The sequence below is a fragment of the Heloderma suspectum genome, chromosome 8, assembly GCF_057233095.1.
Source record: "Heloderma suspectum isolate Gila_16-S chromosome 8, 16-S_ref, whole genome shotgun sequence".
NCBI classification, from domain to species: Eukaryota; Metazoa; Chordata; class Lepidosauria; order Squamata; family Helodermatidae; genus Heloderma; species Heloderma suspectum.
The window spans coordinates 24810627-25096107 of record NC_139465.1 but is presented as its reverse complement, the minus strand read 5'-3'; the positions used below and the strand labels follow the sequence as shown (position 1 = coordinate 25096107).

The window sequence follows — 285481 nt, the reverse complement described above, 5'->3', positions numbered from 1 at the left end:
CCCAAAGGCCTCTTCTGTCTCACCCACACCTGCGTCCAGCTGCTTATTGATCCACTGCTGGTGCCTAAAAGGAGTGATCACGTCTCCCTTTCCCTCTGGCGTTGGTCCCCAAGCGCCTTCGCCGCCGCCATGAGGAGAAGGCAGTGTAAAAGAACCGCCTGTGGCCACTCCTCCTCCGCGGCCCCTCGGCTAAGTGCGAAGGGGATGCGCCCCGAAGCAGGATCCGAGTCACAGCACCAAATTGTTAGATAAAAAGTTCTTGCTTATGGTTGAAAGAAAGGATGTCAGGCAGGCAGCAGTGGATCCAACACTATTTTATTAGTTGTTTTGCAAAATGGGTGCAGAGCAGTCTGGACCCCGAGCTAAGCATGCACAAATCTTTTATACCCCCCCCTTTACAATTTTCTGTTAGCCACAAGACATGTCAACTGACTGAGCCATTAGCTGACTCATTAGAGCACGACTGTGTCAACATGTTTATTTCTGATTATGCTCATGTGACTGTCTCGCTAGACTTCCCCTTTTTCTAACAATACAAACATAGAACAATGGGCCAATACAAACAAATGCAACAATTAGTCCTTCTGAGTCCAAACAAAATTATGGATTTCCTCCTTGCAACTTTGCAGCGCGCCAGGCCCAATGTGTCTCTGGGTCCACAAGATGACACTTGGTACTCCCTTTGTACATACTTTAAATCCAGACCACAAGTCAATTCACAACCTGCAGCTTATAAAGGTATCAGCCCTGCAAAAATACGATAACAAATCCCAGAGAACAAAAATGATTCCCATCCACTTACAGTCCTGCTACACCCAAATATCAGTTCAGTTTACCTCATACAAGGTGATAAGAGCCTATAAATATGGATCCGTTCTCCAGCTTTAAGCTTCCCAACAAAAAGCTGACTATATTTGTTTTTTCTCTTCACTCTTCCTCTGAGTGAGGACTCCAACCCTAAGGGACTAAATCATCCAGTTCACAGGAGCTACACTTACACAGATACATTATAGCCTCTCAGAGGCCACACACAGTATTTAAACATTAAAGAATTGCAGTTATTCATAAGATTACGTAGCTGCGCCACTATTTAGCAGGAACACTTGCATCTCACTTCCCCACGCCCCATGTCCCCCAGTTTCTTTACTAGACAGATAGCTGGGCACTTCCCTGATCTCCCCACTCCGTGCACTCCGAAGATCAGAAGACAAGAGTTGATGGTGCTAATGTAGTTATAGCACCCCTCATGTTTATTTCCAGGTTTTTGCATTTCCCAACTTTCTTCCAGGCTGTTAGATCTTGTGTCAGGAACTATGTAGTGATGTTTCCTGCTTCTTCAAGACTTCTGTGCCTCCCTTTCCTTTCTTAGCTCAGTCATACAACTGAATCCAGTATCTTTTCCTTTGGTGATTTATCTGAGCCCAAATGCACTCCCTTTGTTTTGTTTTCTCCCTGTTGTTGTCGTGTCCGACTCTTCGTGACCCCATGGACCATAGCACACCAGGCCTTCCTGTCCTGCGCTCTCTCCCGGAGCGTGCTCAAGTTCATATTCATTGCATCGGTGATGCTATCTAGCCATCCCATCCTCTGCCGTCCCCTTCTCCTTTTGCCTTCAGTCTTTCCCAGCATCAGGGTCTTTTCCAGAGAGTTTTCTCTTCACATTAGGTGGCCAAAATACAGGAGCTTCAGCTTCAGTATCTGTCCTTCCAATGAGCACTCAGGGTTGATTTCCTTTAGGATGGACTGATTTGACCTCCTTGCAGTCCAGGGGACTCGTAAGAGTCTTCTCCAGCACCACAGTTCGAAAGCATCAATTCCGGCTGCTTTAAACATGCTCACCAAGTGCCAGTCACTGCAGTACAAAAACTATGGGATTCTGTGTGCTTGCATCCATCTTGGCTATGTGAGAACTGAAATGGCACAGGTAACAGCTTTAACCTTTACCGGGGGTGGGCAACTTCCAGACTTCCCCCTCAAATCTCAGCAGGGGTGGAATGGGGGCTGCAAACAAGATGGGGGGATGCATGCGACCCATAGACCTTGGGTTGCCCACCCTTGCTTAAGCAATCAGGTTGGGGTGAATGCCAAGGGAACGAACACTGAGTCCCCGAAAATGACCTGGCCTTTTTTTGTCTTTTGACAATCCGTAAATATGGAGACGGAGGAACGGCAATCTTGAAAAAGGAATTGGAACAGGGTTGGTCCAAAGCTAAATCTCCATATGTCAGTGAAGGGAATATGTGATTCCCTGAGCACTTGATTGCAGAAAGGTAGCATAAACGCAGGGTTGGCTCAGTGTTAAGACCCCCAGAGTGGTGCTTGGAGATATTAGACACCCAAACAAGCAGAATTTCAAGACAGTCAGGTGCCTTCTTCCTGAGGTTGCGAATAATCTCAATGAACTGGGATAGGCCTCAGGCCAGGGCCAGCCCAGGATATTGTGCTGCCCTAGGAAAAGGACAAGATGGCACCCCCTCTCCATTCCATATACTGAAGCTGCCTGGACTGGCAGTTGATGCAATGGCATTCTCCACCACACCTCAGGCAGCAGGCTAGTTCGGGGCCTTGGAACAGGCCATGTGGCACACACTGCTCTGCCTTCCAAAGGACAAAACACCTGGGGGGCTCAGGAGGAACAGCCTGGGGCTGCAGCCTTTGTCTCTCAGCATCTTCTGCTTGAGGCGGTTGCCTCCCTCTGCCTAATTATTAGACCCCGATGGTAGGGCCGGCCCTGCCTGAGTCCTCAGAGATAGTTGTTGCCCTTCAATATTATCATCCGGTTGACTCAGTATACTGCCGCCTCTAATGTGGGAACTGACATGTTATGACCAGGACATCCGACTGCACATAGCCCTTGTTGTTCTACTTGTGGGTCTTTGACTAGGCAGCTGTGGTTCTTTCCTCTTTTTCAGTGGAAGGGGGACCTGAGTGTGGAAGAGGGCACGCAAGGAATCATGAATGTGCTCTCCATGCTTTCTGAAAAAGATAATGGTACCTTTCTAGACTGGGAAGGACGCAGAGTTCCCTGGTGAGAGGTTGGCCTCCTGATACCACAGGGCTTCCTACACTCCCTACATGGCCACCAATAAACTAATAAAGTGCCTGAGTTACAAGAAAAATGTTCTGGTTTGTTCTTTTTACTGTTTCTTTTCTTCACAAAGTTCTGAAACTGCCTAATGATATCCCTATGTCCGTGGGAGAGGAGAGAAATGTGACAGGACATTGAAGACCAAGAAGTGCAGCCTTGCATGTAAGCACTAGCCTGGTTGCCAGAGGAAATAAGTAATTGCAAGCAGGTGACTACGTCCAGGCTAGACACTAAGCAGCTTTCCTGAGAAGGGATGCCCCCTCCTCCTTTCCTGCCATAGAAATGCAGCAGACTTCATTCAAAGGCTGGATTACTACATTTCCTAATGGCATTGTATGTTTAACTTACTACATTTTCACCCCACCCTTTTTTCAATTAACTCTAAAAGGGCAATATAGAGGGGGTTTTTTCCTCCACCACCCCTTGAATTTGAATGCGGTGAACTAATGAAATAAAAGTATACTCTCTGTCAGCAGGATGTACAATTCTCCAAGCATCAACCACATTCCTTCATGTAAGCCTGGAGTGCCAGTATTACGGCAGACTGGGTTTTCGGAGAAAGTGTTCTCCCATCTAACAAAGGATCTGAAACCTTGTTGAAGTCCCCACCCACAATCAAATAAGCATAAGCGATATCAATCAGTTTTTAAAAAGACAAAAACAAATAAAAATCAAATAATCCAATTTGTGTCCACATCTTTTATCTAATACCAAAAAAAGTTGCAACCCCCCCCAACAAACCAAAACAAAAATCCCATGACAAAAACAAAAAACAAAAACTTCTGCCTTCCCTTTGGACCAATGTGCAGCCGCAGTACTCAGCTAGGCCCCTCCCACATATTGAATACATACACAGAGCAAATTACAAACAAGCAAATTTAACCAGCAAGAAATAATAATGATAATGATCAAAAAATAATAAAAAAACAAACAGGTATTTTAAGTAATATTTTATCTGGAGATATATACAGATAGATGATACATAGATGATAGATAGATAGATAGATAGATAGAACCTTATTCAACTAAGTTTAACATGATAGTTACATATAACCTATGTTTAATCAAAATGTGTAAATAATCACACTCAGGAGACAAATTATACATACATGGTTATAGACAGGCAAAAAGAAAAAAAGGAGGGGGAAGAATAGAAAAGAAAAAGAAGAAAAGAAAAAAAGGAAGAAGCAATAGAATGCGATGCAATTAGGTCTGGCATGTTGCCCAGAGATTATATGAAAAAAAGCCAGTGCAACACCAAAACAAGATGGGAAAATACTGACTAGCAACCAGAAAAAAGAAAAAGAAAAAGTTGCTGAAGTCCAAATTCAGGGAGCTGGGGATAACAGATCCTTAGTTTTACTTTTAATGCCAGTAAGAAATGATTCTGCAAAACAGCAAAAGTGCGCTTTTGATTTGACAGACTTTGGACTACCTGGGTTATAAGATTTCAGTGGAAGGCATCAAAATGGATCCTGTTAAAGTACAAGCCGTGCTATCTTGGCAGGCTCCGTCAGCCAAAGAAGACCTACAAAGGTTCCTGGGCTTAGCCAACTCCAATTCTGAATCAGAGCTAAAACTAGGGATGTCAGAGAATTCCGCGACGGATCTCGGTGAGGCCGAATGCCAGTGCATTCGGCCCCCCGAAATCCATCGCAGAATGAAGCCCCCACCCCCCCACCCCATGAAAGGCGCGTGGGACGAAGTCCCCGCCGCCCCAACCCCACGAAAGACACGTGAAATGGAGCACTTACCTGCTCCCGTCCGCGCTGCTTTGCAAATGGCGGCCGTCCTGCAGCTGCCATTCGCTTCCTCTGCTCAATAGCCGTGATAGGCTACGTAAATACTTACATAGCCTATCACGGCTAAGGCAAGGACGCCATTTCCATCCCTACGGAGGCCATGATAGACTACGTAAGTATTTACGTAGCCTATCACGGCGGAGGGTGGTGGAAAACCCCAGCATACGCAAATGGCAGCGGCTACCGCCATTTGCGTACGCTGGGGTTTTTTTCCCCGTGCCGTGATAGGCTACATAAATACTTACGTAGCCTACGACGGCTCACTACAGAGACGCAATGGTGGCAGCTACGACAGCCGCCATTTGTGTCCCTGCAGGGCTGCCCAGCGGCCGGATGTCCGGCTGCGGGCGGCCAGAGCCGGCTGGGCAGGATTCCGGGGGGAGGGGCGGAGCGCCTCCCGCCCGTTGAGGATTCCGGGGGGAGGGACGGAGCGCTTCCCCCCAACCGCGGATTGGTAGGGGTTTTGTACATCCCTAGTTAAAACAGCTAGATCAAAGCCCAGGGGAGAGAACTCCCCAAGACCCTGGGAGAGATTCTTCAGAAGGCCTTGACAAACAGATTGTCTGGGGTGAGTCACTGCCCCCTCCCTCCACTGAAGGAACTCAAGTTTCCCAGGAGGAGGAGGAGGCGAAGGAGGAGGAAGGGGGGCGAGATTAAAATCGCCAACATTCGCTGGATCATGGAGAAAGCAAGAGAAAAACGTCTTCATTGACTACGCTTGTTTGTAATTTGCTCTGTGTATGTACTCAATATGTGGGGGGGGGGCTAGCTGAGTACTGCGGCTGCACATTGGTCCAAAGGGAAGGCAGAAGTTTTTATTTTTTGTTTTTGTCGTAGGATTTTTGTTTTGGTTTGTTGGGGGGGTTGCAAGTTTTTTTGGTATTAGATAAATGATGTGGACACAAATTGGATTATTAGTTTTTTATTTGTTTTATTCATTGATCATGGAGAAAGCAAGAGAAAAACGTCTTCATTGACTTCCAGAAAAACGTCTTCATTGACTACGCTAAAGCCTTTGATTGTGTGGATCACAACAAACTGTGGCAAATTCCTAAAGAGATGGGAGTACCAGACCACCTTACCTCTCTCCTGAGAAACCTGTACAAGGTTTCTCAGGGTCAAGAAGCAATAACAAGGGTCAAGAAGCAATAATAAGAACCGGACATGGAACAACCGATTGGTTCAAAATTGGGACAGGAGTACCACAAGGCTGTATATTGTCGCCCTGCTTATTTAACATATATGCAGAGTGCATCATGAGAAACGACAGGTTGGATGAATCACAGGTCGGAATTAAGATTGCCGGGAGAATTATCCACAACCTCAGATACGCAGACGATACCACCCTAATGGCGGAAAGCGAAGAGGATCTAAAGAACCTCTTGTTGAGGGTGAAAGTGGAGAGTGCAAAAGCTGGTTTGAAGCTCAACATTAAAAAAACTAAGATCATGGCATCTGGCCCCATCACTTCCTGGCATATAGAAGGGGAAGAAATGGAAGCAGTGACAGATTTTATGTTCTTGGGCTCCAAGATCACCGCAGACGGTGACTGTAGCCATGAAATTAAAGGACGCTTGCTCCTTGGGAGGAAAGCTATGGCAAACCTAGACAGCATAGTAAGAAGCAGAGACATCACCTTGCCGACAAAGGTCCATATAATCAAAGCTATGGTTTTCCTAGTAGTAATGTATGGCTGTGAGAGCTGGACCATAAGGAAGGCTGAGTGCCGAAGAATTGATGCTTTCGAACTGTGGTGCTGGAGAAGACTCTTAAGAGTCCCCTGGACTGCAAGGAGATCAAATCAGTCCATCCTAAAGGAAATCAACCCTGAGTGCTCATTGGAAGGACAGATACTGAAGCTGAAGCTCAAATATTTTGGCCACCTAATGCAAAGAGAAAACTCCCTGGAAAAGACCCTGATGCTGGGAAAGATTGAAGGTAAAAGGAGAAGGGGACGGCAGAGGATGAGTTGGCTAGATAGCATCATCAATGCAATGAATATGAACTTGAGCACACTCTGGGAGAGAGCGGAGGACAGGAAGGCCTGGCATGCTATGGTCCATGTGGTCACGAAGAGTCGGACATGACTTAACGACTGAACAACAACAACAACAAGGGCGAGTTGCAAAGCAAAGCAGGAAATGTTAGGGATGGGGCTCCGATGGTCTGCCGGGATAGCCACTCTTAGTGGCCAACTTAGGAGGGAGCCACCCTAAGGGAGGGGCACCACTGCAAAGCAAATTTGGGGCATGAAGTCCATGCGCAAAACTGTGGGCATCTTCTCTACTCTCTGGTTTGTCTCCTCTCATTAGAGATCGCGGATTAGTTGTTTAGGGCCTGACACAGTCTGAGTGATTTCTTAAATCTGCATTTGTAGAGCGGCTCAGTCTCTAACAAAATAAAATCTTATTAGCCTGGAGCTTTCTCTCTTTGTGGTTTTGATTGCAATGGGGAAGGACTATCCAGACCTCATACCTAAGCTGCAAACAGGGCTTCACCACCTTTCTTGCAACACTTCCCACAAAGCAGAGGTTTCAGGTATCATAAACGAAGGGAGATCCTACAAGGGCAAAGCAAATGACAGCAACCCCCCCTTCCTGTGCATGTTTACTTGGAAGTAAGAAGCATGTAAAGGGTTAAAGGCTAACTTTAGTAACTTGCCCTAAAGCGCTCTTTCGCTTTCTGTGCAAAATCCAAGTGGATTTTAAAGGTACTCAGCTTTTCTTGCTTCATGTGTCCCTGACAGACCAAACCGATTCCATGAGAATCTGGGTAATCGTCCAAAGCGCTTGGTATTCTGTTGTCGTGAAGACTCCCCCCCCCCCCCAGACATCCAACTGCACATATCCTTTGTTTTCCTACTTGTGGGCCTTTGACTTTGCAGCAATGGTTGTTTCCTCTTTTTCAGCAGATGGGGATGATGAGTGTGCAGGAGAGCATGTGAGGAATCATGAATGTGCTCTCCATGCTTTCTGAAGAGGATAATGGTACTTTTCTAAACTTGAAAGGACACAGAGGTCCCTGGGGGGTGTCTCCATGAGCGATTTACTCTGAGCGGGCTGCGTTTGGAGGTCTTTTGGGATATATGACGTCATGGCCATCCAGCAGCCACCCCAGAGCATATAAGAGAAAACCCGGATTTCCTGAGATTGCATGAAGTCCATTTCTTTTCCTTAAGTCAGGTTCTCCGCAGTATAGTTGCTGTGTGCCCCAACCCCCGCATTTACCTCTGGTATGCTAGCCCTGCCTGGGGGTGTGCCTTTCACCATGACCTCGGTCAAGTGGTGTTTCCTGTGTGTTTCCCATCCCTACACAAACTAATTAGGGCCTACTCAGAAGTAACTCCTGTTGTGGTCAATGAGGCTTGTCCCCTGAATGTCCACATCAGAATGTACAGAGATCCCCCTCAACCAAAATGGCACAGTTTAAAGCACAAATTCCCTAAAGGCTGTAAAGCGGGATCTCGGCTCCGATTCACCGTTGTTTGGTTTATTGCCTTAGAAAGTAACTACTTCACACCTTCGTTATAGAGATATCGCATCGGGTTAAAAAGGGGGCTGGTTTCCCATCCCTTTGTTCTCCCCCCTCCCCCATGTTTCCCAGCACATTCTGGTGTAACAAGAATGCTTCATTAACATGAAAAAGGTAGCAATTAGTAATATAGATTAATTAAATAAGAATAAGAAAGGCAGTAAAAGAATGAGGGCTATCAATGAAAGTGGAGAACCGCTGGGCAATCTGTTCTATCATACATGAGGAGGTACTACTTTACGGTGTTTCTACATTAATCAGAAAACCCCCAGAAATCCACATCCTTTCTGGAGCTTCCTGCTTTCGGTTTCTTTGTGGGATTAGGAAGGGCTCCTTTACACGGCAGACACATGGTTTGAACTGAGGGAGTGCCTTCCTCCCTCCCTGGCATGTGTGCAAAGGGGGGTCTTGTTTTTGTAGCTTAACTTCTGCTGTACTCTTTTCTTGCAGCCCCCAGGAAACCTCTGCCTTACTTCTGAGTAGATATAAGTAGACCCATTGAACTTAATGGGGTGCTCTGAATCAACAGAGGATGTTGCTTCTGAGCTTGGTGGGGTGGGGGATCTGATGTGTCTCCCTTGGTTTCAGGGAGGCATTTTACCCTCTTCTCCCTCCAGCTGAGAAATGTGCTCAAGCATCTACATGGCAGATACCTGGGGATCGAGGAACTTCCTTCCTCAGTAAGACTTGAGCAGAGGCAGGGGTTGCAACTGGCAGGCGATTCTTGCCCTCGCGCCTGTCAAATCTACTCCTGCACACCCTGCTCCCATCCTCAATGCCTTCGTCATCCTGACCACATGCACCCCCCACAACTGAAAACAAACACCCACAGCAGGCAGACACAGCGGTTTCTTCTGCTATTGGAGAATTTCACGGGGGAAATCCATGGTGCTCCTGTTCCATGGGCTGGAAAAAATACCACATTTTTTTCACGTTTGGGGAAAACACGAGATAGGATGGAGGAAATGGCGGGAGACACCCTGGAGGGTAACGGCGTCATTTAAAGAGCCGCAAACGTCCGTGACAGAGCCATCTCAGTAGCAGGATAAAAGCTATGTGTGATGAACCCTTTAGAGTTATATAGGCTGAATACTGCGTTCAGGGCAATAAGGTTAGATTGCACAGCTGCAGTTTACAGAAAGTAGAAACATAAGAAGCTCAGTCTGAATCAAACCTTTCACAGGCGCTAGAACTGACGGGTTTCAACAGAGACAGTAGCAGGCTCGTCTAAGGGGTAAATTGTGTTTTGGGATTTAGGGATGATACAGCAAAATAGGGGTTAAGATTGTTTTGCCTGCTAAGCATTTTAGAAGCTAAAGATTTACTATATAGATGATTTAATATACAACAATGGAGTTATCGGCTACAGTTTGTTGGCAGTAGCAGCATTGCTACAGCTATCTGAGATTGTGAGATTGGTGAAATTGTGGTTGGGTGGAGAAACTCTCTCTCATTGCTGATGCTCAAGGTATTAGCAGAGGGAGTGGGGCAAATCTACAGGGCCATGTAAGACACAATGTTCAAGTTGTCCCCTAAAAAAGAAAAGAAGATATTTACAATTTCAAACTTAATCAAAGATGTTAAACTATTTGTATTCAGCTGTTTGTCCTTTTGCATTGACAGTAATATTAGGTCTTTCCCAACTGCACACAATTTCTGGCTAGCAGACCTGTAGGGAAATTGCCAGGGTACCATACCTGCTAATTCCTGCTTCACTCTACCCTTGGTGAGCATAAAGCACAATGAGACCATCAGGACTTATCCTGTGTCCCAGAGCGCAAATGGGCCACCATAGCTGAAAAACCCACGTGGTCAGTGGCGTCATTTAAAAGAGGACCATCTGGGCATGGGCCCTGGATCTTTCTGAGCTGTGCCCTGGAACTTTTGAGCTGCCCTAATTGCCATTTTATTACGTTTTCCCATTGACTTGCATTGGAAAACTGAAACGACCATAACTTTTTTTAGTTTATATGATAAATACATGAAACTTGGAGACCTGGTAGCCCCCATGGAGCTGATTCCCAATTTCAGGCAGTTAGGACCAGTGGCTTTTGTGCTAGTCTTGCATAAAGTTTCCTTTTCTCAAAGACTAACACAAAAAGTCAACGCTCAAGCCCCACAGGCGATTAGAGATCCTAATCAGAAGGCATTTAAGGTGACAATTAAGAGGTCACGATCCCTAATCTCGGGGGGGGGTAGGGTTTTTTGGGGCAAAAAAACCTCTCTCCCCCTACTTTTCTGCTCTTACATGTCCACTGTTGGGAGCTTCCTTGCAATGATATTTTGAAGCAGGAGAAGAAGGGAGGAAAGAGCTCCATGTGAAATACTCGTATTTCATGCAGCATCTGATTTTACTGCCCCAAACTGAAATCTTTAGCTTCTGCAGAAGTTTAGTAGCTTCACTACAGCAAAGGATCCAATCAGCCTCCACAAACTTCTTTCTCCCCCTCCACTTTAATTTCTCCTAAACAGCTGTAGGACTCCAATTATTCCAAAAGGAGGGTTAGGACTATGTGGCATCATGATCAAGGAGGCTTTTAAATAGATGAAGCTATTTAACAGGCACTGTATTAAACTGTAGAAATAGATTCTACAGTTTTAAAAAAGCTAGAAAAAGCCCTCAGCCACCTCACCTTATAAAGTTAATTTAAGTATGTGCAGTCCTTACAAACCGCGCACAGTCTCCTAAATTCCTGCGAAGTACTACCTCTCTGAAAGGAGCCACTTGGCTTAGGGAATGCTCTCTATCTGCCCCCACCCCCACCTTTCCAATCACCATTCTTCTTTTCTCCTTCCTTCCCCTATCCTGTTCTTTCTTTCTCTTCTTTATTCTACTCAGAGCATATCTTGGGGAATTCTTAAAGAGAATTCTCTCTGGTGGGCAAGAGAAGTACTGAACTGTATTTCACTTTACAAACAGGCAAGTAGGGATGTCAGAGAATTCTGCCACGGATTCCAGGGAGGCCAAATTCTTTAGAATCCGGCCCCCCGGAATCCGTGGCGGAACGGCCTCCTGCCTCCCGCTCCCCTGCGAAATCCCCAGTGACAGAACTTACCTGGGGCAGATGCGGCAGCGGCGGCGGCGGCTGGTCTCCTGGCTGGCCCCGGTCAGGCTGCTGCGGCCGCCATTTGCATCCCTGCTCTTTGCCGTGATAGGCTACGTAAATACTTACGTAGCCGATCATGGCTGCTTGCAAGGACACAAATCGTGGCCGCAGCAGCCCGGCCACGGCCAGAACTCCGGCTGCGGATGGCCCCGGCCGGCGGCTCCGCAGAGCTGCCACGGAGCACAGCCAGCCAGGGAGGATTCCGGGGGGAGGGACGGAGCGCCTCCCCCCCACCTCGGATGCCCTTGCGCTGACCCAGGTCAGGGATTCGTCCATCCCTACAGGCAGGAGGGTTGTTTTTTCTCCTCCTCACTCAAGTCTTTGAGAAAATTGGGTTAACATGGTTGCAGAGAAACAAATCTGGGGCTGTTTTGTTTGTCAGTTGCCATTATCCAGCAATAGGAAAGGCTGTAGCTCAGTGGTAGAGCACATGCTTGGCTTGCAGAAGGTCCCACATTCAATCCCCAGCATCTCCAGGTAGGGCTAGGAAAGAATCTGGCCTGCAACCCTGGAAAGCCACTGCTGCCAGTCAGTGTCAACAATACCGGGCTAGATGGACCCAGGGTCTGACTCAGTATAAGGCAGCTTCCTCTGTTCCTATGAACAGAAAGCTTCAATAAAAATAGGAGTTTGGGCTTTGTTTTTAAGTGGAGGGGAGATAAATACTGCTTATTTATACAAGCCTATGTATGCCTACTCAGAAGCCCCATCATGTTTAATGAGGCTTACCCTCAGGAAAGTGTGCATAGGTTTCCAGCCAAAGTTACTTTGGCAGGGAGGTTTGCACCCTAATGTGCTGCATGTTTACTCAGAAACAAGTCCTGAGTTGTCAACATGGTACTGCAGGCTTTTAATACAGTATCTACTCAATTCCATCTAATGAATTGACCTTAAAAGCCTTTCAGCTCAGTCCTAAGCATGTTTTGCCATTTGTGCTTTTAGATGTTTGTGCATAAACTCCAGGTTCAGTGGTGAGGGAAAGGCACTTAGTACATGCTGAAAGTTTCTCCGTAACTTAGCCCTAGTTTTGAAACTCAGACTTATTGGCTGAATCCTGGTGAAGTCTTGATACAAATGAAGTTATGGGGAGGAAGATATAATGCGAGCTTGTGCATAACAAGGAGGAGGTAGAGGAGAGTTGCACAAAACATGACATCTGTTTTTATGAAGAGTTGTTGGAGGATGGTAGGATGAGGAGAGATGGTTGCATGGAGGGGAATAGAATTGGTAGGGGGAGAATGTAAATGCTCAGTGGTGAAAGAAAAGCATTTTGCATATGCTCAGAGGCACTCTGTATTTAAGAACATAAGAAGAGTCATGCTGCATCAGACCAAGGTCCACCTAGTCCAGCATTCTGTTCACCAGATGCCGACAGGAAACCCACAAGCAGGACATGAGTGCAACAGCACCTTCCCACCCATGTTCCCCTGTTGCTAACATTGGTGAAGTGTAAATGTTGTTGTTGTTGTTGTTCAGTCGTTCAGTCGTGTCTGACTCTTCGTGACCCCATGGACGATAGCACGCCAGGCCTTCCTGTCCTGCGCTCTCTCCCGGAGCGTGCTCAAGTTCATATTCATTGCATCGGTGATGCTATCTAGACAACCCATCCTCTGCCATCCCCTTCTCCTTTTGCCTTCAGTCTTTCCCAGCATCAGGGTCTTTTCCAGAGAGTTTTCTCTTCGCATTAGGTGGCCAAAATATTTGAGCTTCAGCTTCAGTATCTGTCCTTCCAATGAGCACTCAGGGTTGATTTCCTTTAGGATGGACTGATTTGACCTCCTTGCAGTCCAGGGGACTCGTAAGAGTCTTCTCCAGCACCACAGTTCGAAAGCATCAATTCTTCGGCGCTCAGCCTTCCTTATAGTCCAGCTCTCACAGCCATACATTACTACTGGGAAAACCATAGCTTTGATTAGACGGACCTTTGTCGGCAAGGTGATGTCTCTGCTTCTTCTTACTACGCTGTCTAGGTTTGCCATAGCTTTCCTCCCAAGGAGCAAGCGTCCTTTAATTTCATGGCTACAGTCACCGTCTGCGGTGATCTTGGAGCCCAAGAAAGTAAAATCTGTCACTGCTTCCATTTCTTCCCCTTCTATATGCCAGGAAGTGATAGGGCCAGATGCCATGATCTTCGTTTTTTTAATGTTGAGTTTCAAACCAGCTTTTGCACTCTCCTCTTTCACCCTCAACAAGAGGCTCTTGAGATCCCCTTCGCTTTCTGCTATTAGGATGGTATCGTCTGCATATCGGAGGTTGTTGATAATTCTCCCAGCAATCTTAATTCCGACCTCTGATTCATCCAACCCGGCATTTCTCATGATGTACTCTGCGTATAAGTTAAATAAGCAGGGTGATAATATGCAGCCTTGTCGTACTGCTTTCCCAATTTTGAACCACTCGGTTGTTCCATGTCCGGTTCTTACTATTGCTTCTTGACCCTCGTACAGGTTTCTCAGGAGACAGGTAAGGTGGTCTGGTACTCCCATCACTTTAAGAATTTGCCACAGTTTGTTGTGATCCACACAATCAAAGGCTTTAGCGTAGTCAATGAAGCAGAAATAGACGTTTTTCTGGAATTCTCTTGCTTTCTCCATGATCCAGCGAATGTTGGCGATTTGATCTCTAGTTCCTCTGCCTCTTCGAAACCCAGCTTGTACTTCCGGTAGTTCTCGGTTCGCATACTGCTGAAGCCTAGCTTGTAGGATTTTGAGCATCACCTTGTAAATACATTCTAGTAATTCTAAATTTGCATGCATGTATATCCTTCAGAAACTTTGCAGGTTTCTTGCCTGGGGGACTGTCTGTAATTTTCAGAACAATGGTCCACAAGGAAAATAAGGAGATAAGTATGTCCTCTTTTGGAGACCTCAAAATGTCAAGGCCACCCTTGCACAAAACCCCTTGTGTCTATCATTCTGAAATTTGGCAGACATTATCTCCTCCAATGGGACAATGAATCCTGATTTTTTTATCCAATTCTTCCAAGTAATAAAAATGTTATTGGCAGTTCCCTTTAAAAGAAAATCAAAATATAAACCCTGCACCTATTTTTCTGACATTGGGCAGGTGTAATCCCCTTCTAGGAGGCTGCTATGCCTGAAATTATCCAGTTCTGACCAAGAGAAAAAAGTTACAGTTTTTTCCTAATTTCCCATGGTAGTCAACAGGAAGCATAAAGTCTCATTTTTCCAAACTTCGACTCAGGTTTGGTGGTGAGCTGAAGTGGTCCGATTACAAATTGGCCTGAGCAGAAGCAGGACGTTTTCCAAAACGCAGAATCAGGGTCTGGGTTGAAGTGGAGTGGGGGGGGGGTCAGTGCACACTTTGTATGTATGTATGTAATCTATACACACATGTAAGAATGCGCGCGCGTGCGCACACACACAAATACATATTAGAGGTGTGCTTAGACCCGGATATATTATACATATATATGTGTGTGTGTGTACACGGAAATTTGTGTTATGGGCCTGTGCCCTGCATCTTTTAAGAACCTAGCAACGTCCCTGCATGTGGTAGTTGCTGAGAAGGAGACTATAGTAAGGAGTGAGTGACATGAGTGGAGCAAAGGGACATAAAGCTGCAAGGCAGCCGGGAGGCTACATGGCACAGCACAAGGGGGGGGGGATTCCAGTGGGCTTTCAGATCCTTTACTGCTCGCTCCATTGATATTTGTAGAAGAGGGGGCTATTCTAGAGCTGGAGTCTATCCCCCATGTACTGCCTGGGTGCAAGCCCTTCTTGGAGCACCTTAGGGTACAGCGTGACTTTCCATCGTCTTCAGGTGTGTAATTTCAGTTCAATATTCTTTTTTTATAGGAGGTAATGGTGGTCCTGCAGTTAGGTAGGTGTTCCATTGCCCACCACAGAAATGCAGCAGGGTGCTGCAGGTGGGGCAGAACTCCCCATTCCTCCTCTGCCAATATCCAACAGGCTACAAAACTCTTTTTGCAGGCTGGTAACTTTTGGATACTTCATCCAAAAGGCTGAATTAATACATTCCCTAATGCCACTGTATGTTTAGCTTATTATGTTTTCACCCCAACTTTTTTCCAATTAACTCATTAACTTTCCAATTAACTACATGTGTTTTTTTTCCTCCGCCACCCCTGCTTTTTAAATCCTCGCAACAACCCTGTAAAGTAGATTAAGGTGAGACTGGCTCAAGGTCACCCTATAAGAATTTGAATGGGAAAATCTCCCTCCACTCTGTCCACTACACCACACTGCCACCTCTACAGGTGTCTTGCTTCCTCATTGGCCCGGAGGGTTCGTTAGTTAAGAACCCTAGGGAAGCTAACGATCAACTTGGCAACGTTCTGTTCTAGCAGAAGCTTATCTGAAGATCTAGTGTCAGGTGCCTAATTGTTATAATAGCGTCTAACGTGATGAGAAGATGCCTTTTGAAGCAAACGTCTAAGCAAGCAGGGAGCAGGAGCCAGGAGCTGCCGCGCCAGGACGATGGCGATGACAGATATCTCTGTCTGCAGCGTCCTGGTGACAGGATCCAGTTCGGGAATTGGTCTAGGTCTGGTGAAGCAGTTTCTGACGCTGCCAACTCCACCCCAGTGGGTCTTCGCTACAGCCCTTTGGATGGATGACCCAAGAAACAAGGTGAGAATCGGTAATTTGGTGTGAAAGAATCACCACGTTAGTCTGTCGTAACAGCAGCAACAACAGCAGCGTGTCTGCAAGTGCAGGTTCTTGCATGGGGAGTGGCTGTAGCACAGGGTCTGCCAAAGATCCCAGGTCCAATAGGTACCATCTCCAGCTGAAGGGATCTTAGGTAGCTGGACTGGGAAAGACATCTGCCCAAGGATTTGGAGAGCCACTGCTAGCCGGAGCAGAGGGAATACTGTGCGAGAGAGACCAACAGTCCCATTCGCACACGATTTCTGGCTAGAGGACCTGTAGAGAAATTGCCAGGGTACCATACCTGCTAGTTCCTGCTTCACCCTACCCCTGGTGAGCATAAAACACAATGAGACTGTCAGGGCTTATCCTGTGTCCCGGAGAGCAAATGGGCCACCATAGCTGTGAAACCCATGTGGTAGTTGCAGGGAAGGATATTGTAGTGAGAGGGGAGTGACATGAGTGGAGCAAAGGAACATACAGCTGCAAGGCAGGTGGGAGGCTACATGGCATAGCACAGCAGGGGAGAAATCCCAGACGGCTTTCAGATTGTTCACTGCTCACTCCATTGATATTTGTAGAAGACGGGGTTATTCTAGCAGCTGAAATCTGTCCCCCGTGTTATTCCTGGGTGCAAGTCCTTCTCTGACCATCTTGGGGTACAGCTTGATGTTATATCCTCTCCTGGAACATAATTTCAGTTTAATCCAAAGAGAAAAATATCATTTTTTTATAGGAGGTAATGGACCTGGCATCCCAATACCAGAATCTGGTGGTACTGCAGTTAGGTAGGTATTCCATCGCCCTGTGCTACCGTCAGCTGTCTTCTATGACTGTCGGTAACTTGGCTCAAGGTTTGTACTGCAAAAATAGCCCCAGGGTTTTGGCTAGGTGCCATCCAATGAACCAGTGCAACCCGGTCTGTAAAGTGCCTGTGCAAAGGAGCTCTATGGAAAGGCCTACCAAAGCCATGGGTGCTAGGCTATCTGTCATGGTAGCCTAAGCTTTGTGTGTTGTGCTCAGTTGTGTTGTCTTAGATTCCACAAAGAACAAACTACTTTGGACTTCAAATGCCCTCCTTTGAGCCCAGTCTCTGCCAAAGTGATTTGTTGCTACTTTTAAAATAATTGCCATCTCTCTGTACTTCCTGCTGACACACAGGCCCTTGTTCGGCTTCTCTGGCTGGGAAGGTGGATGCCGCACTCTCTAATGCAGCTGACAAGCTGAGGTGACAGACAGGTTCACTGAGAAGAACTTCTCTTACCTGGATAGATTTGCCGGCCTTCTGAAATTCTGGAAATCACAGCCTGCCCAGTTTAAATGAACCTTTTCTTAATTACACTCTTGGGCCTTTCCCCTCAAGTTCCTAAGTATTTGAAATGAATGTTGTCATTCTACAGATGTCACTGATCTCAAGAGCATCAAGGCAGCTGTGGAGGAAGTGACAAAGTATGTTGGAGAATATGGGCTGACCCTTCTGATGAACAACGCTGGCATTGTTAGTCAAAACGACCTGGAGAAAGAAAACGCAAAGGACATGGCAGCTGTATATGCCACCAATACTATCGGGCCACTACAGGTGACCCAGGTAAGCTCTTGCTTCTCATGGAGAAGTTTTCTCCATTTCTGGTGCTTCCTAAGGTGAAGTGGACTTCCCCAAAGTGAGCAGAACCAAAGCTAGACCCTGAACAAGGCTTTATCCACCATTGTGGTTTGGAAAGACAGACAGTGTATCTCCAAAAATTGTATCTTTTGTATTCTTTTTGTACCACCTGGTGAGCTGGTGGGAAGGAGGTTGAGTGACTGAACGTCCATTTTCTAATCATAGGCCACGTTTCACCAGGGGCTCTCCAATCGTTGTCCTTTGAAGGGCAAGGATGAGACCTTGAAATGGCCCTTCTTTCAACGCCACCAGACTTCACTATGAAAAAGGCCTTAAACAGATTTCCTAGCACGACAACTGCCTAGCCCCTGCACCTATCCTTCTGAAGCTTTGGAGGTTTCTTGCTTGGGGACACCCCTATGACGTGTACCATTTTCGTACAAATTGCCCCCCAGAAAAAAACACAGGGGAGAGAAGAAGAAAACCCCCCACTGCCTCTCCCCACACCCCAATCTTTTTCGGACTGCCCTGCCACACAAATCAGTGCACCGATCCTTCTGAAACTTTGCACTTTATTTACTTTGGACCACATCTCTGCTGTCTGCATTTTCAGAAGAATGGTCTGCAAGGCACCTAGGATGAAAAGCATGTCCTATTTTGAATACCCCCCAAATGTAAAAGCTGCTGTTGCACAAAGATCCGTGCACCCATTCATCTGAAACATGGCAGGCTCGTTCCCTCCAAAGGTGCAACTATCCCTGCAAATTTCGTCCAATTCTGCCAAGAAAAAGAAAAGTCCAATTACTTTTCTAAAACTATAAAGGTGCATAACAGAAAAACCAGTGCATGTATTCTTCTGAACATTGGCAGGTTTAATCCTCTCCTAAAGGGCTATTACGCCTGCAATTTTCATCCAGTCCGGACAAACAGGAAGAAGTCATAGACATGGTTTAAATTTCCATGATAGTCAATGGGAGGCACAGAGCCTTGGATTTATTAATTATGAGTCAAGTTTGGCATCCGTGTTGAAGCGGACAACCTCCAAATCAGTCTGAGCCAAATCAGGCCACTTTCTGAAGCACCAAATCAGAGTCCAACTTGAATCTTCCGGTCGGTGTACACCTCTACCAAAAAGTGTTGTTTTATAATATTGCTTGTAGTGATACTTTAGTTTTGGTATGGCTTATGGCCAAGCAAGCAAAATGCACGTATTCCTTTACCTGTCACAGCAACACCGCTCCGCTACACGTCTGAGAGGTAGTGACTGTTGTGCCGCTAAACCTCATGGAAAGCCTTTCAAAGCAGCAGTCCCACAGTAATGGCTTCACGGCTGCTGAAAGTACAAGCCTTGCTTCTATCCTCATCTTACTGCACCCAGCGCTGGCTCTGTCTTCTTTGATGTCGTTGTCGTTGCAAAGCAGCATTTCGTGGACCTCACCACACTGCCTGTATCTCCCCAAGGCGTTTCTGCCCCTGCTGAAGATGGCAGCTCGGAGGAGTCCCCAGAAGGGCCTGAGCTGCAGCAAGGCAGCCGTTATCAATACATCCAGTGCTGGGGGCTCCGTGGAAGTCGTGCTCCTTTGGGATAAGATGAAGGTTATTGGGTATCGCTGCAGTAAGGTACGTATTGTGAAATTCAGGTATGAGGAAATTGCTCTTTCACTGGGGAATCCCATGTATGGGTTTTCTTACATTTTCTGGCCAATGCTTATATTTCAGGGCCGCAGAACTCTTTGCCTCTATAAGTCAGAGTTCCACAAGCTGACCCTTTTCTGCCGCCACCAGTCATTTAAAAGCCTCTGAGTAGCTTGCTGTGAGAGGCTTAGGTGTGAGATGGGCGCCAACGTTAGAGACAAGATTAACCACTAAACAAGTTTAATAAAGGGATATTTTATACATACAGGAATACTACCGTATAGTACAGGCGTTTCAAAGGAAGACTGGCTGACACTTCCTAAGGACTCAAGAGACACTGTTGCTAAAACAAGCCTCTTAATGGCTTCTTTTACCTCAGGCCAAGTTCCTTAAACTCCTCCCCACAACCAGGTCCCGCTCTTGGTGCTGTTTTCCTCTGACACCCGAGCTCCTCCGGTTGTACCACTGGCTGCTTGGACAGTTTATCTGATTTTTAATGTCTGCTTGTGTAAACGTCTTCCGGCAAGATCTTAAGGCAGTCTCCTGGCATAGCCACCTGCTCCTAATCGTCACCAACTATGCATGGCTATCACACAGAGAAGGAATTGCTTGGCATTCAGGCCTCCACTGTCTGCCTTCTTCTCAGCCTTTCCTAGTCCTGCTTCAAACATCACACCAAACAGATTCTCCCTCTCCACTCCCAGTTGACTAACTGAATCCCTGTCTACTCTTTCCCTGCCATTTCCCAACTACCTTACTTGACCTAGCTAGAACCCTCTGCCAATTAGAGCCTGGCGTTTCCCAGACCAATCAAAATTGAATTTACCTGAACTTTATTCTGAATTTACCCCATCCAAAACTCTTAGAAACAATAGTCTCTCTCTTCCCTTTCAGAACTGTCCTTACGCAAGTACGGCTAAAGCAGGCCTTCAACACAGTAGCAACGCTAGGCCTCAGCCCTCTATAGCCTCCACCTATGTGGGTTCTGTGGGGCTGAATTAGAATAAACTTGCAAAGCTATAACTGAACAGACCTGTCTTTTGGAAGAAATAAAGTGATACAAACATAGAACAATGGGCCAATACAAACAAATGCAACAATTAGTCCTTCTGAGTCCAAACAAAATTATGGAATTCCTGCTTGCAACTTTGCAGCACGCCAGGCGCAATGTGTCTCTGGGTCCACAAGATGACACTTGGTACTCCCTTTGTACATACGTTAAATCCAGACCACAAGTCAATTCACAACCTGCAGCTTATAAAGGTATCAGCCCTGCAAAAATACGATAACAAATCCCAGAGAACAAAAATGATTCCCATCCACTTACAGTCCTGCTACACCCAAATATCAGTTCAGTTTACCTCATACAAGGTGATAAGAGCCTATAAATATGGATCCGTTCTCCAGCTTTAAGCTTCCCAACAAAAAGCTGACTATATTTGTTTTTTCTCTTCACTCTTCCTCTGAGTGAGGACTCCAACCCTAAGGGACTAAATCATCCAGTTCACAGGAGCTACACTTACACAGATACATTATAGCCTCTCAGAGGCCACACACAGTATTTAAACATTAAAGAATTGCAGTTATTCATACGGTTACCTAGCTGCGCCACTATTTAGCAGGAACACTTGTATCTCACTTCCCCATGCCCCATGTCCCCCAGTTTCTTTACTAGACAGATAGCTGGGCACTTCCCTGATCTCCCCACTCCGGGCACTCCGAAGAAGATTAGAAGTCAAGAGTTGATGGTGCTAATGTAGTTATAGCACCCCTCATGTTTATTTCCAGGTTCTTGCATTTCCCAACTTCCTTCCAGGCTGTTAGATCTTGTGTCAGGAACCATGTAGTGATGTTTCCTGCTTCTTCAAGACATCTGTGCCTCCCTTTCCTTTCTTAGCTCAGTCATACAACTGAATCCAGTATCTTTTCCTTTGGTGATTTATCTGAGCCCAAATGCACTCCTTTTGTTTTGTTTTCTCCCTGTAGGCTGCTTTAAACATGCTCACCAAGTGCCAGTCACTGCAGTACAAAAACTATGGGATTCTGTGTGCTTGCATCCATCCTGGCTATGTGAGAACTGAAATGGCACAGGTAACAGCTTTATCCTTTACTGGGGGTGGGCGACTTCCAGACTTCCCCCTCAAATCTCAGCAGGGGTGGAGTGGGGGCTGCAAACAAGATGGGGGGATGCGTGCGGCCCATGGGCCTTGGGTTGCCCACCCTTGCTTAAGCAGTCAGGGTGGGGTGAATGCCAAGGGAACGAACATTGAGTCCCCGAAAATGACCTGGCCTTTTTTCGTCTTCTAACAATCCGTAAATATGGAGACGGAGGAATGGCAATCTTGAAAAAGAAATTGGAACAGGGTTGGTCCAAAGCTAAATCTCCATATGTCAGTGAAGGGAATATGTGATTCCCTGAGCACTTGATTGCAGAAAGGTAGCATAAACGCAGGGTTGGCTCAGTGTTAAGACCCCCAGAGTGGTGCTTGGAGATATTAGACACCCAAACAAGCAGAATTTCAAGACAGTCAGGTGCCTTCTTCCTGGGGTTGCGAATAATCTCAATGAACCGGGATAGGCCTCAGGCCAGGGCCAGCCCAGGATATTGTGCTGCCCTAGGAAAAGGACAAGATGGCACCCCCTCTCCATTCCATATACTGAAGCTGCCTGGACTGGCAGTTGATGCAATGGCATTCTCCACCACACCTCAGGCAGCAGGCTAGTTCGGGGCCTCGGAACAGGCCATGTGGCACACACTGCTCTGCCTTCCAAAGGACAAAACACCTGGGGGGCTCAAGAGGAACAGCCTGGGGCTGCAGCCTTTGTCTCTCAGCATCTTCTGCTTGAGGCGGTTGCCTCCCTCTGCCTAATTATTAGACCCCGATGGTAGGGCCGGCCCTGCCTGAGTCCTCAGAGATAGTTGTTGCCCTTCAATATTATCATCCGGTTGACTCAGTATACTGCCGCCTCTAATGTGGGAACTGACATGTTATGACCAGGACATCCGACTGCACATAGCCCTTGTTGTTCTACTTGTGGGTCTTTGACTAGGCAGCTGTGGTTCTTTCCTCTTTTTCAGTGGACGGGGGACCTGAGTGTGGAAGAGAGCACACGAGGAATCATGAATGTGCTCTCCATGCTTTCTGAAAAGGATAATGGTACCTTTCTAGACTGGGAAGGACGCAGAGTTCCCTGGTGAGAGGTTGGCCTCCTGATGCCACAGGGCTTCCTACACTCCCTACAGAGCCACCAATAAACTAATAAAGTGCCTGAGTTACAAGAAAAATGTTCTGGTTTGTTCTTTTTACTGTTTCTTTTCTTCACAAAGTTCTGAAACTGCCTAATGATATCCCTGTGTCCGTGGGAGAGGAGAGAAATGTGACAGGACATTGAAGACCAAGAAGTGCAGCCTTGCATGTAAGCACTAGCCTCGTCGCCAGAGGAAATAAGTAATTGCAAGCAGGTGACTACGTCCAGGCTAGAAACTAAGCAGCTTTCCTGAGAAGGGATGCCCCCTCCTCCTTCCCTGCCATAGAAATGCAGCAGACTTCATTCAAAGGCTGGATTACTACATTTCCTAATGGCATTGTATGTTTAACTTACTACATTTATTTTTCACCCCACCCTTTTTTCAATTAACTCTAAAAGGGCAATATAGAGGGTTTTTTTTCCTCCACCACCCCTTGAATTTGAATACGGTGAACTAATGAAATAAAAGTATACTCTCTGTCAGCAGGATGTACAATTCTCCAAGCATCAACCATATTCCATCATGTAAGCCTGGAGTGTCAGTATCACGGCAGACTGGGTCTTCGGAGAAAGTGTTCTCCTATCTAACAAAGGATCTGAAACCTTGTTGAAGTCCCCACCCACAATCAAATAAGCATAAGCGATATCAATCAGTTTTTAAAAAGACAAAAACAAATAAAAATCAAATAATCCAATTTGTGTCCACATCTTTTATCTAAAACCAAAAAAAGTTGCAACCCCCACCAACAAACCAAAACAAAAATCCCACGACAAAAACAAAAAACAAAAACTTCTGCCTTCCCTTTGGACCAATGTGCAGCCGCACTACTCAGCTAGGCCCCTCCCACATATTGAATACATACACAGAGCAAATTACAAACAAGCAAATTTAACCAGCAAGAAATAATAATAATAATAATGATAAAAAGAATTTAAAAAACAGGTATTTTAAGTAATATTTTATCTGGAGATATATACAGATAGATATATGATACATAGATAGATAGATAGATAGATAGATAGAACCTTATTCAACTAAGTTTAATGTGATAGTTACATATAACCTATGTTTAATCAAAATATGTAAATAATCACACTCAGGAGACAAATTATACATACATGATTATACATAGGCAAAAAGAAAAAAAGGAGGGGGAAGAATAGAAAAGAAAAAAAGGAAGAATCAATAGAATGCGATGCAGTTTGGTCTGGCATGTCGCCCAGAGTTGATATCAGAAAAAGCCAGTGCAACACCAAAACAAGATGGGAAAATACTGACTAGCAACCAGAAAAAAGAAAAAGAAAAAGTTGCTGAAGTCCAAATTCAGGGAGCTGGGGATGACAGATCCTTAGGTTTAATTTTAATGCCAGTAAGAAATGATTCTGCAAAACAGCAAAAGTGGGCTTTTGATTTGACAGACTTTGGACAACCTGGGTTATAAGATTTCAGTGGAAGGCATCAAAATGGATCCTGTTAAAGTACAAGCCGTGCTAACTTGGCAGGCTCCATCAGCCAAAGAAGACCTACAAAGGTTCCTGGGATTAGCCAACTCCAATTCTGAATCAGAGTTAAAACAGCTAGATCAAAGCCCAGGGGAGGGAACTCCCCAAGACGCTGGGAGAGATTCTTCAGAAGGCCTTGACAAACAGATTGGCCAGGGTGAGTCACTGCCCCCTCCCTCCACTGAAGGAACTCAAGTTTCCCAGGAGGTGGAGGAGGAGGAGGAGGAAGAGGGGGGAGATTAAAATCGCCAACATTCGCTGGATCATGGAGAAAGCAAGAGAATTCCAGAAAAACGTCTATTTCTGCTTCATTGACTACGTTAAAGCCTTTAATTGCGTGGGTCACAACGAACTGTGGTAAATTCTTAAGGAGATGGGAGTACCAGACCACCTTACCTGTCTCCTGAGAAACCTGTACGAGGGTCAAGAAGCAACAGTAAGAACCGGACATGGAACAACCGATTGGTTCAAAATTGGGAAAGCAGTACGACAAGGCTGTATATTGTCACCCTGCTTATTTAACTTATATGCAGAGTACATCATGAGAAACGCCAGGTTGGATGAATCACAGGTCAGAATTAAGATTGCTGGGAGAATTATCCACAACCTCAGGTACGCAGACGATACCACCCTAATGGCAGAAAGCGAAGAGGATCTAAAGAGCCTGTTGTTGAGGGTGAAAGAGGAGAGTGCAAAAGCTGGTTTGAAACTCAACATTAAAAAAACTAAGATCATGGCATCTGGCCCCATCACTTCCTGGCATATAGAAGGGGAAGAAATGGAAGCAGTGACAGATTTTATTTTCTTGGGCTCCAAGATCACTGCAGACAGTGGCTGTAGCCATGAAATTAAAAGACGCTTGCTCCTTGGGAGGAAAGCTATGGCAAACCTAGACAGCATAGTAAGAAGCAGAGACAACACCTTGCCAACAAAGGTCCGTCTAATCAAAGCTATGGTTTTCCCAGTAGTAATGTATGGCTGTGAGAGCAGGACTATAAGGAAGGCTGAGTGCCGAAGAATTGATGCTTTCGAACTGTAGTGCCGGAGAAGACTCTTACGAATCCCCTGGACTGCAAGGAGGTCAAATCAGTCCATCCTAAAGGAAATCAACCCTGAGTGCTCATTGGAAGGACAGATACTGAAGCTGAAGCTCAAATATTTTGGCCATCTAATGCGAAGAGAAAACTCCCTGGAAAAGACCCTGATGCTGGGAAAGATTGAAGGCAAAAGGAGAAGGGGACGGCAGAGGATGAGATGGCTAGATCGCATCACCGATGCAATGAATATGAACTTGAGCACACTCCGGGAGAGAGCGGAGGACAGGAAGGCCTGCCATGCTATGGTCCATGGGGTCACGAAGAGTTGGACACGACTTAAGGACTGAACAACAACAACAACAAGGGCGAGTTGCAAAGCAAAGCAGGAAATGTTAGGGATGGGGCTCCGATGGTCTGCCGGGATAGCCACTCTTAGTGGCCAACTTAGGAGGGAGCCACCCTAAGGGAGGGGCACCACTGCAAAGCAAATTTGGGGCATGAAGTCCATGCGCAAAACTGTGGGCATCTTCTCTGTTGTTGTTGTTCAGTCGTTCAGTCGTGTCCGACTCTTCGTGACCCCATGGACCATAGCACGCCACGCCTTCCTGTCCTGCGCTCTCTCCCGGAGCTTGCTCAAGTTCATATTCATTGCATCCGTGATGCTATCTAGCCATCTCATCCTCTGCCGTCCCCTTCTCCTTTTGCCTTCAGTCTTTCCCAGCATCAGGGTCTTTTCCAGGGAGTTTTCTCTTCGCATTAGGTGGCCAAAATATTGGAGCTTCAGCTTCATTATCTGTCCTTCCAATGAGCACTCAGGGTTGATTTCCTTTAGGAACATTTATGATCCTTTAGCATCTTCTCTACTCTCTGGTTTGTCTCCTCTGATTAGAGATCGCGGATTAGTTGTTTAGGGCCTGACACAGTCTGAGTGCTTTCTTAAATCTGCATTTGTAGAGAGGCTCAGTCTCTAACAAAATAAAATCTTATTAGCCTGGAGCTTTGTCTCTTTGTGGTGTTGATTGCAATGGGGAAGGACTATCCAGACCTCATACCTAAGCTGCAAACAGGGCTTCACCACCTTTCTTGCAACACTTCCCACAAAGCAGAGGTTTCAGGTATCATAAACGAAGGGAGATCCTACAAGGGCAAAGCAAATGACAGCAACCCCCCCTTCCTGTGCATGTTTACTTGGAAGTAAGAAGCATGTAAAGGGTTAAAGGCTAACTTTAGTAACTTGCCCTAAAGCGCTCTTTCGCTTTCTGTGCAAAATCCAAGTGGATTTTAAAGGTACTCAGCTTTTCTTGCTTCATGTGTCCCTGACAGACCAAACCGATTCCATGAGAATCTGGGTAATCGTCCAAAGCGCTTGGTATTCTGTTGTCGTGAAGACTCCCCCCCCCCCCAGACATCCAACTGCACATATCCTTTGTTTTTCTACTTGTGGGCCTTTGACTTTGCAGCAATGGTTGTTTCCTCTTTTTCAGCCGATGGGGATGATGAGTGTGCAGGAGAGCATGTGAGGAATCATGAATGTGCTCTCCTTGCTTTCTGAAGAGGATAATGATACTTTTCTAAACTTGAAAGGACACAGAGGTCCCTGGGGGGTGTCTCCATGAGCGATTTACTCTGAGCGGGCTGCGTTTGGAGGTCTTTGGGGATATATGATGTCATGGCCATCCAGCAGCCACCCCAGAGCATATAAGAGAAAACCCGGATTTCCTGAGATTGCATGAAGTCCATTTCTTTTCCTTAAGTCAGGTTCTCCGCAGTATAGTTGCTGTGTGCCCCAACCCCCGCATTTACCTCTGGTATGCTAGCCCTGCCTGGGGGTGTGCCTTTCACCATGACCTCGGTCAAGTGGTGTTTCCTGTGTGTTTCCCATCCCTACACAAACTAATTAGGGCCTACTCAGAAGTAACTCCTGTTGTGGTCAATGAGGCTTGTCCCCTGAATGTCCACATCAGAATGTACAGAGATCCCCCTCAACCAAAATGGCACAGTTTAAAGCACAAATTCCCTAAAGGCTGTAAAGCGGGATCTCGGCTCCGATTCACCATTGTTTGGTTTATTGCCTTAGAAAGTAACTACTTCACACCTTCGTTATAGAGATATCGCATCGGGTTAAAAAGGGGGCTGGTTTCCCATCCCTTTGTTCTCCCCCCTCCCCCATGTTTCCCAGCACATTCTGGTGTAACAAGAATGCTTCATTAACATGAAAAAGGTAGCAATTAGTAATATAGATTAATTAAATAAGAATAAGAAAGGCAGTAAAAGAATGAGGGCTATCAATGAAAGTGGAGAACCGCTGGGCAATCTGTTCTATCATACATGAGGAGGTACTACTTTACGGTGTTTCTACATTAATCAGAAAACCTGCAGAAATCCACATCCTTTCTGGAGCTTCCTGCTTTCGGTTTCTTTGTGGGATTAGGAAGGGCTCCTTTACACGGCAGACACATGGTTTGAACTGAGGGAGTGCCTTCCTCCCTCCCTGGCATGTGTGCAAAGGGGGGGTCTTGTTTTTGTAGCTTAACTTCTGCTGTACTCTTTTCTTGCAGCCCTCAGGAAACCTCTGCCTTACTTCTGAGTAGACATAAAATGTAAGACTGTGCCATACGTCTGCACCCTCAGCACACTTACATGGGAGTAGACCCCACCTGGTAGCCCCCATGGAGCTGATTCCCAATTTCAGGCAGTTAGGACCAGTGGCTTTTGTGCTAGCCTTGCATAAAGTTTCCTTTTCTCAAAGACTAACACAAAAAGTCAACGCTCAAGCCCCACAGGTGATTAGAGATCCTAATCAGAAGGCATTTAAGGTGACAATTAAGAGGTCACTATCCCTAATCTCGGGGGGGGGTAGCGTTTTTTGGGGCAAAAAAACCTCTCCCCCCCTACTTTTCTGCTCTTACATGTCCACTGTTGGGAGTTTCCTTGCAATGATATTTTGAAGCAGGAGAAGAAGGGAGGAAAGAGCTCCATGTGAAATACTCGTATTTCATGCAGCATCTGATTTTACTGCCCCAAACTGGAACCTTTAGCTTCTGCAGAAGTTTAGTAGCTTCACTACAGCAAAGGATCCAATCAGCCTCCACAAACTTCTTTCTCCCCCTCCACTTTAATTTCTCCTAAACAGCTGTAGGACTCCAATTATTCCAAAAGGAGGGTTAGGACTATGTGGCATCATGATCAAGGAGGCTTTTAAATAGCTGAAGCTATTTAACAGGCACTGTATTAAACTGTAGAAATAGATTCTACAGTTTTAAAAAAGCTAGAAAAAGCCCTCAGCCACCTCACCTTATAAAGTTAAGTATGTGCAGTCCTTACAAACCGCACACAGTCTCCTAAATTCCTGCGAAGTATTACCTCTCTGAAAGGAGCCACTTGGCTTAGGGAATGCTCTCTATCTGCCCCAACCTCCACCTTTCCAATCACCATTCTTCTTTTCTCCTTCCTTCCCCTATCCTGTTCTTTCTTTCTCTTCTTTATTCTACTCAGAGCATATCTTGGGGAATTCTTAAAGAGAATTCTCTCTGGTGGGCAAGAGAAGTACTGAACTGTATTTGACTTTATACAAACAGGCAAGTAGGGATGTCAGAGAATTCTGCCACGGATTCCAAGGAGGCCAGATTCTTTAGAATCCGGCCCCCCGGAATCCGTGGCGGAACGGCCTCCTGCCTCCCGCTCCCCTGCGAAATCCCCAGTGACAGAACTTACCTGGGGCAGATGCGGCAGCGGCGGCTGCGGCTGGTCTCCTGGCTGGCCCCGGTCGGGCTGCTGCGGCCGCCATTTGCATCCCTGCTCTTTGCCGTGATAGGCTACGTAAATACTTACCACAAAGATTCCACAAAGAACAAACTACTTGGGACTTCAAATGCCCTCCTTTGAGCCCAGTCTCTGCCAAAGTGATTTGTTGCTACTTTTAAAATAATTGCCATCTCTCTGTACTTCCTGCTGACACACAGGCCCTTGTTCTGCTTCTCCGGCTGGGAAGGTGGATGCCGCACTCTCTAATGCAGCTGACAAGCTGAGGTGACAGACAGGTTCACTGAGAAGAACTTCTCTTACCTGGATAGATTTGCCGGCCTTCTGAAATTATGGAAATCACAGCCTGCCCAGTTTAAATGAACCTTTTCTTAATTACACTCTTGGGCCTTTCCCCTCAAGTTCCTAAATATTTGAAATGAATGTTGTCATTCTACAGATGTCACTGATCTCAAGAGCATCAAGGCAGCTGTGGAGGAAGTGACAAAGTATGTTGGAGAATATGGGCTGACCCTCCTGATGAACAATGCTGGCACTGGTCTTCTCAACGACCTGGGGACAGAAAATGCAAAGGACTTGGTGGCTGTATATGCTACTAATACCATTGGGCCGCTACAGGTGACCCAGGTAAGCTCTTGCTTCTCATGGAGAAGCTTTCCCCATTTCTGGTGCTATATGAGGTGAAGTGGACTTCCCTCCAAAATGAGGCGGACGAAAGCTAGACCTTGAACAAGGCTTAGTTCGCCATTATAGTTTGGAAAGTCAGTCAGTGTGTCTCTCAAAATAGTGTTTTTTGCTTTCTTTCTCTAAAAGCTGGTGAGTTGATGGGGAAGGGTCTGAGCGGTGAGACGTTCACCTTCTATTCATAAGGCACATTTTACCAGGCCCTCTCCAACTGTTGTACTTGGGAGGAGGGCAAGGATGAGACTTTGAAATGGCCCTTCTTTCAACGCCACCAATCTTCACTATGAAAAAGGCCTTAAAGAGATTTTCAAGCATTATAACTACCTAACTTGTGCAGCTATCATTCTGAAGATTTGTAGGTTTCCTACTTTGAGACCCTTCTATGATGTATACCATTTTCATACAAATTGCCCCAAAAGACACAGGAGGGAAGAGGAAGCAAATCAGTCACTCCCACCACTGCCACTAAAAAAAAATAAAAAATCTGTGGGCTCCCCTTCCACATAAATCACTGTACCGATTCTTCTGAAACTTTGCCATTTTCTTACTTAGGGCCACCTCTATGCTGTCCATCATTCTGAGCCCTCCCGGCTTGTTTTAGTCAAACTGAAGAAGTCGATTTCCAAGTAAATAGGCTTTATTATGCAAATCAATCAGTCCCACAATAGTTCAGGTTACAGTCTTTTTCATCCTATGGCAACCTAGCACTAACATCCCTGAGTAAGCTGGCATAATACTAAACAAACTACTTAAAGATCCCTTTGTGGGATGCACTATGGGTAGGAGAAAAATTGTTGCAAATCTAGTGTCAGCCTGGAGAACAGAACCTGAAATGCTTTCTCAGTCCCGCCCTTAGGGAGGCTCCTCCCTAGAGACCTCTTGTGATGGGCAAACCTTGTAGAACGCCTCACTTCCTGAAACTCCGCCTCCCTCTTGACCCAAGGCCTGATCCTTGCATATGTTACATCCACCTCCTCCAGCCCTGGGAGTTGTTGTGTTCCCAAAGAGGGAGAGGTTATGGTCTGGCTTTGATCCAACTGATTAGCCAGCACCTGGACAGATTCTTCTCTGTCTCCCTGAAGCTGTGATTCCCTTCCCCACCACTTTGCACTGTTCTTCATCTGACTTTGTTCCCACAGCCTGGGCCCAATCCTGACAGCAAGGCACATAGGGGGAAAAGCATGTCCTTTTTTTATGGATATCCTGAAAAGCAGCTTTTGTACAAAAATCCTTGCACTTATTCATCTAAAATTCGGCAGGCTTGTTCCCTCAAAAGTCACAACTATGCCTGAAATTTCATCCAATTCTGCCAAGAAATAAAAAAGTTCTCTTTATTAAAAAAAAAAAAAGTAGAAAGGTGCATAACACAAAAACTACTGCACATATTCTTCTGAAATTTAGCAGGCAAAATCCTGCCCTAAAGGGCTGTTATTTCATCCACTCCTGACACAGAAGAACGTATAGCCATTTTTAAAATTTCCTGTGATAGTCAATGGGAAGCGCACTGCCTTCGATTTCTGAATTAGGACTCAGCTTTGATACCCGAATAGAAACAGACAACCTCCGAATCAGTCTGAGCAGAATCAGGCCATTTTCTGAAGCACCAAACCACAGTGCAAGCTGAATCTTGTGGTCAGTGCACACCTCTACCAAAAGATTTGTTTTATAGTATTGTTTTGTATTGGTATTTTAGTTTTTGTCAAGGATGAAGGCATGCTGTCTGCCATGGGAATAGACCGGGCCATCAAGTCTGAGGTAACCACCTGGAACTGGTAATTATCCAGCAGTTCCTGGGCCCTTCTACTCAAGGCCAAGCTTAATCCGTGTTAATTGGGAAAGAGATAACAGTTGTGTCTGATGGGAAGATCCTGCCTCCTCTGAGGAGAGGGTGGTAAGCCCAGGGGCTGAGCTTTGATTGGCTACACAAATTTTGCCCTGAGTTGCTAGGGTCAGGCAATAAATAGAGGGCCGAGGAAGAAGTGGGTCATCTTCCTTTGCCCTGATGGTTCTTGGATGTGTTGAAGGCTGAAAACTATCCTGGAAGGCCCATACTTTGGTATGCATAGGATAGACTAGCTAGCTTTATTGCTTTGCCTCTTGGGAGTGCGTATAAAGGTTCTCAGCATTCCTAGGGATTTTGGTACTTGTAATCTTGCTTGTAATTTCCTGTACAACCTACCACCTCTCCCCTTCCCTTCCCCATTGTTCCTTTCCATTTAATAAACTTTCCTCCAGCTTTTAGTTGGTGTGGTGTTCTGCATAACTTCAGTGCTAATTTCACTGCCTGTTGGCCAGGGTGGAAGGCTACTGGGTTATTTCAGGGATTTGTGGCCAGGTTTGGCTTGTCCTACCATGCAGGGTTCATAGAATGGTAGGGTTGGAAGGGGCCTATAAGACCATCGAGTCCAACTCCCTTGGGTCTAGACCCAGCGATCCTTCACAGTTTTGTTATGGCTTATGGCCAGACAAGCAAAATGCACTTATTTATTTGAAGGTCCGCTTGAAATGGACCTTCTTTCAGCGTCACGAGACTTTGCTATAAAAAAGGCCTTAAACAGATTTTCTAGCATGACAACTGCCACCTCTACCAAAAAGTATTGTTTTATAATATTGCTTTGTGCTGATACTTTAGTTTTGTAATAGCTTATGGCCAAACAAGCAAAATGCACTTATTTATTTACCTGTCACAACACCGCTACAGGTTGGATAGGTAGTGATTGCTGTGCCAAGAAACCTGATGGAAAGCCTTTCAAAGCAGCAATCCCACAGTAATGTCTTCACGGCTGCTGAAAGTACAAGTCTTGCTTCTATCCTCATCTTACTGCATCCAGTGCTGGCTCTTTCTTCTTTGATGTTGTTGTCATTGCAAAGCAGCATTTCGTGGACCTAACCACACTGCCTGTATCTGCCCAAGGAGTTTCTGCCTCTGCTGAAGATGGCAGCTCGGAGAAGTCTCCAGAAGGGCCTGAGCTGCAGCAAGGCAGCCGTTGTCAATACCTCCAGTATTGTAGGCTCCATCGAATGCATGCACATGTGGCATTGGATGAAGGTTATTGGGTATCGCTGCAGTAAGGTACCTAAAGCGGAATTCAGTTCCTTGTTTGTGATTGTCATTGGGGTGGGGGTCAACACATATTAATGTGCATTGCACAAAAATGATGTTTTTGACTGGAGATAATTATTGTTTACCTTTAAGGGGACAATCCCCCAGTAAAGAAGATATATGATATGGGGTCATCCAAAGCTTATTTTGGTATGGAGGGACATATGAAGTGAACCTTAGGTTCTTATTAAATATACTGACTGAGCTCTATTTTGAACTTTCATGCAAATAAGGAATTGAAGTAAGAAATTCAGCATCATTTATTTGGTGATGTCCCTGTTCTATTCCACCAATAAAATGGAATCTAATGTGTTGCCCTGTAGTGCTTTATATTAAGCCCTTTTATCCCATTCCCTATCCAATGCACTTTCTATTCATGGTGTTTGTTTTTCCCCTGTAGACTGCTTTAAACATGCTCACCAGGTGCCAGTCACTCACGTATCCAAAGTATGGGATTCTGTCTGTTTGCATCCATCCCGGATGGGTAAAAACTCCTCATCTGGAGGTAACTTCTTTAACCATCAAGGGAAGGACAGACACACATGGCAGCCAGGAGTGGGTCCTTTAAACACCAAGCAATTTTAGTATTCTGGTAACTTGTAAAGACTAGGAAGAGGAATTGAGATTTTGAGGAACTAAGTTGTCAATATAAAGCTTGATTTCCATCCTCACATTGAAGAAAACATGCAGAGTCTCCCCTCGTCTTGGAATCTCTGAATTGAAGATTTTCCTATTTGCAGGAGACTATTTCCACGGGAAAGTACGTGCTTGTGTGTTAAATGGCCAAGGTTCAGTCCCTAACATGCTAGCTAAATATCTCTACAAGCACCAAAAAGTAGAAGTGCCAGGCAAACAGGCACACTCTTGTTGGTGTTTCTAATGCTGTCCTAAGTTGCTTTTGGATTAAATGGGATAGATCTCTGCTTGAGGCATTAGAGAGAGCTGCTGACAATCAATATAATCACTTGGGTGACTCGGGGCCAATCTACACTAGCAATTTATCTTGGTAATGTAATGTCTTACATGGTGCACAGTGTATACCCCAATTCGTTGTCCAGATGAGTTTTTTCTCCTTCAATACTGAACTTTTTTCTAGGCCAATTTTATGACATTTTTTCAATGATTGCAGTTTCCATGCACTACTGTATTATGTGTGTCCCAGTCTACTGGTATAACTCTTACTGGTGGAAGTGGCTTGAATGCTGTAAAAGCTGCTTTGCAACATTTTCCCCATCTTCTGTTTTGACCTGAGGTGGGGGTGGGGTGAGATTTGCAGGCAGGAAATCTGTGGATTGTCCTGTATTTCCTCTCCTTCTATGACCAGGATGTTTGGTTAGCTGTTACAAATTTGGGGGGATGGCTATTCTTCAGTGCATACCTACAGATATACGCAGCTATGAATAACCACATAATCTATATTGTAAAAAAAAATAAATGCATGCTTGCACAGCTATGCAGGTGCATTTAGCAGTCTTAAATATATACATATATATATATATATATATATATGTGTGTGTGTGTGTGTGTGTGTGTATATGTGTGTGTGTGTGTGTGTGTGTGTATATATATATATATATGTATGTATATATATATATATATATACACACACACACAGTCATGTGAAAAAGAAAGTACACCCTCTTTGAGTTCTATGGTTTTATGTATCAGGACATAATAAAAATCATCTGGTCCTTAGCAGGTCTTAAAATTAGGTAAATACAACCTCAGATGAACAACAACACATGACATATTACATTGTGTCATTATTTATTTGACAGAAAAAAAGCCAAAATGGAGAAGCCATGTGTGAAAAGCTAAGTACACCCTTACTGCTTCCATAGGTATGAAGAGGCTAAGTAACAGCCAGGTGCTGCTAATCAAATGCCCTTAATTAATTGATCATCAGCAAGTCTGACCACCTCTGTAAAAGCAGAAGTCTCAGGAGTTTGCTGGTCTTGAGCGTTCAGGTGTGTGTTAACACAATGCCAAAGAGTAAAGACATCAGCAATGATCTTAGAGAAGCAATTGCTGCTGCCCATCAATCTGGGAAGGGTTATAAGGCCATTTCCAAACAATTTAAAGTCCATCATTCTACAGTGAGGAAGATTATTCACAAGTGGAAAACATTCAAGACAGTTGCCAATCTTCCCAGGAGTGGACGTCCCAGCAAATTCACCCCAAGGGCAGACTGTGCAATGCTCAGAGAAATTGCAAAACATCCAAGAGTTACATCTCAGAGTCTACAGGCCTCAGTTAGCATGTTAAATGTTAAAGTTCATGACAGTACAATTAGAAAAAGACTGAACAAGTATGGTTTGTTTGGAAGGGTGGCCTCTTCTCTCTAAAAAGAACATGGCAGCATGGCTTAGGTTTGCAAAGTTGCAACTGAACAAAACACAAGACTTCTGGAACAATGTCCTTTGTACAGACGGACCAAAGTGGAGATGTTTGGCCATAATGCACAGGCGAAAACCAAACACAGCATATCAGCACAAACATCTCATACCAGCTGTCAAGAATGGTGGTGGAGGGGTGATGATTTGGGCTTGTTTTGCAGCCACAGGACCTGGGCACCTTGCAGTCATTGAGTCGACCATGACCTCCTCTGTATACCAAAGTATTCTAGAGTCAAATGTGAGGCCATCTGTCCGACAGCTAAAGCTTGGCCGAAATTGGGTCATGCAACAGGACAATGATCCCAAGCATACCAGCAAATCTACAACAGAATGGCTGAAAAAGAAAAGAATCAAGGTGTTGCAATGGCCTAGTCAAAGTCCAAACCTCAACCCAATTGAAATGCTGTGGCGGGACCTTAAGAGAGCTGTGCATAAACAAATGCCCGCAAACCTCAATGAACTGAAGTAGTGTTGTAAAGAAGAGTGGGCCAAAATTCCTCCACAACGATGTGAGAGACTGATAGTCATACAGAAAATGATTACTTCAAGTTATTGCTGCTAAAGGTGGTTCTACAAGCTATTGAATCACAAGGTGTACTTAGTTTTTCACACATGGCTTCTCCATTTTGGCTTTATTTCTGTCAAATAATGACATGGTGTAATATGTTACGTTGTTCATCTGAGGTTGTATTTACCTAATTTTAAAACCTGCTAAGGACCAGATGATTTTTATTATGTCCTGATACGTAAAACCATAGAACTCAAAGAGAGTGTACTTTCTTTTTCACATTGCTATATATATATATATATATATGCGCGCGCACACGCGCACACACACACACACACACACACAGTCATCTGAAACAGCAGCATGACTTCCTTTCTCCCATAGTTCTGTACTGTCACTTGTGTCATGCGCTTGCACTATAAACACAAAACATCTTTCAAACTCCACTTACTTCTTCCACAATTACAACAATTGGTATGTGGAACCTGATTGCATTATAAACACAGTGGATACTGCACCATATTCATTAATGTGTGTCCATAGAACAGCAATTGTGTTTGGAAAATATACTGCCACTTTGGTACCTCAGGAACAAAAAGGGCTCCAGTGTAGATTCTGCTCAAGACTTCTGACTCCATGCACCCCTTTAGTTAGTTGAGCGTCTTTGGCTTGGCAGGATTGATTCCTTCTTAACTTACACGATTCTTCTTCATGGCAAGCAGACCTGACTGTGGAAGAGAGCACCCGAGGAATCATTAATGTGCTCTCCATGCTTTCTGAAGAGGATAATGGTAACTTTGTAGATTGGGAAGGACGCAAAGTTCCCTGGTGAGGGGTTTGCCTCCTGATGCCATGGGGCTTCCTACACTGCCTACAGAGTCTCCAGTAAACTATTTTAGTTACAAGAAAAAAAATATTCTTGACTATTTTTTCTTTGGAAGGTTCCAGAAAATCTGCTGAATATCTGTATGGAGGTGAAAGGAGGAAGAAATGTGGTAGGACAAAGAGGACCAATTAATGCACACTTGTCTTTAAGCAGTAGCCTAGTAGCCCTAGATCATAAGTAATTGTGTGCAGGCTGGCATAGAAACCAAGGACGCTGTCAGAAAAAAGAAGGAAGTCCTGCACTCAGCAGAAAAATGCATCTCCCTTCTGCCTACCCAATTCTATCAGAAGGAGAGTAAAATTTTGGGCTCATGTTGCCAAGGGGCTTCCTACAGAAAAGCCCCTAACAAACTATCTGAGTTTCAAGAGGAATGTTCTTGGCTATTTTTTCTTCACAACGTTCTAGAGAACCTGTGTAATCTCATTAAGAACATTTGGAAAGCAGAACGAAGAAGGGTAATAAAGCACTGAGGACCAATTCATGCGTTCCTAATTGCATTGTTTGTTTTATTCCATTTTAATCCCATTCTGCACAAGGGCCTTATGTGTGACAAAATGCTTTTGCCCAGGAAATCTCTAACAGTGCAACCTTTTGAATACAAGCAGGGGTCCCCAACCTTTTGGGATCTGTGGGCACACTTGGGAATTTGAGAAACTACTGTAGGCACCACCACAAAATGGCTCCCCTGGAGGATGTGGCTAGTCACATAATGGCTGCTGTGGGGGCCTGCTGCGTTGCGGGGAGAGAAATAGCAGGACTAGAAGCTGGCGGAGAAGGGGAAATGGAAGGAGTTGCTTCCTTGCCTGCCCAATCTTCTGCCCATACAGGCCTTTCCCTTTTGCTCTCTTTCTCTCCATTTCCAGCCTCTAGCCTTACTGTTTCTTTCCTCCAATCCCTCTCCTCACTATTTCTCTCCCATCCCTAGCCGCCTGCTTTCTCTCCCTTCCTAGCCCTAGTCTTGTTCTTTCTCTCCCACTCACCCCTTTATCTTGCTGTTTCTCTCCCTTCCCAGCCTCTAGCCTTGCGTTTTCTCCCCCCTCAACTCCTTTGCCTTGCTTTCCCTTCTTGCTGTCAGCAGCTATTCAAGTTCAAGGACAGGCAGGAGAAGCTGCAAAGCATGTATATATGTTGTGAATATGCAGTTATATGTGTGTATTCATGTTATGAGTCTGTATTTTCTGGTAAGCAGATCTAGAGTAAGAGTGGTATGCGTGACAGGAGGTATGATGCATTTGCATACGTGAGATGATTGGCTGAGTGAGTGGGATGTGTGTGAAATGGTGTGATATATAAACAGGGAGCTGTGCTTCGTAGTTTAGATAGGGAATAGATAGGGGAGAGTTTGAATAGGGCTTGTGAAGAGATAGATTGTGACTAGGATTTTATGTGTGTATAAAATTAAACTGGCAATTGTGTGTGTGTGTGGGAGAGGACATACAGTAAGGGCCAGAAATATTGGAACAAGGATAACTGTTTTGGCAGTTGGCCTCTGTACACCACCACAATGAAGTTGAAAGGAAGCACACCCAGATGGGAGTGAAGTCAGGACTGTCAGCTGTAATTCAAGGGGTTGGACAAAATGAGGCACTAACCATTCAGGAAGTACAGCCAGTGGCATACCCCCCCCCCCATCGTTGGTGGCTCATAAGTAATGGAACGAATGGCTGACAAGCAGCTGCATGGCCAGGTGTGGCCTGTTTCCTGGCTACCCCATGACCAATCAAGCAGATAAAAGACCTGGAGGTGGTTCTGAGTGTTACGTTTGCATTTGGTAGCTGTTCACTGGAATTCCCAACATGAGGTCCAAAGAAGTGTCCACGCGAGTGAAGGAGGCCATCATTAGGCCGAGGAAACAAAATAATCCCATCAGAGAGATACCAAAAACAGTGGGAGTGGCCAATACAACAGTCTGGAACATCCTGGAAAAGAAGGAATTAACTGGCAAGCTCAACAACAGCAAAAGGCCTGGAAGATCATGGAAGACAACTAAAGTGGATGACCGCAGAATTCTGCTCATGGTGAAGAGGAACCCTTTCACAACATCTAGCTAGGTCAAGAATGCTCTTGCAGAGGTAGGCATGTCATTGTCAACATCTATAGTCAAGAGATGGCTTTATGAATGTAAATACAGAGGCTTCACAACAAAGTGCAAACCGCTGGTAATGCTCAAGAACAGATATGCCAGATTAGCCTTTGCCTGCAAACACCTAAAAAAGCCTGCCCAGTTCTGGAATAGGATTCTTTGGACTGATGAAACCAAGATTAACTTGTACCAGAATGATGGGAAGAGAAAAGTATGGAGAAGGAAAGGAACAGCTCATGATCCAAAGCATACCACATCATCTGTCAAACATGGTGGAGGCAGTGTTATGGCATGGGCATGTATGGCTGCCAATGGAACCGGGTCACTGGTGTTCACTGATGACCTGACTGCTGATAAAAGCAGCAGGATGAATTCTGAAGTGTATAGGGCTATACTTTCTGCTAAGATTTAGCCAAATGCTGCCAAACTGATAGGATGCCGCTGCATATAACAGATGGATAAAGACCCAAAACATACAGCAAAAGCTACCCAAGAGTTTCTGAAGGCAAAGAAGTGGGATATCCTTCAATGACCAAGTCAGTCACCTGATCTCAACCCAATAGAGCATGCTTTTCACTTACTGAAGACGAAACTGAAGGCAGAAAGACCCACAAACAAGCAGCAGCTGAGGGCAGCTGCAGTAAAGGCCTGGCAAAGCATCTCAAGGGAGGAAACTCAGCATTTGGTCATGGTGGAGAAGAGTCTTACAAGTCCCCTGGACTGCAAGGAGGTCCAATCAGTCAATCCTAAAGGAAATCAACCCTGACTGCTCATTGGAAGGACAGATACTGAAGCTGAAGCTCAAATATTTTGGCCACCTAATGCGAAGAGAAAACTCCCTGGAAAAGACCCTGATGCTGGGAAAGACTGAAGGCAAAAGGAGAAGGGGACGGCAGAGGATGAGATGGCTAGATAGCATCACTGATGCAATGAATATGGACTTGAGCACGCTCCGGGAGAGAGCGCAGGACAGGAAGGCCTGGCGTGCTATGGTCCATGGGGTCACGAAGAGTCGGACATGACTGAACGACTGAACAACAAATGGGTTCCAGACTTCAGGCAGTCATTGACTACGAAGGATTTTCATCCAGGTATTAAAGGCGATTCTTAAGTTTGAAATGATGTTGGTTTGTTCCATTACTTATGAGCCACCAACGATGGGTGTGTGTGTATGCCACTGGCTGTACTTCTTGAATGGTTAGTGCCCCACTTTTGTCCAACCCCTTGAATTACAGGTGACAGTCCTGACTTTGCTCCCATCTGGGTGTGTTTCCTTTCAACTTCAATGTGGTGGTGTACAGAGGCCAACTGCCAAAACAGTTATCCTTGTTCCAATATTTCTGGCCCTGACTGTATGTTTTTAAGGGCACAATCCTATTCAGATAGGTGGCCGCCTCCGAACTTGGAGGTGACCGCTTATCCAATGCAGGGCAGGAGAAGCACGGAGGGGATCATTCCCTCTGTACTTCTCCTGCCCCGCATTTTTGGCTAGATAGCTGAAGGCTCCAAGGTCGGTTCCTGGAAAACCAGATATCCTATGGCTGTCTAGCCGCTGTCCAGCGGCCATAGGATTGCTCCCTAAGTGTCTTATTTACTATTTAACATCTTAATGCTGTAAATCATAAATATATATTTTATAAAATCCAATGCCTACGGTTTGTGACTAAAATAATAAAGAGAATAACAAAGTAATAAAGAGAATAATATAGGTCAGAATAAAAGTCAGTGTGTCTTCACATCTCGCGAAGTAAAGGTGTTGGACCTGAGGTAACAGTCCTGGTGGCAACGTCACTGTGTCTAGTGGAAGGTGTTGCCTGCTGTGGGAAAGGCCTTATTGAAAAGATATTCTCACCGGTAAATAGGCAGGAATGCCACAGGGACCCCTGAATTAGAGCATTAGGGTCAGCCCTACCATTAGGCAGAGTGAGGCATCTTTCTTCCTAAGCTCTCTAGTTGTTCCCATTGGTGACAACAGTTGCTTGTTGCTGGCCTTAATGGCCAACCTGTACCCACTAAGCTAGGCTTTTGCCCTCAGGTGCAATGGAGGACGCTGCCCCGGCACCTGTGCAGAAGATTCAACTGCCAGTCTGGTCAGCTTCTGTATATGGAACATGTGTGAAAAGAAATCCATACTTCTAGTAGACCCGTTGAAATTTATTTATTTCAATGGGTCTGTTGTTGTTGTTGTTTATTCGGTCAGTCACTTCCGACTCTTCGTGACTTCATGGACCAGCCCACGCCAGAGCTTCCTGTCGGCTGTCGCCACCCCAAGCTCCCCCAAGGTCGAGTCCATCACCTCCAGAATATCATCCATCCATCTTGTCCTTGGTCGGCCCCTCTTCCTTTTGCCTTCCACTTTCCCTAGCATCAGCATCTTCTCCAGGGTATCCTGTCTTCTCATTATGTGGCCAAAGTACTTCAGTTTTGCCTTTAATAGCATTCCCTCAAGTGAGCAGTCTGGCTTTATTTCCTGGAGTATGGACTGATTTGATGTTCTTGCAGTCCAACGCACTCTCAGAATTTTCCTCCAGCACCACAGTTCAAAAGCATCTATCTTCCTTCGCTCAGCCTTCCTTATGGTCCAGCTCTCACAGCCATAGGTTACTACAGGGAATACCATTGCTTTAACTATGTGGACCTTTGTTGTCAGTGTGATGTCTCTGCTCTTAAATGTTTTATCAAGATTTGTCATTGCTGTCCTCCCAAGAAGTAAACGTCTTCTGATTTCCTGGCTGCAGTCAGCGTCTGCAGTAATCTTTGCGCCTAGAAAGACAAAGTCTGTCACTGCCTCCACATTTTCTCCCTCTATTTGCCAGTTATCAGTCAAACTGATTGCCATAATCTTGGTTTTTTTGAGGTTGAACTGCAACCCAGCTTTTGCACTTTCTTCTTTCACCTTCGTCATGAGGTTCCTCAGCTCCTCCTCGCTTTCAGCCATCAAAGTGGTATCATCTGCATATCTGAGATTGTTAACGTTTCTTCCAGCGATTTTAACTCCAGCCTTGGCTTCATCAAGCCCAGCACGTCGCATGATGTGTTCTGCGTGCAGGTTGAATAGGTAGGGTGAGAGTATGCAACCCTGCCGTACTCTTTTCCCAATCTTAAACCAGTCTGTTGTTCTGTGGTCTGTTCTTACCATTGCTACTTGGTTGTTATACAGATTCCTCAGGAGGCAGACAAGATGACTTGGTATCCCCATACCACCAAGAACTTGCCACAATTTATTATGATCCACACAGTCAAAGGCTTTAGAATAGTCAATAAAACAGAAATAGATGTTTTTCTGAAACTCCCTGGCTTTCTCCATTATCCAGCGGATATTGGCAATTTGGTCTCTAGTTCCTCTGCCTTTTCTAAACCCAGCTTGTACATCTGGCAATTCTTGTTCCATGAATTGCTGGAGTCTACCTTGCAAGATCTTGAGCATTACCTTACTGGCATGTGAAATAAGTGCCGCTGTTCGATAGTTTGAACATTCTTTGGTGCTTCCCTTTTTTGGTATGGGGATATAAGTTGATCTTTTCCAATCAGAAAAAAAAGTCCTACAACTCCCAGCATTCCCCAGCCTGCCATCCTGTCTGGGGAATGCTGGGAGTTGTAGGACCGCAGACGGTGACTGTAGCTATGAAATTAAAAGACGCTTGCTCCTTGGGAGGAAAGTTATGGCAAACCTAGACAGCATAGTCAGAAGCAGAGACATCACCTTGCCGATTCTTGTGTTTTTCAAATTTGCTGGTATATGGCATGCATCACCTTGACAGCATCATCTTGCAAGATTTTAAACAGTTCAGCTGGGATACCGTCATCTCCTGCTGCCTTGTTATTAGCAATGCTTCTTAAGGCCCATTCAACCTCACTCTTCAGGATGTCTGGCTCTAGTTCACTGACCACACCGTCAAATCTATCCCCGATTATTATCCTTCCTATACAGATCTTCCGTATATTCTTGCCACCTTTTCTTGATCTCTTCTGCTTCTGTTAGGTCCTTGCCATCTTTGTTTTTGATCATACCCATTTTTGCCTGGAATTTACCTCCGATGTTTCTAATTTTCTGGAAGAGGTCTCTTGTCCTTCCTATTCTATTATCTTCTTCTGCTTCCGCGCATTGCTTGTTTAAAAATAATTCCTTATCTCTTCTGGCTAACCTCTATGGGTCTAACTGCAACTAAATCTGGATCCAACCCACTGTCCCGATATTTTTTTTATCTGTAAAATGTTGTAGGGACTGAAGGGGTGAGGGAGTCTTTGTTTAGAAGTTGGCAATGTGCAGGTCTTTTTTATCATGAACTTTTATTTTATTTGAAAACAAAGTTCACAAAATAAAGGCAACAAAAAGAACATACATAATAAATCAAGATTACTAAAGAAAGAAAGGAAGTCACTAATTATAATGATTAGTCCATAATCGATATGCTTAAGACACTGGAGGCTCTGATTAAGGCGGGGCTGTGAATCTATTCTGGGTTTCAGTCAGGACCAGCCAGAAAGCCAAAGAACAGGTTCAACACCTTGGATAGCTCCTTTAGAGTTCTGGCTGGTCCTGACTGAAACCCAGAATGGATTCACAACCCAACTGAAATCAGTGCCAGCAGTCTCCCTTGGCTTGAAGACTAAGGGCGCAATCCTATGCATGTTTTTTGTTGTCCTCCGCTCTCTCCCGGAATGTGCTCAAGTTCATATTCATTGCATCAGTGATGCTGTCTAGCCATCTCATCCTCTGCCGTCCCCTTCTCCTTTTGCCTTCAGTCTTTCCCAGCATCAGGGTCCTTTCCAGAGAGTTTTCTCTTCGCATTAGGTGGCCAAAATATTCGAGCTTCAGCTTCAGCATCTGTCCTTCCAATGAGCACTCAGGGTTGATTTCCTTTAGGATGGACTGATCTGACCTCCTTGCATTCCAGGGGACTCGTAAGGGTCTTCTCCAGCACCACAGTTCGAAAGCATCGATTCTTCGGCGCTCAGCCTTCCTTATAGTCCAGCTCTCACAGCCATACGTTACTACTGGGAAAACCATAGATTTGATTATGCGGACCTTTGTCGGCAAGGTGATGTCTCTGCTTCTTACTATGCTGTCTAGGTTGGCCATAGCTTTCCTCCCAAGGAGCAAGCGTCTTTTAATTTCATGGCTACAGTCGCCGTCTGCGGTCCTACAACTCCCAGCATTCCCCAGACAGGATGGCAGGCTGGGGAATGCTGGGAGTTGTAGGACTTTTTTTTTTTCCCCCCCTGTCTAAACACGCGTAGGACTGCTCCCTAACAGGTTTACTGTGAGAACGTGTGTCCTATTATCCTTCGCCTCAGGCAGCGAAACGGCTTGGGCCCGCCGCCCTAACGACGCTCGATGACAGTTGGAGGAAATGTGCCTCCGGCGCCTTTAAGAAGGAGCCGACAACGGCACCTCCTTTTTTTTTTTCCCCTGTTCTCCCCCCTCCCTCCCTCACTCACTCACTCACACCACCGTACGCCTGCGCACGCGCAAAACGCCTACCCCGCCGTTGCTGGGGGAGGAGAGCAGACGAGATGCGGCGGAGGCGGCCGCCGGCACGTTGTGGAGGTCGCGAGACGGAGGTGCGCGCGCACACACGCGCGGGGCGCCAGGGGAAGGCCCTGCGGCGGCCCTCGGGTGGCAGAGGCGGACGGGTTGCGCCGCCCTCGCTCCCTTCTTCTTTCCCTCTCCCCGCCCTCCTCCGCAGCCCACCCCGGGAAGAGGGCGGGAGAAGAAGGAACCTGAGGCACAAATGAGCGCGGGGGGTGTAAGCCTGGAAGGCAAAAAGAACGGAGGGGAAGGGTGCGGTAGAAGCCGATCCATTCCGGGCGGGAGGCAGCAGTGCAGGGGAGGCGTCCTTGGCGAGTGGGGCTAGACCAGGTGAGGAGCCCTATAGGGAAGGGAAGGGAAGGGAAGGCGGCGGGGGGTGCGGCAGTGGGAAGATGCCAGGTTTTTTTTGCGGGTCGCAGTTCTGTTACCCTGATGCCGCAGACACTCAGGTGTGCCCCTTTCTGCTTCCAGGGTGCAATGCGGGGGGAGTTGGCCGTTTCAGGCCTCAAAATTTTGGGGTGGGTTAGGGTATTTTAGAAAACGATTTTATTGTAGAATTTTATTGTTTTAAAACCGTTTCATTGTATGTTGCACATCGCCCAGAGTGGCTGGGTGACCGGCCAGATGGGCGATTAATAAATTTAATAATAAATAAATACATAAATAAATAAATACATAAAACCAACGCGCATCGGGGCCCTTAGAGGAGGCTAGCAGATGTATTGTGCTACAGGTTTTCGAGGACCAAGAGCCCACTTCATCGGATGCGTGAAGGGTTAGCTTGCTCGGAGCGTGTACATTATGCCCTGTGTATGCGTGTTTACGTAATGATTGCATGCGCGTGGCTGTAGAGACAACCGCTGTAAAACGGACCCGCTATCTTGTTCCTATTTTCTCTGCTTTCCCGTTCACCCTCTCCCAATTTTACCTATTCAGATAAAACAACCAAGAGTTCTTGTGGCATGTTAAACGCTAACAGACTTACTGTAGGTTTTGTGCCGTTGAGCCCGCTTGCATCATATAGTAAATGTCGCTGAATCCGTTTTGACTCGCAGCTGTTCATTGAGCTGTTAAATGTTCTCTCCCTGTTTTGAAGGACAATTATTATGGACAGTTTGCTTACACTTTATATAACCGGAAAGAAGAGTCAGGCATTAGCTTAGTGTAAAAGGTGTGTGTGGGGAAAGCGCAGGCTGTGTGTGGGTGAGTGAGAAAAAAAAAACATAGAGTAGCCCCACTGAAACAGTTTTCAGTGGATCTAAGTATGACTACATCTGGATCCAACTAACTGTCCCTGTTTTTATCTGTGAAATGTTGTAGAGACTGGGGGCGGGGGAGGAGAGGCAGGGTTTGGGAGTCTTGCAGCACCTTAAAGGCTAACGGGTTTATTGTGGCATCAACATTTGTGGAGCAGAACCTACTTTGTCGATGGTAGAAGCATGTGTATATGTGCTTATAAGATGAAGAGTGTTCATTGGTTCAGAAAGGGGAGGAACTGTAAACATTGGGACCCAAAGGCTATGAAATGCAAGGGTTACAAACTGACATGTCTATACAAAGCTCTGGTGTATGCAGCAACCATTCACAGCAGCAATTAATGGCAATGCTGTGGGAGGATATGAATGTGAAAGGAAAGGGCAGATAAAGTGTGCAGGAGTTAAGTGAGACGGATGTGGAGGGCAGGCAGGGTGCATTTGCAAAAAAAGTTTTTTTATGCTACGTTTATGAATTGTCTCTCCTTTACACTGCCTGAGTCAGTGTACAATAGAATCCCATATATGTAGTTGTTTTGCAGTAGACGTTTTTCATGCTTGTCACAGGTTTTGAGGATACAATTTTTGAGTACAGTATTACATAGGATGGGTACCTCTGGGCAGGAGCTGGGAGCTGGAGTACTAGACATCAGGGGCAGCTGCAGCAGCATATAGGTGTAAAATGGTGAGTGTATGGGGCAAGTAAACATGCAGATACGAACAGGGTTGTAGGGATGAGCGTGGCTGAGGGCCATATGAAGAATGGAGATAGGAGGAAGGATGTAAAATGCAATGGAGAGGGAGGAGGAATAAGTGAGAAGGTGCCACTTTGAGGAATGTGGGCTTGGGATAGATAGAGGGTTGGTGGTGTTAATCTTACCTACGGTACTTCGCAGTGTATGAAGTGCTTTTCACTTTTGATTGCCTTTATTGGAACTTTGGGGAAATCTGACATTGGCTGAATGGTTGTTTAAATTACTATTTTGAAACTATCCTTGGAAATTTAAGTTTCTTGCCTGCATCAGCTTGGCCTTTAGTGCTTTTAGGCACTTTAAACAAGAAAGCCTCTCTTGGAATCTTCTGTTTGGTGTGTGTTCTACACACAATTGTCTTTTGTCTGTCTATTTGTATGGCTGAGATAGAAAATAATATGTGTAGGGTTTTTGTAAGTCTCTTTGTTCTGAACTGCATAGATTAGTAAGATGTTTTATGGTGGGATCCATAATCCAATTTCATTCATAACTTTGTGGAGCAGTTTAGTATCTCCTTGCATCTATCAACATATATATTTATTACCCATAGCTTTGCTTTGCTTAATCTCTCAAAGAGAAATTAAATCTTATGCCCATAAAAATTTCATTATGTTGCAAGAGCCAAAGGCTTCAGCAGCATGTACAGATATACCAATAAGGTATAATACTATGAAACAGAATTCTGCAAAAATACTATATTTGCCCTAATAATAATAATAATAATAAATGAAAACCTCAAATAGCATGCACTACTGCTACTTGAAGGTAATATAATTAGTTGTCAGATATTTCAGTATCCACTTTTTTTCCTTTAGATACAGACCCCAAGAACTGTGAATATAGAAGACTAGAAGAGATCCTGGCCTTCCTCTCTGTGACAACCTTTCAAGTACTTGAAGAGCACTATCATATCTCCCCCCAGTCTTCTCTTCTCAAGGCTAAACATGCCCAGTTCTTTCAGTCTCTCCTCACGGGGCTTTGTTTCCAGTCCCCTGATCATCTTCATTGCCCTCCTCTGAACTGTCTCCAGTTTGTCTGCATCCTTCTTAAAGTGTGGCGCCCAGAACTGGACACAGTACTCCAGATGAGGCCTAACCAGTGCTGAGTAGAGGGGAACTAGTACTTCCTGGGATTTGGAAGCTATACTTCTATGAATGCAGCCCAAAATAGCGTTTGCCTTTTTTGCAGCCACATCATGTTGTTGACTCCTATTCAGCTTGTGATCGACAACAATTCCAATATCCTTCACGCTTGTAGTAGTGTTGAGCCAAGTATTGGCCATCTGGTAACTGTGCATTTGATTTCTTTTTCCTAGGTGCAGAACTTGGCATTTATCCCTATTAAATTTAATTCTGTTGTTTTCTGCCCAATGCTCCAGCCTATCAATATCACTTTGAATTTTGTTTCTGTCTTCCAGGGAATTAGCTATCCCACCCAATTTTAATCTATATTCCCTGCACCTCCTCCTCCAAGTCATTAATAAAAATGTTGAAGAGCACTGGGCCCAGGACTGAGCCCTGCGGTACCCTGCTCGTTACCTCTCCCCAGTTCGAGAAGATCCCATTGATAAGCGCTCTTTGAGTCCGATTCTGTAGCCAACTGTGGACCCACCGGATCGTTGTTTCATCTAGCCCACTTTGAGCTAGTTTGCTCATCAGGATATCATGGGGCACATTAATATACCAAATTAATAGTATAACCCTAAAGTGTACCAAAGGTATCAATTAATCTTATTAATTTCAGAATAGACACCAATCTAATGAATAACAAATCATCTGTGTGTAAAACTATTTTATATTCAACCTGTTCATGCACAAAGCCAAAAATATCTTTATTCTGCCTAATTGCACATACCAAGGGTTCCAAGCACAAATCAAATATCAAAGGAGACAGAGGACAGCTCTGCCTTGTATCCTGCTCCAACCTAAAAAAAACTTGAAATAATTCCATTTGTCAACACTTGTAACACCGGAGAGAAATATATAAATCCATTTTAAAAACTACTGTGGAAATCCAGATTTTTCCAAGGTCACAAACATAAGCTGCCAATATAAGTTGTCCAACACTTTCTCAGTGTCAAATTTGGCAGTGCTGCCGAATTCCCAAGAATTGTGGATATGGAAGATTAGAAAACTTGAAATGTTCCTGCTTAACATTTAACAGCTTGATCCCTTGGTAGTTAAATCTGCATCTTCAAGCTGTTATACTTCTATGCAGCTTAGAAATGCTATAGGCAGCTAGCTGAAATCCTATTTAAATGTATTATCTTTGAAAGACTGAATGCACCTGCAGAGACGAAAGAGAAAGTATCTTAAGGACAAGTTTCAAACTATAAAGTCAGGCTTGGATTTCCTCTGAACGTAGCAATAGGTGTTTATAGTAAGTCAGGCATATTATATTAAATATATGTAGGATTAGAATTAACAAGTATAGAGAAGAATTCTTAAATTGAGATGTTTCATCCAAATTGGAGTTGAATAACTGACTTTGCACTGCACTTGTGTTGAATATGAATTGTTAGTGATTTATGCAGGGCGTGTAACAGCTACTTTGGGCTCATTTATTATTTTTTCCGTTTTAGGAATTGTGGATGAATCAAGATGTTGAGGAGCTTGGCTTTTATGTCTGAGTGTCGCCTTCAAGAATTGAATTGTGAAAAGAACACAAAATGAAAATGCTTCCTGGCGTGGGGGTGTTTGGGACTGGGAGCTCAGCTCGGGTGTTGGTACCTCTGCTGAGAGCAGAAGGCTTCTCCATCGAGGCACTCTGGGGGAAAACTGAAGAGGAAGCAAAGCAACTAGCCGAGGAAATGAACATTTCCTTCTACACAAGTCGGACAGATGATGTCTTGCTGCACCAGGATGTTGATCTGGTTTGCATCAATATTCCCCCACCACTAACGCGACAAATTGCTGTGAAAGCTCTAGGTACTGTGTTATTGTGGTTGCAAGTTCTGGCTATTATTTAAAATTCACTTCCTCCTGAATAGATCCCAACTGAGATATGATGGCTATTACATAATAATTGACAGAGTAAAATTGAATGCTTCATTTTGGAGCAATGTGTTCGTAGCTGTAGAATCCGAAAAAATTAAAAGTCTGACTTGAGGATCGTGTCATGTTGCATAATATGGAATGATACCTGTTCTGCCCTGTTGTAGGTTATTGTGTCAATACACTGCTTGGGGAGTATACATACACCCATAGATACTCTGTTTCAGTCTGACATATGTGAAAAATGATTGATTGCAGACTTCTGTTACTGGTTTATTTTTTATAAGTTTGTTTTTCTGAGGGTGGATTTGCCTAGCAGTGAATCATCACATACTGAACAAAAATATCTGTGGAGAATAGAAGGAAGAAGAAATGATCCCTTGACTTTTGTCAGGGAGCCAAATTTAATGCTACCGCACCTACCTCCACTGATCCCAATCCATGTTTTTTTTTGTAGGGGCTGACAGAAGGAGAAAGCCCTTTTTTTTTTTTTAAGATACTGTAAAGAAGCATTTAATGTTTGCTGACTTGTGTATTATCTGTTATCTTTTCTTTGCTATATAAGGGACGTTCCAGTCAAATACGTGTTGAAAGACCACATAGTATGATAGCTTGTCTGTTTGCATATTTCCCTTTTAATACTAGTATGGCAAGGGTTTGCATGTTTCAGGAGTATGTTGTTGTTCAGTCGTTAAGTCGTGTCCGACTCTTCGTGACCCCATAGACCATAGCACGCCGGGCCTTCCTGTCCTCCGCTCTCTCCAGGAGTGTGCTCAAATTCATATTCATTGCATCGGTGATGCTATCTAGCCATCTCATCCTCTGCCATCCCCTTCTCCTTTTGCCTTCAGTCTTTCCCAGCATCAGGGTCTTTTCCAGGGAGTTTTCTCTTCGCATTAAGTGGCCAAAATATTTGAGCTTCAGCTTCAGGATCTGTCCTCCCAATGAGCAGTCAGGGTTGATTTCCTTTAGGATGGACTGATTTGACCTCCTTGCAGTCCAGGAGACTCGTAAGAGTCTTCTCCAGCACCACAGTTCGAAAGCATCAATTCTTCGGCGCTCAGCCTTCCTTATAGTCCAGCTCTCACAGCCATACATTATTACTGGGAAAGCCATAGCTTTGATTAGACGGACCTTTGTTGGCAAGGTGATGTCTCTGCTTCTTACTATGCTGTCTAGGTTTGCCATAGCTTTCCTCCCAAGGAGCAAGCGTCTTTTAATTTCATGGCTACAGTCACCATCTGTGGTGATCCTGGAGCCCAAGAAAATAAAATCTGTCACTGCTTCCATTTCTTCCCCTTCTATATGCCAGGAAGTGATGGGGCCAGATGCCATGATCTTCGTTTTTTTAATGTTGAGTTTCAAACCAGCTTTTGCACTCTCCACTTTCACCCTCAACAAGAGGCTCTTTAGATCCTCTTCACTTTCTGCCATTAGGGTGGTATCGTCTGCGTACCTGAGGTTGTTGATAATTCTCCTGGCAATCTTAATTCCGACCTGTGATTCATCCAACCTGGCGTTTCTCATGATGTACTCTGCATATAAGTTAAATAAGCAGGGCGACAATATGCAGCCTTGTCGTACTCCTTTCCCAATTTTGAACCAATTGGTTGTTCCATGTCTGGTTCTTACTGTTGCTTCTTGACCCTCGTACAGGTTTCTCAGGAGACAGGTAAGGTGGTCTGGTACTCCCATCTCTTTAAGAATTTGCCACAGTTTGTTGTGATCCACCCAATCAAAGGCTTTAGCATAGTCAATGAAGCAGAAATAGACGTTTTTCTGGAATTCTCTTGCTTTCTCCATGATGCAGCGAATGTTGGCGATTTGATCTCTAGTTCCTCTGCCTCTTCGAAACCCAGCTTGTACTTCCAGTAGTTCTCGGTTCACATACTGCTGAAGCCTAGCTTGTAGGATTTTGAGCATAACCTTGCTGCCATGTGAAATGAGCAATTGTACGGTAGTTTGAACACTCTGTGGCATTGCCCTTCTTTGGAATTGGAATGTAAACTGACCTTTTCCAGTCTTGTGGCCACTGTTAAGTGTTCCAAATTTGTTAACACATTGAGTGCAGCACTTTAACAGCATCATTTTTTAGGATTTTAAATAGCTCAGCTGGAATACTGTCATCTCCGCTAGCTTTGTTGTTACTAATGCTTCCTAAGGCCCACTTGATTTCATTCTCTTTGATGTCCAGCTCAAGTTCAGTAACGGCCCTATCATGGCTATCAGGGACATTAAGATCTTTCCTGTATAGTTCTTCTGTGTATTCTTTCCACCTCTTCTTAATCTCATCAGCTTCTGTGAGGTCCCTGCCTTATTTGTCCTTTATCATGCCCGTCTTTGCACAAAACGTTCCCTTGAGATCTCTGATTTTCTTGAAAAGATCTCTAGTCTTTCCCATTCTGTTGTTTTCCTTGATTTCTTTGCACTGTTCATTTAAGAAGGCCTTCTTGTCTCTCCTTGCTATTCTCTGGAACTCTGCATTCCGTTGGATATATCTTCCCCTTTCTCCCTTGCTTTTCGCTTCCCTTCTTTCCTCAGCTACTTGTAAAGCCTCATCAGACAGCCACTTTGCTTTCTTGCATTTCTTTTTCTTTGGGATGGATTGAGCACGGCATAGCTTAATACACAGGAAATAAGAAGGTGAAAGTATCTATTGAATACAGTTTATGTTCTTCCTTAGGGCAAATTAATATAGGATGGCAGGCCTCCAACACAAGAACTATTTTGATAGAGGTTTAAGGGGGAATCTTACTATATTTGTGATTAAGGGCACAATTCTTTGCATGTTTAGACAGAAAATATTCATACAACTCCCAGCATTCCCCAGCTAGCATGCCTTGCTGGGAAATACTGGGAGTTGTAGGACTTTTCTATCTAAACATGCATAGCATTGCACTGTAAATTAAGTTCCCACATTCCCAAAGCCCCTGAAGGACAGAATAAAATACACCAGCATGACCACTGGGTGTCTCAAAGCCTTTAATCTTTGGGGGGGTCTCCAGACAACTCTGGACATCCTGCAGAAGTAAAGTGTGGATGTTTTCACACAGTGTTGGCAATCCTCCCTATTGCTATAACTTATAAATTATAAAAGCAGCAGGCTTATTAAACTTGTCATTGAACAATTGCTAGAAATGGTTGATAATATATTGGTTTCTTGCTGAACTGGTATAGCCAGAGTGCTAAAGAGATGCAAAATTGAACAAGCAGCTAAGAACCGGAAGTATGCAAAGACTGGCAAGAAGAATATAGAGAAATCAGAGATGAAAAATAAGCACAGGTTGGAGAATGCTACTTATGCTACTTATCCTGAAGTGTATTCAGTCTTAAATTGGATGAAAAAAGGAGACACAGAGAACCGTGATCATATTTGTGTGCAGAAAAATAAAAGTAGGTGGCAGAATGCAAAATGGGAACAAGAGGTTTAATGTAGGGCTGGGGAAGACCAATTAATAAAGCATTAAAATCTAGTTGGGACAAAATAAAATGAACCAAAGTAAGAGCAGAATCAAGAGACTGAATTTTAGCCAGAAAACTGTTCCAATTCGGATGATTTGACAGTAACCCCTCTTAAAAGCATCTACCTGAAACTGCAGTGCTGATCAACTGTTTAGGTTAATAAGTAGTGCAATGTGAGTCGGGCTTTTCTGATCTTGGGACTAGCGGTGAAAGCATAAGAGCATGCGTAACATGTGACCCAACACAGTTCTACTAAGCCAAGATGCTTTTCAAGTTTTTCTGCAAATCTTGATTTCCATTGAAAAAGAGAAAAAGATTTAGGTCATCTTGGTTATGATATAAAAATGAATATGCAGTGGCAGTCTGGTAAGGGCTCAGGGAAAAAGGGAGCACATAAAAGAAACTCAGTGTAATCGCTTTTCCAGATGTGTCTTTTAAGGCATTCATCTTTTGAGAGGTTTAGGGCACAATCCTATGGCCACTAGTCAGTGGCTAGATGGCCATAGGATAGGGAACTGACCTCGGAGTGCGGGCTCCGAGGTTGGTTCCCGGCAACCGACCTCCACCCCCTCCTGCTGTGCCTTGTAGGCAGTGTGGATTAGCTCCATGCTCGTAAGAGCAGTGTGGGGCAGCAAAAATGGGGCATTCCTGGGGGCGGGGAGGGCGGAAGTGCCTTTTTGATGCTTCCTATGCCTCATCCAGCCTCAGCGCCCCCCCGACTTCCTGCGGCTAGACAGCCAAAATTGGCTGTCTAGCCATGAATGCAGGGCAGCTGAGTGTGGAGGAGAAGACCCCCTCCGCTCTGCTGCTGCCCTGCATTGGATAGGTGGTCGCCTCCAAATTTGGAGGTGGCTGCCTATCCCGTTAGGATTGCACCCTTAAGGTATTTCTGATCTTGTACCTAGCAGTGTGAGTGTTAAAGTCATGGCATAATGAATACAAAATCCTGGCTTAAGTTAAATGAACATGCATGGATGATGTTTATACAAATTAGTTATGCTCATGCAAATTAGCAGCTTTCTCGTAGCTGCTTAAATATTCCCTATGCTAAACAAACCATCCAGTGTTGGATGCCTTGCTGTCTCCAGCCCTATTGGAGTTTTCTGAAAGGCCACCAAAATGTTGCTTATTAAGCCCCAAACTAAAATTTCTCCTTGGTTTTTATGTGAGTGAAATGACAACAGATCCATTTGAGAGAGTGAAAGACACATTTCTTGATTCCACCCCACCACCTCATTTCCTCTTACTAGCCAATGAAAGGCTATTTCCCTACAAGTGAAGATTGTGTTAACAGGAAAATAATTACGTGAATCTGCAGTACAATCCTAACCACAAGCCCTATATTGTTTGCCACCAAGTATTCATAGGATGGCATATTCACAGTTGGAGTGGCTTCTTCCTGTTAATCCTGAACAATGGCCCCACTCCAAGCCAAGAACAGTTTCCTTAACCACTACTGCTGCTTAGCCAGGGTGGTAGGAAGTGCTATGGATTTCTGTTCTGGCTTTATATTCCAAAGACTTCAGAAGTAACTTACTGGTTTTTAAAAATTGGGTGGGCAACTTTTGGCCCTCCAGATGTTGTTGGATTACAACTCCTGTCAAGCCTCACCATTGGCTATGCTGGCTATGGCTTATGGGAGTTGCAGTCCAACAACAGCTGGAGGGCCACAAGTTGCCCACCGGTATTTTAAATAGGAAAGGGGAAACTCTCATTACTAGTGGTGAAGTGTGTGGATGTGTGAGGTTTTGGATTGGTTTGGATTATCATATTTTGGCTTCGTAAGGTGAGATACAAACAAGGTTTTTGGGGCATGCACGCAGCCCCTTCACTCCTCTGTGGGAGGGAAAAAATCAGGGGGCTGGTTCATGTATCATAGTAGCAATTCCTGGATTGTTTGAACCAAGAATTTCATGGACAAGCAGAGTGCGTTAGCTGTGTGCTCATCATTTCTGCTTTTAATTAACACAGGAACATTCCGTTCATGGGTGGTTTGTGACATGCAACCCTGGAAACTCTTGGTTGTTTATGACTTAAACAACCCAGGTCCCCAGACAAACCATAGGCAATTTTTAGGTTAACTCTGTTTTTTCCAACTGATAAACAACCCAGGGTTTCCAGGTTTGCATGGCGCAAAAGAACCCAGGAACTCGGTGTTCTGGGTTGTTAATTAAAAGCAGAAACAACGAGTGTGTGGGTCGCACACTCTGCTCGTCCCTGGCAATTCCTGGATTAGACAACCCAGGAATTACCACTGTGATGTGTGAATCAGGTCAGGATCTCTTCATTAACAGTAGCTTCCCATTTCATCTGAACTGGGGCACTGTGGTTAATGGCTTTGGAACAATCCAGGATATGAAGCCACTTCATACCATGGCTTTATATCCTGGCTTATTTCAAAGCCATTAATGAAACCTTTTGGTTTGTTTGGTTCCACTGTGAAGGAAAGAGCTGCGTGCATCACCAAAATGATTGCAGGTTATAAGGATTTCCCCAGGCTTTGCATACTACTTGTAATCTTTTTTTTTAAGCAGGACTGTACTGTTGGTGCCTATTGGATCACTGTGCAGAATATATATTTTTCTCCTCTGCCTTCCCTCAACTTGTTTCTTCCCTTTTGAAAAGCATAATTGTGTAATGTTTATTGCACTCATTCTGAAGAAGAATATTAGCGTACCAGTGCCTGTATCTTGTTATTTTTCATTCATTTTCTACATGCATCCGAAGGAGAGATCATGTTATACTTCAAATTAAACAATACTATTTTAACCACATGGCTTGGTTGCAAAAGATTATTTCAGTTAATAGGGAATTGGTTTTCCTTGGCTACATTTGAAGACTGTTGTTGTTGTTTTTACCGCTGGGTGTTTGATTATAAGGCTACAATATACACCTGGAAGGTTTTAGCTGTCATGTTTCCTCAAGTAAATCCAGTCGCTTGTATCCCTTTGTCATTGGAAACACTCACTTTTATTTGATCCCTTGTTACTTTTGCCTCTATAATTTCTGTCTCTCCTACAGTTGAAATTTAGCTTTTTAGGGCAGGGACCTGTTTTGTAAAACATTCACAGTGATGCTGTCTAAATGGATGCTGATTATCAATCAATTAAAATGCTGTCCTTTGTTTGCAGGTATTGGAAAGAATGTAATATGCGAGAAAGCTGCTACCTCTGTGGATGCTTTCAGGATGGTCACAGCTGCCAGATACTACCCCAAACTCATGAGCATTGTAGGCAATGTCCTGCGGTTTCTACCAGCTTTCGTCAAAATGAAGCAATTAATAGAAGAGCACTATGTGGGCAATGTTCTGGTCTGTGACGTGAGAGTGTACTGGGGAAGCCTTCTCAGCCACAAGTACAACTGGATCTGTGATGAGCTGATGGGTGGGGGTGGGTTGCACTCTATGGGAACTTATATCATAGACCTCCTTACTCACCTGACAAGCCGAAAGGCAGAGAAGGTCCATGGGTTGCTGAAAACCTTTGTGAAACAAAACTCTGCCATCAGTGGCATCCGCCACGTCACCAGTGATGACTTTTGCTTTTTCCAGATGCTGATGACAGGAGGCATCTGTAGCACAGTGACTTTGAACTTTAACATGCCTGGGTCATTTGTCCATGAGGTCATGATTGTTGGGTCATCTGGACGCCTTATAGCACGTGGGACAGATTTGTATGGTCAGAAGAACACTGCTTCCCAGGAAGAGCTCTTGCTTGCAGACTCTCTGAATGTTCATGCAGGGCTTTTGGAAAAAGGATTCAAAGACATACCCCTTCTGTACCTTAAAGGGATGGTATACCTGGTGCAAGCGTTACGTCACTCCTTCCAGGATCAGGAAGACCAGCGAACCTGGGATCCTGAGCCAGTTGAAATGGCAGCTTCTTTTGAAGATGGGCTCTATATGCAAAGTGTAGTGGATGCTATTAAAAAATCCAGCAGGTCTGGGGATTGGGAAACAGTGGAGGTAATGACTGAGGAGCCAGATGCCAATCAAAACCTCTGTGAGGCACTACAGAGAAATAACCTATAATATAAATATTCTTGGAGAGCAGAACAATTGGAAATGTATCCATCTTAAAGATTTCTGCACATTTTGTTTCCTATTGGGGTAGGCAGGGTGGGAGGAGGAATAGTGGAGAATTATACTTGTGGGTAAACCTCTAAGGAAATGCTTTTGGTTTTTAAACTCAAGAGAGTTTTAAATGTTGCAGATGTGTGTACCATTGGTTATTTTAAAGCTAAACTTTCTGAATCGTCTATAGGAAAACTTGAATTGCCCTTTGCACTCAGCAGTAGCTAAAACAAAAGAGTGGAGTCTCTGCCATTGCTTTCCCTTCTGCGCACAGCTCAGTATATTTTAAAACTGAACATGGTGGCATGCAATGTTAGAGGAGGTTGACGTTTTCTAATAGGAACACAAGTTATCTCTTAGGACTCTTCTTGATGGGGAAAAAGCTGCCCAAAAGGATGTTATGAGGCAAATCTTTAAATTCAGTCCTTCAGGTTAGAAGGGACAGATTGCAGCCTCTCTTGTTCAGGGCAAAGTTAGGCATTGCACACATTTATTTTCGTTCATCTTCCCCATTTGCACATAAAGCATGGGGCTTTTCTGTAACAATAAATAGCATGTCATGTGGAAGAGGACACTGAACTCTCCCATGCCTTAACTCCTGCAGTAAATTGCTCCAGCGTTTTCTCTGTTACTGGAAATGGGCTGGGAATAGAGAAAGATACTTGGAGGAATAGATGGTGAGCAGGTAAGGTGCAGGAGGAGAGAGGGTTCACCACCACTCTCCTATGCTCTTTCTATGATTAAAAGGAGACACCCCACAAACCTCTTGTTTTATTGTGAACAAGGTAGACACATGAATTATGGTTCCATCCATCTAGTTTGGGCCTTGGTTTCAAATTTAGTCTGTTCTTTGAGGCGAGCTGTTCTCTCCCTGTTTCTAGAATTGGAATGTTGTGTTGCGCTCACCTGCTATTTCCGCATATCAGTGCCCCTCCCATCTGGCAGATGTCCAAGGCTGAAGACCTTTTGCATTTCTTTTCCTACATTCTCTCCTGCCCTGCCCTGCTACCAAACTTCACCAATTTGGACCAACTCCAGTATGTAAAATATAAGAATTCAGAAGGCTAGTGTAGACTGCTTGGGAGCACAGAAGCCAAACCTACAGCCAGCTTTACCAGTTAGAACATATGACAAGTCAGTGACCAATCTGGCTGTTTAATGAGGCTGATATGTAATTTGTCAAGGGATATGAAGCTGGATAGGAAAAAATGTCCCATTGCTGTCCTCAGCTGTATGCTGGTAGGGGTAGTTGTTTCCTGGAGACACTAAGTTTTGGTTAGATAAGTGGATTTAATCCAAACATTGGACAGTGTTCCCTAGCCCTTCCCCTTCCATCTTGTATCCTGTGGGAATCTTGGTGCTGCTTGCAGAGCAGATCTTCATACACAACTACCAGATCTCAGAGCTGTTCTTCACTTGGCTGAAACTGAGAAAGGGGAGCTAATTTTGTATGAGATATATTGTTTACTTGAATTTTTAAAATTGTTTTCCTACTCTGTTTTCCTACTAGGTTTTAATCCTGTACATTAATATAAAGCATTAACAAGCAACCTTTGATGTGTTCTTGTAAATTGTGACTCATTATGGAAGAGAAACTAAGAAGAGATAAAATCAAGAACCAGATCAGCTGTTTATTCTGCTCTTTGGAGAAAAGACCCTGACTATTTTTCTCTTGTGAGCTTTTAAAGTTATTTTTAACCATAACAGCTGTATCCTTAATTCCAGTTACAGATGTTGGTTTTGTACAACTGTACTAACAAAATGCAGGGTAGACAATGTTCTCTACTAGTAAAAGCTAAATTCTAGCGTAAGGAACCTTCAAACTCCACTATGTAGTTTATAAGAATTCACAATGCTTTGGCAATGACACTGAATATGAGGAGGGCCACACTAAATGAGACAATGGGAATCCATGGTGGGATTTTCTGTCCCTTTAAAAAACACACATGCAAAACACCTAGCCACAGGGTGGAAGAATAGCACTGGAGGAAAGGGTTAACTCTCCCTCGCGCTGTGTGTTCCTGCTCTAAACAGTATAGGGAGAATCTTTTTAAAAAAAAAAACCCTGCCACAGTCCTGATCCAGTCTCCCTGCTGCAGCTAATTTAAAGGTAATTAAGGTGGAGTATCTGAGCACAGACCTCGCATCATCTTTTCTAGTTTAACCTTAAGTTAAAGACCACCATGAGAGAACAGTGCGGGGCACACAAGGGCTGACCCTTGTACGTTAGAAGGTCCTGCTTCTAGCTTTCTTTGACTGCTGAGCCATTAGTAAACATCCTGTCTGTGTACTTCCACAAAGTTCACTTATGAAGGCCATACATTCATTTTTAAAATATAAACTAAGATTCTCAGTCAGATTTCACCTTCAGATTCCTATACATGCTTCACTCAAGGCCACAAAATAAACCCTGCCCTGGATAGTGACTTTTGTTTATACTTTTGTCTTGGTATTTCACATAAACATTAAGCTGCTGACCTATTAAGTGATCAACTGTACTCTTTTATGAACTATCTGATCTGTTAGAGCTTGGGCATTCCTCTGTACTTGAGTACCAATGACAGAGCAGTGTGACCTTGTTTCTTTTGGTAAATTAGTAGATTGGGGTACTTTTATCCCTGGGCATTTAATAAGGATTCACACACTTGTGTTCACACTAGTTGATACCACCCACCCGCTCATGAAGTGCAGTGCAAAACTGGAAAAATGGACGAATGATTTAACAAAGGGCCATTATTTGTATACTCCTTTTTTCTGTTAGTGGCAAAGAGCAGTGTGGTTTCTGCCACTACACTTCTTCCGTTATATAAACCTTTCGTTTTCTTTTTTGTTTTAAAATTATTTGGAGGTTGTGTACTCTTCCTTCTCCTGTGTTGAAGTGCTTGTCTACCCAGGTTTAAGGGGAAAACAGCACTACTGCCCCTGACACTTGTCTTTTTCTCCTCTTCCCCCACCCCTTGAACAGGTGGGGTATCATGTTGTTGCTGGGTTGGGTGTATCTTGAAAAGGATAAAATACAAGTAGGAAACTCCATGATACAGAAAGGTGTTAAGAACATAAGAGCCCTGCTGGGATCAGACCAAACACCCATACAGTTCAGCATTCTGTTTCCCGCAGTGGTTGGCCAGATGCTTCTGGAAAGTCCACAAGCCGGGCTGAAGGCAGCAGCCTTCTCCCACTATTTGGCTGTCACCAACTGGTATTCAAGAAACATAGGGCTGGTTCACGCGTCATGCTGCAATTCCTGGGTTAGTTAACGCAGGAATTGCAGGGGACAAACAGTGAAAAGTGCACTGCCTCCTGCACACTTGTCGTTTCTGTTTTCAATTAACCCAGGAATGCCCCATTCTTAGGTTGTTTTTTGACATGTGAACCTGGAAACTAGGTTGTTACAGGTTAACTTTGGACAATTGTTGAGTTAACTTTGGGTTGTTTAACCCATAAACAACAGTTTCCAGGTTCACATGTCATGAAACAGCACAGGAATGGGGCATTCCTGGGTTGTTAACTGAAAGCAGAAACAAGTGCATGGGAGGCAGCGCACACATCTTTCCTCATCCCCCGGCCATTCCTGGGTTAAAGAGCCCAGGAGCTGCAGCGTGACATGTGAATGAATGTGTAGTATCTCTGAACTGGGAGGCTCCATTTAGTTGCTATCCTGGAGAATATAGGCCTATCTACCTTCCATGAAGAGGATCCAGAACTCTTCATGTCTCAAGAGCTTCACTTTGGTCATACCTGCATTAAATTGACTTGAGGATCAGATGGAGTCCCTGATAAGAGCATGTTCAGTTACTAAACAATGCTTAGGAAGCATTGTCTAGATGCTTAGGGAAAGGGTCGAGATGGATGGATCTTTGTGTTTTCTTTAGCAGTTGCTCAGAAACTAGCTGGTAGTGTTTTGTGTCTGCATGTGCTGGCACCCAATTTCCATTTCTTTTACAAGCAAACGATGAGACAAATGCAAACACTTGAAACCTGAATATAATGAACAATGGTTGGGGAAATACACTCAGATGAGATGAAAGGAACATCTAGCAAAACATCTGTCTCTGAGCTTTGTAAAAATCTGAGGAGCAAAGTTGCCCCTGCTGGCCTTAGTCTTCAGGGAGTAGCTATGAATCCTGCTAGATGTTGCTACTTGTGCTGTGGTGACAGTGGTGGGACTAGATGAGCTGCACAGACACTGAGCATCTTATCGATGGCCACCTGAGTAGACTTGTCTACCTCTGCTTTTGTGACAGCTCCTGAAGTGGTGCTTGTTGAACTTCTCAGTTCTTTGCCTTTGTCTTCTGCAACTGCAACAGAGCATAAAGGGCCAGTATGAACTATTGTCCTGTCTCAGGAGCAGATATGGAAAGCAATGCCAGGTGACCAATGGTTTTCTCCACGCTGCCATGCAGCTACCTATTTGCACTCAGCAGCTTGTAACTAAAAAGGGAGGGTGGAGTGTTGACACCAGACTTCATCCAACTTCATTTCTCACTGGTCCTGCAAAACACCAAGTTCTGCCCAACCTACTATTCCGACCTTTGTTGTGGTGTTGGATTTAGTGGAAGGGGCATGTACACCTCCCTCTTTGTTCCCAACTTGTTACCTGTGGGTGTAGTCATTCTCAGTTCTAAGGGGCCAGTCTTGATCTCTAGGGTAGAAGGAGCCCCCAGCTGGAGCAGGTCATATTCCTTGTCTGATGGGCTGTTCATCTCTGGGTTGTCATAGTTGATGTATTGGTATAAAGGGCGGAGACGCTGGGACTTTCCTAGAAATAATAAGATCAACTTTGGATGACAGGTTGCTTCTAAGGTGTAGGGGGCTATGGGTGAGATGAGAACTGTAGTACCATTTTAAATTATACCTTAGCCACAGCCTGTCCCTTTCCCCAGGGTGGGAGGTGCTTGAGGGAAGGATGCTCTGCCCCGCTACATCTGGCTTCTCTTGGTAGCTACCTCAGCAGACAACAAACCTTGCAAGCTCACACCATTGCTGTAGCAGTAATGGCTTGCTAGGGGTTCTGTTTATGCCCGTTCACGAAGAGCTAATCTCCAGAACTCCCAATTCCCCCATGCTGAAATGTGTTTGAGAGAAAGTTATTGGTAGTTCAAGCAAATGGAACTGCCTGTTTTTGGTACCTGTTTGTACAATTTCTGAAGAAGTGCACAAAGTGCTGGAAATTAGAGATGGTTTTTGGTCACAGGACTGAACGCTAGAAGTATCTATCCTGTTTGACTTTCTGGTGCTTGAGTGATTGCACCATCTTTATAAGATACAACTCATAAGTGACTGCTACCTTCACATCCAATCCCTCACTACGGGAAGTAGTAGGATCCTTTTGTCTTCTACCGGCCAGAAATTCCTGCCCCAGATAGCAATACACTGAAATATTAGTATTTCCAGCACAACCAATCCATCTTCCCCACTCCCCAAATCTCTCCCTGCTGAGGGAGACCTAGCTTTTAACTGCACCCATTTCTTTGTGCACTCACTCTCTACACCCACAGACTCTGAAGGCAAGGCACTCCCTGAGCTGGTAGATGGGGCCGCCAAGATATCCAGGGTGCTTTTTCTTTTCTTGGATTTCTTGGACTGCTTTGGCATGAGAGAAGCTTCAACTTTGGGGCCCTCTGTCTCCTCCGCCCTGGGGGGGAGCTTCTTGAAGTCTGCATGCTGGAAAGCAAGCATGTCGGAGTCAGTTCTGTGGGGGAAAGTGAGCATGTTGGATTCTGTCCTGTGGGGTAGAAACAAACCTTAAAACAACGTTGTTTAAAATTGTTTTTAGATATATGTTGTCTATGGGTGTGCTGTTTATATGTTTTAATGTAAATGGTTTTACACTTGGTATAATGTATTTCTAATGGTTTTTAATCTTTGTAAACCGCCCAGAAAGCTTTGGCTATGGGGCGGTATAGAAATGTAATAAATAATAATAATAAAGAGGGCTGAGGAGCAAAAAGGAAGAGGAGATGTGGTTCCAGTGAGCTTCCCGTTACCTCTTGGAGACCTTGGGCCTCATTTGCTAGGTCCTGACAGCCTCCTGGCTGGACTAGTCTCTCTCCCTCTGTTTTTCCTGTCAAGCATTCTGTCTGCAGGTAAAAGGCATGGTCTGCTGCAATGAAATCTCTCTGCAACAAGCAGCTCTATATTTATGCAGCCATTGGCCTTTTCCAGTCATGAAGCTCTTAGGTCATCAGTTCATTGCCAGTAGGAGCAAGGCTAGGGACTGTCCAAGACATTTTGCTGCCTGAGGTGAAGGACAAGATGCCACTACCATCCTGCCCAATTCCACATACAGAAGCTAACCAGACTGGCAGTTGAATCTTCAACACTGCCAATGAGACAGCATCCTCCACTAAGGGCAGTAGGCTAGCTTAGGGAGCATGGAATGTGTACCCCGCAGCCTACAACTGTGTCCTGCACCAGAGGGGAAATGGCAGGGAGAATGAGAAGGAATGGTTGTGGGGACTGCTGCCACTGCACCCCAGCACCCTCACTCTGCTCCCCTTGGATTGTCAGGCTGCGTTATTAGTGCTGCAACTTCAGCAATACGCTCGCAATGCAGCATTCTGAACATATCTTTATGAAGCTGTCTTATAGTGAGTCAGACCACAGAGTGGCGACACTGTCAGGCAGCGGCTCTCCAGAGGTTAGGCAGAGGTTTCTTCCAGGACTGCTACCTGATACCCTTAAAAGTTTTTAACTTGAGATGCTGAGAACAGCACCCCCTTCCTTTTTCCGTGTGCTCTCTACCTCTGTGCTGTGGGACAGATGCAGAAACCTCTTAGTGATGACTTACTTTGTCATTCTCACTTTAAACCCATAGGTTGCCAGCCAGGCCTGGAGCACAGAAACTGATTTCAGATTCTTGAGTTCTGGAAACAGTTCTTGATGCCTCTGGATCTCTTCCTCATACAGCTTGGTGTGGAGGAGAATGCTCTTCCCATCTTCATGCCACTGTGGGAACATATAGACGGTTACTCAGGAGAAGATGCCAATGAGATAAACACAGACTTGGTTTCACAAACTACAGAAGGGAAAGATGCAGGTTTTGTGCTTGAATTTTTATTGAGCCAGCAGCCTGTCACATTTGTCACTTCATGGAAGTTCTACAGGGCAGGGGAATGCTTTGTCTAAAGGTGAGCTTGAAAGGAATAATCCTGGGGCCCAGGACAAGTTCTGGAGAAGGCTAGCAAGGTGGCATCACCAGAGAGTTTCTGTTCTCTGGTGATGAGTTTCTGCTCTAAGATTTCTGCTTCCAACAGGAAGTGACTTCCCTTCTGCAACAAATAGCAGCTGTGTGTGAGAGAATGAGAGACAGAGATTGGGAGAGAGAGATTTTCAACAGATCACAATATGGTGGGGAGATGTTAAATGGGGTATTTAACAAAAAAGCAACAAACCAAAACTAATTAAATGAGACCACACTTATACTGTAACATGTAGTTGAGGCCACAGAGGGACAGAACAGTGTGGACAACACCCTTCCACTTCCTCTAGAGCAGGGGTGGGCAAAAAGTAGATCTCCAGATGTTTTGGGCTTCATCTTTCAGCATTCTCGACCACTGGCCATGCTGGCAGGGGTTTCTGGGAGTTGAAGTCCAAAACATCTGGAGATCTACCTTCTGCTCACCCCTATTCTAGAGCATGTTTTGTTGCAGGGATTGGTTAATTAGCAAAGGCAAAACACCAAGAAACGCAAGCATAATTGAGGAAATTTTCAGCTGCAGAGAATTACTCTGGAATAGTTCCTTTGGGGGAACAAGGGGATGTTGAAGACAATTATCGGGGGGGGGGATCAAAGATTATTATTATTCTTTGCGCTACCTTCTCTGGCCGAGTAATTATAAGAGGATGAGTTCTATCTAGCCTTGGAGCTGCTACTTGGAAAGTAAATTTTTTGCTGGCTCCAGGTTGCTGAGTTGGAAGTTGTGGAGGGAGGGAGGCATTTCTTTATGTAAAAGGTGTTCACAATGTTCAGTTCAAACATGGTCCTCAGGATTGGCATTTCATTTGCTGCAACTCCTGAAGTAATGGCGCTTTTCTGGTCAGAGATGTGGGGTGGTAGAAGGGGTTGTGGGAAATATTTTAGGAGGGTGCCTGTTACTGCTTGCTACTCCTTGAAGCCATCCCTACAGATGTTTCATGCTTTTAACTTGCAAAGCCTTCTCACCTGCCATCCCTGCAACAAGATCCCCCTTCTATTCCCTCCAGCTTTACAAGCCTGTGGGACATTCTCAGGGTCAGTAGACCAGCCTTCCCCAACCTGGTTCCCTCCAGATATTTGGGACGTCAACTCCCAGAAGCCCCTGCTAGCATGGCCAATGGTCAGGAATGCTCTGTGTTGAAGTCCAAAACATCTGGAGATCTACTTTCTGCCCACCCCTGCTGTAGACAGTGTATCCTGCACAGGTTGTATTCACGTACTTTCCCTCATAAACAATGGTTAATCCTTTACCTCCAGTGACTTGATGGTTGGGTTGTCCAAGACTGCAGCCAGCTGGAACAGGAAGTGAGCGGGTGCAGTTTTTCCTCCAGATTTCTTCTCATTGGGGCTCTTTGCAGAACTAGCCATTGCCTTCAAAGGGCGAAAAGTTCAGAAATGATACAACCCAGACAGGCCTTTACTGGCTGGCAGGAAAGATAGCAGTTCCAATCTAATAGTACAATAGATTTCACTGGTAGGTTTGGGACCAAGGTCATGCTGTAAGTGGCACCATCACTCATGTCTTTTTTTGGTGTGTGTGTGTGTGTGTGTGTGTGTGTGTGTCTGCATGCGTGCGTGCGTGCGTGCGTAGGTGTTTTAAAGAGGAAAATGGCAGAGAAAAAGAAAGGATGCAGAGAAGACAAAGATGATATTTAATAGCGGTGTAGAAGAAGGTATTTTGGTAGGCAAGGATGCTTTCACCCCTGCATTTTGCAGTTTTGTGCCAGCAAAACTTTGCTCTTCTGTACACCTATTAAAAATATGAGCCTTCCTTTACTTTGCATCTGATAATCATAGAAGGAAAAAAGTCGGCATCTATGGAAAAGTGAGAAGTGCATCTTATGGTGCAGTATGTGACAGATAGGTCTAAAATGTGTGAAGATTACTGTAAACATATGTGATTAAGTGTGGTGTGGTGGGGCTGGAGGACTAACCACCCTTAGACCTATATCAGTTTCTGAAGTATTGGCCCAGGCTTGCAGAAAGATTACCTGGAATTAGCCAGTACCCTACATTTCCTGTGAAGGCCCTGGTCCTAATAACAGCTCCTGCAGCCCTTGATTTCAGAGGTGCTCTGTAGCATGGAAGGCATGCCTTGTATATGAATTCTTGATAGGCCCACGCTAGACAATTTCTCCCTCGTACAAACCTACCCTTAAAATTAACCAACAGATGCTCTCTCCTCCTATAACTGAGCCACTCCTGCTGGGAGATTTATTCAGTGCAAAGGCAGTCGACAAGGTCACTGCTTGTCTCATCTCGCTGTTGGATCAGGAGTCATGTGGGTTTGTGGTTTTTTTTTTGACAAATTCTTAAAGCCTGAAATCCTAAATCTGACTTTAAAAAAAAGTGCTTTAAAAGGTAAGCATTTTCCCCCTCCCCATTTCCAATTGGCACATAGCTCTGAAACGGCCGTAAGCTAGGGGTGGAGGTGGGATGAGGGTGGGCAATATTTCTACATTTAAAATATATAGAAGCAGTTGCCTGGCTGTTGTTTTCTTTCTCTGCTGTGTGTTATGTTCCTCGAAGTGTCTCCGTAAACACTTTGGGGAGCATAATGTGTGTGCGTGAGTACGTACGTACGTGTGCGTGCATGCACACACACACAGAGCAAATTGGGATCCTGAATACACATGCAGATTTTAAAATATGTTTGCACCCGCTGTGGGTGGGAGGAAAAAGAAATTATTTCCCAACTGGGATGCAAGGACCATGTTTTGATATCCAAGAACCCTAAATTCAAGGCCCCTAGAGCCGCCATCCAAATCAAGGAAGACTTGAGCTGGGTAGATTTTGGCTGTTTGATCTCCAGATTAAGAGTAGTATGTGTTCCCCACCAAGGTTGCGACAGTCTGTTGAGACTGAAGGGCAGGTGAGTTCTCACAGGGAGCAGTCTGCTCTGTGCAGTGGTGATGGATGGCAGGCTCTGCAGGTATCGCTCTGCCTTCCCTTAGCACCAGTTGCTAGGCTACGCAAGGCCTGTAGCATTCTGTCTACTCTGCTCCATTGGTGGTTGGTAGGCCAGAGTGAAGCAGTGGTAGCGTGTGCTGAAAGGGTATTAACATCTTCCATAAATTTGTCTCTAGATATTGTACACCACAGTAGCGGCTAAGCAACCGAGCTAAAAATCATAAGAATGTCAGAAGAGCTTTGCTGGATGAGACCAAAATTCTTCCTAGTCCAGCATCCAATTTCCCACAGCAGCCAACCAGCTGCTTTTGGGAAGTCCTCAAGTGAGGCAGAAAGGCAACAGTCTTCCAGCAACTGGTATTCTGCCTCTGAAGGTGGAGGTTCTATACAGCAATCATGGGTAATAGTCACAAGTGCAATCCTATACATATCTTCTCAGAAGTAAGCCCCACTGAGTTCAGTGGGATTTTCTCCCCAGAAAGTGTGTATAGAAGCCTTCCTCAACCGGGTGCCATCCGGATATTTTGGACTACAACTGTCACTTGCCCCAACCACCATGGCCAATGGTCAGGTATGACAACCTACCTCACAGGGTTGTTGTGAGGATAAAAATGGAAAGGAGGAGGACCATGTGAGCCGCCTTGGGTTCCTTGTAAAAGGAAAAAGGCAGGATATAAATGTAATAATAAATATAAATAAATAAATAAAATGATGGGAGTTGTAGTCTAAAACATCTGAAGGGCACTAAGTTGGGCAAAGCTGGTGTATAGGATTGCAGCCTGATAGAAATAGCATCAGTCCCTTGTTTTGTATCTTCCTCTTGCTACGAATTTGCCCCTTGCTATGAACTCACTTCACACGAACTCTCTGTTTCAGCTCCACTCCCTCTGCAGTGTGGAGATAATAATAATAATAATAATAATAATAATAATATTGACCAACTCTAGAAGGCTGTTGTGAAGATCACAATATAATTATACAGTTATGTGAAGCACTTTGACTAAGAATGTGAGATTTATCATGCGCTCTCTGTGATCCAATTACCATTATAAAAAGTTTGGTTTGTTTCTTTTTTTTTTTTTTTTTTAAAAAAACTTATTTATAACCTGCTCCTCTGAATATACAATTCGCGTGGAAAGAATGCAAAGGTTGTTTTGCTCCTGCCAGAGGTGCGTGGCGCGGTCCACAGGAGAGAGAGAGAGAGAGAGAGAGAAAGAAAGAAAAACTACACTTCCCAGCAGCCTCTGTTCCGGTCCCAACTTGCGACAGGAAGTCACTGTTGCTTAGAGACAGGAGGCGGGGTGAATAACTGCCTAGGACGTGACCCCCCCACGCACCACACCACCACCACGCTCCACCTTGGAGAGCCACGCAGTTCTGCTGGGCAGAGGAGCCCAGAAACGTGAGTGAGGGGCGCAGAGCTTATGGGGCGGGAGAAACACTGGGGGAGAGACCTGCTGGGCTCATGTCCTGCTTCTGGGTTTCCGGGGGGCATCTGGTTAGCCACTGCGGCAGTGGGAAACGGGTCTCAGTCGACCTTTGGTGTCATCCTGCAGGGCTCTGCTTAAGTTCCTGTGGGGAGAAAGAGGGAGGCTTGGCTTCCCTAGGCAAGGCTGGGAGGCCCAGTAATTAGGAAATTGCTTGGAGCTGGTTGCAGTGGGCGAAGGGTCTGTTGCTGAGGTTGGAAGGTGGTGTTTCTTAATAGAACCGCTTGCCATGGATTTCCAGATTTTGCTTGGGCTGCAATGGTGGAGCTAGGTATTTTTTAGACTCTGGACTTAATGAATTGATTTTATTTATTTGCCACATTTATATCCTACCTTTCCACCGTCTTGCAAGCAACCCGAGGCAGCTTACGTGGCCCTCTCACTCTCCGTTTTATCCTCACTACAGGCCTGTGAGGCAGGTCAGGCTGAGAGTGAGTGACTGGCCCAAAGTTACCCAGTGAGCTTCATGGCTGAGAACCTGGAATCTTCCCAGTCCAACACTCTAACCACTACACCACACTGGCTCTCTTAATGGTCTTAACCAAAGTCTCCTTTCTTTAGATGGTAGCGTGTATTATGTCACTTCAAAATGCGGTAAACCAGCCTGTTGCATTTGGGCATCCTACACATTTTGCAGAGTGGGGTCCTGGGCTTCTGCCTCCAGAGTCCTGCCCTGATGGTACCACTGGCTGACTTCGTTCTGATTTTTATAACATACTGAAGGGAGAGTGGGATCAGCTTTGGGAATGGCTGGAGGAGAGCCTAATGCCATTAGACAAGGAGGCTTTGGCTGCGCTCTTAAACATGTAAACCCCAATAGACACAGTGGGGCTGTGTTTCTAAATAAACATGCATTGAATTACATTCTTATTTTAGCAGGACAAAGAATGGGGATGCTTAGGTTGGGTTGGTAGAAAGTAGATTTGTGGTGCACTCGGCAGTTTCTTGTAGTGCTGGGATTCTTGCACAGAATCCTGAGTTAAGACTTTGGTCTAATCCTGCCTTAAGAAAGAGTTCTGCACTTAACATAGCTTAGGGTGCAATCCTATGCATGTTTAGACAGAGAAAAGGCCTACAACTCCCAGCATTCCCCAGCCAGCCATACTTAGGCCTTTTCTCTTTCTAAACATGCATAGGATTGTGCCCTTAGTTATTATTTTTGTGTTCATATTGTGTCTTTCCTCCAAGGAGCTCCAGGTAGTGTGCACGATTCTCTTCCCTTCCTTTTATTCTCACAGGAATGCTGTGAAGTAGGCTAGTCAGGGACAAAGAGAGAATGCGACAGGCCTAAGTCATCCAGTGAGCTTTACGACTGACTGGAGTCTGAAATCTCCCCAGTTCTAGCCTGACATTTGAACCACTACACCAGTCTTCCCCAATCTGGGGCCCTCCAGATGTTTTGGACTACAGCACCCAGCATTTCTCACCATTGGCAATGCTGGCTGGGGCTGATGGGAATTGAAGTATAAAACATCTGGAGGACACCAGGCTGGGGAAGAGTGCACTAGATTCTCAGAGTCAAGTTATGTCTTAACTGTGAAGAAAGCCTGAATATTCACTCTTGTGTTGTAATCACAGCATGCATCAGTTGACCATAGGATTGGTGTTGTTTTTAAATAGACTTTTGTTGTTCAGTCGTTCAGTGGTGTCCGACTCTTCGTGACCCCATGGACCATAGCATGCCAGGCCTTCCTGTCCTGCGCTCTCTCCTGGAGTGTGCTCAAGTTCATATTCATTGCATCGGTGATGCTATCTAGCCATCTCATCCTCTGCCATCCCCTTCTTCTTTTGCCTTCAGTCTTTCCCAGCATCAGGGTCTTTTCCAGAGAGTTTTCTCTTCGCATTAGGTGGCCAAAATATTTGAGCTTCAGCTTCAGTATCTGTCCTTCCAATGAGCACGCAAGACTAAAATCAGCCTATCTCTAGTTTAGAAAGTTACATCGAAATGAGGTGATACTTAGCGATGGAGTGTGTTACCATTGGGGAAGAAATGGGATAGATTAATTTAAATGCTGTCCAGCAACCTGCATCTCTTATTCTCTCCCCTCTGGCGGCGTCTCATGGCCAATTGGTACAGCCATTCTGTTTCTGACTGGGTGCTTTCCTTTTCTTGTCTGGATTAGGCCATGCTTGCGGCAGTTGGCCTGCCTGACTCATTCGCCGTGGTGGCAAGCTACCCTTTTGTGAAGAGCTGCACAGCTTCCAAGTGTAGGTTCGAGAGTGGTGCACAAAACAGCAGTTTGTGCTTGTGGCAAGAGATTCAGGCAATCCTGTTCGCTGCAAGGGTGCCCTAATGGCTGTGCGCTGTATAGCTGTGTGAAACAGCCCTGGGCTTATGTAGGCTGGTAACTGGGGTGCAGATCATTAGAACACTTGATCGCTAATCCGCCCCAAGCTCCTTGCTTACGTTAACAGATTGCATCCCTGAGTATCACTGTGGGCACGTGCTTAATTGGCCCTTTTAGCATCCTGATTGCTGTAGCACAGCCTTCCCCAACCTGGTGCCCTCCAGATGTATTGGGCTGCAATTCCCATCATCCCCAGCCAGCATGGCCAATGGCGAGAGATGCAGTCCAGTACATCTGGAGGGCACCAGGTTGTGGAAAGCTACTGAAGCCATGGGGCCATCTGAGTGAGGCCTACCAAAATGGGCTTTTTTGAATGCAAGTGGAATTTGCCTTTCCAGCTACTCCCCCAAGGGCTTAACCCACCTGCCCTTTAATTGCACTACAAGGATTTATCTCAAAAGGCCTCCTTCCTTCACTTTCATATCCCTGCAGTTTCCCTGATTTAGGGCAAAGCGGTCTTCCGGCAGCTTGTTTGTACTTGGCTCCTAACAGCCGTTTGCCCTCCAAGCCAACAGAATAAACATGTCTCTGTGCGGTGCCTGGAATGAGGCCAAGAATGTCTCGCTAAGCGCTTTAATTTTGTTCTTTTTTTAATGGAGGTGCAAGGACAGCATCTGGCCTCTGTTGATGAGACAAGCTTGGCCATGGTTCTGTTTTAGCTCTGGATTTCAGCCATCCCCCTTCTCCAAAACGGTGACAAATCTACCTGAGTTTGCTTCACTTAGGTGCTGGGGTAGGACGAATGGTGATTTAAGACGTGATCAGAGAACATCTCGAGGGAAGTGCTGGAAAGGAAGCAGATGCTCGACCGATTTGCTTGCTTTTTCTGTGCCTGCTTGATTGTGTTCACAGCTTTTTTGATGTCTGGCATTGCTCTGGAGCCATGATGGTTACACCTGTTTGATGCAGGCAGAATTCCAGAGATTTGTGTGTAGCTCTGCAGTGTGGTATGGGAGGCATGCTTCTGTGCAGTGTCTGCTTGAGTGCACATAGAAAATGCTTGGAAGTGGTCTCATTGGAGGGTTTCCTTCACTAGCCATTTCATCAGGCTGCACCAGAGGGAAAGATGGGAAGTGGGGCTCACTCCCTCGGCTATGCGGAGAGACCAGCTCCAGCATGCTCCTCCCGCCATCACCTACCTGGCAGTGTGCTCCTCCCGCCATCACCTACCTAGTTCCACCAGATGGAGAGATGAGAAGCAGGGCTGTTTCACTGCTCTGCTGAGAGACCAGCACCATTATGCTCCTCCTGCCATCAACAGTCACCTTGCAGCAGTCATTCCATCAGGCTGCAGCAGCAGAGTACTGAAGTATGGAGAGGACATTTCACAATTGAGAGCCAGTGTGGTGTAGTGGCGAGAGTGTTGGACTGGAGATCCGGGTTCTAGTCCCCACTCGGCCATGGAAGCTCACTGGGTGACTTTGGGCCAGTCACAGACTCTCAGCCCAGCCTACCTCACAGGGTTGTTGTTGTGAGGATAAAATGGAGAGGAGGAGGATTATGTACGCCACCTTGGGTTCCTCAAAGAGGAAAAAAAGATGGGATATAAATGTAATAAATGTAATAAATAAATAAATAAATAATCTCAGACACAGCTGCTGGCCACCTGCCTAACGTCTGAAGCTGGGGGCACCTGGAGGAAGGCCTCAGTAGAGGGCAGGTTGACAGAGGTGATCCTTCAGATACTCTGGTCCCAAGTCATTTAGGGCTGTATAGGTCAAACTCAGCCGTTTGAATTGTGCTTGGAAACAAACTGGAATCCAGTGAAGATCAAGGCTAGTGAAATATGATCATCACAGTGGGTTAATAATAATCTAGCCACCATGTTCCAAAGCATGTTGCAGTTCCTGAACGTCTTTCATAGGCAGCCTCAGTAGCTTTCATAGGCAGCAGCTAACCTGGACATTACTTGGACAGATTTACTATGTACTTTTAAAGTGTCCAATAACCGAAGTTCTCTGGGCAGTGTACAATACATTAAAAACATAAAATAAATACATTAAAACAGAAAAATAAAAACAGCCCAGAATAACAGCAAGATAAACCCAGCAGCGAAGAATAAACCCATTCAGGCACATAAAATCAAATTAAAACCTGTAACAGAATAAAATACTAAAAGCATCTCGAAGAGTTATTAACATGCCTGGGAGAAGAATGCCTCGAAGAATGCCTGGAATAGCCACTGAATGATTCAAGTGTTGATGGTTGCAGCTGGAAAAGGTGCAGAAAAGGGCAGCCCAAATGATCAAGGGGCTGGAGCTGCTCCCCTTTGAGGAAAGGTTACAACAGGGATGGGGAATGTGTGGTCCTCCAGATGTTGGATTGGAAATCCTATCAGTCCTAGCCAATACAGCCAAAGGTAAGGATGGAACATCTGGAGGGTCGCACATTCCCCATCCCTGGGTTACAACGTTTGGGTCTCATTAGCTTAGAGAAAAGAGAAGTAAAGGAGGAGGTGATAGGGGTGTATAAAATGATGTGTGGTGGGGAGAGAATGGCTAGGAGTTTTCTCCCTCTCAACACTAGAACCCGGGGTTATCCAGTAATGCTGAACAGTGACAGGTTTAAGATACATAACAGGAAGTATTTCTTCACACAGTGTATATATTTAAACTGGGGCTCACTACCACAAGACATTGTCATTGTTGCCATCTTGGTTGACTTTAAAACGGGATTAGATACATTCATGGATGATAGGTTATCAATGGCTACTAGCCTTCTCCCATATGAGCCTGCCCAGGTCTTAAGATCTTCTGGAGAGGCCCTTCTTTCAAGACGTTCAGAGGTGGTGACTTGAGAGAGGGCCTTTTTGGTGGCCGCTCCAAAGCTGTGGGGCTCCCTCCCAAGGGAGGCTAGTTTTGCTCCATCTCTGCTGTCCTTCTGTTGGCAGGTAAAGACTGCTTTATTTTAAAAGGCCTTTGGCATGCAAGCAAGTCTGTTGGGTTTGATGCAGTTTTTATTCAATTATTGTTGTGTTCTTAATTGTGTTTAATGCATTTGTTTTATTGTTTTAATCTTGTTTTATTCATGATTGTCAGCCGCATTGAGTCCCATTTTTCTTGGTAGAAAGGTGAGGTATAAATCAAATAACTAAATAGTCATGATGGAAATATATTGCCTCCAGTATCAGAGGCAGTATGCCTCTCAGTACTGGGGAACACGAGAGGCTGTGCTCTCATATTCTGCTTGTGGGCTTCCTGTTGGGGCAACTGGTTGGCCACGGTGGGAAGAGAATGCTGAACTAGATAGGCCTTTGTTCTTATCCAGCAGGGTTATTCTTATGTTGCCTATCCTTTGTAGCAGCTTTCCTCCGATTCCTTGTTTCTTCAAATATATCGTCAGCAACTTAAACTGAGAAGTCGTTCGTGGTGCACCACAAAAGAAAGATCTTGCATTTTGGGGGTTGCAGGCCTGGAGCTGAGGCTGAGATGTCAGAGGGGCCTTCCAGGATCACAGGACCCATACCCCCAGACCCTACCCTTTGCCCGGATTACTACAGACGCCCCCTATCTGGTGAGTGTGTTGCACAGTCCCAGGGCTGTTATGTGTCTTGATCATCTCAATGCACAATCAGTTTGCCCACTCTTGGCATGGGGAAAAGTGTGGTCCTCCCCACTGCCCTGACCCCAGCCAGCAAATGGAGGGATCTCTCTTTCTTTCTTTATAGAGTTGAATCCTCTGAGCATTCTCTAGCCCATGCTGTAGGGCAGGGGGTGTTTTCTGTCAAAGGTTGTGTTTCTTCAGGGGAAATCTGTTGGGGGCTGCACGTGAATGACAAAGCTAGGGCTAAAAGTGGGCAGGCCGCCCCTGTTTTTGTATGCTCTCTCTCACGGCCACCCCTGTTCTCGTGCATGCGCTCTCTCTCTCTCTCTCTCTCTCTCTGCCACCCCTGTTCTTGTGCCCTTTCTCTCTCTCTCTCTCTCTCTCTCGGCCGCCCCTGTTCTCGTGCCCGCCCCTCTCAGCCACCCCTGTTCTCATGCCCTCTCTCTCTTGGCCACCCCTGTTCTTGTGCCCTCTCTCTCTCTCTGTTTCTCTCTCTTTGTGTGTGTGCGCGCACGCACGCATGTCCCTCTGCCACCCCTGTTTGCTCTCCCTCTCCTTCCTCGCCACCCAGTGAGCTGCCAAGGAAGGGACAGATTGCTTTTTCCAGAGCTCTGAAGTGATCTCTTGCAGAGGGCTTTTGAAATTAGGCTGAGGGCTGCAGAATGCCCACCCTGCTGTTGAGCAGTTGCTTGGTCCTGGAGGCTGAGTTGGAACAGGCTTGGGAAAGGAGGACTTCACTGGCCCTGATGAAGACTTCCATGGGCCTGATGAAGACTTCCATGGGCCTGGAAAAGAGCTAGCTTAGGGAGACTAAATTCTCCTCCCACTCTTAGGCAAACAGGACCATAGGAAGCTTCCTTCCACCGGGTCAGACTATTTCTCCCTTGTCTACTCTACTGGCAGTGACTCACCAGAGGTCTTTCCCATCCCCTGCTATATGTGATGCTTTTAATTGAAAGTGTCGGGGATTGAACCTGGGATTTATGCACATAAAGCATGTGCTCTACCACAGAGCTACAGCCCCTTTCTTGGCTCTCTCTCTATATCTTTAGCACGAGGGAGGCTGGAAGGGAATGCTTTGAAGCTGGATTTGCTCCCTGGCCCCATTCCTCCGGAGGCCAGCCTCTACCCCACATGCTACAGCACTCGCGTCACTCGTCCTCCTCCGCGGATTAAGCACAATGCTAAGGACATTCTGGAGATGGGACAGAAAGGCACGGTGGGCGTCTTGTTGCAGCTAGATGGCATCTCTTTCTGCCAGGAGCCAATGGCCAAGCGTAAGTGAGGCATTTGCCAGTCTGCAGATGCCAGTGTTCGGGGTTGTGTGTGTAAGCTGCCGTGATTTTCATTCATTCATGCATTCATTTTATTTCTATACCACCCAATAGGCAAAGCTCTGCGCGCCGTTCACAAAAATTACAACCCAAAAATACAACACAGAAAACACTTAATATAAAATCTTTAACATACAACATTTAAAATCAATTTAAAACAGGTAAAACAACTGTTACAATAAAATACCAGGACACTCAAAGCCCCATCAAATGCCTGAGAGTAAAAGAAAGTCTTAACTTGGGGCCAAAAAATGACCATGTTGGTATCAGGCGGACCTCAGTGGGGAAAGGATTCTGCAATTGGGGGCCACCACCAAAAAGGCCCTCTCCCTTGTTGCCATCTTCTGAGCCTCCCTCAGAGGAGGCACTTAGAGGAGGGCCTCAGATGTTGATCATAGTGTCCATGTAGGTTCATATCTGATGGGAGAGGCACTCCCCTCAGATATTTTGGTGTAAGGCTTTTTAGGCTAAAGCCAGCACTTTAAATTTGGCTTGGAAACGTATGTGCAAGCAATGCAAGCAGGCCAGAATCTGTGTGACAAGCTCATACCTTCTGTTCTTGCTATCAGTCTGGCTTCCCCAGCTTCCATACAGTCTTCAAGGGCAGTCTTTTCATTTCTCTTGCCGTGCAGGCAGGGATCACAAGGACCATGAGAAGGAGAACCTGCGGCGCATGCGAGAGATCCAGAGGAAGTGTCGAGAAAAGGAGCAGGCTCGGGAACTCAGCCAGCCAAAGCCCGTGAAAGCCCTGTGGAAGTCTCAGAAGTATGAGAACGTGGAGTCCAAAGTGAAGGCCAAGTTGCAGGTAGGCTGAGCCCAAGGTGCCCTTTGATTGCTCCCTTTTCTGCTCAGTTGCTGTTGGGTGAGGTGTGCAAATATGCAGCAGAGGAGAGAGGGAAACCATATTACATAAGAACATAAGAAGATCCTGCTGGACCAGACTAAGGGCCCAGCTAGTCCAGCATTCCGATCACACAGTGGCCAACCAGCTGTTGACCAGGAACCCACAAGCAGGACATGAGCGCAACAGCACCTTCCTGCTCATGTTCCCCAGCAACTGGTGTACATAGGCTCACTGCTTCTGATACTGGAGGTAGCACATAGCCATCAGGACTAGTAGCCATTGATACCCTTTCCTTCAGGAATTTGTCCAACCCCCTTTTAAAGCCATCCAAATTGGTGGCCATCACTACATCCTGTGGTAGTGAATTCCATAGCTTAGCTATGCACTGTGTGAAGAAGTCCTCCCTTTTATCTGTCCCGAATCTCCCATCAGTCAGCTTTATGGGATGACCCCAGCTTCTAGTATTACGAGAGAGGAAGAAAAAAGTCTCCCTATCCACATTCTCTACACCATGCATAATTCTGTAAACCTCTATCATATCTCCCCTTACCCTCCTTTTTCCAAGCTAAACAATCCCAGCTGTTATAATCTTCTCTCATAGGGGAGTTGCTCCAGCCCCTGGGTGTGTGTGTGTGTGTGTGTGTGTGTGTGTGTGTGTGAGAGAGAGAGAGAGAGAGAGAGAGAATAAATAAGAGGTGGAGTAGATGTATAAGGTCCAAAGCTCAGTTGCTAGCAGGTCGTGCTGAAGGACTGAGGAAGGCATCATTCTGAGACATGGGACAACTGCCGCCAGCGTTGTGCCAGATGGATCTGTTTCTTGTTTTTAAAATAGGTTTATATCCCACTCTTCTGCTCAAGGTGGCTTACAGAGGGGAAAATACAATATGACAGCTTGCCTCAACCTGGTGCATGGTGGCTGGCGGATGCTGGGAGTTGTAGTCTACCACATCTGGAGGGCACCAGGTTGGGAAAGGCTGCGATATGGTAATTACTAATATTCCATGTTAAAAACAATACTCTTAACACAGCAGTCAATGGCTAGATTCACACAACACGAAAACCCACGCTCAAGGTTGTCGTTGAGCCGAGGGTTGTGTCGTGTGAACCCAGCTGTTCTAACAAACTATGGTTTGTTAATCATGACCAACCCAGAGTTCACAACCCAACAACAAACTGGGGCTTCTTTCCATGGGTTGTTCATGGTTAGAGAATCATGGTTTGTTAGCATGGCTGGGTTCACACAACACAACAATCTACGGTTCAACGACAACTCACACTCAACCCATACTCAACCTCGAGTCTGGGTTGTCATATTGTGTGGATCCAGTCATTACGAAAGTAGCAGTAGGATCGCACATCAAAAGCCTGTTGAAATGCAAATATTTGTAATGTATTGTCTAAAACAGCCTTCCCCAACTTAGTTCCCTTCAAATGCTTTTTGACTTCAAGTGTCATCAGCCCTAGCCAGCCTGGCCAGTGCTCAGGACTACTGGAGTTGTAGTCCAAAACATCTGGAGGGCAACAGATTGGGAAAGGCTGGTCTAACAGCCAATGACAAGGATGTGCCAGATTTCCACTAGAATATTTCAGAGCTGCGGTGCCACCACTGAAAAGGCCCTGGGTATTGTGCTCACCTGCCTTATGGCCTGGGACGAAGGCCTGTTGGGCAAAGGCAGCTTGTCCTGCTCTGTGCACATTACACCATATGGTAGAGAACACTCCAGTATGCATCACCCTGCAATAGGCTTAGGGTCTTACCTGTGGTCTCAGAGTTGGGGTGGGGTTTTTTTTGCCTCATGAGCTGTGCTGATCAAGCTAGATTTATTTATTTATTTATTTTACTCAGCCATCTGGCCAGTCACCCAGCCGCTCTGGGCGGTGTACAACAATAAAAACAGTTTACACAATAAAATTCAACATTAAAAACATCACATTTCTAAAATTACCCTAGCCCACCCCAAATGCCTGCCTGAACAACCATGTTTTTAATGCGTGGCGGAAGCTCATTAAAGAGGGGGCATGGCAGAGTTCCCTAGGGAGGGAGTTCCGCAGAGTGGGGGCCACGACAGAGAAGGCCCTCTCCCTCATCCTCACCAGCCTAGCTGTCCTGGCTGATGGGACAGACGCATCTCTCCTACACTAGGATTCACCTGGAGACATAGGACACTGCCTTATACTGAGTTGTACCATGGGTCCATCTAGCTCAGTATTGTCAGCACTGACTGGCAGTGGCTCTCCAAGGTTTCAGGCCCTACCTAGAGATGCTGGGGATCAAAACTGGGACTTCCTGCATCCAAAGCAGTTGCTCTACCACTGAGCTGCGGCCCTTTTCCAATTTTGCGACAGCAGCACTTCAGCTGCAGCAACCGACTTTTCCACTTCAGGCCTGCATTTCTGCTGCTCAGGAGCAGGAGCAGGCAAAAGAAGCTGGAGGTCTTGGTGTTGCAGGAAGGTGAGGAAATCCATGGATTGGGGTAATCATGGAATCCCACGGGCAGGGGCGGGAGCATCCAGGAGAGTTAGTTGAGCGACTGAAAATCTATTAGGCCCTAAGGAAAGGGGCTTGCAGGCAGAAATGGAGTATGCTAAGCCAGGGGTGAGCAACCTTAAGGCCCTAGGGGCTCACGCAACCCTTGGGCTAATTTCAAAAGCCCTCTGAATGATTAGTTCAGGCCTCTGGCAAGACTGATCTGTGCCTCTTCCGGTAGTGTGCTGGGTGCAGAGAGAGCCTGCTGGCAGTGGCAGAAAGAGGGATGGGGCAGAAGGCTTGGCCCCACTCACTTTTAGTTCTGGCCCCACCCTTCACTGTTTTCAGCCCCAACTACCACCAGCATGTGTAGATCACCACCGAGGGAATGCAGTCCCTTGGAAAAAAGGTTCCCCGCCCCTGTATTAAGCCAAGGATAACAAAGTGGAGCGAGAAAGAGCGATCCACAATAGGATCTTCAGAATCTCACGCGCTGCGTGTGCAAGAGCAAGCTTCACTGTCCACCGAAGGTGCTGAAATGCCCATTGCCAGCTGCATCTTGCCCAGGAGACAGAGCAGGCCTTACCTGCAGAGACACACAGCCTGGAGTAGATTAGCCCAGGTGGTCGAAACTCTCTCGTCCAGACCTCTGAATCTCCTGGCCCTATGGCCTGGTGGTGCTTAGCAGCTGCCTAGTTCCTCGACGGACTCCGTGTACCTGGATGGCCCGGTTCAAAGGAATGTAAGTGTGATCGTCAGGAACAGGGGCAACTGCAGGAACACGTTGAGCTGACGTTTGTTCGTCGATGGCACTGGCAGTGATGTCTCCTGGGCACCTGGGAGCTCTTCCTGGCCCTGCTGCAACCCCCCTGCTTTCCTTCCTCTGTCTTTCCTAGGAGGATCCCATGCCTCCAAATCCAGAGGCTCAGCGGTATCTGCGTGCCTATTCTCGCTGTGGCACAGGAATTCACCCCCGCAGGTCAACTTCTCCCAGCCGTGCCCCATCAAGTGCAACAGCGGACACAGCAGCTGCACAAGCGCAGAACGGGGATGTCGAGGTGCGGGAGTGAGTGGGGGGAGGCGCCGCACGCAGCTGCTGGTGCCACCTGCGTGATACTCCCTGTGCCCCCTAAGTGGTCGGTGCTCCAGCCCCCCCAGCCCCTTCCTGTTTCCAGGGGTGCCATCACCAGCAGAGTTTCTGCGCTCCCGGCACCAGAATCTCTGCCTTTCAGCGTTGAACGTTTCCCCCCTCCTTTCAGATCCGGGAGGACAGCAGGGCAGTGGACTTCGTCAGCCACAATGCCCAACATGCCAAGCGAGCCCAGCTGCGGCGCTCGCGCTCCCTGCAATCGCTGTCCGAGGTGCTGGAGCAGAAACGCAAGGAGCAGGAAGAATACAATGCCAAGCAGAAAGGCCACATCCCCCGCTAGTATGTATGGAGCTCGTCGCCCTCACCTGTTCGGCAAGCGGCAGCAGGTGCGCTTGCAGGGCCGAGCATGCTATCCTGCCGGCAGTGTATCCGGCAAAAGCACTGATGGGTATTGGGCCCGAGCGTCACCCTTCCCATCTGCAAAACTGGCATGCAAGTGTGGGAACTCATGCCTGCTGTCGAACTCAGTTTGCTGGGAATCTCGGCTTTCTTTTACTTCTTTGAGCAAGTTCCTAGTCCCTTTTAAAACGTTTCTTAAGGCTGAGATCCTCAGCCCCCACCTGACCTGTTTTGCGCTGTTGTGCCGTTGGTGCTAGGGCTTGTGGGGCAGCCTTTCCCAACCAGGTGCCCCCCAGATGTGTTGGACTACAACTTCCAGCATGCCCTAGCTAGGTTGGGAAGGCTGTTGAAAGGAGAGGGAAGAAAGATGACAATGCAGATTATTAGAGAGCTACAACCCATATATTGCCACTGTCTCCCTGTGGTTCTGGCTGCCCCGCAGACTCCCATTTCTGAAAGGCTGAGCAACAGCGGTAAACACAGCATCTGTTGCTGACTGGTGTGCAGCTGTCTCTCTGGGCTGCTTTGTATGGGCTTGAGGGGAGAGGCTGATTCAGAGGAGACTGGCTGTTCTCTTTTTCTTGAGGTTTAGGAGGTTGTTTCCTCCTTGCTTTCTCTGCCCTCCTTCTCTTGTTGCTCGATTGACACGCTCTTTCCGCTGTGATTAGCCTGATTGAGAGGAAGGACCACTGGCGCAAAGAGGCAGAAGAGCGCCTGCGGAGCATGCCTGACCCCGACATGCCCCCTGGCCATGCCAGGATGTCCGAGACGCAACGGCTGGAAACACTGAGCAGCCTCCAACAGAGTAAGATGGGTGGGAGGTGGGATGTACAGAGCTGTTTCGTGCTGAGTCCGCCCAGGACTGTCTTGTTTGACAGGCAGTGGCTGTCCGTGGCCTCAGGCAGAGGCTTTTGAAGCCCGGTGAAATTTTAACCGGAGATAGCAGGGACGGGACCTTGCACATGGCACCTCTCCTGGTGCAAGCTTAGGGTTCAGGAGAGAATCTGTGGGAACAGCTATTGCAGGAGTGGGGAACCTGTTGCGTTCCAGATGTTGCTGGACTCCAACTCCCATCCTTGATCAATCGCTCTGTCTCCTGGGGCTGATAGGAGTTGGAATCCAACATCATCTGGGGGGCTATATGTTCCTGACCCCCTAGGCCACCTGCTACATTCTTGGCTTCTTTGGGATCCTCTGAGAGCTAGCCAATAAAGCCTGTCATAGCTATAGGGGGGAGGATTTCATTTCAGCCCTAATTATAGACCAGGGTGGTAGAGAGTGCGTTTGCACACATGTGAGAGATGGGGTGGCCATACCCACTTCTTGCTTTGGTCCCACCCACCATGGAATGCAGTGCCTGGAAGGAAATGCGGCCCTTGGACTGAACGGGGTTCCCCACCCCTGCGTTAGGCCATGTGCTGAGAATGGGATTGGCTCCTGCTGACTTCATTTAGCCAGGCTTTCCTAGGCCTGATCTTGGAGCCCCTCCCCAGCCTGGGGCTCTAGCCTAGCTGAGTTGCCAATTCCATGGAATCAGATACAGAGTTTTCACAAGGGATTCTCGCTTCTCTTCTGTGACCTGATTTCAGTCTGTTTTTCTGCGGGCCTGAGCCCTTACTCTGCAGCAGTGGTAATCTCATCTTCCTGGCTATGTATGGTGGGATTTCCTGTGGCCCTTGTAGGGATTGCAGCTAAGGCTTGAAATGTTTAATTGATGGATCACTTAATCTTCTGAATGATTAAATGGGTGTCCTTAATTCATTAGACAACCGTTTTTTAAAAAATATATATTGTTGCAAACAGCACAGGCAAACGTTATCTAAAAAATAAGAAGAATGCTCCCCCCCACCCCCACCCCAAGAGCTCTTGTTTATTCATCCACACAGTCGGCATCAACACTCAAATGATGGCTGTGTTCACATGGATTGGTAAGCCAGGATTCTTCACAGTTCTGCAGAATCCTGGCTTACTATGAAGAAGGTGTTTGTTTTTGCACACAGCTGTTCAGGCTGGCTTAGCTCCTGCTGCAAGTGCAACTGGCCAAACTAAGCAGAAATCGGAAACTTTGCCTGTCATCTGAATTCGGGATCCTGGCTTGTTGGGCCCTTTACAAGCCAAGATTGCAAACCAGGTTTGTTCTTGTCTTACAAAGCCTGGCTTCTTTGGGAGTTCGTTCATTCACTTCTGCATGAATGCAGCTGATAAGGTGACTGAGATTTCTTTTAATTAGACAGGCACTCTGAATTGTAACCTGACCGCCCTTTCTTCTCCTCCTCCTCCTCTGCTATAGGCCAAGAGCAACTCCTGAAAGATCTCCTGCTGCTTCCGGTGCGAATTGACAGCCTGAGTGTCCGAAACCGACGGGTTGCTCTGGAGAAGAAGCTGTCACAGATTGAGGAGGCGCTCAAGATCTTCTCGCGGCCCAAAGTCTTTATCAAGTTGGACTCCTAGACAGTGGCACAAGGCCCTCCCTTTCACAACCTTCTGCTCTGGACTGTGATCAAGGGGAAGGGTCTAGTGTTTGCCCCTTTCTCTGGCACTCAGCTAAACAGCCTCCCCCACCACTGACTGTCCCAGTGGTACAAGCTTCTTCTGACTCACTCTGGTGGTTGATCTCTCTCTCTCTCTCTCTCTCATGCTTTGCTCTTAGGAGTTCAACATCATCTGCAAGACCACAGTTTCCCCACACCTAACCTATATTTTTCTGCTTGTCTTCCTTTACAAGCAAATGGGATAGATTGCCACAAATGGGTGGAAAGGTGTGTGTGGTGGTGTTGTTCCCTTTTCCCAGGAGATTGACTAGTATGAGAACTGTAAAACCTCTGTAGCTACAGTTTGGAGTTGCAGTTTTCCCTGCATGGAGTGAGGAGAGGGACTGGCGGATGGGAAAGTCATTTAGCGGTACAGCAGATGAGGGGTAGCACCTGGGCAGGCAATTGCACACCGCCAGCTCATGGCCTTTCCGTGGGGCAGCACAGGAAACTTTGCAGATCCATGCTGTGGCTTGACAAATGCCCAGCGCTTAGAGGAATGTGTGCAATTGTAATGTCAGTGGTTGGAGAGTTTTAAATAAATAAAGCAATCTTTTGTAAGTACTTCTCACGGCCCAGAAGATGAATGCTGGGAGTTGTAGGACTCTTTTCTGGCTGGGGAATGCTTGGAGTTGTAGGGTTTTTTTCTGTCTGAACATGCATAGGATTGCACCTAAAGTCATCTTAAAAATGTACATTATCAGTCACCATTCCTTCCATAGAGAAATATAGTGTCCAGGCTTTCCTCAAGATCATGATTTCTCTGTCACTAGAAGTTAGTAGAGGGAGCATATTAAAGAGCATAAAATCTTTCACATTTGGGCATGTATAAGGTGAAAGGCTGTCTATGATTGCTTGAAATGGGGGGGGGACCCCAACAACGCTCTCCAAGCTGCATTTCTCTCTCCCCCACCCCCCATGAGACAGGCTTATGTATTACTTGTCTTGGAGTTTCCTTTCCTTCTGTGCTCCGAGACAAAGGCAAGCTCAGTTTCCCCTTTTATTTCACACAATGCTGTTACTTTAACTGTAGCTGTAAAGTGGCTTTAACCAGTCATTCGTTGTCTGTGGCAGGAGTGAGCAGACATCAGGCTTGTGGGATCTGCTTTGGGTTTGTTTGGTTTTTGTGTTTTTTTTACTAGAACCCCTAGTTCCAGCAACTGGAGCCTGGTGCAAAAACATACATATAGGAAGGATTCTGAGCCCAGGAGTTAGTTTTGAGTGCCAGAACTGAATGTAGCTCACAGTCCTACAGAAAAAGCCACTCCTTGTTACCCCAAACTTTCTCATTTCGGTGGTATAATCTAGGGCAGGAGTCAGAGGTGGTGAGTGGGTCATTTTGTTGTTACTATTGTTCAACAATTGGGAAACAGAAATTGTTGCCCATCTCCTGCAGATCGCCCAGACAGATTTACCAGATCCTGATCTATGGGAAACTGTAGTTTTGGTAGGCGCATGTCACAAAATTCTCAGCGCCTTCAGCAAGTTACAACTCCCAGAAATCTATGGGGGAAGCCATTACAGTTGAAGTGATATCAAAACAATATACGTCTGGAGTATAGTTGTGCCTTCTGAGTCCTTTTGGGGGCGTAGTAACTCTTTTACATTTATTGCCTCCAAGCTAGGGATGTCAGAGAATTCCGCCACGGATCTCGGTGAGGGCGAATGCCAGTGCATTCGGCCCTCCGAACTCCGTGGCGGAACGGCCTGCCCCCCCGTCCCCCTGCGGATCCCCCCTGGGACGAGACTTAGCTGGGGCGGATGTTCCGGATGGCGGCACCTCCACTGGCGGCTTCAGCGGTGGCTGGTCTTCCGACCGGCTGCCACCGCTGCCACCATTTGCGGTCTGTTCCCCCCCATTCGTGATAGGCTACATAAAGACTTACGTAGCCTATCACGTCTGGGTTAAAAAAAAAACACGTACGCAAAGGGCGGCGGCCATGGCCGCCGACATTTGCATCCCTGCTAGCCAGTGGCCAGATGTCCAGCTGCTGGCAGAGCTGGCCGGCGGCTCCATGGAATCCCCGCGGAGCGGAGCTGGCCGGCCAGGATTCTGGGGGGAGGCGCAGAGCACCTCCCCCCCCCCCAGCGAGGATTCCAGGGAGAGGGACGGTGTGCCTCCCCCCCCAGCGGAACCCGGCGGAGCCAGGTAAGCGGTGTTTCGTACATCCCTACTCCAATCATACAGGTTTGGTGTAATGTAGCCTGGCTACTGTAGTGCCACAAAAGCCCCAGTCTTTAGCCCTACTTTTCTGCTGCAAAATCAGTTCATGACAGTTTGGTACAGGAAAGCTGGTGACGTGACAAGAAATTTGTGGTCCCCAATTCTGGAGCTAGGATAGTAAGACCTGTTTGGAGCATTCAGCAGCATGAATACAGAGGCAAATAGTCTGGTTTGAATTTAGGAGAACCAAGAGGGACCTCCAGCAAACTTGCAGTGTGGAGTGCTCCAGTTCAGGACCCCAGGGGACTCTATTCTATAACCCTCCCTAGTTTTCCATTCTCCCCCAAAGTTCTGTGGTCACTAAGCATGCTCAGTCCTGATTTGGGCTGTTCTGTGGGTCCCCCTCTCCCCCTCAAAGATCTGTTACACTTCTGCAAACCTTTGGGTTTCCCAAACCCTTCTGGTCCCTCCCTCTTGTGCATGGTTACTGCCGCTTCGGCTCCATAAGGATCCATTCTTGGACCATGAGTTTACTATTAGCATGTAGGATGTTCAGTGAGACCAAGAAGCATCTAGTGTTGCCGGTTCATATGGAGTGATGCGGATTTCAAATTTCAGAACGTTTTTTTCCCCACAGGAAAAATCCTGTGACTGCAGATGCTTGTCTGCTATTACTCCATGGCATCCTTCCCCAACCTGGTTGCCTCCAGATGTGTCTAGTTAAACTACAAATCTCATCATCCCTGACTATGCTGGCTGGGGCTCATGCAGGGTTGCAAGGGAAGATGATAGTGCTTTTATATTGTAGTTTTAAGCATTTACATTTACAATATGTATTTTGTGGTTTTGTTGTGAATTGCCCAGAGAGCTTTGGCTATTGGGTAGTTTGGAAATGTAATAAATAATATAGACTGCAGTAGCAGGATTAAAAACCTCCTGGCGGTGCAGTCTGAGCACATCAGCATTTGTCAAACATCCTTCCTGCCCTGTAGAAATTTTATTTATGTATTACATTTCTGTACCACCCAATAGCTGAGACTCTATGACAGGTGGGAGTTGGCTGGCTTCTGCTTTCTATGATCCAGATATCATCAGATATGCTAATAAGCCCATTTAAAGCCTGCCTCTACTTCCATAGCCAGGATTGGGCGGGGGGGTTCCGTGCAAAGTCCCATCATTAGCTCTGTTTTGCTTTGCTACCTTGTCTTTGCATGCATGCAAAGCTTGTGGGCTCAAAAGGGTGGAAGAAGGGTTGGCTTGGTCTATGGTGCAGAGAAAAGCTCGGCTTGCTTTCTATGGACTTTGTGCTTGTCAAGGCTTTTGGCAAGTGGGGTAGGGAGCAGGGAGCTGTGTTGCGGGCTATGTAGAGTCTGCAATCCCACCACTTGACCATTCACTGATCTAGAGAAAGCCCAGTGGTTGTAGGTGGTTGGCTGTGAATTCCCCACCCCACTCCCGAATGTTCACAGCTGATTAGTGCACACCAGCAATTTGCTGTAGTGGTTCAGATTTTCCAGCCCAACAGAGGGAGGAAGGTGGCTTGAACCCTGAACCTGGCCCCTGCTGCCCTCTGGTGGCAAGCCTAGAAACTGTATATAGAACATGATTCACAACAAATCAAGGCTGTAGCAGGCAATGGAACCTCTATCCTGAGGTGGGAGCAGCTGGTGCTGGCTACTCAGCTGGGATTTAAGATCCCTACTACAGACTGTCAAGGATAAATACTTTTGATTCCCCCCCCCCCTTTCCCAGGCAAGCTTTGGAATGAGATACACCTATATGTGGTCTGTGTAATCCAGTATCAATTGCACCAGCTATTAGGACACACTGAACAGTCACTGACTTAATGGGGCATCAGCCATCCAAGTGAGAGGTTTGCTATTTGTTATAGTCTCCATAGCTTCTGCAGAGCTTACCATGTGCATCTAGGTCACCACCTCCTTCCAAGAGGCCCAGCAAGAGACTCACTCATCACAAAACTCATGTTGCCAAGACACAAGAGGACATCCAAAGGCATCAGTTGCCTGCTCATGCCATGCTTGAGGGGGCTTGGTACTGAGAAACGCCAATGCCACTACCCAGTTTCCATCTGGATGACTTAAACAGCAAGAAGTCCACAGCTGGCAGGTAGACTATCTTAGGTGGCTGGACTTTAAAGTGAACAAAAGAATCCATGGCTTCTGGGATTTAAAACTGTAAATTAAGCCTCCTCCCTAAAAGCCTTTGGGTGTAAATGAGCCAGCTGGATCTCGTGGGACCTGGTGGGATCAATGGCTTATTTGTTAGAGATTCTTTGTTTCCTTTCTTTGGCTGCTACATCTTAAGATGTTTGTTGCAGGAAAGGGTGAAAGATATGCCTGTGGTTGGTTCCTAGTCAGTAACACAAAGGCAGGTGGGAAAGGACCAGCCACCTTGCAAGCCCAGATCAAGGCAGCAGGATAATAAAGCAAGAACAACAAAGCTTTAAGGTGGTTTGGAAAATTCCTGCAGCCAGGCGGCTATTCTCATGTGACAGTGATACTGTGTCACCTGGACTGGTTGCCAGTGCACTTGCATGCCTATTTAAAGTGCTGGTTTTAACTGTTACACTTTAAGCCTTAAACAGTTTGGGCCCAAGTTACGTGAAAGACTGCCTGCACTCGTATCAGCCTGCCTGCACTCTGAGGCCGTCAAGAGAGCCCCCTCTCACTTGCCTGTTGCCAAGGGCAGTTAGATCGATGAGTAAAAGGGCGCGCTCCTTTTGAGCAGAGGCACCACACTTCTGGGATGAGCTTTCATTGGGATTCATCTGGCCCCTTCTTTGCAGGTCTTCAGAAAAGCTTCGAAGACACACCTGTTTTCACTGTCCTTAATGTTTGAGCTGCTGGTTTTATTTGTAGCCACTGTTTTTAATTAATTTTATTATTTTCTGTTGGTGTTTTTAATCTTGTACACTGCCTGAAAGGTGACAGAGAAATAATTCTAGACAAAGACAAAAAAGCCGAACATTTAAAGACTAGTGTGTAAGTCTTTAAGATGCCACAATACTCTTGCAGTGCAATTCTATATATGTCTTCTCAGAAATAAGTCCCATTGAGTTCAGTGGGGCTTGCTGACATGTAAACAGTGGTGGTGGAGCGGTCAGTTTGGAAGTGCAGGTGCTGATCATGACAGTCCCCATAGCCCCGCCCCCAAGAAGAGTCCAACATTGCAGGCGGCTGTGCTGATCAACAATATCAACAAACCAATTCTAGGAGCTTTCATCTTCACCAGGAGTAGGTCTTTTGTAAAGCCAATGGGTCTTAATTGCCCATTCAAGACTAAGCCACCCCCAAATACTTTGTGGTAATGCAACAACGAACAATATATTGCTGCTGGGAAAATTTGTTTCTCCCCAGCTACTGTAAGGATTGCAGCTAAGCTCAGAGGCAACAGAGAACTCCGTGGGAGGGCTGGTGGCAGCAAATAACGTCAGTGTTCCTGCTAATATAAAACAGGTGGTGTTGCATCCCTGCAAAGCCTGGCACCACTACATCACTGCAGGTAAATATGTACAGAATTGCAGACTTGGTTGTTTCTGCACACTAATATGGCTATTCCTGTCTACAGATCCTTCTATGCCAGAGCCAAGCTTAAACTGTGTTGAAATCCCCCCTCCCCCCATCCTCCTCTCTCACACACAACACATCTTCCTACCAGCAGGTATCTCACATCATCAAGCAAAAAACACCACCCTGGGAGAGTTCAAATTAGCATTACATTTGCATAAGCCACATACTTTGCATCATCATGCAGATTTCTTTGTGTTGGCTGTCACTGAAGGTGGAACATGCCTGCGCACGCGCTCGCACGCGCTCTCAATTTGCCAGTCGGCAGGGTTTTTGCACACAATGGACAATGAGCAAAGGACGGGCTACCCAAACCGCTAGCAACAAAAGGGCTAGCTCAGTAAACCTTCAGCCTTTTTAGACCCAGGACCGGTCTTTGAACCCCAGCCTGCAGCATGGGCCCAACGTGTGGGGGGGGTGTGTGTGTGTATACATATATATATATATATATATATATATATATGAGAGAGATTAATTTAAACAGCTAAAAACTGATCTATATTGTTTTATACTGTCTAAATTGATTTTATCTGTACACCGCCCTGAGATCCAAATGATATAGGGCAGGATATAAATGTTTTAAATAAATAAATGAATATGTCCATTTATTTTTCTCATTTTATCTCCTCGGTTCTTTTTTTTTTTTGTCTTTCCCCCTTTGTTTCTCTTTTAAAAAAACAACAACAGAAAATGATGGTTGTTGTTCAGTCATTAAGTCGTGTCTGACTCTTCGTGACCCTATGGACCATAGCACACCAGGCCTTCCTGTCCTCTGCTCTCTCCTGGAGTGTGCTCAAGTTCATATTCATTGCATCAATGATGCTATCTAGCCATCTCATCCTCTGCTGTCCCTTTCTCCTTTTGCCTTCAATCTTTCCCAGCATCAGGGTCTTTTCCAGAGAGTTTTCTCTTTGCATTAGGTAGCCAAAATATTTCAGCTTCAGTATCTGTCCTTCCAATGAGCACTCAGGGTTGATTTCCTTTAGGATTGACTGATTTGACCTCCTTGCAGTTCAGGGACTTGTATCTCCTTTGGGCTGGCCACAACCCCAGTTTTGGGCCCGACCCACCACTTGAAGACTCATGGATTCATAGAATCATAGAATAGTAGGGTTGGAGGGGGCCTACGAGACCATTGAGTCCAACCCCCTGCTCAATGCAGGCATCCAAGTCAAAGGTTCCCTGACAGATGGCTGTCCAGCCTTGTCTTGAATGCCTCCATTGTGGGAGAGCCCACTACCTCCCTAGGTAACTGGTTCCATTGTCATATCGCTCTAGCAGTCAGGAAGTTTTTCCTGATGCTCAGCTGGAATCTGGCTTCCTGTAACTTGAGCCCATTATTCTGTGTCCTGCACTCTGGGATGATCGAGAAGAGATCCTGGCCTTCCTCTCTGTGGCAACCTTTCAAGTACTTGAAGAGAGCTATCATATCTCCCCTCAGTCTTCTTTTCTCAAGGCTAAACATGCCCAGTTCTTTCAGTCTCTCCTCACAGGGCTTCGTTTCCAGTCTGCTGATCATCTTTGTTGCCCTCCTCTGAACCGTCCCCAGTTTGTCTGCATCCTTCTTAAATTGTGGTGCCCAGAACTGGACACAGTACTCCAGATGAGGCCTAACCAGTGCTGAGTAGAGGGGAACTAGTACTTCCCGGGATTTGGAAGCGATGCTTCTATGAATGCAGCCCAAAAGAGCATTTGCCTTTTTTGCAGCCACATCACATTGTTGGCTCCTATTCAGCTTGTGATCGACAACAATTCCAAGATCCTTCTCGCTTGTAGTATTGTTGAGCCAAGTATCGCCCATCGGGTAACTGTGCATTTGGTTTCTTTTTCCTAGGTGCAGAACTTGGCATTTATCCCTATTAAATGTCATTCTGTTGCTCACTAAGCCAGAGCTGGAGAACTTCTTTCGAAGGCTGAACTCTGTTTCAGAGAAGCCCTAGCGGGGCTTCCAGGGGTGGGCGGGGTGAAAGAAAAGGGGGTGGAGCCAAAAATACCAAACAGCAGCATGTTGTAGCTTAGAGCTCTCACTGCCAGTAACTTCCCCTTAGGGGAGGCATTTCAGCCTTTTAGAATGGGGCAAAAACTGAACAAAAGCCAGGAAGCCACCAAACAATCTGGCGGGGGGCAAGGAAAGGGTGCATGGCTTGCTGGCATCTCCTGGAAGCCTGGGTTTGGCCTGAGGTTTTGCATTCCTGTCCTGAGCTATCCACTGGCTATCTGACCACTCACCTACCCACACAAGTCAGATCTCAGCAAGAAAAGCTACCCCAGTCGCCTCGCCCTTGCTCATTTTGATGTTTTAGGTAGCTGCTCTGAGACAGGACTTTACAAACACACGGGGGGCTGGTTATTTCTTATCCCATGTAGAATTTTGCCCCAATCTGAGAATAGGTGGAAACACAGTAGTATCCAATGCTAGTCCTAGAGTAGACCTATTGAAATGAATGGAAATTATGTTAGTCATGACATATACCAAGTAGGACTGACGTTGCATACAAGCCACAGTGTTAATGTGGCGTTGTGTGTGCACATTTGCCCAGGTTGAAACCCCAAGCTGGGGGTCACGGGCTGCAGCTGCATAGCCCCTGTTGGACTGTGGCCCTTTGGAGACTCCGGCCCTCCAACTGAAAGAAATTCTGCACCCCTGCTTTATGCTGCAGCTCCTTTCTGTACTGCTGTATTGGGCTGGTATGCTTTGTTTCTTGACAAGTTAAAACCAATAAAAATATATTTGGAGTGTGGGAAAGAATAGGGGGCAGTGGGGAACCAATTGCTTGGCATGCAGGTTTGGCCAGGATACCAGTTGATAGAAGGACCACCTATTTGCCTAGATGCCATAGTGAAGTGGAGCTAACCCAGCCTGCTCCATGACCCCATACGGCCCGGCCTACCTCCACCCCACTTCTCCCACTGCGGCTGTTGTGGCCCTTTCTCTCTGCATGTCTTTCATCTCGCCTCTTCCCACTGCAGCATGCTTCCAAAAACCACGTGAGAACATGCTTCCTAAAAAAAAAGTTTAATAGTCTGTTGCAATATATTAGTCTGTGATGCATGTTATCATAAAAACAAAGAACAAAAACCAAACACTTCATGAGAGCCGATTGTGGGTGGCTGCAGGGACCATGGGCCTGGAGATGGGCAAGCCCCTGTTTTGCCTGGAACACAAATGGTGGTAGAGAGGGAGCAGTGCTGAAGAGAGGGAAAGGTAATAAAACTCCCATCACTTTGGTTCAGTGGGGACAGGATGGGACCTGTTGGCTGGCAAAGGTTTCAGGGAAGATAGGCCAACCCCTGTGGCTCCAGTCCCATCGGCTATCTTGGCCACCTTGGCCACAGAAAGCACTGTTGGGCTTGCAGGCAGTGTACAAGGGAGGGTCAATGACGGCAAGTGAGGGTCACACCTCGGAATCCAGATGGGCTCTGTATTTCAGCTCCATTGCCCAGGAACAAGGCCACCACCAAACTGGCCTCGGAGATGTTGCAATTCAAATACACGGGGTGGGGGGGAACGGTGCCCGGCGCTATAGCGTGATGACTGTGCCGTCCTCCCGGAGGCTCCCTGCTCGGCTGCCCCGGATCGGGCTGCCGCTGCCGCTGTGACTGTTCAGGGAGGGCAGTGAGCCCTGAGAGCTGTACAGAGACAGGCTGTGCTGCAGGCTCTCCAGGAGACCCCCGTTGGGGCAACTGGCTGGCAAATCGCTCTCGATCACCAGGTCACCCTCTTCGTCACTCTCCCCCTCCGCCGTGCTGCAGTTGCTCAGATACTGGGAAGCCGGACTGGGCGTCTGCTGACTCGGGGTGCTGTCCGTGGACACCCCGGAGCTGCCCGAGGCCTTGCTGCTGCGGATAACGTTGTTGCGCTGGTTGGCCGGCTTGACGGTGATGATGAGGTTGTGGCTGTTGGCCACCATCATGTCCGTGACCTGGTCCAGCGACTTGCCCGCCACGTCGATGCCGTTGACCTCCAGGATCTCGTCGTTCACAGCCAGCAGCCCCGTGCTCTCGGCCAGCCCTCCCTTGACCAAGCGGGAGATGAAGATGCCGGGCACCTTCTCGACCCCCTGGGGGGCCACGCGCACGCTGACCCCGTCCCGGATGTAGAAGCCCAGCGGCTTGCTGGAGCCGTGCTTATGCAGCCGCACCCGCCGGTGGGTCTCAGGCAGAATGTCCACGTCGATGATGGAGGAGATCTGGCGGAAGTCCTGGGGCATGCCGATCAGCAAGTGGGGCTTGGTCCGCTGGTGCACCGGGCGCAAGAGCCCCTTTTTCTTCCGTTGCAGGGAGTTGGAGGCAAAGACGCTGCTGTCGGCTTCTGCTGCAAGGAAGCAGGAAAGCAAGGACCGATCAGATAAGCAGGCATGTGCTGCTCACACCAAACCCTGCTTCCCCAGCTGTCAGCACCCCTTAGTTCGGCCTCTCTGCCCCCCATTGCGCCCGTGCTGGCATTCCACCATCCTGGGCTCCCTCCACGGTTCCTAGCACCGTGCTGGCTTAAACACTGGCTGTTTAAGGGCCCTTGGGCAAGACACCCTCAATGGGCCTCCTCCCTCCACGAGTCTATGTTCTCACTGCCATTCCCATCAGCTCCAATTGCACCGCCTCCTCTTCCTCATCACTGGTACCACTTGCCTGCTAAGCAGGCAGAGAGCCGGGGAGCAAGTAGGTTGCGGCATCTCCTGCTCCTACCTCTCACCAGCAGCATTGTCTGGGCCAGAGCGAGAGGCAGGTGAACAAGCAGGTTGCAATGATGAAGGGAGGAGCAACTGCAGGGGGGTCTTGTCAGCGGGCTGGGGTGTGGGCCCTTGCCAAGTGCCCAACCATGCCCACCTTTGATGTCAGCCCTGCCTAACACCCAGCCGAAACATGTCATTTATTTGCTAAAATAGTTTTATCCCACTTTTCCAGCCCTACAGGACCCCCAAGATGGCGAGATGATAAAAACAGACCCACACTCCAGCTCTACCTATTTAAGAGCAACAGTGCCTGTTTTCCTTCAGCAAGCTACTTTGCAGAAGCGTTTGCCAGGCATGAGATTTCCACCTCGTACCCCCAAAGCAGGCTTCTCTGCTATACCTGTCCACGTTTTGCCAGCTGATTCTTTTCTGCCTTTGGAGCTGGGTCCCTCACAACCTTGAAAATTGGAAACGCTGGACGTTTTAGTGTTATGGGAGTTATGATGCTGTACGGTGGCAGAAATGTGTATGACTGACAGCATCTGAATGCGAAAGTGTCCTTCCAGCTGGGGAGGGGACTGTCGGAAGGATGATGAGGCCTTTTATAAGTTCTCTAAGGACACAAGACCACATGGCTTAATCACTGCCATGGGATGAGCCCTTTGTGTACATTATAGAAAACTCCTGTTTTTCTGCCATTAACTGCCCAATCAGTTAAGGTGCCACAGTTTCTCCCTTTGTAGGGCTCCCTCTGGCCAGGGGGGGAAAGTGTGGGAGGGGGCAGCAAGGGGGAGCTATTGATTACATTTGGATACTGACAGCATAGCTGACTCTGTGTGGTGAGACTCTGGCCATCACACCAGAGGCTAGGGCTCCATTTCACTGGGCACTGGAAGACACAGCCAGCTCAAAACACTGATCTGGCCTCATTCTGCTCAGCAATACTGGTTCCCTCCTCCCACCCTTCTCTATCCAGGTCAGATTCTGGCCCATGCCTGCCTGTGTGGTTGCCTGCCAGTGCTGTGGGACTCAGCCCCTCTGCCGGGATTACACATTGTACACCAGGCTAGGATTAAAAGGGATGTGAATAATTCTGCCTTAATCACACTTTGAGCTGTGCCCTGCAGATTTAACTCCGTAGCTGCAAGCTCAGAGCACATAGTACAGCTCCTGACATCTGTGCAGCAAAAAACAAGACCTACCGAGGCACTCTCACCCTCCGCAATTCCCAGGACTCAGAACAGAGTCTCTAGATCCAGCACTGGAGGTGGAGAAAGACGCATTTGGATTCTGGAGGAATTCGCCAGGACTAACCACGACTCAAAACACACTAATACAAACATTTAGTCTGCCAATTTTGCCAGACTGGGAGGGTGGAGGCAGACGCCTTGTCATTTTTCCAATTCCATATGCTGATTGAGTTAAATGTACGTTAATCGAAAATGGTCTGTTGGTTAGTATTTAGGCAGAGCACGCACACGCGTGCACGCACACACACACACACACACACACACACGAGGGAGTATAAAAATTCCTTGGGATTATGATTGAGAATTGGCAACCCCAAATGGTAAACGCAGTAAAAATGCATGTAAAGATTGGGTGGAAGGAGGAGAGAAATCAGTCCTTCAATCACCGGGATCTTGATCTGGTAACCACTTCTGCATTAACAACAAAGAGTCTTGTGGCATCGAAAAGCAGGAGGGCAGAACCCCTGAGGCAGGAGCCAGTGAGCCCTCGGGGGTTTCCCAGAAGGCCATGCCCTTTCCCTGAACTACCTATAGTTTGGTGTTTTCTTGCTGTGCAGTTTTTCCCCCCATTCCAAAAGGTTGAAATGCCTCTCCTAAGGCTTAATTACAAGCAGTAAGAATTTTAAACCAAAATACCTTTTGCCTTCAGCTCCACTCACTACTGGGAGCTCCCTCGAAATGGAATTCAGACCTCGGGCTGAAAGAGTTTCTGCACTCCTGCCTTAAAGACTGATGAATTTATTGTGGCATAAGCTTTCGTGGATGCTGTCCACTTCCTCTGATGAAGTGGACAGCGTCCATGAAAGCTTATGCCAGAATAAATCTGCTAGCCTTTAAGGGACCACAAGACTTGTGGTTGTTTTTGCTGCAACAGATTAATGTGGCGGCCCCTCTGGAAAGGACTTCTGCGTTGTGAGCACAGGCTTCCTGGGCTATGCTTCTCTCCCATATAATGGTTAACGGAGGCTCCCCAGAAGATGGCCATCTCCTCTCGGCACAACAGAGAAGGAGAAGGCTATCCGTCTCAACATATGTCCAGACAGTTGCACTCTCCCCTCCACTGACCACTGAAGGAGAGGCTGGGCAGGTCTGGATGAAGATATTATTTCGTAGCAACTGGAGAAACCTCTGGGCTCTGCAGAAAACAGGGTGGGCTGATTCAGGAGGGAGAGCGCTTTCCTAGTTTGTTTCCCCCCGCCCTCCACGAGGATGCTTGCCGAGTATTTGTTGTTCCACCAGATCTGCACCGTCTGCCAGTGCCACAGGGGGAAGTGTCTATACATTCAAGAGAGCCGGTGTGGTGCAGTGGCGAGAGTGTTGGACTGGGAGCCGGGAGATCCGGGTTCTAGTCCCCACTCAGCCACAGAAGCTCACTGGGTGACTTTGGGCCAGTCACAGACTCTCAGCCCAACCCACCTCACAGGGTTGTTGTGGTGAGGATAAAATGGAGGAGGAGAAGGGCTATGTACGCTGCCTTGGGTTCTTTAAGGAGGAAAAAAGGTGGGATATAAATGCAATAAATGAATAAATGAATGAATAAATGAATGAATAAATTAAATTAAGCAAGCAAGCAAGCCTAGTAAGACTTGAAGGGCTGTCAGGCTGGAAAGAGGCTCCTTCTGAGGAAGGGGCTGGCCCCTGGCTGCTGCGGCGGGGAGAAACCAGCTACACATACACTGGGTTCACACAACATAACCCACACTCAAGGCTGAGTATGGGTTGAGTGGGGGTTGTCACTGAAACACGGAGTACCGTGTTCTCTGATTCCAGCTGCACTAATAAACCACGGCTTGTTAACCATGAACAATCCATGAAGAGAACCCATGGTTTGTTGTTGGATTCTTACTTTCTTACTTCTGCTCTATGCCACCTCATGGACCTGTGTGTTTCACCAAAGGCAAGAGGCAGATTAAAAGCTGGCTTTTGTGCTCTCAGAAATGGAGATCAGCCATTGCTTCCCTTCCCAAAAGGGGAGGGGCCATAGCTCAGTGGTAGAGCACATGCTTTGCATGGCGAAGATCCCAGGTTCAATCCCTGGTGTCTCCGGGTAGAGCTAGAAAAACTGCCTGAAACCCTGGAGAACTGCTGCCAGTCAGTGTTGACAATACTGGGCTTAGATGGACCAACAGGCTGACCCAGTATAGGGTAGCTTCCTATATGCCCTATATTGTGAACTGTGGGTTGTTCATGGTTAACAAACCATGGTTTGTTAGCACGGCTGGGTTCAGACAACACAATAACCCACATTTCAACAACCCACAGATCAACAACAAGTCTCACTCAACCTTGAGTGTGGGTTACTGTGTTGTGTGAACCCAGTCGTTGCCTCCCCCAACCTGGTGCCCTCTAGATGTGTTGTACTAGAACTTCCACCATCCCCAGTGGCTGGGATGATAGGAATTGTAGTCCAACAAACCTGGAGGGCACCAGGTTGGGGAAGATTGACAGCCAAAGACAACTCTTGGCAGCAGGGGGGGGGGGGAAGAGACTTCATGTAGTCCCCGACGCCTCTCAAAGCTCTGTGCTTCCCAGGGGCTCCTTGTATGTATGTATGTATGTATCTATTTCATTTATATCCCACCTTTCTTCCATTGTGGAACTTAAGGTGGCTACATGTGGTTCCCAGGTGGTCTCCCCTCCAAGCACTGACCAGACCCAGGTCTGCTTAGCTTCAGCAAGGTGGCTGCCTCATGTGCCTTTAGACCGTGCCTGGGACTACGGCATGGTCTGAAGGTCTAGGTCTGGCTGCCACCTGATTAAGAAAATATGAGCCAATTAGTTCCATGAGTTTTAGATCAAACAGTTGATTTGGCATAAATCACAATAGTTCTGGGCAGGGGCCAGGCTAAATCAAAATATGGAATGCAACTGTGGTGTGCAGTGGTTAGAGCAGGGGTGCAGAACATCAGGCCCGGGGTTCCCCAGAAGGCCATGACCCCTTTCCGCAACTATCGTTTGTTGCTGGGTTCCTGACTTTGGTGCAGCCCTTTTCCGCATTCTAAAAGGTTGAAACGCCTCTCCTCAGGCTTAACTGCAGGCAGCAAGATCTTTAAACTAAAATATGCCTCGCTCCTTTTGCCTTTGGCCCTGCCCACCAATGGAACGTGGCCCCCAAAATCTTCTCCGAAACAGCCCTTGGCCCGAAAGAGTTTCTGTACTCCTGGGTTAGAGTGCCAGACTAGGACTGGGGAGACCTGGGTTCAAAATCATTCTGAAGAAAGATGCATCCTTGAAAATCCCCACTCACCTGGGTAACTATAAGCCAGTTACTCTCTTTAAGCCTAGCCTACCTCAAGGTCTTGTTGGGAGGATAATCGGGGTGGTGATGGAAAGGATCGCACACACCGTTTGGCTGGATAAAATGTAATTAAAAAATGAAGAATAGTAATATAGTGTCATAAAATAAAAACATGTGCTTGTGTAAAGAAGCCACCGGTGCATGGGAAGATGTGCTTTATGTGCAAACCCGGTGTGCAGGGCAACTGAAAGAATGGGAAAGAAGTGGTGAGGGGTTGAGGTGTGCTTTATGGTGAAGTCAGCTTCAAGGACCGGTGGCCTCAAAAACTTCCTTGCAGCTGTGGCTCAGTGGTAGAGCACCTACCTTGCACAGAGAAGGCCCTAAGTTTGATCCCTGGCATCTCCAGATAGGACTAGGAAAGAATCCTGCCTGCAACCCTGACAGCCGCTGCCAGTCAGTGTCGACAATACCGGGCTAGATGGACCCAGGGTCTGACTCCATCGAAGGCAGCTTCCGATGTTCCTATTCAGTGCCTATGCAGGAATCTCTTACTCTCTTGCAGGCTACAAACACTTCTCCCACTGTACCTAGCAAGATGGATGATTCATCCAGTTCCCTAAAGAGCCAGAGATGTTTGCGACAAGTTATGAGATGGACATGAAGCAGCAAGACTTTCCAAGTTGGAACAGGTTCGAGGTTTAAGTCTGGCACAGCTGCTGTAACAACTGCTGGGAGCAAATAGGCACCTGGGACCCGGACCCATGTTAAAAAGAGAAACCACAGGAAGCCCAGACGACAATGCTAGCAGAGTCTTGGAACGCCTACAGAATGTGCCCTGGGGAGCGCGTCCCATTTTACAATCTGGCCTGAACAGCCTTGCAAAGTTAGGCCCACAGAAGCAGCCAGCCCTGGCCTCCATATTTTTTTACGAGCCTACTTGCTTTCTTAGTCATTTGAGTCTGAAAATAAATGACCAACGCTGACCCTGTTTATAATTTCACCCTGCCTGGTTGCCCGGAGGAGATCTCTGCTTGCCATAGATGACCGGCCATGTGGTGCTTACAAGCTTGCGCCCATGACAAATGGCCCCTTGCTCACTCAGCAGAGCCTGTAGTACAGGCTTCCCCAACCTGGTGCCCTCCAGATGTGTTGGACTGTAACTCCCACCATCCCCAGCCATGGCTGGGAACAATGGTAGTTTCAGTCCAACATATCTGGAGGGCACCATGTTGGGGAAGGCTACCCAGTAACAGTAACTTCCCCAAGCAGAAGCCAGGGAGATTTGGGCAGGTCACGGTGCTTAAGCAGCACGCCCCTTGTTCCACAGAGCTTGTTAGACAGAGCTCCCGAGTTATAAATATCACTCTGTGTTTTGGGCGCAGGCGCTTATTTTTAGCTCAGGGAGGCCATGCGAGACGGTGGGAAGGGTTTTTGTTTCCCCTCCAGCAGCTGGTCCAAGCAGCGGCAGCTCCAGGCCCCGAAGGATCCTTGGGAAGATGCCCTCAGTGAGCCTCCCACCCCGGGGAGCCCCCCTTCCTCCTCGCCATGGTCACCACTGCCCACTCAACTGCCCTCTCCCTCTCGGCCTAGTGCAGAAAGCACCACTGCCCAGAAGGAGAGGCGAAGGTGAGTGGAGGTTCTGCTTCTGAGCAGGCAGACACAATGAGGAGGAAGAAAACCCCGGCCCAGAGACCTGGCTGTGGGTCCTGGCAAGAGTCCAGTTATGTCGACCCCTGATGGTTCCAAGGAACCAGCCTCTATCTACTCAGCAACCCTGCAGCAGCTTCTGTGTGGGTAGGGAAGCCAAGACTCAAGCAGCAGAGCAGAGGAGAGGGCAGGGGGGCAGAGGAAGGATGCACGGTTGCCCTCTGCCACCTGGCTTGGCAGCCTTTGCTAGCAGGGCCAGTGCCAACGCCTGGCATCATTGGGCACCTGTCAGGGCCCCAGCACTCTGGCATGCTGATGCTTTCCCTGGACCCCTAAACATGTTGGTGCTCCAAGCGGCACCAGGTAGCTGAGTCTAGCTGCCATTTTAATATACCAGAATGCCTGGGAACAACACTACGTCAGGGGCATTGTGGGAAATTAAAAGAGTGGCTAGAACCAGCAGTTTGGCATTGCTTGGGGCACTGCTGCTGCTCCCCCATACTGCTGCCCGTGCCTACCAATGGAGAACGGCACCTACTGACAGAGGATGGGGGCTCCCCAGAGGGCACTTTGCCTAGGGCCTCCTCAAACCTGGAGCTGGCATGGTTTGCTAGGCTCTGGCTGCTGAATCAGCAGGCAAGCAGAAGGCCCTTCCTAAGGCCTGTAGCTCAACGGTAGAGCACCTGCTTTGCATGTAGAAGGTCCCTGGTTCGAGCCCTGGCATCTCCAGGTAGGGCTAAGAGAGAATCCTGCCTGAATCCTTGGACAGCTGCTGCCAATCAGTGTTGACAATACTGGGCTAGATGGACGAATCGTCTGACTCAGCGTAAGACAGCTTCCTACATTCCTGTGTTGATGGTGTTTCCAATGTCTGCAATAGGGACATCCAGGAGAGGTCATGAGAGCCAGTGTAGTGTAGTGGTGAGAGTGACGGACTGGGAGCCGGGAGATCCGGGTTCTAGTCCCCACTTGGCCATGGAAGCTCACTGGGTGACTTTGGGCCAGTCACAGACTCTCAGCCCAACCTACCTCGCAGGGTTGTTGTTGTGAGGATACAACGGTGAGGAGGAGGATAATGTAAGCCGCCTTGAGTTCCTTGCGAGAGGGAGAAAGGCGGGGTATAAATGCAATAAATAAATAAATAAATAAATCTTGCCTGTGTTGCAGCCCAGGTATTTTTGGGAGTGCGATATTTTCAGCATTCCCCCCGCCCCAATAGTTCATTAGTGGCTGGCATCCAGCCCTCACAAGAAAAGCTTCCAGTATGTGAACAGTGAGATTGTAGCTACCCTTTTTATGTGGTTCCCCTAATTTGCATAGCTTATTTAGGTCACAGATTTTTTGGCAGTCCTGGTTACAAAGAGTTCTGATTTGGTGGTGGTGGGGTTTTGTTGCAAGCTTTGTTTTGTTCTGTTAGCAGAGAAGAGCAGAAAAATCTGTGCTACGTGCTTAAAACCAGGAGAGCTGTTATAATGCAGGCATAGCAGACTAACTCTCTAAGGCAGCTTTCCCCAACCCTCCAGATGTGCTGGACGACAACTCTCCTAATCCCCAGCCATCATGCCCAGGCTGGCTGGGGATGATGGGTCTGTAGTCCAGCACCTCTAGAGGGCTGCTCTAAGAGACCACTGCCTCAGACTGGGCTAAATCTCCCTGGATTTTCGAGTCCAGTTCCCCAGACAGACAAGGAGAGAACCATGACTTGGGAAAGCTATTAAAAGAGCCTCTCCTATTATTAACGTTACTGCCTTATAAAGCCCAGAGATAAACCAGTCCGGAGCTTCGGATGGGTTGGCTGGTGGCAGCGATGCTCTGGGAAGCAAAATGACTCTCCTGTTTAGAGCGAAAATCTCCTCCTAAGGACAACGCTAATGGCTGGGGAAAGCAAAACATGTTATTTTTGCACAGGCTCCTCATTTTCCAGAAGGCACATGACTAACACTGTTGGGTCAGACAAAAGCCTTGTTCAGGCTTATTCTACTTCTGCTTATATTAGCCTTTCCCAGTCTGGTGCCCTCCAGATGTTTTGGACTACAGCTCCCATGATCACTGGCCATGCTGGCTGGGGGTGGTAGGAATTGGAATCCAACATCATCTGGAGGGCACCAGGTTGGGAAACAGCATCCACCAGCCAGAGAACCAAGGGCCACTGGGAAGCTGCAACCTCTGTCTCCCAGGAAGAGCATGATAGCAAGGGGGAGCCCATCCTGGTCCCACGCATCAGCCAGAGAACGATCAGCTGCAGAGAGTGAGTTTTGCTCTTCCTTGCCAGGAAGAACACCTCTAAAAACTTTGTAACTAAGAGCCTGGGTTTGCTTTTTTTCTTCCTCCTTTCCAATCCCTTTCCCTTTTGTGTCTTTTAGATTGTAAGCCAGAGGGGCAGGGACTCTCTTATTATTAATCTTCATAAGCCACTTCGGAAGCTTTCTGTAAAACAGAGGTGGACAGACTGCAATCTTATGGGATCTATTTTGCTTTGCTTTGCTTTCTTTTTTTACCAGAACCCCAAGGTCTACCCCAAACTGGATCCAGATAGTGGTAGGGCAAGGAGGAGGTAGAGGCAAAATGCTGATTAAAGGAGCAGAGCCAATTATCTGCTGGCTCTCATGTGACTGTGGGCCTGTTTGCACGATCGCCAGCTCAGTTAACAAGCCACGCTGGCTTCTCAGCCACGCTGCGTGTGCTGGACACATGCGGCCCAATTTGTTTAATTACTCTTGCCAGCGTGGCTTATTGCATCACCCGAACCTGGTGAGGGTCAGTTGACACTGTGGCAAACAAGCCACCCAGAACCCTACAACAGCCCATGGCCAGGTTCGGATGACACGGTAAGCAACGCTGGCAAGGCTAATTAAGCAACTCAGGCTGGCATTTGACCAGCACGTGCAGCGTGGCTAACCAGCCACTGTGGCTCATTAACCACATTGGCAACTGTACAAACCAGGTCACAGACTGGAATGCAAAACCAACAAAAAGAAAATCCCACGAGGAATGCCAGAAAAGCCAAAAGCACAGGGGTAGACAAACAGAATGTTTAATTCAATGAAAACAATTCCAGCACGTTTTGAACTTAGAGGCCCTTCTTCAGGGCAATTTAATATGATGTAATGGGTGTTGTTTGCTCCTTGAACACCAGTCTCCTATGCTATGTCCCCAGACTGTGATGACCTGCATAAAGAAATCTACATCTGCATTACACTAGATCTGCCTTCCCCAACCTTATGCTCTCCAGACGTGCTGGGCTATGCTGTTTTTAGATTATGGATACATATACTGCAGCAGACATAATCTCCAAAAAGATATTCCCCCTTCTCTCTCACACACACTAGATGGAATATATCTTCTAAGATGGTGCGTACTTCCTGGAATTTTTATAAGTATTTGTATTACAAAAGGAATGCAGTAATTCTTCAAATCTGCTTCCCAATGAAGCGGAGGCAGCATTAGGGGCACTGTTTTAGTCAATCAAAATGTTTTACATCAATTAAACTAACCCAACCCGGTGTTCTCCAAATGTTTTGGACTACAAATCCCATCAGCCCTAGCCAGCATGATCAACAGTCAAGAATGGTTGGAACTGCAGTCCATGTGGAGGCATCAGGTTGGACGAAGGCAGAACTAGATCAGGGACTCGAAAAAGAGCTCTAAAATTGGCTAATATCTGCATATCTTACCTTCCTGAAAAGTTGTTGAAGTTCTACCATTAATGTGAAAGAAGTATGTTTGGGAGTAAGGACAAAGGAGAGCCCTTTCTGGAATACCTTAAGAACCCTCCTAGATAAATGCAGCACTGCTAGGTTTTTAGGATTTCCCTTCTGTATGTTCTGTTTTCTGCAGGTCTGTGTCCCCATACCCTCTCCCTTGGTTTGATGTTAAAAAACGGTCTCTCTGACCTGGAGGTAGAGGGTTCTGACAAGGAGCCATCAGTTGAGTGCCAATCAACCCCATCAGTTTCCCCTTCTTTGCTGCAGGTATCTGTAGTTCTATTGAGGGAAACAAATTTTCTGACATGGGTAGCCCTGTCAGGTTTGCGCCAATTATATACCTTTTTTTTCATTGCGTCACATCATCATCACAAAGATCACTCTGGAACTTCCGAAATTTGGAATCTTTAAATTCTTGATGCTCCTTTTGCAGTTCCCTACCCAGTCTTTCCAACTGATCCACCACTTGTTTTCTTCTTTTTGGGGTGGGTTAGGGTATTTAAAAAAAAAAAAAAATATGGTAAAATTTTATTGTTTTAAATTGTTTTATGGTGGGTTGTACATCGCCCAGAGTGGCTGGGTGACCAGTCAGATGGGCGATTAATAAATTAAATAAATAAATAAATAAATAAGCTCGCTTTTAATTTTTCTTTAGAACGTTTCACCTTTAAATTAAGCTTATTGACCTCTTCCTTGGATGTTTCTATTAAAAGGATCATGAAGTCTAGGTAACATCGCATACCATAGAATAGCATACCATTTCTCTCTACATGTTTCATTTTAATTTTAAAGTGGCTAGCAGAGCTTCACAAAGACCTGATTGTGGCTGGGAACTCTTTACTTGCAATTTACTTGCTGTTGTTAAGCTACTGGGAGTCAGAAACCTTTGCCAATCTATGGCAAATCACCCAGGAATCTACCATCTGCCTGCGTCTGCTCTACACTGCCCTGAGCTCCTTGAACAAATGGCAGGCAAACAAACAAACAAATACAGAATAAATGCGCTGGGCTCATGGGAAGAGCAAGCACTAGTCTCCCTGGCACCCCCTTACCTCGTTTCTGGATGATGATCCGCAGCAGGGGATTGGCAGACGACACTGCCTTATGGTAGTTGTCGTCATTGTTGATGGGCAGCAGGTCACCATGGACATCCGTATAGCCGAGCAGGACATCCAGGCAGGGGATCTGGTGGACCCTCTGGATCAGCTGGTAGAATTCCTGGAAGCTGCCCACGCTGGAGCGCTTCATAGCAAAGCGGCGGAACTCGGCATCAAACTGTACAAGAGGAGGAGAGGGTCAAAGGCAAAGTGGCCAGCTGCTAACACAGCCGAACAAACTCAGGAAAGGTTTGCTATGTGGCAACAACCCGTAAAAGCGCCCAAGGTCTGTGGACTCAGTCAATATTTCTCCCCAAATGAACATTCACAAGAACACTCAGGGTGCAATCCTATGTGTGTTTAAACAGAGAAAGGGCCTACAACTCCCACCATTCCCCAGCCAGCCATGCTGGCCAGGGAATGCTGGACGTTGTAGGATTTTTTTCTGTCTAAACATGGATAGGATTGGGCACTGCAGTTTTTTCTTGAACGAATAACAACTGTGTAGCGCCCTTAACAGATATGCCAGAAAGTTAAGATCTCTAACTTTATTGCGGGTGAAGGACAAAGTATTAAATAGGATCTCGGGGTTCTGGGATTGCTATGACTGTCTACATCTCCTACTAAGTAACATCACTAAATTGTGGCAAAGCTACGTGGTGAATAGGCAGCCATTATCTGAAGAGAGGAAATCATCTGCAGCAGTAACCAGTCTTGTTCTATATACCTTGATTCTGCATACTTTCCATTCTACCTGTCTAACTCAAAAACTTAAAAACACAACTATCAGGATTGAGCCCAACATAAGAAAGCACCTCTTCTATTATTTCTTGCTCTCCTGTGATGAAGGAGTTGTCTTAAAATTAGCTGCCTGGGCATCTCACTAGAGACTGTTCTGTGTTGGGACAATATACTAAACTCACAGTTGTATCTTGTTTACGTGCCCAGGGATCATTTAGTTGTTGTTATAAATCAGGGGTGGGGAACCTGTGGAACTCTAGATATTGTTGGACTACAACTCCCATCAACACTGACCATTGACCATGCTTGCTGGGGCTGATGGGAGCGGACATCTAACAACGTCTGGAGGGCCACAGTTCCTAACCTGTGTTAAAAGGAATTGGCAAGGTCTCCTTTATGCATTTATTCTTTGTTCCCTTGCTAGCTCATCTCTTGTGATCCAAACCTTGCAACTCCAAGCACAGCAGGCAAGGGGTGATAGTTTGGTCCCCTGCTAGCACAGAGACAATACACCTCTCTTGCCCACCTGTGCAGCGCGCAGGTACAAATCACAGTAATACTTACATGGCTACTTACCTGAACATAACTGAAGTAGAGAAAAACTCTGATTATCTGGGTTCTCTTTCCTTCAAGTTTAACTAACTGCTGATATACCCCTCAACCGTGCAAACAGATTCTCCTCTTGAGGGAAAGCTATTACATTTTTAAAAATTATTAAATAAATATAATCTACTATCTATTTTCATCTGCTATCTATCGATCATCTATTTTGTTACATTTGTTTTATCTCATTATTTGTACTGTATTTTTGTGTTTTTTAATCTAGTACACTGCCTTGAGGGCCCTTGTGGGGTCCAAAAGGCAGGGTAGAAATGTTCTAAAATAAAATATAAACAAGCCCTTATATTAATAAGGGCACTTGCATATAGGACTGCATCTCCCCCAGAGGGTAATTTTCTGCCACCAAAAGGCAAAGCTGCAAACAAAGAGCATCTTTGGCCTAATGCTGGAATAATTGGCACAGCACCTGCTTTGCGTGCAGAAGATCCCAGGTTTGATCCCCGGCATCTCCAGGTAGGGCTGGGAAAGATTCCTGCCTGAAACTCTGGAGAGCTGCTGCCAGTCAGAGTTGACAGTAATGGGCTAGATGGACCAGGCCCATCTTCCTGTATTCCTTGTGGTACTCAGATACATTGTTCCTACTTAATGCAGAGGTACAAAGAAGTGGCAAAGACTAACTTAGGGATGGTCAGGAGTTTGCTATATTGTAGCAAACACAGCAGAGGAATAGAGAAGTGAAATTTGGATGGATGTGCCTAGGAATAGCAGGAAATGTTCTTGGGAAGCTGCTTGGTTTTGCTACCATCCCTAGGGAAGGGTCAAACTGAAAAGGTTGTCAAGACCACAAACACCCAGCAGCTTCCCGCTCCCCAAATGAATTTGCCACCATTTCCCCTCCCAACCCCCAAATCGGTCCTGCACAAGACCAGGCGCTCATGGCGGAGGACCACATTTGGGACAGCCTCTCTCTACAGCAGGGGTGGGGAACCTAGGGCCCTCCAGATGTAGTTGCACTGCAACTCCCATCAGTTGTTGCCAGCACAGCTAGTGAGAGATGCTGGGAGTTGTAGTCCAACAAGATCTGGAAGGCAACGTATGTCTCCATCCCTGCCTGAAAGCAGCCTTCCCCAACCTGGTCCCTTCCAGATGTGTTGGACTTCAGCTGGCTGGGGCATGCTGGGACTTGTAGTCCAACACATCTGGAAGGGACCAGGTTGGGGGAAGGCTGCCCTACAGGAACCAGACCTAAAACCCAATCCAGAGGAGCACGAGAGGGGCTTTCTATCAGTGGGGCCTGTTTGTCCAAGCTAAGTTCTCACCACCAAGGAGCTACTACAAATCCATTTCTGATGTACCCCCCAAACAGGGAGAAATAATACCAGCCCTAGAAAGAGAATTGTTCTGCCCCAGCATAGGGGTCAGCTACCACCATCAGCCCTGTAGGATGAGTCTTGATTAGTTTTGATGTCTTGATATGATCTTATTGGGATTAAGAACATAAGAAGAGCCCTGCTGGATCAGACCAAAGGTCCATCTAGTCCAGCATTCTGTTCACACAGTAGCCAACCAACCGTCAACTGGGAATCCACAAGAAGGACATGAATGTAACAGCACCCACCTGCCCATGTTCCCCAGCAACTGGTGTACATAGGCTCACTGCCTCTGGTACTGGAGGTAGCATATAGCCATCAGTACTAGTAGCCAATGGTAGCCTTCTCCTCCAGGAATTTGTCCAACCCCCTTTTAAAGCCATCCAAATTGGTGGCCATCACTACATCCTGCGGTAGTGAGTTCCATGGTTTATGCGCTGTGTGAAGAAGCCCTTCCTTTTCTCTGTCCTGAATCTCCCACCAATCAGCTTCATGGGATGACCCCACTGGGTTCTAGTATTTTGAGAGAGGGAGAAAAATGTCTCCCTGTCCACATTTAATTACTGTGTTGTGATTTAATTATTGTATTTTGAGTTTAACTTGTACTCTGGCTTGGAAGGATTTATTTATAGGCAGGCTCTAAATTAGCACAAACAAACAAACAAACAAACAGCCCGACAAAAGCCAAACCTTCACACAGGGAACCCAGGAAGCTGTTTTACAGCAGGTGAGACTCCTTGCGCCCGTCAGAATAGACACTACTGAGATAGTCAGACAGTCTCTTGAGAGTCTCTAAGCCCCCCTCCCCCAACCTAGTGCCCTCCAGATTTGGATCTACAACTCCCATCCTTCCTGACCACTGGCCATGATGCCTGGGGCTGATGGTAGCTGTAGTCCAAAGCATCTGGAGGGCACCAGGTTGAGGGAGGAGGCCTTTCCATCACCTGCTCTGGGATCCTTTTAACTGGAGAAGCTGTGGGTTGAACCCGGGACCTTCTCCATGCTCTTCCATTGAGCAGCGGTCCCTCCACACGACCTGGACTGAAGTCGAGGGAAGCTCTGGAAATGCTGCTCAGCCTGGGGTCCTTTCCCAGCGCCCTGTGGGAAGACGATGCCCCTTTGCAGACGTCAAGTAAGTTTAATCTCGAGGGAGAGTTGCTGTCCATCAGCAGTAGAATTCCACCAGTACTAGTCCGGAGTTGGAGGAAAAGTCAACCTGTCCTTGCTTCCCTATTGCTTTCGGGGGGGGGGGGGATAACGCAGTAAGGGACCTCCTCCCTCGACTATTATTATGCCCCCAAGGCACGTTAATCAGCCCTAGGAGGGCAGAACCGCCTCCCCGTTGACCGCTCCAACATCCACCTCCCCTCCTTCCCGGCGGGATTTACCGCGGGATCCCCCGGCGCATTTCCCCGCCGAGAGATCAGCTCGAGATCCCCCGCAGGCCCCGACGCTGCGTAGCCACCGGGGCCCGGTCCTGGTGCGCCGCTGCAGAACCCCCGCGCGGGCGCCCGGCGCCTCCCCGGGAGCTGGGGGCATAACACACGCAGGCGCGCGCGCGCGCAGAGCCCGAGCCTCGCGGGGAAGAAAGCCCTCCAGAGGGGAGCGCGGCAGTCCGCTCGGCGGGCAGCCTCCGCTCGCCGGGAAGGGAGGGGGCAGAAACAATCGCCCGCCGCCGCCGCCATCCGGTAGGCCGGGCGAGACGCGCAGCAGACGCGCGGGACAGGCGAGAGAGGGGGGGACGGCGGGGGCCGCGCCGCGCCGCGCCGGGAGCCGAGCGCCCAGCCGGGAAGGCGGCGGCGGCGGCGCCTGGCGCACCTGCTGCAAAGGCGGATCAAGGCGCCCCCAGCAGGGCGAGCGCCGCCGGCGTGCCCTGGGCCAGCGGGGCCGGAGCGCGCGCGGCGGCTCTCCCCCGGCGAGCCTGCGAAACCGCCGCCGCTGCCGCGCTGGGCACGGCGCCGCCCGCCCCCGGGGCAGGGGCTGCCGCGGGCCCCGCGCGCCCGCCCCCCGCCCGCCCGCTTTGCCCCGCCCGGGGCGGGCGCGCTCACCTTGCTCTTGACCTCGACGACGGGCTCCGGGCTGCGCGCCGGTGTGCGGTGGTGCTTGGCCATGCTGCGCCGGGCGGGCGGCCGGCGGGCGGGCAGGGCCGGCTCGCTCCTCCCGCCCCGCGCTGCCTCCCGCCGCTGCTGCGCCAGCGAGCCCAGCCAGCAGGAGGAGGCGGCGGCGGCGGCGGCGGCGGCAGGGAGGGAGGGAGGGAGAACTCACCGGCCATGACGTCACCGCCACCCCGCAAGCAGGTTGCGGCGCGGGGGGGGGTGCCGCGCGATTGGCGCAAACCGGCCGAGGGGGGCGGGCTCAGAACGTCCGCGGCGCTAGGATGGAATGTTGCTGACAACGTCGCCTAGGTTACCGGCGCCCGGAGCGTTCCAAGGTGTATCCGACGGCGCGAGATCAAAGCGCGGGCGAGTGGGGCAGCTGGCGCGCCAGCGCGCAGGGACCCGCCTCCTCGGGGCAGCCCGGCTTCCCCATAGGGCGGGCGCGGGGCGGGGGGGGCGCGGTCCCGCTCGTCAGCCTTGATTAAGTACCAAAGGGCCGTCGGTAGGGTCCAGAGCGAGCAGACGAGGCGGCTGTTGCTGTAGCTGTGCCAAAACCGAGCTGCTCCTGCGGATTGCCCGCGGAGTCAGAGCGCGGGGCGAGGAGCCTCGCTTTGCACCTGCCCTAGGCGGCAGCTCAGGCGAGGACTTTCTGGCTCCCGGCCAGCATCTGCGTCTGAGAAGGCGGAGATGAGGTCAGGCCAGCGGTACAGCAGAGCCCGGGAGCCCTGCCAGTGGTAAGAGGGAAATGGGTTTGTACGCTTGGGGGCCCATCATTCTGGTGGCCGATGCACAATACACCTCTAGCGGCCCCCCTGCCCCACAGCCTTCCCCCAACCTGCGGCCCTCCAGATGTGTTGGACTACAACTCCCCAGCATAGATATCAGGGATTACAAGAGTTGTGGTCCAAAACATCTGGGGGGGCCCTAGGTTGCCTACCCCATATAGCCCAACACTGGGCACTGGGTTGGGAGAGAGAGCCCACACACAGGTAAACCCCACCTGAGTGGACACAGCCCGTCTTCTGTGGTATTCATGTTGCACCAGGCAGACAGTACTTTATTCTGAACTGGAGTTGCAGTTATAATTTAACTTTATTTCTTAAAACATAATTTTGTTTATGTTTGCGCCTCAATTCATTTGTGGTGAGCTAAACATGTCTACTTGACTAGTATCACACCTATGATGATTTAATTAAAGGAAGTCACACATTGAATTGCCCTTTTCCTAGTAAAATGTGTTGATGAACAAGAGGGCAGGGAGGCTTTTAGTACCACTAACAAAAGACTCCCCACTTTCAAACAGTTTGAAACCTCTGTTCTAAGCAATGTGGTTCCTTAACAGTGCAATCCTATGCATGTTTAGACAGAAAAAAGTCCTACAACTCCCAGCATGCCCCAGCCAGCATGCTGACTGGGGCATGCTGGGAGTAGTAGGGCTTTTTCTGTCTAAATATGCATAGGATTGCACCCTAAGAAAAGCTTTTTTCTACCAGCTTTGTGGAATTCATTCCCACAGGGTACTGTTTTGCCCACTGATTTTTTAAAAGGACTATAGAAGTTCATGGTAGGTAGAAGCTGTAGGTTTTCCAACTTAAAAATGCCAAGTGCTACATACTGAAACCCCTAATATTTTATGTAAAATAAGGGCGCAATCCATATTTTATATTTAAAAAGTCCTACAAGTCCCAGCCAGCATGGCTGGCTGAGGGATGCTGAAAGTTATAGGACTTTTTTCTGGCTAAGTGTGCATAGGATTGCACCCTAAGTTATTCAAAGTAGACATGCTTGCATAAATGGCAAGTGTGCATGTCTGTAATTGTGCTATTTTAGGTTTTCTGCATGATCAAGAGATATTTGGATTGTTGATGACCATGAGAGCTAAGAACTTAAGGAAGGAAGGAAACGTAAGTTTCTTGATGTGCCGAAGAAGCTTCCAGATTCTGCATTAGATTAGGAGCTACACTTTATAATTCACAGCTGAGAACACAGCAAGACATGATGTTGTTGAATGATTACAGCTTTCTGAATTATTTTATTAATTACCCTTGACAAGAGGGTCACGTGACCTGCAATGCTCCAGGGAGTTTATAAAGACAGAAGAGCACAGATTTTTTAAAAGGACTGAGTGAATGGTGTTGATCAATAGCAGAGGCTTTGTACATTATTTGCTTTGGCGTACAGCAGATGTTTTCTATGGGGACAGTGTGGATAGTTTACAGCAGTGTTGACCCTTTGTGGTGTTGACTCACCAGAACTTCATCATAGTGTCTGTTTTTGGCAGTATTCAGTTCTAGGATACTGGTATGAAATAATAGAGAGGAGAGCGCCTTTAACAGTGGGTAGAAAGACACTGGGGCCATCCAGAGGTGTTAGACTACAACTCCTATCATCCCCAAAGCCATGCTGGCTAGGCATGATGAGAGTTGTAGTCCAGCACCTCTGGAGGGTGCTGGGTTGGGACATGAGCTTGTGTGTATGGGATGGGACCAGGATAGGACGGGGCCTGTGTTACAAGTTTGTGCTATGCCCCCCAAAATGATGATTGGACTCTGCCCCCAGTAGCATTGCATACAACCCACATGAACAAACTGAAGAAGAAGAGAGGGGGAAGCAAGCCCGTTCCTTTATCCTTTGCTAAGACAGGTGCTGGAGCCATCTGTCCGGTGGCCCATATAACTAGAACTGTCCTGTACCTCTGGGTGGGTACGGCCGTGAAGCAGAAAAAGCACACGTTCAAGTACATTCTCCCACTCATGGCGTTGCCTGAGTTGCTAGCCACACTAGGAATTACTGCTATGCTGCTCAGAGCAAAAGCCTTGGATCTAACTCAGAGGTCCTTAATAATGGTGGCTGGTGGCTCTGATTTCAGTGGGGCTGTGAATCTGGTCTGGGTTTCAGTCAGAACCCTAAAAGAGCTATCCAAGGTCCTGAACCCAATTCCCCAAATTAGTGCAGAGCCTTGGTAGCTCCTTTAGAGTTCTGACTAGTCCTGACTGAAACTCAGAGCAGATGCACAATCCCACTGAAATTTTATTTATTTATTTATTTATTTATTGCATTTATACCCCGCCTTTCTCCCTCTCGCAAGGAACTCAAGGCGGCTTACATTATCCTCCTCCTCACCGTTGTATCCTCACAACAACAACCCTGTGAGGTAGGTTGGGCTGAGAGTCTGTGACTGGCCCAAAGTCACCCAGTGAGCTTCCATGGCCAAGTGGGGACTAGAACCCGGATCTCCCGGCTCCCAGTCCGTCACTCTCACCACTACACTACACTGGCTCTCTCATTTTTAGCTATTTGAATTGTTTTTAAATTGGAGCCACCAGCCTCCACTGGCCCTTAATTCTTGTGCATCTGTTAGAATTCCTGCATGCCTGGCAATGCTGACTGATACCCATGCAATGGGGAACATGGGGCGGGGGGGGGGGAGCTTCCAGGTCAGAGGTCATGACATTAAAGCACCCTTGAGTCTTGGCAGGTCTGTGTTTAGAAGCTCTTTTATCAGATGCAAGAAATGTCCTCCTTAGTTCGCAGGCTGATATAATATACATACGCATGGGTGCAGAGGAAACAGTAGGAATAAACGAGCACAAAATATAAGAAATACAGCTCATGCATTCCTTGACCTTTTGCCCCCACTGTTTACAATCTCCCCACCCACCCTTGTATCCCCGAGTGTATATCATGTATCTAGCAACTGAGGATAGTGTTTCATACATATGATCAGCATCTGGGGCCTTCCTCTGAGTGCCTCCTGTGAAGGAGGCTCGGAAGGTGCCATAAGGGAGAGGGCCTTCCCAGTGGTAGCCCCCCCAACTCTGGAACAAGCTCTCCACTAAGGCCTGCCTGGCACCAGCACTGTCATCTTTTCAGCACCAGGTTAAGACTGCCCTCTACTCCCGGGCATTTAATAGCATATGATGAGACACTTATGTCAGCTGGCTTGAACAGGTCTGTTATTGAAATTGTTTACTAAAATCATTTTTAGCTATTTGAATTGTTTTTAAATTGTGTACGTTCAACAATTTTTAGACTATGTTTTATTATAAGGTTGTAATGTTGTATAATGTTTTAATGTTATAGTTTCTATTTTGGTTTTTCTGTGTGTGAATTGTTGAGAACAGCCCAGAAAGCTTTAGCTATTGGGCAGTACATAAGTAAATGAATAAATAAATATATTACATTTGATATGATATGAAGTTTTCTTTAGCCTATAAAGGGCACAATAAGGCTACAGTCTTATACCCACTTACCTGGAAGTAAGCCCTGTTCGACTCACTAGGAATTACTCCTAAATAGACATGTATGGGATTGTATTCTAAAACTTGCTGTAACAGTTCAACAGGCTCGTCATCTGGAATCTCCATATACAGATTCTTATGAACATTGGACATTATTTCTAGCAATGATCATGTGAGAAAATATGCCTGTGGCATCCAAAGCTCACTGCTGCCCAAGGCAGGATACTGACAGAGCCCTTGAGAGTGGCAGATGTGGACAAGATTCCTGAGACCTGTTGCTCTGGGTAGAGGAGGGCAGTTACCTGCAGGGTTGTCATTGCGAGGATAAAATGGAGAGGAGGAAGATAATGTAAGCTGCCTTGGGTACCTTGCAAGAGGAAGAAAGGTGAGGTATAAATGCAATAAAATAAAAAATCTACCTCAAGTCTTTTCCCCACTTTTCTTGCTAAGTAGAGTAACAATGGAGGGAGAGAAGAGGACTGATGAACATCAGCTTCCCCAGCATTACTTTTGAGGAGCCTGCGTAGTGGTGCTCCCTTTCCTGCACCTGTTAGAATCCCCCAGAATCTTAGGGAGATCATTGTTTTCCTTTCTTCTTCATAGTCTCTCTCACCTCCTTGTTCTCCACCATGTCTCTTCACTCATTGCACTCATGTCCTGCTTGTGGGCAGCTGGTTGGCCACTGTGTGAACAGAATGCTGGACTAGATGGACCCTTGGTCTGACCCAGCAGGGCCCTTCTTTTGTTCTTATGTTCTCTTGGCTGCATTGTAGTTTCACTTCTACATAAGACTAGAGTCTGCTGATGAAGTGGCCTGTAGTCCATGAAAGCTTATGCAACTGTGGCCCTGCAGATGTTGTTGGACTACAGTTCCCATGATCTACCACCATTGGATATGCTGTCTACAGCTGATGGGAGTCTGCAGTCTGACAACATCTGGAGGGCCACAAGTTGCCCACCCCGGGCCTTGTGCCCTAATAAATGTGATCATCTTTAAGGTGACACAGGACTCTTTGTTGTTTAAGAAGCAGCTTAGCTCTGTCCCTTCTTTGCACTTTTCCCCTTCTTGCCCCAAATGTCAAAGCCAGGGGGGATCTTCATGACAATGGAATGAAAAGTGCGTTGGAGTATTATCCGGTTTTTCATGGAATTGGCTTTGGTCCGAGACTCAGTTTATGCTTCCGCTCCTTGAAATCTTTAAAAATAGGAATGGAACAAAGTTGCCAGGAGCAAGGCTACAAACCTTGAGTCAACATACCCCTCCCCAGTGCCACAAGATTGTTTAAACGTCATGAATTTTAACTTCTTTTTTTAAGTTTCTTGATGCTATTCCTTTATTTATTTTTCGATCAAAGCCTTTAGATCTTTTTGCCGTCACGTTGACATTTGCCAAGTTTTTCTACCACCACAGGGGTTGGAAATGGGCTTTTTAAACATGAAAGAGATTTTTTCTTACAGTTTTATTGCATGCACTTTTCTTGTTTGATTTTACACTTTAGAAGACTCTACAGGCTTGGCACGGCTAGTTCAGCCAGAGTGTGCAAAGTGCTTTGCAGTTGTTGTTTTTTATCTCATTTATCCTGCAGAGTAAGAACATAAGATGACTAAAGATCCAACTAAGACAGCATCCATTTTCCCACAATGAGCAACTGGATGCCTCTCGGGAGCCCACAGGCAGGTCATGGGAGGCAGTTTCCCTTTCCATCTGTCCCCCGTCCCCCCCAACTGATATCCAGTGGCATCCTTGCAGCGGGGGGTGGGGTTCATATATTGATCATGGCTAATACTGTGATAGCCTTAGGAACATAAGGTGAAATCCAGGTTAGTCATGACTACCTTAAATCCCATTCATTACAATGGGTTTACTCTAAATTGGACTTGTGTTGGATTAGACCCATAGGAAGCTGCCTTATGAGCCAGACCATTGATCCATCTAGCCCAGTACTGTCGACACTGACTGGCAGCAGCTCTCCAGGGTTTCAGGCAGGAATTTTTCCAGCCCTACCTGCTGTGGATCAGGGATCGAAGCTGGGGCCTCCTGCATGCAAATCAGCCACGGCCCCTCCCCTCTGACCCTCCAATCCCATTTTAAAACCATCTTGGCTAGTGGCTATCATCACTTCTTGTGGTAGCGAATGCCATACGCTAATTCCGTGTTGGGTGAAGGTGTCCTTCCTCTTGCCTGTCCACAATCTCCAGCCATGCAATTTTATCGGGTGGCCCCACGTTCTACTGGCTGTCTGCTGAGGGAAGCTAATAAACGGAGTGAGTTCCGTATCTCCCCCGCCCAACTGGAGGCTGAAGGTTGCTCGTTTTTAACGTGCAGCCCTGCTGTACAACAGCTTCTTTGGATGACCTTAACTGGTTTGTACTTTTGTGAGGAGGACCTCATGCTTGAAGGAGGCTGTGCTGTTGTGGGGTTGCGGGGGGAGCGTGCAGAGAGTGTGTGGATGCCATTTGGCATTAATGGGAACATTTCGGTCCGTTCCCCTGCAGGATTTATTGGAAGCTGTGGTCCTGGCTGATACAGTGACGGGGCGCAAGAAGTGAGCTGTATCCCCACTCCCCACCCCGGCCTTTCAGCCTTTGGCAAGATAATGTTGTTTCCAATGGCTCCAAATGCTCTCTCATTCTCTTTGTTGTGGGCATGGCCAGTGCCATAAACGGAAAATGGACGTCAAGAGCACCAGGCTCAGACTTATCAGTGCAACCAAAGCCCGGGGAATAGGGCTACTTCGGCTTCCTCACGTTCTCCCTCCATTGTCTCCCAAGCAGAGCCGGCCCTATCATTAGGCAGAGCGAGGCAGCAAAGATTACTGCCATGCACTTTACACGGGGCTGCCTGTGAAGACGGTGCAGAAGCTGCAGCTCGTGCAAAATGTGGCGGCCAGATTGATAACAGGGCCCAGAAGGTCCGAACATATAAGACCAAGTCTGGCCTGCTTGCACTGGCTGCCTGTATGTTTCCAAGTGCGATTCAAAGTGCTGGTTTTAACCTATAAAGCCTGACATGGCTTGCGACTACAATACCCGACGGAGCGCCTCTCCCACCATGAACCTACCTGTATCCTATGCTCACCATCTAAGGCCCTCCTCTGACGCCTACACTGAGGGAAGCTCAGAAGATGGTGACAAGGGAGAGGGCTTTTTTGTTGGTGGCCCCCAAATTATGGAATGATCTCCCCCGCCTGGCACCAACATTGGTATCTTTTCGGTGCCAGGTTAAGACCTTTCTCTTCTCCCAGGCATTCGGCAGCATATGATAAGTTTTAATCCATCCTGGAATGTCTTATGGTTATGGGTGTTTGCTTTTGAGTTGTTCTAGATATATGTTTCTTTTGTGTATATTGTCTGTTCATGTGTTTTTTATGTAAATGGTTTTTACTCTCTCTGTATTGTATTTTTAATGTTTTTAATCTTTGTAAACTGCCCAGAGAGCTTCAGCTATTAAGTGGTATAGAAATGTAATAAATAATAAAAAATACTACGAATAAATGGTGTTTACTCTATGGTGCCCTCCCCAGGTCCTTCTTCCTGAGCCCTTTTGTTGGAGGGACAGAGTTGTGTGTGTTACACGGCCTGTCCTGCACTCCCTAAACTACTCACTGCTCTCAGGGGTGATGGAGGGTGTTGTTCTGTTGCTAGTGTTGAAGTCAGGTTCAACTGCTAATCCAGTTGGCTTCTGTACATGGAATGGGGGGCTCCATCATGTCCTGGCAGCAAAACGTCTTGGGCAGCCCCTGCTTTTCGTGTGCCCTCCTGACTTAACACTGGGAAGCTTGCTGCTGATGCTTCCCAGTTACGGAGGGAGAAAGGCAGGTGCACAATGTATGAAGGGTCCCTGGCTGTCTCTGGCATACTGAAATCATTTTTTTTTTTTAAATAAAAGGTGCTGGGGCTCATAGACTTCGAAGTGCACCCTTCTAAGATATGTGTGCATGTATGTATGCAAGTAAAAAATTGACACAGGGAGTGTGCAACAGAGGAAGCGGAAGGAAGAGTAAGGCGAGCTTAACGGAAAAAGAACATGCGTTGAGTTCAGTTATGTATACTTACAGTGCAATTCTAGACGTGCATAGTGTGGTGTAGCAGTTAGAGTGTTGGGCTGGGGCTTGGAAGATCTGGGTTCTAGTTTCCATTTGACCACGAAACTCACTGGGTGGCTTCGGGCCAGTCACTGATTCTCAGCCTAACCTACCCCACAGGGTTGTTGTGAGGATAAAATGGAAAGGAGGAGGATTGTGTTCACTGCCTTGGGTCCCTTGGAGGAAGAAACGTGGGATATAAATGTAATACTAAATATGTATTTATTTCAGTTCAATAGTAAGTCCTATTGAGTTCAATGGGACTTACCCCAGGTGCGTCTGTATAGGAATGCAGCCTCAAAGGCTTGGTTTCAGCAGATGAGGACAAAGGGGTTGCACCATAGGAAAAGTGGGGTTTGAGGAGAGATTTGAAGGAAGGGAGAGAGAGGGGGGCATCGCAAAGGCATTCTGGGAAGCAATTCTAGAGTCATTTGAAGGAGCAGAAGATCTCTGGATAGCTGAGGATGATAAGTGTTGGAGAAGTGAAGGGATATACTGGGATTTAAGAGGGGAGAGTTGGGATAGGGGATGCAAGGCCACGGGGCAGTTTGAAATGTGTGATAAAGAGCAGCGATTGGATATATGGAGTGGGAAGAAGGAAGTGCTTCTCCAAATGCCCACGGTGTTGCCAACTTTATTGTTACTCAGTTGCACGAGGCCTAAGCCCTAGCATCAAATAGAGGTCCTAGTGCAGTCTCCCCCAACATGGTGCTCTCCAGACTTTTGGCTAAGACTGCACTGCATCCTGGCTCAATTTAACCCCTGACCAAAATTTGCACTGTGCACCTTCCCCAATCTGGTGTCCTCCAGTTGTTTTGGATATCAAATCCCCAAATTCCTGACAATTGGCTGTGCTAACTGGGGCATGCTGGGAGTTGTAGTCCAACACATCTGGAGGGCACCCGTTTGGGGAAGGCTGCCCTACAAGCCCTTCAAAATCCTCCTGTGGCTGGAATGACACTGGAGTGTCAAGGCTGCAAGCACCAATGGCACAACAGCGCAAAACAGGTCAGGTGGGGGCTGAGGATCTCAGCCTTAAGAAACATTTTAAAAGGGACTAGGAACTTGATCAAAGAAGTAAAAGAAAGCTGAGATTCCCAGGAAACTGAGTTCAGCAGCGGGCATGAGTTCCCATGCTTACATGTCAGTTTTGCTGGGCTGGTGGGAGTTATAGTTCAAAACATCTGGTTAGGGAAGGCTGCTCTATGTTGTCTCCCAGTTCTGCAGGGCAAGCGTACAAAATTTGAAACCGTAACTTGGTGGGACCCATCTCCAACCCACCTTGTGGTCAACTAGTACAGCTTTCCCCAACTGGGTGCCCTCCAGATGTGATGGACTACGTCTCCCACAGTCCTCAGTCTTACTGGCTGAGCAAGTCCAACAGATTTGGAGGGCACCCAGTTGGGGAAGGCTGATCTTCTAAAATACCCTAACCCATTTGCGGTGGGTTAGGGTATTTTAGAAAATGTTTTTATTGTAGAATTTTATTGTTTTAAACTGTTTTATTATATGCTGTACATTGCCCAGAGTGGCTGGGTGACCATAACTTGGTGGGACCCATCTCCAACCCACCTTGTGGTCAACTAGTACAGCTTTCCCCAACTGGGTGCCCTCCAGATGTGATGGACTACATCTCCCGCAATCCTCAGTCTTACTGGCTGAGCATTGTGGGAGTTGTAGTCCAACAGATTTGGAGGGCACCCAGTTGGGGAAGGCTGATCTTCTAAAATACCCTAACCCATTTGGGGTGGGTTAGGGTATTCTAGAAAATGTTTTTATTGTAGAATTTTATTGTTTTAAACTCTTTTATTATATGCGGTACATCGCCCAGAGTGGCTGGGTGACCAGCCAGATGGGCGATTAATAAATTTAATAAATAATAATAATAATGATCTATTACCCTACGGTGAAGGCAGAGTGGTTGAATCTGCTGTGTCTGTGAGGTTCCATTCCAAATATTTCAGTAGTTCGGCTTCCAGGCTTATCCCATGATTCATTATCCCATGATACATAGAGGTGATGCTTTGTCCTTTTCAGAAGCCACACCAACTCAGCGTTTAAAGAAATTACATCCATTGACTTGCAGCAATGGAGACCCTGCCTCTGGCTTCCTCATGCTAGAGCAAACCGGGACATGGCTGACAGAAACAATCCTGGCTTTCGAGCAATGAAATTGGTGGCTCCCCAGAGGGAATTCATCTGTCTCAGGATTCAGAGATGGGTCGTGCTGATTTCCCAAGAGGGACCTTAGGCTGCACCTGCACAGGGACAAATAAATCGTTTTAACCTTGGCTGCACACTGATGTACAAGCACCCTGTGTGAGATTTGTGACATGCCACAGGTGGGCTGTATATTGTGATGACCTATGAACCACAGAACTTCATGTTCTGTGGTGGAAACTAGAGCAAATAGTCGTTCTGCTGCAACGCTGGCATCTTTGTGGTTTCACAGCAGTTTGGGATCATTGTGCATGAAACAGCTTGATTTTAGAGGCTCCATCTACCCTGCACCCTTTTCTGCTACCTTCTGGTGCATCGGGCTGGTGGCTGCAGGATTCAGGTCGGAGAATCCAGCTTGCTCTGGGTTTACCCTTAGCCAGAAGCTTCCATTCTCACCATTTATTCATTTATTTATAATATTTATATACCGCTCCACATCTAGAACATATTTCAGAGCGGTGAACACAAAAGATAAAACAGTAAAAGAGTAAAAAGATTAAAACACCACATTAAAATTATACTTTTTAAAAAGAAAGTGGCAATAAAAACTGTGACTGGTCAATTAAGGGATTGGAACAGTGCTGTTTTTAGGAGACTCCGGAAGCAATGCAGTGTTGGTGCCTGCCTGACCTCCAGGGGCAGGGAATTCTAAAGAAAGGGGGCCATCACACTGAAGGCGCTTCTTCTGCTGGACTCCATATGGAACCAACCAGGAGTGAGCCCTCTGATGACCTCGGTGACCAGGCAGGTTGGTAAGGGAGAAGATGCTCTCCCAGATGCTCGCCTGAGAGAGCGCCTTCTCCCTTGCCGATGACTCCTGCAGCCTGACAGTTTTTTATATGCTGGGTTGGGTTCAAGCACTGAGGGCGGTTCCACCTTGGCAGTTGGTTGAACTTCTTATCATCTCTGCCCAGGACATGGGTTGCAGGAAGCGCCATGGATATCTTGCCCCATGAGGCTGGTGCCGAGCTTGTCTGCATTTGCTGTCCTGTCAGATGTTCGGCCTGCCTGAAGTCAGCAACTTAGCAGATGTCTGATGGAGCTAAAAGTGCTCTTGCCATATTGTCTTCTGCACTGCACAAACATTATTTTGTTGGGATAGTTATCACAGGGCTCGTATTGGGGTGTGGGAGGTCAAGATAGGCCCTTACCATGCAGCAGAGTGGAGCAGAGATGCTTTAGGCAGTTAAATGCAGGGGAATAGATGTTGGCAGGTATGGATGCCTGAATGGTGCAGTGAGTCATTTTAAAAGTATTGGCCCTGGCCAGCGGTGTAGCGGTAAATTTGCAGGTGCTTATCATGGCAGTCCCCATAGCCACCCCCCAAAGGTGAGTCCAAAATTGCAGGCAGCTGTGCAGATCCATATCAACAACTAGTTCTTACACTTTCCATCTCTACCAGGAGCAGGTCTTTTGTAGAGCGAAGGGGTCTTAATTGCCCTTTCAAAACCAAGCCACCTCAAACTACTTTACAACAAGGGAAAATTCATTCCCCACCCCCAGCTACTGTAGGGATTCAAGCTAAGCTCAGAGGGAACTGGGAAGTCTCAGGGGGCTGGCAGATGACCTCAGCATCCCTGCTAATAAAATATTGAAAATAAAACTGCCAATACCACACTGCCCTTATACAAATCTATGGTACAACCACACTTAGATTACTTTGTACAGTTCTGGCCACCACATGTAAAAAAAGATATTGTAGAGCTGGAAAAAGTGCAGAAAAGGGCAACTCAAATGATCAAGGGGCTGGAGCATCTCCCCTATGAGGGAAGGTTACAACAGCTGGGCTTGTTTAGCTTGGAAAAAAGGAGGGTAAGGGGAGACATGATAGAAGTCTACAGAATTATGCATGGTGTGGAGAATATGGATTGTTGTTGTTCAGTCGTTCAGTCATGTCCGACTCTTCGTGACCCCATGGACCATAGCACACCAGGCCTTCCTGTCCTGCGCTCTCTCCCGGAGCGTGCTCAAGTCCATATTCATTGCATCAGTGATGCTATCTAGCCATCTCATCCTCTGCCGTCCCCTTCTCCTTTTGCCTTCAGCCTTTCCCAGAATCAGGGTCTTTTCCAGAGAGTTTTCTCTTCGCATTAGGATAAGGAGATGTTTTTCTCCGTTCCTCAAAATACTAGAACCCAATGGGTTCATCCCATGAAACTGATTGGTGGGGGATTCAGGACAGATAAAAGGAAGGGCTTCTTCACACAGCACATAGTCAAACTATGGAATTCACCACCACAAGAGGTAGCGATGGCCACCAATTGGGATGGCTTTAAATTCCTGGACAAATTCCTGGAGGAAAAGGCTATCAATGGCTGCTAGTCCTGATGGCTATGTGCTACCTCTAGTAATCAGAGGCAGTATGCCTATGTACTCCAGTTGCTGGGGAACATGGGCGGGAGGGTGCTGTTGCACTTGTGTCCTGCTTGTGGGCTTCCGGTGGGCAGCTGGCTGGCCACTGTGTGAGCAGAATGCTGGGCTAGATGGACCCTTGGTCTGATCCGGCGGGGCTCTTCTTTTGTTCTTAATAATAAAGCTGGAGCTACGTCCCTGGGGGCCTTGGTTCCACTACACCATTGGCTCTAGCATGCGCTGGAGGCTGCTGGCTCTGATGTCAGTGGGGCAGAGAGACCGCTGCGGGTTTCAGTCAGAACCAGTCAGAACTCTAGAGGAGCTCTCCAAGGTGTTCCGCAGCTGCAGGGAGCTTGCTTCCACCACTCCCTGCTAGGAAGAACACTGGAGAGCAGAAGGGATGTGTGATATTGCCCCATGCATCTCAGCCAGAGGATTAAGGGCTGCTGGTTCTGTATGTATATATGTATGTATTAGTGAGTTTCAGGGATTTGGGGGGGGGTGTTACTATCTGTTGCTTGTAAGCTGCTTTGAGAATCATTTGATTGAAAAGTAGGATATAAATCCTCAAAATAAATGAAACAAATTCAGCATTTATACCTTGCCACTCTAACAAATACTCAAGGTGACTTATAAATCAAAATAAAAGTAGTACATCATTAATAAAACCAACATGAATAACAGTGCAATCCTATACTTGTCTACTCAAAAGTACATCAAGTTCAATGGGACTTTCTCCCTGGTAAGGGTGCACAGGGTTGCAGCCTAGAAGGCAAGAGCAGAGGAGACGACAGCCCAAAGATGCTGTCATCTCTGTTGGAATAAAACCAATCTTTGTTGCCCATCTAAAAGCGAGCAATGACTGAGCTGAGCAGACCTGTCTGAGGAGGCTACACCACACATTACGCACCACAGCATATTTTGCACACCATATCTCTGACAGGGGGAGGTGAACTAAAGTGGAGCCTTTGAGCATTTCTACACGAGGCTTTTATTTCATGCTTGTGATTGGTCACTCACAGAAGTGTGCGGGTCCTTTACATGACGTCATCAACCTCCAAGGCATCTCCCCCGCTTTCTGACCTTTATCCCACGTTTTAAAAGATCAGGGATAACCCAATAAGGAACGCTGATCTGATATATTGGCAGTGTGTAATGACGGAGTTGTGCTATAACTACAGCACCATCTAGTGGCTGTAAAATGAAACATATAGAACTTGCTGAGAAAGATTTTAATCTCACAAAGAATCCAGAAGCAGAAGCCCTGGTAAGTTGCGTGATAAAAAGCCTGGTGTGGTGAAGCCCTTAGAAGAGGAACAAAGTTGTCAGCTAGGCTCATATGGAAAGAGCTCCTCCTTGAACATATCTTTCTTGAGATATCCTGGTCTCAGGCTGTTTAAGGTTTGAAAGGCCAAAACAAGTTGAAGATGCTGACCAATGAACGGTAAGCTCAAGCAAAGGATCTGAACATATCCTTGTAGTAATTTGTTGGTTTGTGATAAATTCTGCTAGGAAATCCTTTCTATTTTCTCACATTGTGATGGCTGTACTGCACCTGCTTTTAAAATCAAGTTGGAAAATAGTTTTTTTGTTGTTCTAACAAATCAAGAATGTGGAAGCAGTTTTAAAGCATAGAAAGCTGGTTGGAGGGTGGGGAGAAGATAAATGTTGTGTCCTTCACAGCTAAAGTAATGCATGTGGCCATCTAAAGGGAGGCCCCATAAAACCGTTATGTTCAGTGTCTAAAATTACTTAGCTGCACCACTGGTCAGAGAGTTCAAATTGTGCAAAAAACAAACATCCTTGCAAGAAAGTCCCTAATGAGACAAGAGACTTTGGTGTGGTCCATCAAGCAGACCAAATGTGTTGGTTAGTTTCGGAGTTTTAAGGCTGCAGTCCTAAACCACACTTACCTGGGAGTAGGTCCCAATGAACTCAATGAAGCTTACTTCTGAGTAGACATGCATATAATTGTGCTATAAATTCCAGCTCTGCTATAGACCTATTGGATGACTTGCATGTGCCCCCTATCTCTAAAATGGGAAGAAGAAGAATAATGATCGACCGCACACCATTTGTGAGCAGACGGATAAGATTTGCAAACAAGCACTGTGAATCTACCTCCTTGAAATGTGCAGGAATGAACCATATCATCTGATTCAGGAGAACTGTGGCTTTGTTACCCACTGTCTCTTTTGCGGGGGTGTGTGTGTGTGTTTCTCTAACCGAATACGAACAAGGAGAACTAGAATGCATGTGGCAACACAGATTCCCGCATCCTAGAAAACACTCACCGGGGGGGGGGGGGGGCAGGGTGTTGGATGCTGAAAGCAATTCAGCCAGATTGGCTGACTGTTCCCCGCAGTCTTGTTTCTGTTCTGCTAATGCACCTCATGTACACAATGCATGGTCTGGTCTGTCACACCCAATTACACACACCAGTTCACAGCACCTTTCCACTGTAGTGTAAACCACTAATACAACTTTGGCAGCTGACAAATGAGCGGACAGTTACGGCGTTTGCACCTCCTCTGGCAGCTAAGTGCTGCTGCTGCTGCTTGATGAACAGACTGAGCTCTCGGTGATTGATTACATTTCGATGCCGCTTTATCCAAAGCGGCCCAAAGAGGCCTACGAGTGAAAAACTTGTAAGGCATCTCAAAACTCAGTAGCACACGGTATTTTTCATAACAAAAACCCACACACACATTTCCTGGAAGAATATTCTTGATATAAGAGCCAGGGTGGTGTAGTGGTTAGAGTGTTGGACTGGGAGTCGGGAGATCCAGGTTCTAGTCCCCACTTGGCCATGAAGCTCATTGGGTGACTTTGGGCCAGTCACTGACCTTCAGCGTAACCTGCCTCACAGGGTTGTTGTGAGGATAAAATGGAGAGGTGGAGGACCATGTAAGCAGCCTTGGGTTTCTTGCAAGAGGAAAAAAGGCAGGATACAAATGCAATAATTAAAAGAATAAAAATATAATGTTATTTTATCAGCTGGATGCCCCTCTATGATTAATGGTGGGAGAAGACTTAGAAGACTCGTTGGATCCAGAACAAACAAACAAAATGAATTGTTACATATTCATGTAATGACAATTACGACAATGGAACCAATTGGACAATGGAACCGACGACAATGGAACCAATTACCTGGGGAGGTGGTGGGCTCTCCCACACTGGTGGCGTTCAAGACGAGGCTGGACAGCCATGTGTCAGGGATGCTCTGACTTGGATTCCTGCATTGAGCAGGGGGTTGGATTCGATGGCCTTGTAGGCCCCTTCCAACCCTACTGTTCTATGATTCTATATACTTTTGATAGCAGTTGAAGTTACCGGTAAGTGGAAACAAGTTGATGGGCTGAAACTGGAGGAATGGATTGAATGTATCTGGCATATTCTCTATATGGTTAAGCTTAAACCACAGAGGGAGCAATCCTATGGCTGCTAGACAGCAGCTAGACGGCCATAGGATATCTTGTTTTCCAGGAACCAACCTCCCCCCACTTCCGTGCTGCCTTGGAGGCAGTGCAGAACAACCCTGTCCTCTGCGCTCCCAAGAGGAGTGTGGAGCGGCCGAAAAGGGGCGTTCCCAGAGGGCAGGGTGGGTGGAGATGCCTGGAGGACACATCCAATGTGTCGTACAGCAGCCTCCTTCCCCGCTCAGCCCTCCCGCGGCTCGACTAGCCGAAATTGCAGGGCAGGAGAAGTGCAGAGGGAACAATCCCCTCCGTGCTTCTCCTGCCCTGCTTTGGATAGGTGGTCGCCTCTGAGCTTGGAGGCGGCTGCCTAACTGGATAGGATTGCGCCCTTAACTCGGTAAGAGTGAAACAAAAGTTGAAAGGGAGCTACAGATGTAATCCTGTACACACTTACGCAGGAGTAAGCGCCACTGAAAACAGCAGGACTTATTTCTGAGTAGACGTGTATTCTATTGTATTGTAAGAAAATCAGGAACTTTTTATGATGACTGGAATACTTTAACGATTATTGGAAGCTGCAAAACAATCAGGATGCGTGAAGAGAGTTTTTGTTGCTGTTCAGTCGTTCAGTCGTGTCCGACTCTTCGTGATCCCATGGACCAGAGCACGCCAGGCCTTCCTGTCCTGCGCTCTCTCCCGGAGTGTGCTCAAGTCCATATTCATTGCATTGGTGATGCTATCTAGCCATCTCATCCTCTGCCGTCCCCTTCTCCTTTTGCTTTCAGTCTTTCGAAGAGAGTTTACTATGGAGTAAAATGGATAATTTTGCAAGAGCTATTGTTACTGTGAAAATTCCTATCTTATACGTATGATTTTAATCTTTATATTGATTATTATACTTTGCTTTTATATTATTTGTTAATAAAAGTTTTTAAATAACCTTTTTTTTTTAGAATTTAACATTTAAATTAGTACTGTAAAGTTTGGCAGCTAATAAATGAGTTAAATCATGGTAATCAACTTTAGGTACTCCTGATTTAATGGGGAACAGATTTACATAGTTAAAAATTATTTTTTCATTTATACAAACACAGGTGCTCAACACTTCGGCAAAGGAGGGCATTCTCTCCCTGTGAGAAAGGAATAAGCTGAAACCTCTGGCTTTACATTTGTACATCATTTAAAAACAAAGTAGAATCATAAATTATTTTCTCGTATGCAAATCAATATAGATTTAACTGGACCATTAATTGATTAAGGGCTCAATCCTATGCATGTTTAGACCAAAAAAAGTCCTACAACTCCCAGCATTCCACAACCACTTCTAATTGTAAGTGCAGAGTGGTTAGTTTTCTATATGTTATATGGCATACACACACACACCCTTCGCTGGTGGCTCATTGGTCATGGGGTACCCAGGAAACAGGCCACACTTGGCCATGCAGCTGCTTGTCAACCATTCGTTCCATTACTTATGAGCCACCAACAATGGGTGTGTGTGTATGCCACTGGCTGTCCTTCCTGGATGGTTACTGCCCCACATTTGTCACACCCCTTGAATTACAGCTGAAAGCCCTGACTTCGCTCCCATCTGGGTGTGTTTCCTTTCAACTTCAATGTGGTGGTGTACAGAGGCCAACTGCCAAAACAGTTATTGTTGTTCCAATATTTCTGGACCTGACTGTATGTGCACCACTGTAGGCTGGATTGTAGTCAGATGTAGTATCTAAGGACACCATCCTATGCATGTTTATACAGAAAATGTCCTACAACTCCCAGCATTCCCCAGCCAGCCATGCTGGCTGGGGAATGTTGGGACTTATAGGACTTTTTTTTCTGTCTAAACATGCATACAATTGTCCCCTCAATGTGTTGATCTGCATTTCATGAAGCATCCAACAGGTGGCAATATTGTGTAAGAAATGCTTTCCTATCTAATCATTAATGCTCCTATGTGCAATTAAGCATGCACATTTAGGATAAGCAATTTAGGATTGCTTATCTTCAATAAAAGTCCCCCTTTCAAATCTCACCTCTGCCATGAATAACTAAATGGCCTTAGGTAAGCCACTCTCTCCCAGCTTGTATGTTCCCCCTTCCCCCAACGTGAGGGTAATAATAATAATAACTTACCTTGCAGCAGCCTTCCTCAACCTGGTGCCCTTCAAATGTGTTGGACTACAACCCCATCATCCCCAGACATCACGACCAATAGGTGCACTGGCTGGGAATGATGGGAGTTGTAATCAAACATCTGGAGGGCACCAGATTGGATGAGGCTGCCTTACAGGTTTGTTGCCAACTTGATAATGCACATGAAGCATTTTGCGTGCTTGAAATTGCATGATACAAATGATATGGGATTTTTCTGTTTATTTTTAGTGTATTATTACAGTTACATCCCGCCATTTTCCTCCTTGCAAGGGGCCTGGCTTACATGATCCTGCTCTTCTCCATTTTATCCTCTCAAGAACCCTGTGAGGTAGGTTAGGCTTGAGAGTTAGTGACTGGCTGAGAGTCATGACCAAGTGGGGATGAGAACCCTCTCCAGTCCCAGTCCAACACTCTAACCACTACACCACATTACTATATGTTCATATGTACCGCAGCAACATTTCTTGAACTTTTAAAAGAAACCTGGTACCCCTAGCTGAAGTTGTATGATCTCCCTTAAAGGGCTGGTGACATTTTGCCTCAATCAGTGTTTGGACAGTGTTCAACCGTGTTTATTTATTTGTACGTACATACATACAAACAATATATAGGCAGGCTGCCCTATAACTGGAGTTCTCTGGGCAACTTACGGGGATTAATTAAGATGGACGAAACGACAGTAAAACAACAAAATACAGCCCCATGATAAAATCACTGTTAAAATAGAAAGCAGAGGAAAAGAAACTTTGCGGCAGCAAATCCATTTAAAAAACTGAGGACAGAGGAACAACATCCAGAGAGCTAAAAACGGTATAAACATTGAATTTACAAGGCCTGGGAAAACACAAAAGGTCGTTGCTTGTATTCTGGAGCTTGCAAGTAGCAAGGTACAGAACAGCCGGGCTGTACTCTTCTGTTCCCATCTCGCCCTTCAAACCCGAGCGGAAATTCTTGCCAGCAAGTGTAGCAAATCGTCGCCCCGTGCGTCCCCGCAGAGGCCGCGGGTGGCAACGTTATGAATACCTCACTACGGCCAGAGCTTGCGTAAAACCCTTTCGCAAGGAGCTGAAGGACGCAACCCGACGCAGGGTTAGGCAGAAACAAGTCCTGCAACGCCCAGCGTTCCCCAGCCAGTTGTGGGACTTCGGTTGGAGGCTGTAGAACTTTTGTTCTGCCTGAACCGGCAAAGAATTGCTCCTTAAGGGGGAGGCGTGGCGTCAGGGTCCGGTCCTACTAGACAAAGCCCGTTCGCACAGAAGCCTTGCCGGACTCCGGGGAGCTGTTATTCGTGTGAGCGCGCGCCCGCACACACAGGAGTCTAGCTCGCGAAGCGCAGGAGAGAATGAGGGTCGCGCCCTGCGCGCATCCGCCCGACATCTTGAGCAGGGCGGGCTGCTTCTTTCGCAGCCTGAGCCGCCGCGGCTTCCTCTTCCTGCCTTGCGGCGGCCGTCCTTTGCCGGCCGCGAAGGGGCGAGGCAGGCGCGAAGGCTCTGCCCCTCGCTGCCTGACTAGCTCCCCCTCCATCCAGCCCGCTGACACCGAGCTGTGCTTAACGGCCGGCGGGAGGAGGAGCTGGGAGATGAGGCCTGCTTCCTACCCAAAGCGCGGGCTCGACGCGGGACTTCAGCCATACCCATGAACCGCGGGCGATCGTGGCGGGAGCGGAGGTCGCCACGGGGCTTGCAGCCCGAGCGGTGAGTTCGCAGCTCCCCGGTGCGGCTGGCGTGGAACATGGCAGAGGCCGTCAAGCAGCCTGGTGGGGAAGCGCTGGTGAGCGCTTTGCAAATCCCGGTTAACCAACGTGCGATCCTGTGGCGTGTACGGCACGATCTGGGACCCCATCATTTCTAGGGGATCTCCCTTCTCTTTAAAGAAAGCCACCCACTTGGTGGGTTTTAGCTCTGAAGCCACCTTGTCCTTTCACTCGAATACAACATTGATGTTGCTTTGCTTTGCTTTGCTTTGGATGACTTGGTGCGCTTTCAGCACAATCCTGTATGGGCGTACTCAGAAGTGCTTTGTGCGACCAGTGAATTTGCAAACAAGATACATGATAAGTTCACATGAAGTGCATAACTTATTCTAACACCTGATTGGGGCTTAAGTGATGCAAAATTCGAATTGTGTTTGCATAGACTATACCCAGTGTATGGTCGTTTCTCATCAAGTAAAGGTAGTATTTTAGTTCAACAGGAACATCTATTTGGAAAACAGACTGTTTCCGGAGGCCATATTTGGAGTTATACGTGCATGTGCTCTTTCTTTATAATTATCATCCATGTGAAGAGATAGAGTCATTGACTCAATGATGACTATTAACACTTTCTGTCAGTGTGTTAATAGTCCCATTCAGGTGGTTGTACGTGGGTTGGCCCAGTAACTGGATAGATACGAAAGGGGCATAACAGCTGAAACATTTTCCAGAGTAACATTCTAATATGCGAAATCTCTGCAATTGCTGTGAAACCAGTCTCTCTCCCCCAGCCCCCATTTCACTGAAGCATTCAAGTTGTCCATATACACATACAAATAAAGCATGCTACAACATTGTCTGAAAAGTAGTGTGTTCTGAATTCCTTTCTAGTAGGAATCTCTAGAACAGCAACCTGTAAATACAGCCAACCAAGGCTGTGATTGCATGCTAGGTGTATATACTGACCTGATTCGCACATCATGGTGGCAATTCCTGGGTTGTTTAACTCAGGAATTGCAGGGACTAGCAGGACATGAGAGCCATTTCTGTTTTCAATTAACATTTCATGACATCCAAACCTGGAAACTCTGGGTTGTTTCAGGGTTAAACAACCCAGAGTTAACCCAACAATTGACCTGGGTTGTTAAGTGAAAACGGAAATGGCTGTCCCATGCTCTGCTTATCCCTGCAGTTCCTAGATTAAATAATCCGGGACCTGCTGCCCTGATGTGTCAACCAGACTGTGTAGTATCCCGCACAGTCCTCTCGTGCTGCATTTCAGCTCTGTTTTTGTAGTTGTCTGACTTCACTAATGCTTATTTTTTCCAGTTTAAACAGTGCGGACAACCAGACAAACAGGGATAGGCCTAGCTACTTGGAGCCATGGATTGTGAATCTTCTGCTGGAATACAAGGAGTCTGAAGCCAGAGAAGATGGACAACTTGGGCATGTCTTGAAGGTGGGTTCATTTAACTTTATTTTATTTTTTTTAAATACTGCCCTTGATGGAAAATTGCTACTTTTTGCCATTGCCCTAGCGAGCACTAGTTACATTGTGCAAGTGTTGGTTTAGACTAGCACAGTCTCATTAGCACCAGTGTTTGGGCATAGTTGGATCCTACACAGTATTTCCTTAGAACTGTTGATTTTTTCTCATATGCACATGAATGCAGATGTAATTGATTGTCTATCTGCCTAATCAACTGAAACGCATATGATTAATCCAGTAAGATTAGGTGACTATATATATATATATATATATATATATATAAAGCAGTGTTTGGTTTCCCCTCCCTTGTTTTGCCTCAAGCTGATTTGGGGCACAATCCTATGCATGTTTAGACAGAAAAAAAAGTCCTACAACTCCCAGCATGCCTCAGTCAACTATGCTGGCTGGGGCATGCTGGGAGTTGTAGGACTTTTTTCTGTCTAAACATGCATAGGAATACACCCTTAGAATGTGAAACAATCCACCCAGAGTCAGACTGTGCATTTTACTAGTCATACAAAGAAGTAGTGATGAATTCTGGCACTCCTGCATACATAAGAAGCGCAGGTATAGCAGAGACCAGGGTGGGTGGTGGGGGACGTTAACCAACAGCCTCTCCAAATTCAAAGTTCCTCAGACATACACAAATAGTAAGTAGTCCTGTTGGCCTGTTACGGAAAAAAATCCAAAAGTAGGGCAATACGTTTATTAGGACTACCTAAATTGTTACAGATTAGTGAGCAAGCTTACTCAGGTTGGATTTTAAGCCAAATAACAGAGGAAGTTGGACATGATGAAAAATCCCCCAAAGTCTGCAGTTTGTAACAGCCTTAAAATGGAGTGCAGGAAGCATAACACAGTTTTAATTAGATTAGGCTGTGCTAAATCTGTATATTACCTCCTGTGCTTGCATCTTAAAACCGTACTGCAAATTGTTACGTAATGCAGACTTGGGGTTCATCATGCTCAACTACTTCTCTCACCCCAACTCCTTTTTTTTTTAAACTTGGCATTCAGCCTGAAGAAGTTTTCTGGAGAACCCAGAAGCTTGTTTATTACTTTTGAGACATTTTGGTTGGTCCCTGTAATTATATTGCCCTGTTGCAGCTTCCAAATGTGCAGGTTTCCCTATTTGCCTCATCCTTAAAAAAAAGAAAAGAAAGAAATACTCTGGACTAGTGTGGTCCCGTTTCCTGCATCTGTTGGGAATGGCTGACCTTATTTCTTGCTCTCTCCCCCAAATTTGCTACTAGGTTTTGGGCGGGACAAGGGCCCTACATCATGATGAGCAATGTCCAGCCGCTGTTCTGTGCATCGCAGATGGGCATCACTATATCCGAGTGGTTGTTACAGCCAAAGCTGCTCAGATGACAACATGGTCAGTTTTAACCTTTGCTTTGGGTTCTTGGATGTGGTAGAAGAGATTCTGGGGTTGCTTTCTAACTGGGAAGTCATCAAATTGGTTGGGTGAAATTAGTGTTTGGGTAAACAGCCTGGTAGTGATTCCAGAAACATTGGTGACTCCAAACTGCTCTCTATTCTTGTATAATTTCTGCAATATTGTAGAAAAAACAATGCCTAGACACAGAGTGGTGAACTAACTTTAGCCAAGATAAAGATTTAATATTTAGCCTCCCTAAGATTTAATTTAGAAAAATGGTGCTTCCCACAGAAGATATAGTAGTTGTATTTGGCCTTTGCCGATTTTCCTCTGAATCTTCCATTGGATTTTATCCTCTGCCTTAAGCAGAAGGTCTGGGGTTGTGAGCTGTAATCCAGCAGTGAGTTGCATGGGTTCATATTCAGGCCATGTTAATTTTTATTGGTGTATTGTGTTTATAGTGTGTTAGGTTCCACGATCACTCTTTACTTAATTTTGATTAAAAGTTGCTACTTTTCTGGGAGTGGGTAGATTCTAAAACATCTTTTTCTTGGAAAAAATATTTTTATTTATTTGAAACATTCATATCCTGCCTTTCCATTAAAATGCTCAATGAAATTTACAAACATAAAAAAATGTGCATGTTAAGATCGTAAGATAGAGACAGCTGCTTTCCAGGATGCTCTTTTGGAGAGCTTCCAGAACCAGATTTTCTTCTAGGGAAGAACAACTCTGTCTCATGGGAGTTGCATGACCTTGTGGCAAAAGTTTCTCCCAAGTTCCTCAGCAAAACCGTGTTTTGAGGGCTTATCATGCAACCTTTTTAACAGGGTGGTTATGTAAAACCACCACAAGTTTATTTTTCTGGCCTGTTGACTGTCCTATGAATGCTTCAAAGTGTTTCAGAATTGTGGCTCAACGCAACATTGAATTGAAAAAAAAAGTTGAAGGATGAATTTTGGTCTTCATATAAGAACATAAGAAGAGCTGTGCTGAATCAGGCTAAAGGCCTATCTTGTCCAGTATTCCCTTTCTACAGTGGTCAACCAGATGCCTGTGGAAAGCAAGACATAAGCGCGATAGCACTCCCCTGCTTGTGTCTTCCAGCATGCTTCCTCTGATACTGGAGGTAGCATATAGCCATGAGGACTAGTAGCAATTGATAGCCTTATCCTCCTCTAATTTGTCTAATCCCCTTCTAAAGCCATCCAAGCTGGTTGCTATCACATCTTGTGGTAGCAAATTCCATGGTTTAATTATGTGCTGTGTGAAGAAGTCCTTCCTTTTATCTGTCCTGAATCTCCCACCATTTAGTTTCATTGGGTGACCTTGAGTTTTAGTATTATGAAGGAGAAAAACTCCCTATCCACTTTCTCCACACCATGCATAATTTCATATACTTCTGTCATGTCCCTCCTTATTTGCCTGTTTTTTTCTTAGCTACAGAGCCCAAAATGTAACCTTTTCTCATAAGGGAGTTGCTCCAGCCCCTTGATTATTTGGCTTTCCCTTTTCTGTGGCTTTCCCTGCTCTACACTATCCTCCTACAATATCCCTTCCCTGCTCTATGGTATCCTAGTGGCACAACCAATAGGAACTCTATGCAGTATTCCAAGTTTCATTGCATTGCCTTTTCGATTTGTAAAAGTCAGTACGATACTGGCAGTTTTATTTTTTATTCCTATCCTAGTGATGCCCAATATGGGATTTGCCTTTGACAACCCTCAAATAACCCTAAAACAAGCCATGGATTATTTGAGGGCTGTCTAATCCTCAAACAACCCCTGCTGTCTGGGTTCACGCAATACAACAAACCATGGCAAGTTGGGTTTCTGCGGGTGCCATGCAAAAATGGTTCTCACAGGCTCCCAACATGATGCAACAGCCGCCACGGGTAAATTAAGCTATGATGGGCTGTCATGTCGTGTTTTCATTGAGCAATCCACAAAAACACTTTTTGGTCAGTTGCTGCCAGCTCAGACCCTATCTGCAAATATGTGAAGCTGCAATATTTTCTCTCAATGTGCATTATCTTACTTACATTGAATTTCATTTGCCAGTTTAATGCCCATTCCCACAGTTCGGAGAGATCCATTTGGAGCTCTTCGCAGTCCCACCCCCAAAAGAGCAATGTAGTGGGAAGAAGAGGGATACAGGGTAAGTGATGAGCAATATGTGTTTTTGGCTAAGGAAAACTAATATGAGGGGACACATATTTTTCCCCCCACAGAGGATATACAAGTTCAACTTTTTATTTCTAAAACCTCTTGCAGGTACTGCTTGTATGGTTATATTGTTTTACTGCATTTTTATGTAAACTACATGGGGTCATAGAATCATAGAACAGTAGGGTTGGAAGGGGCCTACAAGTCCATCAAGTCCAACCCCCTGCTCAGTGTAGGAATCCAAGTCAGAGTATCCCTGACAGATGGCTGTCCAGCCTCATCTTGAATGCCTCCAGTATGGGAGAGCCCACTACCTCCCTAGGTAAATGGTTCTATTGTCATATTGCTCCAACAGTCAGGAAGTTTTTCCTGATGTTCAGCTGGAATCTGGCTTCCTGTAACTTGAGCCCATTATTCCGTGTCCTGCATTCTGGGATGATCCAGAAGAGATCCTGGCCTTCCTCTTTGTGACAACCTTTCAAGTACTTGAAGAGAGCTATCATATCTCCCCTCAGTCTTCTCCTCTCAAGGCCCAGTTCTTTCAGTCTCTCTTCATAGGGCTTTGTTTCCAGTCCCCTGATCATCTTTGTTGCCCTCCTCTGAACCCTCTCCAGCTTGTCTGCATCCTTCTTAAAGTGCGGTGCCCAGAACTGGGTCTTGGAATGGTGATATACAAGCATTTTAAAATAAATATATTCTCAAATGTACCATTGCTATCATCTACAGTATGACTTTTGGATGACTTTTTAAAATGATTTTTTTTAAAAAAAACTTTCCTCTGCAGTCTGAGGAAATTGATGAATTTTTCCACATGGTGCATGAAATCCTGCCCTTTGCAGGCAATGTGACAAACACCATCTTGTTGACAAACTTCCTGTTTATGTTTGAAGACTTCTTTACCCATAAACTTCTCCCTCTGTCTCTTTCTTAGGTCTCTACCACAGTCTGGACTTTGCAGTATTATTGGCCAATTCATCGTCTTACAGAACTATAGGGTTTGTTTTAAAGAGGCAACTAAAGTGGTAAGGCCTACAATGTTCTTGATCTGTAGCATGTGAGAGCAGATGCATTTGGTTGCTCCTGTGATGTGTCTTGGTGGTTTTGGTTTTAGAAATTCTGATATCTACTGTGGGATTGTTCCTCAGAGGTAATAGGAAGCAGGGCCTTCGGGATGGGTTGAGAGAATGAACAGGCTGGTTGATTGGAATATACTGGAACTGAGGAAAGGGAAGACAATGGGCGAGTTCTCACATCATGATAAGCCACCCTGAGAATAAGCCATGGTGGGTTGGTGGTTTGCTCGTTACTCCTGACAGACGATTGGGTGCAGGAGCGCAAGACCGCCTATCTGCTACTTACCTCAGCATACCCCTTCTGTCAATATCCTTGTTAATTTCATCCTCCTATTCAGTGCTTGCCTTGCTAGAAAACACCTTTTTTTTTTAATTAAAGGTTGCTTCTGGTACTACTGAAGTAATTACGCCTGCTGCCAAAGCTCCTTCTCCTGCAGCCACCAGCTCTTTTGGATTCCCTCCCCGTCCCCACTTCCTGCTTGTTGCTTCCCTCCACTGCTCTCCATTGTTAGCTGCCTGATATACACGTAGGTTACAGAGCAGTGATGGGGTTCAGTAAAGATATGGAAATTTCAAGGCAGACCAGTGATGGGAATCAGTAAAGATATACAAATTTGAAGATGGAGCAGGGGGTGAGGGGGATCGGTAAAGATACAAGGAAGAGAAGTGAGGTGGATCTGTAAATACAAGTGCATTTCAAGGCAGAGCAGTGAATGGGATCGATAAATATAGGCAAGCTTCATGGCAGAGTAGTAAAGTGGAGAGGAAAATTAATCAAATTTCAAAGCAGTGGGCTTTCAAATGTGTGCACTTGTGCAACACCAAAAAACCCCAACAAACAACAAAAGGTTGTGAATGCATTTGGGACACTCTCCGATGTCCTTGATTTTTTAGGAGCATGGTGCAGAGGGCACTGACAAGGGATGAGGGAGGGTGGTGGCGGCAGCAGCAAGATTGTAAGCAGGGGGTTTTGCCACTCTTATTGGGCGGCTCTCAAGCCATTCCAGACAACCCATGATGAAGTCACCCTGATGGGTTTGGATGTCACAACAAGCCATCCTGAAGAACCCAACAACAAGCCATGAACTCTCAGGATGGCTTATTCATGGAAAACAACCCATGATGAAAAAGCTCTGGGTTCGGATGTTATGACAAGCTACCCTGAAACAACCCAGTAGCTTATCGTGTCATGCGAACCAGGTCAATCATGTATCTACTGGATGTGCTGAGGTAGAGGGAACATGGACATTTCTGGGCAAGAAAAATTTAGCCCGTCAGACTAAGTGGAAACTTCATGGAAACTTCAAGATAAGATGAGGACATGCCAGATGGTAGAGATTCCAAAATGGACAAGTGAAACATGAAACATTCTTGAATGGGTTAATTGGGGCCAGGCAACCATTCTCATCAATTGTAATTGTTCTAAGTTGTGATGTTAACACCTTCTTATGACATAAATATTTGGCAATAAATAATGGGAAAACAGTTTGTTCACTACAAGCTTATTGCTTACAGAACATGAGCATGCCCATTTTAATTTACTTAGTGAGGGCGTGTGGGTGTTTTGGGAACCTGGAGGTACATTAGGATGCCATGGAGTTTTTTCTGCAGGTATGGGACATTCTCTCTCTCTCTCTCTCTCTCTCTCTCTCTCTCACAGACACACACACACACACACACACAAACACAGTATAGAAGGAGCAAATAGTATGTAATATTTGTCAAGGGGAAATGGCATGGAATGTTCTGGAGAAGGCTGGCATACAGAATGTTTAGACAGGAGGGAGAAGTGGTAATAGTAAATGGAAAGTTGTAAGTATAATATAGTTTGTCTTGAAACATTATTATGTTCTGAAGAACTAACAGTAACACCAAACATTCATGTTGAGTTTTAATGTTCACTGTAAGTATCAGGGGTTTTCCTGGTTTGAAATAGTGCAGGGTAGATGATGTTTTAGGCCATTTTGAGCAGTTTGAAGTTGGATTATTCAATCATATTACAGGTCTCTCCCCTCATCACTATAGCCTGCCTTATTCCTGTGTGCTTAAAATGCTTTGCTATTCTGTTTGTGAAAAGGTTTTCCTTTCCCCACAATTACACAGTATCAGACATCTTCAAAATACTTGTCATATTTCTTTGGTGGAGGATAACAATGGCTATTAGTCAGGATGGCTGTATATTACCTTAAGTATTGGAGGCGGTATGCCTCTCAATATCAGTTGCTGGGAGACACAAGAGGGACGTGCTATTGCACTTCTCCCTGCGTGTGGGCGTCCCATAGGCATCACGTTAGTGCTTGTGAGAACAATACTGGACTAGATAGGCCTTTGGTCTGATCCAGCATGGCTCCTCCTATGTTCTCTTAGGGCCTGCATGCTATGTTTTTCACGTTTTTGAAAAATTATGGTTAAACTGGTCACTTTTATTCAGAAAGAAAAGTAGCCGTAGAGTCCCAATTCACATTGGGTCCCTGCACCTATTTCCTGTTGAAATCATCTCCTACCTGTTTAAACATAACCTTTGGGGGCACATAAGAATATAAGAGGAGCCCTGCTGAATCAGACCAAGGGCCCATCTAGTCCAGCATTCTGTTCACCTAGTGGCAAACCAGCTGTCAGCTGGGAACCCACAAGCAGGACACAAATGCAACAGCACCCTCCCACCCATGTTCCCCAGCAACTGGTGTACATAGGCATACTGCCTCTGCTACTAGAGGTAGAACATCGCTATCAGTACTAGTAGCCATTGATAGCCTTTTCGTCCAGGAATTATCTAATCCCTTTTTAAAGTTGTCCAAGTTGGTGGCCATCACTACATGTTGTGGTAGCGAATTCCATAGTTTACCTATATGCTTTGTGAAGAAGTTCTCCCTTTTTTCTGTCCAGAATCTCCCACCAGTCAGCTTCATGGGATGACTCTGAGTTCTAGTATTTTGAGAAAGGGAGAAAAATGTCTCCCTATCCACATTCTCCACACCACACATAATTTTGTGCACCTCTATCATGTCTCCCCTTGCCCTCATTTTTTCCAACCTCTACAAGCCCAGCTGTTGTAACCTTCCCTCATAGGGGGGATGCTCCAGCCCTTTGATCATTTGAGTTGCCCTTTTCTGTACTTTTTCTGGCACTACTCTAGAAGTGGGTGGGTAGTTTTCAGAAAGAAAGTCTCATCAGGACCAATTTGGATTTGGGAACAAAGAAGTTGATTTGGCCTGTTGAAGCCTAATTTGGTCTAGGCTAGGGGTGGGATGTTCCCCATCCAGCCCTCTGTGGGCTGAATGACAGTTCCCTGATGTCATTTGGTTCCCAGCTGATGTGCCGGGTGGATCATCCACCCAGTGTATTGGCCAGGACCTTGTATTGGTGCATGCATGTGTGGGCTTCCCTCATTGGAGGAGGCCAGCACACAGTGAAGCCACCCCAACTGAGACTCAGCTGGGGACGCTTCACCTATGTGGCGCATTCCGCATTGGCGAGGACGCCATGTGAGTGCAGCTGCCCTGACTGAGTCAGTGATTTGAGGAGTGTTTCTCCTCCCAGTGATGGAGAAGGAAGTCTGTTTGTGTGCCATGTGCTGCCCTCATGGGGGTGGTGCATAAAGCCTCATAGGCTCACCCGCATGGCACTTCCCCACTGGGGAGGATGTGTGTAGGTGAAGCATCCCAGCTGAGACCCTGTCCACATCCCTCACTGTTATTTCCAGAGGTAACAGTGCAGAATTCTGCCAGGGTATGGGGCTTGGAGCCCAAGCCCTGCCACATGGAGGAATCCATGAAGGCTCCATGGGCCGGATGGGGACCCTCCGCAGGCCGGAGTTTCCCCACCCATGGCATAGGCCATTGGGAGGAAGACATTCTGTGGGTTTTCCTCCTAGTGCTGCAACTATCATTTTTATTGATTGATTGATTAAAGCTATATCCTGTTATTCCAGTACAAATAGTACTCCAGATGGCTAGCAACAATCAAATACAAAATTGCAATTAAAACATAAAAGCAATTCAATTAAAAACACAGTAACGTTAAAAAATAAATAGCACCCACCAGTTAAGACCTGCTTCAGCAAGCAAGTCAGCTTAAAAGCCAGAAGTCTGTCTGAATAAAAATGTCTTTGCTTGCAGAAGAATATAAAAAAACAGAGCTAACCTAGCTTCCCTTGGCAGGGAGTTACAGAGCCTGGGAGCGCTTCCATCACTTTTAAAACGAAAAATGACTGAAAAGATGCTCCTGTCAGCTGTCATAAATTGTGCAGTATGTTTTTAAATACTACTTTAAATACAAGTTATAAAAATTGTAGATGGCAAGCACCATCTCACAAGATGCATTCTCCCTTCTGTTACAGTCAAGAGGAAAGCCTCTTCTAAGATGGTGCCTGCTGCAACATATTTGTGCAACATCTAAAAACTAAGAAGGAATTTCTTGTTTCAGAAATGCTGTTTTATTTCATAATGAATGGAAATTTAAAAGATTAATTGATTAACCAGTTAGAACTCATACAATCAGTGTAAAATTGATTGAACTGAGTTGCAGCCCTAGCGTTTGTGTACAGAATGGCCTTTGTTTTCTGTGTGAGGTAGTACAGACCTGGCATATCATGGGAAAGAGGAAGGCTTTGGCTAGATTTGGGCCCAGGAAGCAGGTGAAGAAGCAGTGCTTAGAAGCTTATGTAGCTGCAGTTCCACACAGAAATTGGCGGGAAAATTTGTGAAGGCCTCACCCAGCCTCCAAGGGGTGGCTTGTGTGTTAGCTGTAGTATTTGGATTCACTTACTACTCAGGAATTGTGCTAGGTTCACGGGTGGTGTTCGAGGGTTGGTTCGGTGACTGTTCCAGATACAGAATAAAGCTCTGGGTCAAACAACACGTTATGTTAATTACGTAGAGCGTAGCTGATCTTTTTACTGTAGAGTAGGTGTGTTCGGCTCCAATTTGGATCAGTACCACAGTGCACCATGAGGGGAGGATTAAACTTCCCTCCCTAAGCCATTTTATTCTCAACATCCCGTCCCCACACACACACACACACCCACCCCTGCATGTGTTTTTTTTTTTAAAGAAAAAAGTCTCCATTGATAGCAACGGAGACTTTTCTCTTTTTTAAAACTCCCGCATGGAGCTGTGGAATTTAAAGAAGCAAACAGCTGAAGGGGGGAAGGTGGTAGTCCCAGTCCAAATCAGGGCTGTGCGCGCTACCTCTTGAGTAAAAAGAAAGATAAGGCTACGCTACATGCTGCGTAATAAGCATTGTTTGATTCTTTGTCTGAGTTGAGGAATTTACCAGAGGAGTGTCTGTCTGCCATTTGTAAGGTAGTATCGCTGTGAGGTAACATAAGGCGATATAATCTTGTGAAAACACGCTCCCTTGTTTTAGCGTTGCGAGTTACTCCATCCTGAAAGTGGGAGCGGTTGTGGTACAGGTGGATTTGAATGTGTGAAACCTAGATTCGAAACCTCTCTTCAACCATGAAGGCCACCAGGTAGTTCAGGGAGAGTCACTGTTTCTCAGTCTGACCTGCTTGCTACCTGTCAGCCTAATCTCCCTCACACAAGGTAATTTGAAATTAAATTATACTCGGACCTTGCTGGAGGAAGGGCAGGACACAAACATAACTTAATAACAGGAAATACATTTTTAATGCATTATCGTTTTGTGGGTGAATCCCTTTTGCAACCTGGAGCTCTTGTGGAAGACCACATTTATCCCATGAACCTGGGTGGAGGTGAACCTGTGTCGAGATGGCTTTTACCTCACAGAAACGGGCATGTGAAGGAGCCTTGCTTGTCCCAGGTGGGCAATGTGATGATGTGGTGTTTTGCTGAGGAGGGGTTATGTGGGGCACCTGTTGCTCTTCAGCAGGGGACAGGGCCTGTGTTACACTGTACTGAGACAAGGCTGTGTCCGCCAGGGAGAGTAAGGAGGCGTGTGTAGATTTCCCCCCGTAATAAATGTTACTCTCCCCCCTCCGCATTCCTCCCCACCCACCCACACTCACGCCAACCCCTTATGCTAAGAAACATTAATGGATCGAAAGCTGCCTCCCTTCCCGCTCCCATTATACCTCTGCATTTCTGCGTTTTCTGACGAAGAGTTCTCAAGACTCTTGCAAGGCTGGCCTCATGATTAGGCAGGCTGTTAATTTGGGTATCATGAAAGAACAACAAATTATTATTTCAGTTGTTGCTATTTTTGCTGCTAGGGAGCGGGAGAGGCACTTGCGGGATTTTCCGCCTCGGGTGCCAAAATAACTTGACCAGCCTCGGGTACTAGGCACTTTGACTTGGGGGTAGGGGCGCGCCATTTACTGCTCTGTCTCAGGCAGCAAAATATCTTGGGCGGCCCTGACTAGGCCGTGCTTTTGATTTAAGAAGCTGTTTCATATGGTCCAGCCCAGTGCTCAAAACTGTAGGTGAGATGGAGCTCTTGCCACCCGCCGCCTTTTGTGCTAGTCTCCTAAGCTTTATGCTGGCCCCTTTAGCGCCATATTATGGGCTGGGGGGGGCATAATACGGTGAAAATTAAGGGAAGTCAGGGATGGGACTTCCGGATTTCATTAAGGGCCCTGCTACTGTTCCCCCACAACTTGAGCATGGTTGCCACCAACTTGGGAAGAACTTGGCTTTCTTATTTGAGACTGAGTCGTTGTCCAGGCACAACATACCTAATTGTGTCTTTTTTGTCACTTTCAGGAGGATTGTGAATTCTATCTCATGCTTGAATGTTTCCGTGTGATGTCCATGAAGAGGCAGAATACGAGGCAGCGGGACTGGTGAGATGTATAACCTTTCTGAGTTTTGTTATGTTGTGTGTGTGTGTGTGTGTGTGTGTGTGTATGTAAGAGGATAGCCCAGAGGACTTTTGAAGAAATCTACATAAATTTGCATAGTTAAATCAGGAAAAGGGAACTGAGCAGAATGAATTTAGTGTTATTTTAATCCTTCCCAAGCACACTACTGCTTTTAGTATGTTGAAGTAGCTTTATTAAGACTGTCAGAGAGGGGAAATTTGGAAAGATTAACAGGGGGACAGTGTGCCTTGGAAGAGGGGGAATTGGAAAAGATTAAGGGTGGGGCAATGTGCCCAAGAAACAGCTAGTGGTTTTTAACAGAATTGCTACTTTGTGATGTTTTGATGGTCCTAATAAAGGTGTTGCCCAATCGTTACTATTGGATTATTTATTTTTATTTTGTTTTCGGCTGCCTTTTATTTTTATCTGGTTTGAAAGAGGAATTGCTTTCTACGGTGTACACTTTTAAAATATAAAATCTCACCATCTCCTCTGATCAAACAGGTTTAGCAAGTCTTTGCAACCATACAAAACACTGCTTGTTAGAGATGTAAGTTGGATGTGGTGTGCACACTATGAGCTGCAGCCCTTTTTTCAAACTGACTTCAACTATCTAGAAAAAGCACACAGCTTCAGTTATCTCAGATCTTACTCTACAAAGCAGAACTGGAATATTGCACCCTGCAGGGGAATTGCATAGGGCTGGAATTCCCAATATCAGTGTAAACCATTCCAGATGGCATTCCATCAGGGTGACTGAGGTTTTATGAATGTGATACATTCAAAGGAGAATTTGTGCAGTGTTCTATTAGGAAATTTATATCTTGAATTTTACATTCTTAGTTCCAAAGTCTAAAGCCAGAAATCTAGGCAGATTTTGTGATTGGGGGAAAATATAGATATAATTTCTTGTAGTTGCATATTTGAAGGGTTTGGACACCCCCCCCCCCCCCGCTCACTTTTTTTATGTTGGGCGAGTGTGAAGTATTGCCTATAGAGGGATGGGAGTGGAACTGTATTGCATGTAGAATTGCAGTCCCTAATGGCTTAATTTTCAGTTGTTTTTTGAAATTGTCTCCATAATTTCCATTTTTTTCAAGCTAGAAACTTATGGCTTTTAGAATGAAAGAACATTCTCCAGAATTTGATGGCTGTGAGATCTATACTATATTCAAAGAGTAAGAATATTCTGACTTTTTTGGTAGGATCACAATCGGATTTCTAAACACCTTCCTTAGTATTTTCTTTTTCTGTTTGAAAAACTTCAGTGATGGAGTACTAGCTGGCCCTGCATGGCAGCTGTTTTGTTATCTGAGCTTTTGACTGGTGAAAAGCTGGGGATGTTAAGATGTCCTCTTTTTATAGCAACCAGGAACCATCAGTGTTACAGAAGATAAAGGAACTATGGCAGTAAGTACATGGCCCAACAATTCATTGTTCTTTTGTGCTTGATATGTGAGTTAGTTCAGCAACTGATACATTTTGTGTGGCTTACCAATATACATCCCAGTTCTATTTCGTACAAATCAATAAGCTTTTGAGAGCTTTCATATGGAGCACAGAATATTCCAGCTTCTCACTGTATAAACTTCAACTCCTAATCCAAGAAGGAGGCTTTAACTTCATATTGTATCACAGAGCACATGCATGAATGGCACCCAGTGTCCTCATAACACCAATCTGGACAGAACAATACCTTGCTCTTTTTTCAGTGGACAGCCCTTGGCTCCAAACATATCCACAATTTTGCTAATGCACTTCCCAGTATTATTGCCCCATATGGTGTAATCTAAGCTGCAGCACAACCTTTGTCCTCATGAAAATTTAACAATTTGGCATAATCCATATCTCAGATTTGCTGATCACATGTTCTTGTGGAGGACATGGGCAGATAAACTTATTGTTACTTTGGATAAACTGATAGATAAGGAAAATAACTTTGTCCCCCTTTCAAGAAATGTGTAGTCTACCTGATACCTCCCTGTGGCGATGCCTACAGCTCAGACATGTATTGATTTCTAACAGGTTTCAGCTACAGGTATTGCTGATATTGCTAGGTATTGGGTAAACCGTACGTTCCTTGATTTGGACCATCTCTACCCTCATCACCTCTAAATTGCCCCCCTCCCATCCCCCACTAGAGGATCTACTTTATTTACCAAGATTTGCCCAAGCTAACTATAATTTTATGTTCCTGGCTTTTGATCAGAATTAAATTTAATACAACACTTTTGTACAGAAGTAGAACATGGAATTGAAGAGTTGAATCCTTCCAACCCAATGGAGGGCCACGCTCTTCAGTTAAAACATCAACTCTGGATTTGAGACTACGCCTCATCTGGAAGAAATGGTTATATGGAACATACTGGATCCCCTCTTCAGTTGTTTAAGGAAAAATACATTGCCATTGCTGATGGTGCGATGACCCAACAGGCTCTTTGAAATATTTGATACAGCACTGTCCTGCTGTTTTTTCAGTTTTCGACAAAGGTCCATGTCAGCTTGGTCCAGGGAACAGATTTAAAATGGGAAGTTTGTAATTAAACTTATTAATAGTTTATTTTTCGGGTTTTAAAAAAATAACACTTCCAGTAAGTGGGAGAAGTCCCTGCTTCTCAAGCCCTCTCATAAGCATCAAGAGCTCAGGAGAGAGACAGGATCTCCCCTTACTTCCTCAGAGGCTTGGATAGGGATGGAAATAGCAGGAAAAATCCCTGTTTCTGTTCTCATCTAAATGGCTGCACTGCTGTGACTCTGTCTTGCCAGTGGGCAAGGGACACTCACCCCTGGCCAGTGGCATATTGATGCCTGGGGAACAGGGGCATCCTTGAGAGTTGAATAAAATCAGGAAGCAGCAAAAATATGTTGGTTTGCATAGGAGAGATTCAAGGGTCCAAAAATAAAAGGGAGGAGGTTTGAAGGTTTTGCAAGACTGTTGTAGTGCATAACTCTGGTTTCTGTTCTGTTTGCATGTTTCAGGAAAAGTCTTGCCCTGCAGCCCTTGCCCAGCTCAGGTATGATTGGTAAATGTCAGAGGCTTTGGTGAGGGACCAGTGGCAATTAATGGGAGGGGCTGATTGGTACAAAATCAGTTTTTTAATTAATTAAAGCAAATTAATTAAAAGCAAATTAATTAAGCAAAATTAATTGCTGCTTGATATGGAGAGTCCCAGGAAGTGTCCCCCCCCTTTTTTTTCTTACTGCCTTATAAGGGAGTAATTCCTCTTCATTGCGTAGTTCTGCGTTCCTTTGATTTAGCCTTTGGACCACTAACAGCAGAGGGTAGACCCATTTGGTGTCCTACATGTTTATAGCAAGATTCCTTCCTTATTTTTTTTGGGGGGGGTATAAGACAACTTTTTCACTTGATTAGTTATTTTCAAAAAGTGCTTACCTTGAAGTCAGAGCAGTTACAAAAAGCCTGATGCAAGCACTTAAAAATATAAAATTAGTTGCCTGTTAATGGCATCTGTATGATATACATTTAGCCCTAAAGTGAAATGTTATGGGGCTCTTGTTTATAAGGTAATACTTTATTTACTGTGTGCATTTCCTGTTCCTGTTTAAGAACCATCATCTGTTTCTGAAATACTGACAGAGATAAAGCAGGATCAACTCAGCACTCTGAAACAAAATGTTGAGGATTGCCTTAGCTTATTGGACCCTACCAGACTGCTAGATTCTGAGGAACTGGCAGTATATCCAGATACCAAATGGCAGGTGGAACGCAAGCAAGATAAGGTCTGTCTTAATGTGTCTTTTGTACCCTGTCTGTGACATTTTAACTGAAATCGTAGGGAGGGGGGTGAGGGCAGAATGCGGGACCCTCTGGTGAGTCGTTAGGGGATAGTAGATTAAGGAACATTAGTAAAGATCAAAACTGCTAAAGCGTCTATCACTGAAAATTAAGTGGTTGCTGGTTCTGTCTTTTTCTCAAAGCAGTGGATCAGTTGGAGTTTTTTCATTGTCAGAAATTGGCTCAGATTTGCTCTCTAGGATTCATTCATCCCTAGTTTATTGGAGAGTTGGGAAAGTTGTAAAGAATTCTGGCCCTGTTAAGCACTGACTGGGAGTGTGTGGATCAGGACTGTGAGTGTGAAGCAGAAGTGAGTTAACAATTCTGATTTCAGATGCACGAGGACACCTTCACAGTCCCAGCTAAGCTCCTGGTGATCAGTGCGGAAAATGAGGCAGCACTTTCCAAATCCTACACCCCAAGTGAGTGCCCAGAGTAAGCAACTACAAGGAAGATTACTCTAGATCAGGTATAAGAACCTGGAGACCCCCAGACTTTTTAGACTACAACTCCCATAATCCATGACCACTGGCTATGCTGGCAGGGGCTGATAGGAGCTGTAGTCCAAAACATCTGGAGGATGCCAGGTTGCTTACCCCCGCTGTAGTTCATAGATGAACATGGGTTTGCCGACAGTCTTAATTCCAAAGAGCAATGCTCTTTATTTCAGAGTATCCAAGGTCTATAGAACTTTATAGCTGAATACCATGATTTTAATGGCAACTTATAAGGAATGGCAAAGTGCAAGTGTGTCTGAGACCTTGAGGCTGAGGTTTAGCGGTCAAGATTTTTATGGCTACAGCCAGCAGCTACCTTTGGGTCCCTAGGTTGACACAGAAGGGGCAGTGCACAGCCTTTATTCAGAGTTATACTGACTGTTTCCATCATCCAACTCTGCTGAGTTTATGTAGATCCTGTGTATTCTATACTCTTGCTGTTAAAATGACCACAGAACTTATCCACTGCTACATATTGAGCACAATGGCTGCTGCTAGCTGGGTCAGTCCCCTTATGTCAACCTTGGTTGATGGCCACTATTACACTGATACATATCCAGTATCAACTGTCTTGACATTACGAGTTCAAGGCAAAGCAAGGCAATTGAGAAACCACAGTTAGATAAACTAAGCTATATTGTGTCATTTCCTGTAGTCTCCATGGTTGCATTTTTGCAGGATTTGGAATCTATTTGTGATTGAATGTAGATGAATGGAATGCTTCCATTCATTGTTCTGCATCCTGAACTCCCATGCTGGCTGCTGGAAAGCAGATCAGACCCATAAGGCTATTGGGATAGACAGCTCAGGAACATGCCCCGTTTGGGGAGTGGGTACTGAAAGTCAGACAATCCTTTTTCTTACAGAGACTTCTCAAGCTGTTCCTGATACTGGCGAAAACCCTCAAGATGATGACCTCAGTACTGTTTCCTTTTTCAGTGGTAAGAAGCAGTAGTTGTCTTTTGTGGCAGAGCCGTGTCTGACCTTTCTGTTGGCACATTGGAATCTCATCCCTATGGAGGGGAGAGAATTATCCAGAAAACTCCTTTTTGCAAGAAAGTTCTTGCTGGAGGCAGACATGGAATTAATGCTTTTCTAGATAGTGGCTGTTTGTCTTCAGCCAAACCCATTGCTGATAAGCATCTCTGGAATAGTAATAGAAACTGTATTTGGTGTCCTGCTTTGTAAGCCGGGTCCCGAACCAGCCTGCCCAGGGTCCCAATCCAGCCCTCTGGGTGTCCCAAATAGCCACATCCTCTTCCCCTGGACCCACTCCTGTTCCCATAACTACTGATCATTTGGTGATTTTGACTTCAGCCTCACCTGCTACTGGAATGTGGCCCCTGCAAGCGTCTCTGAAATGGAATTCAGCCCTCAGGCTGAAAGTGGTTCAGTACCCCTGGTATTAGCCCATGCTGGGCAACTAAGATGGCCTTTTTCAACCAATAGTAGTTCACCAATCTTAAAAGTGATCAGGAACACAGGAAGCTGCCTTATACCGAGTCAAACCCTTGGTCCATCTAGCCCAGCATTGTCAACACTGACTGGCAGCTGCTCAGCCAGGATTTCAGGCAGGAGTTTTTTCCAGCCCTAACCGGAGATGCAAAGGTTTGAACCTGGGACCTTCTGCATGCAAAGCATGTGCTCAACTACTTTGCCACGGACCTTCCCTGTTCAAAGTATGAACTAGGCAATCGGACTTTGAAAGGCTGCAACTGTCCCTCGCTCAGATACAAAGTTGACATGGGCAAATGTAAAATTCACCTGCCTATGCTTCTTAATGTATCTACTGAGGATTCTGAATAGCTGTGTACTGTAATCAGTTCAAAACCTGTTGATTTTCATGCTTTGATCCCTGGCACCCCCAGTTAATTTACCGTAGGTTGGATATATTCTGGAACTCACTAGCTATTGGGTCTTATCTTGTGTGATGAGGACTTTGTGCACACTGAGAGTGGTTTTCCAGAATATCATAGGTATTCTTTGATAGGGACAGAACATTTAGCTATTGTGAATGGCTGAGTGTAACCTCACATGGAGCTGGAGAGGGTGTGAAGGTAGGATATCAAACACATCGAAGTAATCATGCTGTGCTTGTGGTGCAAAGCAATTCCTTATGTCCTAGTAGCTGTAACTTCAGAACCCAACACTGCTCTTGCTTTTTCGCTTCATGAAGCTTATCCAGAAACTCATTTTGAACATCGCCTTGTCAGATCAAAGTTTGAGTGATCATATTGGAAATTATTCTCTTGACATTCTTGAACTCATGATTTCGAGTGCTGGTAGCATAGTTTGAGTAGAGAGGGTGGTTGTATCCTACTTTGGTTACAGCAGTTGTTTCCTTGGAAGAGATGATTCCCAGAATACTTTGCAATATTTGAATGCCCAGTGCTGCTCCCCATGATCTTAACCTGCCCTCATGGTCTCCCGCTTCTTCTGAGGCCTGTTTGCAGGGTGATGAACTACACTCTCTTCTTTTTGGTAGCGGAATCTGAAAGTCTGGATGGCTCCTTAGAAAACCCTTGGGACATATTTCCAGGAATGACTGTGACCTCCTCCAGTGGTGAGTAACACCCCAAGCTGAACATGAGCTAACAGTGCAAAGCAGAGAATACAATCTTAGACAGCCTTAACAGAAGTATAGTGTTCAGAACATGAGTGGCAGTAGTTGCACTTTGTTCTGTGCTGGTCAGCATGCATCTGGAGTAATGTGTCCACTTCTGGGCATCACGCTTTAAGGACATTGACAAATGAGCTTGTTCATAGGAAGGCAATCAGGATGGTAAGGAGTTGGGATGGTTGAATAACTGGGTATGTTTATCCTGGAGAAGATAATATTAAAGGGAGAGATGGTAATGGTTTTGAAGTATCTGAAAGGCTGTCACACAGAAGATGGAGTAGACTTTTTCTCTGTTCCTCCAGAGGGCAGGATTAGAACCACTGGGTGGAAATTGCAGGGAAGTACATTTCAGTTGAACATTAGACGAAACTTCCTAATGGTAAGAGGTGTTCCACAATGGAATAGACTGCCTCAGTAGATGGTGTGTTCTCCTTTGCTGGAGGTATTTAAGCAGAGACTGGACAGCCATCTGTCAGGGATGCTGTAGCTGCATCCTGCAATGAGCAAGAGGTTGGTCTAGGTGACCTCTAAAAGTCCTTCCAACTCTATAATTCTGTATTTGCATTGTTCTACTATCTGTGGTGAGAGGGTCTTTCCTTTGCCTCATGTGATAAGTATTTGCATCAGAGGATATTTCTTGCTAATAAGGATGGGATATTATTACAGTTTATTGGAACTTTCAGCATAAAGGAACATTAAAATGTTACTGAAGTTATTAAATATCATGATTCAGGGTGCTCTTGGTTTTAAAAATTAAACTACTATTAATTCTTCTACCTTCTTGTTTTGGAAATACTGTAGTATGGGCACAATCCAGCCAGAGTTAAGTGCTGTTAACCATTGACATCAAAAATCAGTGGAACCTAAACGTTCTTAACTTGTGGACGGATTGTGACTTGTGGAAGTTTTCATCTTTTCAGTTTTGCTGAAGAAGACATTTGGTAAAAGAAGTGCATACTTAATTCAAAGTGATTCAAAAAAAATGTCAGTGCCATCCTCAGTACACAGTACATCCTACTTGAGCTTGTGTTTAGCTATTGTAGCAGGTGGAATAATCTCATTTTGTTTCAGCCACGCTTGCTGAGTCTAAATATCATGGGTGGTTAGCAGGTGGTTTCTGCATGCTTGTGGGAAGGTACTGTCTAAATTAGCGGTTCAGTCTGGCCTGCTGGCTCTTCCAACCTAAGCACGCCCTCACCAGCACCATTATTCACTTCAGCACCTTTCTCCTTTGCAAGCTCATTACCTTTTCTCCTGCAGTGTGACTAGCAATGTATAGAGGCCTCCCCTCATTATGCACTTCAGCTGCTCACTCCCTTTGGCTTGTGTCTTTGTTCATGCCGGGGCATGAAGAACAGAAGTGCATAGTAAGTGGGGGTGGAGGGGGCCTTGCCAAGGCCCCTCAGGTCCAAAACAGAAGGGATGAAGAAGAGCATGATCAGATTTCCCCACTTTTTTTTTAACTTTAAAGCAGCTGTGGCAGGCTCTGATTTTAATTGGAGCAGCAGTGCTGGGGAAAGGATGTTTAATGCTTTCCCCATGACATTTCCTGACCTAAATTCCCCTCCTCCTTGAAGCTGCTATTAGCCTCACAAGGTGAACATACAAGCATTTGCATCCTGCCTCTATTTTCCCCCAGCAGGACTTACAGCAACTTTGGATAGGAGCATTTTAGATAGGGGGAAATGGCATGATTAGGGAAAGGTTAATAACTCCTTCCTCTAGTGCAGCTGCTCAACTAAGAATTGGCGCCCACACATGGGTGCTTTAAATGAACTTCCACATACATACACTGGGATTTCCAGTCATGGACCTCTTGGGTCACATCCATTTTAAAGTAACTCCTCCCGGTAACACACTGGGATATCCATTCATGGTCTTCCTGGGTCAAATCCATTTTGGCCCTTAGCTTGAATGGAAGGGAGTCTGTGGGTAGAGTCAATGTTACTGGTTGTTTGATTTGAGCACAATATGGATCAAAAACAATGTATTGCTGACCAGATGTCAAAATATTTGGCACTGAGCTCACAAATTGTTTCCATCATAGCTGTCATTCTGTCGAGTCCTATTTGAGACTACATTGGCACCTTCCTGATCAAATCTCTTAAGAATGGGTCTCACCTGCCTGGCCCCTCCCCCTTGAGGGGAAATAGCAAAATTGCCCACATGGAATACCCTTGAGAACAGCATACTGGTCGTGGTTGTCTCTGCAAGTACCAGTGCTCTTCTCATGTGTATTTGACTTTGTTGCCCAAACATTCTTCTCGTGTTGCTTGTGCACTAGGTTCAGCATAACCTGCTTCTGATAGTGCTGTATACTTTGTGCTCTTGTGTGCCTTTAAAGTAGTTGGTGTGTTTTTGTGCTTTGACAGACACGTCTGGCACACTGCCCGGCCTTCCCTGCACACAGCCGTTGCTCTTGGCTAGTACTGCTGAGGAAGAAGAGGCTCCATGCTTCAACAGCAGCACCTCAGATTTCCTAGAGCCTTGTGCTCATACATCCCACTGCAGTTCTGAGCAGGTTGAGCCAGTAGAGACAACGTCCCCAACACTGCTTCCTTCTCACAACAATGCATCTTTCAAGGACTCTGCCAATCAGGAATCCAAACCTGATGAATTGAATGCTGCATACCATGCCAGCAAAGCTCCAGATACTGATGAGAGCATTCCCTGTGATCAGCCATTAAATAATTCACATTCCCACACTGCTATATGCCTTCTCTCTTCCAACCCCACCCCCGCTGAGAGCGAGTTCTCCCTTGGGCCGTTGTCTGAAAATATGGATGAAGATCATCTCACCCATTTGAAGACGGATAAGGTGGTGGTGGGAAGAGCTGGGGGGAAATTCCTGGATATAGGAAGGAAATGTGTGGCAACTAAAAGGAAGGAGATGATGCCAGATGAGGAGGAACCTACTGAGACTTTCTCCACTCCGGAAGCTCTAGGGCAGCCTTCTGCCAGGGCCGTTCCAGAATCCAGTAAGCTAGAGAGCAAGCTGTTGGCTTGGAAACCTCCCTTGGAATTTGTGAGCACACCCAAGAAGAGCCGCATCGAGGAGACACAACAACATCCGATATCTGCCCCATTCAAATGTACAGAGAGATTCCTAGAAAAAGGGAGGGAGCAGGGAGCAGCAGACGTCGCCACTAGAATACCAGAACAACAACTTGGAGTTCAACAGCGGGTAAATCTTTGATCTGGTGAAGGAGAATGATAGTAAAACCCACTGAAGCCTTGGTTTGTGGCCAGGATTTTCGTAAGTAAGAGTAGGGTCTTCCCAAACTGTTTTCCAAACAGTTGCTTGGGAAAGCCCAGTCCCTTCTCTGACAATCCCCCCCCCCAATTTTGCATTTTTGTTTTTGATTTACCAACAGGAAGAGTATAGATTTATGTTTACTCAAGTGTAGCACAGATGACATTTGACCTCACAAGTTGTGTCCAATGGCTGCAGCCTTCATCTCCCTGCACCCTCTCCCCCCCCCCCCCTGCAAAGAGGTTTGGGAAAGCCCTGGTACAGCAAGGTAGTAAACCTGACTTCAGATTCAGTCTGCTTCTCTCCCTTCCTTCCAGGAATGTGTGAAAGGAGCCGCCTTTCATTTTAGTTACGAGACACCAACACCTGAACTGTGTTCTCAAGTGTGCTCTACAAGGTTAGTGTCTTTCCCAGCTAGTTGAATTTGAAGTGAGGTTTGGGGGAGAAAGGGGCTTATACGTTTTTTAAGCTTCTCTGTCTAGAGTCTAAAGCAGCCTTGATGCCCTTGGGATGTTTTCGTCCACAACTCACATAATCCTTGACCATTAGCCATGCTGACTGGGGATGATGGGAATTGTAGTCCAACGCTTTTGGATGCCGCCAGGGTGGGGAAAGCTGGTCTGCAGAAATTCTGTCAACTGCTGCTCAACAAGGAGACCATTAACTGAGGAGGGGAAAGCGTCAGAGACCCCTCAGTGACTATTGCCTTTCATAAGATCTTGCAAATGAACTATTATTTTTCTGCACACAGAACACATCAGGTGAGAATGATCAGCTTATCTCCAAACCCTGTGATCCTGTTTTCACATGATCTCCTCTTTTTGATTTGCAGGATCTCAAGAGCGTTACTAGGATGGGCACGTTGGGTTTTCAGCAATACGCAGAAGCAATAGTTTTTACTGATGTTTTTGGATTTGTCTAGGCACCTTTTGCCATGTTGGAATGCTTTGTTCTTTTCATATTAAAACTAATTTGAAGATGAGTAGTCTATTTAATTGCATATAGGGAAAGAGAAGAAACCCACTTTACTGTCTCTTCCAAAGTGGTCCAGATGCCTATAGAAGAGGCTCCTATGCCTTTGACACGAAGGATAGGTCAGTTGCTATAGAGCATGGCAGAAACCCTGCAGTGTAAGGAGTTTCTTAACCAGTGATCAGAATAAGCTGTCCACATACTTAATTTTGTTCTTTCTAGCCTGTAAAATTAAATAATGAAGTAACTAGTAGAATTCTACTCTGTTTAAGTTTTGTATGTAAAAAAAACTCAGATTGTTTTTTAAGCAAGCAGAAACTCCCTGCATTATAATTCCTATTCAGTTTTTTTTTAACAGAATGAAAAGAAAGATACTGCTTAGATTCTTGGGGAACCACTCTTCCTGTGTGGAACCACACAGTGGTATGCAAAATCAATTTTGAGTTGCAGCAAGTGACTTAGCCAACCTGTTTGTCATGTACATTTTTAAAAAGTGTGCTACAAACCCAAGTGCTGCTATAAGTTGGTTTACAAAGCACTAAATTAACATACTTTGAAATTGCTTGAGTTATTGGAACTCTTTGCCCCTTCAGTAAGTTTATCCATAGGATTAGAAGAAATTCCTTTTCTGCCTTATAATGTGGGAATACCACACCCCATTCAGAGTGGAGAGTCACTTGAAGAAGAAATCTATAAACTATAGGGTTGTAGTTAGGCTTCAGCATACTTAAGTTATGAGTAACTAATGAGTCTACTCTAAGTCCCACTGATTTCAATGGGGCTACTCTGACTAAGTCTGGATGCAACCCATAGTCTGTAGATAAACCCTTGTAACTGTGTTTAATGCAAAGAAAGATATAAAAAGAGCCTGGAACTAGCTGTGTTGTCCAGTATCTTGTTTCTCACAGTGGCCAACTAGATGCCCCGGGAAAGGCCACAAGCAGAGCAGGAATAACCGTTCACTGATATTACTCCCCAGTTATGGGTATTCAGTGGTATTCTGACTCTGAACATGGAGGTTCTATATAACCATCATGCATAATAGACATTAATCATACCTATTCTCCTCCATGAATTTGTCTAATTCTTTTTAAAGCTATATAAATTAGTGGCCATAACCATGTCTTGGGACTGTGGGCTCCATAAGTTAAATGTGTTATGTGAAGAAGTATTTTCCTTTTTCTGTCATCAATCTACTGCCAGTCAATTTCACTGGATGACCCAGACTTCTCTAGTACTGTGGTAGTAGAGAATCTGATGTGGTACATGATGATCTACATGAGTGTTTAACTAATAGTATAGATGTTTCTTTCCCATACTGACTTTTTCCACACCATGCTAAGTTACTTTAGTAAGAAATAAAGTTTATAAACCACTCCACATCCTGAAAAGAATGACCACAAATTTAGTCATTCTCCTCAGGCTTTAAGTGGTGCTTGAACTGTATCTAATGAGCATTTGTAAGTGTGTCAGAATATCAGGGAAATCAAGAATACTTTCTTGTGCCAATATCAATTCTGAACTAGATAGCTTCGGTCTTTAATTGTTTTGATCATTTCCCTGTTCCATTTAATTACAAAATATTTCATATAGCTTACATGCTTGATAAAATGTTTTGGAGATTAAAAACAAATTAGAAAAAAAAACACAGCTCTTGTAGAAAATATACCTTTGTGCCCTCTTTCCAAAGTTGAGCACAGTAACTTAAACATGGTTCAAAAGTTGAAATTAAAAAAAACCCTCTGTGATCCTTAAGAAAAAAAGTAATGACCTTAAATCAGCTATTTGTGCTAGAATATTTTTTAAATATACATGCAATAATCACCTGGTAATTGATGGCAGATACCCAAGAACACAACAAGAGCTAGATTCCCTCTGGGTCTGAGTGTCTGTCAAGATCTGTAGCAGTTCGGCAGTTGTATTCTTATGCCAGATTGAGAGCAATCTGTGCAGAAATAGGTTTCTGTGTGTGGAGCTACACTACTGGTAGTACAAAAGGGTGCTATGGGAGAACCCTGTATCCACCACTCAAGCTATGGTTGTCTGTATCTCCCCTAACATCTTAAGGGGTGGGTGGTCTGCTCTGCTCCTTGTTCCCTGAAGTGAAGTAACTGAGGCTTATTGAGACCAGTTATTATTAATTTCCTATATCCAAAGCACTTTGGTGTAGAAAACAGAGTTAAAAGCACATAGAGGTTGCCATGTATGATGACTGCATCTTTTTCAGGGTGTGCCTACAGTGTAACTACCCTCAGTGGCATCGGTCAGTTACAGTTTCTCAGTACTGCAAGATTCATGCTCTCTGGTATACGCAAGTGCTTTACATGTAGGAAACTTAACAGTGTCCCAGAATGTGAACCCCAATGATCACCTGCAGTCTCCATAAAACAAATAGATTAGGGTAAGCTGTTTCCTTTAAGACAGAGTTTGAACATCATGACTAGTCATCTGAAGGCCAGTGATTAATCATCTTATAGTAGATTTAAACAGAGGCACCAGGCTTAGCATGACACCTCTAACTCACACCTTCCCAAGCTACTTAAACATCTCCTTTTCTCCCACCCCCCTTGTAACAGCAAGGCACAGCTGGATCTTGTAGATATTAGGGAAGCAAGACAACATTCCTAATACCAGAATAAATGAGATGGGAACAATTCTGCTGATTTGAATTATCATCCTCATTTAATTGTGGAATGGAGGGGCTGAGACTTCCATTAGTTCTCACTTGTTGAAAGCTGCCGAAACACACACTCCCCTCCTGCCTTACTCGTGCAAAACACCTCGCTGCTGACAGTGGTTGTTTGCCTAGAATGGAGGGTTTTTTCCCCTAGGCAGTACCTAGGCTCATGAAAGGAAGTAGTCAGAGGAAGTACGACCCTAGGAATAGATATACTGCAGGATGAAGGAGTAAGATTGTCAATATGGGACAGACCTGCCTGGCTTTGTGGCTTAGCTGCAGCCCTGATTTTATCCTTTTCTGCAAACCACAAAGCTGGCTGTGCCTCACACTCCTGAAAAATACAATGCAAGGCAGGGAAATTTAGTGTATGTAAAATAGCTCCCCCCGCTCCTGCTGGTGGTTCTCGGTTTCTGGCACTATACATTTTCGCATCTGCACCAACTCCCAGCTGTACAACTGCTGCTGGAATGGGCCAGTTTCTTGCATACTCAGCTTTTGGCTTTCCCCATGCGAGCCATAAGAACACAGGGCACTTACATGAGCGTATACAAGGGCAAAAGGTGAAAAGGGGACAACCCAGAAGATGTGCAGGAGTTTAGATGCCACTATGCCTCACTGGAAATAGCAGCTCTACGAACCAAGGAGCCATGATGGGGCCTGGGGCTTGCTTGGCCCTGTGCTGAATTGCTTGCACCTTCACAGCTGGCTTTGCTGCTGCTTCAGATTGTAAGCCTTTGTTCTATGCTCATATGCTGCCATCATGCAGAAACACCAGCTACTGACTCAGTGTTCTTGTGTTGGTGACTTGGAGAGCGGCACAGCAGTTCTTTGGTCTAGGGCTGTATTTTGTGCGTTCTCTAGAGTTTGTTCCAGAGCTTGTTGCAACTCTTCTTCCATGTTTGTTCTTGGCTTTGACTCTGTGGCTGCCATGTTTTTTTCTTGGGGTGGAGTACCTGTGAGAGAACCCACAAACATTCTGTTAGCATAATGACACCAGTGACCTTGTCTGCAGGTCTCCCATGGGCTCAGCTTTGGGAAATCTGTATGCAGAACATCTTATACTTTATGTAGCACCAATAATGTAAAAGATTTTTAATGCTGTCCCCCAAACAAGTGTGCTCAGTGGGGGAAAACACATTACTGTCTCTTCTGCCTTCAGTGCTAGATGGTTATATCAGCTGTGCCTCAGTCAACAGTAAGGAGAGTAGTAAACTTTAGAATAAACCTAAGATTTTTTAATAGAGCAGTAATTGAGCTCATATCTAGGGAGAGAAAGATGATGTATTCTTTTTTGTCACTCTTACCTGGCAAGTCAGATGGTGCAGGTGTGTCAGGCTCCAAAAGGGATTTGGGCTTAATCTTCCATTTCAGGATAGGGGAACGCTGCAGACAAAGAGGGAGTTTTGCATCTACAGGGAATGAAGTCAGGTGAACATGTTAACAAAATCTGGAAAGAAGCTTGTTGCAGCTGAGACAGGAAATGGCTGGCAGTTCTGTAAAATGTCACTCAGTACATCATGTGTGTGTAATATTCAGGCATCGCTACACATTGCTCCAGCAGATGCTGTTCTGCTGCGGAGCTCTTGGCAACAAGATGTGCCATTCCTAGCCCTCAAGGAAGATGGACTAAGGCCCTGGGTACATAACAGCAACTACACATTGGCAGAAGAGCACTGCTATCCAGACACTGACCTTCACAGTGCAATTGTATCCTCAGCTCAAAGTAGATTCTTAAAATTCTATATCCTATTGCTTTGCACTTCAGGTTCTAACAACAGAATGCTTAACACTTGACAGGATGTCACTTCTGTTCTAGGGGCTGAATAGCAGAGATGTAGGCAGCAGAAATGCCATGCAAAGATGTACTTGGCTTATGGCTTTGTGACTGCCTCATGACTGTTGCATAGTTAAACAAGCAGTCCTGTGCTCACAGCCCATTAAGGACACTAAATCCTTCTTCCTGTCGTCCTTTTACATCTTCTAGATCTGATTTCAAACTTGGGATCCAGCTTCTAATTTTGGCCAGTATGAATAGCAGCCCAGATGGCCATTTTAAGCTGTGACTTGCCTTATATTTCTTCCAAACCTGATTACATTCAGGTCTTATACTCAGGCTCAGTGGCTTCTTTGCACCACAGCTCTGACACGAATAGCCCCCTACCTACCTGTAATGTGGTAATCTTTTAAATGCTTAACCTACTTGTCCAGCTTTCTTAGAAAGGAAGCTGATAGAGCTATTAAATCTGTCTCGTCTTGGGTATACTGCATGGTGGTAGTTTGTTTTCTTTCTTTTTCTCTTTTTAATAATAGGCCTTTGTCTTTTATGCCTGCACTCTCCACTCTACTCTCCCCTTTATTTAATCAACTTTCAGCCTGCTTCAGATTCCTCACAGCCCTCTCAAGTCATCGATTGTCTTCATGCCTTGCACTTTCTGCCCCCTGCGAGCCTGCAATGCATGAAGGGATATACCAGTTGGAAGTTAAATTACTATTCTAATTACATTCTGTCTTACAATAATAACAAATCAGAAGAATGGCAAGTTGAAGCAAGGCTGCTGCTCCAAATAGAAACGTTTTTAAAGCAGGTACTGTTGTTCTTGTCCCACTCTCCCTGCTTTAGCCACCCACATTTAGCACCATGGTTTCTCATCTTTATTCATTTTATGTTTTCCTTATATATAAAGCACCACTGAGTATGAGCAGAATGCCTTCCCTTTTCTTCTGAACAACAGCAGCCTGTCCCATGCCCTTAAACTTGAGTATAGCAGGTTACAAGGATGCCATGTAGACCGGAGGCCTAGTACCTCTCAGCTGACAGCATTCTGTGAACAGAGTTTAGAACTGTTTCTTCTTAAAACATTTAAACCTTGTGTGTTATGGAGTTCCCATACCACCACTAAACCTTACACTGGTACTTCGTACCTTTCTTCACTTTGTTCACTTTCACGACTGAACAGACCAACATGATGAGGGTCAATCCCACTGACTGGCATGCGTAGCGGAGGGTTAGGCAAACCTGGTCTAAAATGTTGGCAGCTGGACAGTGTTAACAAAATCTGAAATTACTATTAGAAAAGGGGACTTGCAATTGCCTTAATGGAAAAACTAAAGCGCCAAGTCAGACAGGGTAGGTCTGAACATTATAGAGACTGTTTCTATGAAAACTGGGGAGCTTTTATAAATGTTGCAAATAATAACACTAACATGGTGCCTCCATTCTCACATGGGTCATGGTGGAAAGATGTTTTGGGATAAATAGAAAAGTGTAATCAATATGGTTAACAGTGAAAGGCAATGAGACACATAACCATCATATGCACATTTGTACCCCTAATTAATTGTAAAATGTCATTGTTGAATCATGCACAGTTCACCCAGTTATTGTTTGTTTGTTTATAGTGAAGGAATGTGTTTTGTATCTACTTCATAAGGAATCAATAAAAATATTTTTAGAAAAGAAAGCAGGATTTGAAGTAGGAGCTTATCTGAAAAGCACCCCAGATGTACCGAGACAGTGATTCTCCCATGTCCTCCTCGCAAAATCCACCTAGATGGCAAATCCCTTCATGCAGATCAGGGGTGGGCAACCTGTACCATAATCCTTCACCATTGGCTATGCTAGTTAGGGCAGACAGGAGAATTGTAGGCCAAAAATCTGGAGGGCCACAGGCTGCCCACCCAATTTGGACCATGACTTCCTCCCTGCAAAGGTGGTCGCTCTCAGTCTACTTACGGTGCAGCTCTGCCGCACAGGCCTGGTCCCTGAGCTGTTCCTCGTGAACAGACATGGCCCTCCGGTTTGCCACAGGCTTCAGACGAGGTTTGGGTTTGAGCTGATTGTCTGAAACGAAGTGGATAGGGTTATACCTGGTACTCAAGCAGGCCCTGGCAAATTGCAGAGGGATTCTGGGGAGCCACATAAAAAACTAGGTTTCTCCAGCAAGTTGGGACATTGAGAAAATGTGTTGCACTGTGCTTTGACCTCTGTGGATGTGAGAGAGGTTGGTGGAGAAACAAACCATACAATTTGGGGGAGCAGCATTTTGATGTTGGAAATCCTGGCGTAAGCATTAACATACCTCCTGCAATCGTGTTTATGTCAGCATATGAATTCTGTAGTTCTGCAAATGACTGTCCTTCTCCAGCATTGCTGGTCCTCCTGACAGGATGAGGGCCTGCTGTACTTCTCCCAATCCTTGGCAAACTGCTGCTCCAGCTCTCTCTCTCTTTCTGCTCTCTGGGGTTGGCTGGCTCCTGAATGGCCAAAGCTCTTCTTGGGGAAGGGCTGAGTTCTGAACACTTGCCCTTGAGCTCCGCATTCAGTTGCTTCCCAAGAGCTTTCCAGGACAGTCTCCCCTCACCGGACCCACCACTTGGCTCTGTACCAGTTCTGCCAGCAGCATCAGCAGGACTGATTCGCACAGAGGGATCTGCAATAGAGTGCCATGTGCTATCAGTAGTTCATACCATAAGGTGGACCAGCATTCCCCCCACATACTTTTGCTCGATCACCCCTTCTGGGATGACTCTACATCTCCAGAGCAGCATTTATTATCTGCAGTCTCCTTCCTGCCATCTACCCATGATTTATTATGTTTTCAACCTGTCCTTCCTCCAAAACGCCGAGGGCCGTGTACACGGTTCCTCCTGATTGTATCCTCGCAGCAAGGCTGTGAGGTGGGTTAGGCTAAGAGATAGTGACTGGCCCAAGGTCCCCCAGTGAGCTTCATGGCTGAGTGGAGATTAGGGGTCCCTGGTCCTAATCTGATACTCTCAACCATTACACCACACTGGATCTCTTTGGCAAAGTACTTCAGCACTGACTATCCTGACTTAAAGGCCCAAAGATAGCCGCAGCGCCCTCTACCCATGTCAAAACTGGAAGAATGAGAAGGAAAGTTTTGGTCAGAGCTTACCTTACCTTTTTTGTTTTTTTAGTGATGCAGCCTGCCCCATCAGCACACCAACCCCAGAAGGGAAGCACCAAGACTGGACAAAATGCAAGAAGAGACCGTATTCTCAAAGGTGCCAATGAAAAGCTCTTTTATTGAATAATAAAAGAGTTTTTCATTGGCACCTTTGAGAATACGTTCTTTTTTGCATTTTTTTCCCTACCACATCAGCACACAAGTACATTCTGTAGAAACTGCTTCTGTTCATCCCCCTGAAAAATCACAGCTTGAGGCAGGCGTGCTTCTGCTCAGCCTGCATAAGATAAATGCAGTCCAAGCCCAGAATGAAGAGACTATGAAGTCGTGATTTGTTATTCCCTATCCCAATGCCTGGGGCTATGTAAGAAGATTGTCCCATGACCTCTGGGCTATGGTGCTGAGATCTAAAGTAGACATGATGTTAAATGCTGATCATTACTGGGAGTTCAACAGGAGAGGAGATGGAGTTTATCTCTTTCCTGCCCAGTTGTGGCCCTGACTAAAAGTGTTCCTTTGGAGCTGCTATTTGCACTGGGAGAAAATCCCTCATTGACCCATGTCTAGTGGGGGCCTGAGCTATGCATGCAGGTTGCAATGGCAGAAGTGTGAACAACTGAAGAGACTGGCTCTACTAAGTGGTGAGAGTGAAGAAGAGCAGTATTGTAAGCCCCATGGAACAGAAACTCCCCAGTGTAAAAAACACACCTACCTGTGGACATGGAGTGAGTGCGTGATTTCAAAGAGCAAGGAGGAGAGTCTGCTGAACAGTCCACGATGTCCCCTAAAAATCAAACAGCCACATTCAGGGAGCCACCAAAAACGGGAGTGGGGTGGAGGAGAGAGAATGCTACCTGAAGACAACTCAAGGAGTTTCATATCCAAAGTGCAGCTATAGTCTGTAAAGGGCTCTGAAATTAGACCTAGTTTTCATTGAGACTCTAAACCAATGTCTGGGGTACTATCATCTCAGAATACAAGTGGTGGCTCATATGATGGAAGCCTTCTCCATACAAGTCATTCCCTACACACATAAAACTAGCATGATAGGGAGAAGGCTATGCTAGAATTCTTCTTGACATCTAGTTTTCTATGTGCAGGAAATATTTTTGTATGAAGAACAGTCTGAGAACACATGATGGAGCCACCTTGCTGAAGCTGGTTTAGGCTGGGTCAGTCAGTGTCTGGATGGGTGACTGTCAGGGTGGACACTAAGCCCATAGAATCCCAGAGTAGTTCTGATTCTGAGGAAGAGCAGCCGCTCCTGGGAGAGGAGCGCGCTCATCCTTCCCAGGGCCAACAGCTGCCAGGGATTCCTCCCACCGGCATTCCTAGCATAGATAGCAGTGCCGGGAGTGAGAGAGCGCAGGAAGCAGACTCGCTGGACGCGTGATGCCTACGCAGGGAGCGGTGCCAAATGGAGGGCACGGAAAGGAGGCGTAGTGCCCGGTTGGTGCGCAAACAACGGTTGTGCCCAGAGGATCCAAGGGAAAAGGGGAGGGACTCTCCCTAGCCCATAAGTTCAGGGTCTGCCAGTGATTCTCCTTCAAATGGGGACCAACTGTTTCAACTTAGGGCATAGGTACTCTGCTGCTCATATCTAGTTGCTAACAGTAGAGTTGTTAAGTTGTAAAAGAGGAATAAAGCTTTGAAAAGAATCCCTTTGTCTGTGTCTGGACTTGGCTACTGGATTAGACTGAGAGAGGCCTCCAAGGAGCCCTTGACAGTGACTGCCTGGGAACCCTATGTATTTGAGTTCCACGACTGAAGAAAGATGGGGTAGAAAGGGCCTAATATAAATGAATAAATTCCATCACATGAGCCCCGACCTGCAGTCTGGAGTGGTACAACCTTGGCCTCCATAAAACTCCTGCGAGCTCATTACAGTAGATCAAGGGAATTTGTTTCCCCATCTGTCCTGCTGGTCCAGCTTGAGATTTGAGAATCATGCTGTGCATCTCACAAATCCTGGCCTTGGGGACTTCACATGGCTGTAGCAGGTTTGCTCTGGATTAGTTCGTCACAATGCAGGAAATTGCCATGCTTCTGTTTACAGAAAGACATGTTAAGCCCCACACGGTACTTATGAGCACCAAGCAGATAGAACTTAGAAGGTAAGTCATTTGTCATTATGAATAGTACCTTCTGTCATGTTTGCAGCATAATTCCAACTTGTTGTTTATTATCTTCCTATATAAGTGAAAACAGTATGTCCTCATCAGCTGTAGCTAGATGTGCTCAGATTTCTAAGGAAGCACTTCACCAAGGAAGTTGCAAACAAACAAACCTGCTGCATTGTTCGTTTTCCTTTTAACAGGGAAAACAATAGGAGATGAGTGGGTGGAGAGACACCATGGCATGAGCTCTGTGTCTCCTTGAGAATATATTGAGTGGTGTTTTCCCCTTCGGGCCCAGTAGATGTCATCCATGCTTAACAGACATTTATAGGCAAGCAAGACAAGAGATAGATGGTAGTTCTCCCTGTGCTTCTCTCTCTAAACCATCAGCTCATTTAAATGCTCCCCATTAAGTTGGATAAATTTCCAAGGGCCTCTGTATACTTCAAAATTATAAACATCGACGCTACATGTCCAAGGGCACTATAGACCTGAGTTTCTTAAATTCCAACTGTGAACCATCCTTTTTACATAGCAACCTGCTTAAGAAAACAAAGGGAAGTTTCAAAGGCAGGGTTTTGATGTGGCAGGGTTGTGTGAGGCACTTAGTGTGTGCAAATCCTTGGGTGCACAATATAGCCTTTGGGATTCTAGGGTTGAATACCCCACCCCACCCCGCTCTGCTCAGGGAAGAAGAGGTAGGGGAATTTGATTCAGGCATCCAGAAATTTGAAATATATTTCCCTGTCCTAATACTGAAGCAGAAATCCTAATGTAGCGAATACCAGGGCAGGGACAGGAGTAGGATCAACTGCTACTCACCATCAGAACCGGCCTTCTTGATCTCCCCATCTTTGCTCTGAAAGAAGAAGAAGAAGAAGAAGAAGAAGAAGAAGAAGAAGAAGAAGAAGAAGAAGAAGAAGAAGTAAACTTTCAGGGGAGGATCCTTTCCTGAAAACATTCTGTTTGTTTGTGGAGTGGCCTAGACAAAGAAAGCAGGGAAAAGGAAATCCCATGACCTGGCTGGCATGAAATGGAGAGGAACTCAGTTGGAGTGAAGCAAGAATTAGGATGCCATTGGGACACACTCCAGGGAATGTATGAATGGGGTGCTACTACTAGGAATGCTACTATTAGGGGGTGCTTTCTCTAGGAATTTTTATACTATTATTCTCTTGGACATCAGAATATCCCATTATGTTTATCAAAGAGTCCTATTCAGAAACTAGGGACACCTATACCTCGGAATTGGAATGAACCCCAAAACCACACAATCTGACTTTCAGCCAAATAGAGGACCATGTATACAGTAACCCGCACAACTGACATGCATGAGCAGCGGAAAATGGCAGATTGCTTGGGATATGCATTTCCTTCGATAGAGGCTCATGTTTGCTGATATTGTAAGAGGATTCAGACTCCCACTTTAACTGCACAATCCTAAGCTTGTTTACCCAGAAGTAAGTTTCGCTATGACCAGTCAGGCTTAGTCCCAGGTAAGTGCATGTTAGTTATTTTTCAATTTAAGACAAAGATGGGTGTGATTAAAATTGGTACAGTGGTTTACTTAAAATCAAACTAGTCGAAGCAGGCAAAGAAAAGACCAGCTCAGCAAGAAATTCTAGTTCCCCAAACTCATTACGTTTCTCCCAGGGAAAGCCCTACAGGAGAGTGTCTAGCCACAGCAGATGTTTGCTTTGAGCAAATGGTGTAACTGCTAAGGGGTCTATCACCAAAGGCCATGTTGTGACTCACCTGCTTCTTTTTGCCGTCAGAGGGTAACACCTTAGTGACACCGATGCGATGCAGCATGACATGGACACGCTGTTCAAAAGAACTGGGCAGCTCACCATCACTCCTCTCAAAGGGCCTCTTCTGTAGGGCAAAACACAGCACAAGCTTGGGCACCCTTGGGCACCCTCAGCGAGACAGCAGGCTGCAATGGCACTTGCGGCTTCAGCCGCTCAGTCTGGGAGCCTTGCTTAGTTACTCCACGCAGCTTAGCATAGCTATCCTGCTTACTCCTTCCAGCAGGCTTTGTGTGGGGATCTTTCCTGAGTTCAGCTATCAGGGACACTGCCAGGATGGACAGACAAGCTAGCCTTGACCAGGTGCCTTCTTTCACAAATTGCCATCTGTCCTTCACTCTCACCAAGGCAGCTCAATAGTTGGGAATAAAGTATCCAGTCCAGTTCCTTCTCCACCTGCCAAAAGCTGAAATGTCAGCCAGTTTCATCCTTCCATTCCCACAGTAATCATTGCTAAGTAGACGAGGAACTGCTGAGGCTACTCCTGCTCTCTCACTGGGCTTGATTAGGCTGGGGTGACAAGATGCACAACATCCATAACGTATCACATCTCACTTGCCATGAGGCAGACGGTAACCTCAGGATACTTGCCTTCTCACATGAATACAGCTAGAACCCTGTGTCCATCAAAAGGCATCGTTTGCAGATGCCTTGGCAGTAGGTCTACAAGTAGAACCATGGAAAACTGCAGGCCCATCTCAAGCCCAACTGTGCTCAGGAAGAGCCTACTTTCTTTATATCTGTAACAGAGGGGGCCTGGCCAGTCACCTCTACCGCAGGACTCGCCAAGTCTTCATATCCCTGACTATTAAAGGCCCAGAGGCAAAAGGCTGTCATTGCAGGGCATCGCCCCTGAAGCTAAGCAGGTCCCGGCCTGATCTGTGCTTGGAGGGAGACTGTCTGGGAACCTTATGTATGTCACCTTGACTTCCATGATGGACAAAAGGCTGGAGATAAATGGCAAACAAATACAGAGCCACACCTGAGATAGAAGAGACTTACCTTCTCATGCCTCACACCAAGTCCCTCTTCATCCTCCCCTGACAGGAGTATCAGGGACTGGGACTTGCCTTCCCTGGAATACTTTGGCCTAGCCCTACGAGTGCTGTCTGGAGTCTGGCTTTGCTCCAGGTAGGCTCTGCTCTCCACAGCCAGCCCTCCTTCCTCAGACTTGCTTAGTGCTTTAGTCGACTCACTGGCTCTGCTGGGAGCCCTTAAAATGTCACTAAGCATCAGTTTCCTGCCCCTTGCTGCTGAAGGAATGCTCTCAGGCTCTTTCTCTGGCCTGGCACCCCGGCTTGACTTTGGCTTCTTGAAAGCAAAGAAATTTCCTATTTTCTTTTTGAAGGTCCGAGAGCTGGAAGATGTTGGCGTGGATGCTGCAGTGGAGGTTTCCAGTGAAACGGGGCTGCAGCCAGACAGTAAAGAGAGAACAACAGAATTACTTGAGGCACTGCTTTCCCTCAGCCACCAATCGTTCAAGTGATGATTCGACTTGATGGTCTTGTGGGCCCCTTCCAATCCTACTGTTCTATGCTTCTATGATTGCTCTGTTCTGTGCATTTCCCCCCAATTCTCTAATGTTGAAATGCTTAGTCTAAGCCTAAGGCTTAGTGACTGGCGTCAGAGCTTTAAGCTAAAATAGGCTGGGATTTTTGGCCCCGCCCCCTTTGCCTTCAGCCCCACCCCTGAGAGCTTCTTTGAAATGGAATGCCGCCCTCAGGCTGAAAGAGTTTCCCCACTCCTGCCTTAATGGATTTTCTGTAGTAAAGAAAAAGGCGGAAGAAAATACAGGAGGGTTATGAGCAGAAGATGACATGGACCCCACCACCGTGAACTTCCCTGAATGGGGCAGAGCAATGATGTCATAGAAGTCTTGTCTGGAAGCACCCTAACTGCCATGTCAGTAGTACCAGTGGAAGCTACTCTGCTCGGGAGGGCACTGGACCATTAAATAACTTTGCACATTCACTTGTTTATCTCAGAATTGGCTGCATCCTTTATGACAAGCAAAAGAATCCAAGGAATGTCCTATATCTGATAAATATGCCCATTGTGAAAATAGCAAATGTTCATTAAACTTTCATCACTATAAGTTTTAAAAGGCCTTTGCCATTAGTGCTGGCTGGTTCTTTGATTGCCACCCCCCATTCTAAGAGAAGTAGACATGGTCCCTGCCCTTCCCCACCGCCCAATGACGGTTCACTGGAGACACCCCGGCGAGACAAAGTCTTCACTTACGGTAAGTGTTCGTGAATCACCTTCTTTGTGAAGAACTCGTCTAGCCCTTCATCGAGCCTGGCGATGCTTCTGTCTTCATCATTCTCACGCACAGGCGGCTGCACCTAGGAACAAGTGCCATCATCAGAGGGACAGGCAGGAGAAACGAGACATGGACAAAAGACATTGGGAGAAAGATCCACCATGCAGACTCCTTTCTTCTGTTCTCATTACGGGTTCAATAGGTGGGAATAAGCCATTTAGCTAGACAGCCGTTGAATGTTTGGGTCTAGAGAATCCTTAACTGAAACCTCAGAGGAACACTGTGCCATGTGAATATGTCCAGGACACAGAACTCTTAGCACTGTTGCTGGTACCTGTGCAATGTTACACAACAGTATGCTCAGTGGGGAGATCCTCTCATTTATTTGTGACAGAGACCTTCCCAAATTTCGTGCCTGCTTCTGGGGAATCTGTGAGAGCCTTCTTTAGGGTCTTTAAGATTTGGCTGTTTTCAAGACCGGACCTGGCTCCTCCATGAAACAACTGGTGTTCAAATATTTAACATTTGGATTTACAATTTCCTTCAGATCAAACTCAACAGAAGGGGAATGTTTGACTATCTGCTTTCACTGTGCTGGCTAGCTGAACTTCTTGGAAAGACCCCTTTATATGGTCTTGACCACAATTTACCTTACAAGCATGGAAATCCTGTAACACAGGGGATTAAGTAATCTGTGTCTGAGGCAGATCTTAATATTTGGTATCACCATCACCGCTTTTCCTTTCTTTTTACACAGTTGATCAAGAGGCCTATAAAACATGGGTATGGTTGTGGTGAGAAACTCCTAATCCACCTCTTTTTCTGGGCTAGAGCAGGGCCCTTGTACTTTTACCCTCCATGCTTCCAACATTATGGAATATGGTCATTTGGTACACCAGTGGTAAAGGTCAGACTTGAGAGCATGAGGTCAGACAATGACCTAAGGCTAATGGAACTGATTTATCAAGACAGATTTGTTTGCTGAACATACACGGTACATTTGGTGAAAAGTAAATAAAAGATACACATACTTCCTAAACATATCCCTAGCTAGATGTTGATTGCTAAGGAGACATACATAACACAGAGTACAAACTAAACTCGCATAGTGAGATGTTGACATTTAACCCCCTTCCACAAGCCAAGAAATGAGTATTATGAAAGCATCTATTTTTAAAGTCATCAGATTTGGGATGATTTGGGATTGGGGGGAGGATTAGGTTGGTGTCCTCACAATCCCTCTGGTTTCCTCAGCTAGTTCCCAGGATTGGGAGGCAAACACAGGACTCTTGATCAGAAGGGGTTCCAGTTGGGTTTCAGAAAAGACAGGAAGATTGGGGAGTGGTGAACATTCTCACTAGGGGTCCTATCTAACATGGCCCTTTATCAGGCTTGGAACCTGGAAATGCCCTTCTTCTTAACTCTGTTCTTGCAAATTCCTTCAAAGTGAAGGTCTTTGAAACTCTCCAACTGTTGACCCAATTCTGATAAGCAGACAACAAAACAATTTCACTCTAGCTATGCCAGTGTGCATTTCTTATGGACACGAGTAAAATACCAAAAGTATCATATAATCAAGGCAATTTAATGCTGCCTTATCACGACAGGACCTGACTCGCAACTCAATCCACATTTACTATAGCATCACCGGAAATAGATTCAGCAACAGCACAGAAAAACATGTGGATTAAGTTGTGCACTGGGATTGTGCTAAAACAACCAGTCCCACTCACTTGCATGGATTCACACAACCCACATTCACAATAAACCCAGTGATCCCCAAATGAGACATGTGTGTAAGTGAACTGTGCATGTTTTGCAAGGGCTGGTAGAGAATGGTGGCAGCAGTTTGTCAAGCACAAAGTCAAGCCCGTGTGAGTGGGACTGGTAGCTATGTGCCAAACGAAGGTGCCTTCCACTGGTTGATCGCTGTGCTACGTAGGTAACATTCTCTTTGTTTCAACCCTGAGCCATCAAAAAAATCAAACAGGGCAAATTGGGCAGCATATAAATCTTTACAGAAACACATAACCAACCCCCAGAGACTAAATACATGGGCTCAAACCCAGAGAAAATCAGTGGTGCTAAAGTTGCCCAAGTGAGTCACAACTAATGTATGTTATTGATTTCAGTGGGACTTTAGTGTGACTAGAGCCTTGTGTGGTGCAGAGTGGTAGGCAGCAGTATTACAACCGAAACTCTCCCCACGACCTGAGTTCGATCCCAGTGGAAGCCGGGTCTCGGGTAGCTGGCTCAGGTCGACTCAGCCTTCCATCCTTCCGAGGTCAGTAAAACGAGTACCCAGCTTGCTGGGGGAAAGATAGTCACGACTGGGGAAGGCAATGGCAAACCACCCCGCTACAGGCTGCCATGAAAACGCCAGCGAAAGTGGCGTCCCTCTAGGGATTAGAAATGACCCGGTGCTTGCACAGGAGGAACCTTTCCCTTTCCTTTAGTGTGACTAACTATATTCTGCAGCCCAAATCCAGAGAAAGTTAGTCACGCTAATATGCATAGAAATCCATACGACATAGATTACTTGCAACTAACTTGTCCTACTAGTGTGACTAGCCTTCTCTGGATTGGGGCCACATATTATAACCAAAAAGAACACAACAATACAAGATTGAAAGAGACATTGTGAAGTCCTTTCAGAAGTACACAGACTGACACAAATACTAAAAAGTGTCCATAGTACAGTCAGTGGTATGGAATCCATATACATTTGTGTAGTTTTGCCCAGAGCCAGTACAAACACTACCATTTCTTTAATGATCTTGCCATTACTTTTCTGAGCAGCAGCAAGCCATTTTTCTGTAAATTTGATCAGCACTCTCATTCTTCCAGCAACTTTGGAAGCAACTTCTCTCTTACAGACGAGTTATGGAGCAGCAAAAAGAGGTAACGCGGCATATCCTTAATCTCAACCAATCTACACACACAAAACCACAGATCAAATGCTATGTTGTGGAATATGTCATTTAAAATTGCATATGGCATTCACTGAAATCTGAGAAGTACAAAGGCTTTCCTTAAGAGAAACCTGGTTAATTCTCCAATCCATTTTTTTAATGGTCAACAAATGGAGCAATTTTATTTGAGAACAATGATGGCAACTCCAACTGGTCTGTTTCAGGGATGCAGAACCTCAAGACCAGGAGTCCAGTGTGGACCTCTGAGGGTCCCAATCTGATCCTCTGCCTTCCCCAGAAGGTGATGCCCTGTTCCCCAACCACCAACCATTTGGTGCTTTTCCTGCTTTTGTGCAGTCCCCCTGCCTGTCCCCCCCTTCTAAAAGTTTGAAATTCTTCTCCTAAGTCTTATGTTGCTGGTAGTAAAAGCTTTGAGCTAAAATATGCTGGTATTTTGGCCCCATTCCCCTTTGCCTTTGGCCCTGCCCACCACTGGAATGAGGCCCTCAAGAGCTTCTCTGAAATGGAATTCAGACCTTGGGCTGAAAGAGGTTCTACACCTCTGGTCTATTCCCAAATTCTGCTTTCACTGGCTTGCTGCAGAATCCCTTGAATGAGAAGTTTAGAGGACCCTTCTTTAGTGCATAGAGTATGCTCCAAAAGTCAAGAAATTTTCTTCCCAACACACCTATAGGTTGTAGAGTGGAACCCAAGCAAGATTATGTTCATGTGAGGAGAGGGTCCTCTCCTCCACACATTGGCGGGTTTCAATCAATGGTGGTATCCCTTGATCCTGTACTTCATTTGGGGAAGGCACCCAGCATGAGGTCCCATGTTGGCAGCGCAGGAGGTAAGCTCCCAAGCAACCTCTTAGGACACATGCTTCTGTCTTGTAGCACATTAACACCTCTGTGCCAGCCTACAAATTTCAAGGCAAGCAGTCCTGCAGTAAGGATCAGAATCTGCAGTGTTTTCAATAAAGGAAATTAGCAATAGAAATATGCCCTGTAATTAATGATTTCAAACTCGAATTACTCTAATGGCAGAAGAAGAAGCGGAAGCCATGTAGCAAGTGATAAATGAAAAGGTAAGAGGCCTCTGCGTTTGCATGGCTGTGGGAACTGGTAGGGTAGGAGCGCAAGCACTGGCAGGCACTGCTGTCTGACCCCAGACAGCTGAATGGATGTCTGGGAATCAATACAGATTATAAGCAAACCAGGGAAAGTGGGGAGGGAAGAAGGCCAGGAGATCACATGGTACCACCACACACTAGCTAAAGCAATCCTACGCTTTCCTGTGCCTCCTTCAGAGAAGGTGGTTGCAATGCAAGCTCAGTCTAAGCAACCCTGCCAGCCTGGCATAGACTGTGAACAGGTTTACATAGACTGTAAACAGAATAGGTTCACTACTGCAAGAAGAAAGCTAAGGGGGAGGTTCCCAGCAAAACAGAGGGTCCCTGCTGTGTTGTTGCAATTTAGAATACACATTTTCTAAATCAGAGGTAGGCAGCCTTTTGGGGCCATGGGCACATTTGGCAATTTGAGAAACTGTCCCGGGCACTACCACAAAATGGCTACCATTGAGGTGTGGTAAAGAAGAAGTAACTTGCCCCAAAGACTGCGTACAAGGCAAAGGTGGGGTCTGAGCCCCAATGCATTTTACAGCTCCTTTGAACCCATAGTTTTCAGCACCAAAAGAAACCTGTTTCAAAGCAAAATGTGTTATTTCTTTATTTTTTAAGTGGAAGGGTTAGAGCATCTTGGTGGGCACCAAAGAGAGTGTCTGGGAGCACACTGGTGCCTGTGGGCACCTTGTTGCCTATGTTTGTTCTAAAGAAATAAATAAAAGTATTGTTCAGCCTAGAGAGTGTCCTTTTCTTGCTCCGTTGAACTCATCTCTTTCAAGATCCTCTGCATCTCAAAGCACAGAGATCATTCTTGCATTATAATAGAAGGGAGTATTCATCCCATAGTGCAGGACACGGAATAATGGGCTCAAGTTACAGGAAGCCAGATTCTAGCTGAGCATCAGGAGAAACCTCCTGAGTGTTAGAGAAATACGACAATGGAACCAATGACCTAGGGAGGTGGGCTCTCCCACACTGGAGGCGTTCAAGATGAAGCTGGACAGCCGTCTGTCAGGGATGCTTTGACTTGGATTCCTGCATTGAGCAGGGGGTTGGACTCAGTGGTCTTATAGGCCCCTTCCAACCCTACTATTCTATGATTCTATGAGTAGTGGTCATGTTCTATGCATTGGGCACATTAGAACATGGGTAATCTGAGTAGCTGCAATGAATATGAACTTGAGCACGCTCCGGGAAAGAGCGCAGGACAGGAAGGCCTGGCGTGCTATGGTCCATGGGGTCACGAAGAGTCGGACACGACTGAACGACTGAACAACAACAACAACAACAAATCTGAGTAGCACACACGGAGCTGAATACTGCCTATACTGCAGAATACACCAAGAAAGAGCATAACTTTTGTCTGTCTCTTTGTCAGCGTATGCGCATGTATAAATGCATGTGAATGAGCCTGCCTCTTTGTCACCCTGGCAGAAGAAATGGGGTATATTGCTCCAAGTAATGTGGCATCCCAATGTGTGTCTGCGGAGGATGCTGTGAGCTTTATTGTGCCCTGGCAACACAAGATATCACACACACACACACACACAAATTCAGCACACAGGAGGCTTTGGCTTTTTTCCCAAGTTTAAAGCCAATTTGCGCCTTCCTGAAATTATATGACATACTGTTGTCTAACCTTGTGAACTAAGGGAGTATCTATACAGGGTTGCCATCTGACTGGTTAGCCTAATCAGGCTGTTTGATTCCCACAAGAGTTATTTTTAACCTAAAATTTAATGCTAGGCAATTTGAATTCTGCATATGGAATCAATGGATGCAGGTGAATGTTGGCTGGGCTGGGGAGTTTTTGTGGGAGATTGAACAAGCTTACACCTAACACAATGTGACGTTGGAGAACTCCTATGAACTAGAGTGCTAGTGAATCTCAGGCACTATAATGGCACTTGTTAAACACAATCCAAAAGCTTGCTGGATGGATTCCAGTTCATGGTGGTTTAGGGGAAAGGACCACAGCACAGTGGACATGCTTTGAATTTAGAAGTTCCAGGTTCAGTCCATGGCAGCTCCAGTTAAAAGGATCAGGTAATGAGAAAGACCCATGTCTGAGATCACGGATGGCTACTGCCCATCAGAAAAGCAGGCAATACTGGACTAGGTGGACCAATATTTTGACTCAGTATAAGGCATCAATGTGATTATTGAGGTTACCATCTGCCTCATGTGATTATTACCTGTGATTATTTGACCATTTAGCTAGGTCTAGTTTACACATTACAGAACAACAAATCTGGGCTTGCCACTGTGCAGCTCATCCCAGCTCTCCGATGAGTGACCTAGGCAATACAGATGTTTTCAAACACCTGTTTGGAACATCCATACTTTTACATTTTAGGCATGCACATAAATCATCAGTATACACCTAAATGAAGGCATGTGCAAAGGCCCTTACCATGCATGCCAAACAGGTGTATATGTATGTGTGGCTGAAGATAATAACTGGGTAGGATCAAGGGGGGTTAGACAAGGCACATCCAGACACAGCCCACCCACCATGTACTGTGGACTGCAAGAATCTTAGTCCACCTGGAGGTCTATTGAACCTCTGGGTGAGTCACCATACATGGCTTGTGGGTTTCTTTCTTCAGTTCGGTTGGTCACACCATACAGGCCTTCCTAAAACAATGTCAGTGACTTCTATATCAAATAGTTATGCCCCTCCTCTGGCCTGTAAATGGCAGGGGATTCGATGGATTCAAACTGGCAAAAGAACAACCACTTTAGTCCCAAAGACTTAATCCAACAGGCTGGTATTCAACACACGTCTCACAATGTTGTCCCTCAAAAGCAATGGTCATCTCCAGTGGTTGCCCAGTACATTCATTTGGGACAACCTTGCCCTGCACAATGCAATGGCAAGAGTTTTTAGAGCCACAGGATGAGTTATAGCTGTCATTCACTGTCCTGCCCTCACTCTTACTCATTAACAGACATGCATCTTGATTCTTTGCATGCCCTCCATGCTTGTGGTACTCCACTGTAAAAGAGCTATGGTGGTTAAAAAACATGGGCCCAATAATGTCCATGAAATGGCAACAGATAGATATGCCATGCAAAGTACAATGCAGCCCAGTTAACATCCACTTTTATCACAAACAATTCTCACAAACTATTCCCATTAGCAAATGGCTTTCGTTAAGAAACTGTTCAACAGCCGCCCAGCCAATTTGCCTTGTTGCTGCCATTTCTCCAGCCAGGCAAGCTGCGCTGGATCTGGAGGCAAAGCAGCAATCTCCTTCCTCTCTTCCTCCCTCAGTAATCCCAGGCACTAAGACCTTATCCTTACATCTCTGGCTGACTATGGGCATGTGGGCACACTGGGAAATCAATGCATGATCAGCTGCCAAGTTAAAAGGAATGTGTGTGTGTGTGGGGGGGGTGCTCCAGCCAGATATGTGTATTAGGCTTTTGGTTTCTCTGAGGCACATGGTCTTGCCTCCAAGTGCATCCATATAAAAAACATAAGAATTGCCTATTCTGAATCATCTAGTCCATCCCTCTGTTTCCAACAGTAGTCAACCAAACACCCGTGGGAAGCTCACAGGAAGAGGAAAATGGAGATGGCCATCCTACTGCTTGCTCCCAGAATCACATACCCAGGGGCATACTCAGGGAAGGCCATCTAGGGTTTGGGTTGTTGGCCCACACCCCAGAAGAGGTCCCACTGCTTTTGTCCAGAGCACTCTGGCTCTGCTCCTCCTCCTTGCTGTTGCTGTGTGGTCATCCATCCTCTCCAAGCACGTGAGCAGCAGCAAGGAGAAAAACCAGCAGTCTTCACTTGCTTTCACTTACCTTGTTCTCTCCCTCTAGGCAATGGTATGGATTGAGCTCAGAGGGAGAAGGCAAGTGAATGGGCAATGGTGACAGTGGCAAAAGGGGGACCCCACTCAGACAGGGGGCCCTGAGAGCCACTTATCCAACAATAAAAAGTCCACTAAAACAAAACCAGGAGCCAAGACTGGATATATTGCCTCTAAATATGGAGGTCCCATTTGTTATATGGCCATTACCTGTTCATATATCTATCCTCCATGTAATCATCCACGTCTGTTAGAGGACTTCTGTGCCAGAGGCCACTCACCACTTCTTGCGGTCATGAATTCCATATATTAAAAGTGTACATTGATGAAGTCCTGAAATTACTGCCAGTCAACTTAATGGAATTGGCCTGGGTTACAGAAGAACATGAGAAGAGCCACGTCGGATCAGAACAGCGGTCCATCTAGTCCAGCGTTCTGTGGCCAACAAGCTGCCCATGGGAAACCCACAAGCAAGGCAGGAGTGCAACAGCACCCTCCCGGCCATGTTCCCCAGCAACTGGTATACTGAGGCATATTGCCTCTGATAGCGGAAGCAACATACAGCCATCAGGACTAGCAGCCATTGATAGCCTTCTCCTCCAGGAATTTGTCCAATCGGCTTTTAAAGCCATCCAAGGTGGTGGCCATCAATACCTCTTGTGGTGGTGAATTCCATAGTTTGACTATGTGCTGTGTGAAGAAGTACTCCCTTTTATCTGCCCTGAATCTCCCACCAATCAGCTTCATGGGATGACCCCGGGTTCAAGTATTATGAAAGAGGAAGAAAAATTCCAGAACTGGAAAGAAGTGGATCATGAGGAAGTAATATAGAAACTCTGCCCCGCTGACACACCAACTGATTCCCTGCCCCCTACACACACACACACACACACACACACACACACATCAGCATGAACTGGGGCGAGAGCTTGATACAAAAGCAGCTTTTAACTGCCATGCGCTCACACTCAGGAGGACATGTTATATGTTATACATGTTATAACTCAGAGTTATATGAGCCACTGGCTGGCCCATTTCAAGGAGAACCCTCCAGGCCTGAGGAGTCAACGTCAGACTCTGAGGATGACTCCCCTAGTTTCCCTTGTCCCTCAGCCATGCAGGAGCCTACAGAAACAACCATGGGCCCTTTAAGGGCTACAGCTAGCATCTAGCATGAGTGGAGACTCTGAAAGTCCTGGGCCTGGAAGCCTTCTTGAGGCCTCAGTTGGCCTCAGTCAACTGAGACAACAGGTCTCCCTGTAATGAAACACTTTGGTCAGTATCCTCTGCCATATGCTGTCCAGGGTCCTGACAGAGACTTCACGTGTTGTGACCCTACTCTCCTAGACCTGACAACGCTTTACCGGACACAGCCCCTTTCTACCTGACATGGAGCCATCACATATGCATGTTCTGTAGGGTCCTTCCCCTGGGCATCAAGCCAAGTGAGGACTTGACACTTTCTGTAACTGGTCAGAGAGAACTGCTATCCTCCTCAAAGATTATACCATAGCACAAAGCTGCATTGACGTGTGAGATTTAAAAAATGTATTCATACGCATGCATGCATACATACACACAGAGGGACTGTGACCTCTGTTCAGTTATAAAGCTCAAAACAACTGGCTCAGAATTTTAAAATTATACATGTATTTCTTTCTATTTGGCTCTAGTTGGTGGGTCCCAGGGTTCTAGTAAAAACCAAGGTAGACCCTGTAAGCCTGAAGTCTGACCTACCCTGTGCTAAACCACACAGAAACAGCTACGTTTTCCACATGCATGTGGGAGGATTCGATCACAGGGCCTCAAGGGTGAAGTCCCACAAAAATACTCTCTTAGGAACATAGGAAGCTGCCTTCTATTGAGTCAGACCCTTGGTCCATCTATGCCTGATATTGTCAACACTGACTGGCAGCGGCTGTCCAAGGTTTCAGGCAGGACCCTTTCCCAGCCCTATCTGGAGATGCCGGGGATCAAAGCCGAGACCTTCTGCATGCAAAGCAGGTGCTCTACCACTGAGCTAGGGCCCCTTGCAGTCTGTAGGCAGCCAGAAGATGCACTGGAGCAGCCTTCTCCAACTTGGTGCCCTCCAGATGTGTTGGGCTGGCTGTGGGATGATGGGAGCTGTAGTCCAAGACATCTGGAGGGCACCAGGCTGGGGAAAGTTGCACTGGAATTTGTTAAGGGGCTCATTCACAATTGGGATGCAGCTCTCTGCAGCAGGCACACTCTATGTATGAAGACAGCAATTCTGGGACAACGAACTAATGCTCAGTCCCTGGGAATTCTATGATGTGCAGCACAATCCGACACATGCTTACTCTGAATTAATACAGTCCTATTGAGCACAATAGGACTTCCTTCCCAGTAAGTGAGCTTGGAACGGCAGCGTTAATTTGTTTTGTCAAGCTTCGTGATGCCCGGATGACAATTTCTAGCCTTCTGATTTTTTTGTGAACATTCCAGCACATCTTTAGCACACAACAGCAGCTTGGTAGTATAGCATTCTGGTGAAGAGAGTTATGAGCCAGACCATGTCTGGTTATATTCTCAGTTTGGCCATGGATACTCATTGGATGGCCTTAGACAAGCCACAAGTTCTTAGCCTCAGCCTACTAGGAGAATGTATGGGAAGTAGTTTAAGCAGTTAAGAAAAATGGTGTCCTGGGTGCCTAAATCAGGGAGTGGGGGGCAGTCAGGGGAGGAAAGGGTCTCTGTCATTGCAAAAGGTGCTGAATGGTTGGAACGAAGTAGCCAAAGTAGCAGAAGTCCTGTGGTGGTCTTTTTCTGAGCCCAATTCCCCTGCTGCTTCTGGGATGAAAGAAAGCGGCCTCCCTCAACCACTGAAATAATCACAGGGGATAAATTGATTGCAGGGGAAGAAGAAGCAGGGCAACCCCCCCCCCCCCAAAAAACAGCCTTTTGCCTTCCTCATTCATTCCCCTTGCAATTCCTTTTCGGTTGCCACTTGCATAAATACTAATTATCAGACAGCGAGAGCACAACTCAGCACCCATCACTGCCTGGTTCAACCCACGTATTGAAGATTCTGAAGGACTTGGTTAACTGTAATCATGCCTAATCAGAGAATTCATTCACTACCCACACAGAGAAATCAGTGCGTTGGCCTTACGATTTTTAAAGAAGTAGTGGTAGGAAATGGCCTTCAGCCTTCAAGGCCACATTTGCTGATTAAACAGATAATGAAGAAATAAATTAAATTAATTTGGTGCAGAGACACCAAGCTCCACTCTCGACCCTACATCTTCTGAGGCATTGTATGTATACGTGTGTGTGTGTGTGTGTGTGTGTGCACGCGCGCGCGCGCGCATAAAATCTGGGAACATATTGCTCAAGGCATCTCTCTCTCTCTCTCTCTCTCTCACACACACACACACACACACACACACCAAACCCATTTGAGGTAAACACTGATTTTCCTCTAGTCCTCAAATATATAGCTTGGTGGCATCACAAAGTTGTTGTTAACATCATCATCATTTTACTTCCCAGTACAGTCAAGGGGTTAAACTGGAATCCTATAAATGGACCATTTTCTGTTAAAAGGACATCTCCTGGAGCTAAACATATCTTCCCTCCACTGGAAAAACAAATCAAGTCAGTACCCAAAATGTTCAAAGAGCAAAGGCCTTACTTAGCATGGATTATGCCACTAGATCCTTGGGATAAATAAGCAGCTAATAGTTAACACAAATAAATAAATAAATCTGCAGCTTTTCAGGAAGAGGCAAGTAGATGGTCCATGCAGCAGGGTAAGTTTGTTCCTGCATAAATGCTTGAATGATCATAAACATGTCACAAGAAAGCAGGTGCATGCATGCAGATGGGTTGAGACAGACTCCCCCCAGACTGCAGTTTTTCCAGACTGGGCACCACTAGGATTTCCACTTCCCCCTGCAATACCCAGGAAATAAACACAAGCAGCAAAGATCTGCTTCCAGCCCCCCCAGCCCTGCCAAATGCTGCATCTACTCATATATAAACAACCTTGTCCTCTACGCAGCAGTGGCCAGTGCCCAGCTGACAAGCGCATAATCAGACAGCTGCTGCTCTGTTCATTTCATCTTCCAGGGCTGCAATAAACACCCGGTAAGACATTTGCCCATCACTCACACAAAACCCAAGCCTTGTGCATCTACAACAACAACAACAACAACACATATACACAAAACGAGGGGGGCTCTTACATTGGGCTTGCTGGGGGGCTGCCTGTTCCTGCGGTTGGGCCTGGGCCTGTCTCGGGTGTAATGCTCCAATTTCTCTCCTGCAATCGGCAGGTCCATAAGGGATTGTGCGGATGCAGGCTCTGTGCAAGGAAGCAGCCTGCTCCCAGCTTCAGCATCCTTTGTGGAGGCAGGGCGTGACTTCGCGGAGGCACGGCTGAGTGACAGCTCAGCCTGGGGAGTCCCAATCTTGTTATCTTCTGCTTCTACCTTAAAATCGAGTTCTGACAGACCTGAAAGGGAGAAGTGGGAGGAGGGGGTGGGGGGGGGAGGATGGAGAGAGAGAGAGAGAGAGAGAGAGAGAGATATCTTTGGAGTTGCCAGGCGGACAGCAGGCTGCCACTATGCAGCACAGCAACCTCTCCTGTCACAGAGGCAGATTTGTTACATAGCAGGCAGCTAAATTGACAAGGCAGACTCGGCTAGTGCTGCTGCTCAGGGGCTGGGGGCTCTGTGTGCCAAAGGGATGGGGCTGATTGGGCCAATCTCACACAGCTCAGAACTCTTACTCTGCTCATGCCCCAAGGTGAGGAGCTGCCAGGGTGTTATTTCCTGGCTAGCTCATGCTTCGAAGGATGGAAGCTGAAGCTCTGCCAGATTTATTTTCATTTCCCATCTGGAAATCTAGAGGGGAAAAACCCCCACCAGGGGTGGGTGGTTCTGTACAGAGCCTGGTCATGTGGATGGCTGTCTACTTCCTTTCTTCATGAAGGCAGGGTTCCTACTGAACAGAGGTTGCCAAGGGCCCGTTTGCAAATGAGCTAAGTGAACATGCACCGTGACAGCCGCCCACTCATATGTGAAGAGCAGACCATTCTTATAATCCCAGCTCCTGTGTTGCCCCACATTCCACCCCACGCTTCCCCACCGCTGCTGCTTCAGTCAATCACATGGGCATGTGAGGCCCAAATTTCTCCTGCCCTTCTTGCCGCCACCTCCACTCCAGTCACCAGATTGCCTTTGCCTAGAGACTGCCCTCTCCTCATAGGAACATAGTGAGCTGCCTGGGCCAGGCTACTTGTCCAAATAGTCTAGTGTTGTCAACTGTGAACAGTGGTGGTTCTCCAGGGTTTCAGATGGGTCTTGTACAGCGGCCTTGTTGACAGGAGATACAAGGGATTGAACCTGGCTCCTTCTGAATGCAAGGTGTGTGTTGTGTCAGTGAGCTGTGGTCCCTCATACTCTCTTCCTTCCTAGAGTGGCTGTAGGACAAGAAGGGAGGTACATGCATGGCCTACATAACATAGTGAGGAGATTCTTCAATGCAAAGTTGGTCATGGAAAATTTAAGAAGTGATGGTGAATTTGCGTCATTTATTCCTGACAAGTTCTAAGGCATGATCTGGGAACCACTGCTGCATACAGACCAATGATTTTGGCTTGGGTGGTCCATGCCATGCCCAATGGAGGCGGGTGGCTCTGATTCTGGTAGGTCTGTGAATCCACTCTGGGTTTCAGTCAGAACCAGCCAGAACTCTAAAGCAGCTGTCCAAGGTGCTGCACCTCTTTTGGGGATAGGGTTCAGCACCTTGGATAACTCCCTTAGAGTTCTGGCTGAAACCCAGAATGGATTCACAGCCCCACTCAAATTGGAGCCACCAGGCTCCACTGGCTGGGCCTGATGCTACAGCGGAAGTGTAGAGAACTGTGTTAGGAAAACAGCCTTCCTTGGAGACATGGCAATGTGTAAACTGATCCTCAGATGGAAGTAGATAGGAATTAAAGCACATTGGCCAAAATCCAAAGAAAACCATGCTTAAATCCCATTGGAATCAATAAAGCCAGTTAGTCATGACGCATTTATATCCCATGAATTCAATGGGAGTTTAGTATGACGAATGTTCTCCGGATTTGGGTCGTTATGTGTTTGGGCCATTTCACCCATTACACAGGGGTGGCTACCAAGTATACACTCAACAGGGGACCAAAGCCAGTCCTAGCCCTCTGAAGAGTGTCCTTGTATGCTATTATATGTACTTTGAAACACATGTTTGTCACATTCCGTACTTTTACAAACTTCTTTGGCCTTCACCTAAAATGCTCCCCAGCTTTTAGAACAGGAGCTCACTGATATCACTCACTCGTGCATAGCGTAAGCCTTACTATTTAGGCCAGGTGTTGGCCGAATGCTCATGGAACAGTTGGGCTTCCATTGTGCAGCCATCTTGTACTGTGGAGAGAAGAAACAATAATTTAAGTGCAGGCTGGAGGCAGCCCTCTGGAATAAGCCAAAATTGAGAGGGTGGCATGGCAGCAGGGCCAGGTCATTTGGAAGAGGAGGATGCCTGGGCTATGGCTTTCATTCAGTGGCATTCAACCGTTGCAAACCTGGGAGCCACCTTGAACCCAAACATGCATTTGGGGACCTACTTCCTAATTCTTTTTGCAATATATTTGTACAATGGTACAATTGGCTGATGCAAGCCACCTTAGTGCAGGTTGTAATTCAGTAGAAGGTCCCAACCAACCACCTGAAGAACCCACTACAAGGGCATCTCCATTTTATACCAGTTTTACTGTCATCACCCAAAGACTTCTGCAAGTGTTAGTCTAGTGAGGCACTGGGAATTTTCTGCTGGAGTATGACCGCTATTTATTTATTTATTTATTTACAATATTTATATACCACTCCACTTCAAAGATTCCGGAGCGGTGAACAGCAAGATAAAAGAATAAAACCCCATAATTAAAACCATTAAAACATTGTAAAAGAACAGATTCTGAACATAATAAACTGTGGCTGGTCACTCAGGGAAAGCCTCTCAAAATAACACTGTCTTCAGGAGTTGCTGAAAGCAACACAACATTGCCACCTGCCTGGGCTCCAGAGGCAGGCAATTCCACATGAAGGAGGCCACTACGCTGAAGGCTCTCTTCCTGGTGGAGTCCAACCAGGACATAGGTCCATGTGGAACCACCAGGAGCAAGTCCTCCAATGACCTCAGTGACTGGGCAGGTGGTAAAGAAGAAGGTGGTCTCTCAGGTATCCTGGTCCCAAGTTGTTTACTTCTTCTCAGGTTCTCAGGATTCTCTGGAGTGCGGGAATGGCTATTAAAGGCACAATCCTATGCATGTTTAGACACAAAAAGTCCTACAATTCCCAGCATTCCCCAGCCAGCCATGTTGGGAGTGGTAGTACTTTTTTTCTGTCTAAACATGCATAGGATTGCACCTTAAATCATTCTAAGTCTGTGGTGCAGGTATGCCCTTAGCAGTCCCCAGAATTAAAGATGGAAATTTATTTTGAGGTGATCAATTTGCAGCTTCATCAGAAGCTGGCAAGTAAATCTCTGACATCCAAGGAGGAAAGCATACAATAGCAAGGTCTAGTGATGCAATTTGGTGATTGAACTAGGTTGGTAAGCATAATTTTGTAGATGTCAATAACAGATCAAGAGCAATTTCCACCTGTGCTCTTTCAAAAGCCTTGTCAGCTGAGGGTATTGTCACAGCAAAGATGTTGCAATGCCCAGCATTGTAAAGCAGCAGTTAAAATTTCAAAGGCACCTCAAGATAAACAGTTTGAGATATACATTCTGTTGTTCCTCCTAACACAGCTTTCCCCAGCTTGGTCCCTCCAGATATTTTGGCCCGTTGGATGAACAAGACAGTTGTCTGGGTTCATGCCTTGCAGAGGCCGCTGAGTTCCAGTGCTTGGGAGCAACAGTGGGGGAGAGAGATGTCCTACTTGTTGGCTTCCCAAAGGCACCTGACTGGGCACTGTGGAAAGCAGGATCTGGACTAGATAGGCCTTTGATCTGATCCAGCAGGGCTCTTATATTGTCAAACAGGCATCTCTACCTTGTGCAGTTATTGCCACCTTTGGTTGCTTCCCTGTTGCTGGCTTGAGAGAAGGAGAATAAGTAATTGCACAATGCACTCTTCAATTACACAGGTACACAGAGGTAAAAGGAAGGGAGACACAGATACAGCTTGGTGGCATAGCCCTCAAATCAAGTTTAGAGCAATTAAATGCCTACGACAGCCCCTGTGTGAACTTGTTGCAAGGTAGGTTCATGCAAGCCTATTCATTCTTGCACTGAGGGCTGAACAGCACATACCTCCTCATTTTGGAAGTCCTTTTCAGCAGCATCCTGCAGGCTTCCATGCCTTTGTTGCAAAGTGTCCCAGTCTTCATTCACTACCTGCAGTTCCCTGGCTTGTTTTGGGAGATTCTTAGCCTGAAATGGTTTATGAAGGGTCAAAACATTATTCTGACAAAGTACATTGAGGCAGGTGGCATGGATAATGGTGGGTTCTTTCTAAGGAATCACTATATTTAACCGCCAGTTCCATCTCCTTAGGGATCTGGGTATCTGGCAGACTAAGGATGCAATCCTATGCATGTTTAGACAGGAAAAAAGTCCTACGACTCCCAGCATTCCCCAGCCAGCCATGGAATTTTTTGTGTCTAAACATGCATAGGAGTGCACCTTACGTCTTGGCTACAAATCCATTCTAGCAATTCAAAGTTTCCTTTGAAAGCAACACATTTAAAATCTGCCTCACGTCAGCCTTGAGAACTTTTTTTTTTTTACTCTTGTGTTAATGACATCACAACTCTGATAATGTTGTTGCTGTGACTGTTGGCACTTTTGGTCTTGCTTTTTTGACTTAACATTCGTTCTTGTCTTAAACTCACATACAGCAAGCTGCCTTGGCCATGTGTGATGGAAATGTAGAATCCTGATGTTTTAAATGAATGCAAATAAATACCGAGTTCAGAGCACATTTTGGTCTTCCTGGGTCAGTGGGGGATTGAACTGTGGGAGTGCAAAGCAAGGAGAGGGATGACAGCAAACGGAGCTCCTGCTTGGGCCTTTGCACATTGGACAGCAGAACTGCCAGGCGCTCACCAGCTTGGCTTGAATTGTGGTCAGCTCCTCCAGAGTCTTATCAATAATACCCTGGGCCATGGCCTCAGTGACTGACAGCTGGATCTTCCTATCAAATAAGAAGGACAGAGCAGGACTGTTAGCACAGGACAGTGCGGGGGAGTAATCCTTGCATGGTTCCACTGTCTATGAAGACTTTGGCACTGGTAAATTGGCCAGGAGGTGTGGGAAATGGACTGCTAAGGCCCCCTTGACTATCGGGTGCTTGGCAAGTGGCCAGAAGGGAGTGGAGAGAGAGAGAGGAGAACCACTTTGCTGGATCAGTCCAACAGTCCATCCTAGCTCACCTTCCTGTTTCCAACAGCGTACAGCCACATTCTTCTGGGGAGCCCATGGACAGGGAATGAAGGCAATAGTCCTCCATCACTGTTTGTCTCTTGGCAGCTGAGATTCCAGGGCATCCTTCCTCTGAACCTGGAGGTTCCATTAAGCCATCATGGCTGATCATCATTGATCCATTCATTTGGCTGATCCTATTTTAAAGCCATCCCACCCTGTGGCCATCACTACATCTTAGGGCAGCAAAATCCATAAATTAATTATGTATTGTGTGAAGGAGTACTTGCTTTTGTCTGGCTTGAACTAACCACCAATGAATTTCATTAGGTGATCCTGATTTCTAGTATTATGGGAGAAGGAGAAAAAATTCTTTCTTCACACCATGCACCATTCTATAAACATCAGTGCTTTCTCCCCTCCCCATGAAGATCCGCATTCCTTCAGGGGAAGTGGCTGAGGTCCACTTACCAACAATGGGGAGGGTCACATCCTGAAGTGTACAGGGTCAAGGCATACATGCACACACACATGTGGAAGAAGACATTGCTCTTCTCCTCTATGGGCAGCCTGCTCTGCTTCCTTTCTCAGTGTGCATCAGGGAACTGAAGCCTGCCTGCCTGCCAGTCAGCTTCTCTCTCCCTCTCTTGTTCTCCAGAGAAAGACAGAGATGCAGACTGGGAGGCAGGCAGAGAAACTTGGGGAAACTGGCCATGGAATGTCATCAGGTGGCATGAGGAGACCACCATGGCTTGGATTCGGAGGCTTAAAAGTCCAGATCTCAATTGGGGTCCGGAAGTTCCCCAGCCTGGTCTATGATATCCCATTACTCAGGGCCAAACTAAACATGATGTTATTCACATTGTTAGTCTTTGTAGGATGGCATGGGGGGGGATTTAGCCCTTTGCCCCCACTGTGGTTGCAAGTACCCTGGGGGGAGGGATGGAAAAGTACTTGCCTTTTCCAGGCATATTTTCTATGAGCATCAGGCATTGTACTGGGGTCCTTTATGCACTATATTGGTTTGTATACCACTTTAAAAACAAAAATACCCAAGATTCTTTGGAAGAAATCCATGGCTGCAATTCTCCCAAAAGAATCCTGTGAATTAAAAAAAAAAAAAAGCTCATAGAAAAAAATACAGAAATTTAGAATGTGGACTACAATACATGCCATGAAAATGTGAAAACTAATTTGAAGTTAAATAAAATATTAGCAATATTAACTAAAAAATTAAGACACAAATCTATCTACCTATCTACCATCTATCTATCTATCTATCTATCTATCTATCTATCTATCTATCTATCTATCTATTTTTAAGAATCCTGGGAATTTGGTTTGGTGAGGTGTTGAGAATTCTCTGTTAAGAGATCTCTTACAGAACTACAATTCCCAGAATTCCCTAGCAAGAAGGCAAGCCTGTTAACACCAGTTTAAATCTGTGTGTGGATATGCCCTAGGAGCATAGACAGCTGTCATAAAGATGTATCTGCAGAGGAGAGAATAACGTGGGGAGGGGAAGGCATAAGACAATGGCTTTTTCTGACTCCTTATCTGAGATGGTTTGGCTGACCCATATAACACACAAGGGATACAAAACCAAATAGGACAGTTGAAGGAAGCCCACCTCTCCCCTACATGTTTCAGCAGGCAAGCTGAAATCTCAAGAAAAAACACAGCCTGCAGGAAAAGCTTTCTTTCTTTTGCTTAAATGTTCAGTGTTGAGGAATGAGCAGCCAGGCTGTATCAGCTGCTTCCAACCCAAACAAGCCTTTTGGTGCGGCTTGAAGACACAGAGGTTATGCCTGCCACCTACATAAGCTTGCTGTACACCTCCATCAGCAACTGGTCCAAGACAGCTTTCTCTGGCATGCTGCATATCAGGTGGTCCCAGAAGCCAGTTTTCTGCAGGATTTGGGGACACAAGCTCTGTGTGGCATCCAGTTTAGCTTGCACGATGGCCTATGAAGAAATCACAAGCAGTGTCGGCTCCAGGGCTTCGAGGGACCTTGGGCAAGATGCCCTCAGAGGGCTGCTCTTCAAATAGCCCGGCCTCCTCCCCATTGTTGTGGCTCCTGTCTGTGCGCTTGCCCTGTCCCTCTGGGCCCAATTCACACCAGTGCCCGGAGGGACTGGGGAAGGAGCGAGAAGGCTGATACTCCTTCTTTTCCCTCCTGTCCCTCCTCCTCATGCTTGGATTGAGCAGAAGAGGAAGTGACAACAAGGAGCAGAGTAAGGGGACGGTGGAGGTTGGTAGTGGAGCTCCTGTTGAAGTGTGATGCCAACCCCTGATGCCGGCCCTGAGCACCACCAACGGGCATGTGTGTCAGGAGAAGGCTGCAGACTTGCCGCTTATTTTAAAACATTGTAATTATTACTTTTTACCTAGTAAAATATACTGGGAGGCCACACCATGCAGGAGCCTCCAACCCACAGGCTGGGCAGGTCACCCATCTCTAAGGATCCATTAATGAATCATGAAAATTAAGCATGTGCATACATTTGCATTATTTATTCAGCTTCTGATGGCCCTAAGGAGGGACAAGCACATGGTCAGAGCACCAAAGCCCCTCATCCCCACCACCGGCTCAGATGAACTTTCAGAAACAGAAAGCACCAGACATCAACACATGCCGTCCAGATGTGTTGGGCTACAAGTCCCATCATCCCCAACCAGCATGGTTGACCTGCATGTTCTCAGGCTTATTTCTTCTACCATACGAACTTTTAAACACACCCTTAAAAAAAAAATCAAGAGAGCAAATCTATGCCCCCTACACAGTGTTGGAGGGGGGGGATAGGATAGTTTGGATTCCAGGATCCAGGGTCAGAGTCTGAGCTCCTGTCCCCCTCCCCTCTTCCCACCAGCATGGTAAGAACCGTGCCAGCTGCCGCTCTAAGGCTCAAAAGCAACCTCAGAGGGAAGGTAAAGGGAGTGTTCCCGTGGGCGGAGAGTGGAGTATCCTCCAGCCTCCGCAGCCTCCTTCCCTCCCTCTCCCAGACACCTCAGCTAGATGGGTGGAAAAGCCCATGTAGCTGAAATGCAGAGTGGTAGGAGCACAGAGGCAAAGATCGCCTTCACCGCTTCACCCATGCTGCATTGGATGGCTGTAAGCCTCAGAGTTCAGAGGCTTACGGCCATCCCCACAGGATTGCATCCTAAAGCAGGGTTCCAGAGGATGACAATTCCTGCACCATATACCAAATTTTATGTTTTTATGGCACAACAAAATTGTAGCCTTGGAACATAGGAAGTTGCCTTATCCCGAAGTGGACCATCAGTCTATCGAGCCCAGTGTCATCTGTTCTGACTGGCAGCAGTTCCCTGGGATCTCAGGAAGAGAGAGAGGTCCTTCCCGCCAGCTGTTACTTGAGGACCACAGAGCATTGCCCTACCTGGATCTCCCTGCTGCAAGTCTGACAGACTTCCTCAATGAGGCTTTCCAGTTTGTGCTGAAGCTTACTGTTCTGGTGGGGACAGCTTCCTGCCTCATGCAAAATGGGCAAAATCTGCTGAAGGAAAGAGTGCAATGTAAGGACATACCACAGGTGAGGTTTATATCAGGTTGTGTTTCAATCCACCTATAATTCGAATGCCAAACCTACCACTGGCTTAGGCTGCACATTTGGTTTCTCTTCCTACTTCACATTAGTAACATTCACATAGTGCACACATAGGGGATTAAGCACACTTACTAGAGAACATCCCAACTGTGGAAAAGATTGCAGGGTGGCAGTTGGCCCAAATCAAACCTCCCTTGATAGCAGTGGGAAAAACGAAAGCACATTTATGGCTTTAAGCCCCTTTCCTCCAACAAAAGCAAACTTAGTTCTTAACGGCTTATAGCAAGACATGACTGGATAAACAAAGAGCGTTGAAGCTCTTTCAGCCCAGGGGCCAAATTCCATTTTGGAGAAGCTCTCGGGGGCTGCATTCCAGTGGTGGGGAGGACTGGGCCAAAGGTAAAAGAGGCAAGGCCTAAAGTATCAAAAATATCAGCATATTTTAGTGTAAACTCTTATTGCCAATAAGTAAGCCTTAGGAAAGGCATTTCCACCTTTTAGACTGGGGGAAAAACTGCACAAAAGCTGGGAAACCACCAGCTAGGTTGGGTCCTCAGGGAGGCAGGATTTGTCCCCTGGCCCTGAGCTTCTGTTCCCCTGAGAAAAACTAAGGGTGCATACAAGTACATAAAAACAGGAGCCTGGCTTTTTTTCCCCGCTTGAAGGGTACACCCAGCTTCCCACTGCCTTCATTCTTTAAACAACACACACACACACATACACACATGGATGGAAGGACGGGTCTCCACAGTGAATGCTGATTTCCTCACTGGGTTGGCCCCTCCCCATGCTTCTGGTAATCTCTCCAATTTTATCTGTTTGTTTAAAGCAGGGATCTGAAAGCCACATTTAGCCAAAATTCAGGTTGCTAGGTAGGAGGTTGAAAGCTAGGACATCCAAGGTAGCATTCGCAAGGTAGCACATTTGATTTCTCAGGGCCAGCTAGACAGGCGAAGCTGAGGAATCTCAATGCATGGATGAGACAGTGGTATAGGGAGGAGGGATTTAGATTTGTTAGGTGCTGGGAAACATTTTGGGGTCAATAAAAAAGGGCCAGAATGGAACCAGACTGCTGGCACAACATAAGAATGGTAGAAGAGCAGCATTTAAGCAGAACCCTGGGGGAAAGCCGACAAGAGCTGGGAAGCATCCGGTTCAGGTTGCATCTTCCCTAGGGATGAAGGTGAAAATATTTCCAACTGCCCAAATGGGTATGGGAAGGAAATAGGTCATGAACATCCAGTAAAACATGATAGCTAGTCAAAGAGGCTTAAGGGCCATAGCAGAAAATGCAAATGGCAGAGACATCTGGAGAGGGAAACCATATTTCTAATATGCTAATATTATTATGCTAATATTTTGACAAGGTGCCTCATTAAAGACCCCTGAGCAAATTTAGCAGTCATGAGATAATGGGAGCGATCTTCTTATGGATTGGTAACTGGTTAAAGAACAAAAAACAGACAGTAGGAATAAATGGTCAATTTTCGCAGTAGGGGAATGTACTCTAAATAAAGGAGTAGAGGAATGTACTCTAATAAATAGTGGAGTCCCACAGGGATCTGTACTCTGGGACCAGTGCTTTTTAACTTGTTCAGAAATGATCTGGAATTAAGAGTGAGCAGGGAGGTGTCCAGGTTTGCTGATGACATGAAATTATTTAGGGTAGTTAAAATAAAAAGGGATTGTGCGGAGCTCTGAAAGGATCTCTCCAAAGTGGGGGAACAGACATTAAAATGACAAGTGCAGTTCAATGTGAGCAAGTGAGATGTGATGTATGGTGGGGCAAAAAATCCCAACTGCAAGTTGATAGGGTCTGAACTGGTGGTGACTGACCAGGGAAGAAATCTTGGAGTTGTGGTGGATAGCTTGATAAAAATGTTTACCCAGTGTGCATCTGCTGTGAAAAGGACAAATTCTATGTTGGGCATAATTAGAAAAAGAACTGAAAACAATTCAACCAATATCATACTGCCCTCATACAAATCTATAGTGCAACTACACTTGGAATAATATATACACCTCTGGTCACTGCACCTCCAGTGGAGTTGGAAAAGAATCAAAAGATGCAGAAACTCCCTCATGAGGAAAGGTTATGTTTGGGATGGCTTATTTTAGAAAAAAAGGCAAGAAAGGAGAGACATGATAGAGATGTACACAATTATGCATGGTGTGGAGAAAATGGATAAACTTCCCCTTCTCCCATGATACTAGGACCTGGGGTCAGCCAATGAAGCTGAATGGAGGAAGATTCAGGACAGATAAAATGAAATATTTCTTCACACAGCACATAGTTAAACTGTGGAATTCGCTACCACAAGAGGTAGCAATGGCTACCAACTTTGATGGCTTTAAGGGGGATTAAACAAAGGGCTCCTTCACATCAGGCTTTTATCCTGCAACTGAGATTGCTCCTTCACGGAAGTTTGCGGGCGCTTTACATGATGCAGTGACCCTTCCATGACCCTCCTGCACTAAATGCCCTTTGTTCCATTTTTAAATAGATTGCAGATCATGAGCTATCAAATTACCCCGTTGTGTTCTGCTTCACTTTCCTCCATCAAAAGAGTAAAGCGGGAAGAAGAGGAGCGAGATCATTAAAAGATAATGGGAGATTCAGATACGGGGATAAGGAGGGGCGAAGGGGAAGGCAGCGCGTGTAAAGGGAGTCAGTTGTGATCCTGCATTTAAAACGGAAGCAGAAAGCTGCGTTTTAAATGCAGGATTTTAGGCTGGTGTAGAAATGCCCGAATTCATGGAGGAGAAGGCTAACAATGGCTACTAGTCCAGATGGCTATTTGCTACCTCCACTGTCAGAAGCAGTATGCCTATGTACACCAGTTGCTGGGAAACATGAGCAGAAGGGGGCTATTGTACTCATGTCCTACTTGTGGGCTCACCACAGGCATCTGGTTGACCACTGTGTGAACAGAATGCTGGATTGTCTGATCGGTATGGCTCTTCTTATGTCGAGGGAAACCTCCAGATGTTGTTGAACCCTAACTCCCATCAACCTCAGATATTAGGGCCAATGATCAGGGGTGAAGGGAGTTATAGTTAAATAACATCCAGCCACTGGCTCCCTACCCCTGGTTTAAAGCACTGTAATTAAACAAGCACACACAGTGCCCAGTGCTTGATGCTTTTTAAAAAACCCGTTGTTTGTTTTCATCCTGAAAAACTATCCCGGTGGCGGTGATTTATGATGTCAGATATCCTCAGCCAATCGGTACTGTGCATAGCCCCTTCTCCTTCACAATGGCAGAATTTGTTTGCTCAAGAGAAGACTGATAACAACACGGTGAGTGCACTTCCGAGCGTGGATTCATACATCTAGAATCCCTCTGAGAACACGATTGTTTCCGAATTCATAATTAAATTGAAAAAGCACCTTCGGGCACTGAGGTCTAGCAGTCTGACTTCTGCCAGTATTGCTTGATTTGTGGCACTGCTGCAAGCACAGACAGCCAGGTTAAAAATTAAGTTGTTTGCTATCATGACTGAATTCCAAAACAAGTGACGCACAGGGATGGGGATGGGCATGCCTGCAATAACTTACACACATGAAGGAGAACTCACATCAATTGAAAGGTTTGCATCCTTGATGGCTTCCTCTGCCCACAGGATTTCTGCCTTAACTTCCACATCTTGGACAGAGCTCAGCATCTCAATGTACGTCTGCACAGACTGGCATGCATCCTTCACTGCCTAGAACAGAGGGCGAGCTGGGGGTCACCACTGTGCCATCAGAACAAGCCTGCTATAGGGAGGGGCAGCATCGGCAGGCAACTACACTGAGGATCTTGTCACCAAGCCTAGAGCACACTCTCTTTCTTAGCCTCAATCTTCCCATCTGCAATATGGGAGATAACAATACTCACTTTGCAGGGTTGTTATAAGGATTACTAGAAGATAATGCGTGTGAAGGCCTTTGAATATTCTAATGTGCTATATAGGTGTTCAGGATTCTTATCACTGCTCTGGCCCAGTGTTCTTGCTCTATTTAGAGCAGCAGTGGGGAACATGTGGCCCTCCAGATGTTGGTTTGCAACTCCCATCATCTCACAGCATTGGCTATGCTGGCTAGGGCTGACGGGAGCTGCCGTCCACGGCAGGCCACACATTCCCATCCCTAATTTAGAGGATTAGTGTTTTGCATCACTTTCGTCCTCCCTGATGGTTCCCTTTGAAAGAGACAGGTAGGTGAGGGGTGCAAGGCCATGGAGGTGGGTGGTATCTGAGCATCCCCACCTGTTCAGAAGAGCTGGCTGTAGAATCTGGTGTCTGGCTGCCTCTCTCCTCAGGCAGGGTCCCTTGAGTCAGATTCCTCATGAGATAAGACTGTATCTGTGAGCATACAAAAGAGGCAAGGACTCGGCAACCCCCTCAACTCCCACCCACCAACTGGCTGCATTTACTCAGCCCCAATATAACATACGCTCAGCACACTGGCACACATACACCATGCTTACATGGATCCGGCGCACACCCCTCGGTTGCACCCTGGCATTCAAACCGGGGTCCAAGGCTAAGCAAGAGTGCTTCCCTGTTCAGACTCTCCCCTTTCCCCTTTTTTGTACCTTGTGCACAACTTCCTCCATTTTCTCTGGATGGCTTCGGTAAGCCTGAGCCACGTCGTTCATGGGCAAAGGCATCATCTTGAGGGTAAAATTCCTGGGAAACAGGTATTACTTTCGTTAGATGGCCCTGAGCTGCAATGACATCCTGAGGTGAATCCACACAAAAGATGTGCGTGTTCTTGTTGTTCCATACAACTGCGTACGCACAGTGAACAGGCCATTTTTCTCCTAATTAAAGTGACAAGTAGCAGGAAATGATTGCATATGAAGCAGCTTTGACTATATGTAGTGCATTAGTGCAGGCATGGCATATCACAGTGGTAGGATACCACAGTGGTAACCCAATGCTGAGTTAAGAGGGGATAACTCTTCCAGTTCAAGCTCTTGGGCAAAGAGCTTGGGAACCAGCACTATTATCTAGGGCAATTTCCAGAGCAGTTGCCATGTTAGTTTGTTGCAGCAAAAACAACAGAGGGTCTTATGGTACCTTAAAGGCTAACAAATTTATTATGCATTAACTTTTCTGGACTAGAGTCCACTTTATTAGACGTATGAATTGTTATCCAGAGTTGGCAGGTGTGTGTATGTGTCTGTCTATATCTATCTGTCTATCTATCCATCCATGGCTGTAAAAAAAAGGGAGGGGGACTGTAAGCAGTGAGGATTGAGAGAAATGAAATGCAAAAAGTACAGACTGTGACAATTAGGTTAAAAATGAAATGTTTGTAAAATTGTTACAGTGACCATTCACAAAGCACTGTTGATGATAACACAAACATCCAGGCTTTGGTAAAGTAATTAGCACCTGTAGTGTGACCCCCAAACAAGCATTGTCTCAATTTAGGCCAACAGGTAATAGAATTCAACTTCTTGTTAAGTAGTAATATTCTTGCTTGAGTCTCCTTTGACGTTTCTTTGTTGAAGAATGACCACTTTAAGGTCACTGACAGATTGTCCTGGGAGGTTGAAATGTTCTCCTGTGGGTCTCTGAATATTGCCCTTTCTGATGTCAGATTTGTCTACATTATTATTTTGGGTAGAGACTGACCTATCCTATGGAGGATGCAGAAGGGCATTGCTAGCAGATAGCATATATCACACACTGGAAGATGAGCATTTTAATGAACCTTTGATATTGTGGGTGATGTTCATAGAATCATAGAATCATAGAATAGTAGGGTTGGAAGGGGCCTACAAGACCATCGAGTCCAATCCCTTGTTCAATGCAGGAATCCAATTCAGAGCATCCCCGACAGATGGCTATCCAGCCTCATCTTGAATGCCTCCAGTGTGGGAGAGCCCACTACCTCCTTAGGTAATGGGTTCCATTGTCGTATTACTCTAACAGTCAGGAGGTTTCTCCTGATGTTCAGCCAGAATCTGGCTTCCTGTAACTTGAGCCCATTATTCCGCGTCCTGAATTCTAGGATGATGGAGAAGAGATCCTGGCCTTCCTCTCTGTGACAACCTTTCAAGTACTTGAAGAGCACTATCATATCTCCCCTCAGTTTTCACTTCTCAAGGCTAAACATGCCCAGTTCTTTCAGTCTCTCTTCATAGGGCTTTGTTTCCAGTCCCCTGATCATCCTTGTTGCCCTCCTCTGAACCCTCTCCAGCTTGTCTGCATTCTTCTTAAAGTGCAGTGCCCAGAACTGGACACAGTACTCCAGATGAGGCCTAACCAGTGCTGAGTAGAGAGGAACCAGTACTTCCTGGGATTTGGAAGCTATGCTTCTATTAATGCAGACCAAAATAGCATTGGCCTTTTTTGCAGCCACATCACATTGTTGGCTCATATTCAGCTTGTGATCTACAACAATTCCAAGATCCTTCTCGCTTGTAGTGTTGTTGAGCCACGTATCCCTCATCTTGTAACTGTGCATTTGGTTTCTTTTTCCTAGGTGCAGAACTTTGCATTTATCCCTGTTAAATTTCATTCTGTTATTTTCTGCCCAGAGCTCCAGTCTGTCAAGATCACTTTGAATTTTGTTTCTGTCTTCCAAAGTATTCGCTATTCCGCCCAATTTTGTGTCATCTGCAAATGTGATCAGCATTCCCTGCACCTCTGTCAGGGTGGAAACTGAGCCCATAGAGCCCCAGAGCAGTTCTGATTCTGAGGAAGAACAGCAATCCATGGGAGAGGAGCGCGCTCATCTCTCACAAGCACAGCAGCTGGCAGAGATTCCTCCTGCCAGCATTCCTGAGACAGATAGTGACCCTGGCAGTGAGAGTGCGGGGGAGGGGGGCTTGCTGGACGCTTGGCGCAGATGCAGGGAGCGGTGCCAGATGGAGGGCACCGAAAGGAGGCCCTCTGCTCGTTTGGCGCTAAAACAACGGTTGCATCCCGAGGACCCAAGGGTAAGAGGGAGGATCTCTCCATAGCCCATAACTTCAGAGTCTTCCTGCATTTCTCCTTCAAACGGGGACCAATTGCCTTACCTGGAGCTTAGGCTACTCTGCTATCTACCCCAGTGCAGTTCCTTGCTTAGTCGCTAGTGATTAGTATCTGTAAGAGTCATTAAGTAATAAAGGAATAAAGCCTTGGAAAGAATCCTTGTCGTCTGTGTCTTGAGTTGGCTATTGGAGGGGACTGTAAGAGGTAGCTAAGGCGCTCCTGACAACCTCCTCCTCCAAGTCATTATTAAAATGTTGAAGAGCACTGGGCCCAAGACTGAGCCCTACGGTACTCCGCTCGTTACCTCTCCCAGTTCGAGAAGATCCCATTGATAAGCACTCCTTGAGTCCGATTCTGTAGCCAACTGTGGATCCACCGGATCGTTGTTTCATCTAGCCCACTTTGAGTTAGTTTGCTCATCAGGATATCATGGAACACTTTATTGAAAGCTTTGCTGAAGTTGAGGTATATTATATCCACAGCATTCCCACAGTCCACAAGGGAGGTTACCTGATCAAAAAATGAGATCAGAATCATCTGGCAGGATTTGTTCTTGACAAATCCATGTTGGCTTCGAGTAATCACTGCATTGTTTTCAAGTTGCTTACAGACTGAATGCATTATCATCTGCTCCAGAATTTTCCCAGGGATTGATGTCAGACTGACTGGTCTGTAGTTCCCAGGTTCTTCCTTTTTACCCTTTTTGAAGATAGGGGCAACATTAGCCCTCCTCCAGTCATCTGGCACTTCCCCCGTCCTCCATGATTTCTCAAAGAGAATAGACAGCGGTTCTGAGAGTTCTTCTGCCAGTTCCTTTATTACTCTAGGGTGCAGTTCATCTGGCCCTGGAGATTTGAACTCATTCAAAGTAATTAGGTGTTCCTTGACCATATGCCCATCGATCTCAAGCTGCAATCCTGCCCCTTCAGCCTGCACTTCGCCTTTGCCAGTGTGGTCATAGACCCTCTTTTGGGAGAAGACTGAGGCAAAGTAGGAATTGAGCGCTTCTGTTATCAGGTCTTGTAGGAGCGTTGCCTGAACAGAGAAGTGAATAACACTGGCATCTGGACAAGTGCTCCCAAGTTCCAGAGGAGAACAGAGTTTATACAATTTGCAGGGTGGCCCCCACTGCTCCACTAAGTTTTGAGCCATTACTGAGGAAAGTGATGAGGTACCCACCTTTCCAAAGCACGGCTAACATCAAGGAATCCACACAATGTCGTGTTGTTCCTGTCCCAAATTAGAGTCCTAAGAGTAGATGAAGGGGGAAGACACCTCAATCAAAGCATGTCAGGTGCTGATATAGGGGTGATAACCATTTATGCTCTTTGCTTTTTATATAAGATATTTGTACCCTGCCTTCTAATTACAAAGAAATTGTAGAAAACATCAAGGCTTAAAAAAAACCCCAAAACACTTGTGTCAGGACAAACCAAAGTTATTCACTCAGAAAAGCTGAATCGCATAGGCCAAACCAGATGATACCTTGGTGGATATATGGTCCCAACCCCATATTTGTTGAAGTAACAAGAAATGCAGGGACAGGGAAAGGGGAGGTTCAGTGACCACAAGGAAGGGCTCATGAGCCCTGACTATCCCTGCAAATCCCCTCCCCCATCCCATTTCCCTCCAGCTGGCTTAATTTTTTATTCCAGTGTCCAGCTGGGGTGGCTGCATGGGAACCTTTTCAAATGACCAGGAAGGGGGTGCATTTGCAGGACAGAATGGGCACGAGAGGGGAGGATCAAGCACTCCTGTTCACCAATTCTACCCTGCAAATACCGCCCCCACAACCCTCACATCAATGTTACGGAGGAAAGAGAAGGTTGGGAACCCTGCATTTCCCTCAAAGCATCTAGTTTTTCCCTGTGGCATGTAAAGTATGCAAAATGCGAAAAAGCTGCGTTCGCATGTCACACTAAATCATGGTTTAGTGCAACGTGCACAAGCAGAAAGAAGCTGCAACAAGCCTCAGGCTTGCACACTCCCCCCCTTTCCTCTTCTTCTGTCACACAGCTAAGAAGAGGAGTTCAGAAGCTTTCTCTTCCCCTTTTAGTTCCCATGTCAAACCACTGGTTCCCATGTTGTCAGAAATGGCTCGTGCTTAACACTAACTATGCTTAGTTTCAACAAGCCAGCTTCAGAAAGCATGATTTGAAGTTGGCTTGTTAGACATTAACCATAGTTAGGGTTAACTGCAGTTTGCCACGCCAGGCCACCCAGGCAAAATGACAAAGTGCGGTTAACTAAAAATGAAAGTAAACACTTTTGAAATCCTTCTCCCAGCGACATGGGAAGATGAGAGAGGAGGGGGGAATGTGCAAGCTCTTTGTGGCTCCTTCCTGTTTATGCACATCGTGCTAACCCCAGGGTTTACTGTAGGGATGCAGAACCTCATGCCTGGGGGCAAAATCCATCCCTCCTGGGGTCCCAATCCAACCCTCTGGGGTTCCCCAGATAGCTATGCCCCCTTCTCCTGAACCCAATCCCTTTCCCCCGACCACCAATTGTTTGGTAGTTTCTCAACTTTTATGCATTTTCCCCCATTCTAAAAGGCTGAAATGACTCTCCTGAAGCTTAGAGTTATTGGCACTAAAAGCTTAAGCTAAAATATGCTGGTATCTTTTGTTTTTTGACCCTGCCCTTTTTGCCTTTGGCCCCACCCACCACTGGGATGTGGCCCCGAGAGCTTCTCTGAAACTGAGTTCGGCCCTCGAGCTGAAAGAGGTTCCCCACCTCTGGTCTACTGGGACCTTCTGCAAGCAAAGCATGTGCTCCATTACAGAGCTATGGTCCCTACAAGCTGTGCAGGCCTAAAATAACTTCTCTCTCTCCCTCACTCACACACAGACACACACCCACTGATGCAGGGGAAAACTGTTGGGCTAACGCACCTGAGTGTTGTATTCACTGACAAAGCTTTTGCCAGTATTTTGGCGCCCACGTCTCCCATAGCGTTGCCACTGATGTCCAGCGTGACAAGACAGCTGCTGCTGCTTCGCAAGCTGTCTAGGAGAATGCTGGTTCCCAGTTTCAGGCGGGATTCTGCCACTGATAGGGATTCGACAGACTGAAATAAAATCAGGGAAGAATGTAGCAGGGATTCCCAAGTGCCTTTCCATCTTGGTTGTTTGCAGAAAGCATAGCACATATGCATGCACATGCGCATGCACACACAGCTACGTCTGTGTCACAGATCACTCTGTGGACACACAGGCTGGAGACAGGTTACCAGGTCCCCCATCCCGTTAATGGTCAGGCTAAAATCAGTGGAAATTAATTAGGCACACAGGAGGATGCATCACTGGGCTATGGAAACAAGTACTGTACAGAAATGCCTACACTTTCTAAATTTGTCCCACACAGGCTGAGACATGGGTGTGGAGGCATGGGTGTTGAAGCTGTCCTTCTAGAACTCCATACTTACACAGTCATCATCCTGAGTGAGCTGAACAATCCGGTGCAAAGTATCATCCAGGGTCTCCCTAAGGGAAAGAAGAAAGGCCACTAATTCTCCTACCCTGATTCTGGATTCATATAGCTAGTTAATAGGCTCCTGTGGGCTGCATCATATTGTTTCACTGACTACATACAGAACACTTCATACAGAAACTTCAACTGGTGAAAAATGAGGCCGCCAGGTTGTTGATTGGTCCTGGGCAATTGGAGCGAATGACCCCAATCTTACGTGATCTGCACTGGCTGCCTACTTGTTTCTGGGCTCAAGTAAAAGTGCTGGTTCTGACCTTTAAAGCCTTAAGCAGCTTCGGTCATTGGTTGTGCCTTCTTCCATACATCCCCCATGGATGCTCCACTCAACATCTGAGGCCTTGCTCTAGGGGCCGTTGTAGAATGATGGTTGGTGGGTATCCAGGTCACTAGGAGCGGGGTCTTTTCAGTGGGGGTGACAACTTTGTATAATGTCATGAAAAAGCCTAGTCAGGCCTAGACTTTCATTTGTTTAGGCACTTGGCCAAAACCTGCAATTCAGGAAGTCTGTGGTTTATTTAGGCTCTATTTTAAGATTTTAAGTTGTGGTGGGTTTTTTTTTGTAGTACTGCTGGTTATGGTAATCTGTTGAGCTTTGCTACTGCTATGGAATTGTCTTTTCTATGCCTATTGTTATTTTTATCGCTGTGGTTTTGCATTTTGTAACACATTACATCTATATTTTTTAACATGTTGTAATGCACGTTACTCTACGATGTTTTATTTTTTTCCACTTCGTGAGCCACTCTGGATTTGTCTTTGGAGATGGGAAAGCAGGATAGATGCTATTAATTAAATAAATATAACCAAACACATTGCCTGGCCGTACTAAGTTTGCCAACCATACCAACTCACATTTAAATACTGATACTGCTATTTAACTTTTTTTTTTTTTTAAGGCCAACTGAGTACTAAGTGCTTACCTGGCCCGGATATTAAAGTTCTTCCCTAGTCCAATATGCCTGATGGTTCTGCTTCTACTAATGGCCAGCACTAGTGTCACCATGTCAGAATCAAAACCTGCAGAAAAGAGTACCTGATGTGGGAGCCATAGTATATGTCTGGTCTCTAGCTCATGGGGAAGGGTGGGGATGCCCCAAGACTGGTTCAGCACGGGCAGGCAAAGGCCCCCTCCGCCAAAGGAAGTGCTTAGCAAAACATGAGAAGCAATATCTCGCCTGCTAGAGAAAGGAGGTAGGTCTTGCAAACACTTACAATGAACAGTACTTAGATTCTAGTAAACCAGCAAAGGCCTACTTGGCTTGCCATTTTGGTAGGTACAAGCATGCATCAAGCCTCATGAACTGGCTGAGCACTTACTTAACATCCTACAAAGGAAAGAGTATGGGTTGTTGAATTCTGGGTTGTCGTGATGTGTGAATGTGGCCTCACTAACAAACCATGGTTTGTTAACCACAAACAACCCAGAAAGAAAATCCCTGGTTTGTTGTTGGGTTGTAAACTGTGGGTTGTTTAAACCATGTGTTATTATTACATGTGACCCCAGAGCCGTGGGTTGTCTGTGGGTTGTTTCACCAGGCTACAAAAGCAGCGGGCAAGAGTGGTAAAAAAAACTGCCAGCCACTCTACATACCAGTACTACAGTGCCACAAAGACATCTGGGATACAGGAAGAGAGCAGATGGAGGAGAGAACAAACAACCCAGGGACTGAGAAAACAAACTGTGGATTATTCCATTGTCTGCCAGACAAACCCTGGTTAGGGCAACTAACTATGGGTTAAATAAACCATGGGTTAGCATAATGTGCGAACCAGAAATATCTTTAGATCCTAGCCTGAGACCAAAGCAAATGTTAGTTCCTGCAATCCAGATATAGCTAGATAGGCTGAAGAGAGCTATAGAGAACATAGTCTCCCTCACTCTCAAGGAGCTTGAACTGTCACAACAAAGGAATTGATAGACCTACCATTGTCAGCCAAATTCAAGTCACTGATAGAGCTGGCATCCAAAACCAGATCTTGGATCACCTGGGCACCTGCCGATCTCAGCTTTGTAATGAAAACAGCAGAGGGAAGGCTTTTATTATATGAACATAAGAAGAGCCCTTCTGGATCAGACCAAAGTTCCATCTAGTCCAAAATCCTGTTTCCCACAGTGGCCAATCAGATGCCTCGAAGAAGCCTCCACACAGGGCATACAGTCAATAACCCCCTCCTGTTCTTACTCCCAGCAGCTGCCCCTAAACCTGGATGTTGCACAGAGTCATCATGTCGAGTAGCCATTGACAGCTGTATCCTCCATGAATTTATCCAATCCCCCTTAAAGCCAGCAAATTCCATATATTAATTAGATGCTGTGTGAAGAAGTAATTCCTTTTGTCTGTCCTAAATGCTCTGCCAATCAGTTCCATTGAATAACCCCAAGTTCTAGTATTATGAGAGTGTGGGGCGGGGGGTTGGGGGACAGGATTTCTCTCTCCCCACTCTACAGACCACGTGTAGTTCTATAAAACTCCCCATGTAGTCACCAAATGAAAAGGACTAAAAAGTTGTACCATTTTCTCATCGGGAACATGCTCCAGCCTCCTGATCATTTTCCTTGCCATTTTTGCACCTTTTCCAGATCTACAATGTTTTTTACTTAAGAAATGAGAAAAGCCATATCCCAGCCTCTAGGGTAGCTACAGTCCGTGCTGGTCTATGACAGTCCAGGAGACGGAGATGTCTGACCTTATAGTATTCTTATGTAAGCGTCTTTTTTTAATGCAACAAACTTACACTTTTTAGCAGGATATTCTTGTGTTCTGTTATGCAAAGATGCCACCCACGCACAGGAATCTCATGTCCCCGGTCTTCTTGCTGACATATTTTCACTAGCGTCTCTTCACAGGACAACTTGCCCTGTTCTCAACCAGCTTATCCTCATCAAAACATCCGAGCAGTTATCTTAGATCTCAGACGCTTCTTCTGCCCCTTGGCCTGCAAGGTCTTGAAAGCTCTCCAGCAACATATATGAGACACTCTTTAGGGGATCACTTCTTACCTCACAGCTACTGAGGTCCAAGTGTAGGCTGCTCAATTGGGTGTTATATGCCAAACCCTGAAGTAAAGCTCTATAACAAAGCAGAAAGGAAATGACTGCTGGATCAGCTGTAAGTGTCAAGTACCATGGGTGAAGACTGGTTCTGCACCCCTCTAAAGTAGGGATGGGGAGCCACTGGCCCACAGGCCAAATCCAGCCCATGGAGAGTTAGGCTCCCCCCACCCCCTCTGGAAGCTAGCAGGCAGAGGAACTCCCGCTATTATCTCTGGTCAGTGACTGGAGATAACAGCGGCAATTGCCCTGAGTGCTGCTCCCCCTCCCAATTGTGTAATATTAGATTTGCAGCAACTTTCTATCCTACCATAGTGCATCTCTCAAAGTAAGTCTTCAAGTAAGCTAATTAGGGTCAGGGCAGCTTAGCCAAAGAACTAGAATCAGAATTGCTGAAAGACTGACTGTTTTCCACATAATAAAGTCTATTGGTTTAGAGATCAAGTCTTTGGTGACTACATGCAGGGGTTGCAACTTGACAGCACCAGGCAAAGCTGCCCCGACTGTGATATGGAGTGGAGGACTCCTCCTTCACCCCATGCCTCAACTGGCAAAGTGTGTGTGGGATTTCCCTGGAAGGGAAAGCCTGCATACACCAAAGTTGGGTCCCCAGTCAAGGTGGCAGGTTCCTGCCTAAGGCACTGAGTGGAGGAGGGCTCTTCTACCCTATGCCTTGGCCAGGAAGGCTTCACTACGTGCAGGCTTTCCCTGGCCAGGGAAAGCTCTCGCACAGCAAAGCTGGTTGTCTGGACCACGCAGGAGTCAGGTGGGTCATCCAGCCCCCTGCCCATTCAAAGTTCAACACCCCTACCCTAAAGATTTGAGCCCCATGCTTTCTTTCCTCCCTAAAAGCTCAATTTGCTTCCTTGGACCCTAAAAACATAAGCATCGTCCTGCTGGATCAGACCAAAAGGTACACCTAGCTCAGCATCCTGTATCTGGCCAACCAGATACCTCTTCGGAAGTCCCCAAGAAGGGCATGAAGGCAATAATCCTCCTCCACTGTTGCCCTGCCCCCCGCAATGGATATTCCGGGACATACTGCCTTTTTTGAACCTGGAGAACCCATTTAGCTATTTTTGGCTAGTAAGAGCTGCCATGAATTTGACTAATCCTATTTTAAATCCATCTAATCCAGTGACTATCACCACATCCTATAACCGAAAATGCCATAAATCTATGCATGTGTTACAGAATTCACCCCTGATTATGCTTCTTTCCTCCTAGCTCACCCAACTAAGAGATGGCTGAGGATATCTTTCTGTGCTTGTCTCGCAACCTTGCTTCCCTTGTCATCATTGCTATTAGCATCTTAATTTGCACATATGCATTTATTATGCATGAGTTACACCAGGGGTAGGCAACGTTTTTGGGCTGTGGGCACATTTGGCAATTTTAGAAGCTATCCTGGGAAACCACCACAAAATTACTGCCATGGGAGGTGTGGTAAAGGACAAGTAACATGCACAAAAGACTGAGTACAAAGCCAAAGTGGGGTCTTATCCTCAACACACTAAATAACTCCTTTGAACCCATAGTTTTCAGCATCAGCACAAACCTATTTCACAGCAATCCTACCTGCTGCTAAGAAAATGTGTTAATTAAAAAAGGTGGGAGGGGTAGGGCACTTTAGTGAGTGCCAAGAAAGATGTCCAGGGGCTCTTTGGTGTTCACGGGCACCACGTTGCCGACTCCTGAGTTACAGTCATCCTCACAGCAAGCCTTTGATATAGATTGCTCATGTACAAAAGGGGGAATCCAGGCTGGCAGAACAATGACGTTCACAAGACCACACCAGCCCATGGCAGAGATGAGACCTGAATCCAGACCACATTCAACTCTCTCTCTTCCCCCATGGGAGTCAGCTCAAACCACTGATGCACCCCTCACCTCACAGCCTCTGCTGGCAGCTTAATTCCAGACAGTGAAACGTATTGGAGGGCGGAGGCCTTGCTGAAGAATTCGCTGATTGCAAGAGGGACATCTCTGTACTTTCTGAAAAGAAAGGCAGTCTCTTAAGATCTGTGAACAGGAGCATGGATGAGCAAATTCCTGGAACAGGATCAGATGAAATCTCTTAATCAGAGGGTGAGGCTGTAACTCAGTGGTAAGAACACCTGCTTTGCCTGGAGAAGGTCCCCAGGTCCTATCCCCATCATCTCCAAGTGGGGCTAGGAAAGAAACCCTGGAGCAGCTAAGTGTTGACTGCACTGGGCTAGACGGGGCAAGGGCCTGATTGCAGCTTCCTCTGATCCAGTGAGCCCCGCAAGCCCTGCAGATTGAATCAGGACCAGAGGGAGACAGGACACTCAGAGGAAACACCGGAGGCCACATCTCGGACAATTTCCAATCCAGGGGACCTGCAGAGTCAGGGGACCGATGTGTCCTGAGTGGACCCATCTCCCGACTCTGGACCCTCCATAATTGCCACTGGGCCTTCAGGAATGGAGAAGGCAGAGAGACTGAACTGAAACAGGGTCCTGACAACACAGTGCTCGCTGGGCAGCAGAAGGCTTGGGAGCACAAGGGTCCTACTTGGCAAGAGGGACCATCACCATAAGCACGGTCAGGATCAGAGCCCCACAAGGACACCAGGAAAGGTGGTGCAGCCAGGCCGAGTACTTACACTCTCAGCTGATTGTTTTTGAAATCTGTATGAGCATGAGTGGTTTTATTTGGAAAACACAGAAGTTAAATAAAAACTATGAATAGTGTAAAATCTCGCAGTTGCTGCTTGGAAGCCGATAGCTTCCATCGACCGGCTCGTAGCTGCCTAGTGATCATCAGGACAGCTCCTTTTCCTGGCTCAGTACTAGACCCTCTGACTGTCGTTACTGCTGGACAGCTATCCTGCTTGTCTAGGAAGGCTGGAATGGGACAGATGGGTAGATGTCTGCCTGCCCACCTTCCTTCCTTCCTGCCTTCCTGCCCGCCTGCCTTCCTGCAGGGGATTCCCTTCAAGGGAATAGTTGCCAGTGGTAGAAAGACTGCAGGGCAGCCCAAGGACTTACGTGGAGACTGCACTCCGCCCCCCTCCCCGCAACTATCAAGGTCCAGAACCTTGATTCAGAAACACATGATTTATTTATTTAATCAACTGCTTACCAGATCTAAAAGGACATCTTGTAATGGGTTACAACACAAGATTAAAATGCAAAAGAGTTAAAAAAAAATTAAGATTTTGGCAGAGATGATTATAGGATCAAGGCCAAAGTCACGAGCATGTCAGTGATTGTCACTGCATACAACAGGGGTGCAGAACCTCTTTCAGCCCGTGGGCTGAATTCCATTTTGGAGAAGCTGTTGGGGGCTGCATGCTACTGATGTGTGGGGCCAAAGGCAAAAGGGGCAGGGACAGAATAGCAATTAAAAGATGTGGCCATTTGAGGAACCCCAGAGGGCTGGTTGACTGGGATCAGAGGTGAGCCAGATTTGTCCCCTGGGCCTGCCATACAAGGTCAGCACTCGAGCTTCCATCAGGAGCAATGTGGGTCCTTTATGCAAGACCGAAGCCAATCAAGTTAATACTCTGGACTAGCCAATCAAAAAGTGAATCCTCGAAACATAGTGTATCAAAGAACTTCACATGGACTTTACCCATAAATCTCTACCCACTAACACACTGTTCACACACACACAGCCAAAAACACCACAGATCCTACAAAGTGCCAAATATTGTTAAATTAAGTGATGCAATCAGCATTTTTTTTTTTTTTACAGAAACTTACTGAAGAGATAACTGGTCTGCATTGTATATTTTGATCAGAGAAACAGAGCTTTCTGGGCACAGAATTTCCATTTTGCTGCCACACAGAGTACCAATTAGCCGTGAACATGAGCTCTCTTAACTCAATCAGTTAAATTTTATGGCAATGTTTATAAAAACGGAACAGCCCTGCAGCAGCCTTTGCAAAATGCTTGCACTTTAATACCAGGGACTGCACCATACAAGAGAAAACAGAGATTCACCGAAGTCACTGTTCCAACAAATGGGCTAGCCACCTAAGAGTGAGGGAGGCCTTCCAGAAAGAGCAAAGGTTACAGCTCAAGGAATGGTGGTTCATGCCCACGGCTGCTTGCTGTTCTTAAGAGCCTCGCTGCATGGTAAATGTGGCCTTGCGATCTGCACATTTTCACTCAAAGCAGCAACTGGTAATATTGCTCTGGGGGCTATCATGTTTCCCAAGCAGTCATCATCCAATATTGTGTTCCCTAGGAAAATGCAGATTCATTGCTATTTGGATTGCTGTGTGGACTTGGAGGCACATGGGCACAAGCAAGGTAAGAAGATGGGTCAGTGGGGGATAATGCGTGTAAGAGGAGGCAGAGCAGGTAACAGAGGGCAGGTTCTTTTATAATGTCTGTGCTGTTCACAGGCTTTTTCATGCTTTTGTCCAAAATCACAAGGTCTTTTTGAAAATAAATAAACCAAACAAACTCAGAGTCTCAGTTTCATTCCCTCTGCAGTACAACAGCAGGCCCACATCATGCCCCTCTCCTCCTAGCAGCCTGCCGGAAAAGTGCAGGGAAACACTCCCAAGTTCTTACTTGCGAGAGTAAACATTCTTGGATAGGTTCAGATGGACGAGGCTCTCACAGCACCCACCAGCCAAGGCATCGAAGAGCTGGGAATAGGGCAGACAATGGTTATGGGTAACTGTGGGAAAACTAGACAATACCCCCCCCCAACCAACCCCAACACCCCCAGGCTAATGCCATTCTGTAACAGAAGGAGCCATTCATTCCAAACAGGGAAGAACCTGCTGGACAACAAATCCAGATAACACATGGACTACCTGACAAGATATGGAAAAAGATGTTCATTGGAGGGCCTCTCCTGCTTTTGTGGTGGACACCACATCCTCCTCCCCTGCCCCCCCTTTCTTAACTACCCAGGCCTGTACCCAGAAAAGTTGCGGCAAGGTGGCATGAAATAATTGCAGATAAAGGCAGCCAAATAGATTTAAAGCTTCTGAATTGCATTTAACCTTAATTTTATAAAATTTACAAATCCGTGCTTGTCAGTTATCCAAGTGCCTTTGCACTCATTGGCCAGAACACTGGAAGGTGGAAGAACCTTCACCTCTTAGTGAGCATCTGGGTAGAATCCACCTTCAATGTTTTCCCTTCTAGCTCCACAAATAAGAGGGACAGAGGCTTGCTCTTTTATTTAAACAAAACCAGAACATTCAGGGAAGGGGCCTGGAACATCTCTGGAGCTCACTGGCCTTACTGTGGCTACAATCCTGCAACCATCCTTCTCAGCTGCCCCCTTCAGCCTTGGACACCCTCGCCCCGCGGTATACAAGGCACATCCTATCCCAGCTTCCCCCACACTGGTGCCCTCCAGATGTGTCAAACTACAATTCCCATCATCCTTGGAATCATGGGAATTATAGTCCAATACAACTGGAAGGCACCAGGCTGGGGAAAATTGTCCAATCCCACCATCCAAACTTGCCAGTCTTTTAGTTCTGTGCTTTCCACAAAGTCATTTTGGCCACAGGGACGAAGATGAGGTCTCCTGCCAGAGAACTCTGCGAAAGCCCCTGGAAGCACAGCGCCAGCTTTGCATGCGCAAGATCCAAGGTTGCAGGGCTGGAAAAGAATTCTGAGGCCTTGGAAAGCCACAACCCATTAGACTTGCCCATACTGGGTTAGACGGACTCATGATCTGACTCAGGATAAGGGAGCTTCATGTGTTTTTCATAACACTCATTGCACTTATGACAGCTCTCCCCACTAATATGGGGCTGTCAGTTCTGTGGGAAAATCAGTGACATGACACAACAGGCTCAAATAGCAACAGCTGCCAGCACTCACCATATCCAAAGCGCAGTCCGTCCCGGAGAGATCAAGGTGACCCAAAGCATTTGGCTGACTCAGGAAAGAAAACAAACCCTGGAAGGGAGACAACAGAGCTTCAGCTGGTTGAGAGGGAGATTTGCGGTGTGGTGAACAGCGTGGGGCAGCAAAGTCCAGACAGAGCAAATATTACTGCAATGCACTTTACATGGAAATACCCTTGAAAAGTGTCCGAAAGCTTCAACAGGTCCAAAATGCCACTGCTAGCTTGCTGCCTGGGACTCTGGTCCTGTTTGATCTTCAATGATTACCTATTTGCTTCTGGGCTCTATTGAAGGTACTGGTTCTTAACTTTACAGACCTAAATGTTTTAGGGCTGGGATGCCTTAAGGCAGCATTCCTCAACCTGATGCCTTCCAGATGTTTTGGACGACAAAACTCATCATCTCCATCCCAGCTGAACTAACCAAACCGCCTTTTCAACCTTTCAATCCATAAGTTACAAAAACAAATCTTCAAGCACTCCAATATATGTTACAATATTCATAAAATTGATCATGGCTAAAATCAAGACTAAAATATCATAATGAAAAATCCTTATCAACCATCATTGCTGTCCATGCAAATCAATTTAGTTCAATCAATAACAGAATTGGTTAAAAATATTTGTAATTTCTTAGCCACTATGGCAAACAACACCACCATGTAAGTAATATAAAACTAATTATCCATTAACCTTAAGGACTACTTTGTCCCATGTATTCCCTTCCATATACTCCATTCTGAGCTTCTGCTCCAGATTCCCCCACACCCACTGAGGTGGGTGAGGATGATGAGCAGGGCCTTTTTGGTTGTGGCACTGACACTTTGGAATACCCTTCCTATGGAGGCTTGTGTGGCCCTGTCATTATATGCCTTCAGCTCATGAAGACCTGGCTCTTCAAGGCGGCTTTGGTGACTATGGTAATTCTGTGCTGCTGTTGAGAAGAGGAAGGATCTGCTATTTTCCTCATTGCTGGCTGTTTTATTTTGGGGTTTTGCTGCATTATTGTTTTGTTTCAACGATTTGTGTATTTTAATGTTGTTAGTCGCTCTGACTTTGACATCCTAACTGAAGAGAAGCGGGGCAAAATTCTGTAAAATGAATGAATGAAGATGGATTGAAGTTTGTGGGAGTGCGCCTTATCACAGGTCTGATGCTCAAAACCAGAAAGAGCTGAAGCTATTCAAGAACACATGTTTTACATTCAGAAGGTTCCAGGTTCAATCAACAGCAGCTTTGCAGGGCTGAGAAAAACCCTGGAGAACCATTGCCAGCCAGCTGGAAGCCCAGCCATCTATTCTCCCTTGCAAATGTCCCATCACCCCTGCACAAATGTTACCAGGCAGACACAGGTTTGAGAAACATGCATTTGCCTAATTGGGCGTAGTTCCAGCTTGAATGTGGCAGATCACAAATCTCTGAATATATATGGATACGCTATCTGGAGTTCCTCCAACTCTGGGGCAGGAGCGCCTTTAGACAGACTAGATCAGGGTAGCCAAGTGGGACTCAATAGCATCTGCAATGCCCTAGCCCCTCCTGCCTAGCTGCCTGGACCACTGGCAAAAGTAACCCCTTGAGCCTAATTGGACACTTGCATTGTTAGCTGACACGCACACAGGGCGATGGGCCAGCTTAAAGCTAGTGGGTGGACTGACACACCAAAAATTGGCAGAAACAGATCTGGAGGCAGGCAACAAAGTAAGGACAGTTCTGGGAAGTGAAACAGCCAAAAGGCTCCAAAAGCTCTCCCTGCTAAGTAGAGATCAATGCTCCAGAGAACGAAGGCTAATGAGAACTGGGTGTCTTATCTGGAAATACTGTATTTCCAGGATAGCAGCATTGGGGCTGAGGAGTAAAGCCTGACTCCCTGGCTGTGTCTGATTCTAAGGAGCACAGGAGGCAGGATATATTTACTAGACAGATCCCAGTCGTTGTGTATACTCACCCGTGCCACTGCACCTTCAGTGGCTAGGCAACCTGGGTTTCCTGAGAGGTCCAAGTGGCACAGAGAAGTTCTGAACAGCCCATTGGAGACTAGAGAGAGGCAAAGGGCAATCATTCCTGGCAGGAGAGAGGAATCATGAAGAGAAGGTAAGAGGGAGTTGAAGGAGATGCAAGTGCCAAGTTACAGTGAAGAACCTAGAGAGAGGGAGAGCGAGAGTGAGACAGTACGTACACGCGTGCGTGCACACGCATGCACACACATGCACAGAGAGAGACAGAGAGCAAGGCCAAACCCTTCATTTGTAGGGCTGGCCTTGCTTAGCTTGAATTGTTGCTGGTAAAATTCAGTCTGTACCGGAGAACTAACCCTTGACCTGAAGCAAAAAAGCAGGCAGGCATTCCCCCAACCAGATAGGCACCATTGGATTATATGCTCCAATGCAACTAACAGATTTGCTAAATATCAACATCTAGGGCCTTCCTTCCAGTGAAGCAGCTGTGCCCAGGGCTGGCCCTTCCCTTAGGCAGAGTGAGGTGGCCACCTCAGGCAGCTGATTTGGTGTGTCAGGAAAGGTCGGTCAATTGTTACTTTTAAATGTATTATTATTGTGTTTTCACTCCCAGGGAGAGGTTTGTGGGATTTTCTGCTTCAGGTGTCAAAATAACTTGGCCAACCTTGAGGACTATGCACCTTGACTTGGCAGCAGGGGTGGGTGACATTTGCTGTTCCACCTCAGGCAGAAAATTGGCTTGGGGCAGCTTTGGCGCTGTTATTAAACAGCAGAAAAAGTTCAGTTTTTGTTTGTTTTAACTACACCAAGAGTCCAAGGAGGTGCTCAGGCTGCTAGAGTCCAAGCAGCTGCAGTGCGCTGTACATGTAGAGAGGGAAACAGGTTATGTGTCTTTTAAAAAAATAAATAAATGGAGAGTTAAGTCACTAATTACCTAAACTAAGAAAAAAAGAAGTCAATACAGAAGAAGAAAGGCTAATAAATGCAATCAATCTCACAGCAAGACATCATAAATAATTATCTTACAAAAATATACTGTATATTTTAACAGATGGAGGCTCTGCATATCGGAGAGATGGAGGAGGCTTAGCTTGCCGTTCTCTCTGCTGAGCTAATGCCAGCATAAAACAGCACCACCCCAGCCCACAGAGGACCAGCGGCCATCTCTTCTGTACCTTTCTGAGTCAAGGAGGTCCTAGCAAGGTTCAAGCTTCTGAGGTTCTTGACGTGCTGCTCAAAATTCTGGCTCAAAGCAGTTATGCCTGAAGACAGAACAGAACAACCGAGGTCAAAGAAGCCCCGAGGAGATGTGGGATGCAACCAGATGACCATACAACTGCTGGAATGTTTCCAGTTAGGCAGCTCCTAATGCTACCCAATCATTACTCTTCTAAACTTCAAGGAGAATTGTAACTGACTTTTCACATTTCTGGGGGTACTGCACATCCCACTATGTTTCATCCACTAGTGGGTGTGACGCAGCCATGTGGATGGGGAAACAGAAGACAAAGCAGCCATTTTGGAAATTATTTTTCCCATCCAATAATTTAATTTGCACTATAGTGCTTACTTATTTAAGCACCACTGCCTAATTGCTGTCATGACTTGTAAGAAATGTTTAAAAATAAACATTTCCTATGTGTGTTTTAGATCAAAAGTGTTTTAACTGGGAGGGGGGAATCACATATTGCTAAAATGGCTGTGATCAGAATGGCAGTGGAGGGTTTTTTTTTAAAGCATTAAAAAATTAATACTATAATACTGTTTCATTTAAGTGCTGTTGGGTGAATAATTTATTTCATTTTTATAACATATAGCTGAAGAAATGTTTAAGTGCTAATTCAAAATTCAGTTATATGCAAATAGAAACAATAATAAGCCTTAGTTCCCCATCTGTAAAGTGAGAATGACGATCAGCTATCACACAGAGTTAATGCAAGGCAATCCCCCCTACCACTGCCACCAAAATAAAGATGGGAAATCACTTTGCAAATGAAAATGCCATACAAATGAGTAACATTTGAAGCACTCATAGTAATTGGAGACTTGGAAAGGTCTCTTTTCCCTCAGGTTTTGAAGGCAGAACTTGCAGCTTTTGCATTTGTAAGTTCTAAAGGGAGAGACAAGTCTCTCTTCACCTAGATAACCACAGCAAGAAGACTTAGCTAGGAAATGTTCAGATGTTCACTTCCCACATGAGTAGAATTGCATGATGGGGAGACGGGGACCATGGTTGATGGCCCTTGCCCTTCCATTGTGTTCTCTTTGCTTGGCTTCATTGTCCTAGTGCCCACAGGCATCAATTTTCCCTGGTCATATTTCTTGATGCCCACCAAGTTGCCCTACCCCCTCCCACTTTAAAAAAAGAAAAGAAAAAACACATGGAAGGAGCAATCCTATGGCTGCTAGTCAGTGACTAGACAGCCATAGAATACATCAGTTTCCAGGAACCAACCTCAGAGCCCGCGCTCCGAGGTCGGTTCCTGGAGAACCAACCTTTCCCCCCTCCCGTGCTGCCTCGCAGGCAGCTCGGAATGGCCCCACACTCCGAAGAGGAGCGCAGAGAAGTGAAAATGGGTTGTGCCGGGGGGTGTTCCAGGGTGGGGAGGGTGGAAATGCAGGTACAACACATCCTATGTGTCGTCCAGCAGCCACTTCCCCCACTCCACCTTCCTGCGGCTACACAGCCAAAATCACCTGTCTAGCTGCAATCGCAGGGCAGCTGAAGCACAGAGGGGAAGCTCCCCTCCACGCTTCTCCTGCCCTGCATTGGATAGGCAGTCACCTCCAAGTTTGGAGGCAGCTGCCTATCCCCATAGGATTGAGCCCTAAATAAATAAGTTGCTGTGAAATAGGTTTCTGTTGGTGCTGTAAATTGTGGGTTCAAAGGAGCTTTTTAGTGTGTTGGGGCTCAGACCACACCTTCATGATGTACTCAGTCTTTTGGACAGGTTACTTTTCCTTTGCTACACTTCCCATGGCAGCCATTTTGTGGTGGTGCCCAGGACAGTTTCTCAAATTGCTAAACGTGGCCCTGGAACAAAAAAGGTTGCCTAACCCTGCTCTATGTGTTTGAGGGGTAGCTTCTTCAGCGGGGAGTCTGCTCTACTCATATAGGCTTCCTGTGCAGTTTAGAACCCTGATCACGCACGGTTCTACATTGCACAGGGACTCTAGAGTAGGTTCTCTGCTGCAGATGTTTGCCCTCCAGCGTGTGGAGGGCTATGGAGCCAAGTGATGGGAACATGGTGTAGGAGGCATGGCCAATGGGTTCAGTTTTCCCCTCACACAATTCTGATTGTGTGGTGGTTGAATGAGTGAACAGGGCTAGTAAACCAAGTTAATGATTATGGAGCATTTCTACATCAGCCTAAATTTCCGCAGCTATACCTGGACTTTCTGCTTCCATTTTAAATGCAGGATCACAACGAGCTCCCTTTACACACACCTCCTTTCCCCCACTTTTCCCCTTATCTGCATATTCTATATGTTTTATTATACTATCACTAGATGGCGCTGTGGTCTAGCTCTCCTTATTGCAGGATTTCCTCTTTTCACGAGGGAACTCAATACGCCATAATTTGATAGCTCATTATCTCCGATCTTTTAAAAAATAAAGTTCATTTCGTGCAGGAGGTGCCCTGGAGGTTGATGGCATCATGTAATGGACCCACAAACATCCGTGAGCATCCAGTGTCAATCGCAGGATAAACGTCCCGTGTGGAGAAGCCCACAGACAGAATTCATCAGCTACTGCTGTGAAGTATTGGCTGAGAGATTAGGAATGCACTACCTCGGTCCTCCAGCAGGTTCCCAGAGAGATTAATTGTGTTTAAGGCAGAGTCTGGATGATCATGGAGCACCTGGGCCATCTCTTGAGCAAAATCACTGCAAGGGAAAAGAGTCCACACAATAACAAGAAGTGCAACAGAGAGAGGACAAGGCTAGGGGGCCACAAACTGTAACTGTACTTGGATCGCTCCTTTAGACTTCTGGCTGGTTCTGACTGAAGCCCAGAATGGAATCACAGCCCTGCCGAAATTGGAGCCTCCGGTGCCCCGCTCACCTCCCACCAGGAGGGCGTCGGGGGATCAGTCTTGGAATCCCCTTACTTGAAAGTGAGATCCAGCCCTCCTGGGGTTGCTCTGATGCCAAGGCACTTGACACACCTCTGGAGCACAATGTCCAAGCAAATCCCAAGCTTCCCCTGAAACCTTGGGGCTGTGGAGCAGGGGAAGGGGTGGGGATGAACACTGCAGTGTGTCATTTTTGGGGGTGCTCTTTCTTTATGCACTCACACACACAAATAGAGAGGCTTCAGTCTCAGGCTTTTAGTTCATTATCAACAGGTTCATTACAGATGCAAATCTTTGAAGACTCTCAGCAGGCTACAAAGGAATGCCTCCAGGGGATTCAAATGGGAACACCGACATTGCCTGCAGTTTGAAGTGAGGCTTGCTGGCTAGACTAACTTAGGGAGGGATGTCCCAGCCTTCCAGTGATGCTTCCCTATGTTGCTTCTCACACATCACTAACCAGGTCGACTGTCTGAGCTCCGCCCCTGACGTTTCCCTCTTAGCTCTAGCATCTCTTAGGTCACAGCCCCCACTCTCCTCCTCCTCCCTCTCCTCCTCCTCCTGGCTTCTCACAGAGGGGGCCAAGGGGGGGGGGGGCTTCAGGCCCAGCCATCTGGAAGTTAGTAACCTGAGAAGCACTCCTACCCACATCTGAACTGGCTTGGGAAAATGCATCCCCCGGTTCTGGCTGTTTCTCTTCTGAATCTGAGCTGCTAGCTATCTCCCTGTGCTCAGAATCAATCCTGACACCTCCAAAGTGCTGCACAGCTGCGGGGACAATCCCCAATCCCAGCTCCAAGACTGGGGGGAAGCCCGGGGGCTTGTCAGACTCAGCAGGGGGCAGAACACTTGCCACTGCAAGCAAAACTGTGCACCTCCGGACGGGGCTGCCTGTCAACCTGCCTGCTGATTGGTGAGCAAAGGTAACCCCAGAGTGACAGTCAAAGCCAACCAGACCAGAAACCATCTGGAGCCAGGCCTGCATGAATCTGCTTTTAAACCCACGTGTGTGCAGCACAAACTCCTACTCAAGCCCTCTCGAGTCCTTTCCAGTGAGAGCCAGTGTGTTGTAGTGGCAAGAGTGTTGGACTAGGAGCTGGGAGATCCGGGTTCTAGTCCCCATTCAGCCATGGAAGCTCACTGAGTGACTTTGGGCCAGTCACAGACTCTCAGCCCAACCCACCTCACAGGGTTGTTGTTGTGAGGATAAAATGGAGAGGAGGAGGATAATGTAAGCCGCCTTGGGTTCCTTGCAAGAGGAAAAAAGGCGGGGTATAAATTCAATAAATAAAATAAATAAATTTCCTCACGAGAAACAAAAGGTCAGAGAAGATCACATGTAGCTCTGCTTATTACAGCAGGAGGCATGGAGACACACAAGAGAGAGGACGTAGAAGTCATACTAATAGCTAAACTATTTATTTGCTCGCTCTGTGTACATGCTGTTGGTGTGTGCAGCATTTGCATCTTAAACTGGTGTTTATCTGCCACCTGAATATTTGGCTGGCACAAGGCAGTCTATCTTCTGGGGGATTCTGCAGGAATGAAATTCTGAGAAGTTTGAAAAAACTATGCACAGAGTGAAGTGCTGTCTGAAATAAAATGCACAAGTTAGGACACCTAGATGTGCTTTCCAGAGCAGTGCTGCAGTTTTCTGATCCTGTGGAGAATGTGTATTTTGTCATTAATACATTCCCAAATTCTAAGAATGCAAGGTGAGCTCTGCTAGATCAGCCCAAAGTTCCATTCAAGTCCAGCATTCTCTTTTGTTACAACAGTTAGATGCCTCAGCTTTCCCCAACTTGATGCCTTCCAGATGTGTTGGACTACAACCCTCATTATCCCCAGTTAAAAAGGGATTTAACTGATGAAAGGGTATCCCCAATAAATCGAGCAATACATTTCCATGTAAGCATTTACAAAAATCACAGATGGCGGGCACTATCTTAGAAGAGGCAGGAATGACGCTTCTAAGATGGGCATCTGATGAGACATATACATGTACCATCTAAAACCAAAGGAAGTGAGCTGGTTTGTTCAAACTATTATTAAGCCATGTGTAAATTTATGTTGATTTAAATTAATCAACCAATTACAACAAGTCTGATTAATCAACTAAGATCCCTTTCATCAGGTGACATCTCTAATTCTTTTGCAGGATATTTTGCTCAACCCTAAATAATTGGCTTGCTCATTTCCATGGCTGGCATTAATATGTTATGAACCCCTCAGTGGTTTAGTGGGAGAGAAGCTCACCTGTTGTCAGACAGCATCCCACCCTAACAGCAACCACAGTTTTATTTATTAACCAATTCACAAGCTATTCATAATCAAAAATCAAGCCCCTTTGCTTACAACTTCAAGCCACAGTTTTCCAGCACCAGCTCTTCCAAAGTCACTGATTTACTGAGCACATGGAGGATCTGCTCCAGAACATCTGGATTCTAGAACAGAAGAAAAAGAGAGTCACGCCCTACATGAGAAGGGTCAGGTAGAAATTTTACTTCAGACACCTGAAAAAGGCAGAAGTCGTTATTATCCAAGAACTTGTAAATAGTTTTTGAAAAAATAAGCAGTAGACCTCTTATTAATCAATAACCCCTATAATTCGTTCATAACCACCAGTAATTCCCAGAACAATAAACGGAAATGTCTCTTTTTCTTTGTTTCTCCTTTTCTTTCTTATCGTACTCCACCAATCCCTAACTGACTCCGCCTTGCAAGAGAAATATAGGAAGCTGTTTTATACCAGGTCAGGCTACCAGTTCACACGTAACGACAACCATGGGTTGCTTAAACCATGGATTGTCGGGGCCAGCGTGGTTTGTTGTTGGTCTGTTGTTGGGTTCAAACTCTGGGTTGTTTGTTCCTCAACAACCCAGAGTTCTGGATTTGCACGTTGCATCAAACAAACCCAAGAATGCCCCATTAAAGTGATGCAAAGCGGGAGCAGCGAAAACACAGGAGGCAGAGCGCTCACTTGCTATGGTGCGGCCCCGCCAATTCATGGGTTAAACAACCCATGAATTGGCGTTACATGCAAACCAGGTCTACATGTCCATCTAGCCAAGTATTATCTACTGTGACTAGGGATGTTGGAGGAATTCGTCCGGGGGGGGGGGGGGGCGGTGAAGTTCGCTGAGCTTTCAGCAGTTCAGCCCTCCAGACTCCAGCTTGCTTACCTGCCAGCTGGCCCTACTTGATCTGTATTGAATCCGGCCAGTTTGCAGATTTTGAGAGGAGTTCCCCTTAAACTGCCATTTACGAAAATTGTAGCTGCAATGTGCATAATTTGAAAGTGCAATTTGCACAAAATTAAGCATATTACAGGTGCAATTTGCACAAATTATGCAGATTGTGGCTGCAATTTGCACAAGTTACACAAATTGTGGCTGCAATTTGCATAAATTGTGATTTAAGGGGGACCCCCCCCCCCAAGAAAGTCCTGGAGTTTAGGAAAAGCCCTGCAGCTTGGCTCGGAAATGCAAGGTGAGTCGGGGGCTCTGGGAAAATCCAGTGAGCCCCAAAAGGGCCGGATTTCCCTGCAATAGCCATTGCTAACTGTGACTGGCAGCAGGTTTTCAGGGTCTCAGGCAAAGGCCTTCCACAGTGTCTTTCCACTGGGGATGGCAGAGCTTGCACCTCCTGAATGCAAAGCATAGTCTCTACCCTGAGCTATGGTCCCACCTCAGCACTTCTCTCTGCCACATGCAATTCCTCGTCAACGTTCCAAAAGACCTGGGAAAGGCTTCCCCAACTTGGCACCCTCCAGATGTTTTGGACTACAACTCCCATCATCCCTGCCCACTGGCCATGCTGGCTGGGACTGATCTTGTCCAAAACATCTGGAGGATGCCAAGTTGGGAGAGGCTGGCCTAGGATATTACAATACATTTGTCAGAGCTATCAATCAACAATACTTGGGGGCATTTTGTTCCTCTTCTGCTCCCTTCGCTGCACTCACCAGTTTGAAGTCTTTGCAATGCAGCCTTGTGAACCACTGATTATAGGACAAGCCAGCCACACTAAGAGCCACATGCCTGCAGTAGGACAAAGCAACAATGTAGTTAAATGTAGTTTTCTACACAAGGCTGTTAATAATTGCTGTATCTACTTTCAGTTTCATTGTAGAACTGAGATCGGAGGTCTATACAAAGAACTTTTCCTTTCCTGCTGTTCCACTACATAACTTCTAGTTGGTGCTGTGCTATAGTGGAATAGCACAAATACACAAGCAGTCCTTTCACTTTCAGAAATAATACCCCATTTTCCCCGCTCTACCCCCCCCCCCCCGCAACAGGAGTGAAACTGGAGGATAACAACATCATCTAAAGAACCCATAAGCAACTGTAAAGACTCACGTTGTTATTGTTCAGTCGTTAAGTTGTGTCCGACTCTTCGTGACCCCATGGACCATAGCACACAAAAGCTCACTGTCTAGCAACTTTTTTAAAAACCCAGATGTAGCTTACCCAGTATAGCAAACTATTTAGATTTTAAATGGTTCTGTTGCACAAGGGTCAGTTTTAATAACTTTTAAAAACAATTAATTACAAACATTTCAATAAATATTGTATTAAAAACATAAGAACTCCCTATTCATTCTAGCATCAAAATGCTTGCCAGATTGTAGAAGCATCACAACTTCTAAGACATACTTGGGGCCAATTCACACAAATAGATTTGGGAGCTGAGGGGGATCTGGGCTCAAAGGGAATGACATAATTGCTTTACCACATGCCCACCTTGCAACTTAAAGCCACATGCCATTGCTCAACCAAGCTCTGCGCTAACACAGTGAACATGACTTGAACTGGGAGGCTGGGAGTGATGTCGTGAGGGAATCACACAATCACTTTCATTACCATGTGGCAAACTCAACCCAGGTCCATTTGCACACCATACCAAGTGGGTTGTCTGCATTTGTTCTCTACCTATGGCATGTTAAGGGGCGGGGGGAGGGAGGAAGAGTTAGAAAGTGGAACCACAGAAAAGGCCTCTCCCAAGCATAATGTGTATGTTACTGAGACAGGATGATAGTCCTCCCAAACAACCCCTCCACTATGGACTAGCTTCAGTTCCAAGTTGCCTTGATAACCAAGGTTTGCCCTGCCATTAGGCAGAGTGAGGCAGCTGCTCGGGTAGTACATGCTGGAGGGCAGGGAGCAGAGGTGAGGTGCTGGAGGACAAAGTCTCTGTGCCATGTGGTCTGCCTTGCTATCCCCTTAGCTAGCCTGCTGCCATCAGGCATGATGAGGCATGGACAGGCTTACCTGGGTCCATGCTCAGCAGACGCTTGAGGAGCCGCTGCTGCTGATCGCCCACACAAGCCAGGCCACACGAGCCCCCGGAAGGCTCGGCGAGCAGTCCAGGAGCACCCTGCAGTTGCCCACTGCTCCATGCAAGCCACCATTTTTACGGAAGATGGGGGCTCGAGATTTTTGTATATCCAATGTTGCGCTCATCAGCAGACCTAAAGGGCCATTCCTGCAACATTTGATACATGAAAAGGGCGGAAATGGCCCTTAATGTGCACATTAGGTATATGAAAATTTAGAGCCCCCATCTTCCATAAATATGGCGGCTCCTATGGAGGACAGATGGCTGCCGGACGCAACCAGACGGTTCTGGGCAGTCCCGAGGGCTCGCCAAGCTGGGTTTGGGGTGGGTGAGTGGGGGGAGTCCGAAGGACTCCCAGACCAGGTCGGGTGCCTGCGACATCCCTAGGTATGGTGGAGGATGCTGGTCTGTTGCCAGTGTTGAAGTAAGATTCAACCGCCAGTCTAGTAAGATTCAACTGCCATCCCTACTGACTAGACTGCCAGTCTAGTCAGTAGGGATGTGCCTCAGATTTGGCCAAAGCCTGAGCCAAATTGGTCACCTTCCCTTCAGACCATTTCTGGTGCTTCTTGAGGCAAAGCAGGCTTCCCTCCGAGGCAACCAGAAGCAAATCTAGACCTGGATAAAGCTTCATTACTAACTCAATTTTCAGAGATGTGGACATTCTGTCTTCTCTCTAAACAGCATCTTTTAGTTTTGTTTCTCTGAAGACTGGCTATGAGTGGGGATGGCAGGGGGGAGTTTGGCTGAGTGACTGACACGTTCTCCTTCTAATCCTATTTATCCAGGGACTGTCCAATCACTGTGCTTTGGGGAAGGACAAAGATGGAACCATGAGATGGCCATTCTTCCAACGCCACCAGGCTTCACAATGAAAAAAGCCTTAAACTAGTTTTCAATCATCATGACTCCCTAGCCCCTGTACCTACCTTTCTGAAACTTCACACAGATTTCTTGCTTGGGAAAAAATCTATGACATGTGCCATTTTTCATACAAATTGCCCAAAAGTCTACAGTGGGAGGGAAGGGAAAGTGAATCACAGTTTTGTATTTCCCATGATAGTCAATGGAAGCCACAAAGCGTCAGATTTTCAAATCTTGACTCTGGTTCAGTACTCAAGTCAAATGGAATGGCCTCCAAATCGGACCATCCTGAATCAGGTCATTTTCTGAAGTGCCAAATCCAAGTCCAATCTTGGGGTTGGTGCACACCTCCATTGGTCAGCTTCTGTATATGGAATTGGGGAGGGGGACCATTTTGTTCTTAGCCTCAGGCAGTAAAATGTTTGGGCTTGCCTCATTGATAGCATATAGGAAGTTAGATCACATGAAGCCACCTTAATCAAGTTGTTACTTCCAGGCCACCAGTGACCCTTCACTCCCACCCCACCCAGCCCATCAAGATATGGAAAGTAATATGGACTGATATGGAAAGTAACGGGACTAAGTGAGACGCATGTGATCTGACCTTCCATAGATTATCAAAGCCAGCCTTTCTCCAACCTGGTGCCTTCCAGATGTGTTGGACTACAACTCCCAGAATCTCCCAGCCAGCTATGCTGACTGGGGGATTCTGGGAGTTGTAATCCAACACATATGAGGTGGACCAGGTTGGAGAAGGCTGATCAAAGCAATGAGAAGCCATGCCACAAAAGTCCTTTCTTCATAGCTACCAAGTTCCCACGTAAACACAGAAACTGGGCCCAGCTTCCTCACTGTTTCTCCTTGCCGCATGGAGGACATTTCAAAGACACTGTTCTTGGCTGGCCATAGAGTCGGGCCCAAGCCAAATGACTGACTGGAACGTTGTAAAATAAATAAATAAATAAATCTTAATCTGTTGGTGTGTCATCACTCAGATATCCACTATCTTCTTGTGGATAGGCTGGGCATGCGGGGCCCACAAAGGTTGAGAGCAGCATCATTTCTACCACCTCCTCATTGATGTCTTGCTGAATTCACACGCTGGAGTCCCTCTGCCTCCCAGGCTCCACATTGGCTTACATTCAAATCCACTTATATTGGCATCTGTGCCTGGGTGTCGGTATGTTGACAGATGAACACTCCATTGCAAAAGAATGTATTTGAAATTCATATTGATGACCATGTGATTCACTCCCAATGCAGTGTGTTTAGAATCACAGCCCAAGAGAAGGCACATATTACTCAATGGCTGCCCCGGGACTGCCGAGCAGAAGGGAAGCACATTCTGGCTTCTGCAACTAGCCAGGGGACCTGGGGCCACTGGGAGGCTGCCCCCCTGGCTTCCCAGGAATAACATCCATCAGCCAGAGAAGGGGCAGCTACAGGGACCCTTCCTCCCCATCCCTGTTGGAAAGAACATGCAGTTCCAACTACCTGTGGCCCCGGGACTGCAAAACCAAGGGGACAGAACACTCTAGCCCCATCCATTGGCAAAATAGCCACCAACAGCTATTCAAGCAAAGTGCAGTTAAATGCCCACTTATAGCTCACCACCTTGTTCTTGCCTTGAAAAACAGATCTCCCTTTCTCTTCCCTGCACTCCCCTTCCCTGACTCATCTTTTCGGTCTGTAAGCCTGAAGGTAGGGCTTGTCTCTCTTTGTATTGATGTGAGCCACTTTGAGAGACAATTGTCTGAAAAGCAGGATAAAATACAGTAAAGAAGCAAAGGAATGGGGGAAATGGATGTGAATGGGCTTCACCACACAAGGCTAAAATCCCACATCCTTACCAAAGCTTCTGCTTCCAGATTCTTTGCAGGATTAAAATCGACTCCTTTACACAGGCTGATATGTGCTGATTTTATTTCTTGGCAAGTTCTATATGTTTCATTTTACAGCCGCTAGATGGCGCTGCTGTTATAGTGCAATTGCGGAAGTACACAGCACATAAAGCACTTCATCACACTTCCTAGAGAAAAATGGCACTTTCCTCGCATTTTACAAAGGCGGGCTAAAGGTCATAAACTGCAGGAGGGGCCCTGGAGGTTGACGATGTTGTGTAGAGGACCCACAAACTTCTGTGAGAAACCAATCTTGATTGCACGATATAAGCTCTGTGTGGAGAAGCTCTAGGCAAATGGAGAAGGGACTGGGGTCCATGCTGAAGAAGGTGGCATGCAGAGCGTAGATGCTTAGTCTCCTTGCCTAGGGAGCTCTATACAGGTTTTTCTTCAGCTTCTGACATTTAGCATGCAGCACTTCTGTGGTGGTGGTGGTGGTATTTTAGACACTTTTCTGAAAACATGAGGGCTAGAACCTTGTTTTTCAGAGTAACAGCTGAAGTCCTTAGGATTCTGCACATCCCATTGCAAATCTGGGGTGACCATAGTCCTGCAGTTTTTTACCTACTCGCTCCCCATCCCACTCCAGCATGGTACAAACAGCTAGACTATAATCCTTTTACATAGACTCACTGGCTGTGCAGGTGGTTGAAATCCAGCAGGTTGAACTCCCTGCATTCCTGGCTGTGATAAATATTATCCACATCCTGCAAAAGAAAGAAAAAATAGTATATTTACGAAACTGTGAAGAAACTAATCAAAAGACAGTTCTATCTGGCTATTTCTCCCCCCCCCCCGCCGCCATTACTACTACTACTACCACCACCACTACTACTACTACCACCACTATTATTATTATTATTATTATTATTATTATTATTATTATTTTGCTATTACAGAGGGAAATTCCAGTTGATAAATTAAGGAAAACATTTCATCTTACAAATGATAACAAAGAAGAGTTATAAATTTAATCAAATTAATACCAGTTAAATTTCCCCTAACAGTAAATAAGGGTGTACTGAATCCTGTACTTTATCGTTCCAATATACAATAAAGAGACTCCATTTTTCTATTTAAAAGTTATTTGCTGATCGTCCCTCTCTGACTCTGATCATATCAGTTATTGAGGCCATATCCCAAACCTTCATACACCATTCATCATTTGTTGGAGGATTAACTCTCTTCCACCTGTAGCTTATTGCCTTAGGGGCTGCTGACAGTAAGTAAATTATCATTTCTACACCATCAGTTAGAACTATATCTTTAACATATCCAAATAAAAATATCTGGCTGTTCCCAAGGACTGCTTTTGTTTCCCCATAAGAGCACACTGTTACTAAGAATGTCGGTCATGCTGGCTTTCCATTTTGTTGTTGTTGTTGCAAGTATCACATTGGTACCTTGTCTAATATGTTTTCATTGTTCCAAAAGGCTGTTCATAGCAGCTAGGAGCAAAAGGATTCTGACGGCAAATCTCCAGCTACTAGCGCCTGGTGTACTTAACGTTCATGACCTGTGTGTGTCCTCTACCACAACTGAATTAATAGGAGTTGCCCTTATGTGAGTATGCAAAGAATGGGAACTCCAGATATATGCAAATGCTTACCTAACTGCCAAGTTGCCACCACAGCGAATCCACCTGAGGGGTTACTTGAGTTGGCCACTCTAAAGATTTGGCAAGAAATATTCTCCCATCCTGAAGCATCCTTACCTCTGGAAAGGTCACTTGCAGTTATTGGTGATCATTAGGTTAAAGCACCACCAGGTTTCACTCATGGTTCCTTTTGTTCTAGGGACCGCCACCCGTTTGTCCCTCAGAAGCAAATATAACCACTCTGACTTTCTTTCTATCTCTTTCTCCTATCACTCCAAATCTGTCCATTCTGGCCAACCCTGTGCAGCTGAAACTTGAGTTTCCCCATAGCATCTAAGCCTTCAAATACCACCCCACTATTACCCTAGCACCCTCTCTGCTCCTTATTTGGCAAGCCATAATGCCCCGCCTCTGTCTTCTCTTGCTGTAACACTGCTATTTTAAATCATAAGGAAACAGACTGCAGGTCCAGTTCTAAGGGTGGTGCACTAACTTATCTTTTCTTCCTGTAAATATCTGCAGAAAAATAAAAACATGCATTCTCTATGCCTATACTTTGTCAGTGTTCTTGAGCTAATTTCCCCTCCATATCTAACACAGCATGCCCTCAGCTGTGTGTGTGCCACAGCACTACCAAAGTTTTTCTGGGTGCATTTGAGAACATTTGTATAGGATGCATGTTCACGTGCAACATGTGATTGAAGACAGAGATAGCAGTTTTGGTAACTATAAGCCTTTCCTGGAGCCAAATGGTAACATCAGAGCTGCACATCAGTATGCTGACGGCGTATCTGAACTACCTTACATATACTATTTTTCCTGCATAGGCATACAGGGGAAAAACGTAGAAATTGAGTTGCCAGATCATAACCCAGGGGAAATACACCTTGAATTCCCCGATGCAGTGTGTGGGGGTGGGTGGTGAGGAAATCATGCAGGGCTGGCCCAAGATATTTTGCTAAGCAGGAAAGGGCATCCCTCACCCACCCAAGTCAAAGTGCATAAGACACAAAGCCAGGCACGTTATTTAGCTACATGAGGCAGAAAACCCCACAACTGCCTTTCCTCATCTCTAGCAGTCAAAATACAATATTAACAAACTGAATCGCTAACAATTTTCTGCCTTTTAAAATCTGCTGCCTGAAGTGGCTGCCTCACTCTGACTCATGGTAGGGCCGGCCCTGCAGTCATGGCTTCTCCTGGCTGTGACTATTTTGGCCCTATCACCTGTTGTAAAAGCAGGACTCCAGATGTGTTGTACATCTGAACAGTCAGTTGATGGGAACTAATGGTTAGGAGATAATTAGAAATCCCTGTGAGTTTGAATACAAGGTCTAATGACCTTGGGGAAGGTGACACCACTCCAGATAAGGAGACAGCTCATATAAGGTGTGTGATTGCGTGGATAAAAACACCAATTTTGTAGCTTGGGACAGAGTAAGGGGGCTATGAGGCAGTTGAAGGCCCCTTGGGAACACGGCCCCACTGTGCAGCCATAAGGCAGGGTAGCAGATAGACTGCCTTGTAGAAGTGCTTTCTGTTTGCATCAATTTACAATCTGCTGGTACATTCGTGAATAAAGCAAATATTACAAAGATGCCTTAAGGGTGCTTTCAGACAATTCCTAGCACTAGCAATTAGTAGGCATTGTGCAGCTATTTTGTCTTTTCTTCCTTAACAGATTTTCTGTGGTAAGAAAAAAAAGACAGATGTAGTGATGGGAAAACATGGGAGGGTTACAAGTAGAAGATGATGATGACATCTGGACCTACCCTAAAATTCCACAAATGACACAGGGTAATGGCACTGTAAGGCCTCCCCTGGAAGCACCCTAAGCGAACTTTTGAGTGCTTCCTCATCTGAAGGAAACCAAGCATGGCCAGCACTGCCCTGGAACATCTCACCACAGGAAAAATCAGGAATGTGTGCCAGTGTGTTCTGCAGGTTGCAGCCTGGCAACCTTCATACACTATCCTGTAGGAAAATAGTAGTATTCCGTTCTTTTCAAATTACTTTCCTGAATTCTTTAAAAGGATTCATCCACCGAGGTGGATAGTCAACCACTCTGATCCACAGGCCTCCCCACCCAAAACCATAGCTTCCATTTATCAATCCTTTAGTAATCTGGGAATAAGGTGTCCTTAGCAAAATGTCCATCTCTCACTGAAAGCAGTCCTTGTTTGATTTACAGGCTGATACACAAAGCAGCTAGAGAAGCCTTCTCCAACATGGTGCCACCCAGTTGTTTTCGACTTCAGTTCCCATCAGTCCCAGGCCCCAGCCAGCATGCCCAATGGAAGGGAAACTGGGAGTTTAGTCCAAAACATCTGAAAGGCATCAGGTTGGAGAAGATTGAGCTGCAGGGAATATGCTGACTACTCCACACAGTTATTTTTATGCTTCTCATTTTGTTATGAATATCTTCCCTTATGTTCTGCCTTACCCATTGGATCTCCTCTTGAAAAGGGAGGCCACTGTAATCGCAGAGGGCACCGTATGTCTCTGAAAACCCACCTGTAAATGTGAGAGGATGTTAGCAGAAGTCTCTGTGCAAGGAAAGGTAGCATTGACAGATAGAAAATCAATACATTTAGGGATCCAAAAGAGAAACATTAGATAACAGGGAACCTGGAAGACAGAGGTTCAAATCCCAGAGTCAGCCCTGTGAATTAATGCATGGCTTTGGGTATTTTGCTCTCTTAGCCTCAGGTGTCCTCTCCATCTGTAAAATGGGAATCCCAAAGGCCTACCTCACTGGTAGATTCTGAGGACAAACAAGATAAAGAGACACTGTGCATTAGAAGTGCTGCAGATAAATAATATTACGGTGAAGTGTGCAGCGCTGATTGGAGTGTCAGACTAAGACTACGGAGATCAGGGTTCAAATTCCTACTCAGCAGTGAATCTCACTGGGTGACCATGGGCTGATGAATATGTCTGAGACTAACCTACTTCACAGGGCTATTGTCAGGATAAAATGGAGGTCGGGGGAAGAATAAGCTTGAGCTTGCTTGTTAAGGTGCAATCTTAGGCATGTTTAGACAGAAAAAAGTCCCACAACTCCTCACATCCCTCAGCCAGCATAGGGCATGCTGGGAGTTGTAAGACTTTTTTCTGTCTAAACATGCATAGGACTGCAGTCTTAGGGAGCAATCCTATGGCCACTAGACAGCAGCTAGACAGTGGCTAGACTCCGAGTTTGGTTCCTGGAAAACGGACTTCTTCCCACATCCATGCTGCCTCTGAGGCAGCGCAAAGACCCATCCTCCGCACTCACAAGAGGAGCGTGGGGCAGCTAAAAAGGGGCAGGGCTGGGGGCATTTCGGGGTGGGGATTGCAGATCTGTTTGTATGACACATCCTATGTGTCATACAGCAGCCTCCTCTCCTGCTCGGCCCCCCTGTGGCTAAACAGCCGAAAACGGTGGTCTAGCAGAAAAAGCAGGGCAGGAGAGGCGCAGAGGGAACAATCCCCCCCCCCCCACCCTGTGCTTCTCCTGCCTTGCTTTGGATAGGCGTTTGCCTCCAAGTTTGGAGGCAGCCACTTGTTGAAATAGGATTGCACCCTCAGAGGATAAAACATAATGAATAAATGAACAGTTCAATCATACTGTATTTGGGATACATGAAAGATGGACAGTCCATTGAGAGCTACTGCAGCATAGTGACCAAGAAATCAATCTATGAACTAGGAAGTCCTGGATTTAAGTCTCACCTCAGTCACAGACTCCATAGCTGGACTTAGGTAAGCCACTATCTCTCAGTCTCAGGTAACAGTGACTTACCTTACAGGGAGTTTATAAGGATTACTAAGACAGTGCCTATGATGCTTTTTGAACACTCCAAAATGTTATAGAAAAGTGCCCTCGTGAACACAATTTATATAGGACAAGAAAACCACAAGATAAGAAGATCTTGTGAGCTGAAGGGATCCTTTGCCAAATAGTATATGTTCGCCAGAATAATCATCAGTAAAGTCTCCCATCACAAAAAAAACCCTCAAACCCCTTTTGAAATACATAAAAGCATAAAACTATTCAGCAGAACACATTGGACAGCAAATGTAGTTACTGAAAAATTTAAAAATGCCTGCATTAAGGGTTTTATTACAACTTTGTCTCCAAATGTGTGTGTGTGTTGTGTGTTTGCCTTCAGCGTGGATGAGTAGATCCAAACATGGGGTGCAGGCTAATATTTGCATCCAAGAGAGAATTTTTAAAGGGGCAGCTTATGTATGACATTTTTATCCTGCCCTTCTTCCAAAGAGCTTAGGGTAGTGTACATGGTTCAACCTTTCCTCATGTTATTCTCACAACAATCCTTTGAAATAGGTTAGCTGAGAGAGAGAGAGAGAGAGAGAGAGAGAGAGAGAGAATGAGTGGGTCTATGCCATGTTTCATAGGTGAGTGGGGATCTGAACCTGGATTTCCCCAGTCCTAATGCAAGAGTCTTAATCAATACATCATGCTGGTTTTTATTGTCATGAAAGTAGGAGAAATGCTCCTACTGCTAAAATTCTCTCTTCTGTGCAACTATTTCTTTTTAAAAAGAGGAGCCCGGCTACCCCCCTTGGCCCCTGGCCCCTCTGCAGTTGCACAACCATCTTCATCCTATCTGTACCTGGTCACAAAGCAGCCCATTTGCTCAGGCCTTTCATTCTTTTCATGCTGAATTGAATGCTTAGCTTTATCTGTGATTTTATCTCATGTTTTACTGTCAGATGGATGCACTGAGTGTTGTTTTTTAAATTTTATGTTGTCTTTTGAGAAGGTTTAAAATGGCTTTATATATTACCATTCTGTAAACACCTATGAAAAATCTCAAGAATTCTAAGAAGGGATATATATCTTTTACAGCCTAATCCTATGCAAGAGTTGCTCCGAAATAACTCTCACTGTAATCAGTGGAGCTCACCCCCAAGTAAGCCCGTAGAGGATTGCAGTCTTAATCAAATCAAACACTCCCCATATGTACAACTGGGAAGTGTGTGTGTGCACTCTAGGGGAAGTTGCACATGAAACACTTCCCACACAGCAGGCCAGTGGTGTCATAGAATCATAGAACAGTAGCATTGGAAGGGGCCTATAAGACCACTGAGTCCAACCCCCTGCTCAATGCAGGAATCTAAGTCAGAGTATCCCTGACAGATGGCTGTCCAGCCTCGTCTTGAACGCCTCCAGTGCGGGAGAGCCCACTACCTCCCTAGGTAATGGGGTCCATTGTCGTATTGCTCTAACAGTCAGGAAGTTTTTCCTCATGTTCAGCCGGAATCTGGCTTCCTGTAACTTGAGCCCATTATTCTGTGTCCTGCATTCTGGGATGATCAAGAAGAGATCCTGGCCTTCCTCTCTGGGACAACCTTTCAAGTACTTGAAGAGCACTATCATATCTCCCCTCAGTCTTCTCTTCTCAAAGCTAAACATGCCCAGTTCTTTCAGTCTCTCCTCATAGGGCTTTGTTTCCAGTCCCCTGATCATCTTCGTTGCCCTCCTCTGAACCCTCTCCAGCTTGTCTGCATCCTTCTTAAAGTGTGGCACCCAGCACTGGACACAGTACTCAAGATGAGGCCTAACCAGTGCTGAGTAGAAGGGAACTAGTACTTCAGGTGTTACTGGCTTAGCCGTGCTACAGATACACACACACACCAGCCCCATTTTCAAATGTATGCTTATTCTGAGTTCACATGAATTCCGCATGGTCAGAAATGTATATATTTTTAACGATAGGCTTGGACAATGGGACCAGGAAAATCAATTAAACATCAGACTAACCCCACTCTCTAGGAAGTAAAATCGAGTTTTACAACCCAATTAAGAATTGTTTAGACTAACTTCTCCTTCTCTGCAAGTGCACTATGGCTTAACGATTACTTGCACGCGCACGCACACATACACACACACACAATTCCTCCACTAATTTTCATACATAAAGATTACCACATGGGCCTTGGTTTTCCTTCAGCTCTTCTTCCAAGGAATTGGTTATCCCTTTAATTTTAGCAAGCAAGATGGGGGAGGCATCCTGGAGTAGATTTCTTTAATACAAAGAAAAACAATTAAACTTGCATTAAAAACAACAAACATTATGAAGAGAACTTTCAGCTCTATCATATTTCTTGGCTTCTTCCTCTAAGAAGAGGTGGGCTGGTTGGCTGGGATTAGAATTTAGCTGTAAGAATTCTCTAAGTATATTCAAAGTTTGGCCCTGGTTGGGCACTCCCTTACTTGATGATGTCATAGTAATGTCAAATGTCTTTCTTGCAGATGGCAAATAAAATGTCTGAGCATGATAGGGAGAAGTTTGTCCACTAAGCTCAGCCTTGTGAGGCAGAACAAAAGCTGAAGGGAAAGGTTGTTGGGCTATGGGTAAGAGTAGTCAGGATATCTGTGAGCATAAAAGGCTTCCCATATTGGGGATGTGAAAAGCACAAAAGCTCTGCTCAAGAAAAAAGATAAGCCCAGCAACCCATCCATGATCAGGAATGAACTCCTCCTTGTGACAAAGCATATAAATTGGTGCATTTGCAGGCCCTGATTTAGAAGAGAGTTATGTCAAGCAGGTCTAAACTTATTACCACACTTTTGCTATGCAGCTTTTCCGGCCGTGATGTTCTACAGAAGCATGCTGATGAATAAGGTTGCCATCTTTTCTGTTGTTTTTACTGGCCCTGCTCCTGTGCCTTTAAGAGCACAGATATTTAGGTGATGTTCATACCACATATTTCTATGCTGTCCCTTGGTGTGCATGTGTGTGTGTGTGTGTGTGTGTGCGCGTGCGCACGTCCTGGGACGGGAGAAGGCTAAACTAGAGACTGGAGTCTTGCTTGGTAGGTAAAATGGGAAAATACAATAGACAGTTGACCAGATGCAAAGAATGAGGGGGCTCCTGTATTTATAACAGCTCCGTAGAAGAATGAGCATTAGGGTGTCCAGATGCCAAAGAGGGCGAGTCTCCTGCACATTTAATAGTTTTATAGAAGAGGTACTTCAGCCACTCTAGTTTGTTATGGAAGCTGTGCCTGCTGAAATTCCCTCTTTACAACTATGAACAGTGCAGTAAAACAGACCTGCCCTCTTTGGCATCTGGATACCCTAGTCAGCATTGGCAGGAGGGAAAGGCAGCGCTGCTGAAATTCCCCTTCTATCCAACCTTTACATTTACAGGAGGCCTGACTGGTTCTGTCTTTGGCTCCTCTAAGGGTGAGTGAACAGTTCATTTGAAGAAAGAACTGGGATGGGAGGTACAGCTGCTCTATCAGCCTTCCTCAACCTGGTGCCCCCAGGTGTGTTGGACTACAACTCCCACAATCCTCAGTCAGCATTGTGGGAATTGTAGCCCAACACATCTGCAGGGCACCAGGTTGAAGAAGACTGTGTTACATACTAACTCTTTCCAGGCATTATCGGATGTAGAACTGGACACTCAGCAGGGTGGGACATTGTGGCAACAGGCTCTGCCCCCGGCCTACGTGCGCTCGTGTCACTCTCAGAAACAAATGCACACAGACTGGGGTGGACCTGCCACCCCCAAACTTATTTTAAGTTCTGTACATCTGATAAAGGGCTACTGTCGCACTGCTTTGGAGCTGTCCAGCTCTGTGCCTGACGGCCCTAGGGCCAAAGTACACGTTACACCCAGATGTGTGCAATCATAGCCTAATGGTCTTTCGTTGAGTTTGATTGTAAAAGCCACTTTAGGAAGGAGTGTTTGACAGCAGAGATGGGGAGAGTAGTGAGCGCTTTAGCACTTTCCCTGGCAAGAGCAAATATATAAGGAACTGTGCAAGAGGGAAGGGAAAGCCATGGGGATGGGATTTGAAGTGAGGAAACAGAGGCTGTGGAAAGGGCTAAGAGTATCCACCCTTCTGCCTCTCCCTCTTGACCCCCTTGTTTCTGCTAGTGATTCTACTCTCCCTAAGCAAGCTTTTAAAACAAAAAGAGGCTATATCAGGCAATGAGAGATCCATCAGAATGGCAGCAGCATTCAGAGGACATTAAGGTCGAGGTTTTCCCCAAGTCTGTTGCTTAAAGGGTAGAAACTGATTATAGGAATACAGGAAACTGCCTTATACCAGGTGGGACTGTTTGTCTATTTTGCCCAGTATAGTCTGCTCTGACTGGCAGCGGCTTTTCCAGGGTCTCCCGTAGAGAAGAGCTTTCCCCATCACCTGCTACCTGATCCTTCTACCTGGAGATGCCAGGGATTGAGGGTAGGAACAGGGCTGGCCCTACCATGAGGCAGAGTGAGGCAGTCGCCTCAGGCAGCAAATTCTGGGTGTCATAAATGGGCAGCAAACTGTTAGTTATTTAACTTGTTATTGTATTTCTACTGCCATAGAGGGGGAAAGATGCTTATGGCATTTTCTGCCACATGTACCAAAATAGTTCAGCTAACTTTGGGTACTGTTTTCCCTGACTTTGGTGGGTGGGGGACACCATTGGCTTCTCTGGCTCAGGCAGCAAAATGTCTTGGGCTGGCCTTGGGCAGGAACCTCCTGAACGCACGTGCTTTACCCCTGAGCTATAGTTCCATTGCCTAATGTGATCTAAGAGACTAAGAGACATGGCTGGCTGGGTGATGCTGGGAGCTGTAGGCCTTTTCTCTGTCTAAACATGCATAGGATTGCGCCCTGAACTGTGAACCAGGAAGTCACTGCCTCAAATGTCACCTCAGTAATGAGCATGCCACAGGCATACCACGATATTATGCAGTTTTTCCACTCCTGTCTGCAATATGGAATATGACTGTAAAGTGGGGATGGGGAACCTTTTTTGGTCTGGAGGAGAGATTCCCCCCCCCCCCCGATCAATGAGATGAGCCAGATGATGTCAAGAGGATCCCAAAGCCCCGCCTCCTCCACTGACATCCCCCCCCCCATTTTGCTTCTCTCTGCACAGAGACAGGGACGCCAGGCACCAGCTGAGTTGGGCACCTCCTTTGCATGCCCCTGTCATCCCAGTTGGGATGACCAGTGGCATGTGAAGGGAAATCCCCATCGTTATCACTGGTAAGTGATTGGAGGTAATAGTGGTAATTTGTTTCCCCACAGAGAGGGGCTCGTGGCCTGGGGAAATTTGGGGCTTGGGAGGGAAAGCTCCCTGGGTTGGATGGGGGATTTGGCCCATGGCCTGGAGGTTCCCCATCCCTGTTGTAAAGATAATGTACCTGCATCTGCAATCCTATACACACTTACCTGGAAGTAAGTCTCAATGAATGGAGTGGGATTTACTTCTGAGTAGACATGTATATGCTTGTGTTGCAAAGAGCTTTGAGCATGCTAAAGTGCTATATAAATGCTTAATAAAAACCCAGCCCATCATCCTGGTTTAGCCTTAGTTAGCAACATCCAGCCCATATCTTCTAATTAAGGCCTCAAGAACAGTCTTCCCCAACACGGTGCCTTCCAGTTATGTATGACTACAAATCCCACAATCTGAAAGCAGCATTGCCATGCTGTGCTGATTGGGGAGGATGGGAGAGCACATAGAGACGGTTCGGAGAATGCTGCAATATCCAGGTTTGGGTTTCAGTGGTTTCTAAAACGCATGACCTCCTTACCCAGGTGAAGAATTTGGAATGATCTTCTTAATGGATGTGATCACATGGATAACCGCATGTTCCAAGTCATCCAGCGACAAGAACTCTAATTCAAAGGAAGATGTGTCTGTCTTTATGAAAACCTGGAGAGATGAATGGGGAACAAATATATGAGGTGAGGTGGTTCCCATGGCTTCTTTTCTGCTAGTTTCCTCCCAACGTTCTTGATTTGTGAATGGGAGCTAATTCCGAACCCAAACGTTGGCTCTGAATGTCTGGCAAAACTAAAGACATTTGCCAAGGAGCAAGTGCCATTGAACCCAGTACGAGGCTGTAGGCACTGTTCTCCCCATCTGAAGCATGTGAATGATAATACTGACCTACTTTACAGAGTTGTAGCAAGGAAAACTCTCTGGAAAAGACCCTGATGCTGGGAAAGACTGAAGGCAAAAGGAGAAGGGGACGGCAGAGGATGAGATGGCTAGATAGCATCACCGATGCAACGAATATGGACTTGAGCATGCTCCGGGAGAGAGCGCAGGACAGGAAGGCCTGGAGTGCTATGGTCCATGGGGTCACGAAGAGTCGGACACGACTGAATGACTGAACAACAACAACAAAGCAAGGAAATCATGAATGCAAAGTGTTTTGAGGACTTAGGGAAAGTTCTATATACTGTGTTTCGAGTAGGGGTACTTGAAGATTTAATTTGGTCTGCATTTTTAAGCAAATTCACACTTCCTGGAATAATACATGGATCAGAACTCGGTTATCTTTCAGTTTAGGAGTATACTGTGATCATGTCACTATACTATAATGTCATGCCACTAGACCACTAGATGGTTATTATTATTTTTATCAAGAATTTATTTACATAGTGCCATCAATGTGCATGGCATTTTATAGAGTACACAAGGCAAGGAGCTCACAGTCTAAATTTTGACACAGGGGAAACAGAAGAAGGAGAGGGAAGCGAAGGCAAGTGTAAATTGGGGAAGAATGTGCAATTATTTTGTTACATGTACTTACTGTAGACTTCCATTCCAGGCTTAATTACAACAGGGCAGGGGAACTGTGGGATGTGCAAAGGGTTCGTGGGGAAAGTGGTTTTTGAGAAGGAACTTGAAGAGGGCAAGAAAGATGGTTATGACCCTTGACTGCTTATAAACCACACATAAATTTCCTAATTTTCCTCTCCATATTGTATATAGAGTCTTTTGAAGGACACTGTGGAACAGACACAACAGTCTCTGTAGGGTTAGCATCTGAACCCAGATTGCAAGGCACCAGCTCTCTTAATAGCCCAGTCCAAGAATCTTCATACTTGCGCATCCCATTGAGTTCAGCGGGGTTTACTCCCAAGTAATTGTGCCTAACTGCAGCCTAAGGCTACAATCCTATGCATATTTCCTTAGGAGTATATTGCACTTAACTCAGTAGGATATACTTCCAAGTAAACATGCCTAAGAACAGACTGTGTATCAGCAAGGTGAAATTCTGAAAACATCCAAGACTAACATAAAATGCATCTTCCTACTCCTTTGTATTTTTTTTAACTAGAAATTTAATTGGCTCATCAAAATTCACTTGACCTACGCAAAAGTACAATTTTGCAGAGTGAAACCTCTGTAATTAGAAGCCTCCAAACTTGTTTTAACTGGCAAATAGGGTGGCCATGTGTCCTACTTTACAGAGGGCATTCCTCTACTTGAAGGGCTGTCAAGTCCAAGTCTGGTTTAAAGATACAGAACCATAAGAAAGGAGAGCAGAGGCCTTGATGTTAACTCATGTCTCAAGACAAACGCCCCCCAACTCCTCTCTAACAAACTGGATGCTTTATATTACCTGTAAGGGTGGAAAAGGCACAAATCTAAAGTTGCCCATCAGCTCAGCCCTCCCCAACCTGGTGCCCTCCAGATGTTTTGGACTCCCATCATCCCCAGCCAACACAACCAATGGACAGGAATTCTGGGAGTTGTTGTCCAAAACATCTGGAGGGCACCAGGTTCGGGAAGGCTGCATTAACTGTTCACACCTGGACAGTAAACACAGGTCACCTTCTCACATCCTTTCCCAATATGGTGAGATTGTATTTCTTTTTAAACTATGGTAATTATACACAATGTGCAAATGTTATGCAAATTTGTGTCCTCTTTTGGGGTGATGCGTAAGAGGCAATCCTACTAGCAAATCAGAGGTGGAGAGGAGAGACAATTCCCCAGTTCTCTCCACTCTCAAAACAAAACAAAAAAAAGGGGGGGGGGAACACAACAGAAGGAGCTTGTAACACAGACAAAAAGTAGACAAAAAGTATATAAAACAATGTTCCACTTTGTATCTGAAGAACATTTATGCAACAAAATAAATTGTTTTTATTTTATTTTATAAAACTAAAGTGTTGAACAGTTAAACACTGATAAATGCTTATGCCCCAGCCTCTAAACTGGTCTTCCCCAGGGAAACATCACTTTATTTTATTTAATAGAATGTATTCCCTGCTCTTCCATTGTGATCACAATGCTCAGGGCACTTTCGGAAGGAGAGAGTTTAGTGAATGGTCTGACAGTGTCTGATCTTATGCTAGGGACAGACTTCAGGCTTGTGGGATCTACTTTGTTTTTTGTTAGAGCATCTCCACACCAGCCTAAAATCCCGCATTTAAAATGGGGCTTTCTGCTTCTGTTTTAAATGCAGGATCACAACAGACTCCCTTTATACATGCTTCCTCCCCCACCTTTCCCCCCTCATCTGAGTCTTCCATATGTTTCACTATACAGCCACTAGATGGCGCTGTGGTCTAGCTCTTCTTATTGCGGGTTTTCCTCTTTAGGAGGGAACTCCAGCGGAACTCAAGTGCTGTAATTTGATAGCTCATTATCTCCAATCTTTTAACAGAATAAAGGTAAGTTAGTGAAGGAGATGCCCTGGAGGCCGACAACGTCATCTAAAGGACCCGCAAACTTCCATGAGTAACCAATCTTAATAGCAGGATAAAAGTTCCTAGTGAAGAAGCCCTTAGAACCTCAAGATCCACCAATCAGAGCCAGGTGCAAAAGACATACACTTACATTTAAAGAACAGGGTGCCTCCGAGCTCAGCCTGAGCCTAGGAATTTGTCCAGAACTGAACTCAAAGTCCTTTCGCTTAAGTCCAGTCCTGGTTACCCTAAGCAATCTTCATTTCAGCAGCCTAACTTAGGTGGGAAAAGCCACTTCGTTGTTGCTAGTGTTAAACCATTGGGAGTCAGAAACCCTTGCCAATCTATTGCGAAACACCCAGAGATTTACTGTAAGACCTTCTGCCCACCTCTGTGATCTCCCATTGCTAAGTAGGCAAGCACCTGTGCAACGCCTGGGACCCTCACATAAGCAGCTCTGAGCTTTTGAAAGGAAGAACAGGGCATAAGGACAACAAACTAGATTTTAAAAAGCCAGTCCTTTTTATTTAAAAATAAAAAGGCAGAAGGACTCCAAGCACTGAACAAAAGTGTCATGTAGAAAACAGGTGTGTAAAAACAATCCACTACCTTGTGTCTAAAGAAAAACCTAGCAACAAACAAGCAAGCAAATGATGTGTATGGTCCTGTAACCATGCAGCAAGCAGCTCTGATGTTGTAGGTCTCATGCTGCGTTCTTCACAAAACCTTAATCTGATTAGTAAAGATTGCCAGGTGCGGTAGTCTGCTGCTAACATTGCTGGCAAATTTCAAAGTCTGAATCAACCCCCAACAAACTGGCTCACTGCCACTTTTTTTCTGAACACCTCCATTTTGGTTATTGTTTGTTTAGGGAGAACTATAAATTATGTGTACGTGCGTGCATGTGTACGCGCATGCATGCATCTTCTCCGTAAGAGACTTTGGGGGAAATGCTCTTGCTAAATTTGGGTTCATTCAGGTTATCAATATTTTGAGCAGAAGGTAGATCTGCATTTACTGGTAGATTGCTGGGTGATTTATATTGTGCAGCTATTTTGTCTTTTCTTCTGTAACACATGGTAAAACACATGGTGAGAAAACACGGGACAGTTATGAGAGGAAGATGACATGATCTGGATACTCTGTAAATTTCTGTAAATGAGGCAGGGTACGGGCACCATAAAAACCTCATTTAGAAGCACCCTAAGAGTATGTCTTTTGCACCAGATTCTTGTTGGTAGATCTCGGGGATTTAGGGAAAAACCAAAGATGTCTATAAATGTCTCATCTAGCCATGGTCACACATGCCTTAGTTACATCCCATTTAGACTACTGTAATGCACTCTACATGGGGCTGCCTTTGGAAATTGTTCAGAAACTTCAGCTGGTCCAGAATGCTGAGGCCAGGCTGTTGACCGGGGCGGGTTACAGAGAGCATGTGACTCCCTTGTTACAACAGCTTCACTGGTTACCGATCTGTTTCTGGCAGAATTCAAAGTGATGGTTATGACCTATAAAACCCTATACCGCTTGGGATCAAGCTACCTGAAAAAATGCCTTCTCTCATACACGCCTGACTGCATCTTAGGATCTTCTGGAGAGGCCCTTCTTTCGAGACTGCCACTTTCAGAGGCGCGTTTGGTGCGATGAGAGAGAGGGCCTTCTCAGTAGTGGCACCCAGGCTGTGGAACTCCCAGCCAAGGGAGGCTAGGTTTGCTGCCTCTCTGCTATCCTTCCGCTAGCAGACAAGGACCTTTTTATTCAAGCAGGCCTTTGGCATGAAAGTGGGTCTGCTGGGTTGGATGCTATTTTTATTCTTTTATTGTTGTGGTTTAAATTGTGCTTTAATGCATTTGTATGATTATTGCTTTAATCAAGTTTTATTTATGTTTGTAAGCTGCCTTGAGTGCCATTTTTCTTGATAGAAAGGTGGGGTACAAATCAAATCTATCAACAGATCCCACAAGCCTGAAGTCTGCACGCTCCTGCCTTGGGGACATTGGAAAGTCCTTAGACCATGTCAGACTATTTGTCCGTCTATCCCAGCATAGCCTTTGACTGGCAGCAATTTTCCAGTGTTTCAGACAGAGCTCTTTCACATCATCTGCTACCTGATCAATAGAGTCTTGTGGCACCTTAAAGACTAACAGTGGGGTTACAGTATGAGTTTTTATGGACTGAAGTCCACTTCATCTGATTCATGGAATGTTATCCTGACTTCGCAAATGGGTGGAAACATACAGCCCCTGGGCTACATGCAGCCCCCCAGGCCTTTTTTGTGGCCCCTGCCACCCCCAAATTGCTGTCACTGTGCTGCCATTCTGGCAGCAGTGGCGAGAGAAAAAGCCACACTTTCTCTTTAAAACAAGGCTTTTAAAGGGAAAATGTTTTTTCCCTAATTGCTGAACTGTCACCAAAATTTGGCAGCAGCAATTTCAGCCATGGTGGTGGTGCATGCAGCCCCAAGTGGGTTCCAGGCAGGGGGCATAAATTGGTCCCTGGACCCTCTGAAGTTGCCCACCCCTGGTGTAGAGAGATAAAATGTGAGCAGTTGAGGTCAGAGGGAAATGAAATGCAAGAAAGACAGACTATGATAACTGCATTAAAGCTTAGATATATGCAAAAGAATTACAGTAACCATAGACAAAGCAGTGTTAATGATCTGATTTTCTCTCTCTACAACCATGCGTACCTGCCAACTCAGGATAAAAATCCATGCATCTGATGAAGTCTGTGTCTCTGTGTGTATATTTAAATAACATATCTCCCATTGTTTTCAGTAGATCTACTCTAAGTATGACTAAAACTGGATCCAACCCAATATCTTGAAAACTAATGTTCCAGTAGTTGATAAATCCCGTTTTCAACAAATTTGTCTGAGTTTACTCCTTCTTTTGTATTTTTAGAATGAGTCAGTTGTCCATATTCTATTGAACTAATCATAAACAGAAGGTGGTGCAGTTCCTGTTCTTAATTTAAGGAGCGCCCCTTGCTTCTTCTGTGAGCACTAGAAACTGGGTTTTATTCCAAGAGAGATTGCTGTCTACTGCCCTTTAACTACTGGACATGAGTAATTTTAATGACATTAGACTGACTGCTTAATGTCAGAGCCAACAGTTTTACTAGCCTCAGTCCTGTACCTTTTACAGCAGTCTGACGCACATAAATTAAGCGGATGAAAGCTTTCCTATTAGTTTATTTCCAATCCCAATTGCCAAGAAAGCATCACCGCCTTACTGTCAGTGTTGTTGCAAAAGGCACAGGAGCGGAGATAGTAGAAAAACATGGCAACTGAATACTGAATCATGATTTTACGGCTTCGTTACAAATGAATATTTGGAACCAGTAATATGCAAATTCTTGGTCGATGTGTAGAAATGACAGTTTCACAACATTTACCCTGGGAGAAATTTTATCTGGCATCTCTTCCAGGGAGATCCCAGACCCTTGGCCTGCAGAGATGGGAGGAAAGGCATGGTGACCCCAATCTGTCTTGCACTCACCTGGTTAGCTTCTCCCATCCTGATCATGTGCACAGCTAGGAAGTTGAAGCTAACTTGTACCTGCAGATGGAAACATGCAAGTATGAATCCCCTTCCCAGTTGCCTCTTAAATAGTTATCAGGCATCTTTGTATTTTAAAGGGCAAAGCTGAGATTTACATATGTGCGCACCCTTCATAACTAATGCGATCCAGCGTATTTTGTCCTTCAGGTATCTGCCAATGTAGAAAATAAGATGTGAGGATTTTCCCTCAGCATCTACCTACCTTGCAAGAGCACAGCTCCCCTGCAGGCTAAAATAAGCTTTGCAAGGGGATTGCTGCTCAACAGTTTGGATTAGGAAGTACGCCCCACCCCCAGCAATCAAGAGAGACCTGAATAGCGAGTCTTAAGATGAAACGTGAACAGCATTGAAGCAAAAAGAAAAGTACAATGAGTAGTTCCACTAGTTTGTCATTGAATGTTCACCTAGAATGGAACTGGGACTCCTGGAGTAATGTGATGGTAGATGTGATAGCATCCATGCATTTTTAAATTGGGGAGGACTCCTCACCAAACAATCCTATACTCCAATTATGCCTGTGGGGGAGAAATTAGTTATTGGGTAGATTAGGAATGCAATCAATCAATCAATCAGTCAATCAATGTGCTGCTGTTACAGCAGCGGAACTCTGACCCGTTTAGCTGTTCCACTGGTGTATCTTCACTGGCAGAACAGCTGTACTGGCAGTGTGTTCTGCTGGCGTATCTGAGGTGTTTCGCCAACATATCTTCCATGGTAACAGCACATCTTCCATTCTGCGAGTGTAGCAGCAGTTCTGCCATATCCTACAGCCCAGAACTGGCGTAACTGGAGTATAGGATTGCTCTGTAAGGGTGCTTCCAGAGGATGTTCAGATTGTGCAATCACAACTGCCTCGTTCACAGAAATTTACAGGGGTCCAGATGATGTTGTCTTTGAACTGTAATCCTCCTGTATTTTCCAACTGCTTCTTCCGACCTTTTTCTTACCCCCAAAAAAATCTATTAAGGAAGAAAAGATGGAGTAGCTGCACAGTGCCTTTTGACTGTTAGTGGTAGGTAGGGATGTCAGAGAAAACTGCAGTGGAAATGGATTTTGATCCAAATGGCAGATAGCACAGCAGACTGGCTTTCCCCCTGTTGGGCAGATTCTGCAGACTTGTGGACCGTTTTCTAACTTACCCAATATTGTGCAGATTTCATTGTGGAAAATATGCAAAAAGAATGAAAACCCAGGCCAAAAATGTGCATTCTCCCGTAGGCTAAAGCATGAAAAAAGCACATTTGGGGGAAATTTGCGCATTTGTGCAAATTCGGGAACAACCAAAAAAAAATTCTGATTCCGTTGATGAGCATACCATGGAATGAAAGGTGCCTGAGAGTCCATGAACACAGACGGAATGGACTTTACACAATCTGTACATCCATAGCCCTTGGAGCCCTATGTCTGGAAGCACCTTGAATCTACCAGTTTTGGGCCCTTGAATCCTTAAAGCATGTTCTAGGATGAACTGGAATACTTTGAAAAACATCTGTAAATGTGGATTGTACTAGGATTTGTAATTCACAAATATCCAGCAAATGCCCCTTGCATATGATGTTTGTATACATTGCGTAGTATCCAATGTTAGGCCTACTTAGGGTAGACACAGTAAAACGAATGGGACTTAAGTTAGTAATGACTAACGTAAGTCCAATTAATTTCAATGGGGCTACTCTAAGTAGGACTAACATTGGATAATACCCATCTATATATATTATTTACAAAATGCTCAGAATGTTGCTATAGGATTTACGGCTAACATGGCTCTTCTAGGAAAACAAAAACCAGACTTGTGGTCATTTTACCCCACAAATGGCTACATCCGTCTTCTTCCTCTGCATAAGGACTTAAGAACTGCCTTGTTGGATCAGACCACCTAGTCTATCCTTCTGCTTCCAGCAGTGGCCTGCAGCTGGATGCCTCTGGGGACTCACAAACAGCCTGGGGATGGAAGCAATGGCCTTACCTTGTTTCTCTCCAGCATTGGTAGCCTCAATTCCCTGACTCCCACTCCTCCACACATGGTTTGGAATGGTAAGAATATCTGATGAGCTTTCAGAGGTTTGCAGGTATTTATTTATATTAGGAAATTCTATACTACTTTTTAGACATTCCTCCCTAAACTATTTGTTTCTTCATTATTCATTTATTTATTATACTTTTAAACCACCCAATAACCCAAGTTCTTTGGACGGTGTAAGATTCATTAACAACATAAAGTACAAACAATAAAACAACCAACTAAAATGCTACATAACAGAAGGGTCTCCATCCAAATCATTCAAATAACAAATGAGGGAGAGGGCCTTATCAGTGGTGGCCCCCATCTGTGGAACAAGCTCCCTGATGAGGTCCGCCTGGCACCAAACATTATTATCTTTTCCGCACCAGGTTAAGACCTACCTCTTTTCCCAGGCATTTGGCAGCATATTATGAGTTCTAATTGGTCCTGGATATGTCTTTAGTTATGATTGACAGTTCAATGTTGTTTATAGTTATATGTTGTTTGTGTATATTGTCTGTGTGTTTTCATGTGCTTTTTTGTAAATGGCTTTTAACTTTTTATATTGTATTTAATGTTTTAACTTCTGTAAACCGCCCAGAGAGCTTCAATCAATCAATCAATCAATCAATCAATCAAAGTACAAATAATATATATATATATTTTTAAAGCGGCAGAGCTAGATAAAAACATCAGTTAAATGATACTAAAAAGCCTGGGCAAATAAAAAGGTGCTGGAAAGAAAACAAAGTTGGTGCCTGGTGACAGCAAGCCCTTTTGGGCAAAACATTCCACAGATGGGATGCTACAACAAAGAAGGCCCTGTCCCAGGTCACCACCCACCTCACAGTAGATGGCATGGGGATGAATAAAAGGGTCTCTGCTGAGGATATTAATACCCAAGCTAGTTCATGTGGAAGGAGGTACTCGCTGAGGTATACTGGTCCCAAGCCATTTAAAGGCTTTAAATTGGGCCTGGAAACAGACCAGGAACCATTGCAGCTGTTTTAAGACTGGTGGTGAGATATGTTCTATACTCCCAGTCTCAGTTTGTAATCTAGCTTCAGTATTTTGCACTAACTGCAGTTTCTGAAGCACCTTCAAGGGCAGCCCCACGTACAATGCATTACAGTAGTCTAGATGGGACATTACCAGAGCGTGAACAACAGTGGGCAAGGCTATCTTTGTCTGGGAAAGTCGCAGGTGACACATGATCCTCAGCTGATGAAATGTGCTTTGCACCAGCAAGATGTCTTGCCTCCAAAGATAAGGCTGGGATCCCCAAACTGGAAAACTGGTCTTGAGGAAGATGTGAAACCCTGCCTAGAACAGGCCGCACACTATTTCCCAAGCAAGACGAACCATCTACCAGCTCGTCTGGAGATTGAGGTTCAGTTTATTGGCCTTCATGCACTCCATTACTGATCCCAGCCACCGCTTCGGCATTTCCACAGGTACCCGAGATGTACAGGACTGCCTTTTTGGAAAAGACAAGATCCATGGGTAAAACAGGACTTACCTTGACTGGCAGCTTTGCCAGTACCATTAGCGCTCGCCAAGGCATCAAAACCTGCATAGAAAGACAAGCAGAAAAGAAGCAGACATAAGGTGGCTGCGGCCTAGTTGTGTTGCTGTACACAGTGGCAGTCAGGAAATTTATGTGGAAACCCTGGGCAACATCCACATGGTATCTGAGATGTTCTTGTTGTTGTTCTTGTTAATGTAATTGTTACGGTGAGGCGGATGGCTACCAAGAAGAGAGCCTTTTTTGCTGTGGCACCCCAGTTGTGGACTGACCTTGCTACGGAGACTTGCCTGGTGCCTATGTTGAACTCTTTCTGGCGCCAGGTGAAGATGTTTTTATTGTCCCAGGCATTTTAGTCTTTTAGCTTTGTTGTTTTAAATTTGTTATTGTATTTTAAATCTCTGCGTTGCTGCTGGGTTTTGTTTTGGTTTTTACTTTTATTCTGTAACTTTAAACATTTACATTTTATATTGTATTTTATGATGTATCTTGTGGTTTTAATTGTTGCGAGCCGCCCAGAGAGCTTCAGCTATTGGGGGGGGTATAGAAATGTAATAAATAAATAAATAAAATAATGCAGGTCAGCAAATAATTTCGCCAAAGGACCACTTTGGGAAGGCCTGGAGTTTTGGCAAGTTAAGGCCTTGGTCCCACACGCCTCAAAGTATTGTGCTTCTTGCTTATCTTGCAGACTCAGGGCCAAACCAGGTGGGATGAAGGCAGAGATATGTTTCTTTTCACGCTTTTGCCCCATTTGCATTCAAAGCAGAGTGTCTGTGTTACTTTAACAGTTACAGGAATGCGCAGAAGAGGACAGCTTCACCCAGCGCTTTGCCTTCTCCCTCAGTCCGTCATGCCACTTTTCTCTGGTCCTGGCCTACTTCAGGTTTGGGTAATGGAGCTGGGAAGGGTGACCAGAGCAACTGATTGTAGGGAAGTAAGTCACGGGGGGGGGGGGGGGTTGGGGTTGGTTTTAGCGACTTTCTCCTGTGCAGTTCATTGACTGTTAGACCCCTCAACCCTCTGTTCCCCATTAATATGTGAACAGAACAGACATGTGCATGATAATCCCATCACATCAGCTTTGGCCTTCACTCTGGAAAATGTTATCTTCCATTGTGTACTGTGGTAAAAGTCCAAACTGGACTTGGAGGTCTGTGCCCAGCTGCCCTCCAATTAAGCTCTGGACACGCGGGTAAGATTCAACTCATGTTTATTCGTGTACGTTTCTCAGTACAAACCTACCACAGGTCCAGGTAACATTACCCTACCTCACAGGATTGTTGCGAGGATAAAATGGGGTGGGTGGGAACCATGTATGCTGCCTGAGCCCCTTGGAGGAAAGGCAAGAGAAAATTTAATACATACATTTTTAAAAACTCTTTAAGGGTGCTGACTAGGGCATGCTGGGAGTTGTAGCGCTTTTTCAGTGTAAACATGCGTAGGATTGCACCCTGAGTTATCACACTTCTATATCACAGTAACTACCATCTATGCTCCTGCCAATTTATTACTTCACTTTTGTACCTGTTGTACTCAGGTTTTTGTAACAGCTCAATCCTATGCATGTTAACTCAGAATAAGTCCCCTTTAGTTCAACGAGGGCCAAAACAGGCAGTAAGGTGAAGCTAGCAGCGACAGCCTTCTTTCAGTTTTACTCTAGAGTACATGCAAGGACTCGATTTTAATCGGGACCCAAGGATGGGTGGGTAGTGGGGGGTTAACCTTCCCCCCATTATGGTCCTGATCTGGATCAGGGCCTTCATACCTCCCTTCCTCCCCCCGCCCCCAGCTAGGGATCTGATCCTAAAAATGAAAGACTTAGCTGCCAGCTATGGCTTTAAGGGTGTAACCCTATGCAAATTGAGACAGAAAAAGCCCCACAATTCCCAGCATGCCCCAGCTAGCCATGCTGGCTAAAGCTTGCTGGGAGCTGTAGGATTTTTTTCTGCCTAAATATGCATAGTATTGCACCATAAAGTAATGTCTGCTTTGGCTCTCGGCGTGTATAGCATTGCTGCCTTAATTACTCATGTTATTTTCCTTGTTTGAACCACTGCATTTTTCATATAGGATAGGTGAACTGTAGCAATGTTTATATTTTCACCATAGTCAAATATATCACCATTACAAAAATAAGAATCTCTTTGCTTTTAATGGCAGCAGTCATGAACATAGTTACTTGAGCAAAACGTACATTGACAATGCAATCATTACAATCCACTTCCACATAAATAGGATTAGATCAATTGCACATTAGATCAGCTACCACTTTTTGGATGTTTACATGCTGCAGATTTTCAAATACATATTGGTTTGCATTCCCCCTTCCAGGCAAGCCCTGGATAGGCTTTTGAGGGCAACTTTTCTTCTGGAAAAGAGAGCACTACAGACTGATAGTAACTTTGTAATACCTATGTTTATCTAGAAATGTACAGGTTGAACAGGTATTACAGGAATGCAGAAACAAGCACACAGTACCAGTTTACTGTAATATTAGTCCCACAGAATGGGATGCAAAAATGCTACTCTAATCCATTATTTCTGTCTAGGTAGATAAGTGTAGTTACTACCCATCAAGAAAGATCCATGCAAGCATAGTGTGAACGTATGCAATCTAGGAAAACTTAAGTGACCCAATTGGGTCGGCTTGTGCAAGGAATCTGGGAAACATGTCCACACACATGAAAATGGTAAAACGGAGCCATCAATACGTACCAGAACAATATCTTCAACTTTGGATTTGATGTGGAGTTGAGCATACAGAAGGACAAACTCCTGTGTCCCTAGAAAATTCGTGATGCTTTCTGAAAAAGCAACAACACAGGATAAAAGATACCAGCAGAGTGGTTGTAGACTGGTAGAGGTCTTTCACTTTTGGATTAGAAGCTCCGGGCAAGGCAGGGCAGGGGTGGGGGGAGAGGTCCTTGCTGCCATCAACAGCACCATGATAGGTAAGGTAACTTTGAGCTTTACTAAAAGGCAAGTAGCTCAGCATGATGCCCTCCAGATATTTTGAACAACTCCCAGAATTCCTGACAATTAGCCATGCTGAATGGGGGCTGGTGGGAGTTGAAGGCCAAACCATCTGGAAATCACCTTGGAGAAGGCTGGTCTAGATGAATTAAGGGCTGAGTCTAGAAGACTGCTAAAAACACGAATTGTGTGCTTGCATAAAACTAAGCAAAGTTATCAAATTTGCAGAAATGTACATGGATTGGGGCTGCAAAATGTAGTCTTGGCTGTCAAACTGAGTTTAAAATAAAAATATATCAATAGAAATGGATATTCCAGGTGTATAGAGTCAGGGTGGGTGGGAATAAGAACCAGGGGCTTTGGAAATGGCTAAAAGTTGTGTTGAAAGAAGATAGTTAACTTTCTGGCTATAAAAAATGCCCTTCACGGGGCCAAACTAGTTATGATGTTAAAGATGATATCCTAAGCATGTCTTTCTGTCTAAATATGCATAGGATTGCACCCTAAACGTGTTTTTGCCTGCAAAGGACACACAGCACTGGTGGTGCTGATAACTATTGGGATTGTAGCAGGTGCAGAGAAGTTCATGCCAGTGGACGATTTCCTCCCAATGCAAATAGCTGCTTCAGAGGGATTTCAACATGGACTGCAACATGGGATGAAAGGGTTAAATTCCCCCTCCATCCTGCTGCAATCCTGATAATTATGAGCCCCCCAGCTATTTGCAATTTTTAAAAATGTGCTCCTTACATGCAAAGACGTTTAACATCACATCTAGTTTGGCCCACAGACCCTTAGTCTAATGTCTAAAAAATGCTCCGTCATTTTTCCTACTCTAAGTGCATGAAAGGTGAAGAATAAGCAAGAAATCTGTCACTTTTGCCTGATCAACGGACTTTCAGTCCATGTTACAATTGCTCCATTATCAGAGTTTTCTAGACTTTCTGGAGCCGCCACCGCATTGCGAGTTTGTGTTTTACAATAAAAAATATGGATTGCTGAAAATAATATTCTGTTGTTAGCTTGCCCAGTATTTTATTTAAGCAACCCTAAGCATTGCCAGTCAAAGGAAATTGGTACACTGGGCCGTTATTTCTCATTAAACTCCCACGCCTTGTGAAGTTTATCAGCTACTGATGATTAGATTGTGGCACAAGACGCAGGGATGGTTCAGCAGAGATGGCTTTGGGGTTTCAAAGTAGCTTTTGGGACTATCGTCTCTCAGGCCTTTCAAACTGCCTGTCCGAGCTTCTATAAATGCAAACTGTTGGAAGGAGGGGAACAGATGTCTGGCAACAAGACACAGATCTATGAAGTTAGTGTCTCCCAGCTTAATTTTTAGCCTCATGGTTCCAGAGAAATTGCTAATCACCTAGAACACGTTTAATGCAACTGAAGCATTAGTTCAAAGTCACTCAGTATTTCTGAAAATTAGGGTTTGAAGAGCCTCAGCTTGGTTGCCATTCTTCTCCACCTCTCCCCAACACCATAAACGGCCTTCTTGAATGAACCTTAGACAAATTGGGTCAGCAATAGAGCTAGGAACAAGCTCAGACTATTTCTAGTTAATCAGCAAGAGCCCAGATGTTGAGGAGATACTGGCAAGGTTTTCACAGAAGCATCCCACTATCAAAAATGACATCCAGAACAGAGGGGACCATAGTGGTCCCTTGGTGTATCCTCATTTGTGCCAAGTGGCATGAAGCGGCTTCTGCTTACCATGCAGTTCTGTTGGAATCTCTTTGAGGGAGGCGGCCATCTTCTGGGTCCTGCTCAGGCAGAAGCCTGGCTCCCTCTGCAAAGCTCCAGTGAGAACAAAGACTCATTTCCGTCAAGTTGAAGCACTGCAGGTTACCAACCCAGGCAGCAGCTGCTTATGCCTCCAACCTCCTCTTCACTTCAAGGTGCCTCTTCCTGTTTCCCACCCACCTCAATATAACTGTAAGACACACACACAAACCTGAACAAGCAAACAGACAGTACGCAAAAGCAAAAGTGACAAGATCACGCAGGCGAGAACAGCGTTGAACACTACGGGTGGGTATCTGCTTGTTCTTCTCTTGGAAATTTCCAAAAAGCAAACAGCTGGACCAGGTGAAGATAGAAACTGGTGTGAAATTGGTCCAGCTAAAGGTAGAAGCCCAGAATTGCCATTTGAGCAATGAAAACAGGGACTTCTGAATCTGGTCTAGTTTTATCTGCTAGAGAGCAAATTGAAGACTACTATTTACTACTATGACTTCTGGGTGAGCAAAAATTGTGACCCACCAAATTGTGGATGGCTTTAAGGAGGGATTAGACAAACTCATGGAGCATCTCATCAATGGCTACCAGCCGTGACAGATGTTGCAGCGTCTCTTCAACTCCTGTTCAGCGTACCAGCCAGCCAGGTCCTCTTCCAGGATATAGAAGATATAAAGAATTCAACCAGAATATTCCAACCCTCTCTTTTGAGTTTTCCATTTTTCTTTTCCAAATGACACTCAGATGAGCATGCTCAATCTCATTTTTTGTATTTTTGCAAAGGGCTCCCCAAGCAGTACGATACATGACACTTGGGTTTGATACTTCCCTGTTCTCAGTGGTGCCATTTTGCACAGAACTGCCAGCATTCACAACCTGAGATCACTATTAGAAGGAACAATGGCTATGTGAAACCACCAGGTGCTAAGAAGCAACAATAAAAGAGGACTAGTGCCTTCAAGACCACTTTTGAGGGTTCCCAAAGGCATCTGATTTTTCATTTGAAATATTCATAACCCGCCTTTCCTTCTACAGTCCAAAACTATTAACACAAGAATCACAAAATACAATAAAGAACAATGGCCAGTGGTTGGTCACTGGAAGAAACAAGATGCTGGACCAAATGGACATTTGATCTGATACAGCAGGGCTGTGTTTGTAAACTGAACATAGGTCAACAGCCATGTGCTTGACCACACACACACACCCTGTTTTTGAAGTCCTGGGCAGGAAAGAGAAACCAGTTTATTGAGCCCCTACTGGCTGGTGTGTGGTTTGGTGGGTCACAAGTTGTGCAAGCCAATTCACATTTGACACATGCCACTCTAGGACTGCAATATTCAAGTTGGCAAATCCTAGGCGAAGAGAGCCATCTCAGATAAATCACCAAAGAACTTTCACATCATCTCTAACACATACTTTTTATTGGAGGCTGTTTGCATGTTTACCTGTGGACTGCACCTTACTACTTGGACTAGCGATGGCACCCAATTTGGATGGCTTTGGAGGAGGATCATGGAAGTCACCTTGTGGACGCTCATGTCCTATTTGTGGGTTTCCCACAAGCAGCTGGTTGGCCACTGCTTGAACAGAATGCTGGACTAGACCCTTGGTCTGATCCAGTATGGCTCTTATGTTCTTATACATTAAAAAGTCGTTAAGAATTCACACTCCCTGTAATGCATGAGGGACATGTGGCTGCATGTACACACCATAGGGAGATAACCAATTCTGGTTAACCACAGAGCATATTTTTCTTTCCCATGTTACTAGGAAGTTACAGAATACATGAGCCAGAACCTCTTCACTTGACAAACATGTTTTCGATATGCATGCAGGATTTTTTATTTTTTTTTAAGTACAGGAGAAGCATTAAAATGCACTCACCCTCTGAATTGGTAAAATCCAGAAAGAGCCATTGATGGTATAGCACAGCTCCGACATTGGCCTACATCACCAAGTAGTCATAAATATCACTGAGAATTGCACTTGGGCAATTAGGAAAAGCACTCCGGGAAAATCACAAGTGCAAAATAGCAGCTAAACCAAGCCATAATCCCACCCCCGGCCCCCCAAGCACTGGCCAGCCATTTCATGAAACATTTCCTGGATTTCCCTCTTTTAGTTCTTAAGCCTCCTCCACGCCCTCTTGTAGCACAAATCTCCCCCTTTAAAAAAAGAAAAAGGAAAGCTAGTCCCCTTCCCCCACATTTATATGGGAAAAGGATTTTGTGGTTAGCACTTGCTAAGAATAAAACCCAGGGGGATATTTCAGAAGATAATAGGGAAGCCTCCGACATTACTGGGAAAACTATTTGCCTGGAAACAGTCTGGCTTGTCTCAGCCCAGTCTCGTCCAACCTGGTGCCCTCCGATGTATTGGGACTACCTGCTAGCTCCCATAGCTGGCTGTGGGATGCTGAGAGTTATAGTCCAACACAACTTGAGGGCACCAGGTCGGGGAAGGACCTGTCCCTAATGTGGCTCTCCAAGTACATGAAAGAAAAGCAATCTTGAGGTGAACACAAGATACAGGACAGCTAGCAGGCATATTCTATTTAACACAGCTCTCAAGTTTGATATTGTTAAGTGGGCTTGGCTTCTAAGAAAATGGAAGAGGCAAACCCCAAGATCTCCATCTCCTTCAGTTGTTACTTGAATGTGGATACAGGCTAATGCTGCAGCAATAAAGACAAGACTCTAAAGAGCATATTCAAAGGGCTGCTTTGCCCCATTACAAGGAGCAGGAAAACAGATACCCAGGTCCACTTGTAGATCTGGTTTTGGCACGTGTGACATGCAATAAGGGAACCTGTGTATCTCCTGCATGGACGCTAATTGCATGTGCACCTTATGCATCTTTTGTGGGAGAAATGTCCAGGCCCCATTCATACAACATGTGAGCAATGTCACCCTAAGGATGTAATTAACTATGGGTGCTGTCTGAGAGTGCCAACGGATTAAGATGCATACTTAGTGTTAAGGAGTTATGCTGTACGGACAACCCATTCATCTTTAGGAGGAGAGTCTCCCCCAAACCAGAAGCAAAGAACTCAAAAAGAGCAACATATATTCATCCCCTCTACTGAAAATCATTATGAACCACTTAAGACATCCCTGCCCTGTTGTTCACACAAGCTGCTTGAGGTTCAAAGGAGGCAGAAAGCATACGCACAGGATAATCATTATTATTTATTAGCTGTACAGCAGTATATTCTCCTTCCCAGAGTCCAAACCCCATTATGTATTTTATAACATTTTATCTCATGTTGGTTTCCTAAAATAATGAAAAATATCACACAGTACAGCTAAGTACAAAAATGCATCAACCTAGAATCGGACAGCTAACCTGATAGCTCTCTTAAAAGCGATACATAGAAGAAAGTTCTTTTGAAATCAGCAAGACTGAGGCTCTATAAAAAGCTTACGCATTTTTAACATGTGATGGTTCATATACAGGCATCATTTTGTATTTCACATTATTTTTTTGTTTTTAATTCAAGACCCCAAATCTTATAATTACTGACCTAGTAAGATTTCCTGCCCTAGGTTTCAAGGGCTGGGAAGCCCTGTTACAAATTAACACCTTGGCTTTCAACACAGAATTCATAAACACAAAAAAAGAGCAAAGAAAATGGAGTTGTGAAAACTTGAAACTCAAAAAGGGAGTTTTAAGTGACACATTTCATGACCAAGTCTATATACTTAGAAACCGAGCTGGGGTGTGGATTTCTACCATCTTACACTTGGGTAGTACTCTTCCACTAACGTGATAAGGAGGTTCCAATATTTCATTCGGAACCAATTCCTGCATAATTCCTTTTTTGCAATAGTTTAAAATGACGTTTTCTTTTTAAACTGTATTCCCCCCCCCTTAATTAAATGGAAAAAGATTAAAATGTAAAAAAAGTTATTTACAAGCTTGATCATTACAGAGATGCCCTGCAGAAAGCAAAGCATCTGGGAGGAAAGACACAGCTGGAGCATGCCGAATCTACAGTGCTGACGCGGAGCCAGTCAGTGGATTGGGGGGGGGGGGGAGAGAAAGCAAAACCAAAAACGCAATAAAAGTTTTACAACCCTCCTGAGTCTGCATTTACAATTAAAAACCTCTACAGAGCAAAATGAGGCCAGAGGGCTTCAAGGAACACGCAAGCAGATCCAGAGCAGTTTGTGTGGACTTGAGTCTGGGCTTCCGCCCCCGCCCCCACATTACATGTGAAGGCTGTCCGTGGCCTGTCACTACAATGCAGTTCAGAGCTAAGTGGATCGAGCGACTTGTAGGAGACCCACTGGAGACTCAAGGAATTGCCCCATGTTCCATGATCCGGTTAGGCTAACATTAAACAGAGAGAGAGAGAGAGAGAGAGAGAGAGTTAGAGTTCTAGGCAAATCACTTTCTAACATCATTTGGAGTTTTGTTTCCCGGGTTGTTTGGTAAAATGGTCTAAAAATGATGCATTTCCCAAAGCCAAAAATATGGTAAAAAGGGGGAAAAAAAATAAAAGGGATTGAGCCACTTCAAAAGAGCCCAGGCAAGTTCAGTCAGAGCACAGCCCTTCCTCTATCACCGGTCCATCATGCTAAGAATCATCTCCGGGGTGAGGTCGCCATTGGGTGCTTCTGTTGCAGCTGGCTGAGCTCCTGCTGTGGCTCCTACAGTCTCTGCTTCTGGCTCCTTCTTGACTTCCACTATAATGTTTTCAATTGCACCAGTGTTCTGGTCTTCCACCTGAATGATTGCTGTTGCTAGTGAATGAGAAGGAGGAAAGAGTCAGACTTTTCCTGGAGATACTGTTTCCGAGTACTACAATGCTTTTCACAAAACCATAGCAAAGACTTTGAATATGCTGTGATTTTTGTGGTTGTGCAGAACCTGTTGGGGGATCGACTGGCTGACAACTCCACCGAGGTACCTAGAAAAAGCCTCCCTAAATTTTAACAATTACCAGGCGTTCTGGCCAAACTGATTTCTGTCCATGGCGCTTCAAATTGGTATGTATTTCATGGCTCCAGGGAAGGGGAAATTGTATCAAACAGGGCATGCATATACAGCTAAGCCTTAGCCATGAAATCCCATCTCAAGAAATCTATCCTGACACATATTACTCACACTTGTTTAAGTTGCATTTGGAGATAGGAAAAAAAATTTAGGCTGGCTGCCTAAAGCTGAATTCACGATCACCGTAGGAAGCTGCCTTATACCAAGTCAGGCCAATGGTTCATCTAACTCAGTGGCCCAGTTCACACATAACACAAGCCTTGGACTTGTGTGTTCCCCCTCCTCTGGCACAGCCACAAGATTAGACACTTCTGCTCTGTTTTAGATTAACCAGTTTACCGTTGCATCCAAACCCTAAATTGTGGTTAATCTTAAGTATGGTTAGTGAAAATAACCCTAATTCAGCTGCGGAGGAGGAGCGGGGGGGAGCAAGTGAACCCAATGTTCACTACAGCTCAGCCTCATACAAACACAGCCGGTATTGTCTAAACCAGCCTTCACCAACCCGATCCCTTCAAGATCTTTTCGACTTCAACTCCATCAGCCCAAGCCAACATGGTGAATGGTGGGGAATTCTGGGAATTGTAGTCCAAAACATCTGGAGGGCACCAGGTTAGGGAGTGTTAAGTACTGCCCAGATGTGAAGTTTCATCTAGATTCTAATATCTGATGCAAATTCCCAAAATATTAGATTGCCACAAATTTAGACCTTTATTAAAGTTAATGTACTGAAAATATGTCAGTAGCAGATGCCAATGATGGTGGTGTACCTTGCATGACAATCCCCCCTTTCCCATGACCACCAGTTGTATTTGTCTCCATATATCATTTCTGCCCCTCACTTCTTGATCTCTTCCCCGCATTTTTTTTCCTATCACCATGCAGAAACCTGGAGCCTGAATAAAGCATGCAAAATCTTCTGCTTTCCCCCAGCCCAGGACTTACGCTGGGGCTGTTTTGGTTGATTGGCTTTGCCTGGCGGCCTTCCTCTTCGCTTCTTAGCTGGTGGTGGTGCTGGTGCAACAGGTTCCACTTCCGGTTCAGCCTCTATTTCAACCGCCGTCTCCTCCTCCTCCTCTTCATTATCATCCAATTCTGGCTCTGCATTTTCCTCTTTGAGATTAAAAAAAAGAAAACAAGATGAAGAAAACAAGATGAGAATAGCCTGAATATGCTCCCCTTAAGGCAGGATTGCTGTTTCAAGTTTTAAGCAGGAATAAAACTCAAAACCTTTGATGGTGCCTGGGAAGCAGAGGAAATAAACTGAGGGTGCTACTACATTTCATTTCACCATGATGAAAATTTCTTCCATACTTTCAGTACATTCCCCACACCAATGGAACAGACAGCTGTGTGTGTGCATATGTGTGCGTGCATGCATGCGGTGGCAGCAAGAAAAATGTTATTCAGCTTTAGTTATTGGGAAAGCATTTCCCCAACCTGGTGCCCTCCAGATGTTTTGGACTTCAACTCCATCAGGCCCAGATGACATGGCCAATGGTCGGAAATTCTGGGAATTGTAGTCCAAAATATCTGGAGGAAACAAGGTTAGGGAAGACTGGTCTGCACTGACTGGAAGCAGCTCGACATGGTTTCAGGCACAGACCACTCCTGTGGCCCCGAGACAGAGTCTGAGGGGCCGTGGGATAGTTCGGATTCCTGGCCCCGAGGTCAGAGACAGTGTTCCGACCTCGAATGCAGGAGTCCAAGCTCCCCACCCGCTCCCCCTTGCAGCTGGTGCTGACAGAACCATGCGGTCGCAAAACCAACCTTAGAGAGAAGGGAAAGGGGGCATTCCTGTGGGAGGGGAGGAGACTGGGGAGGCCGCTGTATGAGGAATCCTCCAGCCTCCCCAGCCTCCTTCCCTCCCCCATGCCTCAGCTAGACAGGTGAAAGCGCCATACCTCCTGCTCTGCATTTGATACTTGTAAGCCTCCGAGTTCAGAGGCTTACAAGTATCAAGGGCGAATCCGATAGGACTGCACCCTAAACTTATTTTGTTTTGCTATTGCTTTTGATTGAATGACACCAGCCACCCTGAATGCACTATAATGGAGTGAAAAGACAGGATAGGTGTACGTGTATATACAGACACACACCTGCAAAGGAATTTCCATGGGCGTCATACAGAAGTGGAAGAAACTGTGCATCGTTAGTGGTTAACCTATAGTTTGTTGTTGGGTTATCCACTGGATTGTTTAGCCCCTAAACAACCCAGCAGTCTGGGTTCGCATGTCAGCTCAACAACCTATGAATGAGCTGATCATAGGTTGTTGATTAAAAGTGGAAGTGGCTGGCACACTGCAGACAGCACACCTGCTCTCTCCCACTCGTCCTTGACAGCCCATGGTTTATTTAACCCATAGGCTGTCATTCCATGCAAAACTACCCTCATGTGGGATAAAGAGCCGCTGAACTTCATCCCTTCCCCATCCCCCTTCTAAACCTGCAAAATGTACTCTGATGCCAGCAGATTCCTAGTGTTTTCTGTCCATGACCCTTGCCTCTCCCACCCACTGGGGAAGAGTCCAACCCCCATGATGACCTAATGTACAAACATGTACATACGCGCATCTGGGTCGGGGCCTCTGAGTGTAACATTACCATCTTACAGAGAAGTGCCCTACTTCTTGATCGTACGTAAAAACGGGTCAAGAGCCCAAAGGAGAGAAATCCAATCACCACTCCAGCCGTAACTTTCATCTTCATCACACAATAACTGCAAGGCTGGGCAGCTATACTGTGTAGTTTGTGAGAGCACATACAGTGACTTGGGACCCCATGAGTAAGGATGTCCCAGCTGTGTTAGAGATAGCTGATAGTGCTTACCGCTGTCAGAAGAGTCCTCCTTCTTGGAGCGCATCTTTCTCTTCCGCCCACGCTTTCCCTTCTTAGGCTCCCCACCATTCTCTCCTTCTACCCCATCAGGGCCTGTGCAGTTATCTGCATGTCTGGCCATGGTGTTCTGATCAGGGAAAGACAGGCAAGTGTTAAAATGTTGGCACTATCCAATAAGAGGCGCTTGAACTCACCCCTTGAATTTAGAAGTACAGGTCTAATCCCCAAAGAAAAGCAATGGCATTATTTGCCAAATTAGGCCCTAAGCCCCAATGTTGGGGATTACTGAAGGTGATGAGCAAAGTCTACTTGGTACACTTTCCTGTGCAACCTGCCCAAAGGTGTGGAGAACATCATGTAATATGGAAGGCTTGTATTGTCAGTTCCTGACTTCTAAAACAATTTAAGGTGCAATCCTATGCATGTTTAGACAGAAAAAAGGCCTACAACTCCCAACATGGCGTGCTGAGAGTTGTAGGCCTTTTTTCCCTGTCTAAACGTGTATAGAATTGTGCCCTTAATGGTATAAGATGGGCCATTTATGCCAGCTGTTTGAACAGGCCTAGTATTTTATTGACATTGTTTTTAGCTGTTTAAATTGTTTTTAAATTTTGTATATTTAAATATTTACGTTGTATTTCGTCTTGTGAATTGTCGTGAACTGCCCAGAGAGCTTAGGCTACTGGGCGGTACTGACATGAAATGAAGTAAATAAATAAATAGATTTTCTGGGAACTGACACTGAAGTGTTCCAACACAAGAGAATTGGAGACAGCCGCAGCATATACAACAGCCTCATCGACAAGTTTCCATTTCTAAAGGCTTTTAGCAGAAAAATCTCTCTTCAAACTGGCCTAGGAATTAGCGACATCACACACAGGGAAACTGGAAGATCCTCTGGTGCGGAGCGGCGTCCAACACCTTCTCTGAGCCATCGCCATTTCACTGGCTGTTTGGTGCTAGAACCTCATCCCAGCCTTGCTGTGATCACTTACACGACGCGTGAATGTTTTGCCGCACTTGGAGCAGACAAAGGCAGCCGGGACAAAGTTTGGGTCGTGGTAGCGCTTGAAGTGCATGTCGAGCAACTGCTTCTGGCGGAAGGTTTTATCACATTGGCTGCAGGCGTAAGGCTTTTCTCCAGTGTGGGTCCGCTTGTGCATGATCATGTGCCGTTCCTGGAAGGAACAAAAAACAAGCAGTAAGTGGAAAGGGAGGGGGGTCTAGGGTCTAGCATACGATTTTTCAAAAGATAACATTTTCCACCCCATATCCTCACCTGTCGACACGCGTAGTCACACTGGTCACACTTGAAGCGCTTCTCATTCTTGTGAGACTTCTGATGCTGGATGAGTGCGTATCGCTCGTGGAATACAGCGTCACAGTAACGACACTTCTTGCCTTGCTCAATGTAGGAATGCTGCTTCCGCAAATGGACTCCTGGAAAGAAAAATAAACCACATGAAATCCTCTGCTTCTGTTGCACAGCCCATGGAATACACCGAGGTGCTCAAACATATTCCCTGGGAATTATATTAACGTTCAGCTGAGCCACCAAATTCCTGCTCTGTTATGCGAAGACAAACATTTTAGTCCCAGTATCTTAAGACTCCAAGTCGTCTGCATTTGTTTTTCTGTTCAGCACTGCTACTTGGCTCTGAGCCTTCTTCAGGACAGGGCATGTTTTAAAAATAGAAGCATTACAAAACTGTACAGATTGATGGCGTTTGTGGCATTTGACATACATCTTATATTTTAAGCTTCCGCTTTAATGAGCGAATTTGTAACCCTCATTAGTTGGAAAGAAGGTCAGATCCACAAAGGTAATCAAATAACTACATTTATGCCTTGCTCTGCCTCCAAGGAGCTCAACACAGCTTATATATGGTTGCCAGAAGGTCTCCCACCCAGGCAACTTGCAGCAGGACTGTATTCTATTCCTTCAGCTTGTTCTCTGGGCCATCAAAATAATGCAATCTGATGCATTAATTAACTTTTACATGTTGAGCTCTTCTTCTGATAAATGTGATCCCCACCTCTTGAACAGGAATCTGGAACCCCAGCCTCAAGCCACATGGCACTCACCCAAGTCACTCTTCCGTGCAATAACTGTGTCACAGTGAGGGCAGTGAAACTTGGCCACATTCTCCGTGTGCTTCTGCAGGATGTGCATCTTCATAGTCCCACTCTGGGTAAAGCGAGCATGGCAAATGTAACACTCATAGGGCTTCTCACCTATTGGAAATGGGGAGAGAAACCATTAGCCCAACAGTTAGTTGTCAGCAGAGGAACAGTGGCGAGAGGGGAAGAGCTTAGAGAGACCCTGTCCTAATCTAAGCCAACTGAAGGGATAAAGAACATTTAGGGAGGAGAGCAATATTTCCAAACGGTTGTACATCAGATACAACCAATACAGTTCTGTTCGTGCCAGTCTATCTCCCTTCCTCTCTCCCAATTACAAAATTCCCATCCTCCATCCTCTGAAGGGAATGTCAGTTTCTGTTACTCAGCTAGAGGTTACTACACACTTCAGTGTGAGAAAAAGCAGGGACAAATGCAACAAAGGGCTGACAAGGCTTCTGTGAGCCACCCCAATGCTGATCCATGAAGCTACAATGGCCACAGCAGCCCTTAAGCAAAACCACTGAAGTGTTAAGATGGAGCCCCTCCTTCCAAGACAATCCAGAAACTGCACACAGTTTTGTAGGCCAGAAGAGCTGCGCACACAGAACATCCAGCACACGCTGGCCTCTGTCCTGCCTCCGCCAGAGCGCAATCCATACCAGAATGGGTCCTCATGTGCCTCTTCAGTTTGTAAGTGTCTCTGCTGGCGTAGCTGCACAAGCTGCACTGGAATGGACGCTCCCCGGTATGAGAGCGAATGTGGCGTTTCAACTTGCTGACCTGAACCCAAAGAATACCAAGAAAGGATTAGCGACATGATGATCAAGGCAGGGCTGCAGTGAGTTTCTAGTCATTGTCTTCCCACAGAAGAATCCAAGTTATTCTTTTTAACTCTTGAAATGTCTTGAATATCCCTTCCTATATTAAATAATGGTTGCAAGGTGTCAGTTGAGTGGATTATGTTTAGAAGCAGCATGTCTTAAAAATGTAATACCCTGAGGCAAGAATAGGGCTTAGTAGCATGACCGCTACATAAAAGGAAGTATAAGAAAGTGGGAAGGAGGTTCCCTGAGAATTCAGTGCCCAAATGAGCCCAAAATATGCATGACACGTATTTTCAGCATCATGCACTGTAAATATGTTCCCAAGCTAAATATTAAGATTAAAACCTCCTGGTTTTAGAAATCCCTCCCTATGTTTGCGTTGTGGCATTGGGGAAATGGGAGATAGATTTTTGACACTGAGATCCAAAGGTCTACTAAGCACCCAGAACTACTTGAACACTTTGGATCTTGGCCACAGCTGCAATTTCAAAGAAACATTTCTCCTCCTCTTGCCTACCAGTAGCTGATGTGCATATTGAAAACCCAGTAATTCTGCTCACAGCCAGCTTCTAGAAGCCCACTGAGAAGAGTCCGATGCTACAATAATGTGATCACCTTGGGACCTTCTTCCTCCCACCCAGTTCTCTCTCTGCTCAACACAGCAATTTCATTGTGAGAAGTTCCTCTTTGCAAGATGCTTTACTGAAGCTCCTGCAATAAGGGGTGAGGGGAGATGGTTGTTAGCTACCTCTAAGCAGATTTATTTTTTTAAGTGAATGGGAAGGCAAACAGAGCAAATGAGGGGGCATTATAGGAAGGTGAACTCTGCTCCCAAGCTTGAGGTGGGCAGCTTGACATGGGGAGCAGACCATGCAAATTGGTTTCCGCACTGTGAGAGCAGTCTACGAAGACCATCCACTGCGTAAAAAATCTTTCTGCCACAAGGCATCCAAAGGATTGCGGAACAGCCTGGTAGTTGTGGTGGTAAGTGGAGCATATGGAATCCAGAAACACGTAATATGAAACACGCTTCCTTAACTGTGTAGCCCTTTTCAAAACAGAGGACCTAATAGCAAAATAGACTGCCATGGCTAAGAACGCTACTGCGAGAAAAGGAGATACAAACACACCTCCACGCTGGCATAGTCACACATGGAACACTTGAATGGCTTCTCGTGGGTGTGTTTGTAGCGGCGATGCCGAACTAACTCGCCACTTGTCACAAAGGCCATGTCACAGTCAGGACACTTGTGGGGACGGGTACCTGAGAGATCCCAGAGAGAAAGAAAATTGAGACACTGTCTAAACAAGCAGCAGCTTCATTTGCAGGAGTCTTATAGTTGCCTTCTTAACATGAAAGAGGGAGAAGAAATGGGCAACAAAATCTTTACTTAAAAAGCCGATTCATTTAAAAAACACTCAAAACATAGATGCTAGACATCTAAGGGCCTTAATGCTCAAAAAAGCTAAGTATGGTACAGGATGTTGACTGAGACTGTTTTCTACATGTGACTGCCTCACCAACAAGGAACAGGAAAGCTTTGCTTCTTTGAGGTAAAACATTTTATTTTTATTATGCTTCCAAAATTACTAGAAGTTATATTCCACACCTTGTGGTGTGATCACAACTGTGTTATGTTTTATCTATTACATTTCTATACTGCCCAATAGCTGAAGCTTTCCGGGTGGTTCACATAAAAAGACATTAAACCATTAAAAACAATAATGTCATCAAACATAATATAAAAACATTAAAACAGAATAAAACTAGAATAAAAACCAAAGTAAAAGCCAGCAGCAGTGCAAAGTTCTTAAAACCCACTAACATTTTTTTCAAAAACGAAAGTACTAAAAAACTTGGGAGAATAAAAAGGTCTTCTTCAACTGGCACTGAAAAGACCATAAAACAGACACCATGGAAGCCTCTCTGAGAGTCACATTCCACAACCAGGGTGCCATTGCCAAAAAGGCCCTCGATCTTGTAGCTACCTGCCTCACCTCATTTTGCAGGGGCATCCAGAGAAAGGCGTCTCAAGATGACCTTAAGGCCCGGGAAGGTATATATGGGAAGAAATGATTCTCCAGGTAACCTGGCCTCAAGCCATTTAGGACTTTAGGTGAGCAATCCTATGGGAATAGGCGGCTACCTATCCAATGCAGGGCGGGCGGAGCGTGGATCTTCTCCTTCGTGCTCCGGCTGCCCTGCATTTGTGGCTAGACGGCTGATTTCAGCTGTCTAGCCACAGGACTTCGGGGGGGGGGGGAGGCCAGATGATGCATAGGAAGCATCATACCAGCACTTCCATGCTCCTTGCCCCTAGGAACGCCCCCTTTTGGCCCGCTCCACGCTACTCTTCTGAGCCCAGGAACAATCCATGCCACCTACGAGGCAACAGGGGCAGAGAGGCGGTTTTCCAGGAACCGAACAATACTATGGCTGTCTAACAGCCATAGGATTGCGCCCTAAAAAGTAATACAAGCATTTTAAATTGGGCCTGGAAACTGACCAGAAGACCATTCAGTTCACAAGGCACTGGGGTAATAGGATCATATCGGCCAATCCCTGTTAACAATCTCACTGCCCTGTTTTTGACCAGCTGAAGCTTTCAGGCTGTTTCAAAGGCAGCTCCACAGATAACACATTGTAGTAATCCAAACAAGAAATTACCAGAGTGTGGATAACTGGAGCTAGGCTAATATCTGTCCAGATAGGGTCGTAGTTGGTTATAACAGCCTAAGCTGATAAAGGGTGCTCCACGCCACTGAGGCTACCTGTACCTCCAGTGGCAGTGCTGGATCCAAGAGCACCCCCAAACTACAAACATCATCCTTTAGGGCAGGGGTGGGCAATCTCTGGTGGTCTGGAGGCCAATCCCTGCCGCCTGGAATCCACCGGGGGTTGTAATCCCAGTCACTGCTGGAATTGCTACTGCTGAAATTTGGTGGCAAAACCCTGCATTTTTCCTTTAAAACAAGACATGTGGGGAGTGCACACCTTGTTTTAAAACAAAATCGTGCTACAGCAGGGCTTCTCAGTGTTAGTGTAAAACCAAGTTTCTAGTCCTCATAGACAAAAGGAAGTTTCACAACATGAAGCAAGTGTTATGCATACAAGGATTGGTTGGGGGCATCTGCAACTGGTCAGAAGACTCTGTTGAAAAAGAAACAGAGTCTCTCCCCTTAAAGTCAATTCCTCCGTCATCCCTACAAGCCTCAACTTATAAAAATAATGTGAGATTATCAATTAATTTAATCAGACACAGACTTCTCAGATTAGAGAATCTGGGACTGGTAGTAGATCATTATTAGCACAAAGGTGGGTGAGCTTGAAAGCATGGCTCCCTCCAACCAGAAGTTACACAGGGGCACCTGGCAGGAAATGAGCACTTATGACTTGACAGAATTAGCCTACACAGTACCTGTGTGAGTGTTGAGGTGATTTCTCAGCAACGTGACTGTCCGGAAGGCTCTGCCACACAGGTGGCACTTGTGTGGTCTCTCATCCGTGTGGCTTTTCATGTGACGGTCCAGGTTTGAACGGCGTGGGCAAGTATAACTGCACAGTTCACACTGGAATGTCTTCTTCACTCCTGTCCATAAAGTAAAGCTTTTTAGCAGTCTTAAAATGGCAGCCCTTGTATACAGGCATGTATACAGCCAGGAGCACCACAGAGGCAATGCAGCCCAAAGCCGCCTCTCTGAGGCAGGATCCTCCTCAGGTTATTCACCCATTCCACTGCATCTAAGCAAAGGGTGCAAGATGTAGCACATAAGAGCAAGTCAAGGAACAGTGTTAATAGCACAAATGCAAATGGATGAAATTAGCTAAGCCACACAGTACAACAGAAGGCAACTCTTCCACTCTGGATAGAGAGCCAGCCTGACCTCAAGAAAAATGGCTTCTTGGCCCCAAATCTGGCACTTGGATTTTGTGTCATGAACACCCCTCCCCCATCCCCCCAATATTTGAATCTCCATGCATGGCAACACTAGAGTCTTCAAAAATAGCGGCAAAAAAACTCTTTCCTGACCTCAGCGGGCCACAATCAAAGCTTTAGAAAGAGTAAAGTTGCTTTTTCACGTCACTATTTGCCCTAGGTAGATAACCTAACTTGAGAAGTAATTTATATCCTACACAGAGCTTGGACAGTGCCCTTCCACTCCCCCAAATCTCCCACCCCACATACCTTTCTTTTTAATTTTTGTTGGCTTAGGGGGCTTCATGTTGCCCACCACCTTCTCCGCATTGACCTCAGACAGCAGGCCCTCCTGCTGCTCCTCTTCAAAATCATATACAGACACATCCACATCTTTCCCCTCCTCAGTGTAACGGAGTTTGCTTTTTTTGGTTTTCTTCGTCTTTTTGGCCGGGGGCTGATAGTCTGGATCCTTCTGCCAATTAGGATCCTCCTGGGGTTGGAGCTCCCCTTGCTCCAGCGTCTCCACCTCACCATTTGCCCCGACTTTCACCACCTGGAAGCCTTCTGGCAAAGGGAGGGTGTGGCAGATCATGGGCTCCCCCTCCTGGAGGCCTCCTTTGGAGACCTCATTTTCGTAGGCCCCCTGAAGTTCTTCCACAGAAGTGGTAGCAACAGGTACAGACACCGGGACAGGCACCTGGACAAGCTGGAGTTCACCAAGGTTTATAGGTTGCTCTTCCATGTTCACAACCTGCAGGGTTATTATTTGCGTGTCATCCACAGTAGCCTCGGTTTCCTGTTGCACAGCGCCCTCCATGACCTCTGTCTTCATCTGGAGCAGCGTTGGATCTAGCTGCTCCATCATGACCATCTGGACGCCAGCACTGACATCCTGTACCACTTCAGCCCCATCTGCCTGGTTGGGTGGCATTGGGCAAGCATCCTCCTCCTGCCCACCGTCTCGGCGCCTTTGATACGTCTTCCTTTCTTTGCCTTTAATGAACGTTTCAGACTCTTCACCAATAGCGTCAACTGTTTCTCCTTCCATGTCACCTTTCTGATGGGGAAAAAAAGAAGAGACACAAAGGCTCTACTTAGGCAGTTGTCTTGGGCAGGCCTGCCAGGGGTCCCCAACATTTTTGAACCTGCAGGCACATTTGGGAATTTGAGAAACTGGCATGGGCATCACCACAAAATGGCTCCCACGGAGGATGTGACTGTTCACATAATGGCTGCCATGGGAGCCTGGCTAGTCAAAAGTGAGCCAAAGAGGGGTGGGGGAGAGAAATAGTGAGGCTAGGGGCTGGGAGGGATGGGGAAATAGCAAGGCAAAGAGGTAGAGTGGAGAGAAAGAGTAAGACTAGAGGCTGGGAAGGGGAGAAACAGCAAGATAAAGAGGTGGAAAGAGCAAGGTTAGAGGCTATGAGGAAGAGAAACAGTGAGCTAAACAGGTGGGGTGGATATAGCAAGGCTAGAGACTGGGAAGGAGGGGAAATAGCAAGGCAAAGGGGTAGAGGGGAGAGAAAGAGCAAGGCTAGAAGCTAGAAAGGGAGAGAAAGAAGACTGCCCTAATGTTTTCTACTCCCAAGTGTCTGAATGCTAGTGTGTTGCTGAGAATTCTGGATGTTCTAGTACAGGGTGGCAAACCTTTTTGAGCCAGAGGGCTGCATCCCCCCTGCTGCTGCCACCATGGACAACTGGGGAGGGTGGCTTCCTGTGGTGGGCCGAGCTGGAAGTAAAAACGAGCAGGACCAGAGGCACGTATGTTTGCATACGCCACTCCCTGGGCTGCTTGCTCTTTGCGGTTCTTTAAAGGGCTTGCAGGGGGCATGGGCAGATTGCTAAGTTCCTTGTGGAGTGCCTGAGGTGGGTTCAATTTTTTTTTTTTAATTAAAAAGAAGCCCCTTTTAACTTGGGAAAAAAAAACCCCACACCACCAGTTTTAGGTGCTCAATAGGCAGTCTCCTAGGATCCCTATGCTTCCTGAATGCCTGTGGGAGGACTGGAAAGTGCAATCAGCCCAGAAGGCTGCCTGTGGAGCCCCTGACACTGGCACAATGATAAAAGGGTCCATTTTAACTTAAAAAAAAAAGATATGCAAGTCACAGGCACTTCTTGTTGGTTTTTTTAATCATCAGCTGAGAAGCATATGGGTGAAGGGGAGTGATCATAGGGAAGATGAGGTTTGCTAAAAAAAACTGCAATGCAACAGCTGAGGGGCATGAAAAGGGGGACTCTGCCCCCCCTTTCCCTGCTTCTCAGCTGTTTTCCCACTGCTCAGCTGAGTAGCACGCAGAGATGTAAAATTTTCAGAAATTTTGAAGCTACAGAAAACACCCCCCCCCCCCCAGGGGTGGGGGTTGGAAAAAAACACAGAATTTTTGGGAGAAACTGAAAAATGTGCAGTACTATTTTAAATGTTCTTTACAGATGTAAGGGCACTTTGTTACATTAGAAACTAAAATGTATTATATACAACTTGGGTTTCTCATAAAATTATCACTAATTTAAAAACATTTAAAAGTAAACTCAGTAAATGTGTAGTTATAGTCTGAATAAAAACTTTTAAAAAATTAATATACCAAAATGATAATTTTATGAGCAAAGCAAGTTATGCACAATCCATTTTATATTCCTATTTTGCGTCTGACCACAGGGAACTTCAGCAAGTAGTTTCTAAAACATCTACATCATTCTAGAAGCCAGAGGAAACAGGAAGAGCCAGAGGAAAACTGGTGTATAGCAATTGGATGGGGTGGAGTTTAGGGACATCTGGTCTAAAGGAAAAGCTACTGAGGGCTTATTTTGCTGGAGAGGACTCTCTTGCCTATTAGGAATGGTACTAATGAAATAATTATCCTTCATAAACGTCATAATTTTTGTTGTTTTTGAAAGATTCTCTCTAGTGGTGCTGTCATTCCTATCCCTATGCCACAGGAACCAGGCTACTAAAGGGTTTTTAAACTTTAAATTGGACTTGGAAATGCACTGGCAACCAGCGTAGCTGGTGCAGTATCTATATCACGTCAGCTGACTGCCTTGCCCCCACCAATATCCAGGCAGCCATATTCTGTACCAGTTGAAGAAATCATTTTGTGGGAGTAAAGGCCAGGTAGCAATATATGAGCACCTTGTCTTAAACATGTTATTCATCGATTTGAAAAACTCTCATCAAAAGCGTTTTTAATTTTCAAAAAACAAAACAAAAGAAGTCCTTGGGAAATAATGTTTTCCCCTCTTTTTCTTCCTGGGCCTTCATCTGCCTAGCAGCAGGGCAGCAGTGGAGGAGATTTAAACCTCCCTTCTGCTCATGAAACAGTTGAGCAGCAGCACCCTCAGGACCTGCCTCAAGGCACTCCAGGGTCCTTGAGGCAGGAGCTTGGGAGGAAGCAGGCTTCCCTCATCCCTGGGAACTGTTGCTTCAAGGAGCTCCAGGTGACCCGAAGTGGCAGTTCCTGATGGTGCTGGTCTCTCTCATTGAGGGAGCCTTTCCCGGGGGGGCAGGGCTTCAGGGACGGAGGGTTCCCCACCACTTTTCTAGAGCTTACACTTACTGGGCCTCACCATTTTTATTTATTTATTATCTTTATGTCCCAGGTAGTATACATGGTTCACAAAGCTGTGAAATAGGTTAGGCTGAAAGGGCAACTGGCCCAAGGTCACAGTGATGGAAGTTTCCTTAAGAATCTTTATATCTTCCATAACAGCAAAGATGAGTGAGCTGTCCCAAGCAACCCCTTCCCCAATTTTACAAGGAGATGTCTTTCTCTTGGTGAAATACAGGCTGGCAGGAAACCAAGAGGAGATTGTCCTATTCACACTTCTTGACACAGCTTGTAGGTTCTTCAACAGCTGCTACTGGCTGATTGTTCTGCCTCCCTGATGTCCCTCCAGTGTCCCAAAGAAAGTTTACTTTGCTCCCCATCGGTTGGGTTCGCCAGTTTCTCCCCCAGCCCCTCTCCTGAACCTCCAATGATAAAAGCAGTTTCCCAGTGCTTTTGTCTCTCCTACAAATTGCCTAAGATGACCTGTAGTGTTTTGCATAACAGTTGAAAATACTTTATAAGTTACTAAGTCTGCCTTAGATATTATACAGTTCATTTCAGTTAGTGAATATGCTTTATTTCTTTTATTGCAGCTTGGTATTTCACCTATTCTTTTATATTGCTTTAAATCTGCCCCTCTAAATTTGAACTCTACAGCTGATTAGGTTCTTGCCTAGCCTCTGAACCTAACCTCTGAACTAGTCTCATCCACTGTGCTGAGCCTTCTGTACAGGTTACAGGCTTTTAGGGAGAGATACTAGGAAAAACAAGTTTGAGCCTGCCAGGATTGAGAAGCATTACTTCCCTACTCTCAAGAAGCCCCATATCTCTGGAGTGCCTGCACCTTCAGGGCCATGGAGATTATGAAGATGGTGGCTGCAATAATAACAAGGAAGAGCATCTCCCTCGGAGAGTGCTTCACAGTTCATAACAGTCACCCAGTGAGCTTCATGTCTGAAGAGGGATTTGAACCTGGTTCCTCCACCCCTCTCCAGTCCTAGTCTGACATTGTAACCCTGCCTACCTCAACCTAGTGCCCTTCAGATGTTTTACACCATAGCTCCCCACATTTCTGAACATTGGTCTGGCTGCCTGGGGCTGATGGGAGTTAAAATCCAAAACATCTGGAGGGCACCATGCTGGGGAAAGCTGCTCTAACCACTACACCACACTGGCTCAGCTCACTTCATGAACTGAATGTGTGCTCCCCAGAGGAACAAGCAGACTTCAGACTTGTGTAACTGGTTGGTTGCTTACAGATCCCTAGGGTCTACCAAACAGCACCAGGTGCAAAAGTGTGGCAGGCAGGTAGAGCCAGATGAAAAATGGTAGCTCAAGAGTGCAGAGCCAATGGCCTATTGAGCACCAGAAGCCACACACTTAACCTCCATATGCACGTATAAATCTACATCTGAGTTACTACAGATCAGGGATTCTCACCATGTGACTGAGAGACGTACAAAGTCAGACAGGACAGAGAAAGTTGTTTTTACTTGCAGTTTTAAGGAGGATTAAGATGTGTCGGAAGTCTTAAGCTCAAAATCCTATTTTACACCTGGGGACCACGCGGGCTCAAAGATATACAACTAACTTGCCTGTGGATTTGACAAGTCTTATTAGTGTGAATGTTAAATAACTGGGACTCAGAAACCCTCACTGATCTAGTGAAAAATATCTCGAGATCTATCGGTAGATCCCAATCTATCTTTTGCCCATGCCTCCCTTTGCACATTGCAGGGGAAGACAGGCAGAGGTAGGCAGACTCTTACTTTGTAACTCTCCCTGACCGAGGTAAAACATACTGAAGTGCTTTTATTGGGTATCGCTTGCAGCGAGAGGATCCAGCCACCAGGGGACACTAACATGACACTATTGCTTCAGAGCAGCGCCTCCCTACAGGACTTTGAATAGCTCCCTCGCTCATTTTCCCTTCTCTCTCTCTCCCCAGTGAAAAATAGAGAAGCTGCACAGAAGCCAACAATTATCCCATAACGTTCTCAGACATTTGCTCAGAGATGATAAAAAGGCAGAGAGGAAGCAAAACACATGTTCTCTGTATAAATATAAACACCCAATATGCCATTCACAGGTACAGAGAAGAGGAAGTAAGGGGAGGCAAAAAGGTAGAGAAAAGGGCCGAGGGAGACAGCCACTCTCTGGAAGCTGACTTAGCCTGTTCCTAGAATTTGGATATGTAAGAATGCCCCTAAAGAAGCTCTTTGTTCCGAAATGTGTTGAGTTTATTAAAAATTTTCGTCATTGGCACTTTCGAGAATGCATTCTTTTGCATTCATTCTGATTTGGCGCTCCCCTTCTGGTTTCTGATACTACCACAGTTAAGTACACCTAAGCATTTGAAATAAAAACCATAACATGGCACTAAAAACGAACAACCCCGCTCTCCTTAGCCCCAGTGCCTACAGAAGATGCTCTACTTGGAAGACTTAACAGCTACATTCATTGAAAGGGAACGGAAGAAGTGCAAGAACTTATTTCAGACTGCCATTTGGTAACTGGCGTTGAGGAAGAAGGGCTTTATTTCAATTGACTCATTTACTTCTGTTTTGCTTTGAACATGTTTGTAAACTCACTCCAAGCCCTCAGGATGGGTCATGACACAAATAAATAAATTAGAGGAAGCAGAGTACAAGCTTACACGTGAGATGCTGCTCTCCTTTTAGGCCTCAGCTGGATCCACCCCTTCTCTTTGAAAGCAGTACGGCTGGCTGACAGAAGCAGTGTGCAGCACTGATGTGCATTTAGTAGACAAGGTGTAAGACAGGGGTGGGGAGGGTAGGTTCCTCCAGATATTGTTGGACTCCAACTCCCATCAGGTCCAGCCATCATAACCAGTGGTCAGGGATGATGGGAGCCAGGAGTTGAACAACATCTGGAAGGCCAAAGTTCCAGATGTTCCCCCCCCCCCGGTGTAAGGAATGTAATCACCTGATTTCTCCCTGCTGCTATACTTAACTGCCCTGCCTCGCTCTTTGCCTTTGGAAGGTACTCCTCTTGCACAAAATAGTAACATGCACCCATCTCACATTTCTTCCAACATTTTATGTGATTCAGCATTATTATACAACATTTTGCACAAACCCTAAAACACACTGATTTCACTGACAGTGTGACTAAGAACTGGAAATTTTACATCAGAACACAAAATGTACACGTCAGGAGTCCCACTGATTTCAAAAGCAACTTACTTTCATGTATGTATATTATGCATGAATGCATATTATGTGTTTTTAAATGCATTCCAGTATCTCTAATTTGCCCAGAGCTTTCGCAACAAGTGTGGGGGGGGATGTGAATAAGGTCAGAAGCCAGCCCTAAAGCTTGGTGCAGGTCTATTTATTTAAAGAATTTATATAGCACTTCTCGGCATTATGCTCCCAAAGGGGTGTACAACTGTTATATAAGAACCCAATGAAAAGATCAAGATCAAAGTAATAGGAATCTGGAACTACTAAGATCTACATAAAAGTATTAGTGAAACAAGCAATAGAGAACAAAGGTAATACTAAAAGGGGGCTAACGTACAGATGCAGAGTGGAACAGAATAGATTTCACTTGTTTACAAAATGACAATAAAGAGGGAGATAAGCAAAGCACATTCCAGATCTCTAGGGCTACAATCAAAGAGACATTGCTTCTTGAGAAGCCAATGCTGTTTCCAAATAAGGTGGAACTTGAAGCAGTTCCTCACTGGCTGATCTTAGGCTCTGGGGAGGTTCATATGTAAATAGTTGTTCCTATGGGTTGATTATGGGTTAAAAGCAGGGGTAGGGAACCTGTGGCCATCCAGATGTTGTTGGACTATTTACTTATTTGACCTTTCAATGAAAAATGGTACTCAAGACTAAAATTCCCAGAAACTCTGACCAACAGCCATGGTGGCTGGAGCTGATAGGACTTGAAGCCCAACACCCAGAGGGCCACAGGTTCCCCATTCCTGGGTTAAAGGAACAGAAGGTACAGTCCAGCCAAAGTTAAGCATTTTCAAGCCCCACTGACCTCAGAAGGAGAGACATAGGCATATACTTAATCCTTCCATTAAAATCAATGTAACTTAAATGCTTTATATTGCTGGATTGCAGCTAAAAATATCCAAGTAAAACCCAAGCCACTAGCAGTTTAACTTCACTTGCCAGACGGTTTTGCAAGGCTTCCAAACAACTCTTAAACTGGCTCTAGCAAGTGTCCAAAAGGACGAAGTTCGACGGCTGGTAGTAAGGGTTACTTTTCAATAGGTACCCAATATCTGGACTTAACAGACGAATGGTAAAACTGGTGTGCATACAGTTTCCCTAGAGGAATGAATCTGGAAGAGAGCACAAAGGAAGAAAGAGTAACACATTTCAACTGGAAGCAAAGCACAGTAGCTCCACCTGCTCCAAGAAGAGAAGCCCATCTGGGTCATAACAGCCAACAGCCCTAAGTTCATTCCTCTTATGAAAAGCTAATTTTCCATTTTCTGCCAGCAACAGTCCAAGAAGTCTCAGTACTGCACTTCCTATATCACGGTGAATAGCAAGATTAAGTGCATGCACTTAATGAGAGGCTCTCCCTAGATCTCCCAGGTCTTCTTGCCCAGAAGCCGATCACATGGTTAACAGTGTGGGTGGCTGGCTTCGCTTGTCAACAGTGACACATCTACTGATGTGTGCCAGGAGTTCTCACTTGCCTAAACTTCCCCACAATAAATCATCTTGTATCTTGCCAGGTCAGCTAATGTGTCTGCATATAAGGAAAGAGGAGTTTTTCACGGCCTCATTTATTACTAAGTGATTGATGCAAGAGGAGGCTAGAAAGAAATCCAGGAAGCAGGGACAAGAAACTCCAAAAGGAGGGAAGGAAGCAAAATATTTGGCTCTAAATCACATCCACAGTTAGTAGTTCCAAGACAGCCCAAGGACCCACCCACAGATGAATCACATACCACTCACACATACACCCCGCCCAACCTATTCAACAGAAGGGATTGCATTGTTGATGGAAAGGACACAAAGTATTGTTCTTTAGAAAGCCTCCAGCATTTGACCTGAACATCATTAAATACAAGACATTTTCAGTGGGTCAGTTTTAGGTTCCGCAGTCCTGACACTTAAAATAAGCCCACTTGATAAGAAATGCACATTGTCACTTAGTGTGGAAATTTATATTAAAGAAACAAAATAGCTTTTACCTTCACTTTTTCATTTCCAAAATAAGTGCATTATTCTACTTTTCTATCCTACCTTTGTGTTGTGTCTTTAGATTGGGGCTTGTCTATTTTTATAATTTTTACATAGCACTTAACACAGTTACTGAGCACTTAATAACAAGATGCCATCAACTGTTATTGTGCCATACTGAAACTTTTTCCTATTTTAAAACCATAGAAGAGAGGAAAAGTCTCAATGCCTACAGCATAATTAGTTTTTTTTATTTGTCTCCATGATTTAAGAGATCATATGGGTTGAATTCTTTTTGTAGGCACAAACCATTTAGATACTGGGATTTTTCCAACCTTGGCTTTCATCATCTAGCCAATGATGAGTTTTAGTCTAACACATCTGGAGGGCATGATGTGTTGGCCTTGTAGACCCCTTCCAACCCTACTATTCTATGATTCTATGAGATTGGGGAAGGCTGCTTTACTTATTATAAGAACAGCTGTGCTGTATTAGGACACAGCCTATTTAGTCCAGCATTCTGTTCCCACAGCGGCCAAGCAGATACCTCCGGGAAGGCCACAAGCAGGATATGAGCACAAATTTAGCACCCTCCTTGCTCATGTTTGCCAGCAAGTGGTATTGAGAGGCATACTGCCACTGATACTGGAGGTCATATACAGCCATCATGACTAGTAAGTAGCCACTGATAGCCTTATCCTCCATGAATTTGTCTAATCCCCTTTTAGAACTGTTCAAGTTGGTGGCCATCACATCTTGTGGTAGTGAATTCCATTATTTAACTATGCACTATGTGAAGTAGTACTTCCTTTTATATGTTCTGGACCTCCTACCATTCAGCTTCATTGGATGACCCCAGTTTCTAGTTTTATGAGAACCCTATTGCCTTTCTGCACAACATGCATAATTTTATATACCTTTGTCGTGTTCCCTCTTACTCATCTATTTTCTAAGCTAAAAAGTCCCAAACATTGTAACCTTTCTTCACAGAGTTGCTCCAGACCCTTGATTATTTTGGCTGCCCTTTTCCAGCTCCACAATACCCTTTTTGAGGTGCGGTCGCACCATAGATTTGTATAACTGTGATATTGACAGTTCTATTTTCAAATCCTTTCCCAATGACCCCCAATTATTTCCTCTTTCACAACACCTGCACACTGGGTCAACATTTCAAATGAGCTATCCACCACAGCCAAGATCTTTTTTGTTCTATTATACATTGATAATCATTAAATGCACAAAGCATCAGGCAATCCTGAAAACATACTATAAAAACCAGGGGACTGTTAGAGAAAGCATTCTGATCATCACTAAAGCCATTCCCCAAGTACAGCAAAAATGGGTAAATGTCCAGCTGCAGTCATCCTAGAAATACTAATACTCAGCTTTTGAATCTGGTACAGGCAGGACCTATGGCTTGAGCTAAATTGTGAGATACTGGTTTATTTAAAAGTGTATTAGAAAAGGAAGTGTGCACTGCCAATGGGAGATAACGTTTCAGAGACGTCTCTATTACCCTTAGAGAATTATACCTTGAACAGGCAGAGAATGCTCTGCCATGTCATAAAGTTTAAGTTCATTCATTCTCGCAAATCGCTTTCTCCCCACAAGAGTTTGCCACCATTGAGGTATATACAGGTCACGGACATGATTTTCTCTCTCCTCTAAGACAACTTGTTTATTATCTATTTTATTCTTGTATGACTTGTTTGGTCATGCTCTCTGTACCCTCATATCCACAAAGATTAAGGGTGGCTTAAAAATATTTTATTTATTTTAGTTATTAAAATAAAGTTTCCATCAAAAATTAACTGATATACAATGTAATGATAAAAGGGTTAAACAAATTAATTGAGAACAGACTTAACAACTATTACCCATGACAGCCAATATATAGTCAGTATACCTCTGAGTATTAGTTGCTACAGGGAGGTAGCAAGTGACGGTTGTTGACTTCAACCAGTGGGCTTCCAGTTTGGCTGACCACTGTTGAAAACAAGATGGTGAATTAGAAGGGCCAATGGTTGGATCCAGCAGGGCTTTCACCTTAAGCTATCATACAGATGCATACTTAAAACAGCACAATCCTATGTGTGACTACTCAGATGTTCTATTGAGTTCAATGGACTTACTCCCAGGAAGTCCCACTGATTTAGTGTGTATAGATTTGTAGCCAAAGGCTACGCTGGCTTTAAGGTTCTTAAGGATTCTGCCAAAGCAACTTCATAAAAGATTTTAAGTAAATAACTTTGCTGTAGAGACAGCTTCAGAAGAACCTGAAAGTCAGTCCCCACAAATCTAACTTCCGGATTTCTGACTGCTTGGCTTTTGAAAGGTGCACAGCCATGTTTTAATTAAGGATGTTATAAGGGCAGTGATCCTAGATCACCAACAGAAACGGAGCCCAACTAGCAGATATTCTTACTAAAACCTAAAGATGATCAGTTGAATAAGAATCCATTCTTTCTACATTTTCTTCATGTCACATGCTGCAAACATATTCAAGATTTTTGTCAATTCAGGTCTGATTCACGTGTCTTTATGTCACTCACAGTTGAATATATGAACTGCCTCCGCTGGAAAGTAACATATCTATAAGAGACGATGGCTAGTTACATCTCATGGACAGAAGAAAAAGCAGGGTCATGTGGCTTAACTGGGAGGGAAGAGGGAGGGTAGCAGCTCACTGGAGACCTGTAGGTCCCTTCTTCTCAATGATATGTGTGTGTGTCCCTGACTCCCTCAGGGCTAGGGAGTAAGGGGCCTTCATTCCTGCTGCAGCAATCACAGGACTCCATGACATAATAATAAAAAAGAGAATATTGTCGGTTACACAAAGGTGTTCTTCTCTTATTGGAATATTCCAGTAGGTGACCAGCATCCCAAGCTTATATAAAAGCTTAATAAGAGCGTTATGTACATATGCGAGGCATCATTTGCAATCATTGCACACCCACAGATATATGAACTCGCTTGGCATATTTTAGACTGGGGTTTCAAAAATCATAAATTCGGGTTAAGCTGGAGTGTCAGATAATTTCTCTCCCATAAAACACACACTGAGAGCTTTCACTGATGTGGCTCTTTGCTTCCAGTGAAACAGGACTACTGGAGAGGTTTCAAGTAGCAACTCTTCTCAGCTGTGTCTCCTCCAGTCCCAGATCCCCCCCCCCCGCTCCATTTTTAAGGGAGTTTTGTAAAAGGATCTTGCATTAGCACTCAACTATGGCCATGGGCAAACTGTGTTTGTCTGTCATTCTTTTGCTGCCAGGACGAAGACGAAATATCAGGTGCCACTGCAAGCAGTGCTTTTGATGTGAATGTTCCTTCATGACACTGCAGAGTCAACAAGATATCAAGGTGACCGACTTAACCGGGACTAATCAGTGTACAGACCAAACAGAAAGACAGTATTTCCCAACTGTATGAATCCATCTTCTGGGTTAAGGGTGGTGGGGGCAACCTGATTCCTCCAGATTCTGCCTTTCCTAAATTTGACTCCTTTGGCTGAGGCTTCAATCCCATTTCTAGTAGCCAAAGCAATGAAGGAATCCTCTTGGCCTCAGCCCGTGAAATCTTTTGCTTACAGGAAGGCCACACACACAGGTCTAGGAATTCAGAACAAGATAAAATTAAAGCACCTGGGCATCGCCACAGCTCAATGATAGGGCACATTCTTCACACAAAAAGGGCGTGGGTGGGTTTCAGCCCTTGACATCTTCCTGCGGCCTTGAAAGCCATGGCCAGTCAGATTAAACAATACTGGGCCAGGTGGACCAATGGCACAACTCAGTAAAAGGCAGCTTCATATGTTTGTATGCAAGCACTCCCCATGTAGCCCATCCAGCAATAAAAGAGGGGGGAGCTGTCCTAGGTTCTACATTTACCCTTATTCCAAAACAACTTCCCAATTTAGGAAATTCATAACTGACGTACATAGCTTTCCCTCAGCAGCCTCAAGGGAAAGAGAATCTGCATAACAGCATGAAATGCTGATACGTGAGATGCTGCTATTTAAGCCACTTGTTAGCAAGCAAAGCCACAACTTGAAGAAAATTCTAGGGAAGGTAACATGTTGAGATAAATTTCCTCTTGATCCAAAGAGATTTCACTTAGAGGGCAAGCTCTTCCACTCCAGTGAGATTCAACAGGATTCTCTTATTTAAGTGGAACCAAAGTCCAGTTAAAATTCAAAACTTGGTTACAGAAAATATCCTTTGCATGGAGAAGATCTCAAGTTCAAGTCCTGTTATCTCCAGCTAAAAGGACCAGGTGGCAAGTGACGGGAGAGAACCTGCCTGAGACCGTGAAGATCTACTGCCAACTGGAGTAGACAACACTGGGCTCATGGACAAGTAATCTGACTTGTGCTTCCTATATAAGGTATCTTCCTATGTTCCTAACAGCCCAATCCTATACATGTCTACTCAGAAGAAAATCCCATTACGTTTAATGGAGCTTACTCCAAGCCTAAGTTGCTTTCACCAACCCTGATTACATTTACGTGCATTAGGGAAACAATATGGTTGATAATACAATTCACATGACTAGCAGGGAAACAGATGTGGAAATATTTTCCATGTTATCTTAAAAACCTTTAGTTATTGCTATTCTCTGCTCTTGGCTTTGGTACTATAGAGACTATACTAGCTGTCAAAAGTTCACATCCAATGCAAATATGATAGAATGCTCAAGGGACTGCCTAACTCAACAGTCATAAGCAGTAGTTTTTTGGTCAAAAGTCACACACCCAGATTTTTCTTACCTGCCACCTACAGCTAAACTCTCCAAGAGCACTGCTTTACACACAATTCCAGAAGGTACTTATGTTTAAGGCTAGGACATGACAATAGGAACCCCTCCCCCCAAATACAACAGCTATAACTTATGTTATTATATCAGCTATGCTGTACAAAAACTTGCTCAATCTATTTGCTTTGTTCTGAAGGATATTTTGTAGGACATTTTGTCAAAAATGTATTACTAACAGCAGAATAGTGGTAGAAGGATATGAATTAAGGAACATTTGTATCCCATTATAAATGGTCTGGAAACTTCAGTTAGTCCAAAATAGGGTGGTTAGACTGCTAACTGGGACTGGCGGATGTGATCATATCATGCCAATATGTTTTCCTCTGCACTGGCCTGCCAGTCTAGTGCTGGTTTTAACCTTTAAAGCCCTAAATGGCTTGAAGCCAGGTTACCTGAAGATGTGTGTCCTCCCATATTTACCTACTCAGACAGTGTTATCATCATCTGAGACCCTTCTCCACGTGGCCCTACCAAATGAGGTGATGCGGTGGCTACAAGAGAGGAGGCCTTTTTGGTGGTGGAATGCTCTCCCCAGAGAGGGTGACTTGGCACCTCTGTTATGGTCTTTCCGGGGCCAGGTGAGGTGAAGACTTATTTATTCTCCCAGAAATTTTAAGAACTCTTTTTAGTGCTTTTAGAACACTATTCTATCATTTATTCTTTGCTGCTAGTTTTATCTTGGTTTTATTCTGCACTGTTTTACTTTCTGTTTTAATGTTGGTACTATATGTTTTTAATGTATTGTACACTGCCCAGAGAACTTTGGTTATTGAGCAGTTTAAAAGTACAGTCAATAAATATTCTATATTTCCCCCCAGAAGCTCAGAGCATTGATTTTGCTCTAGTTTTACAACAGGGGTGGGGAACCTGTGGCCCTCCAGATGTTGTTGTGCACCAAATCCCATCATTCTTTACCATTAGCCATACTGTCTAGGGCTGATGGGAGTTGGAGTCCAACAATATCTGGAGGGCCACAGGTTCCCTACCCTGGTTTTACATCAACCCCGTGAGGCAGGTTAGTCCAAAAGTGGTTTGCCCAATGCTAGCCCAGTGAATTAAAAACCTGAATGGAGACATTCAGACTCAGCACTCTGATACCAAACTGCTCTCTCACTCAGCAGCCATGTGCCTTGAGTAGTGCCTGTGTGTTTTAAACTCCAAACATGAGGCCTATAAGCGTGTTTTAAAATTTAAAAAAGGGGAACAGACTCTCAAAAAACCTAATTAGATTCTCTAATTACATTCTATTCTGCAACTGAAGCTTTGCAAATAAACTAGATTGATTACTGAGACTCCTCTAGAGCTCTTATCTTAAACATTCATCTGAACAACTAAACTGAGTCCAGTACAGCCTCAGAATGTGCAAGCTGGCAGTGACTTACATGAAGCAGTACAAAGGGAAGGTGATATATGTACAACAACAACAAAAGATTCATTTCCTCAGCACAAGAATTTAGAAATTAAAAACTTTTAAATCACAACATTAAATGTGACTTTAAATTTTAAAGTTAGGTTCCATATTTGTGAAGCAGATTTCAAAATTGTTGTTTTTGGCTCAACCATTCAGAATATTTCATAAAAACACCAAGTTCTGTCAGAAGCAGCAAGGGTACATTCAGTCCTTAGTAGTACTGCTAAATGAGAATCCAACACAGTTATGAAGGAAGTACAAATTGATACTAGATACATTCAGACCTTTGGAGATGGAGTCTGCATGGCTATCTGAACTAAAGCCAAGGTGAATGCATCTAGGTTAATCAACATACCAGGATAGTCAGGAAGCTTTAAGGCTGTGTAAACTCAGAGGTGTGGGCTTAAGATGACAAGTCGCAGCGATTTTTTGGCACATTACAGGTGGAGCATAACTGTGGGCAAGTCTGAACTATACCTGAACATTCTCATAATATCAGGCCATTAAAGAAAGAACATCTCTGATATTGGGACAGTTTAGCAAAATGTAGTCAACGTGAAATCAATGGAACTACAGTGCACAGTTAAATCCTGATTATTTCAATGCAGCAGTCACATAATGTTTGCTGGATTAAGTCCACTGTCTCTAACATCAACCAACTCTAAAATCATCAGTTCAGCAGAAATATCTAAGAGCTGCCTAGGTTGACCTTTTTCCCTTCCCAAATTCACTTTTTCTCTTGCACCATTTGTTATAGTTCACTACTTGCTTAAAGGCTGCAGGTGATGATGCCCACCTGCTTCCATGGCAGGAAAAGTAGTTTAAAAAAAGGAACAGAAAAAGAACAGAGCTTATACTAAACCAACAGTTAATGCAGTTATTTAGAGATGAATCATTTGTTTGGAGGCAAAGGAAACAGACTAACCACAAACAGCCAATACTTTAGAACTGTACTTTTTTACCATAAGGGATTCTAGATTTGGTCAGGCTCAAAAGACTACTCAGAAAATTGCTTCAATGTTAGAGGTACAAAATAATCTTTTTGGGAGCCTGTTATAGTTTCTAAACAACACAAGCAGAATTTTGACCACTGTGGATAAACAGCAATTGTAGCTATTGACAAACCATAGGAACATCAGCTACATCAAGTTGCTGCACCAACTAGCTTAATGTATTCAAGGTAACATGGTTCTATAATTCCACATAGAACTCCCTACCACCACCAAGTAGCCTGCTTAATTCTGTAGAGAGCACACAACAGCAAAGACTCAGAATCTCAGCAGTCAGTATGGTTCTGGCAAGCCATACTGATGTAGCAGGAAACCTTGAACAGGAGGCACCATGTTGAAAGTGGAAAGCAAATTTTTTTGCCTCTTCAACACCCCCTCCCAGTTCAGGAAAAGGAAGCCCACTGGTGCGGTGCAATGGATGGGATTGCTTGACTGATCAATTACACAGGATGGCTTTGGGCAACTCACTATCTCTCACCGTGGCCTAGCCTACTTTGAAGGATTACAGCCAACAGGCCCACCAACTTTGAGATAGCAGCCACAAGGGTGGTTGACATGTGCTCCGTTCTAAACTGACAGCATACACATTCAAAAAGCAACGTATTAAAATGCTTGAGAAGCAAGACATAAAAATCAATACAAGAATTCTGGTAAATTCTCATTGTGATTTAGTTCTGCTCCCTTACGACACAAGCAAAAGGGGATCCTACAGAAAGATCTAGAGTGAAAGGAGTAACAGACCCCTCTCTTTTAGGACTAGGAGAGCCCCCCTCACTATCCACAGACCTTTATGTACTTATTGCATGAGGATGAGTAGACATCCCCCCCCCCCCCGCCGGTGTGGCCCAATTTTCTGGCAGTCTCGGAAGGCTTTCCACCGTACAAATGCCAAAAAGAAAAGAAAAAGTAGTATCTAAACTGGGATAAGGCGGGCAGAATGGATACCGCAATAGCGGCTTCGATCCTCTCCAAGGCACGGTTCGGGAAATTAACGGGCGATCGTGACACCCAACCCCCCCCTCTTTGACACCTCCCCAACTCCGCGGGAGGCCCTTCTCCAGCCAAGGCTAGAGGAGAACGGAGACCCCGGAGTGAGCTCATCCCCGGTTCCAGGGCGGGCAGGCAGGCAGGCAGGCAGGCAGGCGAGCTCGGGCGTCCCCGCCTGGCGCTCGCCCGCGCTGCATGGCGCTGCAGCTCAGCCTGCCTTGCAAGAGGGAGCTCGAGTCCCGATCTTGCGCTCGCAGCGCCTCTCACTCCGCAGCGCGCACAGCGAGGCGGCCGCCGGCGGGAGCAGGCGGGCAGGGACGGACAGCGGGGCGGACACACACACGCAACAGCGGAAGGACGCGGACGGAGGCCGGGGACGGTCAGCCGCGACGGGAGGACGGAACTGGGGTATGGAGCGGAGGGGTGGAAAACAGAAGCGAAGACAGGCGGGAATCGGCGTGGGGCGGAGGCTGTCGGGCGGAACGAGAAGGAAGCCAGAGGAGGCGGGAGGTGGCACGATCGGGCCGTGGGACGGGGGCGGCGGGGCGGCTCGCGAAGCGGGGGAAGCCGCGGACTCGTCCAGGAGCGGGGCGGGCGGGCGGGGTGGTGTTTGGACGGGGACGGTCTGGGGCGCGGGTGGGAGCGCCCGGGCGGGCAGCTTCCACAATGGCGGCCGAGTAAAAAAAAAATCGGCTGAGCCCGACAGGCCGTGAGGCTGGCGACGGCCGTGAGGGCGGCGGCGGGCTGAGCAAGGCCGGTGCCAACAGCCGCGCCTCTGTTTACCCAGGCCCGGCCTGGTTCCGGCAGAGGCGCTGCGCCGGGAGGCCGATGGGCGGCAGTACCAGGCCGGCATCAGGGCGATGGGGACGGTAGAGGGAGACAAAGCCCCGCTCCCCATCGGCGGCGCCGCGGCGGGTCCCAGCCCGAGCCCCATCGTGACACCTAGAGGCCGGAGAAAGCGACTGCAAACCCCCCGCGCCGCTTACCTGCCCCGGAGGCGCCCCCGGGCCGCCCCTGCTGCCCCGGGCCCCGCCCCGCTCGGGCCCTGCGGAGCTCCTGCTGCCGCTGCCCCGCCGCTAGCGGCCGCCGCCAGCGCCCAGCACCAGCTCGCGGTTTAATCGCTCCACAGTCGCCTCGGACACAAAATGGCGGCCGAGGCGACTAGTGCGCCTGCGCGAGCCCGGCAGCCGCTGCCGCCGGAGCCGAGCGAAGGGAGGAGGGAGCGGGAGAAGTGGCCGCGCGGGGCACCATGGGAGGGGCCGCTGGGCGCCAACTTCAAATGGAGGGCCTGCAGGGGCTGCGGTGGTCGTGACGGCGGGTGGTGCGGTGACGTCACGCCCCTTCCGCTGTCACGCGCGGCCTGGGCCTAAGGGGCACGGAGCGCGTTGCGCTTCACGGGCGTTGGTGGAGTGGGCGGCTCCGGCGTGGGGCGCCCTCTTCAGGCGGGGCTGTCGCGCCTGCCACATGTCAGGGAAGCCCTATTTCCCTCAAATATATTCCATGTGGAATTTGACTGTGTTGTGTTCCTATAAATAATCACATGTAAATGTATGTAAATGTGCCCAAATCCAAAATAGGACAACTGGATATAAAAGACATACAAGTCATCCGCAACGTGTCAGAAGGAATTTGTCATACTTCACCATATCACTCTGTATAAACTTCGTATGATTTACATTTATTTTAAGGATTTAGATAAGACCCTTCGAAAACTTTCCCCCTGGTGGCTTGCCAAACATGATAAAAATAATAATGTAATGATAAGGACAAATAAAAACAACTTACAAAAGTTGAAACAAAGGGCAGAACAGCATAAAACCACAATCAGAAATAAAACTCAAAATGCCTGGTAAAATAAAGGACATATTCTCCTCTTCAACTCAAAATAGAGTTGCTACTTATTTTTCTGTTAGGGTTCCTTAGACGATCCCCCAACAGGCAGAAATTCAACAGGCAAAACTTTCACCCATCAGTGTAAATTTGTGCTGAGAAAGACAGCTGTGTTTGTTAAATTTCTCACACAGATGCCCTAAGAGAAAAATGGGTAGCCCTCTTCTGCAAGCTTTCAAAGGTACAAGAGATTTACCCTTCAAGTCAATAGGATGTGGAGAGCAGCTATTGTACTTTAAATGCCATGAAAAGGCGTCCTACCTGCAAGACACAATGAAAATGTAGATTGACAAGTAGGCCACAAAGAAAGGATAACAACAGCTGGCTTGGTGGCCTCTGTGTGGAAAGAATATGCAGAAATTAACTGCAATTCTTTCTGGGGGAGGAGAGTTCTCAGAGGAAGGCAGCTTGTACTAGCTGATGATTTGGCTGTTCTTCTTGTATCCAGTGATTCAGACAATTCACATTTGAGTTTAAAACTGCTCAACTTTCAAAATGGGTGTAGGGGATGAGCTATGGCTAGAAGCTCTTACCTTGCTCATCACAGAAGTGGGCCCAGCAGGTTGTGGTTATGCAGGGTGTCGTATTTGCTCATTTGTAGCATGAATGTAAAACCCACAGTGGCAAGAAATGTATGTTTGATTTTTTAAAAGACACCTTCTACTGTCATAGCAGAGTAGGCAAATTGGTATTCCCCCCCCCCCAGTAGGCAAATTGCAAAGCAGAGTAGACAAATTGGTGCCCTCCAGGTATTTGGGATTCCACCTCCCATAATCTGACCATTGACATGCTGGCTGGGGCTGATGGGAGTTGTCCAAAACCTCTGGAGAGCACCAGGTTGCCTACCCTGATGGACCATATATATCTCAGTAATCCTCATAGCATTCTTTAATTAGGGATGTGTTGAATGTTTGTGGCCTTCATTTGTTGCAGCAAAAGGTGCCATTTTGTAGGGACACAGAAGTCTTCTCCCCAAGATTATTTATTTATTACATTTATATCCTCCTTAAGGAGCCCAAGGCAGTGTACATAATCCTCCTGCTCTCCATTTTATCCTCACAACAACAACCCTGTGAGGTAGGCTGGGCTGAGAGCCTGTGACTGGCCCAAAGTCACCCAGTGAGCTTCCATGGCCGAGTGGGGACTAGAACCTGGATCTCCTGGCTCCCAGTCCAACATTCTAGCCACCACACCACACCGGCCCTCTCCCAGAAGAAATCAGTGCTCCCTGTGAAATTGTGATCTGCCCTCCTCTCTTAGTAACGGAAGGGAAAGCTCAGCACATAGACCTGTGGCATTTGCTGCCACAAAAGATGGTAATGCCGCGACTAGCTGAGATGGCCTCAAAAGGGGATTAGGCATATTCATGGAGTGTAAAGCTATCAACGGCTACTAGTCATGATGGTTAGATGCAATTTCCAGTTCTGAAGCATGCTTCTTGATTCCAGTTGCTGGAGGCCAGCAGCGAGAGAGGGCTCCTTGTGAGATTCCCCGAAGTGTCTGGTTGGCCAGGGTGTGAAACAGGATGCTCGACTAAATAGGCCTTTAGCCCTGTCTTCTTTAAACTGACCACTGCAGTTCGAGGCAATCCACAGCACAGTACACACCCATGGAGCTGTTTCCCAGAATTGCACTGCGCACATCCATTAAAAATCCTTTAACAGGGATGCTGCTGTTGCAGAGGATATTAATATTTATTTGTATGCTACTTTTCAGCCTGAAGTCTGATTTTCATCCCTGCAAGATTCCCAAAATGTTTTGCAGAAACAGGTCACCACTTCAGCACGCTTTCGAAATCTTTCATGATTTTCACATAAATCTCACATGCATACTTTTCAAGTGAAGGGAGACCACAAAGATAATAAAGACCCTGCATAGTTTTTAATTCATATGAACAATTTTATAGCCCCCTTCACTCTGATCTTTTCTGCTTCTGTTGCTTCCATTTTGCAGTGTTTTTTAAGAGCTGGGTGTGATGGTACTTGATGGCCAACTCTTTCCACCCATATTTATAGGCATATGCCCAGAAATGCTCCCTCCCATGCATTTGGAAAGAAACAGATTGCTTTAGCAAAGGCAGATTTTCCAGAAGGCACCATCTGTCCCAGACTTTATCGCCATTTCTAGGGTGACTGACAGGACCCAGGAGCCTTGGGCAGATGCCAGAGCTCAAGGCAAGTCCCGCCACTGACGTCTGCCCTGGGAGTCCCTTTATTTTTTTTCCTATGGCCCAGTGCTCCAAGCAGTCCTGGGTTGCTGCATCTAATTGCCATTTTGATTTCCCACAGTGCCCCTGACATAGTGTTGCTGCAGGGCATTGTGGGAAATGATGGCTAGACCAGTCATTCAGGGTTGCCTGCCACCGCTGCTAAGATCCCAGAGGTAGTTAACAAGAGACCACTTTGCCCAGTTTGAACCTGATCCTGGCTCCTCCAGTTCCCTAAGACAGGTCCAGGGGAAAACTTGCCACTATCTTGTGCTTACCTTAGCTATTCTTAGCTAAGCCAGGCTTGCCCAATGTGGTGCCCTCCAGATGTTTTGAACAAACTCCCATCAGCCCCCCCAGCCAACATGGCCAATGGTCAGGAATTCTGGGAGTTGTAATCCAAAACATCTGGAGGGCTCCAAGTTGGGGAAGGCTGAGCTACATAAATCTGTAATACGGAGCACAGGTAGTGATCGCTGATTTTCCTGGTACCCAATGGAATCTCCAAAGGCCTTTCTAAGTTTTCTGGATCATGCCAGCTTACTCTTGATGGGCCCCATGGGAATCACAACTCATTCTTGCTACTGAAAAACCAGGTGGCAGCAGTAATGGCACTCACCAGTTGCCAGAGGGTACTTTAGTGCTTTATGCTGGCCATAAAGCTTAAGGGTTAGTTCTCACTGGGCTGTAGTACTTCAGATTGGAGGTGGGAACTCAGCATGATGGCACGCTCCTGTATTGAAATCGAGCAACCGCCCCTCCATTTACATCAGTGAAAAGGTGTTAGTATAGTCCTCTTCCAAAGAATACACAGAAGAACTAAACAGGAAAGATCTTAATGTCCCTGATAGCCATGATAGTGCGGTCACTGAACTTCAGCCGGACATCCTAGAGAGTGAAGTCAAGTGGGCCTTAGGAAGCATTACTAACAACAAAGCTAGCGGAGATGACAGTATTCCAGCTGAGCTATTTAAAATCCTAAAAGACGATGCTGTTAAAGTGCTGCACACAATATGCCAACACATTTGGAACACTCAACAGTGGCCACAAGACTGGAAAAGGTCAGTTTACATTCCAATTCCAAAGAAGGGCAACGCCAAAGAGTGTTCAAACTACCGTACAATTGCGCTCATTTCACATGCCAGCAAGGTGATGCTCAAAATCCTACAAGCTAGGCTTCAGCAGCATGTGAACCGAGAACTACCGCAAGTACAAGCGGGGTTTTGAAGAGGCAGAGGAACTAGAGATCAAATCGCCAACATTCGCTAGATCATGGAGAAAGCAAGAGAATTCCAGAAAAACGTCTATTTCTGCTTCATTGACTACGCTAAGGCCTTTGATTGTGTGGATCACAACAAACTGTGGCAAATTCTTAAAGAGATGGGAGTACCAGACCACCTTACCTGTCTCCTGAGAAACCTGTACAAGGGCCAAGAAGCAACAGTAAGAACCGGACATGGAACAACCGATTGGTTCAAAATTGGGAAAGGAGTACGACAAGGCTGTATATTGTCGCCCTGCTTATTTAACTTATATGCAGAGTACATCATGAGAAACGCCGGGTTGGATGAATCACAGATCGGAATTAAGATTGCTGGGAGAATTATCAACAACCTCAGATATGCAGACAATACCACCCTAATGGCAGAAAGCGAAAAAGATCTAAACAGCCTCTTGCTGAGGGTGAAAGTGGAAAGTGCAAAAGCTGATTTGAAACTCAACTTTAAAAAAAGTAAGATCATGGCATCTGGCCCCATCACTTCCTGGCATATAGAAGGGGAAGAAATGGAAGCAGTGACAGATTTTACTTTCTTGGGCTCCAAGGTCACCTCAGACAGTGACTGTAGCCATGAAATTAAAAGACGCTTGCTCCTTGGGAGGAAAGCTATGGCACACCTAGACAGCATAGTAAGAAGCAGAGACATGACCTTGCCAACAAAGGTTTGTATCATCAAAGCTATGGTTTTCCCAGTAGTAACATATGGCTGTGAGAGCTGGACTATAAGGAAGGCTGAGCGCCGAAGAATTGATGCTTTCGAACTGTGGTGCTGGAGAAGACTCTTACGAGTCCCCTGGACTGCAAGGAGGTCAAATCAGTCCATACTAAAGGAAATCAACCCTGAGTGCTCATTGGAACGACAGGTACTGAAGCTGAAATATTTTGGCCACCTAATGCGAAGAGAAAACTCACTGGAAAAGACCCTGATGCTGGGAAAGATTGATGGGAAAAGGAGAAGGGGATGGCAGAGGATGAGATGGCTAGATAGCATCACCGATGCAATGAATATGAACTTGAGCACACTCTGGGAGAGAGCGGAGGACAGGAAGGCCTGGCGTGCTATGGTCCATGAGGTCACGAAGAGTCGGACACGACTTAACAACAACAACTTCCAAACATGCTGTTTTTCTGTGTGAAGGTATTTTCTTTTTTGTATGGGAGAACATTCAATCGGGGGGGGGAGGTGAACACTCCTACCTTCAGTCTGAAGTGGTACAGCCCAGACACAGGCTTACTACCTCAGTGAGAACTAGGCCTAATCCAAAAGTTAATTATTTTAGGGGTAGGCCAGAGGAGCAGGTATGGGG

At 45.8% G+C, this 285481-nt stretch overlaps 8 protein-coding genes and 1 long non-coding RNA gene across 31 annotated transcripts; 5 read left to right on the top strand and 4 right to left on the bottom strand.

The window, feature by feature from the left end:
• Positions 1-15925: 15925 nt before the first annotated feature.
• On the top strand, positions 15926-23933 carry LOC146338956 (uncharacterized). Its single transcript, XM_084813188.1, has 6 exons — positions 15926-16141; positions 16896-16947; positions 17560-17747; positions 19224-19382; positions 21384-21488; positions 22477-23933. The coding sequence occupies exons 1-6, from the start codon at positions 15989-15991 to the stop codon at positions 22594-22596; spliced, it is 777 nt and encodes a 258-aa protein (XP_084669314.1). The 5' UTR covers positions 15926-15988; the 3' UTR covers positions 22597-23933.
• A 20185-nt stretch (positions 23934-44118) lies between these two features.
• Positions 44119-58223, top strand: GFOD2 (Gfo/Idh/MocA-like oxidoreductase domain containing 2). 5 transcript variants are annotated; one of them, XM_084813186.1, is made up of 4 exons: positions 44119-44173; positions 46962-47035; positions 48728-49073; positions 55733-58223. In XM_084813186.1, the coding sequence occupies exons 3-4, from the start codon at positions 48815-48817 to the stop codon at positions 56629-56631; spliced, it is 1158 nt and encodes a 385-aa protein (XP_084669312.1). In that variant the 5' UTR covers positions 44119-44173; positions 46962-47035; positions 48728-48814; the 3' UTR covers positions 56632-58223. The 5 variants fall into 5 exon arrangements, with proteins under 5 accessions (XP_084669312.1, XP_084669311.1, XP_084669310.1 ...); XM_084813185.1 differs by having other exon boundaries at positions 46962-47431; XM_084813184.1 differs by lacking the exon at positions 44119-44173 and adding an exon at positions 44184-44471.
• Positions 58224-60774: 2551 nt separating this feature from the next.
• On the bottom strand, positions 60775-65239 carry C8H16orf86 (chromosome 8 C16orf86 homolog). The gene is made up of 5 exons (XM_084813190.1): positions 65123-65239; positions 63464-63621; positions 62166-62365; positions 61271-61432; positions 60775-60971 (listed from the first exon to the last, which is right to left on the bottom strand). Exons 1-5 carry the CDS (start codon positions 65237-65239, stop codon positions 60811-60813), a joined length of 798 nt encoding a protein of 265 aa, XP_084669316.1. The 3' UTR covers positions 60775-60810.
• A 2823-nt stretch (positions 65240-68062) lies between these two features.
• On the top strand, positions 68063-83652 carry ENKD1 (enkurin domain containing 1). Of its 5 annotated transcripts, none has more exons than XM_084813180.1 (8): positions 68063-68183; positions 74026-74129; positions 75212-75436; positions 76126-76298; positions 79701-79862; positions 80064-80233; positions 80962-81098; positions 82584-83652. In XM_084813180.1, the coding sequence occupies exons 2-8, from the start codon at positions 74045-74047 to the stop codon at positions 82742-82744; spliced, it is 1113 nt and encodes a 370-aa protein (XP_084669306.1). In that variant the 5' UTR covers positions 68063-68183; positions 74026-74044; the 3' UTR covers positions 82745-83652. The 5 variants fall into 5 exon arrangements, with proteins under 5 accessions (XP_084669306.1, XP_084669303.1, XP_084669305.1 ...); XM_084813177.1 differs by having other exon boundaries at positions 68067-68183; positions 73920-74129; positions 82584-83630; XM_084813179.1 differs by having other exon boundaries at positions 68067-68183; positions 73887-74129; positions 82584-83630.
• Positions 83653-91573: 7921 nt separating this feature from the next.
• Positions 91574-109580, bottom strand: PARD6A (par-6 family cell polarity regulator alpha). 12 transcript variants are annotated; one of them, XM_084813164.1, is made up of 4 exons: positions 108245-109064; positions 104140-104362; positions 103277-103366; positions 91580-92890 (listed from the first exon to the last, which is right to left on the bottom strand). In XM_084813164.1, the coding sequence occupies exons 1-4, from the start codon at positions 108965-108967 to the stop codon at positions 92097-92099; spliced, it is 1830 nt and encodes a 609-aa protein (XP_084669290.1). In that variant the 5' UTR covers positions 108968-109064; the 3' UTR covers positions 91580-92096. The 12 variants fall into 12 exon arrangements, with proteins under 12 accessions (XP_084669297.1, XP_084669290.1, XP_084669291.1 ...); XM_084813165.1 differs by having other exon boundaries at positions 91580-92887; XM_084813168.1 differs by having other exon boundaries at positions 108905-109064.
• Positions 109464-153156, top strand: ACD (ACD shelterin complex subunit and telomerase recruitment factor). Of its 4 annotated transcripts, none has more exons than XM_084813161.1 (14): positions 109464-109686; positions 130449-130578; positions 131862-131986; positions 135086-135176; positions 141911-141990; positions 143374-143418; positions 144988-145022; positions 145577-145749; positions 146139-146226; positions 147168-147242; positions 148787-148864; positions 151294-152105; positions 152492-152571; positions 153007-153156. In XM_084813161.1, the coding sequence occupies exons 1-14, from the start codon at positions 109640-109642 to the stop codon at positions 153065-153067; spliced, it is 1920 nt and encodes a 639-aa protein (XP_084669287.1). In that variant the 5' UTR covers positions 109464-109639; the 3' UTR covers positions 153068-153156. The 4 variants fall into 4 exon arrangements, with proteins under 4 accessions (XP_084669287.1, XP_084669288.1, XP_084669286.1 ...); XM_084813162.1 differs by lacking the exon at positions 109464-109686 and adding an exon at positions 128961-129120 and having other exon boundaries at positions 145607-145749; XM_084813160.1 differs by lacking the exon at positions 109464-109686 and adding an exon at positions 128961-129120.
• LOC146338951 (uncharacterized) lies at positions 113290-116700 on the top strand. Its single transcript, XR_014784735.1, has 3 exons — positions 113290-113578; positions 114780-114867; positions 115690-116700. It is a non-coding gene; the product is annotated as an uncharacterized LOC146338951 (long non-coding RNA).
• Positions 153157-155978: 2822 nt separating the features above from the next.
• CARMIL2 (capping protein regulator and myosin 1 linker 2) lies at positions 155979-247256 on the bottom strand. The gene is made up of 40 exons (XM_084813152.1): positions 247127-247256; positions 245150-245238; positions 242426-242476; positions 238842-238901; positions 232443-232564; positions 228821-228918; positions 225329-225399; positions 221922-221995; positions 217148-217223; positions 215539-215627; positions 212901-212995; positions 210283-210369; positions 209098-209213; positions 207125-207202; positions 205850-205926; positions 203192-203296; positions 201251-201320; positions 200175-200256; positions 199170-199266; positions 198185-198242; positions 197652-197827; positions 195937-196005; positions 192363-192456; positions 192034-192129; positions 191362-191490; positions 187615-187731; positions 186035-186180; positions 183901-183988; positions 183106-183225; positions 181148-181214; positions 179010-179278; positions 166921-167024; positions 165682-166087; positions 164627-164746; positions 163694-163730; positions 161467-161538; positions 159906-160256; positions 159560-159667; positions 157131-157235; positions 155979-156779 (listed from the first exon to the last, which is right to left on the bottom strand). Exons 1-40 carry the CDS (start codon positions 247164-247166, stop codon positions 156610-156612), a joined length of 4479 nt encoding a protein of 1492 aa, XP_084669278.1. The 5' UTR covers positions 247167-247256; the 3' UTR covers positions 155979-156609.
• A 3064-nt stretch (positions 247257-250320) lies between these two features.
• CTCF (CCCTC-binding factor) lies at positions 250321-279839 on the bottom strand. The gene is made up of 11 exons (XM_084813159.1): positions 279786-279839; positions 262125-262914; positions 261357-261527; positions 259068-259201; positions 257773-257893; positions 257075-257224; positions 256269-256429; positions 255985-256167; positions 254981-255116; positions 253097-253264; positions 250321-251898 (listed from the first exon to the last, which is right to left on the bottom strand). The coding sequence occupies exons 2-11, from the start codon at positions 262903-262905 to the stop codon at positions 251717-251719; spliced, it is 2187 nt and encodes a 728-aa protein (XP_084669285.1). The 5' UTR covers positions 262906-262914; positions 279786-279839; the 3' UTR covers positions 250321-251716.
• Between the last annotated feature and the right edge of the window lie 5642 nt (positions 279840-285481).

What these genes read in the sequence shown, in the direction of transcription:
- LOC146338956 (XM_084813188.1), top strand. Translation starts at nt 15,989, where the DNA reads ATGGCGATGACAGATATCTCTGTCTGCAGCGTCCTGGTGACAGGATCC. An exon ending in TCTGGTGGTACTGCAGTTAG is followed by an intron (nt 16,948 to 17,559) that starts GTAGGTATTCCA and finishes GTCATTCTACAG; the next exon opens with ATGTCACTGATCTCAAGAGC. An exon ending in GGCCACTACAGGTGACCCAG is followed by an intron (nt 17,748 to 19,223) that starts GTAAGCTCTTGC and finishes TATCTCCCCAAG; the next exon opens with GCGTTTCTGCCCCTGCTGAA.
- GFOD2 (XM_084813186.1), top strand. Translation starts at nt 48,815, where the DNA reads ATGAAAATGCTTCCTGGCGTGGGGGTGTTTGGGACTGGGAGCTCAGCT. An exon ending in AATTGCTGTGAAAGCTCTAG is followed by an intron (nt 49,074 to 55,732) that starts GTACTGTGTTAT and finishes CTTTGTTTGCAG; the next exon opens with GTATTGGAAAGAATGTAATA.
- C8H16orf86 (XM_084813190.1), bottom strand. Translation starts at nt 65,239, where the DNA reads ATGGCTAGTTCTGCAAAGAGCCCCAATGAGAAGAAATCTGGAGGAAAA. An exon ending in CTTGCCTTCAGAGTCTGTGG is followed by an intron (nt 61,433 to 62,165) that starts GTGTAGAGAGTG and finishes TATTATTTCTAG; the next exon opens with GAAAGTCCCAGCGTCTCCGC. An exon ending in GAGAATGACTACACCCACAG is followed by an intron (nt 60,972 to 61,270) that starts GTAACAAGTTGG and finishes GCTCTGTTGCAG; the next exon opens with TTGCAGAAGACAAAGGCAAA.
- ENKD1 (XM_084813180.1), top strand. Translation starts at nt 74,045, where the DNA reads ATGTCAGAGGGGCCTTCCAGGATCACAGGACCCATACCCCCAGACCCT. An exon ending in CCAGGAGCCAATGGCCAAGC is followed by an intron (nt 75,437 to 76,125) that starts GTAAGTGAGGCA and finishes CTTGCCGTGCAG; the next exon opens with GCAGGGATCACAAGGACCAT. An exon ending in AAGTGAAGGCCAAGTTGCAG is followed by an intron (nt 76,299 to 79,700) that starts GTAGGCTGAGCC and finishes TGTCTTTCCTAG; the next exon opens with GAGGATCCCATGCCTCCAAA.
- PARD6A (XM_084813164.1), bottom strand. Translation starts at nt 108,967, where the DNA reads ATGGCCAAGCACCACCGCACACCGGCGCGCAGCCCGGAGCCCGTCGTC. An exon ending in ATGCGCCGGGGGATCCCGCG is followed by an intron (nt 104,363 to 108,244) that starts GTAAATCCCGCC and finishes CCTCTTGTACAG; the next exon opens with TTTGATGCCGAGTTCCGCCG. An exon ending in GATCATCATCCAGAAACGAG is followed by an intron (nt 103,367 to 104,139) that starts GTAAGGGGGTGC and finishes TTCCCTCAATAG; the next exon opens with AACTACAGATACCTGCAGCA.
- ACD (XM_084813160.1), top strand. Translation starts at nt 129,062, where the DNA reads ATGAACCGCGGGCGATCGTGGCGGGAGCGGAGGTCGCCACGGGGCTTG. An exon ending in TTAAAGAGGCAACTAAAGTG is followed by an intron (nt 135,177 to 141,910) that starts GTAAGGCCTACA and finishes TGTCACTTTCAG; the next exon opens with GAGGATTGTGAATTCTATCT. An exon ending in GACTGTGACCTCCTCCAGTG is followed by an intron (nt 148,865 to 151,293) that starts GTGAGTAACACC and finishes GTGCTTTGACAG; the next exon opens with ACACGTCTGGCACACTGCCC.
- CARMIL2 (XM_084813152.1), bottom strand. Translation starts at nt 247,166, where the DNA reads ATGGCCGCCTCCCTCAAAGAGATTCCAACAGAACTGCATG. An exon ending in TTCAACCACCTGCACAGCCA is followed by an intron (nt 217,224 to 221,921) that starts GTGAGTCTATGT and finishes GTCCTACTGCAG; the next exon opens with GCATGTGGCTCTTAGTGTGG. An exon ending in CTGCCAGCAGAGGCTGTGAG is followed by an intron (nt 201,321 to 203,191) that starts GTGAGGGGTGCA and finishes GCTTTGTTATAG; the next exon opens with AGCTTTACTTCAGGGTTTGG.
- CTCF (XM_084813159.1), bottom strand. Translation starts at nt 262,905, where the DNA reads ATGGAAGGAGAAACAGTTGACGCTATTGGTGAAGAGTCTGAAACGTTC. An exon ending in TCACCTCAACACTCACACAG is followed by an intron (nt 259,202 to 261,356) that starts GTACTGTGTAGG and finishes GGGATCTCTCAG; the next exon opens with GTACCCGTCCCCACAAGTGT. An exon ending in GGAGGACTCTTCTGACAGCG is followed by an intron (nt 253,265 to 254,980) that starts GTAAGCACTATC and finishes TTAATCTCAAAG; the next exon opens with AGGAAAATGCAGAGCCAGAA.